This window comes from Orcinus orca, chromosome 1, assembly GCF_937001465.1.
Source record: "Orcinus orca chromosome 1, mOrcOrc1.1, whole genome shotgun sequence".
In the NCBI taxonomy this organism is placed as follows: Eukaryota; Metazoa; Chordata; class Mammalia; order Artiodactyla; family Delphinidae; genus Orcinus; species Orcinus orca.
The window spans coordinates 10,382,987-10,671,344 of NC_064559.1; the positions used below are offsets into that span (position 1 = coordinate 10,382,987).

General features: G+C 40.3%; 2 protein-coding genes and 1 long non-coding RNA gene across 15 annotated transcripts; all 3 read left to right on the forward strand.

Moving 5' to 3' along the window:
- Positions 1 to 23,094: 23,094 nt before the first annotated feature.
- Positions 23,095 to 179,262, forward strand: ENAH (ENAH actin regulator). 10 transcript variants are annotated; one of them, XR_007475440.1, is made up of 16 exons: positions 23,469 to 23,603; positions 102,715 to 102,880; positions 112,326 to 112,503; positions 132,694 to 132,750; positions 137,602 to 137,686; positions 154,818 to 155,122; positions 156,999 to 157,109; positions 159,090 to 159,394; positions 160,321 to 160,463; positions 160,621 to 160,678; positions 161,953 to 162,001; positions 165,546 to 165,612; positions 168,282 to 168,344; positions 171,122 to 171,340; positions 171,517 to 171,595; positions 175,031 to 175,088. XR_007475440.1 is itself a non-coding variant. In XM_033430395.2 (16 exons), exons 1-16 carry the CDS (start codon positions 23,599 to 23,601, stop codon positions 175,688 to 175,690), a joined length of 1,767 nt encoding a protein of 588 aa, XP_033286286.1. In that variant the 5' UTR covers positions 23,469 to 23,598; the 3' UTR covers positions 175,691 to 178,688. The 10 variants fall into 10 exon arrangements, 9 of the variants coding, with proteins under 9 accessions (XP_049561682.1, XP_033286286.1, XP_049561678.1 ...); XM_033430395.2 differs by lacking the exon at positions 171,122 to 171,340 and adding an exon at positions 175,653 to 178,688; XM_049705721.1 differs by lacking the exons at positions 168,282 to 168,344; positions 171,122 to 171,340 and adding an exon at positions 175,653 to 179,262 and having other exon boundaries at positions 156,327 to 157,109.
- Positions 179,263 to 200,640: 21,378 nt separating this feature from the next.
- Positions 200,641 to 210,706, forward strand: LOC117201766 (uncharacterized). Of its 3 annotated transcripts, none has more exons than XR_007475540.1 (2): positions 200,641 to 204,288; positions 207,300 to 210,706. It is a non-coding gene; the product is annotated as an uncharacterized LOC117201766 (long non-coding RNA). The 3 variants fall into 3 exon arrangements; XR_007475541.1 differs by having other exon boundaries at positions 207,400 to 210,706; XR_004483855.2 differs by having other exon boundaries at positions 210,189 to 210,706.
- A 15,383-nt stretch (positions 210,707 to 226,089) lies between these two features.
- On the forward strand, positions 226,090 to 253,599 carry LBR (lamin B receptor). 2 transcript variants are annotated; one of them, XM_004270992.3, is made up of 14 exons: positions 226,090 to 226,227; positions 231,086 to 231,263; positions 232,856 to 233,071; positions 235,917 to 236,000; positions 236,258 to 236,450; positions 237,779 to 237,975; positions 239,858 to 239,912; positions 242,593 to 242,784; positions 243,520 to 243,623; positions 244,536 to 244,661; positions 247,683 to 247,851; positions 250,593 to 250,673; positions 250,769 to 250,891; positions 251,626 to 253,599. In XM_004270992.3, exons 2-14 carry the CDS (start codon positions 231,099 to 231,101, stop codon positions 251,784 to 251,786), a joined length of 1,866 nt encoding a protein of 621 aa, XP_004271040.2. In that variant the 5' UTR covers positions 226,090 to 226,227; positions 231,086 to 231,098; the 3' UTR covers positions 251,787 to 253,599. The 2 variants fall into 2 exon arrangements, with proteins under 2 accessions (XP_004271040.2, XP_033286294.2); XM_033430403.2 differs by lacking the exons at positions 226,090 to 226,227; positions 250,593 to 250,673.
- Positions 253,600 to 288,358: the final 34,759 nt, after the last annotated feature.

Here is a 288,358-nt window from a genome sequence, read left to right on the forward strand (position 1 = left end):
TGAACAGGCAATTCATTGAGACTGTGAATATACAATCAAAAAGAAGTCCGGGCTTCCCTGGTGGCACAGTGGTTGGGAGTCCGCCTGCCAATTCAGGGGACACGGGTTCGTGCCCCGGTCCAGGAAGATCCCACATGCCACGGAGTGGCTGGGCCCGTGAGCCATGGCCGCTGAGCCTGCGCGTCCAGAGCCTGTGCTCTGCAACGGGAGAGGCCACAACAGTGAGAGGCCCGCGTACCGCAAAAAAAAAAAAAAAAAAAAGAAGTCCAACCTAATTATTCCTCAGAGAACTGCAAATGCAGACCTCAGTGAGACACCTACACCTACCAGGTTAGCAAGAATTAAGAACGCTGACAACACCAGGTGTGGGCGAGGAAGTAAAGCTACAGGAATTCTTTCACATTCCTAGTGGGAATGTAACTTGGTATAATGACTTTGGAAACCCATTTGGCATTTTGTTGTAAAGTTCAACATGCATATAACTAGCACTTAGCAGTTTCGCCCTGGGTATATATCCTACATCAGGTTTTTTTTCCAAACAGGCTCCCGTTAGCAGGTCATGAACCTAATTGAGTGGTACACAACAAACATTTTTAACAAACAAAATAGAATACAATAGAGTAGAAAAACTTAGAGGACATTGTCTGTAGTAAGGGTAAGTTTTGTTTCGTAAATTGTTTCACATATGTGTGTGCACCCATGTGTGTGTGAGTTGCGATGTAATTTTCATGGTTGATAAATGAATGAGGCAAGACACCTGTTGAGGAGCAGAAAGTTTTCTCCTGGGATCAGCCTTTGAATGTTAAAGCAGAAAAGGTTTCCACAATAAATTCACCCAAGTTAGTAACAGGCCATGTTCCCTGTCTACATTTCTTGACTAAAATAGATTATTTTCTTCAAACTGTATCTTTGCACAAACCCATTTTTACCAGTGGGAGTACAGCATGTGCCACCTGGACCAGGCTCTTCTGCGGACACAGTTCATTAGCTGCCCTCACTCTCAAAATGCAATTGAAATGGATGCATCCTTTAAACTGAATACAAGCAATGGCTTCCAGGGATGCGTTTGACTCAATAATTCATGAAGTACTCATGATTACTTATTACTGAGAATAAAGTACAATTAGCCACATAGAAGCCCAGGAAATGTATCTGCCATAAAGTATTAAGTGTCTCTACAGTACAGCAAACTTTACTGTCTTAAAAACCATTCCTAGTCCCAAGGACTTACTGGAATAAAAGCATCAATTGTGAACTATTCGGCTTGCAAATGTGGAAGAAACTTTCATATCTTTGTGTTATGGGTTGAATTGTTTCCCCTCAAAATGTATGAGCTAACCCCTACTACCTCAGAATATGACCTTATTTGGAAATAGAGTCACTGTAGATGTAATTTGTTAAGACGAAGTCATACTGGAGTCGGTGGGCCCTTAATCCCATATGACTGGTGTCCTTCTATAAAGGGGAAATTTGGACACAGACATGCACACAGGGAGAATGCCATGTGAACATAAAGGCAGAGATCGGAGTGATACAGCTGCCGGAAAACCACCAGAAGCTAAGCAAGAGGCATGGAATAGATTCTCCCTAACAGCCCTCAGAGGAAATCAACGCTACTGATATCTCAGTTTTGGATTTCTAGTCTCCAGAACTATAAGACACTGATTTCTTTTACTCTAAACCACCCAATTTGCAGTACTTTGTTACAGTAGTCATAGCAAACTAATACTTCGGATCATTAAGATTTAGGCAAATGCTTTATCTCCTATTTAAATACTAAATATTATAATTACAACTCTGTAGGTTTATAGTCAACATTTGAAATCAGGAGACCTGGAATAAAGATTCTACTTTGAGTTGGTTGTTTAACCAATCAGTATCAGCTGCTTCAGTGTGATGAAGATTTCTTTGCATTAAAAATAGGCATAGGGCCACCAGTTTAGAACTCAGATAAAAGACCTCAGTTTTTTGTGTTTTGTTTTTTTGGCCGCACCGCATGTGGGATCTTAGTTCCCTGACCAGGGATCAAACCTGTGTCCCTTGTGTTGGAAGCGTGGAGTCTTAACCACTGGACCACCAGGGAAGTCCCCAAAGACCTCAATTTGGAACTGGCTTCCTGGTCCTGGGTGGTCCACGTTGAATTAATCTAGATCCACTTTCATACCCCCTACCTGTTCCCAGCCTTCCTTACCCGCAAAAGGCTAGTGTCTTGCTTTCAAAAGCTTCTTGGAAGAACTGGTAATTCTCTCCTGGTACAATCACAAGCGAATGAATGGTTCATTGTTAAAGAAGTCATTCAGCTGAATAAAGCAATCTCTCCTTCAAACAAAGTTAGGGGTGTTGGACCAAACGTTATAATTAAGTCAAGTATTTGTCTACATTTCTTGTTATGCAGCTCAATGTATATAGGCGTTTCAAATAACTGAATTTTGGGGTTCCATCAATGTTATTTACTTATTAAGACAAATGAATTTATAGATGAGTATGTAGTAAAGTACAATGATACTATCTTACTTTTTAAAAGGGTTCAAAGACATCTGAGATGTTTGAAAACTTCGACATTTTACAGAGGGTAGGAAAAGCAGCTAGCAATTTCCTGAATTGCTAAGAGCATCTTCTAGAGTTAAGTTACCAGTACAATTATACTTTCACTAGATGCCCAAATCCTACTTATCCGCTTATAATTTCTGTTGACTTGTGAGTGAGAAATAAAGATATAATTTACTGGCTAAGCCAGTCCTATAATGAGTGGAACAAAACAGGATATGCTTGAGAAATAATAAGCACTTGTCTTTGATTTCCAACACTCTGGTCAGGAAATCTGAACTGCTCGTGATTTAGATCTTTTGGAAAAGAAAAAAAAAAAAAGTGTTGCTAGGGTTTCCTAAACTTTCTGCTGGGAGATGTTAGTTTTTTTGTCTTATTGTGGTGAAATATACATAAAATTTACCATCTCAACCATTTTTAAGTGACAGTTCAGGAGCATTAAATACATTCATTCACATTGCTATGCAACTATCACCACCAGCCATCTACAGAACTTTTTCATCTTGTGAAACTGAAACTCCCTACCCATTAACAGTAACTCCTCATTCCCTCCTTCCCCAGCCCCAGTAACCTCTATTCTACGTTCTATGTCTGTGAATTTGACGACTCCAGGTACCTCATAAGTGGAATCATACAATATTTGTCCTTTTATTTCACTTAGCATAATGCTTTCAAGTTTCACTCATGCTAGATGTGTCAGAATTCCCTTCCTTTTGAAGGCTGAGTAATATTTCACCACATCTAGATATCATATTTTGCTTATCCATTCACCTGTCAATGGACACTTGGGTTGTTTCCGCCTGAGTTGTTACTTTTCATACCTTGTCATTTTCTGACATCTCCCGTCCTTGGATCACTAAAGAAAGTCAGACACAGCTGGGGAGGGGGCAGGTGATGGGTTGAAAGTGAGGCAGGTGAGGGGGAAAGATGAGGCAGGGTGAGCAGCCAAAGGGCCTGTGCAGAGGGAGGCAGAGGGCCAGGCCGGCTTCCCCAGAGGCCAGTCAGACAGCAGCACCATCTGCCTGAAAAGCTGTACCAGCAGTGGTTCTTCTTAGTTTCAGGTGTCCTTTGACCCCTGTGTTTAGAACCCCTGGTCAGGTACAGCCTCTGGTAGGTGACTCTAGAATGACACTCACATTTCTAAATCAACATTCCCTGAAGCCCATCAGAAAGACCTTTACCAGAACTAAGCAAGCCAGTGAGAGCATTTCGAACTAGTCCAGATGAGTAGTTAGGAAGAGTGAGCTCCAAACCCCCTATTAACTCTAAACACCACTCTTTTAAACCCAGGTTTTCAATTTGACTGAAATGGGATCGTGTTACAAGCTCTTTCTGAATTTACAAAAAAAAAAAAGGAGGTATCTGGTCTTGGGCAAATTAGGCTATAAGACATTCTGTAAGTAAAAATATTGATAATTTCAGTACTTCGACACATTCAACATTGATATTTAAAAGTCAATTTAAACACAAAAACTGGGTGATCATTTGATTTTTCACAATAATCAGGGAGGTAAAGGCCTGTATTAACAAATAATTTTGCACGTGAGGAAAGAAATTTCCGAAAAGCTATGTGGCATATCTAAGGTTACCTACCTGAGAAGCGGCAGCATAGGAACTAGAAACCAGGTTTTCTGAATTTAAATTTTAAGCTCTTTTTTTAAGTCAGAAGTGTTTAATCCCGGGAAAAGAGACAGAGGTAGACTGATGCACTATGGACTGGATAAAATTTTAGTAACTTACCACCTGTCAGTTCTGGCTTTGCTACTAACAAGTTATCTCATGTGAGGTAAATAACATTATCACAACTTCTCCTAAGAAATTAGGACTCAAGTCGTTGGCTTGCCCAGGGACTGGCAAGTGTAAGATTTGATCCAAACTATCTCGTTTGAAGAGTCTTCCACCTTCACCTCCATTCTAGAAGCAGAAACATGTTTTTATTTTTGTTTATGGATTTCTAAATAAAAGTGTACTCAGAATTTAGAAGTAACGAAGGCAAATCTGCTCTGACTGAAGGGGGTGAGGGACCCAGAAGGTCCCCCAGGAGGGTGCTGTCCATAAGATGGCCTGAGGAATCCTGAAACTGCCCATTGGTTTGACCAGAACTTTCTAAGTCTTTACACGTCTTACTGAAGCACACCTGGACATTCTCTCTCTCTCTCTCTGTCTCTCTCTCTGTGCCAAAACTGTAGCATTTACTTTTGGGGGGGTAAAGCTGGTCATTTCTCCAATAATTCCAAACTGATTTCTCTAACAAAGTCACCCAACCCTAAATGGGGTTCTAGCTCTCTGCTTCTGGTGACCAATTGCTGTGACCAGCCAAAAGTGATCTTTGGGCACTTTTAAAAATACTATGCACTAAACATGGTTACTGATCCTGGGCCCAAATGGAAAGAAAGAAAAAAGGGCAGGATTCCCTTTCATTGAAAGGACTGAGTTGGGACTTCCCTGGTGGCGCAGTGGTTAAGAATCCGCCTCCCGATGCAGGGGACGTGGGTTCGAGCCCTGGTCCAGGAAGATCCCACATGCCGCAGAGCAACTAAGCCCGTGTGCCACAACTACTGAGCCTGCGCTCTAGAGCCTGCGAGCCACAGCTACTGAGCCTGAGTGCCACAACTACTGAAGCCCGCGTGCCCTAGAGCCCATGTTCCGCAACAAGAGAACCAACCGCAATGAGAAGCCCGCGCACGGCAATGAAGAGTAGACCCCGCTCGCCTCAACTAGAGAAAGCCCGTGTGCAGCAATGAAGACCCAATGCAGCAAAAATAAATAAACAAATAAATACATTAAAAAAAAGAAAGGACTGAGTGATAGCGTGTGCAGTCTGAGATCTCAACGTGTCCGTGAACTCCCTCCTAATGCCTGACCCACGATGCTGGAGAGAAGCCGCGTCCCGCACCTGCAGCTGCCCCGTGAGGGCCCCTGGAGAGGGCTGGATGCCGCAGGTGGAGTCCAGCGTGTAACAGGTCCGATGCCGAGATCCGGGGCGCAGAGGCACGTGCCTGGAGAGGAAGCACCGAGAGCGAGCGGTAATGGATGAAGCTTTGCCGGAGAGACTGTAACCTAGGCGATCGTGAGGCTGGCCTGGCTGTGGTGTTACTGAAAGGACTGCAAACAAATGGACAAGTAACACCTCCTTTGTCTAGCACTGGGGAGGCCAATGAACTTCTCGATTATTGGTGAACTTATAACTGGAACTTATTCCAGGTAACTGAAACTTATTCTTTTAAGAACCCAAACTGCAAATTTTAAATATTTGTTGTTGTTTTTGAAATTTTCTAGATGCATTCCCTTTAATTTAACTGGATATGGCTCTGGGTCCTCTTTCCTGAGACTCCCTTAATATTCCATGTTTAGGACCTGTAAGGTCTGTGGGGCTCCTCTCCTGTCCCCGTGTACAGGTGCTGGCTTGCCATGCTGTGACATCCAGAGCTGCCTCTTGAGGCCCCTTTCTTTTTTGCTAACTTTAATTTGCATAGGGCCAAGGAGCCAGAAGGTCCAACTTCTCAGAACTGCTTAATAAATAAGACTGAAAACAGTTTCAATGTTAGCCTGAATCCTCACTTAAGTGCCTGAGCTTTTGTACATTGATTTTTAAAACAACATAAGCTTTTTTGTTGTTGTTGTTATTCTTTGTAATTGCGGTAAAATACATATAACATGAAATTTACCATCTTAATAATTTTTAAGTATACAGTTTAGTGGCATTAAGTACATTCACATTGTTGTGCAATTATCACCACCACCCATCTCCAGAACTCTTTCATCTTGCAAAACTGAAACTCTGTGCCCATTAAATAATAACTCCCTTACTCCCCCTCCTCCCCAGCCCTTGGCAACCACTGTTCTATTTTCTGTCTCTCCGAATTTTGACTACTCTAGGTAGCTCACATAAGTGGAATCATAAAATATTTGACATTTGTGACTGGTTTATTTCACCTACCATAATATCCTCAAGGTTCATGTGTATTGAAACATATGTCAGAATTTCCTTCCTTTTTAAGGCTGAATAATGTTCCATTGTATGCGTATACCACATTTTGTTCATCCACTCATCTGTTGATAGACACTTGGGGTGCTTCCATCTTTTGGCTATTGTGAATAATGCTGCTATGAACATGGGCGTACGAATATCTCTTTGACTCCTTGCTTTCAATTCTTTCGGGTATATAACCAGAAGTGGAATTGCTGGGTCATGTAGGAATTCTATTCTTAATTTTTGGAGGAACTGCCATACTGTTTTCCTTAGCAGCTGCACCATTTTATATTCCCACCAACAATGCACAAAAGTTCCAACTTCTTCACATCCTCACCAACACTTGTTATTTTTTGTCAAATGCCTTTTTTGCTTACTTATTGGTTCTTAGTTGTCATTATATAGTGAAAACTACCAGCTTTCAGACCTCTGGATCAGTGGGGTGTTTCCTATATGAAGCAATAACAAGTTAAGCAGGTGTGTCTCACTTTGCATAGCAGTTGTGATAATAAAAATCATATTTTAAATGTAGTATAGAGGAGCTAGCTATTTAAAAGAAGCCTATAATCGGGACTTGCCTGGTCCAGTGGTTAAGAATCCATCTTGCAATGCAAGGGATGCCAGTTCGATCCCTGGTCAGGGAACTAAGATCCCACATGCCGTGAGGCAACTAAGCCCTCGTGCCGCAACTAAAGAGAAGCCCACGCACCGCAACGAAGAGCCTGCATGCCGCAACGAAAGATCCCGTGTACCACACCTAAGACCTGACACAGCCAATAAATAAATAAATATTTTTTAAAAAGAAGCCTAGGGCTTCCCTGGTGGCGCAGTGGTTGAGAGTCTGCCTGCCGATGCAGGGGACGCGGGTTCGTGCCCCGGTCCGGGAAGAACCCACATGCCGCGGAGCGGCTGGGCCCGTGCGCCATGGCTGCTGAGCCTGCGCGTCCGGAGCCTGTGCTCCGCAACGGGAGAGGCCGCAACAGTGAGAAGCCCGTGTACCGCAAAAAAAAAAAAAAGAACCCTATAATCAGTTACTTTACGTTTTTTTTTTTTTTTGCTGCTTTGGGTCTTCATTGCTGTGCGCGGGCTTTTCTCTAGTTGCAGCGAGTGGGGGCTACTCTTTGTTGCGGTCCATGGGCTTCTCATTGCGGTGGCTTCTCTTGTTGCGGAGCAATGGCTCTAGTCACGTGGGCTTCAATAGTTGTGGCTCATGGGCTCTAGAGCGCAGGCTCAGTAGTTGTGGCTCACGGGCTTAGTTGCCCCACTGCATGTGGGATCTTAGTTCCCTGACCAGGGATCGAATGGGCATCCCTTGCATTGCAAGATGGATTCTTAACCACTGGACCACCAGGGAAGTCCTGATTATAGGCTTCTTTTAAATAGCAGAATGTGGGATCTTCCCGGACCAGGGATCGAACCTGTGTCCCCTGCATTGGCAGGCTGATTCTTATCCACTGCACCACCAGGGAAGTCCTAAAAGATCTTTTCAAAAATAACTTTTTATTATAAAATAATATATTCACTGTAGAAAATTTAGAAATTATAGAAAAGTGAATAAAAGAAAATAATGCCACTGTCTAGAGATAACTTAACATTTGTGTTCATATCCCCCCATTCTATACACTCCCCCACCACAAATATATATTTATATATGTATACATTATGTATATGTATATTGTATATATAAATATATAATATATATATTTCCTGTCATTTTTCTTTCCTATCATTTCTCCCCTGACCCCCAAACCCCTCATACACTTACACTTTAGACTGTTGACCACTCTCTTATCCTGTCTTACATACTCATGGATTTGTGGCTTATCCACTCTTATTTTTAAAAATTGGCCTTATTCCGTTCTTACAGTTTGGTAGCCTGGTTTTCTCACTTCATAATATGTTAAGAGGGCTTCCCTGGTGGCACAGTGGTTAAGAATCTGCCTGCCAATGCAGGGGACACAGGTTTGAGCCCTGGTCCAGGAAGATCCCACATGCCACACAGCAACTAAGCCCATGAGCCACAACTACTGAGCCTGTGCCCTAGAGCCCACGTGCCACAACTACTGAGCCCACATGCCACAACTACTGAAGCCCACGCACCTAGAGCCCGTGCTCCATAGTAAGAGAAGCCACCGCAATGAGAAGCCCGTGCACCGCAATGAAGAGTAGCCCCCGCACGCCACAACCAGAGAAAGCCCGCGCACAGCAACAAAGACCCAACGCAGCGAAAAATAAAAATTAATTTTAAAAATAAATTTATTAAAATATGTTAAGAGCATTTTCCCATGTCATATTTTTAAATAATCTTCAGATACATACTTTTTAATAGCTGTACAGTAAGAATCCTTAAAAAATAATCACCTCTTATTATCTTTGGGGGAAGTATTCATGTTCTGGACTTTCTCAGGGATACTGTAGAGTTTTCAGAAAATAATTAAACCTGTTTTTACAGGCGCCCCACTGGGTAGACTCTTTCCTAAGACTGTTACTCCCATTTTATAGATGGTGAAAGACAGACACGCAGAGAGTTATTTCTGGTCTGGTATTTTTTTCTAAATGGCAGGAATATTGATCTGTTACATATGGGAAAGAGACATGCAGAATGGGCCAATTCAATGTGGCATTCAAACTGTCAGAGGAGGAAGAAAATCCCTAATTTGGACAAAGACGCCTAAAAAATATGAAGATGCCCTGGAAGATTATTATGTAATTCCATGAGCAGCTTTTGCTTCAGAGTTAATTGACAGTTAATAATCGTAATGATGCTTTGGCATCATCAGACCTTTGGGGCTCATGCCTTCATGTGTGCCTTTTTATAGAACAATTAATAAGTGTTGGCAGTGTGCTTGTGATCCTTCTGAAATGCTTGGGAAGGATATTGTTGCTGCTGTAGATTTGAGTATTTTGGGTCTTACAAATGATTTACCACTTACTAAATTCAAAATCCAAATTGTGGATTTGGCTCTCACTGTTGCCAGCTAACAAATGCTATAATACTGGGAAGAAGTTAAGAAGCTATCATAGGGGCTTCCCTGGTGGCGCAGTGGTTGAGAGTCCACCTGCAGATACAGGGGACACGGGTTCGTGCCCCAGTCCGGGAAGATCCCACATGCCGCGGAGCGGCTGGGACCGTGAGCCATGGCCACTGAGCCTGCGCGTCCGGAGCCTGTTCTCCGCAACGGTAGAGGACACAACAGTGAGAGGCCCGCGTACCAAAAATAAAAGAAGCTATCATAGACTGCTTCAGGGTAATCATGTGGAAGAGAAACTTCTCTTAGCAGGTTTGAGCCCTGCTCTGGGAAGATCCCACATGCCGCGGAGCAACTAAGCCCGTGCGCCACAACTATTGAGCCTGAGCTCTAGCGCCCACGAGCCGCAACTACTGAAGCCCACGCGCCTGGAGCCCGTGCTCTGCAACAAGAGAGGCCACCGCAGTGAGAAGCCCGCGCACTGCAACAAAGAGTAGCCCCCACTCGCCACAACTGGAGAAAGTTCATGCACTGCAACAAAGACCCAACGCAGCCAAATAAATAAATAAAATAAATAAATAATTTTAAAAAGCAGTATGTACACTTTAAAAAAAAGGTAGATAATTTGTATTATTTGAAACAATAATTGTCATATTCCATATGGAAAAAATTTCTTCATCATGTATTTTTAACATGATATACTTCAGTAAACAACATTTTTTTAAAGATTATAAATACTGCAAGTTACAATTTAAGTAATAATTACTAGATTGTTTTAATTGTCACTATACAGCTACATAGTAGACTATATTTTCCTAAGTATTATCCTTCTTCTTCCTTCTGCCTTCCCTCAAACTGTAAAAGAAGAAAAAAAACACAACATACAGAAACATCAAGGCACAAACTTATAGGAAAATGTGAGAGTGTACTGTTGCTGCTGCATTGTAGATTTAGACTAAAACTGTGCAATTTTTCATGATCACATCTGCTAGCAAACTTAATTGTGAAGAATCCCACTATTTTCCTCCTGTCACTTCATAGTGAATAAGATGCGGCTCCTTAAGCATCAGAGTCAGTGACAATCCACCATTATCTAATTAGCACCACTTCATCCAACATCCAGTTCGGAATACGTTGAAATATACTGTTTTCCTGGATTTCAAATAATAAATATAGAATTTTAGAAACATTAGAACTGGAAAGATATTATAAATCAGTTATTCTTACTTTCTCAATTTACAGATAAGGAAACGGAGAGGTAAACAGAGAGGGTAAACAACTTGCCTAAAGGCAGATTTTCTTTTCATTTATCCACACATTCAAGCAACCATGGTTAGCAAGCAGGAGTTAATGTGAGGCCCTCCGAATGCAAAAAAGAGTATAAGACACCAACACTGTCCTTAAGGAATTAAACTCCAGCGAGGAGAGGTTGGCAGCCCCACAGCTAGTCACTACAGCAGACTGTGGTGAGGACCTTGATGGCAGCATGGGCTAAGTGCTACCAAAGCACAAAGATAATTGTTAATTCTACCTGAGGAAGTCAGGAAGTCTTCCCAGAAGAAGACACTTTTGAGCTGGGCCTTGAGGAATGAGCATTTCTTGTATTCATGTAGAGAAGAGCAAAGGGCAACCCAAGTAGAATATACAATATGAGCAAAACTACAAACTCATGAGCATCTATGGCAGGATTAGGGAATGGTCAACAGTGTAAGGTGCAAGTGTGCAGGGAGAAAAGATAGGGGAGAAGAAGAGCAGGAAATTGGTCTTAAAGAGTCTCGTGTGGCTAAATTGGTAAAAACTTTGAATGTCATGCTAAGTGTGAATTTTATTCCAAGAAAATATGGGTCCGTGGAAGGCTTATAAATAGGGCTGGGATATGATCAGACCTCGGTTTGCACTGGAGATGAGTTAGAAATTTACATTCTAAACAGGAGATGATGAGAGCCTGAATGTGGAAGAGTGGCAATGAGGAACAAAGAAGATATATGAATGACCAATAAGCAAATGAAAAGATACTCAGCTTATTAGTCATCAGGGAAATACAAATTAAAATCACAATGAGATAACACTACATATCCACTAGAATGGTTTAACTTACAAAGGCTGACCATACTAAGTGTTGACAAGGATGTGGAGCAACTGGAATGCTCATATACTGCTAGAAGGAATGTAAAATAGTACAATTTTGGAAAACAGCTTGGCAGATTTCTATAAAGTTAAATATACACTAACCATATGATCCAGCCCTTCCAAATCCATTTACCAAAGAAAAATGAAAACATCGTCATTTCAGTATTTAAAGTCCACAAAGTCCATACAGAGACTTGTCCATGAATGTCCATATCAGTTGTATGCATCACAGCCTAAATACTGGAAACAACCCTAATGTATATCAATAGATAAATGGCATTACAATTGATACTCAGCAATAAAAAGGAATGCTCTATTGATACACATAACAACATGGAGGAATCACAAATGCGTTCTGTTGAGTAAAAGAAGTCAACACAAGAGTACATACTGCATGATCACACTTATGTGAGACTCTGGAAGAGAAAAATCTAATCTATAATGACACAAAGCAGACCAGTGGTTGCCTGGGGCAGAGGGTGAGGGAAGGATTGACTAGGAAGAATCACAAGGGAAGTTTTTGGAGTGATGGAGTTGTTCTATACCTTGATTGTGATGGCGGTCACAAGGGCATATAAATTTGGCAAAACTCAATAAAATGCACATGCATTTTATTACATATAAATTACACTACAATACATTTCATTTAAAATAATAAATTGAACTTAGATGGTAAAATAAACTAAAAAAATAAACTAAAAACATGGCGGTTGATCTGGTTTGCAGGTTTTTCCATTGGTTCTATTTAATTATGAATTGATGTCTTAAAATAATAAAAAAAGACACAGACAGAAACAAATATAGAAAGGATCTCCCATTCCATTCCATTCAGCCAAGCAAAGGGAGAGACTTATACAGTAAAATTCAGTAGCCAGTATAATACAGAGCCCCAGTTCCACACGTTAGCAAAAAGCAACTCAAGTAGATGTTAGTGGGGTATTAATAAACTCCACTAAATTGGAAATAATTTATGTTAAGGATGCATGCATCACCTTTCACCCATTTGAAAAGTTATTTTTATATTTTTCTATATTTTAAACGTGTCTCTGCTCTATGTAGTTAAGTTTCATAAAACAGTTATCTTTAATAATGCTGGTCTTAGACATTTCTTTGTTCCTTTGTATTTTCATTTGTATCTTATTTTCACATTTTTAGTGTACATCCAGAGGAAAAGAAATGTGGAAAAGTAAAATATGATGGAGGATAAAGTGAAGGAGGGAGACATTGCCCAGAACTCATTCTATAGCCACTCTGCCATCATTTAGACTCTATTGTTTTCCATGTTACTCTTTAAAGGAGTGATCCCCTGGGAAGGAGCAGAACTTGGTCAGGAAGCCAGAAGAATTGAGAACTGCTTTATCTCTGTCTTCAGGGGAAATTCCCTTCCTTCTTTTCAGGAACCTCTCTTCCTCCCTCCAGAGGTGTGGTTCTAGGAGGGCCCTCAAGCCAGGCAAGGACCCAAGCTGGACCAAAGTATTCATCCCCTGGCCAGTGTTAGGGTCAGGTATGCGCACAGGACCCAAGCAAGTCAATCACAATCTATCTCCATTTCCCCCACGTACAATTTATTGGGACAGAGCATGTCCCTCCCTGATAGCCAAGTAAGAGGTGAGCCAAGAGCTCTGGCAGCTGTGTTATAGCTTTGTGAATAAGCCAATCCGAGAGAAAGAAGCTAATATTCAGAGAGAAGTAGAAACAAGACAGAGAAAGAGTCTTGACCATTCGGCACACTGGTCATCCCTGCCTTTCCTGAGATTTTATTACATGAGAAATAATTCCCTCAGTTCAAGCTGGTTTTCTGTCTATTACAACCTTTTAAAAGGAGTGATTAACATAGGTCTCTTGTCCTCTGGAAATGGACTACAATGCAATCAACCTTTCCAGGGCAGCAGAGAGTGGTTGGGGCTCTAATGAAAAAAAATTCAGGGGTCCTCCAACAAGGGCATATGTATACTGATATGCAACTTGTTGGTTTCCAGGACCCCTTCCAGATCACTGCACCCCAGATATTTCTAAAGGGCCTCCCCTCCCACTCCCATCCATTCCTCCCCCTTCCTGACCGAGATTACCATTTCCATTCAGACCTAAGTGTCCTGAGCTCCAATTTCCCTTCTTAGAGTCTTCTTGGATCTATCAGATACTCTTGCTTCACTGCAGTCATTTCACTGGACTGCTGCCTATAAGCCTGGAGGCCAGAATCTAAAATATTGCTCTGAGACCTCCAGGAATATCTGCTTCATCCCTTCTTCCCTCCATTGAGAGAAACCGCCTTCTTGAACTCTTCTGAAGAATGACCTCAATGTCTTTATCAAGTTGGAGAGAAACATGGGTTTCATCCCAATTCATGCCTGGCTCCTTAGCCATGATATATAGACAATGGTCCCTCACTGGGAACTTTGCCAAGAACTGAGTAGGAGCTGATTCCTAAGAGTTTGGTGGATTAGGGGGGAGTTTCTTCCTCATATTTACCTCTTCCACCAAACTGATGGCCTGAGAGGGGTTCTCTCCCCCATAGGAACTTGAACATGAACAAAAACTTTTAATAACTTGTGGACCAACTGAGAGCAGTTTGGAGCATTCAAAAAAGATTTTTGCTAAAGATTTGTGGATAACAAAAGGAAAATAAGCAGAGAGGGAAACAAGAATCTAGATTGCCTGGTATATAAATTACAGTTCTTGCTCATGACCTCAAGAGCTCCTGTCTTATGTGCTTGTAATTTGGTGTCCTAAGAGGTCCTGCCTTCTTATCATTCTGTGCATTCTTCCCCATCTTGCAGGTTCTGCCTTCTTCTGGAGGAAGAACTTCAGAGTATAATAACCACCCAACCAATGCAGAGTTTTGGTGTCTAGAGGCACATAGACTCTGAGAAGTCTTCAGAACATCCCTTGATAAGAGAACCTGGGCACAAGTGAACACCCTTCAACTAGAGCAAGAACTTTTGTCACACATTTCCCTCTCAGTGCAGCAGACATTGCTCTACTCAAAGAATGTGGCAACTTCTTGAAGAAGAAAAGGTTGTATCAGTTAATTTTGCTGTGTAACAAACTATCCCATAACTTTAGCGGCCTTAAAACAATAACCATTATTTCTCATGATTTTGTGGCTTGACTGGGCAGTTATTTTGGTCTGGATGTGCTCAGCTGGGGTTGGATGGTCTGGAACTTTCTCTTTTTTGTTTTTTCTTTTAATATTTTTATTTATTTAGGCTGCACCAGGTCTTAGTTGCGGCTTGTGGGATCTTCATTGCAGCATGTGGGATCTTTTTTTTTTTTAAGCTGCAGCATGTGAATTTCTTAGTTGCAGCATGCAAACTGTTAGCTGTGGCATGCATGTGGGATCTAGTTCCCCTACCAGGGATCGAACCTGGGCCCCCTGCATTGGGAGCGCACAGTCTTACCCACTGGACCCCCAGGGAAGTCCCTGGAACTTTCATTCACAATCTGCAGGTTGACAGGCTGTTGATCTAGGATCTCAACTTGGACAACTCCCTTTCATCCATGTGGATAAACCAGCCCAGGCTTCTTCATATGGCCATCTCATTTTTGGTTTCCAAAGAGCAGCCAGCAAGGGCAGGCAGCCTTTACAAGTCTCTGCTTGTGTCACATTTGCTATTGTCTCCCTGGCCAAAACAAGCCACGTAACCAAGCTCAGAGTAGGTATGGGAGAGTCCAACCCAAAGGCATGGATACTGAGAGAATATTTATAATGGCCATTTTGCAAAAAATCTGACCACAGGGCCCACAAGTTGGTCCTGGCTAATTAAAGAACCTCTTCACCCTGCCCATAGTAGCTCAGGACGGTGCTGTGGCTCAAGCTGGACAATCAGAGTCCCTGCTGGTTGGATGGACTGTCCAGCTTTGGGATCACAGTGCTGATAGGATGCGAAATTGTAGGTAGCACAGTAGGAGAGAATAGGTCAAAACACAATAGTCAGAACAAAAAGGCAAAGATAAGCAGAACTATGAGATGAAGATGGTGACATTGTTGGAACCCCTGAATCTAGCTAGCCTGAAGATCACACTTGAAATATACAGATACTTTTTCTTTTTCTTTTTCTTTTCTTAAGCTACTTTGAATTGGATTTCTGTCAGCTGCCATCAGAAACCTAACAAAAAGACCTGAATAGAAGGTCAAAGGGGGAAAGTTCCTTTTATTTGATAGAATAAAAACATATTTTTTATTTTATATTGGAGTATAGTTGATTAACAATGTTGTATTAGTTTCAGGTGTACAGCAAAGTGATTCGGTTTCACATATACATGCATCTATTCTTTTTCAAATTCTTTTCCCATTTAGGTTATTACAGAGTACTGAGCGGAGTTCCATGTGCTATACAGTAAGTCCTTGTTGATTATCTATTTTAAATATAGTTCTTTGATAGGTTGATGGTAATGGTGGGAGTAGTTACATATGGTAGATGCAGCATCAGGGCCTCTTGTTACTATACTCCACTTAGTGTCCTCTTACTAGAAACCCCATCATTAGGAGAGGATTAAATGCCTTATAGTCTATGGATTGATGTCAAATGAGTAGGAGTTAACCAAGACAGCAAATTGCTGCATGTCAATAACTTTTATGCACTTTTGCTCACCACCTAGACTGCTTTAATTCTTCCTTCCCTACTTGTATCTCCCCAACCAGTTTTAGAACAGAGTTTTTCTGGAAAGGACTCACTGAGTCAAACCTGATATAAACTATGAAATTAGCTAGTTACATCAACTTTCAAAATCAAACAGACTGTCCAGTGCTTGGGATACCAGAAGAACATGAAGAATCCCAGGCCAGCTTTCTTAGGAATTGTTTCTTAACTTAATTTGGGCATCATTCAGTAGGAAAGGAATGCCAAACCAGACCTGATATTAAACAGAAGCCTGAAGATATAAATAACTCAAATAGCAAATCAAAATCACTGTCTCATTAGTAATAGGACAGAAAAATAAAGTGAAAAATAGGAAGGAAAAGACCAGACTGTGAACTTCTGAAGGGAAATATTTGCAAGCGAGAGACACTGAATAAAATGAAAAGCAATGAGATGCTCAGTGAAGGCAACATTACAAAAAACCCACATAAAACAGGAGCTATTTAAAGAAAAATTAATTATGAGATGCTTGACAGATATAAAATGCCACCTAAGTTAGATAAGAAAGCCTGAACAGGAAGCTAAGATAGCAGGGTTCTATTCAAGGCCTTTCCCTAAAATATTGTAGCCAATAGGTATTGGTGATAAATTTTCAATGAGTACTTAAGTCCTAAAAAGGTCTTTCACAAGAAGATAAATGAAAAAATAGATGATTCCTTTTCAAAGACTTTATTAAGTCTCATCCTAGACTAAAACTTTTACGGCCAATTGCTTTGCAAACAACCATAGCTAAAGATAGCACAGGGTCACATAGGGGGTATGGTATTCCCTATCTAGTCTATCTGATATTAGTTAGAATATTAATAAAGAGTATGTAGACACTTCTCTAAACACCTTTAAAAACACTTAGGCTTGGCTTCATTTCGTTTATTGCCCTGTATTCAACAAAAAATGTTAGCGAATATGCTCTAAGCATTTCTATATGAGTTTCTGGTTCACCAAATTGATTTAAGGAAACTTGACCTTTGTAAGCTCTATTAACCTCTGGTAGTTGTATGGCTGGAATATCTAAGGGAAGGAGCGGTGAATGAGTGAATTACCACTGGTCGCTTCTCAGTAGCATTACCATTCTGGAAAGAAATATTAATTGGAGTTCCCTAATTTGGAGACTCATTTAACTCATTTATTGAGCCCCTGCATTGCACAAGGTACAAGCCTAGGCACTTGGGATACAAATCCCTGCCTAAGGGAGAGGTTTATTTATAGTTTGGGTAACCCAAATGTCATGATTTACTAGATGGGCTATTGCTGTAGCAGAATCAGGAATTAAGTGACTTGTGTTTTGCTTTGTTTTTAACTATGCTAGTTCTATTTCCTAAGTAGAACCTGAGTCGTCATCTTCTTTTTTTTAATCAGAGAAGTAAAGTGAAATAGAAGCCACCTGGTGCAGAGCTTGAGTGTGGCTTGTGGAACAGGACTTTCTGGCTTTCCCTTTCCTAGCTGTATGATTTGGGTTATTCTCTGAACATTTCTGTACCTGGCATTCATGAGCTACATGTATGGCAAGGATGACTGTAATGGTAGCCAGTTTCTAGGACTGTTGTGAGGATTGACTGAATTAATGTATGTAAGTGCCTAGCAGGTTAGCAAACATCATTATTGGCTAGCCAGTCACTTATCTATGTTCATCTCTTACATTCCTGTGACTCAAAGAACACTTGTTCCTTCAAACGTAAAGCCTATCTCTGTTGGTTTCCATCTATAGCAGGCATTAATACAGATAGAAGAGGGGAATGAGAGTAAATTTGGCCATTAAGTGCCTTCATTGTTGATTTGCAATTCGATTCATTTACCACTAGAATATTTAGCCACTGGCTACTTTGGTCAAAGGACTCGACTTCTTAATACACAAAATGAGTACAATATCACCATTTTATTTCACCATAAGTTGGTAGCAATGAGAAATGAGTTAAGAGCATTAGAATGTTAGGTCAAATGAGAGTATTAACGATTAGGGACATAAATTATTTTTCTAATAATTGCTGCTTTTCTTTTGACTTCAGGAAAACTTGACTAGAGATTGAATTTTGACATTAAACCCAAGAAAATTAAGTTTTGAAGATAATTTCTCAAACTAGAATTTGGCCATGTTACCATGCTGAGCAACAGTTTCAAAGAGAAAGATAATTGGGATTTTTAATGAGCTTTGAAACTTACCAGAAAGGTGGGATAAGAGCTATAAAAGATGTGGTATTAGGCAGTGTGACTTTAGACAGCTCTTACGGGATACATCCTAGTGGTAAGATCTTTCTTCTCTACTGTGATTAGCCAGAAAATAATCTTTTCTTCATTAGCTTTTCTCCTCATCTCCTTTGAGGAAATACTCCAAGGTCAGTTGTCACCCAATCATAATGTCCCTAGGATACTGACTGATATTCTCAAATTTGATTAAGTCAATGGGACAAGTAAATCAATTCAATGCAAGAAACAGGGCAACCACTCATTTTTTTCTTGCCAAGCTATCAGCTAGATTTTATAAAATAAGAGATAAGAGTTCAGAATTGGGTTATGGTGATGCTTCTTTTCAATCCGGTTCTTAAAGCACCATGATTTGATTGTTATCTAGAAATGGAGCCCACCTGCCATATTCATTAAATGGCAACCATAGCTGAACTTTGTGGAAATAATGCCTTGCATTTTATAGAATATGGCCTCTACCAATTGTTATTCCAATACTGTTCAGGCTTTAGGAAGCTCCTGCCAAGTTTAAACACTGGGGCACTAAGAAAAGAAAGAGACTCTGGGGAAGAGGAAATGAAATTAGCTTAATAAATCCTAATTTGGAAGGGAGAAAAATGACAAATAGAAGAAAAATGCAAATGGCAGAGAGGCAAATAGTTTCCTCTAATGTCTGTCTCCTGATAATATTTTAGAACCGAGATTATATATGGACAACTAAAGCTGAAAGATGAGTAATAAAAATATCTTGAATTCTACTGGAATATCATGTTCTACATTATTTTTTCCCATTCTTGGGAAAACGAACAAAAATTACACTAATTGCCACAAAAGAAAACTCAATACTGTTACATATAAGTAGAAAGTATACAATCACATCCACTCCAAACTATCTTCTTGTCCTCACCCATCCCTAAGTAACTCCTGAATTTTCAGGGTAGAACCCTTTTTTGGGTGATGGAGGAGACTGTGCCTACAATCCTTAGCAATGATTTCCTCACTGCTGAGCAGCATTAGTCATGCATCCTCCTCATGCCCATAAATGGAGGACAAGCCTACACTGATGCTCTCAGATGAATTTCAACAAGGCCTGTTCTGAGAGAACCCTCAGAGCCAGACTGACAACACTCCTGCAGCAAACCCATCTTCAACAGAAGCATGTTTTGTTTCATCGTACGCACACTGCTAATAGAGGTGTAGAACAACTTGGGATCGCTGTGCACACCTAGGGCTTGGAGCAGGCCTCCCATTGTGGTGTTAAGCTGGGGTGTTGCTCTGTGAGCCAAAGTTGAGGTCCACATACTCAGTGTTAAGAGGTGACTATTTTCTTTTTTTAGTTAATTAGTTAATTAATTTTTGGCTGTGTTGGGTCTTCGTTGCTGCACGTGGGCTTTCTCTAGTAGTGGCGAGCGGGGGCCCACTCTTGGTTGCAGTGTGCGGGCTTCTCAGCGCATTGGCTTCTCCTGTTGCAGAGCACTGGCTCTAGGGCGTGCGGGCTTCAGTAGTTGTGGCTCGCAGGCTCTAGATCACAGGCTCAGTAGTTGTGGCGCACGGGCTTAGTTGCTCTGTGGCATGTGGGATCTTCCTGGACCAGGGCTTGAACCCGTGTCCCCTGAATTGGCAGGTGGATTCTTAATCACTGTGCCACCAGGGAAGTCCCTAGACTGTATTTCTTTTGATGAAGAGTTTCCTCTTCGATTAGAGCCTTCATTCATTCATTTATCCATTCATTTACTTCCAAACATCCGGGTGCCTACCTGAGGGCCTGGTATTGGGCTTCAGGCTGGGTAGCCCTTGTGAGAGAAAAATTCAAGTGATTTTCACCATTCAGCCAAGCCAGCACAAACTCGGCTAATTTTAGAGCAGGGTTTATGAGAAGAGAATCCGCTTTAATTCTTACTGTCTAACCCACTTACTTATGCCATAGGCAGGCAGTATGATGTGCTGGAAGGAGCAATGGACCCATAATTATAAATCCTGGGTTTAAGTTCCAGTTCCACCAAAAAGAGACTGTGTGACTGTGGGCAATTTACTTAACCTCTCTGGGCCTCACTTTCCTTTTTTGAAAAATGAGTGGGTTGGACTTAAGATTCCTTCCATCTCTAAAATTCTTTTATTCTATATGGTAACACATTCCACAAAGTTTCCTTTGTGACCAGAATTAGTTGGTGATTTCTTAGCTCAAGTTTCCCTTTGCCCTCTTTTATTGTTAAACCAAATATGAACAAGAAGCAATAACATTTTGTCACAGCCAACAAATTGCCCTTCCACTGAATGACCTTTGGAGGTCAGGCCACCCATTGCAATATCTAAATCCAAAGGCAATGGTATGACCAACTTGTGAGCTGGCGGGCTGCCATCCAAAAGGATGGAAATGGTTGTAGGCGGCCAAAATTCTTGGCTGGTACATTTTTAATAAACATAGACAATAAGAACAGCATTTTCCACTTGGATTGCTTAATTTGGTGCCCAGACCATCAGAACATTTGCTGTAAGGATAAAGATGATGTGATATATGAATTAACTTTCACAAATGAGAACTATGTTATGGAGTCATCTGTAAAGCATTTTTATCCTTGCCTCTTGTCTCTGGCAAGAGGAGATAGTTTGAGTCACTACAGCAACATCTCCACCCCTTTTGGCCCTTTGTAAGAGTTTTCCCTGAAACATAAGCTCTGCTGGATTTACTGTATTGCTATGAATGAACTAAGGCAAATTGGTGTGAATTCTTTGTGGTCAAATATGTCTTAATACTTTTCCAAGATGGTTCGATAAGTCTTATTATAACTTTTCCAAGAAAAAAGCCACCACAGCAAATGTTCTTTGGCTAATTTGGAGAATACTTGAGGTGCATGCGTTTTAATTACATAAATGACAGTGAGTATTTATGATAAGGCAATGAACCTCATAGTTAGTAGCTATGGTTTTTAATTGTGCCTATTGCACAAACTCATCCAGTTCTTGTGTTCTCTATTTCCCTGTCTCTACTTGTAATATGGCAACAAGGACATTGGACTGGCAAGGCTGTTTTCTCTCCAGTGCTTGGAGATCCTTGAATAAAATGCTCTTCTGTGATGGTAAGCTGTAATTAGGCATGTGGGTGGAAATTAGTGTTCAAGTACACCATGTTTAAGCAGAGGCACTGTACCTTTTGACTACTTGAGGCCACTCTGGTCCTGTGCCATAGGTCCAGGTCATTGAGTATATAAGGCTGTTGGTTTGAGGCTGCAGGTTCCAAAAAGAAAATAACTTGGTATTGAGTCTGAAATGGGGAAGCTTTTTATAGTTAAAACTGGGCCACACAGTTCTATTATAGACAAGTCAGACATTCACCAAATATGACTATAACTTGTTCACTTTTCTTTTGGAAGTGTAAATGATCTCAACTATCAAAACTATAATTTGAATTGTGCCTCCATCTTAAAATAAAACACCAAAACTTTTGAATAGATTCCTGGAGTCATGGCAGGTCTTCCATTTTGGATTAGATCCATCCTAGTCATCTTCAAAAATACACACTCTTCGTCGGGACTACAAGAGGCCTGTAATTTGTCCAGTTTAAGTTTTCATTTGATTTTTGGATTTGCTTTTCGATACCTAAAAACTCCCACAACTATAAATCCTGGCTTCCTGGATGGACTCCGCCCCCCATGCCATTGACTTTAAATGTTTTCTTCGCCAGCATTTTACGTTTACCTTTTCAAGGTGATTTCAAGACCAAACGAATGACGAAAAATTTTAAACTATCATTATTTGACATCACTCCCCGGCCCCCCGCCCCTTCTCTTCCCCTCCTGCGGCCGGAATTCCCTTTTTGCTAATGACGATAGAAAGCGGTTTCACGGGCTGCGTTTCTCTTCCATTCCCGCTGTTGCACACGATGCAGCGCGCGTCTCCCGGCGACTGCGTTTCCCCGCGAGTTGGCTGCGTTCTTTCGGGGATGAAGTCATCCCTATACTTGGTGTGTGCATATCAGCTCGTTAAATCGGTACAGCACACTGGGATTCCTCGGGAAGAAAAGGAGCGAAGCGAACAATGATGACCATATTTTACATTTATACGCCACTCCCTCCCCCCACCCCGCAGGAATCGCGGGGAGCGGCGCGCGGCTGGGGCGGGCCGTGGGGCTGGCCGGGTTGCCCATCGACTGGCAGGTCCCGTTCCTGAGATAGCAACAGGACGTGCTGAAGACAAGCCCCGCACGAGGGCACCCGGACGGGCAGATCCGGAGTCCCCCGGCCCGGCGCCCAGTCACGCATCCCGGTTGCCGCCCCCTGGCTTCGCAAGCCGGTGGCCGCAGGTCCCGCGCCGGGAGGTCCCGGCGCCCCAGTCTCCACACTCCGGCGCGGGGGAGGCCCGGGAGCTCCCCCAGTCTCAGGGGAGCGGTAGGCGACCGGGGGGGGGGGACGACGGCCAAGGACAACCCCGGGGGAGGAACCCTAGCCGGCTGCGGACGGGGGGTGAGCAGCCCCGATCCCAGGGTGCTGGGAAGGCGGGGTGGGAAAGCAACAAAGAGCCTTTGCTAACCCATAGTCGCCGAGCCCGCTCCCGCCCCTCCCCGCTCTCCGCAGTCCCGCGGGGGGTCCGGCCGGCGGCAGGGGAACGCCCGGCCCCCCGCCTCCCCTCCCCCCTCACCGCCCCCTCGCCCCCGGGGGAAGGGGAGGAGGAGGGCGGCGCCTGCGTGTTCCTCCGCCGCGCGCCCCGCCTCCTCCCGGGCTTCTCGAGGCGATCCCGACTCTCCTCCCGCGGCTGCCGCAGCTGCCGGTTGCACACGGCCTCGGCGGCGGGCGCGGAGAGCGCGGGCGTGTGGAGCTGCGGCCGGGCGCGCGGCCCCGGCGGGCACCCCTCCGAGGGCGGCCGAGGAAGCTCCCGGGGGAGGAGGAGGAGGAGGTGGGGGGCTGTGGCGGCCGCGGGACCCGCTCGGCGCCTCGGCCTCTCCGCCCCCTCCCCAGCTTTTCTTTCGCCCTCTTCTCTCCCACTCCGGGCCGGCGCCTCGGCTTTGTGCGAGGAGATGGTGTAGCCCCGCGGCCGCCCGAAGGAGAAGCTGGACACTTGTCTCCCGGCGCCGAGCTGCGTTCCCGCCCCTGGAGGAAAGATCCCCCTCGGCTCGGCGCCTCCCGCGTCTCCCGGCTGCTGGGGAAGCCTCAGCGCGGCCGACACCATGAGGTGAGGGGCGCGCGGGGCGGGGGCCGGCGGGCCATTGTGCCACGGGAGCCGCGACCCCGCTCTCCCCGGACCCCGCCTTCCCTCTCCCGGCCCGGCGCGTCTCCCTGGTCTCTGGTCTCTTTCTCCCCCCTCCCCCTTTGTCCCTTCTCATTTCTCTTTCTTTCTTGTAACCCTCCCCAACCCTCTTATGGGGGGGGGGGTCCTCTTTTCGACGTTGTCCCGTTTTTCCTCAAATGCTCCTCTTTCGCCCAGGATTTCCCTTCCTAAATTTAATTTGCTCCTGGCTCCCTCCCCCCACCAGCCTTGCAAGCCAAACCTGGGAGATGGGGAGGGGTTCGAGAATCGAAGCGTGCATGTTGCTGGGAAACAGGTATTTTTCCGTCTGTATGTAAAAATTTCGTGCACTTTTATAACAAAACTCTCGTGTTTAATTAAAAAAGGGAGAAAAGTTTGAAAGATGTGAAATTTCTGTGGGGAATAAAGTGCTCTGGTAGCGATAGGTGAAAGCTCTGAAAGGTGAAATTTCACGATGGTGGGGGAAGGGAAAGAATTATTAGGTTTATATTTGGGGGGACACAGTGAAAGACTGGGATAAGTAAGTTGTTTGGGGTGTGTAAACGGGGGCGGGAGAGGGATTTGTTTGGAAAACCGTTTTCTCTCCTTCCTCTGTAGCAGCCTGTGTTGCATTGCAGCAGCTGCTTTTTCCTTTTCCTCTGTAATCAATAAAAGAGAAGCTAAATTATTTTTTCAGCCCCAAAGAATTGAAGGTACGGCCGTAAAATATTTTTTTAATTGATACGATGAAACATATGGTGTGATATTTTTCGTTTTTGTTTCTCCAATTGTGTAAGAGAATAAACCGTGATGTGGTGTGTCATTCATTGGAGATTTTTTTCAGTCTTTCCTAAGCTTGTTTTGTGTCCCTAACCTTCTCTTTTCGGATTGGTGCAAGACTTCGTGAGAAATGGGACTTGGTAGACTGAAGGCTGATCCATTCTGCGTTATCATCCTTTCGGCCTTCCTTTTAGGTTAAACAGTTGTGGATAAAGTAAATTACTCCATTTCTGTCTTCTGGAAGAGATAGTCTTACAGTTCATTTGGATTTGAATCTCCTTTGTGTTAAAAGATTAATGGCTAACCGTTGCCAAGACCTTTATAATGTAATACAATGAGATTTGAATGATATAATCTACACATTCCTGCGTTTTGGCAAGAAAATGTCATGTCATTGGAATTCTTTCTCAATTTAAGTAGTTTTCATTTTAAACTTTTTTTTTTTTTCTGTCAAGGTTGAACACTACCACATTGTTTATATATATATATTTTTTGTGGTATAAGCTGTGTTGAGTTTTCACTTCAGCGTACTGTGAATTTGAATTATGTTTTTCTTGAATTCCAACTTACAGACCTTTATTTGAAGGCTTTAAAATTTGTTTTTAATGCTGTGTTTCTAAGCGACCCTTTTCCTTAGTGATTTCACATGCAAGTTATTTTCAGATATAATGGATCAGTTCAAAATGTAATTATGGCATACAAACCAAAAAACATAATCTTCATAAAATGTGGCTTGAAAAATGCGAGTCATGCATTTGAGCGTGGTTTTTTTAATCAAGTTACTGATGTCCTTGAAGACTCAGGAACTATAATAAAACATCTGTAATGTTAACATCTTGTAATACAACATATTGTTGATCTCTGCTTTAAAGATTTAATGCTTATAGGAGTCTTGCAGACAAGAATTTATCAAATTTTTCCAAACTTTGGGTAAAATTTTCTCAACATTGAGAAATGTAAAACAATGAAAGTGGGATATTTTAAAATAAAACGATCGTAAAGTTGTCATACTCAGAGGTTGTGAACCAAAAAAAAAAAAACATTAAAAGTATTCAGTGAAGTTTGATCACTATCATGTATAGTTGTGAGTCTGTCAACAGTAAATTGTCTTCACTTAAAAGTTCCTTTTCTTATAAAAAGTAACTTGTAATTTTTAAGCTGTTTTCCTGCTCTATTCCTTATTAAGTGTAGAGAGGGATGAATCACACTGATTCTTTCCAGTAGCATAAATATAGAACATGGTACACAGGTCAGAAAAGTTTGTTCAGGTAGTCTACAGTAATTCTTTGTAGACTAATTGTGAATAATTTAAGAGCAGAAAAGAGGATCAGCTTTTCACTTTGGAAGGCATTGGATTATTTGGTAGGTGGTTTGTACAACTCAAATATACACATTTCCTTAGATACCTGTAAAAGCTGGATGGTGTGGTATGAAAGTAAAAGGTTCTTGTGCTGGCTGCAAAAAGCTCTGGGATATTTTGGTGCTTAAGAAACGGCTCTTCAGGTTATATTCATATTTGACTTAGTCCAAATGATGCTTTCAAGTATGGTAGGACATAAATGTTATGCTATTAAGTCAAGTCTCTCTTATTTATATTAAGGAGTAGTTCTGATGTTTTAAAGGCCATCCGGAAATAGGAGTGCATGAGTAGGAATTTCCATTTAAGTTGGTCAGGATTCTGAAGAGAGGATATGCTAAATATGTTGGCGGTTTAGGCATTTGTGATAAGATCTTTCAAATGACTGTAATTTCAGGAATAGCACGCTCATTGTGGTATAATGTAATAATTCCTATACAGAAGGAAACAGAATAATACTTTACATTCGTGAAACAATCTTAACGGCATTCTGTACTTGTAAAAAGCTGTATATAGAATGACTTGTTAATGTTTTGCTTACAGATAAGAATTTAAGAAATGAGAAAGTGTATTTCTTACATAAGACAGTGAAAGGGTTGAGACCCAAAAAACTGGTACTTTTGTTAGTGTAACATCCGACTGTCGGGTTCTGTTCTTATTGTTCATTTATGTAATGTTTCAAAAGTATAAGATTTATGATTGAGGTAGGTGTATATATGTAATATTAATATAGTGTATGCCTTTTAAATGATTACATTTTTACTTAGTTGGTTAGTTACTCAAGATCTTATTTTGATAGAAAGAGGAGCTTGTCTGATCTAAAATAGTTGCATGTAGCCTAGTGGCTAAGAAGAGCTCAGAAGATTTTGGATTGACATTCTTAGGTCCATATTAAATAGTCCAGGCTTCCACTTACTGTTCTGTGACTTTCTCATGGAAAAAGGTGTTGTGGAGTTGTGAGGATTCATCCAAGCCACTTATTAGCTGGCTGACCTTGAGCTGATGACATTATTTCACTGATCTGTATTTTAAAATATGTAAAAATAGGGATAATTCTTTACTGGGTATTAAGGATCAAATGATAGTGGAAAAGAGTATGCATTGTGTACTTGTAAGCATTATACAATTACATTACTTCTTTTGTTTTAGGACTTAGTTCTGTTTTAGACTAGTTATATAAATCTTTTGGGTAGTTAGCTTCACCTCATCCAGTCCAAGTGTGGCAAGAAGGGTTTTTTTTTTTTAATTTTATTTATTTATTTATTTTTGGCTGCGTTGGTCTGTTACCACGCGGGCTTTCTCTAGCTGCGGTGCGGTGCGTGTGCTTCTCATTGCAGTGGCTTCTCTTGCTGTGGAGCATGGGCTCTAGGCGCGCAAGCTCAGTAGTTGGGGCCCGCCGGCTCTAGAATGCAGACTCAGTAGTCAAGGTGCACGGGCTTAGTTGCTTCGCGGTATGTGGGATCTTCACGGACCAGGGCTTGAACCTGTGTCCCCTGCGTTGGCAGGCGGATTCTTAACCACTGCGCCACCAAGGAAGTCCCGCAAGCAGGTTATGTTTTGCTTATCTACTCCCAGTTGGTAGTGGCTGCCATGTTGATAAGGACATAGCTGCATTTCTGGGTTTGGTGAGAAAGTGCCATGATTAGTAATGTTTAATTGGGATGAGGGTCCCAGAGAGTGGCAATAGAGTGTTTCCTGGAATGCTCATTACTTAACCATCTGTGATCTAATCCACCCTTCTTATTTTATAGGTGAGGAAAACGATCTTTAAGTTTCCTTCCTGTGTGTATATTTAGTCTTTGAAGTAGTTATTGTGATTTTGTTACCTTCATTTAAATGTAATATACATTTTAGAGTGTGGCACAGTCAGAGCTCAGAAGATCCAGGGTTTATATGCTGACTTGTTAATGGAGAAAACAGATAAAAATGGAGATAATTCTATTATTTCAGGGATTGCTGTGTCAGATGTCAAGTGAGATACCCATGAAAGGATACAAATAGTAGTCTCTATGCCCACATCTTCCTTTATGCTTGTAGCTTTTGGATGTGTGACTTTCTCACAGACGTTAATTTTAGGGGCAGGAGCCAAATTTGCATTTTTTGGAATGTTAGTGCATTGTATTTAGGCATTGTTTTGCCTTGTAGGTATTAAGTGAACACGTCTTGAATAAGAATGTGGATTAATGAAGAAAATTTACCCGTTTTTACAGTAGTCAAGGTTTTGGATACCTTTTTAGCCCAGTTGGAATAAGCAAAATAACTGGCAGGCCCATTTGGCTGGTATAGAAGAAATTACATACTGGACTGACAGTTTTGGTTACTTATCCTACACACAGCTTAAATCTGGGGTGACTGTATAACTTGTAAAACACCCAGTCTTTATCATAAGCATAAGAAGGATTTGGAAAAATGTGATTTCAATTTTTATGCAGTTGTTGGGGAGGAAAAGGATAGTTAAACTCTTCCTGTGCCCCTCTCCCCCTTCTTTGAAACTGACAGATGGAACTGAGTGGAAGTAAAAGTTAAAAGGGAGAATCTGAGCTGAGGCTGTACCTCAGTGAATGATTCCCCTAGTAAGGGCTTATGAAGTTTTCTGGAATAGAAATCAGGAAGGGATTCCTTGACAAGGGATTCCTCTGACAGGGGATTCCTTGTCAGACCTTCTGGGAAGTAGTCCTTAATTTATTTACCTCCCAGCTCTCCCTTTGTGTTACTATGTACTTTGCATGTTTTTTGGCCATTGCATTTATTACATTGTTTTATAATGATCTGGATCTATCTGTCCCTCTTCATTGTAAGCTCCTTGAGGGTAGGACAGCATTTTTATATTCACGGTACTAGCAAAATATTAGGCAAATAGTGGGTGCTCATGTAAATGCTTAACTTTGGGGTGTCCTTTTCCAGAATCTATGTACTAACAATAACCACCACCATTTTTGGAGCACCTGTAGTGTTCTAGAAGGTGTACTGAGTATTATAGGATGTAAAATAGTATTTGGCATATAGTAAATGTTAATAAAGTTATTTAATTGAAACAAACAAACAAAAACAAGCATCCTGACCACAGGAATAGTGTTCAGAAACAAATAGAGTATGTTTCTCACTCGAACACAAAGCTCAGAAGTAGCCAAAAAGAGTCAGATTCAGGTTTGTCTTAACTCCAAAGCCCTTTTGGAGGATACCGGGTTTCCTTGACGTTCTCATTAAATTCTCCATTAACAGAATGGCCATCATTCTGTTTTTCAGTCTCTTTGATCATGGGACTTGCAGATATGTTTGAGCAACAAGCTTATGCATGTCTATTGGTTTAGCTTATTTCTACTCTACTTAATGACTGCTTTGTTTTGATTCTTCCTAGCGCTTAAAATACCAATAATGGGATAGTTTGTGATATTTATGAAGGAAGATGTATTACCTTAGGGTGCCGTAACAAAATCCCACAGAAATGTATTTTCTCAAAGTTCTGGAGGCTGGAAATCTTGAGATCAGGGTACCATTATGACCAGGTTCTGGTAAGGCGCTCTCTCTCTGTGTCTCTGTGTCTCTCTGTCTCTCTCTGTCTCTCTCTGTCTCTCTGTCTCTCTCTGTCTCTCTCTCTCTCTGTCTCTCTCTCTGTCTCTCTCTGTCTCTCTCTCTCTCTCAGAGAGAGAGAGAGAGAGATGATCCTATTGGATTTGGGCCCCACCCTTACGAACTCATTTAACCTTAATTACCTTCTAAAAGCCCTGTCTCCGAATATTGTCACACTGGGGATTAGGGCTTCAAAATATGGATTTTTTGGGGGGAAATAATTCAGCCCACAGTAGCCCACAGATTTTTTTTGTCAGTGGATATAACTTTGATGGAAGAAACTAATCTGTATAATGCTTAGATGATTTATAGATTGATTTTATTAAGTAACTCTACATGAAGAAATCATTTACTAACAGGGAATGATTTACACAAGAGACCTCTTATATTTTCTAGAAATTTCTGTACGCTGGAAGCTTCTGTTTTATAATGATTCTAATAAACTTAGTTAACATGTACTTTTCCAAAGAATCCTTTTGGTGTAAAGCAGTCAGTGTGCATATATTTCAGTGCAGAGGTTGCATGGAAGAGGGTAAAGAGGACAGGCTTTGAAGTCAACCTGAGTTCAAATTCTGTTTTGACGTTTATGAACTAAGTGATTTTTGAGTAGGTTACAAACAGTTTTTGAGATATGAATTCCTTCTGTAAAATGGAGATGCTTTTTGCATTACAGAGTTGTTAGGAAAATTAAGTCAGAAATTATATAAAACCCTGGCATAGCATTTGGCATGTAAAATGGGCTTGAGAAGAGTAAATCCCCTACTTCTATGAAAGTCTGACATCTCTTAAGTTTATGTTAAGAATGTGAAAAACGATGTTAAACGGTGCAGCTGCTTTAGAATCAGTGTGGTAGTTCCTCAAAATGCTAAACATAGAGTTACTAGATGACCCAGCAATTCCACTCGTCGGTATACATCCAAGAGAAATAAAAACACATATTCGTGCAAACTGTACACAAATGTTCATGGCAGCATTACTCATAATAGTCAAAAGGAACATGGATGGAAATGTGCTAAGTGAACGAAGTCAGACATAAAAAGCCACTTAGTTTATGATTCCATTGATACGATATGTCCATAATGGGCATATCTATAGAGGCAGGAAGTAGATTAATAGTTGCTACGGTCTTGGGATAGTGAAGGAGGAGTGGGAAGTGAGTGTGTGCAAAAGGGTTCCCTGACCCCATTCTACTCTGTGTGTGTGAGTGTCAGGGGCGGGGGGAGGTTTGGGGCTTCCCGAAACCAACAGGCAATTCCCAGATGCCATCAGGGTGTCTGAGAATTCATCTCAGCTCTGACACTGCCTGGAGATAGAGTGAGATTCCAAGGGTAAAGGGCTCAGTCCCACAAGACCCACCCTCCACTTCAGAGGTGAGTTGCAAGTACAGGTTGTCACCTGTACTTCTGACCGACTGGCTGTGAATCAGAGGGTCCCCACAGCTCCCTCCTCAGGTGTGGTTAATTGGCTAGAACAGCTCACACAACTCAGGAAAACTTGTTTACTCACTAGATTACTGATTTATTATGAAAAGATTATATTAAAGAGTAGGAGCCAGATGAAGAGCTGCTACACAGGGTGCGTTCCTGAATAGGGAGCTTCTGTCCTCGTGGAGCTTGGGGCCGGCACAGTGGCACGTGGAAATGTTCTGGTTCCCCAGTGTGGAAGTTTTCAAAAAAGAGAGCCTAAAAGGCTGTTCTTTTGTTTTTTGTGGAGGCTTCTTTACATGGTCGTGATTGACTGAATCATTGGCCAGTGGTGATTGATTCAACTTCCAGCCCCTCTCCTCATTCCTGGGGACGGGGTGGGGTAGGGGCTTGGACTGAAAGTTCCAACTCTCTAATCACTGGGTTGGTTCTCCTGGCACTAGCTCCCATCCTTAGGTGCTTCTGAAAGTTACCTCATTCACATAACCAAAAGACACCTTTATCATTCTCTACACGTAGGAAATTCCAAGGGTTTTGGGAGCTGTGAACCTGGAACTGTGGAGGAAGACCAAATATATATATATATGAATAACCAAACATATATCTTACAAATCACAGTGTGTATGGGGTTTCTTTCTGGGCTGTTGGGAAATGTTCTAGAATTAAACAATGATGATAGTTGCACAACCTTGTAAATATATTAAAAATCACTGAATTTTATACTTTAAAATGGTGAATTTTATGGTATGTGAATTATGTCTCAACCTCCACTCCCCATCCTTGGATTATTATTTTCACTTATGCACTAGAGTAAATAATACCAGAAGATGGTCTTGTTTGCTTTACATTGTTTCTGACATTTTTGTTACTTTGGACTAATATTTTAAATTGACATCTTCATGTTTTCTAAAGAAGAGATATTGAAGATAGAACCATTGGACTTTTCTCTTTAGGGAGCCGGGCAGGTAGGAGTGCTGAAGTGGAAACATTAATTAGTGGTGCCTTTGAGAGGCCTGAACAAATTTTGGAGTCGTATCTTTGTGCTCAGGTAGCAGCCATTCTCTGGTAGCCCTGTAATAAGCAAGGATGACTAAGGTCACTGATTATATCAGTGAAGCAAATCCATCAGAATCTTCAGAAAACTGTTCAAACCAGTTAGTATTTTTTTTTTTTTTGGGGGGGGGTCTGTTTACAATAATCTCAAATACCAGAGAAAGTTTTTGTCTTTGGGAAATGAAGCAACCTTGATGACATTTTTTTGCCCTTCTAGAACATCTGGTTTTGGCAACCAGTACATCTGATGATAATGAAGTCAAAATGACTAACTGTGCTTCAGAGGTCCTCAATCTCCTATCCTTTTTGGTATCTGTTACTGTATGTGTCAACTTGGTAGGAATTCAAGATTCATAAAGAACCTCAGAACATAAAGTGCAATAAAATGAATAGCTCTTTAGGTCAAATCTCAAGGGAGTCCAAATTGCTTGTCTAACAGTACAGTGAAGGGATCTTTCCGTGCAGGTTTTGTAATGATAAAATTGGTTATATTTGAGTGTCTGCTTTGCTCTGAGATGTCCCTTCCTCTCCTCTCCCAAATTCTCATCTCACATTCGACTAGTATCGCAAGCAAATTGTTCATTTTTTAACAATTTAAGATTTACGAATCATTAAGTTTTCATTTCAGTTATTTTGATCTCTTTTTAGTCTCTTTAATCTTTTATTTGCAGTATTTTAAGAAAATGAACCAATTTACTATTATCCAAATAAATGTCTGGTCAGTGTTGTTTTTTTTTTTATAAAATTATTTTTTTTCTTTCACTATAAAGCAGTACAGGTTTTGCATAGATTTTAGAAGGTATGGAAAGTATAAAGATTTTAATAACTTAAGTCCAAAGCATCTAGAATTTTGATATTTTGATGTATAGCTTCCTAGACTTTCTGTAATGCACATAGGCAGCCATAAATGTGCTTGTGTGTATGAGTATGTTTTAAATAAAAGTGAGATCATACTATTTAGAAGTGAAATTATGTTATGTATTTTGTAACTGGCCCCTTTCCACATCTTGTCACTAAATAGAAATCTAAATAATTTTAAGTGCACAGTGTTCTCACTATGCTTGGAGTGACCTTAATCTCTTAAGGATAGACATAGATTTTTTTTCGTTATTTTTGTTATTATAAAAAACACTGCCATGAACATCTTTGGGTATATATCTTTGTATACTGTGTATCATATTTTATATCTGCACAGATACTTATATTTTAGCATACATTCCTGGAATTAAAATTGAGGAGTAGTATTTATTTTTCCCCTTTCTTTTACTTTTTTCTGTCAGCAGGTCCCATCACGTCGCCCTCCCTTTGCTTCTCTCCATCTCACTGACACTGCTCAAGTCCAGGCCACTGTTAACGCTCACTGGAACAATTAGTGTCTCCTCACTTAAGTTCTTGTCCCCCATTCTCTACACATCAGTTAAAATGATCTTAAAGTGGAAATGCGATATTGTTCTTTGCTTGCTAAAGCCTTCAATGCCATCTTAGTGCTCTTAGGATAAAACCCAAATTAATAATAAAAGCAAAATTATTAGTAGGTCCTGTCTGATCTGACTATATTCTAGTTCCCAGCATAGGCCTCTGAGTATGCAATAAGTATTTGAGTGAATAATAAATGAAATTACCAGACCAGAGGGAATTTTATCAGTTTTTGACACACATTACCAAATTAACAGCATGGATGAGAGTGCCAGTTTCACCACATTGTGACCAACTCAAGCCATTATCAGCCTTTTTAATCTTTGCCAATCTGATAGGCAAAAGGTGTTATCTCATTGTTTTAATTTGTGTTTCTTTGATACTAGAGTTGGACATTTCTTCATGTGTTTACTGGACATCTCTGTTTTTGTGTGAATTGTCTCTATCCTTTGCCTGTTTTCCCAATGGGATGTTTAGTTGTTCCTGTAATGATTTATACCATCTTTAATAAGTAACCCTTTATGGTGTAGATATATTGATATTATACCAGTTATCTAATGTGGTATTACAAACCGCCTCAAAACCTAGTAAAACGTGTGTGAGTTGGCTGGGCAGTTCTGCTGGTCTCACCTGGATTCACTCATCTTTTCATTCCCTGACTGGGTTCATGTGGTGTGTCTGTTTGTCTCTCACTTAGTAATAGCAGCCTTCCATTAGATCATGCCCCAGTGTGCAAGCTTTTATCAAACTTCTGCCTGCATCCTGTTCCCTTAGTCTTCTTGGCCAAAGCCAGTTACATGGACAAGCTCAAAGTCAGGGTGGGAGGAGACGACACAAGGGTGAATCAAGAGGTGTGACTGTTGGATGCTGTGATGTAAAATCAACCAGATGTATCTTATAAAGAAATTTATCACTTGTCTTTTAATTTTGTTTTGGTAAAGAAGCATTAAAATTTCAGGTCAGATCTGTTAGTTTTACCTTTATAGTTTCTGCCTTTGGTGTCATGCCTTTCCCGACTTAAAATTATATTAGTATTTACCTACATTTTTTTCTATTACTTTTTGGTTTATGGTTTCATTTATGTTTAAATTTAAGCCATCTGAAATTTGTTTTGGTGTAAGATGGGAGGTTAGTATTTGACAAAATATCAAATATTTAGTCCTTTGTCAGCATGATTTGTTGAATAATCTGTCTTTCCCCATTGATTTGAAATGCCACACTCATTGTATACTGAATTCCCATAAATACTTGGTTCTGTTTTTGGACTCATTAGTTATTTGTCTAATTCTGTGTTACTACCTCACTGTCTTAATTACTTTGAGTCTGTAGTATATTTTAATTTCTAGGAAGGAAAGTTACTGTTCATTTTCTTGTTTTTCAAAACTTTATTTGCTATTCTACTTAATACATTCTTTTAGATTAGTTTTGGAATCATTTCATCAATTACAATGAAAATGAAATAAAAAAGAAAAATTGCACCCCGAAACCTGTTGGAGTTTTGATTAGAATTGTGTAAAATTAATGGATTAATAGGGGTAGGGGAGAGAATTGACCCCTTTATAATACTGAGTTTTTCATTCTTTTTTCTCCTCCATATATTCAGATTTTTTATTTCATCTTTAGTAAAGTACATCAACACTTTAGTTTCTGGTTTAGTAGGTTTGATATGGTACCTTTAAAAAGTTCTTACATATTTAGAAATTAAACTTACAGCTTATTTTTACTCTAAGTATATCCGTTCTCATTTTTGTCTTAATTTTATTTAAAATGTATACTTGTATTTAAACATAAAGCCTGTGATTTAAAAAAAGTTTTTCGTTCTCCAGTAACTCAATTCCAATGTTGGCATTTATATTCCTCAGTTTTCTTAGATTTTGAAATGTAATAGCTAATGGTTACTGAGTACTTACTGCCTGAAATATCAATACTTCCCATATTAACCATTTAATATTCCTCTTATAATTTATAAGGTAGGAACAGTTGTTATTCCCCTTTTATAGATGAGAAAACTGAGTCGCAGAGGGTTAAGTAACTTGCCCAGGGTCACTCACTGGTAAACAGCAAACTGGGATTCCATCCCAGGCAGTCTGATTCCAGAGCCCATGCTTTTAACCAGTATGCTCGGGTCTCTCATTCAAACATGAACTGAGGTCTGTGTTTGAATTTTCTAAGTGTTGATGTGTGAGTGAATAATTTACTTTTTCTTTGTGATTTCATCATATAAGGGTTCTTTATTTTCTGAAAATAATTGGTACAAGAACAAGGCCATGTAGAATGAATTGACCTAGAATAGGAGTAACATTTCAGAGATAGCAGGGGTGGGGAGAAAAGACTTTACTTGGGCTTAATCTTGAAAAATGAAACAAAATTATGGAAACATTCATGTTATAGTTGCTACGATGTGTTAAATTCTTAAAATGGAAGAAGAATGAATCAAGTGTTGGTTGCTTGTTTTGCATAATTTTTCTTTAAAAATTGCGAGATCGCATGAAACTATATACTTCATGTAATGATGGACTTTTCTAGTATGATCCTAAAGAAATCCATTTTTGCCAAAATATTCAAAGCCTTCATTATCAAAGCCCACTTATATTTTCATATTATTTTCTTTTGCCCTCCTATTATCTCATCTTCATTAGCTTTCTCCAATTATCTGCTCATGGTATCTGTTCAAATGCTTTCCGGGGCAAGTAGCAGACTTAAAGTACTTAAACGTTAAGAACATTTACTGTCGCATATAATTGGAAGTCCCGAGAAAGAGTGGGCTCCAGGCCCACTACACTCAGTGGCTCATGGATGTCTCTGAGAATCCAGGTACATTTTGCCATCTTGAGTATCCATTTCATCTTCACACAGGTAGCAAGCAGGCCATGGGATTTCTAGGCTTCACATTCAGAACTAGCAATTCTTACAGGAAGGAGGACCATCTCTTCTTTTGTTGCTTTTTTCCCCTCTTAAGGTATAATTTACATACACCTAAATGTATTAATCATAAGTATATCTATAGGTGGATGGATATTTACTACATATACACATCTGTGTAGCTACCAACCAGGTCAGGATACAGAACATATCAAGTACTTTTCATCCCATTAAGTGCCCTTACGTTCCTTCCCAGTCAGTGTCCCTCTCCAATTTTCATTTCTGCCAGTGGCTTTGCCAATAGTTGGAAACAGTTCTCATCATTTTTAGTGACTTTGTAAAGCCCTGCATCTTTTGGAAGGCTTGCACTTCTGCTTTGTACATGATACTCATTGTGTTGCTTTGTCATTGAAATACCTGCCATCTTTGAGAGACTGACAGGGCAAAGGTGAAGTGGACTGACAGAGGCTCCTGTTACCGTAGGAGGGATGTTTGACAGGGATGAATTTTATAAGTTGTTAGTTCATTAGTTTTTCTGGTGTGTGTGTGTTAGGATGACTTTGCTTCCCTGGGCGACCTGGCAAGTTGTGGGAGTCTGGCAATGAATCATATTAAGACCCCTGAACCTGTTCTGGCCTATGTTACATTTTTACATATGTGTTGCTGGATTTTTTAATTTATTGCATTGGTGTATTACCCCATCCAGTCTGTGATCTATGCAGCAGTCAGGTCTTTCTGAAATTCAGATTTTATCAGCTCAGTCTTATCTCTCAAACACTTCAGTGGCTTCCCATTGCTCTTAGAATTAATACCAAACTCTTCATTACCATGGCCTACGTCCCACATGGTTCCTCTTGCTCTGTGATTCCAAAGTTAGTAAAATGGCCCAGTAAGATGAATCCTCAAAAACCAGTTACAGGGAATTCCCTAGCAGTCCAGTGGTTGGGACTCTGCACTTTCACTGCTGTGGGCCTGGGTTTGATCCCTGGTCGGGAAACTAGGATCCAGCAGGCAGCGCAGCGCGGCCAAAAAAAAAAAAAAGGAAAAGAGTTAAAAAAACCCAGTTATAAAAAAGTCAAGATGTGCATGGACATACCCATTCCCTTATGCTTACAGTTTAGTGAGGGAGGAGGCATTAATCAGTTTGGTACATGGTACTGTGAGGGTAGAGACTTTCATATATTTTTGTTTGATTCCTTTTTAAATAATGTCATGTACAAATAATATTTTAAAATTTTGTCTAGTATGTATGCCTTTTAATTACAGCAGGTTGCCAGTGTTATTTTATATTGCTTTAGTATTTTGTTATACCCATTTATTCTTTTTTTCAAAGCATCTACTTTAAGGGAAATTCCTCCATCATCTTTTTGTATTCCTCTGGATATGGAAGTTTTTCAAGGTGGTTTCATTTTGGGAGGAGATAGGTCTAATAGAGTCGTCATTGGCTTCAAAGCTTTTCTGCTCTTTACTGACTGTGAGACCTTGGCTGTGCCCAATCTCAATTTCTGTTTCTGCCAAACGGAATTAATAATCCATTGCCTTGTTTTGTGGTTTGCCATAATGTATTTAGAGGATTTAGTGTATTCTAGCTATTGTTTTCTTTGTGTTGCACCATAACTTTTTTAAAAAAATGAAGTTCCAGCTCCTGAATGTTCTTTTGCCTTTTTCTTTAACTTTTAATGTGAAAGACTTCTTATTTTAGGCACTCTAAAAGCAAGGAGCTAGTTAAATTCTTAAAGAACCTATATTTTAAAATGTTTTAAACTTTGTTAAAATGAATCTTTAAAAAGCAGACCCCGGGGCTTCCCTGGTGGTGCAGTGGTTGAGAGTCCTCCTGCTGATGCAGGGGACACGGGCTCGTGCCCCGGTCCGGGAAGATCCCACATGCCCCGGAGCGGCTAAGCCCGTGAGCCATGGCCGCTGAGCCTGCGCGTCCAGAGCCTGTGCTCCACAACGGGAGAGGCCACAACAGTGAGAGGCCCGCGTACCGCAAAAAAAAAAAAAACAGACCCCCTGAACTGTGGAACCGTTATTTGTATCACTAGGAACCAGCCCCCTTTCTCCTGCAGTGGCCACCTCAAGTCTCTCACTCTACCTTCTTTTCATATGCTTGGTTCCTACTTTGTCAGCTATCCTTCCCAGACTTCCTCCTAAAAAACCTTCACCTGCACTCTGTAGCACACAGATGTCTCAACCTGGCATTCAGGGTCCTCTGCAAAGCATTCCAGGAATGCCTGTCCATACACCCCACATGAATTCATTTCACAGTGGTCTGCTGCTTGTTCCCCAAAGGTTCTGGTGGAATTTTGGTCTCATTACTTCTGTTCTGTCTTCTGGAAAGCTGCCTTCTCTGTGCTCACTCAGACTCACTCTTGCTTCAGTTTCCTCTGCTAGTTTATGTCTTTAGTGATTACTCCAGGCTAAGTCTCTCTTATTGAACTAAGATCATCTGTTGACTGTTCAGCTCATTTGGTACTTCAGACCTAAAATTTTCCCTCAAAAAATCAAGCGTGAGCTCCCTTTACTCATGGCACATTTCCCTAAGCACTTTGTAGCATGCTGGGTACAATCAGGGACTTCCAGTAACTTTTAAAAAAGAAATATAAAAACTAAACTCATGATTATTGAGTATTTTAGGCCTTCTCATTTTAATTTTCTAGATAAATCATCTGATTTTCAAAGGTATTAGGTAGTAGTTCGCACAACTTAATATTAAACAGTATGTTTTTATACTCCTTTAATAAAGCTATGTAAAGGTATGGATAAGTGGTGGTAATGATATTTGGGTTAAAAAATTTAATATTTACTTGAAAGCATGAGGACCAACACATCAAATATGTGGGTGTATGTATATATATGTGTATATATATATATATATATATATATATATATTTCCTACCTGGAAATCTTATACAAATAAGAATTCTGTCATCCAGTCAGCAAGCCTGTTTCCCTTCAAAAGATTAACTGTTGTAGTTCTTTCTGAGTATGTAAAAAGTACTAAAATTAGAAATTAATTCAGTAAGGTTTTTATACAGATCATGGATACAGTGATGAACTAGGCAGTTTATTTTTTGTGACCTCCAGATCTACTCTTTCCCTTCCCCCATTTTCCTAAATGTTCCCATAATTTCTGTATCAATCAAGATTCTCTAGAGAAAAGAACCAATATTTATTCATTCATTCATTCATTTAAAGAAACTGACTTACATGATTGTGGGGGCTGATTAATCTGAAATTTGTTATGCAGGCTGGCACACTGGAAACTCAGACAGGAGTTGATGTTGTACCTTGAATCTGAAATTTGTAGGGCAGGCCAGTAGGCTGGAAACTCAGAATTTTTATGTTACAGTCTTGAGGCAGAATTCCTTCCTTGCCTCTTCTAGCTTCTGGTGTGTGCTGGCAATCCTCGGCATTTCTTGGCTTACAGATGCACTCTCATCTCTGCTTCCGTGGTCATAGGTCTGTCTTTTCCTTGTGTGTCTCTGTCTTCACATGACATTTTTCCTCTTTTAAGGAGACTAGTCATACTGGATTAAGGGCCCAGCCTACTCCAGTGTGATCGCATCGTAACTAATTACATCTGCCATGATCCTGTTTCTAAGTAAGATCACATTCTGAGGTACTGGGGGTTAGTACTTCAGCACATCAACTCTAGCCTGAGTTTCCCATTTGGGTATGGACCACAACTTTGGTCTCATTCACCTCTCACTTTAATCAGTTGAGCTAACTGCCCCAGATGACAGATACAGAGGGAGACATGCATACATTAAATATAAGTACATGCAAAATATCCACAGTAAAGCTACTAGAACTAATGAATGTATTCCGTAAAATTGCAGGGTACGAGATCAACGTGCAAAAATCAGTTGTTTCTATACACCAACAATGAGCAATCTGAAAAGGAAATGAAGAAAGCAATTTCATTTACTGTAGTATCGAAAAGAATAAAATACCCAGGAGTAAATTTAACCAATGCGGTGAAAGACTTGTATACTGAAAATTACAAAATATTGCTGAAAGAAATTAATGAAGACCTCAGTAAATGAAAAGACCTTCTGTGTTCATGGATTGAAAGACTTAATATTGTTAAGGTGATAGTAGTACCCAAAGTGATCTACAGATTCTGTACAATCTCTGTCAAAATCCCAATGGCGTATTTTTGTAGAAACAGAAAAATCCATCCTAAAGTTCATATGGAATTTCAAGGGAACTGGATAGCCAAAACAGTCTTGAAAAAGAACAGAGTTGGAGGACTCATATTTCGTGATTTCAAAACTTATTACAGAGCTGTAGTAATCAAAACAGTGTGGTACCGGCATAAATTAGCCCTGTAGACGGATGGAACAGAATAGAGAGCCCAGAGGTGAACTCACATTTATGGTCAGTTGATTTTTTGACAGGGTTACAAAGACCATTCAATGGGGAAAGGATAACCTTTTCAACAAATGATGCTGAGAAATCTGGATATTCGTAGTTCTCTTGAAAGAGTTTAGTATTTTTTCCTATAATATGAATGCCTACATCTAAATCAGGGTTTCTCAACCTTGGCATTATTGATATTTGAGGCCAGATAATTCTGTGTTCTGGGCGCCATCTTGTGCATTGTAGGGTGTTTAGTAGTATCCGTGCCTCTACCCACCAGATGCCTGTAGCTCACCGCTAACTTGTCTTCCTAGTGAAATTTTGCTTGGGGGAGAAATCACCCCAGTTGAGAATTACTACTCTAAATTCTAAAATGTCAGGAATTATTGTATAACTTTTAAACGTTTAAAAAATATGTTCAGTTTATTTATTTATTTATTGGCTGTGCCGTGCAGCTTGTGGGATCTTAGTTCCCCGACCGGGGATTGAACCCATGCCCTCAGCAGTGAAAGTGTGGAGTCCTAACCACTGGACCACCAGGGAATTCCCTTGAATGTTTTATGTTTATTTTTAAAATAAATTTATTTATTTATTTATTTTTGGCTGTGTTGGGTCTTTGTTGCTGCACGCAGGCTTTCTCTAGTTGCGGCAAGCGGGGGCTACTCTTTGTTGCAGTGTGTGGGCTTCTCATTGTGGTGGCTTCTCTTGTTGTGGGGCATGGGCTCTAGTTGCACGGCCTTCAGTAGTTGTGGCTTGTGGGCTCTAGAGCGCAGGCTCAGTAGTTGTGGCGCACAGGCTTGGTTGCTCCGCAGCATGTGGGACCTTCCTGGACCAGGGATGGAACCCGTGTCCCTGTCCCCTGCATTGGCAGATGGATTCTTAACTGCTGCGCCACCAGGGAAGTCCCTGTTTTATATTTAAATGAAAAAAGGTGACTTATGCTGTTTCTTACATTTATTATTACAGAAGATTTGTATCTATTTGGCTACCTAGACTTTAGTCTGTTAACCACGAATTATAGTGTTTCAAAAAAGAAAATATGTTCTGAAAATCAGTCGATATAAGTACATTTGTAAGTTAGAAACTACCTGAAGATGAAAAAAATCAGCCTTTGAATTTTAACATAGGTGAAATGGGAAAAAAGGAATACTTTCAAAGAAATTGTTATACCTCATTGTTAGTTCAATACAAGTGTTTAAAATAAACTTAACTCATTGTTTTTAAAGATATTTTCATTATTAACTTTTGTGTCTCAAAGACCTGATAAATTTTCCTCACTTGCCAATAGGCTTGCCAATACCTGAAGACCCATCATGTGCCTGGCACAGAGCACGAGTCCCTCGCTGTAGATTGTAGTATCTCTGAGGATAACCTTCGGGTAACCTTTGCTCACACTGTGTACAAACTGCGTGGGCTAGCCAATTACATATGACAACTTTTAATATCCTCTACTTATGCAAAATAAGTAGATATTTGATAAGTGTTAGGTATTATTTGTGCATTTAAAGACAAGCCAGGCAACTTGCTAAATGTTTCATGTGAATCATTTCATTTAATGGAGAGGATAAATGAGATTTGTGTCAGCATTGCAGTTTTACATTAGAGGAAACCAGTGCTTAAGTGACTTGGCTAAAGTCACATGGTCTAAAGACACCTGAGATTCAAATCAAAGTCCTGCATAAATCCAAAGACCTTGCTGTTAATACTTTGGCCTCTAACTGTTCTACCTTTCAGTGCTGCTTCTCAAATTGCACTTTCCATCCTTAAGATCACATCCAATAATGTCTCAACTTGCATCTTGGAGTTTGTATAGGAAGGAAGTGATGGGAAATGCAGCAGATTGGACTGGATTATAAAATCCAGTAAGGATTTGAACAACAGGAAAGGAATGAAACTAATATGCCTCGTATTTCTATACACCACTTCTTCTAGTCCTTACAGCTACTCCCTAGGGTAGGTATCACCCTCACTAATGCCCTTGGCTGAGAGTACGTGGCTAATAAGTGGTGGAACCTGTCCGTGAACCCAGCTTTGTCTCACTTCCAAACCTGAATGTATTTTACCCCATGTCTTCAAAATGGTTTGAACTTTTCTGGTGGATTACTGACTTCTAATTTGTGGGCTCTGGGGGCAGCTGTGGGATTATTTTAGGGAGATAACTTGAACCCCTGTGTGCACCAAGCTTTGTAACCCAAAGATGCCTGCCTTCATGCATGTTATATTTCAAGCATGTAGGCGCTTTTATAATAAGGTACAGATTTATTTAAAAGATAGTAAATTCTAAGTACTTTTAAATCACATTTTCTCAGTCAACCAGTATTAAAAGTAGAATTTATGAATTTAAAGGGCCTTCCTGTCTTCAAAAAGGCTGAGAACCACTGTTGTAAATTGATTTTATCTGTATTTGATCTGTTTCTTAGGTGGGGCTTGGCAGCCATTTAACTTTCTCAAAAGAAGGGGATATCCCAAAACAATGCAAGTATTAAAGATACGGCAAGGGGCTTCCCTGGTGGCGCAGTGGTTGAGAGTCCGCCTGCCGATGCAGGGGACACGGGTTTGTGCCCTGGTCCGGGAAGATCCCACATGCCGCGGAGCAGCTGGGCCCGTGAGCCATGGAGCCTGCGCGTCTGGAGCCTGTGCCCCGCAACGGGAGAGGCCACAACACTGAGAGGCCTGCGTACCGCAAAAAAAAAAAAGATACGGCAAGGATAACTGCAAACTTTAAATTTTTGTTCTTTAGATGAAGACTTCTGTAAAAAAAAAAAAAAAAATTACTAGTTACCTATATAGGCAAATCCATAAAAATAGTTCAAATAAATTTTAAGTAGGAGAAAATTTAAATTGTTACGAAATTATAGCCCTTGCTCTTATAAATTAGGATTTTTTGAAAATAAACTGAAAGGATCAAATTACTTCTTTTAAATTATGAAACAAAAGGTATGTAGTATGCTATTCCATAGGATTTTAAAAAAACAACTCTTACAGATGATGGTTTTAAAGGAGAAGTCCAAATTTAAGTAGCAGTTTTATTCTAGCACATAGAGAAACATTGAGAGTGAAGGCATACCAATACATTCAAGTTGTAAATAGGCTGGAATTTGATTCTGTAGTTTTAGAATTTATATCATTAGACTTCTGATGTTGGTAGTAGTCTCTGCAAATTTGTTTTTGCATGTTTTCTCAGCCTCTATGGGGTTAACTGTGGCTTGGCAAGCCAAGAAAAGGAGTTCTGTGCTGTTTTCAGACTGCAGAATCCTGTTGCTATGCAACAAACGTTGTCAGTCAGCATAAGGTATAGTAAATTGGTATTCTCTGTCCCTTTTTACCACATGCTCATTTTGTAATCTGAGAACTGGTTTCGGGCTATTTTGCAAGGTTTTATTTTAAAACAGGCATTTAAAGATTTTTGTTGCTTTTTGTAATTGGATACGTTTAAGGTCTGTGAAGTCTTTCTGTTCTTGTGTAGTAGATACACTAAAATGCTTGTGTTCAAAGAAAGGGTTTTATAGATCTGTTTCCCAGTAGTTTCAGGTTAGAGCAGTATTTTTGTTCTGATACTGTAAGAGGGATGATACTGCTACTTCCAATGAGTAAATTTTTTCTTGAAAATTCAAGTTAAATAATTTGAACATCAGAACTTTACCATAGCACAACATATTATTTTATAATTTATTTTTGAAAAGTATGGACCCAGAAGTTGGTATCAGCATCCCTTAATTGATAAAGTATTTTTATAGGAATCCTAAACTTGTATAGCATCTCCTGTAGAATCTGATAGTTTATTTTCTTCCAGGGGAAATTAAAATGTTTTAATAGCAAATGGGTAATTGATTATAGCCTTTTCCTAAAAAAAGGGGTAAAGTATACAAAACATAAAATTCACTATATTAATCATTTTTAAGTGTACAGTTTCATGGCATTAGGTACATTCACATAGTTGTACAAACCATCATGTCTCCATCTCTGGAACTGAATAATAGCCTTTTGCATCCGTTTAGTAACTTAATCCAGGCCCTCTTCTAAATGCTTTAGATAAATTAACTCAGTTAATCTTTATAACAACCCTATAAAGTAAGTATTTTTTTTATGTTCCAGATGAGAAGACTGAGGCACAGAGAAGAGCACACACTAGTCATGAGTGGAGCTGGAATTCAGATCCCAGCAGTCTAGCTCTTCTGTGCTCTCAGCCACTGTGCTGTGTTGTCCTCTTTTGGAATTATTTTCATTTCTGTTTAGTGGTGGGAGCAATGATTTTTTAAAAAAATTACTTTTTGTAGTTTATTCAAGTAAAGTTAACATACTTTAACAGCGTTACGGACTATTAATGAATTTAGTTTGGCCATATTTTAGGCTTTTTTCCTAAATATTTAAAAAGGATGTAGTTTGTATTGTATTATGGTTAATTGCATATAAAATTATGTATGTTTTGGTTAATCATATAGAAAAGATTTAATTCCCTTTTTCAGCTTGTTTCTGGACCACTTGCCATGCTGCCCCTTCCAGTAGAGTGTATGGGGTATGCAGATTATTTTCTGATAGTTTAATACCAACATAAAGGAAGGTACATTGTTATTAAAAAATTCTAATGTGATGCCATTTAAAACCTAAAGCCAGTTGGTGTTGGATCATCTACTTCTTAGTATTTTCTAAATTCATGCTGGGTTTTTTTCATGGATAATCTGGAGTTAATTATGTATTGGCAGAGTAAAGAGCAATGGGCAAGAGTGAAAAGGGAGAAAAGCAGTGCAAGGTGTCATTTGAACTTCTGGTTGATGCAAAGGGATGGAATTGTTTGAACTCCGCTGCTTTCTGCTTGGTGCTCTATGTCTCTTTTCATTCTTTAACTGAAGAACTTAACCTTTCCCCTCTGACCCCACACTACCCCCCTCCCCCGTTCCAGTAGATCTTCTGCCTTGAGAACCCTTGACCTTGATCTTCCCTGATTTATATGGTCTCATCCTGCTCTAACAGATTTACTCTATAATCAGTTTTCTTTTCATTTTTCTTCACAGTTGCACCATCTTAAAAAAATTTTTTCCTCCTTTTATTTTTGTGCATTTCTATATATGTTTGATTATGCATTTTTTAATTTGTTCACTTGATATGTTTTGCATTCTCTATGCTTTTTTAAAACTCAGAATTTTATTAGTTGCGTATTTCACTGTAATTTACCTATTTCCTTTTTTGTTTTTAATTAATTTATTTTATTTATTTTTGGCTGCACGCAGGCTTTCTCTCGTTGTGGCGAGCAGGGGCTGCTCTTTGTTGCGGTGCAAGGGCTTCTCATTGCAGTGGCTTCTCGTTGCGGAGCACTAGCTCTAGGCGTGCAGGCTTCAGTGGCAGGTGGGCTCAGTAGTTGTGGCGCACGGGCTTAGTTGCTCGGCGGCATGTGGGATCTTCCTGGACCAGGGCTGGAACCCGTGTCCCCTGCGTTGGCTGGCGGATTCTTAACCACTGCGCCACCAGGGAAGCCCTACCTGTTTCCTTTTAAATGGCTGTTTGTATGGTTTAAAGTGATTTTGTATAATGAATAATGCTTTCATGAACCCAGAGGGTTTTTTCCCTCCTAATTACAGACTAATTCCTTAAGATAGATTTCCAGAAATAGTATTAGATCTCTGAATAAATAGAAACAGTTTTAAAAGCTCTTGAATCATATTGCCAAATGCTTTCCAAAAGTGTTGTGCCAGTTTTCATGCCAGCCTGCAAATATATGGAGTGTCCATTTCAGCACAACCAGCAGCAGCAGAGAATGTTTTCATGCTGACCTTTAAATCTAAGAAGAATTGACTTAACAGCTCAGCTGGGCCTTTATCCTAAATTACACCTAGAATTATAATTGTGGTGGGATTGGATTTGAGAGAATTAAGGCCTGGCTACCAGTTTCTGCTCCTTAGATTGCTTTTTAAATTCTGTTTTGATGCAGTCACTGCCCAGATAAGGTTTCATTTAACGCTGTATGCTTTTGGATGTGTGAAGTGACTAATTTTTTTCTGCTTTTCAATCCCTTAATTATTTTGATATGTTGGATGGTATGGGACAAAGTGGTGTGTGTTTCAGATGACATTTCCCTTGGGAACAAGGGCAGGAATAGGTTTGGCTCTCTCCTTCGCCCTTCAGGGGGCTCTGGTGGCAGCAGAAGCATCTGAGATCAGGTTCAGTGGCCACCTTGTCCAGGGGGTGCTTCTTGGATATAGCCTGAGTTACTGTTACTTGTTTAGCCAGAAAATAATTAACAACTCTGGAGTTAAAGTGGCTTTTCCCTAAAAATTTGTTACAGAATTCAGAAAAATTAAGTACTGTTAGAATGTTTTCCCTGAGTAGAAGAAAGGTCGAGGGAAAAGCATTCCTGAAAGTTGATAATGTGGAAGCCGCCTCTGGCCTCGTAACAGCATTCAGCACAGTTGACCCTCCTGGCCTTGAACCACTTTGACTCAGGTGACTTTAAGTTCTCTTGGTTCTCTCCTTATCTCATTGGCTGCATCTCTTGGTCCTCTTCTCCCTTTCTCATCTCACCCTGGACTTCCATTCCTCCGCAGTCTTATTCAGCCCCTGGACTTCACCCCGTGTTTGCTGATTCCCAGATTCAAGTTTCTGACTGGCTCTCTCTTGTGAGTTCCAGATAAGAAGCTCACAAATAGTTCATTTTGTATAACTAATAGGCATCTTAAACATCACGTGTCCAAATCAGAGTGTGTGATATGTACATACAAATTTTCACTTACTGATAAATAGGTATTTCAGTGACAGTTTTCCCTCAGACTTTCAACCATAACAATAACATGAGGGGCTAAATTATAAATAACATCAATATAAGACTTGTAATATTGAAATGGATACCTTCCACACTGATTTTGTAAGCTTTAGATCCTATGATTTTTTTTCTGGTAAGCCAGAAGAAAGTTTACCTATTTTCTTCTGAATGTGTGAACAAAGAAAGGTATTTATTAAAGGATTTTTCTTACGTGAGCTTTCATATGCTATGTACCTGTACCATTAAACACCATTCCTTTTTCTCAGTTTAGTATTTCATATGTCAAGCTGACAAACAATAATTTGAACTGTTGTATGGTGGTACAGCTTGCTTACTCTACAGTTCAATTTTGTCGGTATCAGTGCCTTTGTGGATTATTGTTATGCATTTATTTATTGTATTTTTATATGCATTTATTTATTGTACTATTATTTTTTGCCCTCATAAAAATGAGGGGTGGGGCTTCCCTGGTGGTGCAGTGGTTGAGAATCCGCCTGCCAATGTAGGGGACATGGGTTCAAGCCCTGGTCTGGGAAGATCCCACATGCCATGGAGCAACTAAGCCCGTGTGCCACAACTACTGAGCCTGCGCTCTAGAGCCCGAGAGCCACAACTACTGAGCCTGCGTGCCACAACTACTGAAGCCCTCATTCCTAGAGCCCATGCTCCACAACAAGAGAAGCCACCGCAATGAGAAGCCTGCACACCGCAACTAGAGAAAGACCACACGCGGCCACAAAGACCCAACACAGCCAAAAATAAATAAATAAAATAAGTAAATTCATTAAAAAAAAATGAGGGGGGAAGTAGTAAAAAAACAAAATGTTAGTAACACCACTGAGATAAATATGGAAGTCACTAGGTATTCCGAAAGTGGTAATTCTTCAGCCTCAGTGGGACTGGTCCCTATTTGTACTTAAGCTGGTTGTCTGCGTCTGTATATCGTATATGGTAATTTTGACACTGATGGAAACTCAAGTTAGCTGAAGAAGGACCCTAGTATAGTTTACAGCATCAAAGTGAGAGCGGCTGGAGCCAGGGCCGCTCTCAGACCTCAGGGATGAGAACAGAACTAGCAATTTTGGTTGACTAGCAGTTACTCGCTCTCTTTGCTAGGCTTTATTCTTTGCCCCTGTAGTCTTTCTTCACATGGTTTCTCCAGATTCCCATATTCCATCCAGCTTTTGTAAGTTGAGTCAAAGAATGTTTCTTGTAATCTTTAGGTAGAAAAATCCTGGATGAAGACAGGTGACAAGCCCTGTCTAGGTCACTGTCTCGTCTTCTCTAATAGGGGTTAGGATGCTGTGATGAGCACCAGTGGTAGTGGGGAATGAGCTTTTCTAAAGTGAGAGAAGGAATCCTGGCAACAGATAATCCATTATGATATTCAACTAAGAAAAAGACAATGGCAAAAGTCAGTTATATATAAAAAACAACGGAAACATGTCTCAAAGGTGAAGCCTTAGATGATGGAAGAAATTGGAGATTAATGTTAGTGATCTGTTAGATATACAGGGTTATAGAGCTTTTTGAAGAATGTAGCTTGCAACACTCCTTTTCCTTTATAATAAAAGAAAGTTGGGGGGGACTTCCCTGCCGGTCCAGTGGTTAAGACTCCACACTTCCAATGCAGGGGACACAGGTTTGATCTCTGGTTGGGAAGCTAACTAAGATCCTACCCAAAAAAAAAAAAAAAAAGCGTTTCCTAAGACAAAGTTTAAAGAAAATTGGTTAGATAACATTTCATTTCTTTTTTAAAAAAATATTTACTCATTTATTTTATTTGTTTTGACTGTGTTGGGTCTTAGTTGTGGCACGAGGGATCTTTCGCTGTGGTGTGCGGGCTTCTCTCTAGTTGTAGTGCGGGCTCTAGAGTGTGCGGGCTCAGTAGTTGTGGCATGCGGTCTCTGTAGTTGTGGCACGTGGGCTCTGTAGTTGCAGCATGCGGGCTTAGATGCTCCTCAGCATGTGGGATCTTAGTTCCATGACCAGGCATCGAACCCACGTCACCTGCATTGGAAGGCGGATTCTTAACCATGGGACCACCAGGGAAGTCTCAACATCTCATTTCTTTTAAAGTCCCTGAGCAACTGAAAAAAAAAATACTTCTGTCTACTAAATACTGCTTTAGGTAAGCCAAGAAACGAGAAATTTGAGGTGAGAATTATTTAGACAATTAATTTTATCTATTTTTTTATTCATTTAAGTGATTGCTTGTACCTTAGTTTTTAAAACTAAACATCCATCTGCTAACTAGGGATTTCCTATCTTTCGACTCTTGGAATGAAAACTCATTTTAAAATTAAGACTATTGCTTAGCTCTTAGACATCCTGCTTTCAGGAATGGGTGATGTCTGAGAGAGTAGGGATACTGGAATTCCATGTCCATTTTGTTGACCCTGGTACTCCACCATAAGAAAGCAGACCCAGGGAGGAGGCACTGCACATCCCAGCAGGGCAGGGGGGTCCTTACTCCTTAGCTTTCCCGTTTATTTGTATCCACCATGTAAGATTGTGGCCCAGAAAGAACTCACCCTGTGACAGGTATAAGGATCAGCATCCCGGGGTATTTCCCCTCCAGGGGCTCTTCATCTTGGCTTCTTCTTCCCCTGTAGCTAGAGTCCAGATGTTGAGGAAAACAGATCATCCTTTCATTGTCCAGAACAGATTGTCTAACCTCCACTAAATCATGAAGCTTTTAACATTTAAAGCTTGTCTGTTTTCCAAGAGATTTGTTAATGGAAGTATCATGGTACTTTGGATTTATAAGTGACATTATGGGTTTTTCCTGCAGATAAAAAGACTTGTTAGTTATTCCTTTCTTTTTTTCCTCAGTCACCAGGTGTTTTGTAAGAAAAGCACCAACACAAAAGAGTTATTAACCTCTAATCTCAGAGCCCTTGGGGAATTATTTTACTAATATTAAGCAAAACAGAAGAATTGGGGGAAAACAGTTTAGAAAACAAATCAAAGGGACTAATTTGCTAATTAATAGATACAATGCAAAGAACAGAACAACAGAATATAAAAGCTAAGCGCAAGAAGCGTGTATCCTTAAAAACAAATAGTAAAAAAAAAAACCCTCTTTGTTTCATCTTGTTCCTTTCTTTCTCTAAGCCTGTTTTTTTCAGAGATATCTTGAGTCCATGGTAAGAACTCTAGTGTCTTGAAAGTTCCTGGCTGCCTTTCTTTGGGATCTTAGTGTAATCCAGAATCTTTTCTGCAATACAAAAGTTTTTCTACTTCTGGAACTTTAACTTGAAAGTTTTTTGCTTCAAGTTGAGAAGTCTTCTGTAAACCGGCCGGCCACGTGTGTGGGGTTTCTATTTAGAAGCGTATCTCTCCCCCACCCCGCACCCCGTTTGTAGTTTCTTCCTTTTGCAATTCACCCTTTGAGTGACTTTATGAAGCATGTAGGGTCCTCCACCCTTCAGCCTTTTCCTATAAGCTATCTTTACGTGTATAAGGCTTGCAGTTCTGTCATTCTGCCATAGTTTCATAAATGTTGAATACAACTTAGACATTTTAACAGCTTTGTTGAGGTATAATTGACATAAACTAAATGTCACATTTAAAAGGTACACCTGGGTAAGTTTTCATATGTCTGTACCCATGAAACCATCACCACAGTCAACTTGGTGAACCTGTCCATCACCCCCAGTTTAAAAGGTAATGTAAGCATGTCAACAAAAATTTGGAGAAAAGGGGAAAAAAAGCGAAGTCACTCATAAACCCTAACACTTAATTTGCATGACCTTTGGTGTCTTTTTTCATTTACCACACTATCGATAACACTTTTCCCCTTTGTTACCTGGTCTTAATAGTGGCAAGACTTTAAAGAGTTGGCCAGTGACATGTTAAAACACCCTCTTTACACATCTGACACGATAGTACACAGAATGTTTCATGTTGGGGGTAGAGACAGATTTTCAGCTGCTTTTGGAGTAAGAGATAAGAAGAAGGAGGCAAAGAGAGAGTAAGAGCAAAAGCAGATCTGATGGTCCCCTCTCTTCCTTCCAAAGTGAGTACTCTTGTCTCCAAGGGCTGTGAGAGGTACAGGTATGCTACAGAGAGCTTGTATGTTTTAACTAAATGAAACTGAAGCTGTGGGCTGAGGCAGGTGGTAAATGAGAGTGCCTAGTTGGGATGTATTCAGTTGTTAAAGGCCCATGAAGCACATGGCAAGAGTTCGAATTTGAAATATTTAATTTAGGGAAAACCCGCGAAGAATTTGGTAGGTGGAATGACAGGATCCTCATGGTGTGAATGTAAAATAATATTAATGGTTGATTAAGAGGTAAGTTTGTTTCTTTATTTACACATGTTCATTTCCTTTTTTCCCCAGCTATGTTGAGATGACATGTAACATTGTTGACATATAGCATATGTAAATTTAAGGTGATACATGTTATGAAATGAATACCAATAAGGTTAGCTAACACCTCCATTCCCTCACATAATTAATTTTTTTGTGTATGGTGAGAATAAGATCTATTCTCTTAACAACTGTCAAGTACAGTTGACCATTGAACAATGTGGGTTTGAACTTTGAGGGTCCACTTATATACAGATACTTTCCAGTGGTAAATACTACGGTACCACATGGTCCCTGGTTGGTTGAATCTGGATGTGGAGGAACCTTGGATACAAAGGGGCACCTCTAGATTATACTCGGATTAACCGCCGCGTTGTTCAAGGGTCAACTGTATATGTACAGTACTGTTAATATAGTCACTCTGCTGTACATTAGATCCCCAGAATTTATTCATTTTATAACTGGAGGTTTGTACTCTTTGACTGATATCTCCCCATTTCCCCCACCCCCAGCCCTTGGCACCCATCAATCTGTTCTTTGTTTTGTGAGTTCGGCTTTTTTTAGATTCCTCATATAAGCAAGAATATACAGTATTTGTCTTTCTCTGGCTTACTCGTTTAGCGCAATGCCAAGAGGTAGGTTTAAAGAGGTAATTCTCACAGCCCTACTGAGTGGGTCAGGAGGGTGATAATGTTACCAAACCAAACTTGAGTCCGCTCGCCGCTCCGTAAAGGCAATCTGCTGACACCGGATTGTGGTGAAGAAACGTGCAGCGTTTACTGTAAGGTGTCATATAAGTAGTCCGGGATAGCTAGCACTCAGAAAGCCCAAGCTCCCCGATGGGTTCCCCCCGCTCCTCCCCGATGGGTTTCAGGAAAGCATTTTTAAAGGCCAGGTGGAGAATTCCCTGGCAGTTCAGTGGTTACGACTCTGTGCTTTCACTGATGTAGGCCTGGGTTCTATCCCTGGTCAGGAACTAAGCCACAAAGCCACGAGGTACAGTCAAAAAAAAAAAAAAAGGACCAGGTGAGGGAGGAGGGGTTCAAAGGGTATGTGTCAGCTCAGGTGCAGTTCTCTGATTTGTTAATGGTGAGTACATACTGTTATCTAGGTACTTCAGAAAGGAGCTAAAGCAGAGGATATGGGAGAGGGGTCTGCCCCCTGAAGGTCCCATAGGGTCCTGCTCAGTTACAGTAAGTATCAATATGATGAGAATGGTTGCTGGGACAACTTTAGATTATTGGTAGGAATATGAAGGAATGGGAAGATTTTTTTTGTGGAGAAAATAGCATTGATATACCAATGACTCCAGTGAGATAAAGATCGTGAGGTGTGAAAGGATAGCCAGTGCTCTGGAATTTGGTAATAGGTAGGATGATAGCATTGTCACTCCTCAAAAGATTTTAGGCAAGTTGAAAGCAGGCAAGGATTTTCTGGAGAAGATTTGTTGTAATTCAGGACACATTTTATTGTTTTGAATAGTACAAGACTCTGCAAAGAAGTGGATTTTTAAAGATTAAAAAGGATTGTCTCTACCATTGAGGAGCTTATTATGATCTATTGGTTTGAACTGAACATACTTTCAGAAAATCAGATAGGGCTGATAGAAGTGGCGGGCAGAGGTTGAGGCTCCAGATTTGGTAATTGTGTGAAAACAAGAATGAACCATGGGAAAGTACTAAGCTTTTAATAGAGGAGAAGCCAGTAATGGTCATATTGCAGAAGCATTCAGAGGGACTTCCCTGGTGATCCAGTGGTTAAGAATCTGCCTTCCAGTGTAGGGGATGCAGGTTCGATCCCTGGTTGGGGAACTAAGATCCCACATGCCACGGGGCAACTAAGCCTGCGTGCTCTAAAGCCCGCTTGCAGCAATGAAAGATCCTGGGTGCCTCAACTAAGACCCGATGCAGCCAAATAATAAATAGATAAATATTAAAAATATATAAATATATAAAAACTTAAAAAAAAGCATTCAGAGCTATTAAATCACATCACAGCTTAATTTCAGATAGTCTCAGCTTTTGAAATCAATTGTTTGGTAGGAATTTAGCACATGTCTTTCTGTGGAAACTATGTTGTAATGAGGGGTGATTAGGTCCTTAATCCTCAGGCCGTTTAATTCATCATGTCTTTGATGTATTACACTATTAGGTCAAAAAGTGTCAGATATTGGCAATTGATTATGGTTCAACCCAGTACATTTCATTATCACCAGACATTTTTGATGTCTATAATTTATTTATTTGTCAAACCCTGGGACTACAAAATTGACCTGACAGACATGTCTTAAAACATCTCTCTGGGACCGTCCATTCAGAGTTTCAGATTGAGATGCCCAAGATCGAAGGTTCCCCACTCCCCTTGATGTTGCTCCCTCTCGGTCTGGGAGCAGGGATTCTCCTTGGTCTTGAGGTTCTCATGGGTCTTCTCTCTAGTAGTCATCTTTTCTTTCTCTGTCCCTAAAATAAGATGAGGGAGTGGGAAGGGAGGAGGGGTAAGAGGGGAGTGTTTTAGGATGCTGATCTTCAAACTGGGTGTTTTAACAGTATTTATCAAAATTGAAACAATAGAACATGTCAGAATACATTGCATATGGTAATGGCAAGTATTATTCCATGAAAATGTTTCAGTTCTCTTTGTATGTATGTACTAGGTCATAGTATGTACTGTGTATTTATCACCGGCTTCAAAAATTTGATGCTGTTTTGGGAGATGAATCGCTATGGGTTGGGCATCTCGGGGTTTCAGGTATGCCATTGTAGGGTCCTGGGACTTCCTTAACTTCCTTTCTACTGTGGGTTTAAATGTTAGGCCTTCTTTCCTTTCACTGGGTACCACCAAGCTGCTCTAAACTCCGGCTTATGTCCTATTCTTTACCTGCTACGTAATGAAATATAGTCTTATACAGGGTGGAATCCTTTGGGAGTCTTTTTTTTTTAAGGGGCTTCCTAGTAGTTGCTGGCATAAAGGTAGTTAAAAGCAGAAAGCCTAAGGCACAGAAGTGCCTTTCTCCTTTTTCATTTCAGTGTTGTAAGTAGAATGTAAAACTTCCTAGTTGAGGGACTTCGCTGGTGGTCCAGTGGTTAAGACCCTGTGCTTCCACTGCAGGGGGCATGGGTTAGATCCCTGGTGGGGGGGGGGGTAAGATCCCATGTGGCGCGGCCCAAAACAAAAAACCTTCCTAGTTGAGTTCTGTACAGAAATCACTAAGGATTCATCTGTGATTCAGAGGAAAACAAGATAGAATAGGACATTTAGTAGGCACTCAAAAAATATTTGTAGACTGGTTGAGTGATTGGAGAGAGTCTGAGCACTTGTCTGGCATCATTGAACTACTTATTAGTGAATGATGAAGCACAAGTGAACAGAGGCGATTATCTTTCCCTTATTTTTATGCTCTACTCTGAAGGAGAGAGATAAGGAGAAAGAAATCCCAGATGGGCAACTGGTTGGTTAAAAGCGGTCCCTGTGGCCAGTTTTGTATCTGGATGGCCATTCTTTTTTTAAGAGAGATGGATAAACCATTCATACAAAGAGCTGCTGGTGGTTTTAGTTTTGAGGGCTATCGGCCCACAGTTCACTTTTTCTTTTCTCCCCAGTTATTGGAAAAGTTGATTGTTAGGAAGGCCGATTGCTTTCAGGGAGTTGCCATTTTCCTCCAGGGGAACGTTTGAATGAGAATGGAGTCTATTTGGGGATTAGGTGCAAGTTGGTATGTAGTTGAAATCTGCCTCCTGGTTCCTGAAATTATGTTCCTTTGCCTCAAGGATAAATGTTTTTCTCCTTACTCCAGTTAGATTCATTTAGTTCTGGCTGGTAGTGTTTCTAACTGATAACCTTTCTCTTTAAGGGAGCTTCCTTGATGGAGTATTTGACAGCTCCTTACTATGAAGGAATTAAAAATGTTGCTTCTGTCTTCCCTTAGTTTTTACTCAGAATTTAATCACTGGCGGTAGCAAAACGTTTGAATTAAAAAATTAGCTGTATATTACTTGACCATTTTGGTAATGGTAGAGACTTAAGATGCCTTTTGATCCTGTGGATGTCAGTATCAAACAAGATTTACCCATATTTTGTGTTGGAATTTAAATTCTAATAACCTTTAGAAGCGTTAGTAATAGAATTTGCTTAGGTGGTTGAAGCTGAAGCTTGCTAGTAAGTTGGGGTTGCATACATGGGGCATATTTCTGACCAGTTCTCATGGTACTAATTATGTCAAGAGTTTACAAAAGAGGCTAAATTAATTGCCAGCCTATTGCCCATTGCTCATTTAGCACTGTTCTGTTAAGATCCTTTTGATTATCTGAGTAAATGCTTTTTTAATACTGTAGAGATAAGAATCTGCTGTAGGTGCATTAATTGGGGTGTATGCTGACTTCTGTATATCAAACAATGTGTCTGAATATCCTGAGCCAGTGTCTTAATAACCCCGGTCTCTGTTTAGGCCTGGCCTACAAGTTGTCAGTCAGTAAGCTGGAAAGTCTTTTGTGGTATGTCTGAGCCTGGAAAGGTAAGATACAAGGATTTGGAGGTATATTTGCATATTTAGTTTGGTTGTATCTTTGTGAGTAGAACTTAATTCACTTTTTTAGAATTGATGGTACAGTTGTCAGTGGGCAGGTAGATTTTATCTAACTTCAGAATGAGAGGTGGAAATGTCCTTTTCATTCTGATGTCCAAGGTTGCATTTGTTGGCCTGAGCTCAGTGGATTTTCAGGACTTAAGCCTGGTGTCCTCACACCTTGATTTAGTGGGTGGACTCAGTTTTCTAATCACTCACTAGCAGAAACTCAGTGACAGTAAATTTTGAATGCTTGTATTTTATTGGAGTCTGGAATTACTCCCTCTAAAGGGTGGTTTCACTTTGATTCTTGAACATCTCAACTAGCTCTTCTCTTCAAAAAAGGATATTTTTCTTTTCAATTTTTATATATGGATACAATATAAATATAGTTGCAAATACTACATATAGTTAGGTTCTTGTGAAACTGCATTTCAACTACGGATCATTACTACAGAAGAATAAATGTAGTTAGGCTGTTTTTCTAGTATATTTTAATTTGAAATTCACTTATATGAGTAAAATTAAATTTATTTAATTTTTTTCTCAACATTATTTAATATTGGCATATTGGCTTCAGTGAGTTCTGAAATAATTCTCATGCCTCAGATGTGACTCTATTAAAATATCACTCAGAGGGTTTGTGTGTGTGTGTGTGTGTGTGGGGCGGGCATTGGGATGGTGGGCATAAGATTGGTGTTGGGGGAAAGGTTATTATAAGTACCTTGTGGAATCAGAGATTTGACGTAGGTCTCTAAATTTCTGAAAATTGGTCAGATATGCTATGACGTGTACTACAGCATTATCCTTTATTAGGAAGAATATGTAATTAGTGATTTTGTTGTTATGACTGAAAACTAGACCGTTGCCTTGTCCTTAGGGAATATCCACAAAGTTATGTTTTCTTTGGCTTGGTAAGTGTTACTTGCCCACTGAAGTATTTTATATTTAAAAATAAGATTAAAGGGAATTCCCTGGCGGTCCAGTGGTTAGGCCTCCGCGCTTTCACTGCCGAGGGCCCAGGTTCTATCCCTGGTTGGGGAGATAAAATCCCACAAGCTGTGCCACCTGGCCAAAAACCGCCAGCGAAACAAAACAAAAGATTAAAAATATAAGAACAGTATGTGCTATTATAGAAAATCAACAAAGTATGGAAAAGAGCAGGTTAATCAGTCAACTAGTATTATTGATTAGCTTCACAAATATTCATTATTACTGTCAGGTTCAGTTCTCTGGCCTGGATATATACAGATAAATAAGAGTCCCGAGGAGTCTCTCAGGATGGCGGAGTGGAAGGACCTTGAGTTTACCTCCTCTCACGAACACACCAAAATCACAACTAACGTCTGAACAACCATCGATAAAAAAGACTGGGACCTACAGAAGAAGATCTTCTACATCTAAAGGCATAAGGAAGAAAGCACAGCGAGACGGTAGGAGGGGTGCACTCGAAATATAATCAAATCCTTATCCTCCAGCCCTCCACTCCCACCCCCTGCCTTGGGTGACCTTGCAGAGGCTGTGCCACAGGAGTGAGAGTTCTGAGGCCCACATTAGGCTTCCCAGCCCAGGGTCTGGCATCGGGAAGAGGTGCCCCCCCAGAGCATTTGGATTTGAAGGCCAGTGGGGCTTAATTGCAGGAGCTGCACAGGACTCGGGGAAACAGAGACTTAACTCTTAAAGGGATTGCACAAAATCTCACGTGCACCGGGACCAAGGGCAAAAGCAGTAACCTCATAGGAGCCTGGGCCAGACCCACTTGCTGGTTTTGGATGGTCTCCTGGGGAGGCGGGGTGTGGGGGGGTGGCTGTGGCTCCTGCTGGGGCCATAAAAGCTGGTGGCAGATATACTGGGGATTATTCATCTGCATGAACTCTCCTTGAGGCAGACACCTTGCTTGGGTCATTAGCACCAAGACCCATTGGGCCCCACCCAACAGCCTGTAGGCTTCAGTGCCGGATGCCTCAGGCCAGACACCTAACCGGGTGGGATTACAGCCCCACAGCCCCATGCATTAGCAGACAGGTTGCCTAAAGACTTCTTGATCACACAGCCCTGCCCACCAGAGGGCCAGGACCCAGCTCCACCCACCAGTGGGCAGGCATCAGCCCTTACTGCCAGGAAGCCTACACAAGCTTCTAGACCAGCCTCACCCACCAGGGGGCCAGAAATCAGAAGGAAGAAAACTGTGATCCAGTAGCCTGTAGTCTGCAAACGCAGGCCAGACACTACCCTGGGACCGCTGGTCCCTGGCCCTTGGGTGAGTGCACTGCTGGGACCCATAGGACGTCTCCTACAGAAGGCTACTTCTCCAAAGTTGAGAAACGCAATTAACCCCAAATGAGGTGGCAGAGGAATGTGTTTCAGATGAAGGAACAAGGTAGAACTCCAGAAGAGCTAAGTGATGTGGAGATAGGCAATCTACCCGAGAAAGGGTTCAGAGTAACGATTGTAAGGGTGATCCGAGAACTTGGGAGAAAAATGGATAAGTTAGAAGGATTTTTAAACAGAGAAAATATAAAGAACAACTACAGTTGAACAATATAATAACTGAAGTGAAAAACAGACTGGAAGGAATCAATAGAGTAAATGAAGCAGAATGGATCAGTGAGCTGGAAGACAGAGTAGGGGAAATCACTACTGTGGAGCAGAACAAAGAGAAAAGAATGAAAAGAAATGAGGACAGTGCAAGAGACCTCTGGAAGAACATTAAGCGCACTAACATTCACAGTATAGGGGTCCCAGAAGAAGAGAGAGAGAAAGGGCCTGAGAACATATTTGAAGAGATAATAGCTGAAAACTTCCTTAACCTGGGAAAGGAAACAATCATCCAAGTCCAGGAAGCATGGAGAGTTCCATACAGGTTAAACCCACAGAGGAATAGACCACGACACATTGTAATCAAAATGACAAAAATTAAAGGTAAAAAGAAAATATTAAAAGCAGCAAGAGAAAAGCAACAAATAACATTCAAGGGAACTCTCATAAGGTTATCAGCTGAGTTTTCAGCAGAAACTCTGCAGACCAGAAGGGCGTGGCATGATACATTTAAAATAATAAGGTAAGAGTCCCTGTACTCAGGGGGCCTACATTCTAGTAGGGGATGGAGGAGAAAGGTGAATATACCAATAAATCAGTAATCCAGTTATCCTCATGTCGTAATAAGTGCAAAGAGGAAGATAAAATGTGGTGGGAAAAGGTGGGGGGAAGAGGCTGCACCAAGGCTTGACTTGATTGGAGTGATTAGGGAAGGCCTTTCTTAGGGGGTGAAGTTTGAGTTGACTTGAAAGATGAGGGAGACAGTCATGCAGAGATCAGGAGGAAGATATAGTAGGTCCAAAGGCCTTGAGATGAGAATAAGTTTGCTTTGTTCCCAGGGGCAGAAAGCAGAAAGAAAATAGTGTCCGTAGCAAACCCATAGTAAACATCCTTTGAGTCTTTTTTGATGTATAGTTTGGCTTGTATTTATAGAATTTGTATTCTGCTTTTATCACATTTGCTTCATAATATAACATTCCCCCATTTCACAATGAATGCTTTTAGTAAACATTTTTAGTTTTGGCATGATTAATTTTGTAAATGCATCATGATTTTCTTACCTATTTCCTGATAATTGGACATTTAGCTTTCTTCCCTCCCTCCCTCCCTCCCTTCCTCCCTTCCTTCCCTCCCTTTTTTCTTTCTTTCTTTCTGTCTGTCACTATTATAAATGTTACATGAGTGCTTTTGGATTGAAAGCTTTTTTGTTTCTTAGGATTGGTTCTCAGGAGAAATATGAACTGGGGCAAAGATATGAATTACTTATTGCCAAAATACTTTGCGGTTACTATTGTATGAGAGTTCTTAACTATATCCTGGCTTGCATTATTATCTTTTTTAAAAAAATTTTTAAAATTGTGATTACGTATTTATAGCATAAAATTTACCACAGTAACCATTTTAAAGTTACAGTTCATTGGCATTGAGTACATTCACCATGTTGTGCAACAATTACTACTATTTAGTTTCAGAAGTTTTTCATCACCCCAAATGGAAGCCCTGTACCCACTGAGATTGAGCAGTCACTTTGCAACACCACCTCCCCCTCCCCAGTCCCTGACAACCACTAATATGCTTTCTTTTTTATTATTATTATTTATTTATTTATTTTTATTTTTTGGTTGCGTTGGGTCTTGCGCAGGCTTCTCGTTGCGGTGGCTTCTCTTGTTGCAGAGCACGGGCTCTAGGTGCACGGGCTTCAGTAGTTGTGGCACACGGGCTCAGGAGTTGTGACACGCGAGCTCTAGAGCTCAGGCTCAGTAGTTGTGGCACTCGGGCTCAGTAGTTGTGGCACATGGGCTTAGTTGCTCCGTGGCATGTGGCGTCTTCCCGGACCAGGGCTTGAACCCGTGTCCCCTGCATTGGCAGGCAGATTCTTTTTTTTTTTTTTTGCGGTACGCGGACCTCTCACTGTTGTGGCCTCTCCCGTTGCGGAGCACAGGCTCCGGACGCTCAGGCTCAGCGGCCGTGGCTCATGGGCCCAGCCGCTCCGCGGCACGCGGGATCCTCCCGGACCGGGGCACGAACCCGTGTCCCCTGCGTCGGCAGGCGGACTCTCAACCACTGCGCCACCAGGGAAGTCCGGCAGGCAGATTCTTAACCACTGTGCCACCAGGGAAGCCCCTAATATGCTTTCTATCTCTATGGATTTGCTTATTCTGGGCATTTCATATAAATGAAGTCATAGAATATGTGGCCTTTTGTGTCTGGCTTCTTTTATTTAGCTGAGGTTTCAAGGTTTATTATGCCATAGCAAGTGCTAGTGCTTTATTCCTTTTTATTCCCTTGTTTGGTACATGTTTGAGTATGTGTTTGGATATACTGCATTTTGATTCTCCATTCATCTGTAAATAGACAATTGGGTTATTTCTACCTTATAGCTATTGTGAGTAGGTAGAGTTGCTATGAACATTCATGTACAAGTATTTGTTTGAGTATCCATTTTCAGTTTCTTTGGGCATATACCTAGGAGTGGAATTGCTGGGTCAAATGGTAATTCCACTTTTAATCTAATGAGGATCAGCCAAACTGGTTTCCACAGCTGTACCATTTTACATTCCCACCAGCAGTGTATGAAGGTTCCACTTTCTCCACATCCTCTGCCAACACTTGATATTTTTGCTTTTTATTATGGCCGTCCTAGTGAGTGTGAGTGAAGTGGTATCTTGCTGTGATTTTTGATTTGTGTTTCCCTAATGACTAATGATGTTGACTATCTTTTCATGTGCTTGTTGGCCATTGAAATTTTCCAATTGAAAATTTTTATTGATGGTATAACATGTGTAACACATACAGAAGTATACCTATCATTAGTGTTGTCCATGTAACCAACACCCAGATCAAGAAACAGCTCCCCTCATGCCCTCTTACAGTTAAATGTCTTCCCAAAGGGTAACCACTCTGACTTGTAACAACATAGATTAGTTTTGCCTGTTTTTGTACTTCCATAAATGGAATCATACAGTATGTATTCTGTGTCTGTCTTCTTTGGCTTAACTTTGTTTGACCCATTCATTCATATTGTTCATTTTATTCCATTGTGTGAAATACTAGTTTGTTTATCCATTCTACTGTTGATGAACATTTGCATTTGTAGTTTCTAGTTTTGTGATATTATGATGTTCTGAGCATTCTGGTATTTGTTATTTTTCTTGAGGCTGTGTGTGCCGACTATATTTGGCTTCTATAGTGGTTGCACTAGCTTCAGGTTTAGTATTATTTTTGCAGTGTTGCCATTGGTATAAGTATTTCCTCTACTTTGTTGGTTGGCTTTTTTTTTTGTTTGTCTAATTTTAGTTCTTTTTTGGACATAGGGAAGTTTTTAGTGGTTTCCTTTTTTCATTTCTTTGGTTAATGTTAAATTTAGAAAGTGACCACTCCATCTAGAGTTTTGATATGGAGAGTCAGCTCTGAGTCAGATAATCTTGGTATGAAGTTGAAGACGGATCAGATGTAAGCATACTTGAAAAAAAAAATGAATATTTTCTGACCTGGGGACCTGGCATTGTTTTGTTTTCTGATTAGATTTTGAGTGTCCTCCAGTATTTTTTACAGTAATTATAAAAAACACATTTATTTTTAACCCCACAGTGGGATCTAAGTGACTTATTGAGGCAGGAATAAATATTACTGTAATTCTTTGTTCTTTGAGCTCTATTAACCTTCTACTCCTTAAAAGTATTTTATTTTAAAATTAGAAAATAATGCATATGTGATATAGAAGACTTGAAAAATACAGAAAAGCTTTCATAAAATGAAAGTAATACTGCTACTCTAGAAAAAAACCACTTTTGGTGTATATACTTCCTATTATTTTAATGCAATATTAGTTTTCTGTTGAACATAATGTTCTATAATGTGATTTCCCCGTTAATAATGTACTGTGAATACGTTGCTCTGTAATTAAATATTATTCTTTTTTTTAACACTTTGGTCATGAGTATCTTTATTTTTTATTTTTTTTGAATTTTATATTATTTTTTTACACAGCAGGTTCTTATTAGTTATCCATTTTATACATATCAGTGTATATATGTCAGTCCCAATCTCCCAATTCATCCCCCCCGCCCCCGGGCCACTTTCCCCCCTTGGTGTCCATACGTTTGTTCTCTACATCTGTGTCTCAATTTCTGCCTGCAAACCGGTTCATCTGTACCATTTTTCTACGTTCCACATATATGCATTAATATACGATATTTGTTTTTCTCTTTCTGACTTACTTCACTCTGTATGACAGTTTCTAGATCCATCCACGTCTCTACAAATGACCCAATTTTGTTCCTTTTTATGGCTGAGTAATACTCCATTGTATATATGTACCACATCTTCTTTAACCATTCATCTGTCAATGGGCATTTGGGTTGCTTCCATGACCTGGCTATTGTAAATAGTGCTGCAATAAACATTGGGATGCATGTGTCTTTTTGAATGATGGTTTTCTCTGGGTATATGCCCAGGAGTGGGATTGCTGGGTCATATGGTAATTCTATTTTTAGTTTTTTAAGGAACCACCATGCGGTTCTCCATAGTGGCTGTATCAATTTACATTCCCACCAACAATGCAGGAGGGTTCCCTTTTCTCCACACCCTCTCCAGCATTTGTTGTTTGTAGATTTTCTGATGATGCCCATTCTAACTGGTGTGAGGTGATACCTCATTGTAGTTTTGATTTGCATTTCTCTAATAATTAGTGATGTTGAGCAGCTTTTCATGTGCTTCTTGGCCATCTGTATGTCTTCTTTGGAGAAACGTCTATTTAGGTCTTCTCAGTTTTGGATTGGGTTTGTTTTTTTAATATTGAGCTGCATGAGCTGTTTATGTATTTTGGAGATTAATCCTTTGTCTGTTGATTCATTTGCAAATATTTCTCCCATTCTGAGGGTTGTCTTTTTGTCTTGTTTACAGTTTCCTTTGCTTTGCAAAAGCTTTTAAGTTTCATTAGGTCCCATTTTTTTATTTTTGTTTTTATTTCCATCACTCTAGGAGGTGGAGCAAAAAAGATCTTGCTGTGATTTATGTCAAAGAATGTTCTTCCTATGTTTTCCTCTAAGAGTTTTATAGTGTCAGGTCTTACATTTAGGTCTTTAATCCATTTTGAGTTTATTTTTGTGTATGGTGTTAGGGAGTGTTCTAATTTCATTCTTTTACATGTAGCTGTCCAGTTTTCCCAGCACAACTTATTGAAGAGGCTGTCTTTTCTCCATTGTATATCCTTGTCTCCTTTGTCATAAATTAGTTGACCATAGGTGCATGGGTTTATCTCTTTGCTTAAATATTATTCTAAATGATGATTTTTAAAAATAAAAGCATGATATAAAGTTTAGTTTTTATCAAAGTAGTACATACGGTCAAATAGTTCTACAAGGTTTAGACTTGGTAGGGGGGGAGTAGTCCCTAGCTTTTTTTTTTTCCCCTCTAGAATCCAGCTCTCCAGAGGAATGACTGCTGTCTTTTACTTGTTTCCTCTACAGTTTTTTGGTATTTCCAGGTAACATGCTTAAACCAACATTTCTTAACTTGCTCCAGTTTTAGAATTTATTTCTTGTCTTCCCACTGTGGAAGATAGGAGTTTAGTTTTTAAACATTGCCTCCCTCCCCACGATGTGTACTTCCCTTATTCTAGATACGGTTATATGACAAATTTTGGTTAACTAAGTTTGCTTTATTATGATTACATAATCTTTACATCTGCACCATGTTGTGCATGCTCTGGTTACATTTTCTTTTGAAGCAATGTTTTGTTTTATCCAGATTTAATGAATCTTTGTGTTCATTTACTTAGTTTTACATGCATTCATCACTTATTCAGCTCCAAACTCTCCTGATGTTTAACTCTCCTTTCAGTATAATCAAACACATCAGGTAATCTTTCATTGTTTTTTAGTTTTTTTCTTGGATACCTTTAACCTTCTGTTCCAGTTTGGACTGGCCGCTTCCTTGGCTGGCTTCTTGTAGTGGAACTTTTCTTCACCATCATCATGGGAATTCTCTTTGCCTTTTTTCTGTGTGCTTATTACTACTAGTAGCTCCCGTATTACTGAAGCATGGGAAGCAAATTCTTTGAGACCTGGACTATTTAAGAATATGTTTTTTAGAGCCTCTTCTGACCAATAATTTGGCTGTAGTTAGAAGTCAGAGTTGGAAATTATTTTTCCTCAGAATTTCGAAGGCATTGCTCGAAGTGTCTTCTAGTTTCCAGTGTTCCTGTGAAAAATCTGATGTCATTCTGATTCCCAGTCCTTTGTAAGAAACCTCCTTTTTCTTTCTGGGAGCCTTTAGTATCTTTTCTTTATTCCTGATGCTCTGAAACTTTTTAGTGATGAGTCTTAGTGTGATTCTGTAAAAAAAAAAAAAAAACAAAAAAACAAAAAAACCCCAACTCATTGTGCTAGACTTTTTTTTTTTTTTTTGCGGTACGCGGGCCTCTCACTGTTGTGGCCTCTCCCGTTGCGGAGGACAGGCTCCGGACGCGCAGGCTCAGCGGCCATGGCTCACGGGCCCAGCCGCTCCACAGCATGTGGGATCTTTCCGGACCGGGCACGAACTCGTGTCCCCTGCATCGGCAGGCGGACTCTCAACCACTGCGCCACCAGGGAAGCCCTGTGCTAGACCTTTTTAATCTAGAAACATATTTGCTTCAATGCTAAGAAATTTATTATTTCTTTGGTAATGGGCTCTGAAAAGGAAGAACTCCTGTTATGGGGTTTTTGGGCCTTCTGAACCAATTATTATATTTTTAATTTATTTTTTTTTAACTTCTGTTTTTTTTTTCCATTTACTGTCTTTGTTGTTGCTGTTCTTTTCTTTATATTCCAACTCTTATTGAATTTAAAATTTTTAGTGTTTTTTAATTTCAAAAGTTTTTTTGTTTTTTATGAATGTTCCTTTTAACAATATTCTTTTAAAAAATATTTATTTATTTATTTATTGCTGCGTTGGGTCTTTGTTGCTGCATGCAGGCTTTCTCTAGTTGCAGCGAGCGGGGGCTACTCTTCGTTGCAGTGCATGGGCTTCTCACTGCGGTGGCTCCTCTAGTTGTGGAGCACGGGCTCTAGGCGCGTGGGCTTCAGAAATTGTGGCACGAAGCCTCAGTAGTTGTGGCTCGCGGGCTCTAGAGCACAGGCTCAGTAGCTGTGACGCTTGGGCTTAGTTCTTCCACAGTATGTGGGATTTTCCTGGACCAGGGCTCAAATCTGAGTCCCCTGCATTGGCAGGCGGATTCTTAACCACTGTGCCACCAGGGAAGTCCCAATAACATTCTCATTTCACCAATGAATATGTTTTTCTCCGTCTGAGGATATTAATCTCACATAGTTTGAAATTTTTCCTGTTCCCTGCTTTAATGTATTTGTATTAAAATTTCTTTTCCTCTCCTTCTGTTTTGCTTCTTACTTTTCAAGTTAAAGGCTTTCTTAAATGTTTGATGGTCATTGGCTGTCTCTTCAGATTTATATGTGAGACTTTTTTTTTTTTTTTTACTTTTAAAGTGAAAGGGATTTCCCTGGTGGCGCAGTGGTTAAGAGTCCACCTGCCAGTTCAGGGGACACGGGTTCGAGCCCTGGTCTTGGAAGATCCCACATGCCATGGAGCAACTGAGCCCGTGCGCCACAGCTACTGAGCCTGCGTTCTAGAGCCCGTGAGCTACAACTACTGAGCCCTCATGCCACAACTACTGAAGCCCACGTGCCTAGAGCCCGTGCTCCACAGAAGAGAAGCCACAGCAGTGAGAAGCCCACACACCACAACGAAGAGTAGCCCCTGCTCACTGCAACTAGAGAAAGCCCGCACGCAGCAGCCAAGACCCAACACAGCCAAAAACTAAAAAAAAAAAAAAGGTTTTGTCAAGGTTATTAGAAAAGTAAAAAAAGATGAATGGGATTGTGTTGGGTAGAAAGAAGGGAAAGACATAGGTCTAAAATGTACAGCAGAGGTGAAGAGTATAAAGGGTCCAGGGACCTATGAAAGAGTAATAAAAAAAAGAAAAAGTAAAAGGGAAGGTGTATTTTCATGGGCACAGCTAATAGGATAATGTTCCTCTTTGAAGGGTAAACTAGTGGATCTGGTTTTCTTTGTGAGATCTTCATTTGCCAGTGTTGGTAGGTCTTTTTTCTTTTAGGCATTTGTTTTCCACAGATTTTCCTGCCTAAGAGAATAAACTTGACTGCCAAGATTCTGTGGCTGCATTGGGGAAGAGGAGGATAGTAGGTGGTTGGTAGTTACCATTCAGTATTTAGACTTGCACTTCATTCCCATTATACCTTCCTTCAGAAATGGCCTTTGTTTGTAGTCTCCCTAGTGTAAACTTTCCAGAGTGAAGGACTGAGTGTCTGATTGGGATTCTTGGGTTATGGGGTCTGGGAGTTGCTCCTTGTGTAATGTGTTGACCAGTTCTTTTCAGCCTACACCACTCCTGATTCCTGAACTTTTCTAGGCTTTTTTTCTGGGCACTTACCCTCAACAACTTCACTAGACAATTTCCGTTTTCTTCATCCATTTACTTTCCAGCTTCCAAAATTGTAGTTTGTTACAATTAGTAGTATGTATGTGTGTATATATAGTTTACTATAGTTCTCTTTCTTCTTTTGTTTGTGTGTGGTCTCTGCCTTGAAAAAAATTATTTATTATTTAGTGTTGGACTTGAAAGAAATGCCACTGTTCCATTCTGCCAAGGAGAGGATGAGGTGTTTGGGTGAGGCGTTCTCTGGTCTTTGTGTCGGGGCTGTCCACTGCCGTTACTCAGGACCTTCATGTGTGCTTATTTTATTGGATAAACGTTGGGCTAGTTTTGTGATTGGTTAAGTTATTAAAGTTTACTTTTGAATGGACTGTGAATGCTTTTCAACTAATTTATTAAAATATGGTAATTCTAGTAGGGTAAACTTAGATATAATGTATTTTTTAAAATGATCTAACATTGTATTAGAAGGATTTATAAAACATTCTCTTTTGGTACTTTATGGATAATCTAAAAGGAGCGTATTCTTTAATACAAGGGGGATATGAGGTTTAGGTTTTTAAGATGTTCAGTACTTTCAGGGTAAGAGTATTAATTAGTTTGCTAGAGCTGCCATAACAAAATACCACTGACTGGGTGGCTTAAACAACAGAAATGCATTTTCTCACAGTTCTGGAGGCTAGATCTAAGATTGAGGTGTTGGCAGGTTTGGTTTCTTCTGAGGGCCTCTCTCCTTAGCTTGTAGGTGGCACCTTGCTGTGTCCTCACATGGTCTTCCCTTAGTCTGTGTCCCGCTCCCCTCGTGTACGGATACCAGTCATATTGGATCAGGGCCCACGTATATGACCTCATTTTACCTTAATTGTCTCTTTAAAGATCCTAACTCTGCGTACAGTTACATTCTGAAGTACTAGCCATTAGGACTTCAACATATGAATTTGGGCTGGGGGTGTGGGGAGATTAATAAAATTCAGCCATTAAAAAATATTTTTATTGTCTCTTATGCTTTGAAAGCAGTATTGTTTCAAATACACTTGAGAAAGGAATGTATTTGTGTAGCCCAGTGGAAATAGTATGGGCTTTGTAGTCAGATATATAGGCCTGGTTCGAATCTTAGCCTTGCCTCTTAGTAGTTCCTTAAATTATTTAACCTCTGTGAGACTTGCTCCCAAATCGGTGAACTGAGAATGACAGTATATCACAGGGTGATTGTGTGAAATTAAAGACTATGTTTGTTAAAGTGCCTGGACATGTAGTTGCCTCTCAAATATTCGCTATTGGTCTTTCTTCTCTCCTAAAATACTGTGTTTTGTGTATCCTTTTTTTTCCTTATTTAATATCAAGAAATGTCAATTTCAAATATAGACATATATTATTTTTAAAATTTCCATATGCTTTTCTATTCACAAGTGATTTTCAATACTGGCAGTTTCATAAGTTTCAACCTAAAAATGTATTTACACAGTCTGTCCCTTGGTGAAATTTCCCATCATCACAAATTGTTGGTTTAGCATTCTTATACATATGTAATACACTTACTTAAGTGAAACCTACGGAAATGTAATCTGCTTGATTAGTGCATATCTACATTTCAAAGACTTTTGATGTTTAAGGACAAACAGCTTTTCAAAATGCTTATTTCACCTTTATCAACGAGATATGATTGTGCCCTTTTCCCATTCTGACATTATCGAAGTTTGAAAGGATATCTTGTTTTAACTTGGGTTTCTTTGTCTAGTGAGCCTCAGTATTTTCCGTATCTTTATCAGGCTTCTCTAAATGTTTTGTGAATTGTCCATTTTTATATTGGGGTATTTGGGTTCTTAATTTTTTAAAGATATCTTTTCCATTGCTTCTAGACTTGTCTTGTGTAAAAGTTGAAAATTCTGTTATTGTTTTCCCATTTGTTGATTAAACTAAAGAGAATAGAACCTTTTATTTCCTGGATGAAGAAGCTAAAACCTAAAAGACCACATCCATACACACTTGGTAGTTAAGGGAAGGGTTCTCTGTTCAGATTGCTCAAGTTTGAACCCTGATTTTATGGTTTAGTACCTTTATAATCTTAGGCAAGCTCTTTAACTTCTAAGCCTCAATTTCTTCACCTGCAAAATGGGAATAACAACAGATAGTATATATTTCATGATTATTGTGAGAATTAAATGAGACAGTGGTTGCAAAGCTCCTATCCAGTGCAGGTCACATAGTAAGTAAGTACCCTGTGGAGTGTTAGCTGTGAGCGATAAGATTAGTTAATGGTTGTGGGACTAGAATCCTTGATTCCAGTGCCCTTTGTTTATTGGCATTCCTAACCTTTTCACTAGAAACCCCCTCAGCGTTTAATACAGAGTAGTATTTATTTTAAATAGTATTTATCATTTTTCATTTCAAGACAGAGTATTTGTTACCAGCTAATTGTAATTAGTCTTAAAACAGTTTCTTGAATACATCTATTTAGTTGCTTTTGCTTTTTCTAATTTTGTGATCATAGTTTAAAAACAGAATAAAACTAACACGGCATTGTAACTCAACAATACTTTAATAAAAATAAAAACAAAATACACCATATTTAAGAGGGATTCCTGTTGTAACTCACCAGTGGTTTTTAGTAGCAGTCAGTAACTGACCCATGTTTATGATGGTTTTGCTTTGGACCTGGTTTTGTTACAACACGGACTCACAGGCACAGTAGGCACACCCAGGATGTATCTTGATTGTTGGGAAAGTTAAGGCTTGCACATTACAGGAACTGTGACGGAAGGCTGGTAGATCTTGCTTGGTTAAATACTAAGAAAAACTGGTGACTTTTCTTTTTTTCCCCAGTAAAATTTAAAAGTTAGATCTTTGTATCCAGTCTGTTTTAAAATTAGATTATAATTTATTCACTGTTTAGCCATCATCAGTAGTACTTTTTGTGGTATAGCAGGACTGTTTGAAAGGCAGATGTAACACTTTGTTTTACATTTCAAGCTTTATTTTGTAATGTTCTTGTTGTCTTTTCAAAGTAATAAGTTACGCTATTAACAAGTTGTGTGTGTGTTAGATTTTTAATTTAGTATTTCCTATTTGCATTTCAGAGATTAACAAGCAGTTTGACTGCTCCAGGTTCATGTTTTTGGAATTGTTTTTCTGTTGTTCAGATTTTCTTTCATTAGCGCTGTGAGCAATCGACACTATATACTGACATCATCCCTATTGTGTATAAACTGTTTAACCCTTCACAGTCCCTACTGTGATGTCTAGTTAATGTTGATTAAAGTATATGCATGCAGCCATTTTGTAATCTTTTCTCTTAGGGCTTATCTAAATAATGCAAATTATGCTTATTTTCAGATCTTGGTTTTTCTCCATTTCCAAGTATTTGTTGCTTTTTTGAGCTAATTAGCTGAATTTAAAAAAAGGAGGATTTATACTGTTTGGTCTATTATATTCTGTTATTACTATATTCCAGTGTTCTATGTTAACACATATAATTTATTTTGGTTGTTTTTCTTTTTTATTGAAATATAGTTGATTTACAAGGTTGTGATAGTTTCAAGTGTACAGCAAAGTGATTTAGTTATACATATCTATCTATTCTTTTTCAGACTCTTTTCCATTATAGGTTATACAAGATATTGAATATAGTTCCCTGTGCTATACAGTAAATCTTGTTGCTTATCTGTTTTATATGTAGTAGTGTGTATCTGTTAATCCCAAACTCCTCTAATTTATCCCCCCCTCTTTTCCCCTTTGGTAACCATAAGTTTGTTTTCTAACACATATAATTTTTAAACATTGGTATTTATTGCTTGTGGAGAAGTCACTTGGTAAGCAGCCTTCCTTTGTTTAATAGCCATCCAGTGCACCCGCCCTCCCTTGTATTAAGCCTTATTTCCCAGTTCTCTTATTTGCCCATTCTCTCACAAGTTATTGACATTATCCGAAGAAAAAGTAACAGTAGTAACTTCACTGGCCAAAAATGGTGAAAGAGTGTGGACTTTAATTAGGCCTGGATTGCCCCCTAAGAGTTGGCTGTTTTCAAAATGGAAGAGACAAGGAATTCTGGTTTTCATGTCTACCACTAAAAATAGCTTATGTTTCTGTTTATGTAGTGTAATGATAGTGTTATTATTCTTACTCATACTGTGTACTGTTACTTAAGATTTTTTGACATACATGCAAGTTTTTGCTTATTAGAAGTTTCTAACAGACACTAACAGTACCCACAAAATGTTTTACATTGTATGTAGTTGAATAAATAAGATTTAGAATAAGGTTGACCCCTTAAAACCTGATCTTTTAAAGGCTATTGGGTAGTACTTTCATGTTTTACATAATAAATTTCTGATTTTTACAGTCTTTTTCTTTACAATCCTAAGTGATCGCATTTTAAATTTTGACTGTTTAAACCCATAGCTATATGCTACTTAAATTTGTGAAATTTTATGTTAAGTGATTTGTTTTTACCATTTTGTATATTGGCTAATGCTCTGAGTTTTAAAACTTTATGTTTGGAAAATACTAATGTTTTTCTTAATGTACTTTTCCACAGTCCTTCTGATTGACATTCCCTGAGTGTTATCTTTGAAAAATAAACATGACTCATAGCACTTAAGTAGCCAGGCATGCCTATAATGAATGCCTCTATGTACATTTTGAGGCTGAGGTAGAATAAACATAGCAAGCAATCCCTTTTCTTTTTGAAAATGAACTTGATAGTAGTGTTAAATTTAAAGGTGAACAGAATTTCAGTTTTGGAGAAAGAGAAAAGCAAAGGTTTCTATTGGAAGACATACTTTTTTCAATATTCTCTAATTTAATATAGAATATTCATGTATAATTAAAAATAATTTTGTAAGAGCTGAAGATTGCCATCTCTTAACTCATTTCAGGGGTTATTCTTCACTAGCTCTTAAACATGTACTTTGAACTCTAATAAAGAAGTGTATATGTAGTTTAAAAAATCCTTTAGAAGTTTTAAGGAGTTTCATATCTAATTTTAAATGTTTGTTTTGTCAAATTTTTAATTTATTTTTACTTCGAGAAAATGACTCTTAAGGTAGAGTCCTCATTTTGGATGGTCAAGAGCCGTTGATTAAACAATCCATTTTTTGGGCCATTGATTTGTGGTGCACTTTTACCCTTTATTAAATTGTCATTTAATTTTTGGTGTCATGGAGTAAGTTCTTATTCAGTTCTGTTTGGCCATTTATTCTTGTGCTCATACCTTAATGTTCTTAATATTGTGGCTATAACTTAAACAGTATGTCTTAATGTCTGATCCTGCAAGCTTATTTTTTTAAAAGTTGATTTAGTTGTTGGTTAACCTTTTATTTTTGTATACACCTTTTAGGTTAAGTTTTCAGTTCCTTAAGGAATCCAACTAGAATTTGAGATTGCATTAAATTTATAGATTAATTTTGTAGAGAAATGATGTTCTGATATTTGTGGATTGTATTGGTTCTTTTAGATAGGTGATGTCACTGGCAACAGTGCCAGTTTTCTCTCTTCCCTTCTAAAAGTTTCCTTTTCTTTTTCCTTTCTCTCAGTGTTGGTCAGGGCCTTCAGCACTCTGCAAGTCAGCATGGTAGTTATCTTTTGACTTAAGGAAAATGCATATGAAGTTTGTCTGTTTTATATTTGTTTTAGTATTTGGTGTATGTATAACCTTTACCAGTTAAGGAAACTTTCTTCTATACCTGGTTTGCTAAGATAAAAATTATTAAACAGATGCTGATTTCTTGAAACAGATGCTGATTTCTTGAAACAGATGCTGATTTTCTGCTTCTGTTGAGATAATCATATATTTTTTCTTTCAACTTTTAATATGGAGAATCTTGTTTTTTTTAAGTACACTATTGGATTTGGTTAGTCAATATTTTATTTAGGATTTTTTTACACCTACTTTTGTAAGTGAATTGGCCTGTAACTTTAGAGTGTTATCTGGTTTTAGAATCAAGATTACCAGCCTGATAAAATGAGTGAGGCAGCTTTTGCTCTTTTTTACTTTCTGAAAAAACTTACTTTAGATGAGGATAAACTGTTTCTTAAAATGTACCTAATAAAACAATCTCAACCAGAAATTTTTTTGGAGAGGAGCATTGCCATTTTAATTACCTTAATCTTTTAAAAATATATATTTATTTATTTTATTTTTTAAGTTTATTTGGCTGTGCCAGATCTTCGTTGCTGCTTGCGGTATCTTTTAGTTGTGGCATGCCAGATCTAGTTCCCTGACCAGGGGTTCGAACCCATGCCCCCTGCATTGGGAGCCTGGGGTCTTAACCACTTAATTTTTCCTTAGTCTTTTTCTTTTAATTCATTAATTAATTTTTACTTTTGGCTGCGTTGGGCCTTCATTGTTGTGCGCAGGCTTTCTGCAGTTGTGGCGAGCAGGGGCTACTTTTCGCTGTGGTGCGCGGGTTTCTCACTGCGGTGGCTTCTCTTGCTGTGGAGCACAGGCTCTAGGCACGCGGGCTTCAGTAGTTGTGGCTCGGGGGCTTTACAGCGCAGGCTCAGTAGTTGTAGCGCACGGACTTAGTTGCTCCGAGGCATGTGAGATCTTCCCTGAACAGGGCTCGAACCTGAACCCATGTGCCCCGCGTTGGCAGGCAGATTCTTAACCACTGCGCCACCAGGGAAGCCCTCCTTAATCTTTTGATCTGTTTTTCAATCAGTTTTTCTTCCAGTCTATTCAGATTCTCTGTATTTTCCTGTGATAATTTTGGCATTTCATTTAGATTACACATTCATCAGGGTTTAGTTACCCTTGTTAGAAAAAGTCTGTCTAGTTATTTCTCTTCTCTTAGGTCTTCTTTTTCTTTTTTTTTGGTCAGTTTTCCTAGAGTTTTTATCTGGGTTATTAATATTTACCAAAACAGCTTTTGGTTTTGTTAATCTTCTCAGTTGTTCTTTTAGTCTAGATTTTCATTGATTTTTGCCCTTGTCTTTGATAGTTCCTTCCTTTTTATTCTTTTGGCTTTTTTTCTCTGTTGGTTTTAAAATTTGTAACCTTTTCTATTTCCTGATAAATGTGTTTAAAGCTATGTATTTTTCTATTAAGTTCTGCCTTTGCCTTTTCTGTATATAGAAAAACATGTTTTCTAAATGTTACTTAATTTTTATTGATTTCCTTTTTAACATAAAGTATTTAATTATACTTTAGGAGTTTCTTATAGTTATTTTCTACTTTCTGCTTTCTCATTTTATTGCAATTATTATCAGAACATAACCATAAGATAGATTCTTTGGAATTTAATGGGGCTTCGTTTACTCCCAATACATGGTTATTTATATAAATGTTTTAGATATGCTGGAAAAAATACATGCTTTCTCTTACATTGGGGCAGAGTTCTGTGTATTTCTGATTTGAGCCTTCTAATTAGATTGTTTAGGACTTCAATATTTTTGCTTATATTTTGTCTGCTTGATCTATCAGTTCTGAACAGAGTAGCTTAAAGAATAATTGATTTTTCTCCTACAGTTCTGTTAGTTGTTAGGTATATTTTGAGGCATATATATGAGTGAGTTTCCTTATGGTGGATAGATTTTATTCTCTTGTTTTCTTACTGTATAACTTCTTTCTATATTTTAAAATTCCTTTCAATTTAATTTTTGGGGAAAATTTCATACCTTTAGGAAAGTTACAAGAATATTACAAAGAAAATTAACGTATTTTTCATGTAGATTCACCAGTTAATATTTTTTCATACTTGCTTTCTTACTAATTTTTCTTTGTATATTCATGTATTTGGCGCACTGTATGAGAGTCTCACACAACACTTTACCCCTGAATATAAGCATGGGCGCTCTCCTGTGAAATCACAATACAGTTATCTTGTTCTAGGTGTTTAGCATGGATAGTAGTATTATCTGATACACTGTCTACCCTCAGGTTTTCTTAAATTCCCCAGTAATGTTCTTTATTGCTCTTCTCCCCTTCTCTCCATTTATCAGTTACATTTAGTAAAACTGTCTCTTTAGTCTCCTTTGATCTAGATTCTAGAACATTTCTTCAGCCTTTTTATTTCTTGATACTGCCATTTTGAGGAGGCCAAGTCAGTTGCTTTGTAAGATATCCATTATTTTGATTATGTTTGTTTCTTCGTGAGTATATTCAGGCTAAACATTTTGGTACAGGAGTATTATATTACATAGTGAGGTTGTATTCTTTTCAGTCCGTCAGCTGGAGGCCCATGATGGCATTTTTCCTGGATACTGGGATGTTAAGTTTGATTGCTTTGTTAAGATGGTGTCCACCAGATCTCTCCATTTTAAAGGCATCCTTGTCTCTTTATAATTATTAAATGATCTGCAGGATGATAGATACTTTGAGACTGAGTGAATATCCAACAACTTCTGCTCCAGTGTTTAGCATCCGTAATACTGATTTTTACTTGAATCAAATATTATTATAGTAGTTTAAAATGGTGATTTTCCTGTTTCTCTTATTCTGTTAACTGCCATTCCTCTATAATTTTGCCTTTTTATTGGGTATTAATATTGCTCTTCCATTGTAAAGCAACTATACTCCAATAAAAATTTAAAAACAAAACAAACAACAAAAAAGCAAAAAAGATTGCTCTTCCAGCTTTCTTATGTCTTTATATCTTTTACCATCCTTTTATTCTTCCTTACCTCTTCCTGCTTTCCACTGGATAGATGGAATTTTCTTTTCTTTTTTTATTTTATTTATTTATTTTTGGCTGCGTTGGGTCTTCGTTGCTGCATGCAGGCTTTCTCTAGTTGCAGCGAGCGGGGGCTACTCTTCGTTGCAGTGAGCGGGCTTCTCACTGTGGTGGCTTCTCTCGTTGTGGAGCACGGGCTCTAGGCGCGTGGGCTTCAGTAGTTGCAGCACGTGGGCTCAGTAGTTGTGGCTCATGGACTCTAGAGCGCAGGCTCAGTAGTTGTGGCACACGGCTTAGTTGCTCCGCGGCATGTGGGATCTTCCTGGACCAGGGATCGAACCTGTGTCCCCTGCATTGGCAGGCGGATTCTCAACCACTGCGCCACCAGGGAAGCCCTGGAATTTTCTTCTGTTGGTTTAAAAGGTATATTTTCATTTTGTGTGTGTGTCTTAACCATTTGCTCTTAACTTAAAACATAGTTCTGTTTATATACTTTTTTTTTTTTTTTTTTGGCTGCATTGGGTCTTCATTGCTGTTTGCGGGCTTTCTCTAGTTGCGGCAGGCAGGGGCTACTCCTTGTTGCGGTGCACAGGCTTCTCATTGCGGTGGCTTCTCGTTGCAGAGCACGGGCTCTAGGCGTTTTGGCTTCAGTAGTTGCAGCCTGCAGCCTCAGTAATTGTGGCACGTGGGCCCTAGAGCATAAGGGCTTCAGTAGTTGCGGTGCGCAGGCTCTAGGGCACATGGGCTTCCGTAGCTGTGGCACACGTGCTCAGTAGTTGTGGCTCGTGGGCTCTAGAGTGCAGGCTCAGTAGTTGTGGCGCACTGGCTTAGTTGCTCTGCGGCAGGTGGGATATTCCCGGACCAGGGATTGAACCTGTGTCCGCTTCATTGGCCGGTGGATTGTTAACCACTGCGCGCTACCAGGGAAGTCCCTGTTTATTTACTTCTGTTGGTCTCTTAAAAATTACCAACATCTGTACCTTCTCCAATAAGACAAGTATTTTAATATACTTTCATGTTCTTGGGTGAGGTTTACCCTCACCCAATTAAGTGGATATTATTTAGGATTTTTAGTTCTTATAATTATGAGTATACTTTGTCTTTCCCTTTCTTTTTCTTTTTTTCCTTTTTCTTTCTTTCTCCCTCCTTTTCTTCCTTCATTTCTTTCTTCTCTCTTGCTCGTTCAAGTTTTGAAACTCATATGTAAAAGTATATGAATAACTCTTGTACATGGAACAACTTCATTTTCTTTTAACTTTACCACATGAGACGTTACTGTGTTAAATAAACATCTTTGTAAAGGGGCTTTTGGTCCTACTGGGTGCTCTGAGGGAGGTTCCTTCAGTTCTTTGCAGCTGTTACCTTATCTTTATTTTTATTTTATTTTATTTTTTTGCTGTACGCAGGCCTCTCACTGTTGTGGCCTCTCCCGTTGCGGAGCACAGGCTCCGGATGCGCAGGCTCAGCGGCCATGGCTTACGGGCCCAGCCGCTCCACGGCATGTGGGATCTTCGCGGACCGGGGCACACACCCGTGTCCCCCTGCATTGGCAGGCGGACTCTCAACCACTGTGCCACCAGGGAAGCCCTGTTACCTTATCTTTAAAAAGGAATTAAGAATACTGACCTTGCAGAGGTTTTGTGAAGATTGAGGTCATATAGAAGCATATAACTAAATAATAATATTAATAATTTTAAAAAAACAGTAAGCAGAGGTAAACTCTTAATACCACTGATTAAGAAGCAAACATTTAAATTAAAACGTTAAACAGGTTGATTTCAGATTTGGATCTCATTAGAATGTGATATTAGAATATACCTAGTAGGCCTCATGCATTATTTTTTCATATTTTGTTCAGTTTTAGTATAGCAAAAGAAAACAAAGAAGTGTATTTTTTTTCTGGTTCAGGATTCAGTTCAGATGGCATGTTGGGTTTTGTTGTCATGTCTCTTTTAATATGGAATATTCTTCAGTCTTTCTTAAGCTTGACCTTTTTGATGAGTAAAGGTTATTTGTATAATGTCCTCCAAAATGTCCTCTAATTTCAGTTATTTTTTGTTTCAGTATCTACGTTGTTCCAAAGCACTACCATTACAAAACCTGGAGTCCCTATGGGTAATGATTTAAAATGGTTTTAATGTTTAAATTGTTATACTTCACCACTGGTAGAATATTCATTTCTTGGCAGAACAGAAACATAAATAATGGGTTACTTTGGGTATATGTCCTGCATATAGGAATGGTGTCCACTACTTGACTGGAGAGCTTTTATTATCTTTTTCAAGAGAGTCTCAGAAAGGAGGGGAGAGATGAGAGGGGGATTTAATTAAGTCTCCTGACCTAGACGTCTCATCAGAATGAGAGAAACAGTGCAGCTAGCAGCTGTGGCCACTTGTTCAACTTATGTACCATTTTTATGTCACTGGTCAAATGTTTTATTTTAATTTTCATTTAAATATCTAGAGAAGAACTGAAGTCTTAAGGTGGCAGCTGTGTGTGAGGAATGGCCTATGGAACTGCAAGATAAACAGTAATTTTTAACCCTTTGCTTCCCAATTTACATCTGTATCACCTGATTATGATGTGATTTTTATCACCTCATTTTATCACCTGTGATTTTTATCACCTCATTTTATTCTTTAACTTTTGAAATGAAATGGTTATCTGTATGATCAAGTTTTCAACTGTTTTCCTAGACCAAATAAGTCAAATTTCCTAGAAACTGTTAAAACTGATTCAGAGCAACTTACATAAGCTAAATCTCTCCTTTTAGGCTTAATAATTAGAGAATAATTGTGGTCTTTTTTTTTTGTTCTTGTATAGTTTAAGTGTTATTTGATGAATAGTTAAACTTTTTGAAAAGTACTTTCTGAAACCAGCCCTCCCCTGCACCCCAACCCAAGCTTCACCAAGGCTATATGTGGTCTTCCTAGTTTGGTAATATGGCTTTTGGGTAATTTCAGGGACCATTTTACTTTAGAGATCAGGAAATTGAAGATCCAGGAGGGCTGAACTCAGCTTGAGTCCTCCAGACTCTGCTGACCAGGTGCCAGGTCTGATTGGCAGAGGGATCAGTTAGGTGGGTTTCCCTGGCATGCTTAGCATAAGTTAAGTCCCTATTGTGATTGTTGCTAAGGAAAGAAAAGTATCTGAAAATCGGGTTTTCCAGTGAGGAGTACTTTGTGCTAGACATAGCTGTTCTGTCTCACTAGCAGTGGGACTTCTGGAAAAGCGTATTAAAAGATAGCATGAGCCTTTTGCAGCTAAGTGGCTTATGAGGTCAGTCAAGGAAAGACAAAATAAGCCAGCTTCCAAAAAGTCTTTTTCAATTAAAGTTGTGGGAGGGAATAAGGACTGTGTCAAGATACTGAGAAAACTATAGTTTTCTAAATTTTTAGCCAAATAGAATATCCTCTTTAGTAGTAGGGAAATAATAATAAAAAGAATACTTGAAGTTTAGTTGCAGGCATTACATATCTTGAGGAAAAAAGAGGACACTTCTAAAATTAAAATGTAGCCCATAAACATTTTTAATTTTTGTGAATTGAATTACTCATCGTTTTGAATGTTGCCTTCTGCTAAATTACTCCTTTAACATGAATTGAGTTTGACTATTTTGTTCAGTCATTCCTAAATGTTAGATGAAATTCCTTTAATGTTTTGAACTTTATATTTTTAGATGTACTCTAAGAATTACACAGCTGTTCCTTGGAGAGATGTATGTGAATTACTGTGAGAAATAGGATCATGATTTAGGTCCTATGCCAGCTGATAGTCAGCTGCCATAAAATTAAAAGATTAAGCTAACACATGAGAATATAGGTATAAAGTCATGCTTTAGAATGTTCTGAATATGCCTACCTTGTTTTAGGTACCTAGTAGTCATGACAAAGTCATGCATTTCGTGATTGGAACACTGGCTTTAGGTTTTCTATTCAAAAGCTGGGAGTATTTCCCCCTCATTTTGTTAAGAATTAGAGTTAAGTGTGACCAGCTAACTACTCATGTCAAGATATATTTCATTAAGTCAACTTCAGTTTTGGACTTCATCTGATTAAAATTAATTGATTAGGAGAAATATTTAGTTTGAATCTTTTGCCATGATTAATTTGGTGGTTTTAAGATTGAGTTGCTCCCAAGGTTCAATTAAATAGATCTGACACTGTATGTTGTTTTCTAGATGCCCATTTTCCCTCAACTGTATCAATTCCGTATGTTTATTTAGTGCATAAATAAATACGTATACAGAATTTAGAAGGTTAGGTTCTAACCTTCACTGACTATGCTTTAGCAAAGGTGTCTATAAAGTAAGAGAAGTTTACCAGTTACTTCAAATACAAAATTGCATATTATTTCTTTGGGAGATGATCGCTAATAAAAAAAAGTTTAAAATCATGGTTGTCCGTGTTTCATGCTGGGCAATGTAATCCGTTTGCTCACTTGACATTCAGCAAATACTTGAATATACTTCAGGTATTAACACTGTAGATAGAGGTGATGCTGTTCTCTATACCAGGATGTGCACTGCCTAATGAATTGTTATAATACAGTAAGAATCATGCTGTAATAGGAGGACTCCTGGAGTTCTGTGGTGCTTGCAGACTTACTTGAGGGGTGGTGTGGAAAGGAGCCAGTCCAAGAAGAATACTTTGATGTGACCTGTAAGGTATGGATTGAGCAGTAACAATTAATTAACAAGATGGTGAGGGCAAAGAAGGCTTTTGAACATTCAGGAATAGCCTGATTAAAGGAATGGAGAGAAGAGAGACCATGCCCCAGTGGAGCAGCAAGATCTAGGAGATTATAATGATGTCGTTTCACTGAAGCAATCCCAGAAACAGACTTTGCGCTGCTTGAAGATGTCCTCACTCAAATTGGAAAAAATAAAGAATATTGCATGTGCTTATGACTTTGCACAACCATTTAAGAACAAATGCCCTTGAACTCTGAATCTAGCGATGTTCCAGTGAAGCCCTGTAGTTGGTTCCCAAGATAAAATAATCTCTGCATTTCTAGCCTCACCTCAACATTTATTATTGCATGCACATTCATTTCAGCTGCTTCTTATGGTAGACTGAAAAGAGAATTTTACAGCTGATACTATGTAAGAATAGCAGGTATATCCTCAAGGCACATTAGTTTGGCTACTTCTTCAGCAGGTTCCAGCGGACAGTCTTCACTGCAAGCAGCTATTGATTGTTATTAACTCTACTTTGTTGGTATTATTAGAAAAGCACAGCACTAAGGCCTTCTCGTCAGGCAACTTAAAAATAAAATGTAGCAGTTACCATTACACCTTGTTTGAACATTTTGTAGAAGTACAGAACAAGAAATTCAAAATTTCTTAAATGTCATGCAGTTTGTGTTTGGCTGAAGACCAGTGATAAAAGTGGGGCTGCTGGTTTTCAGATTACGGCCAGTCATTCTCTTTGATCACGCTGTGCTATAATTACTTTCAGAACACACTGACAGAGTGTGTGACAAAACATCATATGCTAGTGATTCCTAAACCCCTGTTAGCGTTTATCATGTTTATTCTGTTGTCAGTGTCAATCTCGTGACTCCTGACTTTCCATCTATGTATTTTCCTCCACTTCCCAGCGCCTGCATGAAGTTTTGGTATTCATCTTGCAGTTCAGGCTTCCTCTTGTAGCGCTGGCAGCACTCTTTGGTACTTCCATCTTCTCACACTGCTGGGTTACTTGTCTCCCTCCCCAGGGCATGCTGCAGTGTGTTCGTGTATGGAGCAGACCATAAGACAAACATGGCCTCTCCACCTGGAGCGTCAATTTTGCTGAAAGATTTCTGTGGAGAACATCCTATTGAAATAGGCTCTGTAGTAGAGTGAATTGCAAAATATTCACTATATTTTAGTTTGAAACTTCCAAGAAATTTGTTTGCTGTAGGCTCTGCAGGGCTCCTAGACTTCTTTAGGGTATGTGTGTTGAAAGCCTGCTGTGTGCCATCTCCTGTAATCTTCAGATACTTTTTCTGGAATATTTGTTTTATGATAGTCATCATAGTCTAGTCCTCAGAACTAAAGTATGCTGACCTTGTTTGATTTAGCTAATATGTGCCAAGGGTGATATGTCATTTAAGGGCTGAATTCCTTGTCTGTGTGGAAGAACTATATATGGAGAAAGAGGAGAGAAGTATGCTTTCCCAGCTGTAGTGGACAGAGTGTTTTTCAGGGCAGAATTTCACCGCTTATAAAAAGTAGTTTGGAGCAACATTTGGCAGCTGGTGAGTGTTGAATGTGTTTGCCAAATTATATAAATATCTGGACTGGAACCATGAATGTCCAAGCAATACTCTTGGGAAATTAAGGGTTTCCTTAGGGAAATAGGAAAACCAGGTGCGCTCCTTAGGCGGTTATTTTTAAGCCTGAGAAGCATTGTTTATAATTGACCTAGTGTGACTAAGTATCCTATGTACCTGAATATCCTATTCATATTTGTCTTATTTTAAGTTGACTTGTAAATCAAATATTAAAAATTAACAAAAAGCAACTTCTTACGACTTGAAGAGTCCATAATCCTTATCAAGTCACATGCGGTAGCAGTTAACTTGAAACATGAAGCTAGAATTGTATTGCAGTCCCATAGAGATGTGCTAAGCAGCAGCCATTTGCGGCAGTACGCTTGTGACATTTCAAGGCTATTAGGAACTCCCAGATCCATAAATAACCACTGTAGCCTGTAAGAGCCACCAAATTAAATAGGTACCCAGGGATGAGTAGAAATGAAGAAAGCCTCATTGGCATGCAGGTGATAGAAAGTTCATCAAACTCACTGTCCGTGCGCCAGACTGGCAGAGTGGGAAGTTCCGATTCTTTTATTGCTTGAAGGATGACTCCATGCACGCCACGGATCTTTAGGTTTGTTTGTCAGCACATCAAATGTTAAGGGTGCACTGTAGTTCTTTGGTAGTGTTGCCATCACTTGTGATCCTGGAATCCCATTTATTTGCTGTCCTCATTTACCGAAGTGCTCTTGCTGCTGATACAGATAATGGCTGACACTATTGCGTGCCCGTCACGTGCCAGATACTGGAGGTGCTCTATGTACATGGTTTTATTCTCACGGCAGTTCTGCAATACAGGAACTCTTACATTCCACTTTAGAAATCAGGAGGCTTAGGCTAAATAGCAACTTGTTTAAGGTCACGTATATGTGTGCACGGAAATGTCAGAGCTGAAATTGAAATTGATTCAGGTTCAACTCCAGATTCTCCGCTCTTAACTCCCATGCTCCAGCACTTTTAAAGATACCCACTCTGTGCCCTGTAGAATCTAGTACTGATGACATAGATCTCAGAAAGAAATTTGAAACCTTGTTGAAGTACAGGCTGTTTTGGGGGGAGGGAGGGAAGTATAGTCCATGTATCAATGATTTTGATAATTTGTATATGCTTAGCGACAGTTCTGTGGTGAAATCTAAGATCGTCACTGTCACCTGGTCTTAACTATAAAAGTGATGTGGTAATGTGAATAAACTGTCTTTATCAGTTTACGGTGAAAAGGAGATTAGTGGAGCAATCAGAAATGTAAGTCTATTTTGTAAAAGGTCCTAATTAAAATATTCTTAACTGGAGTCTCTTATGCAGAGATAGTAGGATATCATATTTTCTAGGTACTGTTAAGATGCTTATCTCTGTTCAGAAAGTGCTGATTATCCGGCTTCTACCCGGAGAGGGTGTAGGTAGGAATGCTATTTTGGAGGGCCCTGTAGTAATTCGGGAAATAATGCATTAAAGCAGTGACAGTGGGACAGAGGGAGGGGGTATTAGTAGAGGCTTAGATGGTGGAGTTGACAGGGCTTGGTGACTGATGTGGGGTCGATAGCGGAGGAGCAGTCTGGAGTGGCACTTGGGTTTCTAGCTGGGGCCAGACAGTAGGGCTTTTGGTATCCTTCACCTGGGATTGGAAATAGGAGCAGATAGGGTGAGGGAGGGAAGTAGGTTGCATTTTGAGGTATGCTTGTGGTATGTAGATAGAAATACATACTAGGCAGTTTTCTATATAGGTTTAGAGCTTAGAAGAGAAGTATCAGCTGGAAATAACTTTTTTGGCACTTTTTAACAGGTATTAGTTGAAACTGTGGGTGTGGACTCTGATCTAAGCCGTGGTGGTGTGGTGGTTGTGTGTGTGTATTTTGAGCGAGAGGGGGAGGGGATTAGTCACTAGACTACTTGCCAAACTGATTATTTTCATCTACACATTGTTTTTCAACCCATTCAATTAAAAAATTTTAGAGTTCTTACTTGAATGAACATGGAGAAATAAAACATGCCAGTCTTTTGTCTTTCCTTTTTATTACTGAAAATAAAAAATGTACTGTATTATATAATCATAATTTTTATTATAGGTATTGAGTCTGTGCATAATTAGCTCCTTTACAGAGAACATTACACAGGAATGAACGTTTGGTTAATTTACCCCCCAACCCCTAATAGTTTATTATGAAAAATTTTATACACACAGAACAATTGAAACGGTGAAAATCTACATACCCACCATCTAGATTCTACCATTAACATTTTATAATACTTTATCACTTATCCATCTAGCCATATATATATATATATATATATAAAACTTTTATGAATTTCAAAAAAGAGTCATCAGTGCACTATTTCCTAAGTATTTCAGTATGTATATCATTAACTAGGATTCCATAATACAACTTTTTTCCTTTTGTGGTAAAATATATACCGTGAAATGCACAGACCGTTGGGTGAGTTTTGACAGATGCATGCACCTGTGTAACCCAATCTTTTTCAAGGTACAGAACATCCTGAGGTGATGGCAGAGTTCCCTAAAGCCCCTTCGCATGTCATCCTCATTTTCACTGCCCGCCCCCCCCCGCCGCCCAAACAACCGCTGTTCTGATTTATTTCCACTGTAGATTAGTATTTCCTGATCCTGAACTTCATCTATTAGGAATCATAAAATACACATTCTTGTATAAGGTTTCCCTCACAGTATGTTTTTGCTATTCATCTGTGTTATTGCATGTATCTGTTGTTTGTTTTTCTTGCTTTGTCATATACCATTGTGTAAATATACAATTTATCCATTCTATTTGTGGATACCTGGGCTGTTTCTAGTTTTTGGCAATATCTAGCATTGCAGTTGAAGGGTCAGAGGGTAAGTTCTATTTGAAAAAAGTACCAAATCATCTTTGAAAGTTGTTTAACAATTTTATATTTCCGTTAGCAGTGTATGGGAGTTACAGTTGCACCACGTTCTAACTCTTCTGGTGGATGGGTAGTGACATTTCATTGTGATTTTAATTTGTATTTCTCTGATGGTTAATGATGTTTAGCACTTTTACATGGATTTACTGACCGTTTGTATATCACATTTTGTGACACTTGTTCACATTGTTTGCCCAATATTTTATTGGTTGTCTTTTAATTGTTTAGTTGAATTTTAAAAATGCATCCTGGATACCTTTCAGATTTATGTTTTGCAAGTATTTTTTTCTCATCTGTGCCTTGCCTATATGGAAATTCCCTCTCGGCCTTAATTCCCTCCTTCCCTACTTTCCTTCCTTTCTGTAGCAGCTTTATTAAGATATAATTCATATACCATACATATGCATTTTTTAAAGGTCATTTTTAATGAGAGAAAATTTTAACCTTCCTACTTTTTTCTTCTATGATTATTGGTGAAACCTTTGCCTACCCTCAACTCATGAAGATATTCTATGTATCCTTCTAAAAGTTTTGAGTCTAGCTTTTATGTTTAAGTCTGTGATAATCTTGAATTAATTTTTTTGTATGGTGTGAGGTCTGGGTTGAGATGTATATATTCAGTTGTTCCAGTACTACTTACTGAAAAGACTATCTTTTCTCCACTAATATGCCTTTGTATCTTTGTAAAAAAAAAAAAAAAATCAGTCCATATTTCTGGACTCTATTTTGTTTCATTGATATATTTGTCTATCTTGAAGCCAATACCATACTCTCTTGTTTGCTATAGCTTTGTGTCTTGAAATCAGATTGTGTTAGCCTTCTAACATTATTCTTCTTTTTCAAAGTTGTTTTGGATATTCTGTGTTCTTTGCATTTCCATATGAATTTTAGACTCAGTTAATTTCTACAAAAATGCTTCCTGGGATTTTCATTGGATTGTATTTAATTCATAGATTAATTTGAGGGAGTCTTTATATCATAACAATATTGAGTCTTCCAATGTATGAACGTGGTATATCTTTTTATTTAGGTTGTTTTTAATTTCTCTGACCAATGTTTTATAATGTTCAGTGTAGAGATTTTGCACATCTGATATTAAATTTATTCCTAAGTCAAATACTTGAATCCTGCAACCTTGCTAAATTCACTTATTAGTTACAGTAGCTGCTTTGTGGATTTGCTAGGATTTTTTTCTTTTTTAATTAATTAATTAATTTTTAGCTACCTTGGGTTTTTGTTGATGAGCGTGGGCTTTTCTTTAGTTGCAGCGAGCGGGGGCTACTCTTTGTTGTGGTGCGCAGGCTTCTCATTGGGTGGCTTCTCTTGTTGCGGAGCACATGCTCTAGGCATGCAGGCTTCAGTAGTTGTGGCTCGCGGGCTTAGTTGCTCCGTGGCATGTGGGATCTTCCCTGAGCAGGGCTCGAACCCATGTCTCCTGCATTGGCAGGCGCATTCTTAACCACTGTGCCACCAGGGAAGCCTGCTAGGATTTTTTATATAAATATTTTTTATCTGCAATTAGAGGGCATTACTTTTTATGATCTTCTATTTATTTATTTGCGTTGGTGCAAAGGCTGGGAGTGCCACTATAGTGTTGAATAGAAATGGTGAGAAGGGCATTCTTGCCTTGTTCCTGATCTCGGGGAAGGAGTTCAGTATTTTACAATTAAGTATAATGTTAGTTATAGCTATTTCTGTAGATGCTCTTTATCACATTAAGGAAATTCCCTTCTGTTCCCAGTTTGCTGAGAGCTCTTATGACAGATAATCCATTTTATCCAGTGCTTTTTCTGCATCTTTTTTAATGCACAGCTTTTCTCCTTTATTCTGTTAATGTAGTGAATTACTTTGGCTTTCAAATGTTAAATCACCCTTGCATTCCTGGGATAAACAATATTTAATTATTCTTTAAATATATTGCTAATTTTGATAATATTTTGTTAATTTTCACATCTGTATTATGGAAGGACAGTGTCATTTTATTTGTAATGTCTGTCAGGTTTTGGTATTAGAGTCATGCTGACATCATCAAACTGGAAATGATTTCTATTTTCTGAGAGTCTATAAAATTGATGCTGTGTTTTCCTTAGATATTTGATACACTTCACTAGAGCAACCATGTGTGTGGAGTTTTATTTGTGGGAAGCTCTATAATTTCTTTAATAGATAAAGTAATTTAGATTTTTTCTCATGTCAGTTTGCTTTTCAGGAATTTTTCCAGTTTCGTCTAATTTGTCAGATGTGGTGACATAATGCTGTTCATCAAATTCCCTTAGTATTATTTTTAACATTTGTAGAATCTGTAGTGATAAGGCCTCTTTCATTCCTGATAATAGGTAATTTGTGTTCTCTCCTTTTCTTGATCAGTTTAGCTAGAAATTTTAATTTTTCTTACTGTTTTCTGTTTTCTTTATTACCTTTGGGTTTTCTTTGTTCTTTTCTAACTTCTCAATTGAGGGAAGCTTAGATATTTGGTTTTAGACCTTTCTAATATAAGCATTTACAACTCTAAATTAACCACTAAGCACTGCTTTAGCTGCATCTCATGATTTTTGTCATCTTTTCATAATGATTTAATTGGAAATATTCTCTGATTTTCCTGTGTTTTCTTCTCTGACCCATGAATCACTTAGAAGTGTGTTTTACCACCCCTCCCCCCAAATTGTTTTTAGGTATCCTAGTATGGTTAACTTCAAATTTAATTCCATTGTGGTCAGAGGATATCCTTTGCATGCTTTCAGTTATTTTAAATTTATTGAGAATTTTTTGATGGTCTAGTATATCATCTGTGTTGGTGATCATACTGTGTGTACTTGAAAAGAATGTATATTCTGCAGTTGTTGGGTGTAATGCTTTTTAAATGTCAGTTAAGTCATAGTAGTTAATAGTTTTCAGATTTTCTGTGTGTTCAGTATTTTTAAAATAAATTTATTTATTTTTGGCTGCGTTGGGTCTTTGTTGCTGCACGCGGGCTTTCTCTAGTTGTAGTGAGTAGGGGCTACTGTTCGTTGTGGTGCACGGGCTTCTCATTGTGGTGGCTTCTCTTGTTGCGGAGCACAGGCTCTAGGTGCGCGGGCTTCAGTAGTTGTGGCGAGCGGGCTCTAGAGTGCAGGCTCAGTAGTTGTGGCGCACGGGCTTAGTTGCTCCGGGGCATGTGGGATCTTCCCAGACCACGGCTTGAACCCGTTTCCCCTGCATTGGCAGGCGGATTCTTAGCCACTGTGCCACCAGGGAAGCCCAAGTGTTCAGTATTTTTTAATGTACTTTATAAATTATTGTCTAGTTTTATCAGTTAACTGAGAGGTGGTGTTAAAATTTGCAACTAATGTTGTGGAAGCGTTGTTCTCTCTTTAATTCTGTCAGTTTTTTTCCCCAGTTTTATTGAGATAAACTTGACATACAAGATTGTCTAAGGGGCTTCCCGGGTGGCACAGTGGTTAAGAATCCACCTGCCGATGCAGGGGACTCGGGTTCGAGCCCTGGTCCGGGAAGATCCCACATGCCGCAGAGCAACTAAGCCCGTGCGCCACAACTACTGAAGCCTGCGCGCCTAGAGCCCATGCTCCACAACAAAAGCCGCGACAATGAGAAGCCCGCGCACTGCAACAAAGAGTAGCCCCCGCTCACTGCAACTAGAGAAAACCTGCGCACAACAACGAAGACCCAACACAGCCCCCCCACCCAAATAATAAAAAAAAAATAAATAAATTTTAAAAAAGATTGTGGAAGTGTAAGGTGTTGATTTGATGCAGTGATATATTGCAAAATAATAATTCAGTTTTTGCTTCATGTGTTTTGAAACTAATTAGATACCTTGCACATTTATGATTGTTGTATCTTTCTGGTGAATCGAACCTTTTATAGTTTTTACAACCTGATGAAAATAATGTGAGGCAGAAAACTTCAGGAAACAGGTGAAATCTCTAATCAGTTGCTTCAATTCTTGTTAATGGGGGGATTTGCTAGGTTAGGGAAGGTACATGTTGCCAAGTGAAGTGTTTACCCGTATATTTCCTTCTGTCACTGACCATTTCTAAATATACTTACTTTTGTGAGCTATCATGCTGTTAATGAGGGTTTAAGTTTGCTGGTGCACTGGGAGTTAATCTTTGAAAACTTCAGATCAATTTAAAAAAAAGATAAGTGTGTAGATACAAGATATGAGCCTGTTGATTGTGTGCTGTTTATTGTGTGCTAAGTGCTATGTGGCATGTGAAATAGAGATTGTCTTGGCTTTTAAGTTTACATAAAACACTGTATTGTATATTTGAGGGTTGCTGAGAGAGGTCTTAAAAGTTCTCATCACAAGAAAAAAATTGTAAGTGTGTGGTGATGGACTTACTGTGGTGTTCATCTTGCTATATACACACACACACAAATATCAAATCATTATGTTGTATACCTGGAACTAACATACTGGGGGAAGAAAGAAATTTAAGATCTTGGGGGACAGGCAAGAGGATGTGTGGAGGTGCTGTATTGGTTATTTATGGCAACACAATAAAATTACAGCAATATTTAGTGGCTTAAAACAACGCACGTTTATTATCACACAGTTTCTGTAGATTAGGAATTTGAGTACAGCTTAACTGGGTCCTTTGGCTCAGGGTTTCTCAACAATTGCTGTCAAGATGTTGGCCAAAGTCATCACGGGGGTGGGTGGGGTGGAGGGAGGATCTTCTAAGCTCATTTACATAGTTATTGATTGAATTTAGTTGCAGGCAGTTGGACCGAGGGCCTCAGTTCCTCCCCACAGCTGGCCTGTCACGCCAGCCTTTCCCACAGGATGGAAGCCACAGTCTTTTTGTAAATGAACCCTGGAACTGACATTCCATAACTTTTGCCATGGAATAGAAGCAAGTTGATGGGTGTAGCCCACACCCATCAGGTGTGGCCCACAGGGGAAAGAGATTACACAACGGCATGAATACCAGGTGGTGGAGATCATTGGGAACCATCTTTTTTGTTGTGGTTGGGAGGAAGGAAGAAGATGCAAATTATTTCTTATAATTATACTTGTAATAGGAGCCAGAAACAGCAGGGAGAAATTATAAACCAAAGTTTATAACTAGGAAGCTAATGGTTGTCAGTGCAGCCCAAAGAGTTGTCTTATAAAAAGAAATAAGAGTAGCAAGGCATCTCAAATAACAAGACATACCAAAACTTTAAATATTCGTTGTAACACGTTGGATTAATTCTAGACAATGTTACTGTTTGTGTTTTCTTTATTAACATAAAAATTTTGACTTGTATTAAGACATAACCTTCAACCAAATGCAAGTGGGATTAATAAATAGTCTTATTGCTTGACAGACAAAAATACTTTTTTACATTTTCATGCTTTCTTAATATTTAAAGCTATTATATATTTTTTAAATTGTGGTAAAATATATAATACAAAGTTTATGTATTTTCACCATGTGTAATCACAGTTCAGTGGCCTTAAGTACATTCACATTGTTGTGTAACTATCACCACCAACCATCTCTAGAACTTTTTAATCTTCCCAAACTGAAACTGTACCCGTTAAATAGTCACTCCCCCTCCTTCCCTCCCCACAGCCCGTGAAAACAACCATTCTACCTTCTGTCTCTATTAGTTTGACTACTGTATGTCCTTTGTATAAGTGGAATCATACAGTATTTGTTCTTTGGTGTCTGGCTTATTTTAACTTAGCATTATGTCTTCATTGTGTTATAGCACTTGTCAGGATTTTTTCCTTTCTAAGTCTGAATAATATTTTATTGTATGTATATACCACATTTTATTTATCCATTAACCTGTTGATGGACATTGGTGTTTACCTTTTGGCTGAATAGTGCTGCTGTGAATATTGGTGTACAAATATCTGTTCAAGTCTCTGCTTTGGGAGCTGTCTCAGAAGCTGCTTAGCACAGGTGGGCATGGAAAGGAATTAGCTTTAAGTTTAATTCTGATGAAAAAGAGATCTATAGCGGACAAGAGAGGTTTCTACTAGTTAAAAAATACAAGTGATAGATACCTAAGTAAGTTGTTTCATTAAACTTTACCAAGTTACAAATGGTGTTAACAGGTCTTTTTGTGAAAGACTGAGCTTTTCATAAAGTTGTCATAAAAAGTTTCATCGAAAAAACCAAAAACAAAACCGTTTCATAAAAGTTTCATTTTGGGGACTTCCCTGGTGGTGCAGTGGTTAAGAATCTGCCTGCCAATGCAGGGGACACGGGTTCGAGCCCTGGTCTGGGAAGATCCCACATGCCGAGGAGCAACTAAGCCTGTGAGCCACAACTACTGAGCCTGAGCTCTAGAGCCCTCGAGCCACAACTGCTGAGCCCGAGTGCCACAACTACTGAAGCCCGCGTGCCTAGAGCCCGTGCTCCGCAGCAAGAGAAGCCACAACAATGAGAAGCTGCACACTGCAACGAAGAGTAGCCCCCGCTCGCCATAACTAGAGAAAGCCGGCGTGCAGCAACGAAGACCCAACACAGCCAAAAATAAATAATAAATAAATTTATTTTTTAAAAAAAGAAAAAGTTTCATTTTGTTTTAATGACTGGTTTAAAGAATAATTAACTCTATGCACTTACTGTAATTTAAGATGATGATGTTTATGGTATTTTAGAAAATAAACTACCACACCAGATGTCACTAGGTCTGCTGACCATTCACATTTTCTACAATAATTTTGGATTCAGATTATAATTCAGGTGTGCCCAATTTTAGGAAAGTCAGCGACAGTAAATTAGCCACTTACCTAAGGTGAGATTTCTGGCAACTTCAACCGTCTAGAACTCAGCCATAAAATGGAGCTTTCTTATACTGTACTTCTTTTTTTTTTTAATTATCACTTCATCCTGCACCACGTCTTTGATTCAGCAGAAATTTAGTGAGCTCCTGAGTAGGGGCTAAACACCAGCTACTGTTAACTATATCAGTAAAACACAGTCCCTCCCCTCCCAATCTAGTTGGGAAGACATTAGTAAATGGTTACAGTGTTACCCCTAGTTCAGTCTGTATTCATATTCAGTCCTCTTCTTTGTTTTCATTTATCTGAAAGGATCTTTTTTCTGTAGTTTTAGGTTGAAATTTTATCTTAATTTTCTAGTCAGTACTATACTAACTTGGATGAAAATAACTAAAGTTTCTTGTATTATTTCATTTTACCTATTCTTTTTGAAAAATGAGAGTGGTATTCCTCATATTAGCTGGTGTATTTTAGAGTTCATGTACTCTAATGCTAAATTGTTACATTGTATAGTAACAAAATCAGGGTAGTTAAAGATAATGGAATGGTGGGTGCTGTTCTACCATATGACTTGTCTTAAAAATCATGTTATATTTATATATTCTTCATTTGTGTGCATGCGTGTGTGTGTGTCTAGTTTGATGTCTAAAAGGCTTCCCACAGATTTTGCCTTCATGTAATTCTTTGAAGAATGTTGAGGTTCAATTGGAAGGAAACTTTCCCTGAAGTATTAATTTTATGCATATGTTTTGTACTATCTTTAAAAAAAGTCTGTGATAGTCTAGATATGTTTTCGTAGTAGTATAAGGTATAATTTTCTCTAGTGAAGTCTTCAAAAGAATCCTGGTTTATTTCTACAAGAACATCAATTTCAGCAAATATACAAATTCCCTTCCTTTAACTTCAACAAATATAACATGAAGTATAATGCAGAAATGATAGAAAACTTCTGAGGAGTTAATTTTATTGAACTAATATAATTGGTAGGTAGGCAGACTCTAACTCTCTTATTCAAGTAGAGTGATCGAAAGTCCAGACTCTGAAGCAGACTGCTGCTTTGAAGCCCATTTCTGTCACTTCCTACAGTATGTTGTTTGGTCAAATTAATTCACTTCTCTGTCTCAATTTCCTATCTGTAGAATGGGAATATTAACAAGTATCTACCAAATAAAATTGTTGAATAAATAAATGAATTAATAAAGGCAAAGTACATAGAACAGTGTGTGGATCTTCTTAAGTATTATATTCATATTAGTATTTGTTTTTATTATTAGTATCATTATTATCATCACGACCCTGACTCAGTAATTAATTATATATGTCACTTATTTGTCTCTGGGTTTTATATCTTTATTAATGTAAGGAGATTTCTTTACGACTGCAACTGGAGATATGTCAGTCTATACTAAAATACTATAGATAGTCAAAAATTAATAGATTTTCCCTCATTGATTTTGTTATGATTTTTGTGCTTGCAGTTAAGCAATACTTTGAAACATAGGCTCTGAAAATATTTATCTATGGATAGTTGTAGAGTACGGTCTCCTGAAACAGTTGGTTTTAATTTTTTTAAAATAGTGTTTTGCTTTTTTGTTGTTAACTAGTCTTCTGTATCACAGGAAAGGCAGGAGGGCTTGACTTACCTGGGCTGCTTCTCGGCAGCAGGCCAGGTTTCCTTCAGTACGTGCCCAGCCAGTTGCATGCAGAGACAGGTTTCCATCCAAGATTTTCTGTCTTAGTAGTTTCTTAATTCTCTTTTTACTTCCTGCCCAATATGATTTCATTTTCTTTTCTCTCTACAAACCCTTATAAATTCCATCCTCGTTTTCTCCTCTCTTGTGGTTCTAAGAATATCAAAATAGTCGCATTTTCATTTTCTGTATTATTCCTCTCTCTCCAGGTATATTGTTGGCAGAGGCAGGTTCTTTTTGTTGGCCAAGTCACATTTATAGGATTTTTCATGTTCTGTACTTATTCAAATAAGAGGTATTCATAGTTAAAGTCAAATAGTACCATAAAGATTTTTTTAAAAGCTTACTCTTCAAAAAAAAAAAAAAAAAAGCTTACTCTTCTTCCTAAACATGCATAACTGCATGTAGGAAGTGCCTCCTTTCAGGTACTTTTTCTACATAGTATTTTACCTAATGATTTCTCCTTTTTTTTAAGAGACTTTTTCATCCTATGGGATAACCCAACAGATTTGCTGAAATGTTTTCTAAAACATGCTATCTTGCTTTAGATATATTGGTCATTTTCTGTGGCGACTGTGGATCCGTTATATGTTAGATTACAGTTGTACTTTGTGCATGAATATAGATGTTATGGGATGAAGAGTTAAGTAGTGACATTGATCTTTTCACCTTTTAAAAAAAACCTTTTAGAGGTAGACATAGAGAATGGACTTGGTGACATGGGGTGGGAGGGCGAAGCTGGGGCGAAGTGAGAGTAGCATCGACATACACACACTACCGAATGTAAAATAGTTGGCTGGTGGGAAGCAGCAGCATAGCACAGGGAGATCAGCTCCGTGCTTTGGGGCGGCCTAGAGGGATGGGATAGGGAGGGTGGGAGGGAGACGCAAGAGGGAGGGGATATGAGGACATGTGTATGCATATGGCTGATTCACTTTGTTGTACAACAGAAACTAACACAGTATTGTGAAGCAATTATACTCCAATAAAGAGCTATTAAAAAAAACCCAACCTTTTAGTATTTCTTAGAGAGATGAATGGTATACAACTCTGTGGTCTTTAGTGGAAATTTTGCCTTTCTACGTTATTGGAGCTACTGCCTCACAGATGGTTTTCTTGCCTTGCAGAAAATAAGTTTGTTTGCTGCCTTATTTGTATCTGCTGTTTGTCAGTGGCATTCACAGAGTTTTCCCGTATCCTTCAATCAGGGAGCCAGGACAGCAGCACCTAGCTGTTCTAGCAAGCAGCACCTGCCCCCCGCCCCGCCCCGCCCCCCCCCCCCCCCGCCATTCTTAGCAAGTTTTTTGGTTTATGGATGGAATATGAAAGGAGAAAAGCTAGTTAGTATTTCACAAATGTAGCATATAGTAGAAGCTTTTGTATGTAATGTGATCTGTACGGGTGATGATGGTTGGTTAATTGATCTCAAGCTTGGTATCCTTAAAAATGACATGTACCTTAGAGCATTTTAGTCTACATTATGTTCATTCTGTGACTTTTATTTTTGATAAAGCCTTTAGTGTTAGTCTGGTGATGAGACGTCTACATTATTTTTCTTTCCTGAAGCATGCCCATGTTTTACCTTCAGAGTTCCAGCTTTGGTTTCTTTAAAGTGGAGAGAGAACTTAAGATATATACAGAGCATTCTCAGTATAGCAGTCTGCTAGACTTGTGTGATTCCCCCGTCTTTTATGTATATCTTACAATTTTTCAGTGACTCATCTTGATAGGAACTTAATTTTCATAGAATTTCTATATATTCACATTGTATCCCTTTATATAATATTTAAATTGCATAATTACAGTACAAGTACACTTGGAATGAATATATTTGGTCACAAACACAGCTGACTTCTTAATAAGTATACAGCCTAACTGGGAGCAGAAGAGTGCGGGGTGATTAGAATAGTTTACTAGCTCAGAGCTGAGTGTTTTGAGTGCTAATGGTATGTTTTATAGATGGAAAGGAGAAGGTCTGAGATTGTCCATTTGGGCATTGGAAGTCAGAAAAGGGAGCTTTCACTGGCATGTTTTGGGGCTCTTACTCAAAGCTTATGGATTTTTACTTTTGACAGTTAATATTGCTCACTACTTTCCAAGTTAGTACTTCAACAAATCTTAGTTAGGAGAGATGAAAATATACAATGCTGACCCTTCAAGGGTTTAATATGATGTTGTTGGAGACGTGATATGCATAGTGTATTGTGAGAACCCAGAGAGTGAGTTCCTATTACATATTGAGGGAGAGAGGAAAAGCTTTCAAGAGGATGTGACACTTGTGTCTAAATTCTGCAGAACTGTCAGTATTAGGCGAGGAGGAGAGGTGCAGTTAGGTTAGGTACAGGGCATGTGCAAAGGTGTAGATATATGGACAAATACGGCATAATTGTCATTGCTGTAGTGAATACTGATGTGCCCCCAGTGGTGGGATGTGCCACCAGCAGCAGGATGGTAGAATGGTGTCTTGTACACATTTCGTGCTACAAGTATTTGAAAGAAAGTATGAACGTTGAGAAAGACAGAGGCCAAATCACAGTAGACCCCTTGTGCCATGCTATGAAGCCAAAGTTTATCCTGAAATGAGTCTTTAGAGTGTCTTAAGCAGAACAGTGATGTGATGAGATTTGCTTTAGAAAAATTTCCCTCTGGAAGCACTGGGAAGAAGGAGTAAAATTGCAGTCAGGGATACCAGTTAGGAGACTTGAAATAAACCAGATGAGAAACCAGGGACGGCCCAAATTAAAGCTTTTGAGCATTGTGAGCAAAGGGAACTAATGAATTTAGAAGTTTTTAGGAAGTAGAATTGACGGGCCTCGGTGACCGAGTGCCTGGCAGGGTGAAGGGCAGGGAGGATGCTGGTGTGACCCCTAGGTTTGCAGGATGGCTAGAGTCTAGAGTGCTGAACTGAGAGAAAAAGCCTTCTATTTGTGACTCCTCTAGTGCTTAACACAATACAGGGCATGCTATTTATTGCTTACTTTCCTATTTGAAGAAAATACATGTTTATTAGTCCCGATTTGAGTGCATAATCTTTTATAACTCTAGGAGGGCATGGAATGCAGGTGTGAAAAATAATTGTGGAATTGAATTGAAATCAAATTATGTTTAAGCCTCTTTAATGCTTGAAATGTTATAAAATTACAAGCTTGAGCAAAAAAAATTGACATCAGAGAATAAGGTGGAAATACTGTCTTTAAAATTACCAACTTTTTTAAAAAAATTAATTTTATTTATTTATTTTTGGCTGCCTTGGGTCTTCGTTGCTGCGTGCGGGCTTTCTCTAGTTGCGGCCAGCGGAGGCTACTCTTCGTAGCGGTGCGCGGGCTTCTTGTTGTGGTGGCTTCTCTTGTTGCTGAGCACGGGCTCTAGGCGCGCAGGCTTCAGTAGTTGTGGCTCGCGGACTCTAGAGCGCAGGCTCAATAGTTGTGGCGCACGGGCTTGGTTGCTCCGCGGCATGTGGGATCTTCCTGGACCAGGGCTCGAATCCGTGTCCGCTTGCATTGGCAGGCGGATTCTTAACCACCGCACCACCAGGGAAGCCCTAAAATTCCCAACTTCTTTGTGTAATTTCTTTCTTAATATTTTATCTTCTGAATAACTGACATCTTGATTCACAGAGTGACTAAGTATCATAACAGACGAGATGCTAATTCTCTTTCTTAGAGTAAACTCTCTAAGTCGTTGGTAGTATAGCAGAGGTTATTGTATAGACCTTGATAACTTAGTGCAGACTAGGCTCTGTCATTCGAAGATAAATGACATTCTCCTTTTCAAAGATGATGAATACATTTTTATATGTATGTAAAAATAAATTAATTGGGACCATGACTTCCAGTAGTGACATCCTTTATAGCATGTCGCATACTACTTTGGGAGTATCAGTAAAATGCTAGGTGACATAATTTTTCTCTTGCCTTTGGTGCTTAAAGCCCTCTAGTGGCTTCCCAATGCACTTGGAGTAAAATCCTAACTCCTTCCTGTGGCTCAGATATTACCTCCGCAGAGAGTCCTCCTGGTGGAAAAATTAATGAATGCTATGGGAGGAGGGAGCAATTAATTCTGGCTTTGGGGACTCCACAAAGACTTAACAGAAGGAATGGTATTTGATCCAGATCTTGATGATCCAATTCTTGAGTAGGATTTTGTTAAATGAAATTATGTACTGAACGAGAATGTAAACAATGCCTACTCTGTGCCTAGGCACTGCATATTCATGCTTTCTTTGACAAGTAATGGTTACTTTGAAAGGAAGTTGCTATTTTCAAAGACTTGGCTTTATTGCAATCTCCGTAAACAGCATAGACAAGAATAGCCAAGGGATCCTTACTCTGCTTAAATACCAGGAACCATTTCATTCACAGGTAACCTATAAAAATAAAATTGGGCCAGCATTTTCTACCATCATATATAGCTGTTCAGGAAATTTGACTATATTTAGAAATGAATTTTTACAAAGCCACAAAATTGGATTGTAGTGTCATGGTTTTTATTTTTTTAAAAAAAAAATCAGCTGTCTTTAGCCTTCTAATGCCATATTTCATTTTTTAAAAAAACAAAATTAACATCAGGAAAATGAGGTATAATCAATTACATATACCATTTGCATTTGGTCATAAAATGAAATTTTTGTTTATAACTAATTTACTGCCTGATCTTCACAAAAGTACAGCTCAGTAATTTACTAATTTAATCTTTTATGTACTTCCTTTACTGACTCAGAATGTTGAAGGCTTACTAGGTATTCATTTTGAGCCTTGTTATAATTCAGGTAGAATGATAATATAAAGATTATAAAATTTCTGTCTTTTTTGCTGTGCTTGTTTAGATCTTTATTTTCTTTAATTTTTTCCCCTTTTTGACTCTTCAATAGCTGTGGTTCTTAAATCTTGCCTTCCTTCCATGTTACTTTTCCCTGAAAAACTGCACATATGTGAATTTCTGAAATTTCGTCATTTCAGAAATTCTCTCATTGACTTTCTCATCTAAAAATCCTCCTAGATAAAGTTGGAAATTCTTACCAGAAGAACCTCTAGCTGACCTGTCACTGCTCTGGTGCTTGTATAGACACCAACGTACAGGCAGTTCTGTTGTGACTCAGGCCAGTCATATAGTCATACATATAAAGCAGGCAGGCTTGTAAGTATTTCACTGGGCCAGGGAGAAATGGAAGAAAAAAAAAAAGTGGGCAATGTAGAGAATTGTATGGAAAGCTAATTATTATATTTATAGTATATTACGTTGTATTTATTTTGAGATTTTTAAGTTCCAAAATATCTTCATTTTAGTAAGTTATGGTGGTCCCCTACCTTACCCTGAAATCTCCTACCTGGCAAGTAGGCCAAAATACTGTCAACCCTGTTCTGTACTGATTCATCCAGTCGGTCTTTGAAGTTTATGGGTTTGTGAAATCCAAAACTGGGTACCACTAGCTTATTTTGTGCATACCTGTAATTTGGAGTTGGTATATTGAGTGGGAGTTTTCTTCTCAAATCAACAGTCTGTTCTCTCTCTTTTTTTTTTTTTTTTTTTTTGCTGTACATGGGCCTCTCACTGTTGTGGCCTCTCCTGTTGTGGAGCACAGGCTCCGGATGCGCAAGCTCAGCGGCCATGGCTCACGGGCCCAGCCGCTCCGCGGCATGTGGGATCTTCCCGGACCGGGGCACAAACCCGTGTCCCCTGCATCAGCAGGCGGACTCTCAACCACTGCGCCACCAGGGAAGCCCTGTTCTCTTATTTTTTTGATACAAACTGGGTGTCCAACAATTCAACTGAATTCAAACACTGACTTTCTGGAATTAGTACAAGATGCCATAGGTTGAGGGCTCAGTCCCACAAGACTGCTCCCACTTAGACCTGGCTGCTGTCAACTGAAAAAAAAAAAGTACAACCTGACAGTAGTGAGTTAAGTAGTGAGTAAGTTTTATCTGGGGCCAAATGGGAACTATAGCCTGGGAGACAGCTTCTCAGAAAGCTCTGGGGAACTGTTCGAAAAGATAAGGGGGAGGTCAGTATCTATGTGATTTTGGCAAAGGAGGATCAATCAAGCACACATTTTGGCAGAAGGTTGCTGCTAGTCACGAGGAGCAGATGTCTCTGTTAATGATTTTAGTGCTTTTCTAGATGTGAGAAGATGCAAGAAATTGGGCTCATAAAGTCTTCTGAAAATATCTAACTGTCTGAAGGCCTGTTCTGCCAGTTTTCCCCAGAGCACAGAGCGCCTCATTCCTGATCTCCGCCCCGAACTCCTTTCAGGGGGTATTGAAGGTCAGCGACTCCAGTGGCTTAGTGAGAACCAGATGGGAAGTGACAGTTTTTAGTTGGCACTGCCAGTGGGGTACTTAGGTTACCCACACTTAGGCCCAGCTGACTACAAATTCGGGGGTTCCCAAGACTCCCCTTCAGGCTTAATAATTGTTAAAATGATTCCCAGAGCTCAGGAAGGTGTTTTACTTACCATTACTGGTTTATCATAAAGGATACAACTCAGAAACAGCCAGGTGGAAGAGATGTATAGGGCAAGGAATAGAGAGCTTCTAGGCCCTCTCTAGGCATGCCACCCAACCAGCACCTGGATGTGAGCTCGATTGGGTGTTTTTACGGAGATTTCATCATGTAGGAATGATTGATTAAATCATTGGCCATTGTGAGTGAGACCAGTCTCCGGCCCTTCTCTCCTCCCCAGAGGTGGGGAAGGGGTGAGACTGAACATTTCTACCCTCTGATCTTGGCTTTGTATGGAAGCCTAGAGTAATCTCATTAGCATACCAAAGACACTCTTACTGCTCAGGAGATGCCAAGGGTTTTAGGAGCTCTGTTCCAGGAACCTGACAAAGACCAGATATATTTTGTTATACCATAGGATGTGTGTCTCTAGTTGAGGAGAGGTCCTCAGGTGTGTGGAAAGGAATGGAAAGACTTGGCTTGGTCGCTAAGAGCCCACTGGACAGCGCCATTCCTTCCTGGCTGGGCCTTGATGTGGCTTCTCTGAGGGCCGGATGCCTGGTAGAACTACAGGGTTGTTTGGGTCTTAGCTTGTATCTTCACAGTTTGCTGCATAACCCGCGTGGCTCTGACTATACCTCCAGTGACACTTCAGCTCTTACCCACATCTTATGTTTTTCTTCCCTTTAACCTTGACTTCTCTTGGTGCTTCTTGGTTTTGTTTAGAGTTAGATTTGTATCCTTAACATCTCAGTTTGAAGATTTCTTTTCATCTTCATTAGAAAACTAATCAACCAGTTTTTGTATTTTTGGCCTTTCTTGGCTACCTTGATACGTTCATTTAGAGGTGTCTTTGTTTCTGTGGTTATAGGGAAATTGAAGTGACTAGACATTTGCTTGCTGACTAAGTGGTTTATATATATCTTGAATAATTAAGCATTAGTCAGAGCTATTCAGTTAACTCGGTGCTTCAGTAATTTGGAATGTCTCCGGCATCCCACTGTAGAGCAATGAGGAAGAAAAAGGTGGAGGAGAAAGTTGGGACATTTTATTTAACTCTCCTGGTTTTAGATTTCTGGTGTATCTTTTTTTTTTTTTTTTGAGGCATGGAATAACCTGATTTACAAAATAGGGGTTCAACTATTGCTTTAACTTCTATGATCCCAGTGGAACTTCTTGAAGAGACATTATTTCTTGAACCTTGGGGAAACATCGTGTATGTCCAAAAACATTAATTTTCGAACTGGAAAATACTGTTCTGTATTAATTTACAGATTTGTTTATTGAGTTGTTATTTACAGTTAGTTAGTAAATTTGTTTCTTGGATTGTATGCTGTAAGAGGCACTTTGCCTTAGCTTGTTTCTTTCTATAGGGTTATGTAAATTTTGTCCCTTAACAAGTATTTTTGTTGTGAGCAGTTGAAGAGATTTCAACTGCTGTGCTGACAAAGGCTCTTTAATCAAGCTTTTAAAAATAATTCAAGCTTTAGTCATTGCCTCGTTTTTACTCCCAGAACTAATTTACTAAAAAAAATTTGGTGCAGCATAAAAATTTAGACAGTACCACTGGGTTTATTTCAGTGTTTGTGCTGCACAGGTATTGTTACAAGTTTTTGTAAGATTTAGCTAATGGAAAATTACAAGCATTTATAACCCCACTGTTCTGGGTGGGTTTATTGCCCGGTGCCGTGACCTCTTTAGGTGTCATCAAGTCACACAACAAGTCTAGTAAAGCACAGACATATACTGTTGAGAGATGGGCCAGAAGTGTGGGTAAGCAGGGAGGGCATGAAAGCGACTGTTTCCCAGGATGTTGGGGAAGGACCCACATGATTTACTGTTTAAAATCTTGAAGGCTAAAATTGGTGGAATGAGCAGTGCTTTCGTTAAAAGATGGGGTTGGATGAGCTACTTAGCATCTCCATTAACAGCTGCTTAAGCAAGCATCAAGATAAGTCTTCTATATGGAGATTGAGTCATTTTAATTGGGTTAATAGTCAGCATGGAGTTAATATACCTGTTCTGTAGTTCACTTTTGGTATTTCATTTTAAAAAAATAACATATGGTATAAAATAAAGTAAAATTCCAAACAGTCTTTTTTGCCCAGTATTATTTTGGAATATATTTGAAAGATGAAACTATTGCTTAATATAGAATTAAGATCATCTCTACATTTTATTTATTCATGTATCTCAGTTTCACTTGGTAACAAATAATTGAGATGAAGCTGAGATTTAAAGATTCTCTCATGGAGTTGGTCTTCTTTTCTTCAATATTTATTTGTGGAGCTTAGAATTTAACATCTAGAAGAATCCTTAGAAATCATCTTATTTTACTTCTTCATTTTTAAGTGAAGAAATTTGAAACATAAGATGTTATCTTGCCTGAGTGGGGAGTCAGGGACTGACTGTCTCAGTCACCGGGCTGTCCATTGATTGCTAGTGACCACTCCATATCTCAAGGGGCAGAAGAGCCTAGCAGAATTTGTTATATAGACCTTGAAGCAAGCCTGATGATAAAAGTAATTTTGCCAGTAAAGAGAGGTAATCACAAACAGTTCACCAGTATTATAAACATATGTATACAGTTAAATAATGATTAATTTGTATTTGTAGTTATATTCAGTTTAATGAGTGTATTAGATCCTCAGATTTAGAAGAAAATGTTTCTTCTATCTAAGTGCTCTTTGTGGATCCTGATCTCTTTCTGGTCCCTCATTACAGTTCATTTTTTGGTCTATCTTCCCCATCAGACTCTACCCATAAGAGCAGGAAGCCTCTGTCTTGTTCATTGTTTCTGTTTCTAGCACCCAGTAAAGCACTAATTGTTGACCAACTGCTCGGTTACTCGGTTAGCTAACTCTGGTTTATATGGCTATGTGGGAAGCTTAGCATATTTTAAGTCTCTTAAAAGTTTGCTTTTCTTCCCCCCCCCCCACCCCAGTGAACAGAGTATCTGTCAGGCAAGAGCTGCTGTGATGGTTTACGATGATGCCAATAAAAAGTGGGTGCCAGCTGGTGGTTCAACCGGGTTCAGCAGAGTTCATATATATCATCATACAGGCAACAACACATTCAGAGTGGTGGGCAGGAAGATTCAGGACCATCAGGTAAGGGTCTATTAAATTCTTAACGTTATCTAGTATTACACAAGGACTTGATACATTCAGTACTTTAAAATTATAGACAAAAGAGATTCTATGGGACAAAGGATATAGGTTTGCCTTCCCACCCTCTCCACCTTTTATAAAGCCTGAATTTAGATGAGGATTTAGAACTAATTGTTCAAGAATATAAATCTGAGTTTTTCAGTTATGAATATTCTTTAGATGCTTCAAACTAGCTAGGTTTTGGAATCCAAAGTAAATTTAAGACAAACTAAAATGTGAAATACACTTAAGTAGCAGAGTCTGTTTAAGGAATTCATTTCCCACCAAAGGTATGGGGTTTGGGATTATAGGAAAGAGTTCAAAATGTAAATAGTTTCATAAAATATTGTTAAATTCATATACGATAGAAAAATTGTAGGTATTAAGGTTGCTGGAATAGTTAGGCTTTTGTAATTCATGTCTGCCATGACAACTAAACTTTTACTGATTCCCTGCTCTGGATTTCTTAGAAAGGTGACTGGATTATCTGATTACTCGGAGTTCTTGAGCCTTAACAGATCAGGAGCAGTAGATAGAGGAAAATACAAATAGGGTCTTGCTAGTATTAAGTACATGCTAATAGCAGTGAGGACTTTTATAAAGAACAGATTTACAAAATACTTTTTTTTGGCTCTGGTAAGATGGTAAAATCAACCAATGTTAAACATATGCAGGGAAAGTGTAACACGTTTCCAGCTGAGTTCTTACAAGGTAGGTCCCTGCATTTCCACTAGGAGACAGGGTGGTGTAGTGTGGGGTGGCCAGATGCTGCAGCAGCCCTGTGTTTTGGGATGGAGATTATGAACTGGTAGTATCCAGGGACTTAGATTTTGTGGCCTGTGAGAGGCTGGGCTTTGAAACCAGTATCTCTGCATAAAGCTGAGCCTCTTCAAGGGACTGCACACCATAAAAAGAGGACTTAGAAAAAATCCTCCGAATCAGCACAGGTAGGCAAAGGAGTTTGTTTCTGTCTGAGCTGGTTTAGGAGCTCCTCTGAAAAATGGGAACCTCCAGCTTCACTTACACAGCTCCAGTCAAGAAATTAACCAATACTGGTTGCAGGCCAGTGAAACTCCTAGGGCACCTGGCAAAAACAAATACATTGCTCCCCTGGAGAGGAACTTCTAAAGACCTGAATCAGTTTGCCGAAAGGCAGGTCACTGAATTTAGCAAGTGTAACTATTAGTACTAACTGTCCCAGCCTGCCCTCTGTCCTCTCAGGCTCCCTTCTCTTTCCTGTGCCCTCGCCCCCTACCCTGTTCTTTCTCCTCCCTAGCCTCCCTCCTTTTGCTCTCTGTGCCTGTTGCTGAGCCCTTCTCTGGTCTCCAGTCTCTGTACCAAGAACCCTCTCTCCCTGGGGGGTATCCAGGTCGTTCTGAGTACTTTCTCTCCCCTTTGTCTTTCCTCCAGCAAAGTGTCGCAGCGGTGAGTTAGGCCAGAGACAAATTGAATACTTCCTAAGATGCTACTATAGAGAAAAACTGGAAACTGGACGACTAGAACTTTGTAGACATTATCGAACATTTTAAACACAACATTCCAAACTAGTAGCTGTAAAATAAATTTTTGGTAAATTCAGTGAATTGGTCATTTGATAACACTGATGAACAAACCTAAAAGTATCTAAATATTGGCAAAAAATAAAATGAATATTTAAAAATAATTGGATCAAATCATTATTTGTAAACTTGAAATGAATATAATGTTATATGTCAGTTATACCTCAACTGAAAAAAAAATTAGAAATCTGTGTAAGTCAGGCAATTTCCATATGAAATACTGAAATTTTTATTCATAAGAAGTAAACTATCCTATGACTTCCAGTTTTGACAAATGGAGTGTTTCTTAAAATACTGGCAATTTAAAAACACACTTCTAAATAATTTGTGACACTAAGATGAAATCATTATGAAGATTAGAAAATGTTTAAAAATTAAGAAAAACCAACCTGGATCTGAGTGACAAGATATTACATATAGAAACCTGTGGGATGTCTAAGTTATCCGTAGATGGACCACCCACCCCGTCCCCCCGTTTATTCTCATATCTGCGGATCTTGTTTCTGTTTTGTCATGTTTGTTTGTTTGTTTTGTTTTTTAGATGCCTCATGTAAGTGAAATCATAGCGTATTTGTCTTTCTTTGTCTGACTTTTTCAGCATGATACCCTCTAGGTAGATGGACAAATCTTAATGGTATATAATAAGCAAACCCAAAAAAGCAGAAGGAAATACTAAAAATAAAAGAAAAAATAATAAATAGAAATTATTAACACAAAAGTGCTTCCCTGAATAAATTGACAGGATCAAACAAAAAAATTAAGTTATAAATAAACAATATTAGGGTTGGAAAGAGATATCACTATAGTTATAGTAAGGAAATAAATTATAATATTATGAACAGCTTTACACTAATAAATGGGCCATTTTGTAGAAAAATATAATTTACCACACCTGGCAGAAAAGTATAGAAACATAATAGACCTCAGTCATAAAATGTATCAGTAGTTAATAACCTACCCCCAAAATTAAGAAAAAAAGGAGGGCATGCAGAGCATTTATAAACAAAATCTAAAAACCTTCAAGCTATTACCTGTTTTATGCAAACGGTTCTAAAGAAGTGTTTTATGAGGCTAGTATAATTTTGATATCTGAGACATAGAAGAGCCATTTGAGAGAGGAAACGTATAAGCATGTTTCACTTAAGAACATTGATATAGATATAAAAATCCTCAATAAGATATTAGCTGACCAAATGCAACAATGTGTATGGGGGAAAAAAAAGACCACCAACTTGACCAAATAGGATTTATCTCTTTATCTCAGTAATGTAAGGATAGTTTAACATTAGATAACCTATTAATTTGCTAGGAGAAAACCTGTAAGAAACAAGAGTCTCAGAAAAAGCATTGATAAAATTAAAATCCATACATAATAATCCTCAGCATGTTTGGCATAAAAATGAGTTTTCTTAAGCTGATAAGGATGAATTATATAATCATATAGCAAACATCTTACAAGATAGTTCAATGTTGGAAGGATTTCCATTAAACTCAGGAATAAGTTTGAGGATTTCAGCTTTAATCATCTTCATTTAGTATTGCAGAAGAGGTAACCTAGTAATATGAAGATGAAGAAATAGAAGCAATAAGGATTGAAAAGGAAGAAACAGAACTGACCTTATGCGCTGATAATTGTCTACGTAAAAAATTCCCAAGAGTATCTGCAGATAAAATATTAGAACTAGTAAGATTGTTCAGCAAGGTTGCTGGATATAACATCAGTATATAAAAATCAGTAGCATTTGAGCTTCCCTGGTGGCGCAGTGGTTGAGAGTCTGCCTGCCAATGCAGGGGACACGGGTTCAAGCCCTGGTATGGGAAGATCCCACATGCCGCAGAGTGACTGGGCCCGTGAGCCACAACTACTGAGCCTGCGCGTCTGGAGCCTGTGCTCCGCAACAAGAGAGGCCACGATAGTGAGAGGCCCGTGCACCGCAATGAAGAGTGGCCCCCGCTTGCTGCAACTAGAGAAAGCCCTCGCACAGAAACGAAGACCCAACACAGCCAAAAATAAATAATAAAAATAAATAAGTTAATAATAAAAAAAAATCAGTAACATTTTTCTAGAACTAACGATAAGCAAATTGAAAATATAATTTTATACAGATACTGCTTAAATTAACAAAAATGATAAAGTACCTAAGAATAAATCTAATAAATAATTGGTTTCTTTTCATTCCAGAGTACCTTTTTTCATTTCTTAATGGTTATCAGTCTGTTCTTAGTAGAAACATATTAGTATAATTCATTAAACAACATCTAAACTTTCTGTACTAAGAGCCATTAAAAACAATGACCCACCATTTATTTGTAAAATTGAGTATGTACAAATTATATACATATATATGAAAAGCTACCATTTTTCTCCTTAATACTTGAGTGCTTATTATGCTCTAGGCATTGTAGTTAGGTTTTATATAGATAATAATTCCTGACCTTGAAGAACAATGAAGTAAAGAAATGGGATATTATGCATATAAGGAAAACAGCACAGTTAGTTGTTGCATTTATGACAAATCATTGTACAGTGAGGGCATAAAAGAATGATCACTTTGTTGAGAAGATGGGGAAGAGGGTTGTGGATGACTTCATAGACAAGATAAGCTATTGAGCCACGTCAGAAGGAAGTATAGATGTTTACATGCACGGTTTAATCTGTTATGATCAGGCTAAAAATGGATGGTGTGCGTAGGATGGAAATCACTAATCTAGATGCAAGCTCATTGGGTTTGAAGTATTAGGATTATGAAGAAGTCCAAACCTGATAACATCCTTAGTGGACATCCAATAAACAGTTATTATTAAATGAAGGTATATGCATCCCCCTTGACTTTGAAAGCTTTTTGAGATTATACAGCTGTTTTTTTTGCAGTATCGGGCCTCTTACCGTTGTGGCCTCTCCTGTTGCGGAGCACAGGCTCCGGACGCGCAGGCTCAGCGGCCATGGCTCACGGGTCTAGCCGCTCCGCAGCATGTGGGATCTTTCCGGACCGGGACACGAACCCGTGTCCCCTGCATTGGCAGGCGTACTCTCAACCACTGCGCCACCAGGGAAGCCCCGAGATTATACAGCTTTGTCAATCCTTGAAAGTTAGAATCGAGTGAAATAATTTGTTCACATTTTAAAATTTCTATATTGGAAAAAGTGAACTAATGATTTAGATAATTCTCTTTTGATTCCAGTAATATTTTCCTCAACTTTTTCTAATATTCCGTCACTGAACAAGTTGAAAAAGTGAACATAACTATCTTTTTTTGCCTGCCCTTTTAATCTATTTGCCAAGCAGGGATATATATAGATTTGCCTTAAAATTTGGTTTATAATTTTCTGGTAATGTTAAATTCTAGCTTTGGGTTTCTAGTAGCTAAGGATTTGTGACCTCCCCACCCCCCAGCCCAATATGTATAGAAATCATATGGTAAGAGGCGATCATATCTTTTTAATTGTAGTAAAAATAACAAAATTTACTGTTTTAACCATTTTTAATGCATAGTTCAGTGACATTAAATACATTCATATTGTTGTGCTGCAACCATCACTGCTATTCATCTCCAGAACTTTTTCATCCTCCCAAACTGAAACTCTGAACCCTTTAAACAATAATTTTCCATTTCCCTTTACCCATAACCCCTGGCAACCTCCATTCTCCATTCTATTTTTATGAATTTTACTGTTCTAGGCATTTCAAATAATTGGAATCATACAATATTTGACCTTTTATATCTGGCTTATTTCACTTAGCATAACATCTTTAAGTGATTATATTTTAAAAATTATTGTCAAGTTTGGGTATTGGTGGATGAGGTAATTTAGATAGAGCCTCTCTCTGTGAACCAAAACAGTTGGACAGAATATTTAAAAGAAAAAAGTCTATTTGGAGAGCTTACATGACAATGAAGAATTATGGGTCCATGACCTAAAAGCAGAAAGAACCAGAGAAGTGAGCCCAACTTGGGACGTATGTTTACCTGGAACCACATATCAGTTTTGAAAGAGGGGACTGAGTAGCTGAACAGAGCTTTTGGAAGATCCCTGGGACTAGTAGAACAAAAATTACAAGTTAGGGCCTGCTAATGAGGGGAGGGTTGTCTTGGTAATCCCTCAGGCCATGATTTGGGACCCAGAAGCCCCATACCCTGGGGAAGAAGTTTGACTCCTAAGTAGACTGGCATTTACAGGAACTGATACTCAGCCTCTAATGACATTTTAATCACTTTTGGATTAAGGTAATTTGAGATTGTTAGTTTCCCTAGCTGCTTGTCAGAAACAAATGTAAATCTTCCCTGGAAAAATAGAACATCATTGTAGGCCTCAAAATTTCCATATAGTTGTCCATAGACAACGTCTGGCATTCAGTCAAAATAACCAGAATGCGACGAGACAAGAGGAACAGTAATAGAACAGACCCACTGGGAATCCAGTTAATGGGATTACCAGAAATTGACTTTAAAATAACTGTGCTTAGGGGCTTCCCTGGTGGCACAGTGGTTGAGAGTCCGCCTGCCAATGCAGGGGACATGGGTTCATGCCCCAGTCCGGGAGGATCCCACATGCCGCAGAGCGGCTGGGCCTGCGCCTCTGGAGCCTGTGCTCCGCAACGGGAGAGGCCGCAACAGTGAGAGGCCCGAGTACCGCAACAACAAAAAAAAAATCAAATAACTGTGCTTAATATATTCAAGGAAATAAAAGATAAGATTGAGAATTTCAGTAGAGAACTGGAAACTTTTTTGAAAAAAGAGCCAAATGGAAATGTTGGAATTGAAAAATAAAATAACTGCTATTAACAACTCAGTGATGGGTTCTACAACAAATTAGAACCCACTAAAAAGAATTAGTAAACTGGATATAAGTCAGAAGAAAATATTCAGTCCGAAGCTGTGATGTTCTGAGAGAGAAAAATATGGACATACGAAAAAGCTTAAAGAGACATAGGAAATACAGTAAAAAAGTATAAGGTATACACATATGTTATTGGAATCCCAGAGGAGAGGAGAGAATGGGGCAGGAGCAGTAATTGAAGACATAATAGTGTACAAGAATTTTTAGAAGTGATGAAAGGACATCAACTTAGAAATGCTGTAAATCTTAAATGGGATAAATACAAAGAAAACCACATATAGACCCATCATATTAAAATCACTGTAAACTAAATTCAAGGTGAAACTCTTTAGAGCAGTCAGTGAAAAAAGGACAACTTTAAAGAAGCAACAATAAACTGTCAGCTGACTTCTCGGTAGAAACAGCAAAAACTTAAGAGGCAGTAGATTGCAAAGAACTAAAAGAAAATACGTGGCCACTTAAAGTTCCAAACCTGATACAAATAGTCTTCAAAAATCAAGGTGAGGGCTTCCCTGGTGACGCAGTGGTTGAGAGTACGCCTGCCAATGCAGGGGACACGGGTTTGTGCCCCGATCCGGGAAGATCCCACATGCCGCGGAGCGGCTGGGCCCGTGAGCCATGGCCGCTGAGCCTGCGCGTCCAGAGCCTGTGCTCTGCAACGGGAGAGGCTACAACAGTGAGAGGCCTGCGTACCGAGGGGGAAAAAAAAAAAAAAGGTGAAACAAAGGTATTTTCTTACAAGCCAAAATGGAGATAATTCATCACCAGGAAATCTGCTTCGAATGAAATTCTAAAGGGTGTTCTTCAAGATCAGAAATGGTCCGAACAGAAGCTTGGAGAGGGCAGAAGGAATAAAAAGCAACAGAAAATGTAACTATTGGGTAAATCTTAAATGATCATCAACTGTATAAGACTACTAATAATGTTTTATGGGGTTTAAAATATCAATGGAATTAAAACACCTGATAAAACTAGTGTAGGACTCCTAGGATGGGCATTGGAAGAAAGGGAATGTTATTGGAGATGAAGTATTGTAAGTCCTTGTATTGTTGAGGTAAAGATACAAATACTAGTTTTTATTTGTCTTTGATAAGTTTAAGGTACCTGTTGTAATCTCTAGGGCAACCACTAAAACAACAGTGAAAACATGTATAACTAGCAAGCTAATAGAGGGGACAATAATAAACAACTCTAAAAGAAGGTATGATAGATTTAGACCCAAATTTATATATAATTTACATTAAATGTAAATGGGCTGAACACTACAATTAAAAGCAGAGACTGGCAGATTGGATAAATAACACAAAATTGATAGTATAAAATTATAGCTGCACACAAAGGACTGAGAACAGCCAAAGCAATATTGAGGAGAACAACAAAGTAGGAGGACATACTCTAGTGGCTATCAAGACTTACTATAAAACTACAATAATTAAGGCACTGATGTTGGCTCTAAGATAGGCATATTGGCTAGTAGAACAAAATAGAGCCATTTAGTCACTTCATTTATGAAAAAGGTAAACCTGCAGCAAGTTAATAGATAGTGCTGCATCAACTGGACAGCCATATTGAAACAAAAAGGAAACTTGAACCTTATATCATACCATAGTCATAAATCAATTCCAGTTGGATTGGAGACGTAAATATGAAAGTTAATACAATAAAGCTTCTATAAAATAATATGGGGATAACATTTTCATGACTTGGGATTGAGAAACATTTCTTAAACAGGTTACAAAAAAGCATTAACTATAAAGAAAAAGATTGTGAATTTGGACTGAATAAAAGTTAAGAACTGCTGTTCATCAAAAGACACCATTCAGAGAGTGAAAAGGCAAGTCACAAAATGGAAGAAGTATTTGTAACACATAACTGATGATCCCAACAGTGAGATCATCCAGAATATGTAAAGGACTCTTACAAATCAATAAAGAAAAAGATGGACAACTCAGTAGGAAAATGGGCAAGATTTAATTTAAGCAGGTATTCATAAAAGATCTCTAGATAGCCATTAAAACATGAAAAGGTGCTAAATCTCAATATTAATCAGGGAAATGCTAACTAGAACCACAACGATGTAGTATTCATACCCAGCAGAATTGCGATGTAGTATTCATACCCAGCAGAATTGACTATACCAGTTACAGTGTTGTACTGTATGTGCAGGTGTGCAAGCTCTTGTATACTGCTGGGGGAGTGAAAATTGATAGGACCGATTTGGAAAGCTACTTTGAGTTTTCTACTAAAGTTGAACATATATGTATGGCTTGTAACTGTTCCACTCCTGGGTATGTGCCCAACAGAAATGTGTGCTCATTTGGTGGACATTTGGTAGGATGTTTATAACATTGTTATTTTTAGTAACACCAAGCTGGAAATAATCCAGATGTTCATTAATGGGAAAATGGGTGAATAAACATGATTTGTACAATAGGATACCATAGAGCAATGAAAAAGAATAAACCACAAGTACATGCAACAAATAGATACCTCTCATAAATAATTTTGAGGGAAAGATGGCAGATAAATTACAGTATGTATTGTGTAAGTCCATTTATATAAAATCCCCAAACCTACAAAACTGACCTTTGATGTTAGAGGTAGGACGAATACCTTTTGGGAGGCGGGAGGAGTTGGGGAGGAGGTTTTTGATGTTAATGTCCTATTTCTTGATTAGGGTTTTGGCTACATGGGAGCAATCACTGAGATACATGCTTATGTTTTATACACTTTCTGAATTTATAATACCTCAGTAAACATGTTCAAATATATTTAATGAGGGATATAGATTTTCTTTCGTTTTGCTGATTTACTCTTTTAAGGCCAGCCTAACGTCCATCAGACTGTTACTTCTGCAAACTAATTTTACCCGAGATAATTGTTTTAACCATTTTTTGCCAAGGTGTGTCAGGAGCAGGTTTGAATGAATATGTCCAATCAGGCTTTGTTGACGTTGTTGATTTTGCCAATTATTAGCTTGACTATAAAAAGAATTACTGTCTTTTAGGTCGTGATAAATTGTGCCATTCCTAAAGGGTTGAAGTACAATCAAGCTACACAGACCTTCCACCAATGGCGGGATGCTAGACAGGTGTATGGTCTTAACTTTGGCAGCAAAGAAGATGCCAATGTCTTCGCAAGTGCCATGATGCATGCCTTAGAAGTGTTGAATTCACAGGAAACAGGTAGGGTGTCCTCTGGTTACTTGTTTTCTTGAACTGAAGTGTCATGTATATATTAAACCAAATCTTTTCTGACCAACTTTAAATCATGTATGTATTTGAAGTGATTCTTGAATTTCTCTTGTTTTCTACAAAAATGTGAACTTTTGGTTGTTGATGATAAACGTGTACTATAAAAGGATAATCTTATGAGACTGTTAGTAGTTAGTAATGTTTTAACCTTCTCATTTGAAGTTATTTAGTTTGTTTATTCCGATCTAGAACCTCAACTTTCATTGCAAGGATATGAGACCCAGAGAATATGCAGTGGATTGAATATGCATATTTGTCATCATCTTATTTTTTATGAAAAAAACACGTGTTATCTCAAACATCTTTTTTAAGCCACTACTGAACTTCAAGTAGGACTATCTACTTCCTAGTAGGTAAAATTCTAAAAGTTGTTTAAAGATTTTTTGGAGTGCCCTCAGGTGGTACAAGCCATGAATTGCATGTCCTCTGACACTGCATCGTGGTCAGAAAGATGTGTAGAAATAATTCACATTATTTTAAAAAAACACAGGATTTAAAACTGTGTATGTATCAGAGGTGAGCTCTGTTTTTATTTTGGCTTAAAAAAATAGGAAAAAATATACCAATTTGTGGTTCTCTCTTTGGGGAGATTTTTATAATCAGAAAATTAAGGTTATAATAAAACAACACATATGATTACTCTTGTCTTTGTGTATTTAGTAGCAATCTTATTGATATAAGCATGCCATAAACAAAATTTATATATTTTAAGAGGAAGGACTTATATAGTTATATTAAAATTTGGTATTTTGTTGAAGGTATAGAATTTCAAAACCTGTTATAGATACTTTAAATTTTATACCTTGCCCTATTCTAAAAAGGATTGAAACATCTAGCCCATGTGTTAGTCTATTTCACATATGAATTTCAGAGTAAGAAGACCCTTTGGAATCTTGCTAAAACTACATTATGCCTATAGGTAGTTTATATTAGATTTTCTTTTGAGGAAATTAGTATCTCTATAAATAATTTGTACATAACTCGTATCTTATCTATTTTGAGAAAATAAATCACTGGAACTTCTTTTGGTTTGTCAGTAAGTCCAGAAAATAGCATAGAAAAGTCTGCTCGTATGTACAGTCTTGTATGTAGATCATCTAAGTCATTGTACTTTTCTTTCAGTCATCAGTATTTTATCAACATTCTCCTGTAGGTATAGAATTGCTTTTCTGTTGCCATAGTTTTACCATAAGGAAGCAACTCTAATTGTGGTTCTTAATATCTTAATTAAATAGATCAACTACATAATAAATAATTAAAGGATCAAACTTTAGATCTAAGAGCATATGTATGACAATAATGTTTGGCTTCTCCGTGTTTGGAACAATGTAACATTACTTTTATTTCTGAACCTTCAAAAGAGTATCCATGGATATTGGGAATTAAATGTTACTAATTTAAAATGGTTAAAATTATTATTGTTCATCTTGTCATCAAATTTTTTTAACCAATTGGAAAAGATTGTTTTTATTGGTGTATAGTCATATAATTTGTTTTCAAAATGCAAATGCTAACTAATGTTTTTTCCTTCTGATCTTGATCTTTTGAAATTAATGAGTCTTAACGTGGAGAGACTCAATTACATTCTCTATTGTAAAATTTCCACATTATAGAAAGTTTAGTAAATGGGAAGATCGCCCATCATCTCATTAGCTACACAAGCATTTTGGTAAGGCAGAAAAATTGAATAGATTCTTCTCAGATAATTTGGAAGCTTTATTCTCTTCTCTGTCACAGTCTCAACTTATCATGGGCTGAGGAAAGAGAGAGAATGGTGGAAGAAGTTGGTCCATCCTAGCCATCTCCTTGCATCATGGCCCCAGTCACTGGCAAAGGAACTTTTGGTTCTGTAGCTTTTTCATCAGAGAAGACAAAGAAAGCATATAAAATGGCTGATGTTCTTTATAATCTGATTTATTTAGAAAGTGACTGTTTTTGTAAATTACTGTAGTTAAACACTGTCTCTGATTTTTGATAGCATTGATTGGCTTGGCAGTGGAGGCATAGGAGGATTTAGATGATATGAATCAGAAGTGTCCTCGGGAAAGGATATAAACTTTTCTGTAGATCTCTGAAGTAGGATAGGTATGTACCCCACCCCAGAGTTATTCAGTGGGCCCCTCCTACCCACCTAAACAAACATACCCAATAATGTCACCTCTCATCTTGAACATCTTTTCGCCTTCCACAGCTGTTTGCTTTGGGTTCATAGCCAATTCCTTGCTAAAACCGTCTATTCTCTTCTCGCCAAAACCAAGTTGGGAAAGCTTAACTCTTGCATGTCCCTCCTTAAGCAAACAGTGTACCCCATAAATCTCTGATCAGAAGTGAAAGAAACAAACTTATTCATAAAGGTAAAGTAACTACAGCTATTAATCTTTTTTACTTAGTGTTTTATCACTTTTTAAAACCAGTTTTCCATATTGAATGCTTCTGGCTTTTTTGTTTACTAGGTGTTAATGTATTATTCATTGAATATTGGTTAGTCCTTCTTAGTGGTGTTCAGGCATTTTTAAGTTATGGACACCCTTGTTCAAACAAAATCTTTTTCAGATGCTCAGTTCATATACAGACCCCTCCCCACAAAACAAAAACAAATCTCCAGAGCTTCTCTGATTAATGTAGGAGTTGGAATACCATAACCACTGGGGCACCCATGTACCCTAGAGCAGGATTTGGAAATTACTAACCCATCTTCTCTGCCAAAATCAAAAATCGCACAATTCTCCCTTCCTCTTTCCCTTGACCCCCACGTCTCTAAATCCTCAAGCAAAATTTTTAAATTAACAAAAAACAGCTTTTTCTGTAGCTAGTCATACTGACCTTTAAAAGGTGCTCTGTGTACATGTTTAATATTTCCATTTCTTCCATGAAAAGGGTGGGTGGCAGGAATGTTTTTATTTTGTTTTTAACTTGATGTGCAAGTATCTAATATACTGGAAGGTACAGGAGGTGCTAAATACAGTGAGTTATATTTGGAATTTAAAAAACGCAAGTCACATGTTCTAACATTTTTGAAGAAGAGTTGAATTAGTGCTTTCTTTTATACCAAAAGCTGCAGTTTATCAGTTTCCTTTGTCTAATGGAAATGGACTCAAATAAGTACATTCAAAATGCATTATCCCACCTGATATTTTTGAATTCTGTATTATTAAGTACATTTATAGCAGTTTTTCAGATAATAGTTATGGATTATGTAAAATCAGTCCTTTTCATGATTAGTGGATGTGAACTTGCACAATCTATTTCATTTTGAAAAAGATTTAAGTCATTTGAAAAGGAAATAATTTTTAAATTCCATTTTTTTAAAAGGAAAATCGTATTAGAGTTCAGTAAGATTATTCTACTATTGTTCTACTGAACCAAGATTAAGCATACCTTTATAAGAGGAAAACCTTAAAATATTTTACCATTAACTAAGACTGCTTTTGCTGGATTTTATTTTATATCTGTTGAAAGCAAGATATCCTCCTGTTGGAAATTTTCTTTAGACTTGGTAATTAAATATTTATAAAGACTGAGATTCCATTCATTTTTTAACTGTTAATTTGGTCTGATAAACCTTTCACTGTGTGCATTTGTATGAGTTTTATCTTAGCATTTTTTAATCTTTTTGAGATATGTTTTGGAATTAAATGGATTTAAAATATCTCAAAAAGTTTCTAGAAATACTTTATGTGTTTTATAGTGACAGTTATTTTTCATTCTTCCAGAGTGCCAGTATCATGGGAGCAATATTAAGGTTATATCACAGAAACCATCAAACAGGTTTTGAGCGTAGGTCCTGTGCTAGGCACTGGGAATAAAGCTAACATGATAAGGCCTATCCCTTGCCTTCCAGGATTTCACAGCAAAATTAGAATTCGGTTTGTAAAATGCTGTGAGTGAAGTATGCAGAAGAAAATTCCAGGGTACAGGAAAGTTTTGAAGAGACGGTGATGCTTGAGCTATGTTTTAAAGAATGAGTAGGTGATAGAAGAACGTTCTGGATTGGCTTGGAGCCATGAGAGCCTGGAGCAGTTGGGAAACAAGCAGGTGATGTTGTGGCTTGGGCACGAGAGTTTCTATTGGGGGAGGGAAGTCACAAGAGATAAGACGGGGAAGGGCCTTGTATTCTTGCTGAGGGGTGTGCAACTCATGATGTCGTCTGCCGTACGGTCTTTGAAGGGTGCTGAATGAATGTTTGATGTGATCAGGTTTGTGCTTCAGGACAAAAGTGATGGATTGGTGAGCATGTGGTTGCAGGCATGGAGATGGGTTTCGGATGCCGCTGTGATAATATCAGTGAGAACGATGAGGCCTGAAATGACACAGTATAAAGAGGAAAGGAGCAGAGTGAAGAGGAGGTGACAGACTTTATTCAGTGCCTACCGTGCCTGTGAAGACATTGTTCTAGGCCTTCTACTTATGTCCTCATTTAGTCGTTAAAGCAGTTCTGAGGCAAGAATAATAATCTGTTTATTAGGCACCAGGTGTGTGGCAGGTCCTAATTGGGCACGTTTATTACTGATAAACTTTATAACAACACTGCAAAGTTGGTGGCATTATCCTTGCTTTAGAGGTGATGTTGGAGCTTTCAGAAGGTCACTGGCCTGGCCCAAGGGCCCACAGCTAGACAGTGGCGTAAGTGGCGTTTTTACCCAGATTTAATTTTAGCATTCAGCCTCTTTCCACTATATCCGTGAGATGTAATGCGGACTGGTCAGGGAGGGGAGGATGGTGTTCTAAGACAGTTACCAGATGTGTCAGTTTGGGCAGCTGGTGAAGATGGATTCTAAAGGTGGTCTTGGATAATAGTTTTCACTTCTAGCTTTCCTTAATCAATAATCTTATTGGAGAAGTAACACTGAAACAGATAAAGCGTTAGCTGCTCATCAGGATTAAATGAGTAACAGGTTTGGGGGTTGGGCAGATGGGACAGTTTTTTTGTGGGTGCTGCCACGTACTGCTTCCTTCTCTAACTTACCTCTTCACACCCTTCCCCATTTATAAATTCAGTCTCCACAATAATGTGAGGTTAATCTGTCACCCCCAATTTCCAATTAGGAAGACTGATATGGAGAGGTGGGACTTCTCTGAGGTCACATATACCTAGAAAGGGAGGCACAACTGGGACTGGGTTTTCCCCGACCTCCAGGCCATTTCTTTTTATTGCATTCCTCTGCTTTTCAATTCAAGATCTTCAAAGCATATTTTAAAAGGCTTTTGAGGGAAGTCAGTTTCAGGTGAGAAAACAGGAAAGAGAAGAACTTTCATTTACTTTCTGTTTTATGGTTTTTAGTAAAATTTTGTAGTCTTTCATTTTGATTTGGTGGAAAAGAACTTAAAATTGGAGGTAAAAGACTCCAGTGTTGACTGTCCCTCTGGTGGCAGGTTGCCTTCTCTGAAGCTGTTTCCTTATACTATATGAAAGGATCATGAGAATACCTGTATTAGGATATCATGGGAATTAAATGAGATAAAGACATTAGTATTTTAAACTATACAGTAGAATGTTATTTTTTAGTGCTAACATTTAAAAATACACAGAAAATTCTACCATGTGGATTAATTTACTTAGAGGAATAAAAGTGGTAGAGAGACTTAGAAGTTTTCTCCAACCTCTTCTTTGTCTTTACTGCCTGGTACAGATATATCATGTTATGTTCCTCCTCCTCTGTAGAAAATTAATTAATTTATCCATCCTTGGATACATGCAAGGGGAAATAAGACTCAAATCTTGCCCTCAAGGATTCTTCTACTCTTGTAGAGGAGATAAGACACAGTCATAATCCAAAAGAGGAAGTCATATCTGAGGTACAGATAAAATCCTGTGTGAGTATGAGAAGGGGAATGAGATTTCTTTTCACTGGAACAATTGGGGGAAAGTGTTAATGATGAGATGGCTTTTTGAGCTGATTTTGAAAGATGGATAAAATGTAGGCATAAGGACATGAGTTGGGGGAAAAGGCATATCCAGCCTAGGAAATAGCGTATGAGTACAAAAGTGGAAAGAATGAGCTTGTTTGTAGACCAGGAGTTGTTTGATTGGCCTGGTGGGGATTAAAGTCAGAAAGGTAGGTCTGATCAAGAAGGTCCTTTGAGAGCTGTGGGTGATAGAGATTTAGTGTATGTTTTTGAGCAAGTGGAATGACGTGAACAAAGCTGTACTTCAGAAGGCCAGCAGTGGTTTGAAAAGGGAGCTGCTGGAGGCCGTGAGACAAGCCTTAAGTTTCTGAGTGGAGGCAGAAATAGTAAGAATAGAGAAGAAAATTCAAATAGGAGAGGGATTACAGTGATAGAAGCAGGTGCGTTTAAACAGGAAATCACTATTGTACGACTGCTTCATCCCCTTAGGTAAATTTTTCTTTAAAAAAGAATTCAGGCTGCCCATTTTCACATGACAACAATAGAGATCTCTGGGAGAGTATCATATCCGTTTGCAGATAATGTGGGACCTAAAATTATTTCTGCTATGTGAAGAAAATCAGTAGTTTGGGAGAAAGGTGAAAATGAAAATGTAGTTCAGCATAAGTTTGAATTTTTCCTGTGAACCTGAGTCCAGGTTTTAGAAAGAATGGTACATGGGCACAGTTTTTGTCTGTAAATAGCTTTTAGAGAACAAATATGTTAAGCCCACAGTTGAGTAATTTATTAACAGAGTTAGCATACACGTTATATATGAATGTCCTTTTCCTTGGGAGATAATTCTGTTTGGGTTAGAACAATGATTTTCAACTTACTACCCACAAAGCTACTACAGAACAACTGATAAAGTTCTGAGATAATTTTCAGTGTTTTGGAAAGCTAAATAAACGATGTACATCATACATTCCAGTGACAGGGTTGTACCTCCTAACTCAGATATAAGCTTCTTTGTTTGAGACTAAATTTGCCAGCTCTGTGGAGATGCTTATTTATCTAAAACCAGTAAGTTCTAATTAACTACTGTTGACACTTTGAAGAGCTTGTGATTGTGCCAAGATACTGGTAAGAAGAGTTGCAATAGTCCCAGTGCCTGAATTGAACACGACCGTTTATGTATCTTTGCTTACTTGTGGAAGAACAAAGATTAATGATAAATACAGTTCCTTTGGACAAGCTCACCCTAAACATGGAGTCCAAGGGGGTTAGTTAAAATAATAAATGGGTTTCTAGTTGTTGAAAAGGTTGGGAACTACTGAGTTAGGCTTCTGGTTCCTGTGCCCTACCCATCATATCTTATAACCTCTCTCCCAGCCTTTCTCAGCCAGCGTTACGTAAGAGAGCTAAGTGCTGATGCAAAGTGATTTGGGTGACTGTTCTAACATATGAATTATTATATATATTCATATGTGAATTTTTATTTATAATAAAAGAATTTTGAAGTATTTACTTCATGACTTTTAAGCTTCTAGTCACTAACTGTTTGGGAAAGCTGGTTTGGCTTGACCATAACTCAAGTCTGATATTGCATTTTTCATAAGCACAGCTTTAGACTTAGGTTGTGGGACTTAGGATATTGTCCTGCTCCAAAGTGGGATTGATTAAATAACTAAAAGAGACAAGATGTTTTTGATAAATCTGTATTTCATAATCATATAGAAAGTTATTTTAGCCTGAAGTTTGTTGTCAGACAGACACTATTCTGTCTCTCATTCTTGTTTCTCTGCTTCTCTGGTAGTTGGGCATCTTATTAATGTATTGTCTGTTACAGGTCTAGCTGGTGACTTCAGTTCTTCAGGCTTATTTTACAGTAAGCTTGAAATTTAATTAATGGTGCTGCAGTGAACTGAGGATGTCATCCGTGATTATTTACGTGTTTCCCTGTGTGAGAATAGTAATTTGTATACAGTTATTTTACTTGTATTCCTGAATTTTAATCATATTTGTTGCCCATAAATTGGAGAAGCATTTGGTGGCTGTTAAACAGTCGAAAATTCTGATACCTTTTTGTCGGACTTTTTCATCTTTACACGGGGGTGCAGGGAGAAGCTTTGATAGAATAGAATCTGACTTGTCCATTGATGACAAAACATGAATTGCAGGAACCACTTCTACTCTCATGAGACCAATCACAACACACAGTGGCGGCCAAATCTGTGGCCCAATTTTTACAGCCTAATTTTTTTCCAATTGAAGTATAGTATATTACAATATTATATTAGTTTTAGGATCACAGCCTAATTTTGGACATGCTTTCCTCAGTCTGTAAGTGATAGTGTGTACCATTGGGCTGTCCATGTTTGTATTCAGCAGAGAGCAGATGCACATGGGTTCAGTGCCTCTGAATTAACATTGGGCATTCCTGTTTTTATGATCTAGGCAAGATAGAAAAATTCTAATTAATCTTTTGAAGATGGTATTAAATTGTGGTATTTTGACATCAGCTTTTTATAACATATAAAGAATATTGTGACATTGTTTTATTAACCCATTAAAAATTCCTAAGAGGTAGATGATCTCATCTAAAAGAGGAAAAGCCACAGTAAACTGAATTACTTGTACTCCTAACAAAGGTACTGTGTTACATGATACTAGGGAAACAAAAATGAGTGATTCGACATTACTGACCTTAAGGAGCGGTTGTGTAGAGAAGATACACCACGGTCGGAAGTATCTGCAAGGCAGTGTCAGTACCATGCATGGTACAGAGCGGTAATTAGGAAGTGGTATAGGCAAACATAGCATGCTACTCGCGTAAAGATACCAGGAATAACTCCTTTAAGGTAGACCTGCTATTTCTGTAGGCTTTTGCAATTTCTGAGATGATTCACGTGAGAAAACAAATGACTGCTGTTTTCTGGAAATTTTCCGTGATATTTGGCTATGAAAATGCCATTCATGTAGGAAGAAATGTATTCTTATTGAGGAGTTTCCTATGCAAATATTGTCCTGATCTTTACTGTGATAATACTATTCAATATACTAAAAACAAAGCATTACTTTTTTCTTAATTCAGATTTAAAGTCACTGGTCTCCATGGATTTCACATTTTCTTTAAGTCTTAGAATCATACATCCCCAGTTTGAAGATATTGACTGAATGGGTGATGTTAATTCCCGGGAAACAGGTCTCTAGTGTCTTCCGCAGATAATACTAGAGAATGACCGTATGTTCATGGGAGGTAGGGTGGATTTTTGCATACCTCTGTTGTGTGTACCAAATCATCTTGCAATGGCTTTCCATAGCTCTTAGAATAGAGTACAGGCTTCTTAACAGGACTCTGGGTTCCTTCATGAGCTGGCCCCTCTTGACTCTGCATTAACTAAACGCACTCTCCCCTGCTTCAGGTCCTTGCACCTTCTGTTCCTTCTTTCACCACAATGAGACTTACTGTTTTCAAAAACGCTTTAAAATGTTAATTTCTGGACTGTATAAATAAATTTGGCAGAACCAAAGTTAGTGACAATCCTAATACAGTGACATTTACTAGCAATTTTATTTGCACATAAAGATCAAATTATTCAAAGTGTCTCCTTCTGCCAAAGGCCAAAAGATATATGCATACATACATTTTAAAATGTACCCTACAATCTTATTAATCTGGACTAAGATATATAAACAGCTCTCAAGTACAGTTAATACAGCAGTAGTAATTTATAGTATTATTTACACGAATAGATGTTTGAGTCTCTAGAGTTTTGTTCTTAGGAAGCTATAACTGTTTTTCTGCTCCAAAGGGATAACTGTTCTTTTGGGAAATCAGCTTGAATTATACCTTTTCCCTCTTAAGTAGGTACTTTGGCCTCAGTTTGGATAGTACGGTTTTATTTTCAAGTATCATAACCCAGATAAGAGCTAGGTCTTCAGGACTCTCTGATATTTCCACATTGTCGATTAGTCCACTGTCGATTAGTCCAGCAGTTATTTATTTCTCTGCCAATATTTATTTACCCTTTTATTCATTAAAGTATGAATTTGAACAAGTGTCATTTAAAACTTCCTATAAGTATTTCTTGTGCATTTTATCTTCCTGTGAATAGTGATGCTATGGTCCCTGCAGCCGGCCTGTGGAGTCTTGACTTGCTTAAAAACAAATTCAGCATAAGGTCGTTGCCGGAAGAGACACAATCAGACTGCCTTTCTAAAGACACCTCCCTGTTTTCTAGAGTCACCCCTCCCTTTAACAGTTCTCTTGTGCCCTGCCTTCTGATGCTTTTTGGTCATGAGGCTTGGGGAAATAACTTACCTTCACCTGAATTTCTTCACACTGGGAATTGGCTACGGACCAGGCTTTTTCCTTGCTTTTTTTTAAAATTTGTTTTTTGGCTGCGTTGGGTCTTCGTTGCTGCACGCGATCTTTCTCTAGTTGTGGCGAGGGGGGCTGCTCTTCGTTGTGGAGCATGGGCTCTAGGAGCGCGGGTTTCAGTAGTTGCAGCGTGTGGGCTCAGTAGTTGTGGCTCGCAGGCTCAGTAGTTGTGGCGCAGGGGCTTAGTTGCTCCGCGGCATGTGGCATCTTCCCGGACCAGGGCTCAAACCTGTGTCCTCTGTATTGGCAGGCGGATTCTTAACGACTGTACCACCAGAGAAGTCCCTTCTTTGCTTTTTAAAGAGTTGATTTTTTTTTTTTTTCCTGGAAGCTTGTGGGATCCCAACCTTATAGTCCATTAAAAACTTCAGATATAGATTTCCTGCGTGTTCTGGGATTTCTTTATATTATGCTGAACAAGGCTTTATAGGAACCCCCACTTACCCGTCCACATAAAGGTGGTTTTGTAGTTGAAGACGGTTTTATTTCCCCTGACTTTTGTTTAAATATTTCTGGTCTTGTATATATCTCCTGCTTCTTTATTATAAAATTATATACAGATTCATTCATTCTCATATTTATTCTCTCCTATTTGCGTTATTTAGATGGATTGCTATATGTAAAGGTACTTATAACACATAGTAGACCTTTAGCGAGTTCTGATTAAGTTACATTGATTTGGGCTTCCCTGGTGGCGCAGTGGTTGGGAGCCTGCCTGCCAATGCAGGGGACACGGGTTCGAGCCCTGGTCCGGGAGGATGCCGCATGCCGTGGAGCAACTAAGCCCGTGTGCCGCAACTGCTGAGCCTGTGCTCTGGGGCCCGCGAGCCACAACTACCGAGAACCTCATGCCACACCTGCTGAAGCCCGTGCTCTGCAGCAGGAGAGGCCACTGCGGTGAGAAGCCCACGCGCCGCAGCGAAGAGCGGCCCCCCGCTTGCCGCAACTAGAGGGAGCCCGCGCACAGCAACGAAGACCCAACACAGCCAAAAATAAATAAATAAGAATAAAAATAAATAGATAAATAAATTTATTTTTAAAAAAGTTACATTGATTCTGTAAAACTCCTATTTAGTTAAATAATCAGTCACCTGCAATGTGCCAAGTACCATACTGGTTGCTGGTAATGGGAAGCTGAGTATGGCACAGATAGTACCTTTGAGTATCTTGAAGTCTAGTGAGGCAGACAGCTGACTCTAACACAGTATAAAGTAGTAACTCACAATAAATTGGAAGGATCTTAGACTCGACCAGTTTTGGTATTTTACAGTGTGTTTCCTTCTGAGCTCTAGCTGGTATTGAAGTTTTCTTTTTCCCCTCCCCCTGTTTTGTTTTTAAATAACAATGTATCACTGCTGCTTTTGTAGTTCATTTTTAGAGAATGAGTAGTAAAAGACTAAGATTTAATGTGGAAAATGTCTAATGAAGAAAGTAAAGTGACATAGGATACAGGTTGAACTAAAATATTACTAAGAATATCATTTAAAATATGATAATAAGTATTTTGTGCACAGTTTTCCAGAAGAAGTTGTTCTTTATCGGGTAACATCCATGGATTCTTAAGAGTGGGAATATGGCATTCCTAATTTAAAGTTTCCTTGATTGTTATAAGTTTGACCACATAGCTGATGGCTTTTTTCATTTTCTTTGTCTGAATATTTGATGTTTCCTCTAAATAACACACCCTCACGTTTGAATTGTCATATCAAATTTAGACCTACTAAGTATGAGTCATATATTTTAAAGAGTAGTGAAATAAAGATACATATTGCTATGGATATAATTACATTTCAGAGACTGAAGTTAATGATGTTTAGTTTGTAGAACAAGTTTATTTTTATGTACTTGTTGACAGCCCACACCAATAACTTTATTTACATTTAATTCTATTTCATAAACCCCATGTGAGGTAAACAAACCCAGTTTATCTAATTTATTATATATTCATCAAAACTATTCTTTTAATAAAATTTTACTTATTTTTGAGTTTCCGAAAGTAAATGTGGACATCTTTGTCATTTAAGTGTTAGGGTTGTCTGGGGTTGTTTTAGATAGAAGTTGCTTCTTGGTTTCGTCGATGAAGTATCACGAATTATTGTCCAGAGAAAATGAGAAGGACGAGGGCAGTAGGGTTCCCAGGGAGAAGTAGACAGCTGTCCTGGTTTAACTAGGACAGGCCTGGTTTTCAATGAACCATCCTGAATGGATATGTATTCAGAGTCATGACCTAACAAATGGCTTTGATTTTTGATTCCTCCTGAAAAATAACACGATGGCAGAGGAACCTTCCCAGACCAGCTCTAGTGTTTGGAAGGGACACCCAGGTGCTGGCTCTGCAGTCCTTCCAGACACTTGGGGTCATGCTGGTACTATTAATTGAGTCACTTCTTCAATTGTGTACATCCAGTTCTCTCGTCAGAACCTAGAGCCAGATGGAGCTCCACCCGACAAGAACTGCTCTGGGCAGTAGAACTCGGTTTTCCAGCACAGCATTTTGTTTTTCTAGCGAAAAAATTTTTTCCGATTAAAAAGTTGTGTGCTTATTATAAAAGTTTAAGCAGTACAGAAAATCATAATGAAGAAAGTAAAAATATCTAAAGTCCCACCATCCACGCAATGGTTAGGAATCCACCTGCTGCAGGGGACATGGGTTCAAGCCCTGGTCCCGGAAGATCCCACATGCTGTGGAGCGACTAAGCCTGTGCACCACAACTACTGAGTCTGCGTGCCACAACTACTGAAGCCCGCATGCCTAGAGCCCGTGATCTGCAGCAAGAGAAACCGCCGCAGTGAGAAGTCTGCACACCACAAGGAAGGGTAGCCCCTGCTCGCCACAACTAGAGAAAGCCCGTGCGCAGCAACAAAGACCCAACATGGCCAAAAATAAATAAATAAATAAATAAATAAATGTATGTTTTTAAAAATGTTTAAAGAAAATCCCACCATCCAGAAGTAATCACCTTTAATATTTTCCATAATAGAAAAGTAATAGGCACTGGAATATTTTTCAACTTTATGTTATAAACAATTCCAAGATGAAGAATACAAGCATGACATGGCACTTTTTCTTTTCCTTAATAGCTTTACTGTACCATACAGTTTACCCATTTAAAGTATACAATTCAGTGGTTCTTAGTATATTCATAGAATTGGGCAGCTATCCCCACAATCAGTTTTAAGAACATCTTCATCACATGGGAAAGAAACTCTGTGCCCCTAAGTCACTATCGCCACCCCTACTCTTACCCCACTCCCATTCCTTCATACCTCCCAGCTCCTGGCAGCCACTAATCTGCTTTCTGTGTCGATGTATTTGCCTGTTCTGTACATTTCATATAAATGGAATCATACAATATGTGATCTTTGATGACTGGCTTCTTAGCGTAATTTTTTCGAGCTTCATCTATTTTGTAGCAGGTATCGTGTATGGCAGTTTGAAAAGTAAGTCATTAGAAGAAAGCATGTATTCACGTATCTAGGCATACTCTCTAAGTTTTAACAATTGACCTTCTTATTTTCACAATTGATGTTTGTGTGTTAAAGTTGTAGGAGTATGGTATACAGTGAAAGTAATGACTAATACTTAATATTTTTTTTAAATGAGGTTACAACCAAAGCAGAAAGACTTCCTCATATTCTTTAGTTTAAAAAACTCAACATTTGAAGACTTGGTAAATTGTGAAAGTAGAATTGTGTAGTAGTTTTCTTTGCCAAATTGAATGTAAATAGAGATGAATGCTTGGCCATTTGTGAAATCTCTGAAGTTTATTCTCTTGGTCCCCAGGCTCAGTTTTCTTGCCCAGCATTGTCCTTCCTTCACTTTTTTCCCACATCCAAGAGCATTACCTTAGAACTGCATACTTTTTTGGTTCTCTTAATTCTTTTTCTCTTACAAAAGGAGGAAAGAACAGACATGGTCTTTGAAAATTTTTGTATTATACTTTTAGAATGAAAACACTTTTTTCTTGGTTAAAAGAATTTCAGCTCTTTACATGTGGATGAGGAAGCAAAATTGCATGGGTTTCCTTAAAAATGATCTGAGGTGGTCTCATCTCATTGGATTGCCCACCACCCCCAAATGAGCCTGGCCCATGGAATTGGGTGCCTTTATCATCCCCCCACCCCAAACTTTCATTTTGTAGGATGTCACACATCTCTTTTATCTGTCTCCCACTTTCCTTCTTGTCTGAATATAAGTTTGTACCACTTTGCCTAATTTTAATGTATGAAAACTTTTCTCCTAAGTCGTTAGACAGATTCTTCATATTTCTTAGAAAATTTGGTATTACCCAATTTTATACTTATTATCTCCTTTCAAATTTTTTGAAGTGGATAACTGGGGAAAAACATATATAATTATAAAACTAGAAATAGGAAATAAGAATTCTGAGTGAAGGAGGGAGAAATAATTATATTAGTTGTCTCTGGGCTAATAGTAACTCCAGTTGAGTGTTGACTGCCAGAAAGTTCTAATTAGTACAAAAAGGAAGCATACTAGGTGACCAAGAAAAGAATATCACAGGCAGAAGGCATGTGGCATGTGTAAAAAAAGCCCTGCAGCGGGAGGAGCATATAGCTCATTTGAAAATTTGGAAGAGCAATGTACCTGGAGTGTAGAGAGAAACAAAGTATGAATGGGATGAGTTAGGCCACAGCCACATCATGGGGAGAAAGCACTGGAGTTTGGTATTTATCTTAAGATCAATGGGAAGATATTGAAGAGATTTTACTAAGGGAGATGATTTGATCTGGTTTAATTATTAAAGTATCACTGGCTGCTGTGGGGAACGGGAGAGGTACAGCATCAGAATGGACAGTTTATTTAATAGTCTAGGCTGGTGGTCCCTTAATTTTTGAGCTTATCTCCTAATGCACATGCATTTATAGCTTATGTATATGTTTGGCATTGACATATGGCATACATTGTAAAACATGAAAAAATAGAACTGTAAAAAGGATGAGAAAAAAATTAACAGAAATGGAAGTACTACTATGTTCTTTCCTACCTACCCTAGGGTATGTTTAGCATTCTGGGATATATGAATCCCACTTTGAAAACCAAGAGATCATGGAACATGAAGAGTGACAGTGGAGGTAGTTTGGAGAACAATGAGGAGATTGCATTAACAGGACTTGGAAGTAGGTTAAATAGTAGTAATGGAAGGGCCCTAGATATCTGGTTTGCATAACTGAATAGATAACAGCGCTGGTTAGAGAGTTAAGAGATACTCTAGTAATAAGCTAATCATCTTTGTTAATGTGCATTCTACCTGAATGTGGTGTTTTCTCTGAGCATATATGTACTTAATAGTGCCTTAGTAACGAAATAGAAAGGGGTGGGGATGGTGAGGGAATTTGATCTATGCCCATGAGGAAGAAGCAGAGAAATTAATGTGGGACACGGATTACTCTTACCTTTAGAAGTGTTAGGATATGGCAGGATTGGTAAATTATAAACCCCTCAACTTCAGTTTCTCTAGCTGGAGACAGTCACTCATTCCACATCTAAAAATAAATGGCTTACAAAACAGATGTTGGACTGATGCTATTGCCAGTCAAGCCTAATCAATTATCAGCAATTTATCAACTGTTAGCAGCCATTTTCATTCTTGCTTAGAAGGGAATAAAATGCATTTGAGACCCTAAGTTGGGGGAGAACTAAAGAAATGAAGAGGGGCGGGGAAACCCAGTCATATAAATAGTTTTGTTTAAGATTCAGTAATAAAAAAAAAAAAGAGAGCAGTTCTATATGATGGTATTTTTTTCACATGTGGCTATAGATGCATGATACCTCATCTTTTGAGATATATAACGATTTTCCTTTATTAAAAACTGCATATATTTTAAAACAAAATTTGAAATTCTTTTGAAAATGTTTTTAAATGCCACTTTAAAATTATCCTCACTTTGAATAAAATTTACTATTTGTAATTCCCATGTCTTTTAGCACAGTGCCCTGCAAATACGGTACCTTTTTCCTCCCAGTTTTATTGAGGTATAATTGACAAATAAAATGGTAAGATGTTTAAAGTGTACACGATGATGATTTGATACACATGTAAATTGTGACAGGATTTCTTCCATCTGGTTAATTAACACATCTATCACATATTTATCTTTTTTGTTTGGTTGTTTTGTTTTGGTGAGAACATTTATGTTCTATTCTCTTAGCATATTTCAGTTATATAGTACAGTGTTATCAACTATGTTATCAACCGTGTTTTACATTAGATCTTCAGTCTTTATTCATTTTGTAGCTGAAAATGTGTACCCTTTTACCAGCCTCTCTCTATTTCCCTCACCCCGCAGCCCCTGGCAACCACTTTTCTGTGAGTTTAGCTTTTTTAGGTTCCACATCCAGGTGATTCCGTGCAGTCTTTGTTTTTTCTCTGTCTGGCTTATTTCATTTAGCATAATGCCCTCAGGGTCCATCCATATTGCTGCTAACAGTATTTCCTTTTTCCTATGGCTTAATAATATTGCAGTGTGTGTGTGTATATGTGTGTGTGTGTGTGTGTGTGTGTGTGTGTGTGTGTGTGTGTATATATATATATATGTACACACACTGCATCTTCTTTTCTGTTGATGGACACTTAGGTTGTTTCATATCTTGACTATTGTGAATAATGCTGCACTGAACGTGGGAATGCAGATATTTCTTCAATATCCTGTTGTCAATTTCTTTGGGTATATACCCAGAAGTGGGATTGATGGATCATATGTTAGTTCTGTTTTTAATTTTGAGGAGTCTCTGTACTGTTTTCCATAGTGGCTGTACCAGTTTATACCCCATGGTACCTATTTTTGAACACAGGCAACCATACCACTGCAGTGTCTTCTTCCATTCTATTCTGTATACCTTAGAACAAACACAAACACATTTGCTTTCATGCCCTCTCAAAAATGGTTATAGTAGAACTTTGCAATCATGAGGATAATACCTGGGGGCCCTAATGATGGTCAGAAGTATGATCACTGCTAATTTGCATGCTATGCTGTGCTTACTCAACAGACCAGCTTTCCAGAGAGTACAAATCAAATTAAAACCAGCTGTAAGCAAACATTATCTCATTTAATCCTCAGAAAAAATGCTGAGCTGGGTAGTTTCCTCATTACAAATTTCTTTGGGATTAACTCCTGATCGTGGAGACCTCTAATGTTAAAAATGTGAATGCTAAGGGTCTACTATAGTAATTATATATTGCAATAAAATGCAGTAATACTGATCAAATGACAGCCTGTCATTTTCTCCTGCTAATATCTCACCCAAGGTTTGTGTATTTCCCTGCTTGTACAAAATACCTAATGCTAAAGGATGTTAAAAGATGGGGAAAAGCCTGAGGGACAGCTGTTTCACAAACTATATTAGAAATAAATGGACAACCATGACAAGACTATTTCAAGGTCAGAGTAGCTCATAGAGATGGTCTTTTTTCTTTTCTAGAAGTCTAATATAGATGTTAAGTTTTGCTTTTTTGATGCATCTTAACTGCTTTAGTTAACCTCTTTAGGTCATGTTTTCCTTTAGGGTGCATCCTTATTTCTGTCAGCCGTAAGCCTATTTTAATACACTGATTTAAAGAGAAGTGTCTTTTTTTTTTTAACTGAATTTACTCAATCTGTACACTGAACATTCTTTTCCCATATTCCACCTTCCTCCCTCAACTGAGTGAAGAAAGAGTTAACAGCATCAGTATTAAGCAGGAAGTGCTGTTAGCCTTATGCATATGATGGAATGAATAATTTAGTATCTTCGGGAAATGCAAACTGCAGTAGAACTCGAGCAACCTTATCAGAATTTAGATAAGTATTTTAGGGATGGTATGAAGTAAAAGTCAGTAGAAAGAATATGTTTAAAGATACCAAGTGCAAGAATGTTGCATAATAGTTTAAACTGGCAAAATTGGGGATTTGGGGTCTTACGTGGTAGTAATGTTTTACCTCAATTCTGACGATTGTCAGATGACTTTTTACCAAAGTGATCAGTAATGGAATGTGGCAGTTTCTTTGCTGTCAGAGATGAGATAATTTCTCAGGTTTTTCCTGTAAGTTTTTAATATTTTCCTTAATTTTTTTCCTCCTTTAAATATGAATGAAAGGAACTGAAGGGTAAAACCTGAAGACTAGGCATGTTTATTTAATAGGGGCTTTATAGAAGTAGTCATTTACAAACATCGGTAAGACAGATTTTTTAAAAAGTTTAAACAGGGGCTTCCCTGGTGGCGCAGTGGTTGAGAGTCCGCCTGCCGATGCAGGGGACATGGGTTCGTGCCCCGGTCCGGGAAGATCCCACATGCCGCGGAGCAGCTGGGCCCGTGAGCCATGGCTGCTGAGCCTGCATGTCCGGAGCCTGTGCTCTGCAACGGGAGAAGCCACAACAGTGAGAGGCCCGTGTACAGCAAAAAAAAAAAAAAAAAGTTTAAACAAAATATAATTATTGAACATCTTCTAAATGGTTTATCGTCTTTGGCATGATCTGATTAGGCTAGTAGACATTTTATATGTATGCCTGTGGTCTTTTTTATGTCATTACTGTAAATATTGTGCATGCGACTTTAATAATAATTGATTAAGTGGGTGGAAGTACTTAGGAAAGGTGACATTCAACAATCTTATTTTGTGTTTGAAAATATCTGCTGTATTTAATATCTTTAAAACAAGACTTAAACGTAATTGGATTATATTAAATCTAATTTCTAAAAAAACAATAAAAAATTCTCTTATTTAAGATTTATTACCATTTTCAGGTGTGCATTCTTTAAATATAAATTGGTTTGGTTTTGATTCTATGCAAACTTTTAGTTAGCATAAATTGTATTATTTAAATAATACAGTTTTAAGGGAAATCTAAATTACTGTCTTGTTTGCCTTTATGTAGTCTTTCTTAAGTCAATATATTTTTAACTTGTTTATTGTTTCTTGATTAATACTAATGGAAAGAGAAATCTTTCCTATGCTGAAAAGAATTTCTGTAGTATTTTATTTATAGAAAAGTATTGATGTAAAGTTTTGAACGTCACTAATGTAAAACTAAAAGAAATTTTTGTTTTTCCCACCCCAGTTTTGAGTGTCACCTTGCTTTTGTAAAAGCCTTTCCCCTTTTCATAAATTATCATCTCCTTCTCATTGAATTTTTTCACTTAAAGAGAATTTACCTCATTAATACTTAAGGTAAATTTTAGTATAGGCAACCTAAATATTAAGTGGCTTTTTGAGGTGGCCACGCATTTTTTAACAAGATTTTGTCAAATTCGTATGCATATATACATATTGAAGAAAAAAGGAAAATAAAATGTGGCTTGATAAAACAATGAATAGTTTTGCTGTTTTTCAAAGATGAAAAGTGAAGATATTCTTATTTGACATCAATGAATATATATCACTTTAATTGCTGGAGGCTGTGTAAAATGGCTTTGGTCTTCAACTAGTAGAGATGAGTTCATCTCACGTTAAGCTAATCTTAAGCATATCCCTTAAATTTTTTTCAGCTGCAAATTCTTTTAAATGAGCAATACTAAAAGAGGGTAGCTATCATGGAATTAACTAATGGCCATAGATCTGACTTCCTGTATCTCAGGTCCACTTACTTTTTAAGATAATTGTAAAATGCAAATCGATTGCATTCTCTGATTGTATAACTCAGGAAATAATTAAGCTGTAAGTGCATCATTTGGTCTGTGGCTTATTATAGGGTTTTTTCCACAAATAAGATTACACATAAAAAATTTTAACAAGTTTATGTTATAAAGAGGATACGTTTTTATTAAATTACAGAGTTTCCAGAATGAGGATCTAGCTAGGACGTATGTGTAATACTTTTGAACCTTTCAAAGCACCTTTTAGTTTATGTGAAGTTCTTCAGATGGCCCCGTTGTCCTTTGAAGCTTCTAACACCAAGGTGTCTGTTGCAGCCCAGAGCAAAGTTACTGCTACCCAGGACAGCACTAATTTGCGATGTATTTTCTGTGGTAAGCAACATTATGTTTACATTACTTTTTCAAGCTGTGGTACATACTCCTTGCGCATTTCCATAACTTTTGTTTCCTTAGGCCATGGTCTGGTTTGTGGTATTTGGGATACACAGCAAGCTACTGTTTTATGTTGTGATATTTGTTGTGGTTCATGTAGGTGGTTTGGTCAGCTTTTGAGTTGGCTTCTTAGAAAGGATTTAGTTAGAATTAGGATCTCAGAACTAATTTCTTGTTCACTTCTTCCAACACGAATGAGAGGGGTTTTTGTTTGTTCGTTTTTGTTTTTAACTATTTTCTTTGAGAGCAGTCTTTTAAATTAGAATTTAAGGGGAAAAGTTATATTCATCTTAATATGATTTGGGGAATATAAATGTGATTTATTGGAAGGGACCTTTTGCTTAACTTGAATTAATTTTCAGGTGTACATGTTGTAAGGCAGATGTGAGCTCTTATTAATAGGTTGGTTTCTGATCGACAGCCTCCTTTATTCAGTAGGTTAGATATCTGTGGCTTAGGAGTGAATTTAGGCTTACAGAGTGTTTTCTTTCACTCTCACGCTCATATACACACGTGTGCACATATATGTGTTGTTTGCATGGACAAACCGGTTATGTCACTTAACCATTCCGCATTACAGTTAATCAGGTATATGCATTATATGCATATCCTTCTCCTTACACTAGGATGTATCTATATATGTACACATATACACGACACACACACACACGTCTGAATTCTTTTTATTCTCATTTGATCCTAAAACTTTCTGATTTGAAAACCCAAGTTCAAAAAGTGACTTTTAAATCTTAGAGCCTTTTTTTTTTTTTTAACTCGTATATACGTTTTTGACTACTGTATACCTTGGCTGGCCAGATTATTTTATGAGAGATAAAATGATATATACTACTAAAATTTTATATAAACAGTTCAGCTGTGTATATGTACTTTATCCATGTGAATCAGTTTTTGATATGATCCTTCAGTATTACTAATACTGTTTCTTGACCTATAAAGAGAATTGCTTTAAGATTGATATACTTGCTGGTTTAGGCAAATAAGCATGTGTTATAAATTTCCAAAAATGAAAATTCTAATGCATTTCTTAATCACCTGAGGTTTTATTTTACGATCTCTCCAGGTGACAGTTACAGCAGTGAGCCTGTTGTGCGGCTCCTTATAAACTCTCCACTCCTTCTCAGGTTCCTTAATTAATCATTACAGATTAAGTGATTAATTAGTTACTTTTAGTTCTGATTTTTCTGCCTCCTCCTGGGGGTTCTTCCAGGCGGTCTTTTGAACTAGCCATGAGTGATTGTTTGTGTTTGTGTTATTAGGACTCTTTAGCTCTTTTTGAAAACCTACTTGATGTTCTATACTTCGCTACTTAATATGTGTAGTTCACATGCAGAATAATAGAGTTTACCCAACTGCAGAGAAAAGATTGATTTGGCCTTCATAAAGGTGAATTTTTTAAGTTGTAAAATAATGTGTTAAAAAGCAGTTTCCCCCAGTAGTATGTTTAATTGATTTAACTGTGTACAAACAATATAATTACCACATTGCTAAGTTTAAACTTGATTGTATTGTGTATAATAACACCTATTTGTCTTTTAGTCCTGTGTTTTAAATAGTCTGTGGCTAAGTGTGAAACTAGGTCTGTGAAAATTAAAATGTGACAGTAAGTGAAATATGCTTTACCCAAAACTCAGTATTGAAGTCAAGACTGAAATGCCATTCATTCCTGGTTTAGAGAGACATTCTATTCTGATTTCCATCATTTATAAGATACCATATCAGTGACATGAACACATTTTCTTTATTAGAAACATGTGATTTACATACTTTGCTATATGAATTCTAGCCAGGACAAATTAAGACCAACCATTGTCTTTGGCTGTGGTAATAGAACAGAGAAAACTAACCCTCATGTAACTACTGTTCTTTATGATACAATAGTAGGAACAAAGCAGGTTCACTTGTCACTTCTCCTTTTTTCCCCCAAAAGAGCCGTTAACCACCCTGTGATGCTCATAAAATATTGTTACTTACCCACTGGTTAGGAGAGTACCTTTTTTGCATTCTATGAGAACACAGATACTCATGTAGGCATATGACCTATGTGAAGTAACTAATAGTTATATTCCAGAAAATCACAGTGGCAGCTGACAGCCTTGCCTAATCTTAATTGCTGCTTCATGTTGTGTGTGGTGCCTTTGGTATAATTTAACAATTGTATAACCCAGTAAAATGTTTGACAAGAATGAAGAATATAATTGAGTACCTGAAGTTCATAATTTACCTAAGACTCTTTTATTTAATGCTCACAGTATATTTATATTATTTCTTAAATGCACATGAATTTCAATGTGCTTGTTATTGTTAGTTGACAATATTGATGCAGAAGAAACAACGAAATAACCAGGTTAGATATGGATGTGAGAAAATGCCAGGGGGAAGGCGTCCTCTCTTCTGCCCCCCAGTTAATAACGAAGGTGTTTGGGAAGACAGATAACCCACTATCACCAAGAACCATGTAGAAAAGAATTTTAGGAGTTGTTCAGTTGTTCTTGGATTCCTCCCATTTTAAAAGGATCTTCCTTGTAGTAAACTATTTTTATAATTAATAATATCAGCCAGAAAATATTGCCCACATTTTTAAAACCTCCTTTTAAAACAAGCTTGCTGAGTAAACTTTTAAATTAAAAAAACAATCCAAAATAGTTTTTATAAATTGCTAAAAGAAACCTTTCTCACATTCAGATTTTTTTGTAAGTTGTATCAAACTTTGGACAGTTTAATTAAAAAAAAAAACCTTTAAATAAAATCAGAAGGATTGAGTTGAAATTTTGACATCTTTCTCTTGAATTTATGTATTTGAGTTAAAACTTACGTCGAGATTTTAATTGGTGAGTTTAATCTATTAATATTATTGTTGAGCTACAGTGCTTGATGTAGATGTGAATTAGCAGGATCGAATTCTTTGAGACTGATGCCAAACAAATCTACCTACTGACATTCACTGCTTAATTATTCGAGTAGCATGAAGTTTTAACTTAAATACACAAACATTGTTTTTAAAACTAGTTAAACCGTGGTGGTCTTGTGAGTTGCCCATGCTGAATGCTCACATTTAATATTTTTGGATAAATATAACTTTGGAAAATACTACCGCAAATAGTTTTTATTTTCTCACACTTACCCTCCCACCTTGTATGTCCCCCTCCTCTGCCAGAAGAGACGAGTAAAGTACTAAACCTTAGGGTATGGCTTAATAGGACAGTCTATTTTTATATCATTATGTTAATATCCGAAAGAAGGAAAGAATTCCAGTCTGTCTCCTAGACACATTACATATTTTCATTTATGCAAACATTTAAGTGCATTTTTAATTTTAAAAGCTTTATTTTATTTTATTTTTTTGCCGTTACTGATTACATGGGATTAATATATTTTTATATTTCCTCTATGTGGCTCTTAAAATAGCAGACTCTTTTAGGAAATCTAATGAAATATCACTGCAGTTGTCATCTAATTTGTCTTTAGAGGACAAATTAAATGATTAATGTAAAAACGTGTAAAGAGATGAGGAGAAAAATTAGTAGGTAAGTTCAGATCAAATTATTTGTTTTTCTGCACTTGGGATATAAAAGTACTGTATTATATTCTAGTGAACCTTATCCTTCTCTTTGTGAAATCTTCTCCACTAGTATAAAATAGATACTTTGTGCTTTTAATTCATATAGATTACAAGAGTTTGCTTTAGCACATAGAAGCATTTATTTATTAACTGTTTTTTATACTAGTGGTCTACAAAACACTTTCAAACTATCTGTTAGGGGCCTTTGCTGGCACACTAGAATTCACAAATATGTGCAGCATATCATTACTCATATATTTCTCTCCAAGAGTGGAAGATAACTACTGTTTCTTTATTCTCTTGTTTACTGGATTAGATTTCAAGATTGTTCTATTGTAACCATAGGCATTGTATATTAGGTCTAGTATTTTATTTATCTCATTTTATGACACATAATTTTTATATCCAGCGACATTAAAATGTCCCATTATTTAGTGGCCTTCTTTATGAGATGCTAAAAATGGGTCTGCATTTTATATGATGTGGGAATGAATGGTCATTAGTTTCTCATGACAGAACCATGTTGCTTTGAACGCAGGTTTTTTTTGTTTTGTTTTGTTTTTACCCCAAATGAAAAGTTATTATAATTACCTGTGTTACATCAAAAATTCAGAGAAGTAGATTAATTATATATGGAAGTTTAGCAAATGTTTGTTTTCACCAGTGCTGGAAATGCCAGGCCATTAAATAAGAATGGCAACTTAAAGTGGGCAAATTTGATAAATGCATTAGCATACATCAGTCTAGTAAAAAGGTTCTCATGCTCTCTCTCTCCTGTTTTTCATTTCCAGTGTTCTATTTAGGTGAGTTTTTGAATTCTGATTTTTCATTTAAGTTCTCCCTCTCCACTTCATGAATAAGTACCCCAAAGAGAATGTCTCATTGTCTTAGAAGCGTCAAGCTTAGGTGCCTATTCAGATGCTCATTGAACACTTGTTTTACTCAAGCTCTTCATATATAAATGTTTATTTTTCTTTTATTGTTGATGTTTTCCATTTGTTTCAAGTAAGCCTTCTGGAGATAATGACAGTATTATGTTGCAGTCTTTCATTTGCTGTGTGTTATATGAAGCTTATATTTTATTTTGCTAAACAAAAAGAAGATACATTTGTAAATATGTTATGGTTTTATGTTATTCTCATGATTTTATTTCCTCTATCCAGTGCAGTATAAAGATAATGTTCATCTATAATGTTTCCCTCCCTTTTTAGGGCCGACATTGCCTAGACAAAATTCACAACTACCTGCCCAAGTTCAGAATGGCCCATCACAAGAAGAATTGGAAATTCAAAGAAGGTAAATTCACGAGTTATTTGCACCTTTTCTTTCTACTACAGAAGACCAATCTGTGAACATCTGATATTGAAGGTAGATTATGTCTCATCAGCCATTTGGAAGTCTGAACTTTTATTGTTATATTAAGTTTTAGAATCGCTGTTAATAATCAAGCAGATTCTTAATAGGCTGGACAAAAGATGTTATAAAATTTCATATATGCTTTTTTGGTAAAAATCATACTCATGAATTTAAAATATTTTAAATACTCTTAACAGCATATAAAATGTGTTTACACTTCAAGCAGTCTTATTTTTATAGCAGTTATAAATTAATCTGATCATTATGCCTGTCACATGACTGGAAAGTTGAAATAGTGTTGGCTCTTTGTACAAGGCATTGAATATTGAACAGGAATAGTAATGGAATACAGAATCATTCTGTTTATGATTAAACTGTGATTGAATGAAATCAATAACGTCTTCATTATCTCAGTGCAGTTTAGAAATACATTTGAAATTATAATACGGCCTCATTTAGGGGTAGTTTTTTCTGAATTAACCCAGAGTCTCTAAATTAGAGACTACTTTATAACAAAATAGCTTTGTAAAATCCAGTCACATTCAGTAACTAAAATTGAGCTAGTCAAACCAGGTGCCCCATTTTCAACAAATTGAAACTTTTTAGAGATGTTGATACTGCTTTTTGTTACTAGTAGGGCACCGCTGTTTTGTTCTGGGGAATTGATAACCATCTTACAGATGGAATTTTCCAGTTGAGAGGCATTTGCTCCATGGCAAGCCAGCAATTTTTCTTGTCACTTTTGATTTGGCCTCATATTTGAAATGTTCTCCATATTCTTTATGTTGTCTTAATATATGTGTCATGTTTCCCTGACAGACAGTCAAAGGAATTTCTTGCTGTGGTTCTGTGTTGTTGCTTTGCTGTGTAACTACTTAGCTCTTGAGGAGCGCCCTCCAGGATCTCTTAAAGTGAATTTCGTTTTTGCCACAGTCTATATGTTTAGTTAGATCACTCTGGAACTAGCCTCCAAATTTGGTGAAACTTTTTCTGCTCTTTAGAGTGATGCTGTAACAGATATAAATAAAATTAAGTTTCTATAGAAATAAGGGAAGTTTAAGGAATATATTCATTTATTTCAGTTCCATATTGAAAATTTTAAACATACTAGAATAATTCCAAGAGTTAGAAATTGTATGCTGTCTCTCACACACCAAACGGAAAAGTAATTCATAAAAAATGATCATAGTTTTATTGAGAGTAACACATTTGTAGAAAACGAGGAAGAACCAGGAGAAAATCCTGAACATAATAGATCATCTCTGGTAATACAGAGTAGGCAAGCAAGTAATCCCAGACACAGTTGCTGGAGTCCAGGGCAGCACAGAATACAAACAGAAGTCTTCTGCTGGTACTGCTGCCTTGTCAAGGGTCACAGGTGGGTCATCTGCTTCACAGAGGGTTGTCAAGAACTTGCAGCATGCAGTTTTAGTTGAAAACGAGTATTGAGTGAACTTTTAGTAATTGTCATGAGAACGCCATGCCCTCATGTACGTTCTTTCTCATTTCAAAGCGTTCATCTGGACTTGAGGTTTTTCTCTTTGTATGTAAGTAGATACTTAAGGGTTTGAAAATTGAAGGTGTTTATATTACTTATTTGTTTAGTTGAAGACTTTAACTCAGTCATTTTGAAGAGTGGAATCCGAATTTCTGAAAAATTGGTATGAATTTTAAATTATTTTCTGTCCATAGTCACGCACAGACTCTTCTTTCTTCTTCCACTTGACACCAACCAATTTCCTTCTCTCTCATTATTAATTTCATCTCCATTCCTTTTCTTTACTTTTCACCCCATTTCCTTTTTTTATGTTCTTTTGTTGTTGTTGTTTTGTGGGGTTTTTTGGCTGCCTTAGTCTTCGTTGCTGCGCGCGGGCTTTCTCTAGTAGTGTCGAATGGGGGCTCCTCTTCCTTGCGGTGCGCGGGCTTCTCATTGTGGTGGCTTCTCTTGTTGCGGAGCACGGGCTCTAGGCACGTGGGCTTCAGTAGTTGTGGCATGCAGGCTCAGCAGTTGTGGCTCGCGGTCTCTAGAGCGCAGGCTCAGCAGTTGTGGCTCGGGGTCTCTAGAGCGCAGGCTCAGTAGTTGTGGCACACGGGCTTAGTTGCTTCACAGCATGTGGGATCTTCCCAGGCCAGGGCTCAAACCCTTGTCCCCTGCATTGGCAGGGGGATTCTTAACCACTGTGCCACCAGGGAAGTCCCACCCCATTTCCATTTTAATCTCATGAAATCTGCTTTGTGTTCACAAATCTACTGGATGTGCTGCTACCATCATTGACTTATTCTCGTTTAAATGTCTTCTCTTGGTCTACGTATTCCACTTCTCTCTCTTCCTTTTGATGCTTTAGAGTATCTTTTTTGCTAACTCTTCTCCTTTTCTGTACCTCTTCCTTTTCTTATATAAGGCTTTACACTTAGCTATCTCTTTATTTCTGCACACAGTATAACCTTTGAAAAGTTGATGATTTGGTTGGATCTTATAGTTTTCTTTTAACTTCTGTGCTAATGGCTTCAAAATCTACAGCTCCTGATTATCCAATGGAGAGCCAGACCCATATTTCCAGATAAATGGAGTAGTGTCATGGGTCCTTTTGAGAATTTGGTAGAAGTAGTGAACTACTGTCCTCTTCCATCCAGTCCCCCCACCCCACCCAACCTAACCCTTCAGATATGTGCATGTGATTTTGCACATGTGCACACATGTGTGCCCTTACATGGTCCAGAGGATTACAGACCCCCTTAATTCCAACAGTGGATCCTCAATGAGAATTCCTATTTTAGAGCTTATCCATTTGGGTATCCTGCTGATGCCTCAGTTTAAACCCTTATGATTTCATTTTTAATGTACATTCCTTCTTCTCTCTAATATTTCTCCCAAAATTTCAGCTTAGAAAGTCTATAATTATCTTCATTCACAATATCTATTCAAGTACATTTTGTTATTTCTTTCTCTAAAAGCCTGTTGGATTTACTGTCCTGACATTCTCATTACTAATAGCTTTCTCCAGTATTTATTTGCTTGTATACTGCTATAGTTTTCTGACTTGCTAGTTTTTCTGTCTTTAAGCTAGATCCCTTTCACTTATTCCTACTTTATTACTGCTAGATTCTTTTTTCTTAAACTTTTTTGCACAGTGCAGGAGGGTCTAAAAGGGGGGGAGGGTGATCTGCTGCACACTTGTGCCCTCCCCTTATATTAATCATGAGACTTAATCACTTTTAACCATTTCTACTTTTAGTACTTTTGATGAGTTCTTCTATAGTAATATATAATGTGTTTATATTTCTGTTTCTTGATTAGTCACATTACAGATAGTACTTATTGACTCTACACTATGAAAAAATGAATTCTTCACTTCTCCTGCCAATCATGAGTAGTTATTGTTTTTAGTTCTTCTAATAACCTTAGTATCTCTTAACTCTTCACTCTGTAAGAGGAATGCAGTAGTTCTGTGCATCTCCCTATCCCCTTTCTTCCATTCTACCACCTAGTTTTGATAGACACGTCATTTTTTTAACTTTATTTTTTTGTTTTTTTATTTCCATGGTTTATACGTTTTCAGTCTTTCTATTACTGCCATTAAATCTTTGTCTTTATGTTAGTAGGTGATCTTTTTTCCCCCTTCCTAGAATCCTTTTAAACTTCCTTACTAACCATGGTAGTCTGAGTTTTCACAAAGATGTGATTTGTTTTTGGTTTTGGGGTCCCTCCCCGATTTATTAAGCTCAGTACTTAATGGACTGTTTCCATTTGAAAACTTATCCACAACTCCTAGATTTTTTTAAATTTTATTTCTTTAGCCATTTCCTTCTCTGTTTTGTTCTCTTTTTGGGGAGCTCCTACTGATCAAATGCTGGGCCTCCTGGGTTATTTCCTTATGATGCTTATCTTTTCTCATTTTCTGTCTCTGTTTCTGTGTTCTGTATTCTTGATGATATTTTTAACCATACGTTCTAGACCAGCGTTACCTCGTAGAAATATAAGCTACATAATTAATTAAAATTTTTCTAGTAGCCATACTAGCAAAAGTAAAAAGAAACAGGTGAAATTAATTTTAATAACATAAAATACGTTGTTAAATAAAATATTTAACCCATTATAACGGAAATATTATCATTTCAAAAAGAAATCAGTATAGAAATTAAGGTATTTTACATTCTGTTTGTCGTACTGAGTCTTCCAAGTTCAGTATGTGTTTCTTACACTTACAGCACGTTTCTGTTCAGGCTGCCCACAATATGAGTGCTCGAGAGCCACATGTGGCTCATGACCACCTAATTGGACAGCACAGTAGTTGATCTCCTATAATTTAATTTTATTCTCCAAGAGCCTTTTGCGGGGCGGAGGCGGGGGGAGCGATTATTCCTTTTTCAAAACAGCCTGTCCTAAATTCATGATTGTATCTTAAGTCCCTCTTGTTTCTCATCCTTTGTTTGAATTATCGCCTTCCTATAGAGTAGTATTGTTTGCCTTATTGGTTTTACCCAAATATCTGGTAATCTTTAGTGGTCTCTTTATTTCTAAAAAAAAGAATCAGTCTGAATGACGTCAGTACTTGGCTTGGGTTTCCTGTTCCATTATGAGGTTTGGGTGTCTATGGACAGCATTCTTCCCTGACCGAGGGCTGCCAAGGGGGTCTGTGTAAGTGGCCAAGCAGACAGACTGACAGGCTCTCCTTTGGGGTACAAGAGGGGGGAGCCAACGGGCCTCAGCCCCACAAAGCTGAGCCACCTCTAGTTCCACCAGACACGCTAGCTCATCTGAGGCAGCTTCTTCACTTTGTTTAGAGGACAGTCTTCTGTGATAAATGCCATTCCATCCATTGAGCTGAGGTTGGGGAACAGAGGGATGACTGGAGCATTTTCTTCAGACAGTGTGTGTGTTTATTAATCAGCTTGATTACGGTTGTACTGCCCATTCCCATTCTTTCTACCTGCTGATCTCAAGTTAGGTCTTTCCCAGATTCTTCTCGCGTCTGCTTCAGCCATTCTGAGTCTGTGTTCGGGACCCTGGATGCCTCCACTCTTCAGTCCAGTTACGTTCGAGGCTTAGTGCTTTGTTCTGAGTGCTTACAGTATATCAGGGTGGTGGGTGGCGGACAGAAAGCCTCAACCTAATCAGAGAATAGAGTGAACATGACCCAGTGTAGCAGAAGATGGTAAGTGCTATGGGAGGAAAATAGAGCCAAGTGAAGGGAGTATATGTTGCAGAGGGCCAAGGGGAAATGGTTACAACTTTAAATAGGTTGGTCAGAGTAGATCTTATGGAAATGAAAGGAAGGAGTTAGCCGAGTGGATGTCTGGGTGAGTGCATTACAGCAGGGGGAGCAGTCTGTGCAGAGCCTTAAGGCAGGATTGTGCTCGTGTACAGGGAGGAACGAGGAGGCATGGAGGCTGGAGCAGAGAGAACAGGAGCAGAAAAGGAGAGTAGTGGAGGAGTCGTGTCATGCAGGACATGGCAGGCAATTATAAAGAATTTAGCTTTTGGGCTTCCCTGGTGGCGCAGTGGTTGAGAGTCCGCCTGCCGATGCAGGGGACACGGGTTCGTGCCCCGGTCCGGGAGGATCCCACATGCCGCAGAGCGGCTGGGCCCGTGAGCCATGGCTGCTGAGCCTGCGCGTCCGGAGCACCACAACGGGAGAGGCCACAACGGTGAGAGACCCGCGTACCGCAAAAAAAAAAAAAAAAAAAATTAGCTTTTTTCTGAGAGAAATGAGGGCCCATTGGATGATTTTGATAGGAACGATCTGGCTTAACATTTTAACAGAATTAGTTTGCCTGCTTTGTTGAGACCAGGCTATAGAGAAACACAAATGAAAGCAGGTACAGGGTTGTGATAGCAGCCTAGCAAGAAAACTAGTTAAGAGGCTATTGTGGTAAACTAGGCAGGAAATAATGATGGCTTTCCCCAGGCAGTGGAAGCGGTGCGAAGGCAGATCCTTACATTTCCTGGTGGATTGTATGTGGGGTGTGAGAGAAGGGGAGGAGTTGTGGTTTTTAACGGGAGCTGTGGGAAGGATGGAATTACCATTAACTGAGACGACTGTGAGTGGCAGGTTTTGTGGGGAGAGGTCAGATGAATTTTGAAGATGTTAAGCCGAAATGCCCATTGGACATATTCAAGTAGAGATGCTGACTACTAGGCAGTTGGATGTACTAGTACATAGGAACTGGGAGAGAATTCTAGACATGTAACTCCTCCCTAACCCTTTTTGTCTTCCAGAAATTTGATGATACATTTGGTCTACTAAAGACCACTCAGCTCAGTTGTCTACTTTGTAGTGGGTTTATTTATACACACTTTTATTTTTCTGGAATTCCAGTAGAATCTTGGAGCGGGGGAAGATAGTTTGACTGCTCAAATGTACCAACTTGAGTAAGAGGAGTCCAGGAGCTCATGTCACTTCCCGGCTCGCAGTACGGGTGGCCAGCTCTCCTCGCATCCAGTTTAATTCTTTGGCCTGACACTTAAGAGCCCACCCCACGATCTCTTTCCTCCCTTAAGACTGTCTGTACACCATACTCGGGTTCTCCCTCTGTGCTTCTCTGTAGCATTTACCTCTCTGTCCTGCCCTTCTCGTCCTTTCTGTCTTGTCCTTTTCTGTAGACTGTTTTCCAGGTATATTAATGGTTTTCGTTTCTGAACTCCTGTAACTTAACCACATGCTTTTTTATTGTTTGTTGTTTGCTTTACATATGAGTCTTGTCTCCACAGTGAACATTGTAGGCTACTTGAGAGTAGGGACCTGAATAAAGTTTTGAATAAAAAGCCAAGCAGTTCAGTGGTACTGAATTCATTTATATGTAGGTGTTGGGGCATAACAGGCAGACAGTATGAGTTCATAAGGTTGTTGGGACCATTAAATAAGACAATACGCACTCTTTTCATGCTGCCTGGGCTTTTCTGTCTGTGCTGTTTGGGAGACGGTGGGAGCCGTTCCTGAGGAGATGCTCTTTGAGCTGTGCCTTGAAGGGGAAGTGAACTAGGAGTTTCCAGTCATAGAATGGAAAAGCATTCTAGGCGGAAAGAGTCTATGTGTAAGAGCCAAGGGAGTGCGCACCACCTGTGTGACGTGAGTACTACCCCTCTTCCTCCGCTCCAGGACTGATGGTGCTATTAAATTAATACGTAAAGGGCCTTTATGCCATGCTAAGACATTGCTTTTTAATATTCTTTCCCTGTTTGTCATATAATAAGAAGGCATCTTGCTTTGTAAAACTTCAGTATTTTCAAGTTATAAGAAAAGTATATGCCATTTTCTTTTGACCTACATGCCAAACAATCTGTTTTTACTTATGGTTGAAAGATACTTGGGAAAAGGTACTACAACACCTAAAAATATCTGCTAAATTTTATATACACAGTGCTGGTCTTCACTTTATCTCAGCCAGCAGCTGTGCATGGCTGGATCTCGTTTTGTAGATTAAAAAACACAGTGGCAGAGGGATGTACAGCACACTCTAGTGAGACGTTTGGTTCCCAACAGAAATTATATTTTCAGAATTTATTTTGGGTAGTTATTTATATAAAAATAAATTTTCTTGTGCTTGATTTTATTTTCAGAGGCATGATAAAATACCCTTGGGACAACTTTTATTTCATAAGTTGAAAAAAGTAACTTTATCCTGTTACTTTGGCTATTTAACTGGATCTTTATACGCCGTTACTGGAAAATGTAGTAGAAGAGAATATTAGTTTGCATCATAACATTCACCTGCAATTTTAGTAGTTATATTTTCAGTATCAAGTTCATATTATAATAAACGTTACATTTCTGTTACTACTCTTAGGTAAGCTGTTAGTGGGTATCAGTAATTGATTTTTGAAGACTGGTAAATGATTCGTATTTGGTGAGCTAATAGTAATGGATGGGTTAGGAGGAAAATGATGTGAGTAGTGTGCTCCTTGAGTGTATGTGTGTATGTGTATGTGTGGTGTGCATAGCAAACTTGATAGGGTTTTTGCTCAGAACCATAAATTATAAATGGATTATTTTAATGAATAGCTAAAAATTCTTATTCTTCAAGTTATTTTTCTTGGCTTCTGACTGTTACAAAAAGGAAATGAATTGCTTAAAGAAAAGTTTAACGACATATTTAGAATCTGGTTTTGTTTGGGACCGTCCATTGCACTTTGAGGAACAGCAGTTGCGCTTTAGGGACATCAGTTGTACAATGTAAAGACAAGAAATGGCCGTCTACTTTCTGGTTTCTAAAATTTTATTGATGAGTGGTGTTACGGATTGAATAGCGTCTCCCAAGAAAGATACTTGAAGAAGTCCTGGGACTTCCCTGGTGGTCCACTGGTTAAGACTCCACACTCCCAATGCAGGGGGCATGGGTTTGATCCCTTGTCGGAGAACTAAGGTTCCCACATGCCGCATGGCACAGCCAAAGGAAAAAAAAAGAAAAGAAAGATATATTCTAATCTCCACTACCTCAAAATGTAACCTTTTGGAAATAGAGTTGTTAGTTAAGATGAGGTCATACTGGAGTGAGATGGACCCCTTTATCCAACACGACTGATGTCCTTATAAGAAGAGGAGAAAGTTACCGAATCAAGATGGCCGTGTGAAGACACAGAGACACAGAGAGAACACCATGTAAAGATGGAGGCAGAGGTTATGGTGATGCTTCTACAAGCCAAGGAATTCCAAGAATTACCAGCCTTCCTGCGAAGGAAGAGCAAGGCATGGAACAGATTCTTCCTTAGAGCCTAACTTAGAGGGAACCAACACTGCCAACACCTTGACTTCAGATTTGTCACCTCCCATACTGAGAGAATAAATTTCCGTTGTTTTAAGCCACCTAGTGTATGGTTCTTTATTATGGCGACCACAAAAACTAATACAGGAGGTAACTAGCTTAGTAGACCAGCGAAAGCTAAAGTAAGCCAGGACAGAGAAGAGAAGGGTTGAGTTGCTGTGGTGCCTCTCAGTGGCAAGGCATTTCATCATGCTACACGTAGGAGGGTTAGGTAAGTCTTTATAAGGAGGGTTTAGCTACCCAGATTTTCCCCACAACACCCAAACGGGAGACTAGAGATTTATTATCTTCTAGAGATGCTCTAGACCAGTGCTGTTCAATGGAAATGTAATGCAAACTACATGTCATTTTAAAGTCTTCTAGTGACCACATTTTTGAAAGTTTTAAAGAAACCAGTGAGATTAATTTTATTAGTATATTTAACCCTATACATCTAAAATATTATTTCAATAGGTAATTGATAAAAATTTTAGAGGTGTTTTTGCACTCTTTTTTTTCATACTAGGTATGAAAAATCTGGTATGTGTTCCAAAATCTGGTATGTGTTTTTATATTAAAAGCATATCCCAATTCAAACTAGGAGCATTTGAAGTGCTCAATTTGCAAACATACAGCTAATAGCTACCGTTTTGGACAGCATCGCAGTGTAGGCTAGGAGTTGGCAAACTATAGCTCGCTGGCCAAGTCCAGCCCTGTAGGCTGTTTTTGCATAGCTGAGAGCTAAGGAGGGCTTGTACATTTTTGCAGAGTTGTTTTTTTAAAAAGGAAGAAAAAAGAATATGGACAGAGATACTCTCTGGCCCTTTTCAGCAGGTTGGCTGGCTCCTGGTAAAGCCTGAGGTATAGGAGGCACAGCTGTGAAGGTGTGGGTGAGAGGCCATACTGAAGAGAGATGAGTGAAAGTCAGCCAACTTGGTCTCTTTCCTTTGCTCAGCTCCCAGTCATTGGCAGCCAGACCTGTAGAACTCAGGTAAGGAACTTGAAGAGTCCTCCTCCGGAAACTTGGCTCGGCCAAGAGAAAAGACAAAGATATTGACACCCAAGGTCCCTCCCATTGAAGCTCACTTATTTAAGGGCTTCTGATCAGCTTTAGTACCACTTATGAACATGAATGGACAGCCAAGGATCATCATACCTTTAAGGACAACTTTTATAACATGAAGACAGATCAAAACAAACAGAAAAAATTGAAATTGGAGGAAACACGTAATAACAGGGAACAGAAGAAAACCTAAAAAATGATATAATAGCTTCAGAGAACTAAGAATATATTTTATTCATAAAGCAAATGTTTGTAGTTATTTAAAAAGAATCAGAGTGTAAGAAAATGTACTTAGAATTTTTTTTAAAAGCATTAATTTTAATACTAGGAGGTTTGAGAAATAAGGTTGAGGAAACTGCCCTGAAAATAGCTGTAAAAGATAGATAGTACCTGAGGAAAAAAATAAAAGAAGATCAGATTAGGAGGTCCAACATCTAAATATGAGCAATTTTAGGGGGACAAAACAAAAATGTGAGGAAATGGAATCTGCAAATAAATAAGAAAATTTCCTGGAACTCAGTGACTTGATTGTGGTCAGGGGTGCCGACTTTTTCTGAAAAGGGCCAGACGGTAAAGGTCTTAGACTTTGTGGGCCACGAGGTCTCTGTGACATTTGTTCAGCTCTTCCTTTGTAGCTTTGCCATAGACAATGCGGAAATGATGGGTGTGGCCAGATTTGGGCCATGGACTGTAGTGTGCCAGGTCCCCTGGTCCAGACTGAAAAGATTCACCAAGTGTCCAGCCCAGTAAGTAGGAAAACATAAAAAGATCTACCACCAAGGCATATCACTGGGATTTTAGAATATTAGAAGATTTTAAAAGTGGGGGGAGCTTCAAATTCCTGAGAAGTTACTTCCAATCTAAAATTTCCTCCGCACAGTTTCCTAGGAAGCTACTGGAAGATGTATTCTATTAAAATGAGAGAGTAAACCAAGAATGATGATACCATGGGAGGAGCCAGGAAACAAGGAATCCAGTGTAGGAAAGAGATAAGGGAATTCCCGGCTTGACTAAGGCAAAAGCAAAACCTAGGGACCCAGCAGGTCTGAAAGTTATACAAGGGGAATAATAATCCCAGCACCGAAGCGGGGAGTTGGTGCGTTGAAAGTGTATAGCCCTACAGTTAACCTTCAGAGGCAGGATGGACCAAAAGTTTCTGGGGGGAAAGAAAATAAGCAAACAAAAAATAGATCACCTGATATACTTGACCCTATTGAGAGGATTTACAGTTCTGATGGAGAGTTAGGGGTCGGTATAGAGAAAAAGAATCAAATGTAAAAGGTAGCCATTTGTAACACCAGGGTTAAGAAAGGGATTGTTCTGGAAAGTAAATACTGTCAGCCGTGAGTAAGTTAGATGGATGCTGATGTATCCAAAGTACTGTCATGATTTTATTGGGAGAATGAAGAAGGAAAGATTTTAGGGTGTTAGAGGGTATAGGAATTAACTCATTTGTGTAGTATGAAGTCAGTAGATAACTTCTGAATCTGAAAGACTAAGAAGTATTAGTTCTAAACAGATGAATGTATTTAGTTAGAAACGTGAGATAAGTATCAAAGTGTTGAAAGTAGTTGCTTCTGGGGAAAGAAATCAGAAGTGGTAAGGGTTGAGAAGAGGATTAGTGTTTTGTTATAAACTTTGTAACACTCTTTGACCTTTTAAACTGTGTATGTATTTTACAAGTTTAAATTTTAATGAGGATAAAATTGAGTTGATAAAACAAATGTTTACTTTAAATGTTAAATCTCATTAGTCCAATACTTTTACTATAGTAATACAATGATAGTGTAGTTTAGTTTTCTATTCATATGTTGTGTAGCATTTGTTAATATCAGTTTTTGGTTCTTACTCATATTAATTTGGCTTCCTTGGCTGACTGTGATGAAAAAACATATTCTAAGAAACATGAGTCAGTCCTGTGTCAGTCTCAACATGGAACTTAATGTAGTTACTATCTATAAATAGTTTGCAAATCACCACTATTGCCTGAAAGTTATAAAAGGGGAATAATAACCCCAGCACAGAAGCAGGGAGTTGGAACAATGAGAATGTACAGCCCTCCGATTAGCCTTCAGAGGCAGGATGGACCAAGAGTTGACCGCCTTCTCTTGTAAGTATTGTCTCTTGCCTCAGGAGCTTTGTAATATTAAAACTTAATTATCTTGTTTAGTTTTATCCATTTTTCGTTTGTTTGCTGATAGAGAAGTGAAATGCCCACATTTTATTTATGCAGTTTTATTTTCTGACAGATGTCGGTAGCATTAGTGTTACTAAATGTTATCAGCCCGGAACATTTTTCCTAATCTGCCCTCCTACTTCGTTATGTCAAATGTAAATCACTCTTCATTTACCTAACACTATTTTTTTGTTATACATAAGGCTGAATGAAATGTGTTTCAAATTTTTGTTATACAGGTTTTGCTTGCTTTAAGAAAAGTAAGCCTTTGAGTTAAGATAAACTAAATATGTGTTCAAATATATAAAAAAGCTATTAATCTCGTTGGCTGGTGCTTCGTGCATCTCTTTGCATTTGGGGGATAGCTCTTTTGGGTGAGAAATTCAATAGGTATTTTGGTGGTGGGAAGAATTTTTCCTGATATTTTTTAAATGCTCTTGGTTGCTATGATATTAGTCATTTGCACTATATTGTTTTCTGAAAAAAAATGTTTTCTCAGAAAGTTTCAAATTATTGTAAAATGCATATCCTAACTTAAAAAGAAAAATTAGTCTTCCAGAATTTTTCCATAATGCAGAATTAGGGCCCTTGTACTTTGAAAAAATCTTCAGATGAAAACAGTCATTTGTAGACAGAACTCTAGTCATGTGCATTTCCAGTATGTGAGTTGGCAGTGGTGTTCTAAGAAAAGCAGAATTTATACATTTGGAAACTGTCCCCCTAAAAAGATATACAGATGTCTTGCTTTAGAAGTCAAAACATGAAAGTCAGAAGATTTATATATACCATCCAATTTAGGTGGAATTATTCATTCCACTAAAGATTTGTAAGCCTGAGATTTTCTGTTTGACACACAACTTTGGGAAATATGTTTAGATGTGCTTCTTTTTAGTAAACAGGCTAAAAATTAGAGGCTTTGAACAGTTTCCTTTCTTGCATCTTTCTTACTTTCAAATCAAGAAAATACACAGTCATCAGACTCTCCTACAGCTGTATGAACTGCCTACTTCAATCATCTATCAGTGAACTTGGGAGATCTCTCTGGCACTGTGCTCTTTCCCTACATCAGTAGATACTCTTTTATTTATAGACTGAAAACCCAGAATATTATGACGTGTGGAACAATCTTTTAAGTCAGGACACCCTAGTTGTAAATGCCGTTATTTAATAATTCTTTCAGATTCACTTTACTCGTACCTGGCCTTCTACTTGTGCTTTAAGCTTACTTTTTGTGTTAAAAGCATTATATGGTCTAGAGAAGCAGCCATTAACTTGGGGGTAAAAAAACGAAGAACTTGGAGTACTGTGTGGTTCAGCTGTGAACAGTGTTTACATTATCATATTAATAATGTAAACTCTGTATGTTGATTTAACTAGAAATCAGTATTCTCCCATGACTATATTGGGAAAAGCCTGTGTGTGGTGAGGGAGTTACAAGAGATATCTTAAAAGCCAGTAGACATGTATAAAGTTAAAATAATCAAAAGAATTGACATATCTAAAGAAACAGCCAAAAGAATTGATAGTAATTATCTCTGATATGTTGGAAACTGGGGTGGGAGGGTTGGAAGAGTGAGCTGCTAATTTTTTCTTACAAACTTAAAAACTGTGGGCTTGTATTATTTTGATAAAATGAAATGAAAGAGGTGGCACAGGAATGTAACAGGACCTAATAAATTGGATTTTTTAATCATAGATCTTGGTGCAGCTACATTAAAAGTTAAATACTTTCCCTTAGCTTCTGTTTTCAAATATATTCTAATTAGAATAATATGGGTATATCTTTTGTCTTCTGGACCCGAGAGATTGCTTAGAGTATTATCACATTTCACGTGCTCTTATTTTTTGATGCATGTTGTATATTTCAAATGTAATATAAGCCCTAGCTGAGTTTATTCATTAGATGCAGGTTATTCAATAATAATAACTTTGTCTAGTTTATTATTAAAAACATTCTTCTGAACATACCTAATTTCTTGCCCTCATCCCTACAGTGATACTGTTATCCCTCAGAAACTTTGACCCCTAATTTATCAAATGGTATAATGAAGTCAGTACCGTACCGTAAAAACCAGATTTTATTATTTAGTTGTCAGTATTTTAAGCAACTGTTGGGTTGGCCAAAAAGTTCATTTGGGTTTTTCGGTAACATCTTACAGAAAAACCCGAGCGAACTTTGTGGCCAGCCCATAATCAGCACTACCATAGGTGTCTTCTGTTTTCCTATTGCACTGATGAAGTACGATGATCTGACCAGAGAGAAGCTTTGTGTTGTTGTCCCAGGAGTGGGATTGGGCTTCTCCTTTGTTTTATAGTCAGTTCAGGAACCATGAAGGGGAGGGATTTCTGGAAAGGTCTTACTGGCTTTTTGGTAGTGTTGGGAGGAGCAAAGGGCAGCACGCGCATTCTGTCATGAAGCTCAGCCTCCAGTCAGAATCCAGCCAGTTTATTAGCCAGTCCAGGGAAAGTCTCAGTTTGAAACCTCCAAATAAATATTACTATAGCTCACATTTATTGAGTTCCTATGCTTCAGGTACTTAGTAAAGAGCTGTCGCGGTATTATCTCATTTAATCTTCCCCACAATGCTGTGAAATACTTTATGCGTAAGATGAGTGTAACTTTTTTTAAATCTTAGGGCGAGTTAATTTTTTTTAATTAATTAATTTATTTATTGGCTGCATTGGGTCTTCGTTGCTGTGCACGGGCTTTCTCTAGTTGCATTGAGCGGGGGCTACTCTTCTTTGCGGTGTGCTGGCCTCTCATTGCAGTGGCTTCTCTGGTGGAGCACAGGCTCTAGGTGTGCGCGCCTCAGCAGTTGTGGCACGCAGGCTCTAAAGTACAGGCTCAGTAGTTGTGGCACATGGGCTTAGTTGCTCCGCGGCATGTGGGATCTTCCCGGACCAGGGCTCGAACCCGTGTCCCCTGCATTGGCAGGTGGATTCTAAACCACTGCGCCACCAGGGAAGTCCCCAGGACAAGTTAATTTTTATAGCAAGATAATTGTTTAAGTCCAGGTGGATACTTGGAGACATTTTCATGCTCTGTTACGTTATATATGAAAGGTAAAAAGCAAACTGTTACAGAGCCACATCCAGGAGGCTTCTGCAGGTTTGTAATATAACCACAAAGAGATTTTTGTAGTCATCATTTGAAGTCCTAGAGTTGAAGAAGATCTTTAAATCTGAGTAAATACTGAGACATTCTATACTTTCTTAGATAAGAAGATAAAAAGATGTGAATGTTTTTCTAGCTGATCTTCAAATTTAATGAAACGTTAATAGAATTGAGAGCATACGTCTTGGCAGAAAGGGTAAATTTAACAAAGTGATACTAAAATTTACCTAGAAAGAGTTAAATATCTGAGAATCACCTAGAAAAACTCAAAAAGAAGAGTAATAAGGATGGCTTCACCCTACTAAATATTAAAGTATACATCAGATATCAAAGGATCAAGATACTGGTGCCACGCCAGACAAATAGATCTATGCTCCAAAACATTCTGGAACTTCAGTAACAGTCAACACATGTAAAGGTGGCATCTTAAATTAAGTCTATAAACTATTCGATAAAAGGTGCTGTGATGTAGGTCACTACTTCACATGTCAAGCCCAAGATGAGTTTCATATGAACTAAGGATTTTATTGTAAAAAATAAAAGTATGAAAAGAAAGTGTTAATAATTATATAATCTTGCTGTGGGACAGGACTGCCTAAGAAGGATATCAAAAGCAGATCACATAAAGGAATAATATTACTAGCTTTTCTAGGTAAAATTAAAAGCCATATTACAAAACAAAACTTTAAAAATCAAAGACATAAAAAAACGTAATAAAAGTTAATGCATATGACTAACATGTGACAAAGGGTTATTATCTTTAATATAGAAAAGAACTCTTTCAAATGAATATGGAATATTAACTATCCCAAGAGAAAACTGGTCAAAGAACATGTGCACTTAATACTAACACAAAAATCAGTAAACAGATTGCAAAGTACTTAACCTCAGAAGTAATCAAATAAATGAAAATTGTTATATGATATCAGTCATATTAGCAAAGATTAAAAGCAATGATGGTGTTCAGTATTAGTGAGGGGAAAGGAAAGTGGGCGTTCTCATATACTGTTGGGCTTCTGTTCCTGAAGACAGTTTGGAACCGTGTGTCAGAAATGTTGATATTTGTATCTTTTCATTTAGCAAATCTGTGCCTCTGGTGATGATCCTTAAGAAGCAGGTAGAAAACGGTTCAAAGATACATGAAGATAAATGTTTATTGTAGTATCAGTAATAGTATTAGGCAAACTTACGTAGTACCATAGGAGACTGCTTAAACTATGGACACCTAAACAATGGAATACTACTCAGTTATGAAAAGTAAAGGTGCAAAACTGTACTTAGTGCCTTAGAATACCTTTTATAATATATTAAGTGGGAGAGAAGAAAACAGATTTCAGAGTGGTAGGGACATATTCTAATTTATTTTGTTTTTAAGGTTTATATGCATATTTTGACATGTGGAAAAGTCTGGAAGTATGAATGCCAAAATGTTAATTATACTGACCTCTGGATATGAGACTTAATATGATTTAAAGTTTATTTCTTCTTAGGTCTGTTTTTCTTTTCCATTCACCAAACATTTATTGAGCTAGTGCTGTGACTAGCCATTGCATTTTCTAAAATGATAAAATATAATTTATACAGTAAAAATTTGATGTTTTAGGGAGGTAGTTACCATTTAGAGATATTTCCATTAAATGATTGAAATAATGTCTTGGTCATTAAAGTGGTATGTTCAGTTATTCATTTATTTGCAGCACTTTATTCATGAAAAGTACAGAATAAAATGAGACATTAGTGTAATGTGCTGAAGCAGCCCAAAATGATCCTAATAATAGAAATTATTTTCATTCGTATGAAACATAAGCCGTCTCTATCTAACGTAGTCTTTCTTCACGTGGAGAGATGTTGATTGCATGGTCTACACTGCTTTGTATTTAAATCAGAACTAAGGTTCTCATAGGTTCATTGTGAAAAGAGTGGGTTTTTAATGGTGAGTAGCCACAGTTGCATATTTTTCATTTCTTAATTTCAGGCAACTACAAGAACAGCAACGACAAAAGGAGCTGGAGCGGGAAAGGCTGGAGAGAGAAAGAATGGAAAGGGAGAGATTGGAGCGGGAGAGGTTAGAAAGGGAAAGGCTGGAGAGGGAGCGACTAGAACAGGAGCAGCTGGAGAGAGAGAGACAAGAAAGGGAACGTCAGGATCGCCTGGAACGGGAGAGACAAGAGCGGGAGAGGCTGGAGAGGCTGGACCGGGAAAGGCAAGAACGAGAGCGGCAAGAGCAGCTAGAAAGGGAGCAGCTGGAATGGGAGCGAGAGCGAAGAATGGCAAATGCCGGTAAGAAGTTGACCGATTGTTCCGTGTTCCTGATGTCTGAGCTTGGATGGCAGTGGCATTTTGTGTATTCGTGTATTAGAAAGAATATTTCACATTTGAGGTGCTTGGGATTAAGCAATACGATTTGAAATTAGAACAAATATGTGGCTATTGCTGCTTTAACATTTTCTTTTTTTTATTTCTATTGCTTTTATTGCTTGGAGACTTAAAGAAAGCTCCAGGAAATTTTTATTCTGGCATTCTAATTCTTCGAACTCCCTATAAATTGGCTATAAAGTGTAAGTGTGTTTTTATGGGAAATTTTTATATTAGATGAATTTGGAATATATTTCCCTTCTGAGAGTGCTTAAATTGTCTTGAATACCGTAGCATTCCAGAAATTTGATTGTATTCTGAAGTTTTTGAAGGAGGAATTAAAAACAGTAGGTTAAAAAGTATCCTCTCTAGAGCTAACTAGTAATTTAAATATATGCAAGTATTGTGAAAAATTAGTAAAAATTACTAAATCTGATGGAATTTTATTGAAAGACATAAGGGTTAAGATATGACTGAAAATTTGAGGTATTTTGACATTCATTAAAATTAACATTTATTATAGGATTTAAGAATTATTATTTTATTCCATATGGCCTATATCTAAAGTTTCAACATGGGTCGATTAAATACTGGTTGATGGGTTTGTTGTTCGAGTTCATTCATTTGCTTTTGATTGCCTAATTGTTTTCTGGAGTTATAGCCAACAAAACAAAACTTTTCCACAAATAAACATTGGATTTGGGGGTTTCTAGCCCTTTACGATAAACTTTTTGCTAGTTTCTCTCTTTATTATTTAAAAAAAAAAACAACTAAGCTTACTCTTCTTTGTGGTCTTATTCATGTAATGTTAATGTCCTTTTAGTGGACGAAATAATGAAAATTAAGACTACGATATTTTTCTTGTAAAGAATAAGCTAATCAGTTTAATTTGTCAGTCAACTTGTTAGAGTAAAAGAAAACTTGTCCTCTTTTGGATCTTAGAATGTATTTATAAGTTAAGACATTTTGGAGTGAAATTAGTTATTTGCCCATGTGCTTATTCTCTGGTACTAACTGTAGTCTACATTTGTACATTTTGTCTGAATGCTGGTTTTGTGGCTTTACTAGCTCCCTTTTTCTCTCTCCTTTTTTATCCTGTCTTTCGCCGCTGCTTTCCACCTCTGTCCAGCTCCATCCTCCGACAGCTCCCTGTATCATGCTCCACTTCCTGAGTATGCCAGTTGCCAGCCTCCTTCAGCACCTCCTCCATCATATGCTAAAGTCATCTCAGCTCCAGTGTCAGAGGCCACTCCTGATTACGCTGTAGTGACTGCTTTGCCACCCACTTCCACACCCCCTACACCACCACTTCGACACCCCGCGACACGTTTTGCAACATCTCTAGGTTCAGCCTTCCACCCTGTTCTTCCCCATTATGCTACAGCTCCTCGTCCTCTGAACAAAAACTCTCGACCTTCTTCTCCTGTGAACACACCCTCTCCTCAACCTCCAGCTACGAAGCCCTGTGCCTGGTCTACTTCCAGTTTCTCGCCCCTCCCTCCGTCTCCTCCAGTAATGATTAGCAGCCCCCCAGGCAGAGCTACTGGTCCAAGGCCTGTCCTCCCCGGTTGTGTTTCTTCTCCTGTGCCCCAGAGGCCTCCATCACCAGCGGCCCCCAGCGGGCTGCTCGACTCTGTCACGTGTCCAGTGTCTCCACCGCCTACCTCAGGGCCAGCTGCGCTGCCACCGCCTTCCCTCGCACCACTCTCACACTGTGGATCTCAAGCCTCTCCTCCTCCCAGCACCCCTGTTGCCTCAACTCCCTCATCCAAGCCTAGTGTTCTCCCTTCTCCCTCTGCAGCTGCCCCTGCCTCTGTGGAGACTCCTCTAACCTCTGTGCTGGGAGACTCCTCTGCTTCTGAGCCAGGCTTGCAGGCAGCCTCTCAGCCGGCCGAGACTCCAGCCCAGCAGGGTAAGGCTTCCGTTATTGCGACTAACAGCTAATCACTTGGAAATGTTACACATCCACAGCTTTAATTGCCTAGAAGAATGGGGAGGATGGTTTTTGAAAAAGGCGAAGGTGGGTTCTTTTCTGTTGGATTAATTGCATTTGGAGGATCAGTATGAGGGATTTCCATATTGAACTAGATTTGGATATCTTCTGCAGTGTCATAGTCAGAGTATTATTCAGTATTTAAGGGCTTCTGTATGTTTCTTTTCATTTTCACTAGGAAAACATTACTTGATACATTAATCCACACAATAAATATATTGATATAATCAAACTTGTCTTCCTTTAATTTCTGGGAAACATAGAGATTATATTTAGTGCCCAGCTGTAGTCGTTAGATCTGTCATCCAGGAGTCTCCTCTGGGACAGTTCTGATCTTGGACCCTATTTCGTTTTGGCCTGTCCTGTACGTATTGGGATTCTCATATCAGACTTCCATGGATGGGTGCCACCCTAAGCCCTGGGGAGCAGCCCAACTTTGCACAAAGGGTGGAGAGGATGGCAGGCTTGATATGTGCCCCAAAGGGTTCCATGGTCCAAAATTCCAAGAAGTAGCAGGCTGAAGGGATAGTTGGGAGAGGATAGCATCCTCTACAGTTATTCCCCCACTCCCCACGCCTGAACTTTGCTGTCACAGTGACAGGGGAGGGGGGATGTAATCTAAGTATGGATTATTTGTAAGCAGAGAAGGACCTTGTTCTATAAGTAAGTAAGAAGATACTTAACCCGCTCCCTTTTAAAATAGGATTTAGGGAGGATTACAGGAAGGAATATGACAACAAATTTGTACTTACAAAGGAACGGTGTTCTAGTCTGGATTTGAAACATTTATTTAAAAAAGAAATCTTAGTTCTTAAGGGCTCGTTATTGCTGTGTGTATATTTTTCATGTTGACTTACTGAATTTGCTTAAAGGTTGAGTCACAGCTCTAGTAGGTGCAGTTCCGTATCATTGTGAAAGTGATTCTGGAACAAGAGAGACACAGTTAGCCTGACAGCGTCCAAAGGCCGACCTCCTGTATCCTCAGAGCTCTGATGACCCCTCATGTAGCCCATCACTATATTCTTCCAGCAATTTATGATTCCAGCTTGTGTAACTGTTCAAAGTTAGCAGTTTCAAAAAACTTACCACCCAGTTTGCAAATACCATTTTATTTGTCCTAAAATACCCCTTTAAGCCTTAAGGAAGGGGGAGGACCTACAGGGTCAGTCTCCTGGTTCCTGTTCTTGTCCACTCCTTTGTGATTTTACAAGATCTGGACATTTCTCTCTTAACCCCTGTCTTCTGTACTTCAAATTCTGTGTCTCCTCATTATTTCTGATAGTTGTTTTGAGGTTTTACTTTGTTCTAGTAGATTCCTTTACTTCAACGATTCTCAATTCTCTTTATACATTGCTTTTAAATGTGGAATATTTTTGAGATATTGAAGCCTGGGACCCACCCTTCTTTCATGTTCTCGATTCAGTCACTTTGGAAAGCAAGTAATTATATGCTTTCACTGTTGTAGAATTTATTGTCTCAACTCTTAAGGTTTACCCAGATTATTTTGGTCTGTTATTTTGAACAGCAGCACTAACTGTGCCATCCTATACATTCATTTGTCTTTTTAGGGATGCTGCCTCTGTCCCACATTTTATAAGCATTTATTTTATTTACCAAATGCCCGTGAGCAAAGAAAAAAAAAAAAAAAACTAATTTAGATGATCTGTTGCAAAGTTCTATTAATAAAGCTCTAACAGTAAAGGGAGTAGTTATACACTTTGGCCGTAATTGTTAGTATGTTTTTAATACTGATTTGGACTTTAAATATTATGATAAATTGAACACATTAATTTGTACTAAATGTTCAAGTTAATTTAGCATGTCATTCTACATGCTTTTCCTCCTAAGATAGTGTCACTTAGCTCTGTTGTTGATGGTCTTAACATTTCTTTCTCTCAGGCATTGTCTTGGGACCACCTGCACCTCCACCCCCTCCTCCACTCCCGCCAGGTCCTGCCCAGGCATCAGCCGGACTTCCTCCTCCCCCAGGACCCCCTCCACCCCCTCCACTTCCGTCCTCAGGGCCCCCGCCTCCGCCTCCTCCGCCGCCTCTTCCTAATCAAGTACCCCCTCCTCCCCCCCCACCTCCTGCTCCTCCCCTCCCTGCATCTGGATTTTTTTCGGGATCCATGTCTGAAGACAATCGCCCTTTAACTGGACTTGCAGCTGCAATTGCTGGAGCAAAACTTCGAAAAGTGTCACGGGTAAATGCATCTCCTAATTAATTGTATTTTTTACGTCATGTCTTATTCTGTCTCAGTATCTAAAACATCGAATTTATTGTATTCTGATTTTATGAACCCTATGTTATTAACTTCATCGACTAAAAAACATGTGAAATAACTTAAACTTAATTAAAGTTGCAAGAATCACAGTTTCTGTAACATTCACCACTTAACATTTTACCACATTTGCTTTATTATTCTTTGTGTATGTTTCCTTCTGTATAAACAGACACACACACTCTCTTTTTGTCTGAATTGAGAATAAATCAGAGACACCTTGCCCCATTTCCCTAAATACTTACCTCTGTATTTTGTAAGAACAAGGATATTCACCTACATGACCACAGCATGATTATCAAAATCAGGAAATTCAATTGATACAAATCTATGCAAGTTTCATCTATTGTCCAATAGTGTCTTTTATGGCACTTCTTTTTCTACTCCATCACCTGTTATAGTTTGTTGTAATGTCTCTTTACTTTTAATCTGTAGTATTTCCTCAATCTCCTCTTTCATGATATTGACAGTTTTGAGGACAACAATATAATTATTTTGTAGATCATCCTTCAGTTTGGTTTATCTGATATTTTCCTAAGATTTGATTCGAGTTATGCATTTTGGGGGGCAGGTTTTACATTTTTTACTACCAACGTAATATGTCCTTTTCAATGTATTACACAAGGGGACATGTGATAGCATTTTATCCCATTATTGGTGATGTTAGCGTTGATAAAACTTCACTGATACATAAAATTACTCCATTGGTCCTTAAAGTTTAAAAAACAATATCTAGGTGTTTTTATTGAAATGAATGCTGATACATCCTTCTGTTTTGAATGTAATATATTAATAAACGTAGGATTGTCCCACATAGGAGTTTATTATGTATGTATATTCTCATTAAGGTGGAGGATGCCTCTTTCCCAAGCGGAGGGAACATTGGTGTGAATTCGGCCTCATCTAAAACAGATACGGGTCGTGGAAATGGACCCCTTCCATTAGGGGGCAGTGGTTTAATGGAAGAAATGAGTGCCCTGCTGGCCAGGAGGTGAGTGAGAAATTATATGGATGTGTCCAGAATTGAGAGGATTTTGTTACTTTTATTCTAAGTATAATTTAACTAGATGCAGTTCTTCCCTTTTGGCATAATTTTACACTAAGTTACCTGATGTTTTTTTTAAAAAATTGATTTACCTTCTTTCTAGGAGAAGAATTGCTGAAAAGGGATCAACAATAGAAACAGAACAGAAAGAGGACAAAAATGTAAGTTAATAAAAATAGCCTACTACATGGAGACTTCTCTGGCGGTCTAGTGGTTAAGACTTTGCGCTTCTACTGCAGGGCCACGGGTTCGATCCCTGGTTAAGGAACTAAGATCCCACATGCTGCGTGGTGCAGGCAAAAAATAAATAAGTAAAAATAAAAATAGTCTGCTACACCTGGAAATGTGAAATTCAAGTATAGCTCATTCAGGAAATTGTGTCAAAGATTAGTTTGAACTTAATTAATTTCAACTAACAGTTGTTTCTTTTTAACTCTTCAGATACTAAAAATGGTATTATTTATAAATTTTTAATGGCATTCTTACTTAGTAAAATGGGTTGAATGTGTGGAGTTGGGGGAAAAGCACTGAAATTCTCACCTTTAGAGTTTAATTCTGTACCCAAGCCTACCATTGAAGGAGTGAATGACCTTTTACTAGGTTTTTTAAATCTCTTAAAGTCTCAGTTTCCTTACATTTATAAATTTATTTATTTATTTTATTATTTATTTTTGGCTGCGTTGGGTCTTCGTTGCTGCGCGTGAGCTTTCTCTAGTTAGTTGCGGCGAGCGGGGGCTACTCTTCGTTGCGGTGTGCAGGCTTCTCATTGTGGTGGCTTCCCTTGTTGCGGAGCACGGGCTCTAGGCGCATGGGCTTCAGTAGTTGCGGCTCGCGGGCTCTAGATCGCAGCCTCAGTAGTTGTGGCACACGGGCTTAGTTGCTCCGCGGCATGTGGGATCTTCCCCAGCCAGGGCTCGAATCTCTGTCCCCTGCATTAGCAGGCGGATTCTTAACCATTACATCACCAGGGAAGTCCAGTTTCCTTGCATTTAAAATGAAGGAATTAGACTAAATCACGGTTTTCAAATGTTTCCCCTAGGAGCCCTGTGGTTATTAGCTGTGCCCTGCTCTCTAGTACAGGAGGGCAGACTCTGCTTTATTTGTTTTATATATTAGTGTTTAACGGTATAATTGTTTTCCCTGCTGCATTTGGCCTTCTTTGATGCCATTCAAATCTCTCTCTCGTATCTGGCTTAATCACATTGGCGAGCACAGCTCTCAATGAGGATGCGTGAGGAAAGGAGCCATGGGGAGCTGCAGGGGGTGGGAACAGGGGTGGAGGTGCTAGGATAAGAAAAAGGTCTAAACTAGTGTAGAAGGGAGAAAAGATTGATGAAGGGAAAAGTGGGAAATGGCAGAAAGTATGAAACACCAAATGTCTACAACAGGTTTCTAGAAGATGTGGTATTATTAATATGTATTTCTGTATATTTAGGAAGATTCAGAGCCTGTAAGTTCTAAGGCCTCTTCAACGAGTACACCTGGTAAGTTCGAGATATATTTTAATCTTTATGAACTTTCTGTAAGTATCAACACTCCTCAATTAAAAATTCCCCATTTCCCCATGTTTGGGTAAAGCGACTGCTTAGTTACTAAAACTTTCAAGTTCTTTGTTCACATTTGAGAGCACTGACTTTTTCCTCTACCTTTTGTGACCCCAGAAGCAGCTGTTAATTTCTTTCCGATATTGGGAGATGTATTAAAATCCAAAGGTTTTTTCTGATGACTCTTTCTCTGAAAATGATGATTTTTGCACATTGTGTATATTATTGTTAATGACTTGAAGTTATTCACTTAAACAAGGAAAAATATGTTATCCATGTGAAAGGGAAATATTTTTAGTCATTGATTCTTAAAGGTAAGGATTATGTGAGCACGTAGCTAGCATTGAAGTCTATCTCAAAACATTCTCCCATTGAATCGTCATTTTAGCCATTCATTTGCATAATATTGATAATCAGGGAAATAAAGCTTCTAATTTGTAAGGCTGAAAAAATTTTAAACAACAAGGATTTACTATATAGCACAGGGAACTATATTGTAATAATCTATAATGGAAAAGAATATATCTGTGTGTATATAGCCGAGTCACTGCTGTACACCTGAAACTAACACAATATTATAAATCAACTATATACTTCAATTAAAAAAATAATAGAAATAAATCTCCTTAAAACTTTTGGGAAATGTTCTTGAATTCAGTAAAATTTCTGACATTGAGAAGTCTTGGGCATAGAATATATTACTTAGAATATTAACAAAATACATTTCCCTGGAGGTACTTAATGATGACTATATCCATATTTAGAATATGAGATTGTTACAGTGTACATGTCATTTCTTCATATTTGACTAAAGGCTAAGCATTAGACTGTCGATTCATCTCCTTACCTAATTTGGAATGAAGTGACATAAGTAAATTTGATGAGTTTGATGAATTAATATTTAGAATGAGCCATAAGAATCCATTATAGGAAATTGTCTGTAACCACTCATTCTCATTATTGAATAGTGACTCTTCAGCGGTCTGATTGCTGTATTATAATTTATATTGTGACTGTGAATAAGTTTTCCTCTGAATAGGACTCAAATCAGTTTATGTTATCTTCATTAAAAATTCAAAGCCAAAATCAAAATGCATGCTGTTATTAAAACCATAGATGTTTTAGAATTCAACTATAATTTGGGGTCACAGAAACTTTTAGAATTTGAAAAGAGCTATGGACCCTCTCCCAGGGAGGGAAAAATCATATTTTTATACAAAATTTGTCACCATTGCAAAATATTCGTGAATTCCCTGAGAGTTATCTATGGACTCCAGTTAAGAACTCCTTATCTAATATATATCCCCTTATTTAAAATATGAAAACTGAAGCATGGATTTTGCGTGTTTTTGTGTGTATGTTTGCATATGTGTGCCATGTTTATAAAATTAAGGTTCATTCAGAAGGTCTGGAGGCTTCTTTTTTTTTCACTTGTTTCAGTCAAAAAAAAAAATTTTTCCCCCTGATTGCCACGTGTCAGACACTTGACAGGCCAAAAAGAAGTGAAAGATAAAGTCACCCTAAGCGCAAGAAATCCATGGTTCAGCTGGGATGATGAGATACACACAAGTGAAAAGTTCATCTTTTGCAACCACATGTTGAATTATTAAATAATGTGTCAAAGAGGGAGGAGATTGTATAGTTTGGAATCACCTGGGTCGTCTTTGTAGGGAAAAAATGACATTTTACCCTGCCTTAAAGAGTATTTATTTACCTTAGCTGAAAGTAGAGGAAGGGGTGCTGTTTCAGGAAGTGGGTACGTCATGGGCAAAGATGGGAGTTGGAGCTGGAAGAGACTAGGAAATATCAGGTAGACTTGCCTGACTAGGATGGAGGGTTCTTTTTGAGGCGTATTGGGGGAGAAAGTTTGGAAAAGCAAGTTAGAAGTAAAATGTTCAAAGCTTTTTATGAGAAGATCAGGAGTTTAGACTTCATCCTGCAAAGAATTGAGTTGACAATCAACTGAAACTGTTCTAGGAACATTAAAATTGCAGTTGTGAGCAGAGTGATGTAGAAATCAGGGAGGACCAAGATAGGGAAACTGGTGCCAGTAAGGATTTGGTGTGTTTCCAAAGACCCAATGAAGGCAACCCAGCCTCTGTCCTTCCTCCTGAAACCAACCTGGAGCCCCCTCGGAGAGAACACGGCCTCACTATCTGCAGAGCCAAACTGAACTACTCTTCCGCAAAACCACATGCACTCTCTGAAGATGAAAGGATAGTTCTGGTTTGGCTGATTGAGAAAGGACGTCAGCCAACTGTTAAATGGTAGCAATTGCTACGTCTTATGTTGGAATTATTTCTTCATCTCTTTGCCTGCCTCTTCTTTAGTGACAGTGTCCTAATGGCTATTCTCTGCCTGTCCAGTTGTCCTTCAGGATTTCCCTCTTTTCCCCTCCTCTGGCAGATGTCTCTTGGATGTGTTTCTGGTTCTGTCTGTCGTGGACCTCCTCATCTGATTATCTGATGTCCCCTGGCTCACTCTGTGGTGGTCAGTGAGAGAGTGTGTTAGCTGTTAGAATACAGATGAAGGAGTAACCATCGATTGATTGACAGGGAGTAAAGCAAGATGAAAGATGACTTTGTTTCACACCTAGGTGACTGAATGCAACAGAAATCCAGAACAAAAGCAGTGTTTCAGAGTTTGAGTTGAGAGTTTAAGTTTAGTTTTGCATATGTGCAGTTTGAAAAGAGGACAAGCTACCTCAGTAAGAATGTGCATAGGCCAGTTGAGGGGCTACCTTGGAATTCAGACCAGTTCTTTTAGCTAATACTCTGTGCAACTTGTAATGTAGACTTGATTCTCATGCGGCCCAGATTCATCCTTCCATGACAAGCTTCCACTCCAGATTTCGCCCAGTCATCCAGTGAGGCCAGTGATGGCATCAGCGAGGCAGCCCAGATTAGAAAAACAGTTCAAAGCACAATCAACTAAAAGCTCAGAGGGAACTTTATTTAACTGGAGTTGTCTGCTAAGTGCCAAGAATTGGATTGGTTGTTTGACAGTCAAGGAAGTACAATACAGTCGGATGATTCTGAAATATATTTTGAGTTTGAATTTTTTCCCAAGAGGACTGTTTGAATTTAGATTAACTATTGAAGTACATGAACACATTAAAGATTCTTTTTATTAGTTTTACCATTGGCACTAAAAATAGTTTAAAAGAGTATAATTAATACTGTCCCATTCTTATAAATTTAAACTATCCTTATTAATTTAAAATAATTTTCACAATTCCATTCTAATTAATTAAAATTGTCTTACCCTTAATCTTATTATCCTATCTTTATTAGAGAAACTTCTTACCATCTGGTGTTTAAAATCATTGTATTTTAGATTTAACAATCTAAGTTCTTCTTAGGGAAACTTGTCATACTTGCTTATTAATTTCTTCTCATTTTGGGGTCTGAAATGGTACAACTTAGAATCCTAACTCTGGGAGCATACAGGATATTTAATAACTTACATTCTTTTATTTTTAAAGAACCGACAAGAAAACCTTGGGAAAGAGCAAGTACAATGAATGGCAGCAAGTCACCTGTTATTTCCAGGTATCAATTTTTTTCCTAAGTTTTATTTTAGTATTGTACCTGAAAAGAAATCTGCATTTTTATTGTAAAAAATATTCAAATGGTAGATCTGAAATTGTACAAAGGAGCAAATAAAACATCTATAATCCTGCTGTTGGACGACCACTAAGCCCCCCACTGTATTTTTATTAGTAATTGTCTAAATTCTACCCTATGCTTATTATTGTCACCCAGGTTGTCTGAAATTTTAAGATAGCTTTATTCCTCCCAATTTTTTTATTTTGAAAAAATTCAGAACTGCAGAAAAGTTGAAAGAAGAGTATAGCAAACGTCCGTGTACCCATCACTTAGATTCACCAGTTGTTAACATTTTGCCAGCATTGGCTTGAACTCATATCTACACGTCCACACTTTCTTCTCTCTGAATAGGTGGAAGGCAGTCTGTGCTGCTTCAGCCTGAATACTTTAGCATTTTTATTAAGAAACAGGACATTCTCCTGTATAACCTCAATACCATTATCCCTGTCAATAAACAACATTGAACTTTTGAAAGAAACTTATGTTTTAAACTGAAAGGCAGCTGGAGAGAAAAAGCTACAATGTTTAAGAGAGAGTAAAATAAAACCTAAAATTTTGAATTTATAAAGTAGAAAGATTTATTTTTCAGTTGAAACTTCTGATTATAATCGAGTTAGAAAAGATAATGCTCAGAAACAAGACTGGTTAATTCGTGTTTCTACAAGTGGCTTTGTATGCATGGTCAAGCAAACTCAGTATTTCTTAGCCAGGCATACTTTACTATCATAACTAACTTTATATCATAGGTCTTTAAACATAGGTGAAACTTTTTCTTGGTTTATGAGACAGTTTAAAGGACTCATATTTTTTCCAGAGAAAGGTATGTATCTAGAGACTAAAAAGTTTTTTCGCCTTTTCTTTCTGAGCTATTTGTCTTATTTTTGCCTCGTAAAAAGCAAACTTGAGTCTAATTATAGAAACCTAATAAAGAAAAATGCAAGAGTAGATCTTATATTGTCACAAGTCTGTTGTGTGTTAGCTTCAATCTAAGTTTGGGTTTGTTTTTTGTGTGGTTCTTTCTGTTGGTGGGAAGATTTGGTGATGACATAGTTATTTAAGCTCCGCAAAGAAAACTGGGCCTTTTTTGAATGTATAGAAGCTTTCAGTTTCTAAGTGACTGAAAGATGAATATATTTGATTTTAGGAGAAAATGGCAGAATTGCTTTTGGTGAACATGTTTTTTCAGTAGAGTAGAAAAATTGCACATTTATGTTCTCGCGTACCTAATTGATGTGGCCTTCTAATGCATCTCCAGTAGTTGTTACAGATTTTCTTCCGTAGCACATTACGAAGCCTGGTTTATCAAGTGCATATCAGAACAGAACTGTGACGTGCCATTTGTCCTTTGTCACTACTTTCATCCCTTCCTCATTGATAGGGATTCTGTAGTGAGCTTGGCTGAAGCTAAACTTAAATTCATGGCAAAAGTCCTATCTTAGAAGGGACATGGAAAAGCTTCTCCAGGTGGAATGTATGTGTTCCTTGATGTGGGTGGGTTCATTTAATGAAGGAAAGAATTTTATTTCAGAGATTTTTCAGACTTCTAAAGGAAGTTTAAGTAAGTGCTCTAAACATCACCATTTAAAAAATATTTTGTCAAATATGGGTTCTTATATCTAGTAGTGTATTGTAATGATGTTCTAGCTCTGGTAGATAGTTTTCCTCTCTCTTCCCAAAATAGACGTTCCGATTCTTTCCTGAGCGCTCATATCCCTTTTGATAGATTTGATCCAACCACTGATATGTATGTCTTAAAATTTCACTGCAAGCAGTTTTAAACCATAAAAGATTTTTAAAATATGTTTAAGAGACTAATAACTGTATTGCTTTTCTTCCTAAATTATTTACCCCGTTCCTTCTGAAAGCAAGTGTATTGGCCATTTTTTGTTTTTATTTAAGCACACTTTATTCTTGCACAGTACTGAAAGTACCCATTGCTCTTCTGAACATCCATGTCAAAATTATGTTAGTGATAAGATGGATTAATATCCTATAATGTACGTGAGATATTGCATTATGCTATGTTTATTAAGTGAAGATGTCAGACAGAATAAAAGCAAGAGTGTTGACGTTAAAAATGCTCTAAATCATGACTGGAACATAACATTGGAAAGTTTGTGAATTCTTCCTGTGGTTTCTATTAAGAGCTTACAGATCTTGTATTCAAGATGGAAAAAGAGTTCTTTATGTGCCTCCTGAGAAGAGTTTATTTTGTATACTTCAAACTATAGTGATTTTTATTGTGTTTTTTATTTGAACCTGTAGTTTTATTTGTATTCACTCCAATAGAAATGTCTTTGGTTGTGTTCTGATACTTGCTGAATCTTTGTATAGGTAGATTTTACTATGTCTGCAGTCTGTAAAAGTAGCCATTGCATAATGATTTTTTAAAATTCTCTGTAATTGTCAAGTAAACAGTGTCCTCACATAACTAGATTCAGTCTCCAAATAATTTTTTTTTAATTGGGAAAAACAATTATTTTAAAGTTAATGGACTCCTTTAGTTCTTCTTCTGTTTGCTATAACTGAAAACCTATAAAACAGTAACATAATGAGAATTAATTTTTAAAGTTCTATTGTATACCCCTTTAAATGGTTTTTCCCCTTCATAGACGGGATTCTTCAAGGAAAAATCAGATTGTTTTTGACAACAGGTCCTATGATTCATTACACAGGTATCATCCTGATGTGACTTTGTGATTTGAGACTTTGAAATAATATGTTATAGGGCTGAGCTTTTTCTACATGGATTGGTCATCACCACAGGGAGAGATGTAGGCAGATCGAGCCTTTCATATTTAGCTGTATTTAGAACACTTTTTTAAAAAATTCTGAGCGATTTTAATGAGAAAAATTAATAGATTAATAGTATTCATTTCCCCGCCATCAGTTTATATTTGGATTATGATAAATATAAATGATAAACATATCAGAAATACTAATATAAATGATAAACATATCAGAAATACTAGCATGGGAATCTAAGGCCTCATATATCTAGAGTGTTTGTAGCTTTTGCATTTTATTTTAAAGGCCGTTCTCTTTATGAGTATAAGACAAGGCTTTAAAAATTTGAAAAGAAGATCCTGTACTGTTTGTCACTGGAACACAGGACAGTACTATAGCCACAATTGTAATAATTTATTATTTGAGGAAAATCTCTATTTCCTACATACTTTGCCGTATACTGAGTATCTTTAACAACCTAACATCCTTGAGATTATTTCTTTTCTAGGATGAGTCTTATTATACCATTTTTTAATTAAGAAAACTTAGGATATGAGCCATGTATTTCTTTCTTGATTAAAAAAATTGACAATTACTTAAAATCCTCAAGTGCTTAAGCCATATTTAGAATTAATTTGGCAGAATAGAGACTTAAACAGTTGTAGTACAGTTATTTTATAGGCAGGTATCTAGAGGCAACACTCTCATTATAAAGTAATAAAAACCTCTGAGAATCCCCCTTTTTTCTTATCAATTATGGTAAAAACCCTTACGTTAGAAATAACTGAGACATACCCATGTTATTATATACATCTATTTTTAAAAATACACATCAGGTCTAGTGGGAGCATGAATTAAATAGTATATGGAGGGGGTGTCTATGGCAGTGAGTAAGGAGTTCTGTAATCAGACTCTGTGTGGCCAGACTGTTATTAGCTACTATTATTTTCATGCCATAGATGATTAAAATATTTGGTAAGTTCATTTTGTCAGCCAGTTAAATCTGCATAAAGTGTTCATAATACAATAGTGAAACAGTTTCTCCTGCTTTTTTTGAGATGGTTTAATTGTTTTGAGCAGAAGACTTATTTAGAAAATTTGCTAGCACATAGAAAAGTAGCATTTAACAATGAGATTTTCTGTTGTAAATCTTCTCAGTTACCTTGCTGCTTTCATACGTAGTGCCCCCTGGGATAATGTTGATAAGCCTTTTTTGAGAAGTGGTGATTACGTCTTTCCTTCAGTATGAAAAGTTCCCCCCTTTAGTAAATTATCACGGTGGTGGTGGTGGTGGTGGTGGTGGTGGTGGTGGTGGTGGTGGAGGTGGATTGCATGTTAGCATGAGTTAAAGTTTTTAAAAATTGCATGTTTCCACAGTTTTCTGTCATATAACAATAATTTTGCATTGTTTATTAAATATGGATATATTCATAACATACTGCCTGGTTAAGTAGCAGACCGTAGTTATTCACATGAATTTCAGGGATAGTCTGTAACATCTTACAAAAAAACCTGACGGAAAAACTCGAACAAACTCTTTGGCCAGCCCGGTATAAGTTTAGGAGAAAACAGTTAGCTAGTTTGTACCAGTTAAATGTGAAATGTAAAAGAAAAGCAGAATAAATAATAATTTACTTCTGGAGAGCAGGATGGACACTATGGGTAAATGAAATGCACAGTATGTCAACCTTTATGAATATTTACTGTATAGACCAGGCTCTCCAGAGCACTGTGACTTGCACACTGTGGGTCTCAATACGTCTTAATTGACTGTAGAATTAAGTAGTCTCAGCAAAGTGAAAAAGGTGTATTGTCTCAAGAGGGAAGGAAGTATGTCATATAAATCTTCTTATCCAACCCAGGGCCTAGCTCAGTGCCTCTTGAATGAGGTTTTCTGAAAGTTATTATTTTTCTTGTTCATATAAACATAGCAGCAGATATGTAATAAAATTGGTTGTCTTCCTTTACAGCAATCTTTTAAGTTGTCATATGTTTGATGTTAAAGCAGATTAACTCAATATTTTATCTTCACAAACAGTGCCTATGGGTTTGAAGTATAAATATGCCTTATAACAATTATAAGTTTGAAAAAGTTATTATACCCATTGAATCTTGGTTCAAATTTCTAACATTGGTACTCTGCAAAGTTGGAAATATATGACCTGACTAATGGTTTTCATTTGCATTGATTTGTGACCCTTAAAGAGTGGCCACTTGGTCCTTTATTTTCAGGTTTAGTATATACTATCTAATTAAAATTCTAGATTTTCCACTTAGTATTTTCTCTCATTGCCAGAACTGGAGAGGGAGCCATGACTGACTGACTTGATAAAAATATACCTAATACTTAAGACTTATTTCTTCATGTAAAATTTTTAACAGAAGCTAAACTTCTGAAAGTGCAATAGTAATTGACCATCTGCTTCTATGTGGCATTCCCCTCCCTTTTCCTTTTAAAAAAATAAAATAAGTTTATGGAAGTAGATGACAATTCAGATGATGTCTTCATAAAAACTTCATTGGGAAATAGCCACATGAATATACTTTTAATTTAATGATCATTTTTCCAATATCCTTATTTGTTTTGATGCTTAAAACGGAATAAAACACATACAAAGAAATCATACTCATTAAGTATTTTTTCCCCCTGCATAGAACTTGTAAATTGATTTATATAGAGTGAAATATTCAAGTCTTTATAATTTCCTGTTCATTGGTTTGCCAGATATTTAGTAGATAACGTACAGTTTCAAAAGGAGAAAACATGATTGTTTTACTTGGGCTGGGACGTTGCGGCTGGCCTCCCGTCTGTCCTGATCACCATGCCACATGTTACCCAGTCACCCTCCTCGTGCCCAAAGAGTGTCGTCCTCTACTGGAGAAGTCTTCTCATCTTATCACCTTTTTCTGATTTCTTTACAAATAACTGATAATACTGAGAAAAGTGAGAAATACTTTCATATGTTCTTATCAGTTCTGCAACTATTAGAACAATTAACTTTTTAACTCATGTTTAAATGTACTTTAATCTGGTGTTGGGTTGGTAAGTTTGCAATTACTAATGAACTCATTAAATATCCTAAGCGTTATTTACCTGTCCTGAAAATTTCATCTGTACAGACCAAAATCTGCACCCTCGTCACAGCCCAGTGCCAACGGAGTCCAGACGGAGGGACTGGATTATGACAGGCTGAAGCAGGTGGGCGACCAGTGGCAGCTTCCCCTTATTTGCACTTGTTCTTTTTAAAAAAATATCCCATGTGCATATGTTTGACAGGTTGCGAACGTGTTTGAAAAGAATGTAGAGTTAAAAAAAAAAAGAATGTAGAGTTAGATATTTTTTTATGCAAGTTAAACAGTGGCATTAGTACTATGTTATTTTTTTCAAATCCTCATGTTTTGGTTCATAAGTTTGCATAAAGTGCCAACAGTGGTGGAGGGTAGGGGCAATGGTTTAATGCTATATTATAAACTTTAAATGTAAGTGAATGGTGTACAATTGCTTAAATAAAAAATGGGCTTGCACTTTTCACTTATCATTAGCCGAAATGGACCCACCAAGTCTGGTTTTGGCAAGAATGTGAGGAAAATGGGCACTCTCACCTCACATACTTCTGCTTTCTAGGAAGCGGTTTGGGAAGACAAACCAAAAGCCTTAAAAATAAATGATTTACCTTTGAACCCGGCAATTTCACTTTGAAGAATTTATGCTAAGAAAATAGGATAGAAGTATGTAACTATACAGTGTGGAGGAGGGCACTGCAGCTATTAAGGAACCATAACTGAGAATATTGAACAATGAATTGTGAACACTTGCCCACATTAGGTGAAACAGACAGGTAACCAAACAGTATGAACAGTTATGTCGATTTTATAAAAAGGAAAAAGATATTGTTCGTATTTTGGATGCATATGCATTATATTTAATACCTGTATACACAGAAAAAAAAAAAGGAAGGAGTAATAGGTGATTTTGGAACCTTGAACTATCTTATTTCTAGAAGAGGTAAATAACTTTTTTTTAAAATGGTGGTGTTTAAAAGATTTGAAATGGAAGGCAGGACATCTTAGTAAAACAACTCTCAGTTTTGCAGACCTGAGTACAGATGTGCCTGTAGTGAAAATTTTAATTTTTGTCTTCTTACCCTGCACTTCAGGGTAGCCTCTGAAAATAACGGTTGTACAGATCACTGTAGCAGGCTTTTATTGACTGTCTGGCGGACTTCAGTGCTACGCATTTGCTAGGTTATTCGCACGACATTGTCCCCTAATCCTCATAGTAGTCAGATAACATAGTGTTTGTACTCAAGTTGTGCACATCTGAGGTTCAGAGAAGTTAAATTTACTCAGTCCCACAGTCAGGATCAGAACCCAGTCTAAAGACTCAGACCTGCTAGAGAAATGGACTTGAGGATATGGGCAGGGGGAAGGGTAAGCTGGGACAAAGTGAGAGAGTGGCATGGACATATATACACTACCAAATGTAAAACCGATAGCTAGTGGGAAGCAGCCGCATAGCACAGGGAGATCAGCTTGGTGGTTTGTGACCACCTAGAGGGGTGGGATAGGGAGGGTGGGAGGGAGGGAGACGCAAGAGGGAGGAGATATGGGAACATATGTATATGTATAACTGATTCACTTTGTTATAAAGCAGAAACTAACACACTTAAATTATTAAAAAAAAAAAAAAAAAGAACCCAGTCTTTATTCGGAGTTCGCTTTCCCCATTCTATCACTCATTTTTTAAAATGCCAACAAAGTTTGAGTGGGGCTTAAAAAGAGACCAATAATGTTGCAATAATGAGTTCAAAGTTAAATAGGAATTAAAGAGACAAATACTAACAATTTCAGATCAACCTAATTTTTATACTGCAAAGCTGTTTGAACAGTTCAGTTGAGTTATGTAATTTGAAAAGCATGTGGTCATTGATAATCAAGCCCTTGTTTCCTGTGTGTTAAACATGGCTTTCTTTTCTTGAAAAACATTTTAAAATGGAGCACTTGCACACATTTAAAATATGGTAAGTTCTTGGCAATCTGAAGTAGGGGACTAGAAGAGAGGATAGGTTTGATTTTAGGACTGATTTTAAGTTAAATCAGTTAAAGTTAAGTTAAATAAGTTAATTTGAAAAATTAACTTATTTGTTAATTTATCTGTTAGTCCATATAATAACTGTTAGTATCTGTTAGTCCATATAATAACTTCTGTGCCTCAGTTTCCTCATTGGAAAATGAAGGAATTAAACTAATTGATAGTTTTCAACCTTATTTTAAGCGTGAAAAGCTTTTTTTAAACATGAACCTTAAACACAGAGCAATTTAATGTTACCTGAGGTGTGTGCAGTATTAAAGTCAAATAACTTGAAATTAATCCTTCCAAAGGATAGCTATTTTTCACCCATTAAAATTGTGTCACCTTGGGCTTCCCTGGTGGCGCAGTGGTTGGGAGTCCACCTGCCAATGCAGGGAACACGGGTTCGTGCCCCGGTCCGGGAAGATCCCACATGCCGCGGAGCGGCTGGGCCCGTGAGCCATGGCCGCTGAGCCTGCGCGTCCGGACCCTGTGCTCCGCAACAGGAGAGGCCACAGCAGTGAGAGGCCCGCATACCGCAAAAAAAAAAATTGTGTCACCTTATTAGCCCTTTTAGCTTTCATATTACGCAGTCTTCATTTTTTAACTAGGGGGTATCCATTATTTCAAATTGAACTTTATAAATATTGATTTTGCAAAATATGTAAAGATGGATCGGTTTTCATATAGGAAGGAGGGTCCAGAGCATCACTGTTAACTAGAAACATAACACGGGCCACATAGTACTTTAAATTTGTAGTAACCACATTACATACAGAGAAACAGGTGGTATTCACTTTAATATATTTTATTTAACCTAATATAGCCAAAATAATATTTCAATATATAATCAGTATTTTTAAATTACTAATGAGTTATTGTACATTACTTGCCTCATACTAAATCTTTGAAATCTGGTGTCTGTTTTACATTTACAATGCATCTCGCTTCAGACTAGCCACGTTTCAAGTGCTCAGTAGCTATGTGTGGCTGGTCCCTGCTTCTTGGACTGTGCACGTCCAGCGGGGTCCGATCCTCTTCCTTCCCCACCTATTAGGGCAGCCCCTGAGGGCCCTCCAGGAGAATCCTAGATTCCTTGAAACTTCGTTTGGCAGCTCTGGTGACTCCTGAAGTAAGGAGTCCCCGTACTTCAGACCAGGTGACAGATTTGCCAAGCGCTGGTTGTCCAGTTCACATGTCTTCTTCCTTGAAACTTCTTTATGTATTATTACCTCTTAGCTCCCAGAAGACTAGATTAAAAGCAGAGCCATTACGTTTTCTAGAAATTATCTGAATCATACCTTTCACTGGACGACCAAGTAATTATTTTAGTTTTAGAAAACATTCTGCTTCATATTTTGCTAAGCTAGAATAAGCAAAGATTGGGAAGCAAAGGCCATTAAAACAAAATTTACCAAGGTTAATCTTCTACGACATAAATTGTGACTCTGGAAACGAAAAACATACATAATATTTCATACATTCTTAAAATTTTATGTGAGCAAGAATCTTTTTAACAGTTTTTTTTTCTGTATTTCTGATGTTTTTCTCTTAATATTTTAGGACATTTTAGATGAAATGAGAAAAGAATTAACTAAGCTAAAAGAAGAGCTCATTGATGGTGAGTGTCTAAACAAATTTGCTACCCTTTAGAGTAGTGTTCAAGAACAGCCATTTTAAAGAAAATGCAAATAAATACCCAGTTTATTACTTGAGGGCATAAAACAATTACTTTTCCATATTATCCTGCCCTTTACTTGGTTTAGGAGTCAGGGAGGAGCTCTGTCTCCTTCATATAATGGAAATTATTTGTGAGAATAGGGATAAGCAAGATTCCTAAGTTTCCGGTGTTGAGTAGTATTAGATGGAAAACTAGGTGAAGAAGTCTTTCTCTAGGTTACTTCTGTTCATCCATCCCATCCCACTGACCTCTTGTTTTAAGCCCCCAAAATCGGTGTTTTCGTTTTGTGTACAAAATGGAGAGAATCTATATATATATAGAAATTAGTGTGGTCTTCGTAAAAATAAGAAAACAAAGATTTCTGCAATGAAAGATGCAAGATCAGTGTGTCTTTTTATTACTGTGAGTTTGAATACAATCGTTAAGATTTCTTAAGAATGAATCACCCATTTATTTTACCTTATCATTATATTTACTTTTAATATTTTTCCTTTTCCTACCCAGCAATCAGGCAGGAACTGAGCAAGTCAAATACTGCCTAGAGAATCAAACTAAGGAGAGACAGGACTTTAATCTGGAGAAAGGAAAAGAAAAAAAAAACCTACAAAGAACAGCTGTGTTAACAACAACAAAACCCTTACATCTTGTGAGCTGTAAGAAGAAAATGGAGACAAACAGTCGGAAGGAGGGAAAAACCAACATACTTTGAAAGCCTTCAGACATTACTACTCTGGCGATAAGCTGTTTCCCTCACAGTTTTCTGCTTTTCTCTGACCTTTACAACGGGATGGAGGAGAGTCATATAGGAGTTCCTGTATCAGTTATGCAGAAAATACTGAATCCGTCAGGCAAGATCACCATGCATTGAAATACTTTCATGTCAAGAGAAAAATCGCACGTTTTCCACAATCCCTTGCTAAAATAAAGAGGAGAAAGGCTTGAGAATTTTTTTTCAGAGAATGGTGATGAGGAATTTAGCAAGTTATGCTATTGTATTGTAAATGTTTCTCTCAGGTTTGTCTTCCTATCATATTTGATATTCCATGAATAATTGAGTTCAGCCCTATGTAGGTTAAGATCATAAAATGTGGAACAAATGGAATTGTATGTGCTTTCAAAGGGTGATATTTATAAGAAAGTGTCCTAAAAATGATTTGTTCGGAGTGAGGAATTTTAGAATGATAGGAAGTCTCTCGAGTTTAGCCTTCATGCAATTTTGTAGATTCAACCATAAAATTTGTCCAGAATTTAAAGATTTAGATGCCTTCCTAAATTGTTACAATGCTTTACCAAATCTGTGACTCCTACATAACACGAACCGGTGGTCAAATGTAAAACAGTATATTGTAGATTCACTGTAGGTTTTCAACCTTTTTTAGATTTGTGCACGTGGACATTTTTATAATGTAATTACAACCACCACAAAATTCGCTTTTTAAATTGCAGACAGTAATGCATGTCAAACTAATATGTAGTGGCCTTTTCAAGGCCTAGTCCCAGGGAAGACATTTTGTAGAGTATAGGGGAGCGGGAGGAAGGGAAGGAATAATTTTTTATTTAAAGTTAATTTCTGCACTATCTTCGTTCTCAGTTATCTGCATGAATAATAATGAGGAATATTTTGTGACTTTAATTCGTAAATATGTTAACAGCACCAAGTACTTAATCTTTTACATCATGTCTTCAGCTATTTGTATTTTCACTTGAGTAAGTTCAGTGGTCTGAAACATGATTCTGAGCTTCACATGAATTACATCTTAGTGTGGGACTCAAAAGTTCCATCCCTGAATTTGGCTGTTACTACCTAGGCGCCCTGCAGTTATACAGGTGTTCAGGTACACATTCCTGACTACAAAGCTGCTTTTGAACCTTGTTATGTTGAAATACTAGAAAAGTAACAATGACGGCAGCAAATTAAGGTCACAGAAATCATTAGATAAAGGGAAAACAACGAGGGGGTTCCTGCATAATTTTCTTTTAATAAATAAAGTGAGACTTAGGTGGTGGAAAGAAGGAACTAGATACTTACCACCATGTGTGTGCGTGCGTGCGTGTTTGTGTGGGCACTCACGTGTGTGTATGTTATCCACTCCCTTTTCTTTGAAACTTCTAAGATTAAAATAGGGGAGAAATCCTGTATGTTGCAATGATAGAATTTTTTGAAATTTTAGGAAATCACAGTTCTCCAGGCTCTCCATCTTGATTTATGCTTGAGTTATTATGTGCCATATTTGCTTTGAAACCTTTGATTATCAGTAGTTTTACTAAAATTTTGAAGAAATAATCCACTTTCGTCTGCTTTCTAGATTTTCTTAATCTAAGTTCGTAAGACAGAACTTGTTGATAGCATAGTCTTGTAAGCGCTGCACGTTTGCAGCCATTACCACTTCAAAGAGGTTTGAATGAGGGAATGTTTTTCCCTTGTTAAAATAGTTCCTGTTTCCGTAGAAACTTCATTTTTAGATCTGTGATGGATGAGCTATCATAATTCAAGTATACAGTGCTTCTTTTCTATCAACTCTTCATTGTCATCCAATAGTGAAGACATTGCAGATGCAGCAAGCTTATGAAGTACTACTTTCTAAAAGAAATAGGAGGCATTTTCATCTTTACTATTGTACTTTTGGTTATGCAAACACTTTGATGATACCAATGTTTATGTCCCCCATAAATCTGGTCAGAAATCACTTTTGATTTTGTTGATTAAGTTAAACAGTCTATAGTAGGATAGAGTACTGGGTACAAGTGGTCCAAAGTAAGATAAAAGACTATGGTAAAAATGCTAGATCTTAAAAAAGAAACTGGTTTATGCACTAAACGTTTTGTGCCTTGGTCTAATATTAACATGATGTCTGTGTAAAATGACAAAAAGAACCAGTGTTGAATCACGTTTTATTTCCTGTCGTTCTGCATTATCCCAGATTGCTAAATGTGTTCTTTCCAAGAAGTTTGATTGAATTCCTGTATACATTTGCTGTCCTATGTGACAGTTTTGTCATTGTTAGAGATTTCAGTAATTACAATGGGAAACAGAAGCTTAGGTTATTTTCCTTATCAAAACTATGTTCCCTGGAGCCACAATATTATGATGGTTTTCGTGCTCTTGTACATTGGATGTCTTAAGCTGAGTGCAGTTTAGGGGATCCTTTCTAATTACAGGAAGGTACTTCTTTCCTTCAACACTGTGATCTGACCTGTGACAAATCTGTACTATACACTATGTAAATGGCTAACAAGTCAATTGCAAACCAACTGAATGTACAAATCTTAGTGCTGGTGCTGAAATCTCTTCAGAATAGTCATCATGATCTCAAAGTTCGTTTCAAAATTTGCAAGCATCAAGTGTCAATCAAAACTGAAGATGAAACACTAATGAATGTTGAATTCTCATGCTTTAGGTGTACTTCCTTATTAGAGTTTTTGGTTCTCTGCTATTTTTACCGTACTGTTTCATTTAACTTTCCTACATGCTAACTTCGTTTGTGCGATTGAAATAAAATTGCAGTATATACGTGTTGCTTGTTTGTGACACTTAGATAATCTTCTGACATAATTGGTTGGTTCTAAAATAAGTTGTATTGAATGTAGAAAACACTCTTTAAAGTCCGTGACTTCACTTCTTAAAGTTTACATACCAACACTACAAAGATTTCATAAGTCATAAATACTAAGTAATGTATACAAAGGGAATATGTGGTAATGTATCTATCTACTTTTTGCTTGAAATAGCTATTGGGTGTTCCCTGTGTGTTCTTATTTTCTCTCGGCCCAGCTTGGTACAGTGTCTTACAGTCAAGAGAGTGATAAATGTTTAAGTTTACTCCATTTTGTTTTACAGTGTAGATACGTTAAACTAATTTATGCAGTTAAAATCTTCCTTTATATAGTTTGCAGTGTAAAGGATATTGTAAGGGCCTTACCAAGTACTGAGTTTTAAATATAGTGAAATCTGTATCTATAGTGTTTGTTTATACAGTAGTGTTTGTTTATATAGTGTTTGTTTATATGTAGTTCTTGAAACCCACATATAAGCAGCAGTACGTTTTATCTGACTCTTACGAAGTACTGATTTTGAGTTCGCTTTAAAATTCGAATGTCTTCATTAGAAATACAACAGTCTTTGTCTTCTTTCTCCTACCGGACCCCAACTTTTCCCTCCCTCATCCTCTCCGCTTCTTATGGACCCCATGTTCCTGCCATTCACTGACGTTTGCAGTCATTACCCAGTCCACAGGTGTAAACATATTAACTGATCTTTTTCTCTCTGTCCCGTCCCGGGTTCTTGCTTCCCTTCATGTATAAATCAGAATGTTTGTCTACAAACTAAGAGTCACTTCCCATTCAAAAATGAATGAAGTAATGGGTGGTAACCTTTAAAATTTGCCTAGATACAACTTTGTCTCCTAAATTTGTATATACTTCCAGTGCCCTTGTGAAGAATTGGTCTTTAAGTTCTAAGTAGTGTTATCCTTTGAAGCACAGTTTACAAAGGTATGCTACCGGATCTCTGTGATTCCTTTCTGTAGCCATCCTAACTTTATATATAACCCTATTACCCTTTCAGTTCTATCGATTAAGCGTAAGAATGACATCATATAAAGCATACTGTGTGAAAGAACTCTCTAGGAGCTCTTAATTCCTTTATGAAGCTATTGCATAATCTGCTTTCCTGAAGACATTTACTCCAGCATTCACGTTAAAACTCCACACGTGTTCCTGGTAGTACCGTTTTTGTTTTTAACAGATGAATTCGTATCTGTACATCTCCTCAAAGCTCTAAGGGATGAGAAAGGGATCCCGAGAGTATGATGAAATTAGTGATGCTAATACCTCTGACTTTTCACTGAAAAGCCATTTTATATTTAGACTTAGGTGTTTCTGAAGTATGCATAAGGAATCTTTGTCAATCTGGGTGAATAGAATTGTCCCAGGTATCTGGCTACAAAAAGACACAGTGGAGAACATTTATTTTTAAGAGTAGTTTTCTCTCAAAATAAGCACATTTGCCTAAGAAGCTAAAGTTGGTAACCCCTGAAGAAACGACTGTCGAGGGTCTAGAATGCAGGTTTTCTCTGTTCCAAACTTCCAAATGGGCTGTGGGTTATGTTTGTTTCCTTTATGTTGCCTCTAGATAATTTTTGAGGCTCAGTAGGTTTTTATATCTGTTCATAATACTTGAAAAGTGAAACCTTCAAATTTTCAAAACGTCGAAAATTGATGAGAAAAGAATTACTAGAGTAAATTTAGAAGGGTTAGGGACATGCAGCATCAACTTAAATGGAGGTCTAGGATATCTCCCTTGTTGATACCAATGGTGAATTCACAGAGAAGCAAATTGAATCAGTAAGGAGATACAATGAAAGCTCCTAATGTTATGAACTATGTAAATGTATCTCTTTCTAAAGAGCTTTTTTTTAAAAAGTAACTGTCCCTGTGAGAGGATAAATGATTGTCATAATGACTTAGGATGTTGAAAGAATTACTGCCACATTTATTGGTTATTTTTGTTCAATCTGATGAAATCAATATATCTGAACGTCAAGAAAGGAAAAAAAGGACTTTTCAGTTATAGATTCATGTGTTGCACATAAACTCTCTAAGCTGAAATGTTAGTATCAGTTAAGGCATGTAGTAGGCTTCAAATACTTGCTGATTAATTTAACATGAAGAATAAATAAAGCTGAATCCTCAATTTTAAATGTTTGAGCCAAAAGGTCCCCGTCACTGAGATGTACCCCACTTCTCTGAAGCATGTTGTATACTTGGAGCAGTTGAGCAGAGAGCAGAGCCCCTGGAAGCTTCTGGTATAGGTCTGGGATTCCTAGGTAGAGGGAAGAAATCAGGGCCTTGGAGGCAGCTGAGGGTAGGGAGGACATATGCATCATCTGAAGAGTGTTGTTTTGTTTTGTTTTGCGGTACGCAGGCCTCTCACTGTTGTGGCCCTTCCCGTTGCGGAGCAGCAGGCTCAGCGGCCATGGCTCACGGGCCCAGCCGCTCCGTGGCATGTGGGATCTTCCCAGATCTTCCTGGACCGGGGCACGAACCCGCGTCCCCTGCATCGGCAGGCGGACTCTCAACCACTGCGCCACCAGGGAAGCCCAAGAGTGTTCTTTTACATCACTTTTTCATATAACTCTAACTGAAAACTCAAATACGACCTTTTCTCAACGGTTCTGAGAGAAGACAGCTTTCATTTTAATAGAACTTATTAGAAAAGCTGATACGTTTCATTAGAGGACTAAGTTTGCATTTACTCCGTAAGTGTAAAAATCTGTATAAAAATCACAGCCTCATAGTTTATCATGTTTAAATTTGATTTAACTTTTTTCCCCTTTGGCTCCAAGACTGATTTCTTTAGCAATAGATAACAATTTTTAAAATATATAAAAAAGAAATTGCTAATGTAGGCAGTGAATAACGTCATATGGGTGCATTTGGTTTTTGGTTAATGGTGGTTCTTCCAAGAAGACTTAGAATATATTAAAAAGCATGCAGTTAGTTGGTCCTTTGGATTACACAGGAAATGGCATTTAGAAAATTTACATTGAAGAAATTTATATTGATAGGTGTTTACACTGAAGGATATTTAATTCTCCGTCAGGTCCCAAAGTTTCCATTCAAATCTATAGAAAATGAGAAAATAGGTTCTTGGTTTACACTTAAAATACAAGCTATTTTAATCATACAGAAGAAATTGCCACAGAAGGCTTTTCAAGATTATGGTTCATTCATGCCCTTAGTCACGTCCATGGAACCTTGGTCTGAGTCCCTTTTTTAAAGATTAAAGGCATTTTTAGAGACGTTTTTCAATTTGCTTCATTTAAATTTTAGGTGAGAAATACCGATTTGGAATTTTTATTGTCATTAACCATGTTGAACTCAGGTGTAAACTCGGTTTGTTCTGCCTGCCGTGGCATTGGGTGTTTTAAATGTTCCGGAGTTTCCTTAGATGCTCATATCCTCAAGTCTGAGGTTTGTCCGTTCTTGGTGGTGGACTGACTTAGCGCTGTCACCCAGGCCCCGTGTGACCTCAGGTGCTGCCAGGCTGCCCGGCAGTGCTGGTTGGGCAAGTGGAAGCTGGGCGTGATGAACTTACATGTAGACCTAAGTTAGTTCTGCGCCTTGAAGCGTTGGTGGTAGGCACTGACTTTGTCACTAAAATGTCCAGGGAGAATCATTTCCCCCTGAGAAAAGTATTGGGAGGATTTAGATATTCAGAAGAGAGGTGTATTAAAATCTGGCCTCCTATTCTACCTACTTATTACCAAGGGGAATGGGAGTTTCAGCCCTGAGCCAAGGAGTTTACAATTTGGTTTCCTTAACGTAGACACCTCATCATTATCGGTTTCAGTTGCTGAAATTGAATTTTACGGGGTAGTATTTGGTCCTCACATAAAATAGCCTTGTTTCTGAAAGTAAACATCGTTAAAAGATTCTTATTTTAACCCACTTCTTTGCCCCTTTCTTAGGCTGGACACTTCGTGTTCCTCCCACTTTGCCGTCTCCTCCCTTTGTGTGTGGGAAGTGGACCGGTCATTGGCCTGGGCTCCAGCCGGCTTGACCAGCTGTCAGGCTGCAGGGCTAGTTCATGTGGTGGTCTCCAGGCCGTGTCTCTGAGGTTGCCCCTCCTTTTAACACTTAGCTCTGTGTGTCATCATCCAGTGTGTACTCTGCAGCCACTGGTTTGCTTTATTTCTTCCTTTTTGATCCAAGAGAAGGGGAAAAGGGCCCGAGTTTTACTCTCTGATCCTAAGTGCTGCTTTTAATTGTTTCAAAATCTTAGACCCTATTCACTGGAAAACATGCATCCTAGGTGTGAACAGTAAGGGAAAACTGATGAAGTGAAGATTTTGCAGTCGTGCCGCATGCAGTGTTAGTGCTATGTTAACTGCTGCCCCAAGGCCCTCTGCTCACTCGTGAGATTTCACAGATTGGGTTACAGGTGTCTGCGTTCTCCCGGCCACGGCCTCAGCCTGGAAGCACAGGCATCCATCTATTCCCACAGATCCAAGTGATACCGTGTGGGATCATGTGAGATGTGAAACCGTGCTCCGGTTACGATTAGATCAGTGACAAAGCCCTTTTGATTCTTTTTCTGGCCCAGTAGCTTTTTTTTTAAGTAAACACTCTGTAGAGCTGGATGGAGTGAAGCAGCCCTTCTCTTGTTTCTTAGGGAGGAATACACTTGAGCAGCTCTCATGTCCCCTGAGCCTGCTGTACCGTGGTTCCTTCTATCACCGTCATCCATGGGAGGAATAATGCCCTCCCCTCTCTGCCCTTCTTCTTATACACGAGTGTACAAGCTGTCATCCTTCCCAGGTCCTTGTTAATCCAAAAGACTAACGGCAGTTTCTTAGCCAACGAGGTGACTCTCCCGCACCATTTGGGTGAATGTAGTTCTTAGTTCTTGCTTGATCTTAAGGAGAAGTTAATTGGCACAAAGTCAGAGGTTGAATCGGAAGGTTTGGGATTAGAAAAGATGAGTCCTGTTGTGCAGATGTTCTTTTCCTTCTGTTCTTGGTGGGCATGTGTGTGTTTTGGAATTCACTTTTTTTAGCAATAAGACACGCTTTTCATAATGTGTATTTTTTTCTTTTGGGGGGAAAATGAAGTGCTTCTAACAAAAGTGAATGAGCTAGAAAGAAGATTCTATCTTGAGACATCTGTAGTTGGTGCAAAATATTCAAAACTCAATTACAGTATTTACACATTTTCATAGACATTCTTTTTTTGGTTTGCTTGATAAGACTGAATGAGGAAGCATCCCTGCAGTCTGTAGTTATAGCAGCATTGCAAGTCTGGTCTGTAGCTGGGGTAGAGAGAGTGGGTGAGTTAGGGCTAGTCCCATCTGTGCTTGAGCGGAGTGGGACTTCAGGCAGAGGTCAATCCAGGTAAGTTCCAGTTCAGAGCTTTCTGTTGCCTCGCCTGTGGGAGGAGTTTTCGAAACCTTTTACTTGGCCTGAACAAAAATCAGTTCCATTGTGCTTTCTGCTGACCTCTGGGGAGTTGGGATGACCATATGAGTGAATGACAGGAAGGCTTTTTTGGTGCTTTTTATCTTACTTTCGAGAAGTGGGGGAGTCAGGGATGAACCTTTCTGGTTGGAGAGCAACATACACCGTTTCCATTATGAGATTTAGAATGTTAAATAACATTCTCCTTTTCAGACCTACCTAGTTGATAGGACAACAGCATCCTGTAGCAGAGCCCAGTTGGTAAAGTTTAAAGGTGAGTTTCTTGTGGTCCAGATGGGTTAGTCCTCCAGGTTATCCTGCTTTGCTACAAAATTTTAAAACTAGAAATGTGCATTTATGTCCTTAAAGATTATGCAGAGCGGTTTTCTTTGCTAAGGATGTGAGTACATGCAGCCCATGAACCTAGGGCTTTATAATCTGGGAGTGAGCCTCTTAAGGCAGTATGGACTGAAATAACACTTTAAAAGTTAAGGTTGACTTAAACATATCCAAGGCCATATTTGAATTGGAATTAGAAATTATTTAATGTGTATACAGAACCTCGTGTATCTTATCTCTTGGAATTTCTGAGTTACTGGCCTTGCTGAATTTCAGGAATAAAAGAAACTGGTAGCAACTTGTTTTCAAGCAACAAATTGTAAATTGCTGCTTGACTCAAAAATCATTTGTAAATCCAAATAAAGGGGGATCTTATTGTCAGGAAACATTACCTTCCAAGTTTGGAGCCTACCTTTAAGAAAGAGAAGTGGAGGAGAGGGTGAGACACAAAACCAAAATGGTTGGCAGGGTAGATGGGATTAGACGGCACCAGGGTTTTGCACCAAAGTTTCTAATATGAATAAATAAAAAGGAGGACCACTTGCAAGACAACTTAGGAAGGACTTGCCAGAAAGTAGCAGCTCCGGCTGCACAACAGTGCCTTCAAAATGATTCTCTGTGTGAATTGCATGCAATTTCGTGTAACCGTAAAGTGTAACCTGTATGTGCATGACGTGTCTAGAACGTGTAAAGTTAAGTTCAGCAGAAAAGGGGCGTAGCCCTGCCACTGATGGGTCAGCGAGCCTGCTGAAGTCCTTGGACTTAACGCGACTTCTTAGGTCTGCAGCATCAGAGCCCTGTGTTTGCATTAAGCAACCATATTGAAATCGGATCCATTTCTTCCTTTGTACTTTCTTTCCTACTTTGCAGCTTTGCTGGTTTTAACTGTTTCACTCTTCTGCTTCTTGGTATCCTTTCTTGTTTTGAAATAAAAAGATGAAATACTTAAGTCAAAGAAGACTTGTTTTTATTTTACCAGTGCTCTTAATTTATCAAAAAATATATGATGTGAAAAAGAGTGTTCCACTTTCTTGGTTGTGATTCTGACCTCAAAATATGCTCAGTTCTAAAAACTTGAAGAGCTTTTTCTGGGCCGCCTCCTGCATTTCAACCCGTCGCTAAGGAGGGTGTCAAGCAATCTCCCTTCATCCCTGAACGCTGCTCTTCACTTCTGTCTAATGGTGTCCACAGAAAACAGTGCCGTCCTCACTGGAGCCACCCAAGGCCACTGCCCAGACTCAATGAGCAGCCTGATGGACAAATGAATGGCTGCCTCTGGGCTACAAATACCCTGTGCTTTTCAGTATCAACTGTGTTGTGTCCGTAACCCAGGAATAGTGCTACCACAAAATCACTGCATGCGGATGCTGGGAGTGCTTTGGGGTCCTAGAGAATGGGGGGCACCTGAGACTTGCACGTTCTTGTCTTGCGACCATCCCATTCTCACTGGATTTCCTAGAGGCCGGTTACCTTTCAGCCAAGAATATCTGCGAGCCTGTGGTTTGTAAGGAGCTTGCTGGTACATTCATGTAGACTATGTGACCATTTAATGGCCTCACTTCAACTTCTGCATTTTCCCCCCCATACTCTGAAGTCAGGAAAGCGAAAAGAAGGCTCTTCATAGCCTGAACTAAAGCAACTTGAGTGCTTTCCTTTTTCACTAACCTCATTTCTAGCTGAATTTCTTTTCCTCTCCTCCCCTTTTCAAATATCTGAGAAGCCCCCGAGGTTCACAGGAAAGGAGTCGGGGAGGGTACACTGTGATGTCCGGCTTCCCTCGCTTCTGGAGACTGTGATGGGTTTCATCCCAGGCTCAATCCCATTATCTATAGCGAAGAGTTTATCCTCTAAGATACTCGATGATAAAAAGATTTGCCAGGCTCCTCAGATCCAAGTAAGATGTTCTCTTGGAGCTTATTATCATGAGGTGTGATATCCTAAGATGCTGCATTAGCAATTACATGCCAGCAAGAAGTGCAGAGGGGAAGGCAGCCCCTGGCAGGGTGGTCCAAGCATTGGGGTTTGGTGCTTCTGTTCTCTCAGCCGGAAAGTTAAGTGTCTGGGTTTTCCGACATCATTCCAGCTCAAGCTTTGTGGGTTTTATACCCGGCTGCAGGCAGCTGAGGGTCCCCACCACAGATGGGCCAGTCTGACAGAGACATTCAGCATCACAGAACTGGAGACGGCCCCCCTGATTTTGCCGGCAGTGGCAGACCGGTGGAGGTCGTGTAGGTCAAGTTCACGGCTCCTCCATGGACCAGGTGTAAAGAGCCACTATCCTGCCATTTCTCTGTTCACAGGGTCTGTCCTAGCAAAGGCTGCGAGGTATTGTAATGCTGAACTGATGTTAATTAACATTTGTAAAGCTACCCCATGGGGAGGAGACATTGCAGCTCTAGTCTTCAAAACTCTTTGATTTAAAAGTCACCTGGGTATGTATATGTATAACTGATTCATTTTGTTGTAAAGCAGAAACTAACACACCATTGTAAAGCAATTGTACTCCAATAAAGATGTAAAAAAAAAAAAAAAGTCGCCTGGGATGTGACAGTGATTTCTGTTATTCTTGGATGATTATGGCTATATATATCATCACTCCTGACCCCCAGAACAAAAATTTGTATGGAAAGCCTGGACGAAATGTGATGCATAGTACCGAGTTGTGCCTTTCCTGTCTCTGCTCCTGAGACTGAGTGGAGTTCTGGGACCCTGCAGACAGGTAGTGTCAGCCCAGGAAAGGGCACCCCCGTCCCTGCAGTGGGGACTGATCCCCGAGGTGAGAACAGAGACCACCTCTCAGGAGCCGCCCAAGCCCACACCAGGGCTACCGTCAGGAGTCCTCGCAGCTAGCATCACCCCCCACCCCATATTTTGCCTCTTTTTCTTTTTCTTAAATGAAGTAAAACACAAAAAAGTGCACTTACGTGTACAACTCACTGCCTTGACGCGGTAAATGCACCCATTGGACCAGCACCCAGATCAGGAAATGACATTGCCATGACCCCAGAGCCCTCTCGCGTTCCCTTCCGTCCACACCCAGGAGAAACACCCTCCTGACTTCTAACCCCGTAGATTAGTTTTGGCTGTTTTTGTGCTTTATTTAAATATACTGGTGGGACTTGCCTAGGGGTCCAGTGGCTAAGACTCTGCGCTCCCAATGCAGGGGGCCCCAGTTCGATCCCTGGACAGGGAACTAGATCCCACATGCTGCACCTAAGAGTTCTCACGCTGCAACTAAAGATCCTGCATGCCACAACGAAGATCCAGCACAACCAACCAACCAACCAAATAAATACATAGGACCAGTGCCTTTTTATTTTCTTTTTTTCTTTCTTTTTTTTTTTTTTTTTTTGGCTGCGTTAGGTCTTCATTGCTGCGTGGGCTTTCTCTCGTTGCGGCGAGCAGGGGCTACTCTTCATTGCGGTGCACGGGCTTCTCATTGCGATGGCTTCTCTTGTTGTGGAGCACAGGCTCTAGGCGCGCGGGCTTCAGTAGTTGTGCCTCGCGGGCTCTAGAGAGCAGGCTCAGTAGTTGCGGTGCACGGGCTTAGTTGCTCCGCGGCATGTGGGATCTTCCCAGACCAAGGCTTGAACCCATGTGCCCTGCATTGGCAGGTGGATTCTTAACCACTGCACCACCAGGGGAGTTCCATGGACTGGTGCATTTTCTGTGTCTCAATACTGTACGTGAGTTTCATTTATAACGTGTGTGGTGGTTGGTTGTCCATTCCTACTGTGATAGAACAGCTCCCAGCTCGGGACCACCGGGGCTAGCAGTGCCATGAGGGTCCATCCCAGTACTTGTCTTTGGTGACCATAGGCATATGCTTCTCGTGGGCATGTACCTGGGTCATAGCCCATGCCTGTGTCCAACTTCAGCAGATACTGATCCACTTTTCAAGACACTCATGACAGTGACGGAGTCACTGTTACACTTGCGGGCATGTCCACTGGAAGGGCCAGTGCACCTCTGTTCCATCATGCTCCCCTCTGTGAACGGCCCACCGTCCACAGGGAAGGTCAAATGGAAGAACCAAGCCTGCCTCCGTGAGATTCCCTAAGTGGAGTCTGATCCTGTGTCCCTGAAACATGGAATTAAGGACTTTCTCACACAAATTCCTCGTCCTCTTACTCACCAAGAACACAATTCATGTCTACACTTACTGTGAGGAATTTGTTCAGAAGATAAGCTTCTTTTTTTCCCCCTCCAGTTCAGTTGTTTGTACTCAATGAAATTGTTTTTAAAATTTAAAATTTCCACCTAACAAAGCACAGACTGACGGAGCAGTTGTTTGTGACCTACAGATTACAGAAATGTCTCTCAGGGCAAAGGAAGCGAGGCCCAGCAGCCTAGAAAGTAGCTGCCTTTTGTTCTGTTTTTGTTTTTTGTTTTTTCCTAAAAAATGCTCCCTCTAGGGGGAGTTCACATGCTTCGTTATGGCATGGGAATTTGTTTGATTTGAGGAAGTAATCCCACCCACTGTGCGGTAACCCAAAGATTTCGGGCCTGAAGCGGATGTTAAGATACAAATCTCTAGTGTTAAGTTCCAAAAATGTTTGCCCGTGTGGTGAATTATTATTTTTTAACTGGGAGCTATTCAAAATCCCAAACTCCTTTCCTCTCCTAAATTTTCAAAAAAGGGAAAGACTTTTCCCCCTTAATATCATCCGAGAAAATATCAGATTCTCTTGTTAATATTGAGATGCGTTGGTCAACACCGTCCAGAAGGTTCCGATTTGGGCGGCAGATGGACCCAGAAGTGGGATTTTTCTCCTTGTAGATCCCTTGCTTTACCAACCACTTCATGGCAGAGCGTCTCAGATGCTGCTTGCAACCTGGTGATGCGAGCAAAGGACACAGGGAACTATTCAGAACGCCTCCAGGTTAACAAAAGGCCAAGAAGAGTTGATGTCCTGGATTTTGGGGCATTTTTTTCTGGAATCCTCGTGGATTAATTTAGCAGGAATGGATGTTGAACAGCAGGGATAGGATTGGGTCTATAAACTCAAAAAGCGTGATTACCAAGAGGGGTAGGCCACAGGGCTTAAGATCCAATAAAACTGTCTATTAGAGTTTAGAACTGGGGGTAACCAGCCCTGCCAGACGGTGACGGCTCCACAAGGCAGCTTGTCATTGGTGGAGCCAGTGCCTTCCAGCAAGTTGCATCTCAGGCCTCAAAGGGAGCTGTAAGGGGTTGGGTGGGGGGGGATGTAATTGGAATTCAGCCAGGAGTCAGGTACAATTAGTTTGTAAATAACGGGAATAAGCTTGAAAAGATCATTTTTCCCAAGATGGCTCAGTTTAAAGTTGTCTCTTCACAGTAAACTCCATCGCAAATACACAAGAGCCTCGACACCCAGGTAAGAATGGAATGATGTAAGTCACAGGGCCAGATTTCGGGAGGTGGCTCACTCTGGATGCTTTTTACCCTTTCTTCTCTAGAACTGTAAGGTGGGGAAGAGGGAGAAGCGTGTATTGCTTGCCTCTAAAGAGTGGCCCCTACCCTTGCGTGGGGTAGGGGGAGGAGATCTGCGAACTATTCGGGCTGAAGTTAGTTTACAAAACCAAAGTCACAATGCATGGGTAACGAGTTGTATATAATGACACAGACACAAATGAAGAAAGAATACATGCTGCCTGGGGTTGATGGGAAAGTCCATTCGCCCCACATCCAGATGGGCTTCAAGGAGCAAGTGTTGCCAGGCGACAGTGGGGAAAGGGTTTCCAGCAGAGCGGATCAGCTGCGGGTGTGAGTGCGGCCCTGCTCTGCAGACTGGCGGGATTGGAGGTGAGAGATGGGCGTGGTGGGAGGTGGAGTCTCAGGGGTGGGAAAGAACTGGAGATATTGGGCGCTTTCCCTTTGAAATCCCAGCACGTGCCACACCAGACTCCGTGGTTTCTGGAGAGGTTCAGAGGTCCTCATGAGAGAAAGAGGGAAATTGATTCTGATTTGAAAAAAGAAAAAGGCCTTAAGGTTCTAGGACTGTGTGAAGTTTGCAGAACATATAAAACTGTGTGACACAGTCCCTGTTCACGGAGCCCACAGTGGTACCTGTGTTAACATTCTTCTGCATGTTTAGACCCTCTGTGGAAAATATAACCATTTAAAATGCCTTCTGTGTGAACAGACTGGTGATTGCCAAGGGGCAGGGGTTTGGGGAGAGATGGAGTGGGAGGCTGGGGTTAGCAGATGGAAGCTTTTATATATAAAATGGATAAACAACAAGCTACTACTGTATAGCACAGAGAACTGTATTCAGTACCCTATGATAAGCCATAATGGAAAAGAATATGAAAACAGAATGTATATATATACATATATATATAACTGAAACACTGCTGTACAGCAGAAATTAACACAGCATTGTAAATCAACTATACTTCAATTCTTTTTTATAAATTTATTTATTTATTTATATTTCATTTTTGGCTGCGTTGGGTCTTCGTTGCGGCGCGCAGGCTTTCTCTACTTGTGGCAAGCAGGGGCTACTCTTCATTGCGGCGCGTGGGCTTCTCATTGCGGTGGCTTCTCTTGTTGCAGAGCACGGGCTCGAGGCGCGCAGGCTTCAGTAGTTGTGGCATGCAGGCTCAGTAGTTGTGGCTCACGGGCTCTAGAGCGCAGGCTCAGTAGTTGTGGCGCATGGGCTCAGCTGCTCCGTGGCATGTGGGATCTTCCCGGACCAGGGCTCGAACCCATGTCCCCTGCATTGGCAGGCGGATTCTTAACCACTGAGCCGCCAGGGAAGTCCCTATACTTCAATTTTTTAAATATCAAAAACTAAACTAAAGGAAAACGCCTTCTATCTAAATTGTTTTAAGTGTTCAGAGGAAGAGTAAAGAGTATTTGTCCCTTCAGGAAACATGATGCCTCTCATCTCCTGGATGACGTATTGCTGTGGTGATGTGGGTGTTGCTTGGGTTCCCGCATATGCTGCCAGGCCATCGGGGAAAGTGACCTGTGATACGGGAAAGAGTAAGTCCATTGGCCTAGCGCTTTCCTGGGTCTGCGTTAGGAGAGAGTTAGTGGGAGACATTCGAGCCAGGGGTCACTGGGTGTTGTCGGGATGCCTGGGCTAACCTGGCAGGATGCTTCCAGCCATAAGTAACAGAACAGTCACCTTAAAAGCAGCTCAAATAACAGGAGTTTCGTTGGTGAGGGAGGGATGCCCACCCAGGGGTGCAGGGTCGGCTGAACACACCACGCCCGCCCCTGGACAGAGGAGTTCGGCATCAGTTATGGGTCACCTGTACTCACTGCTCAGGGGAGGACGCTGCACACCGCACACGCTGCACACCACGCACGCTGCACGGGGTCGCAGTCAGGATCAGAGAGAACAGCGGAGCGGGGGCTGGGCGGCGGGGGTGGGGGAGAGGTTAGTGATCCCAGTAGCGCGAGGAGTCCCACGGTTCGCGCAGCAGGATGTGACTGGCAGGGAAGTGATACCTGCCACTCGGGGACCAGCAGGGTGCTGGGCAGGGGAAACCGAGATGCCCTCCTGAATCTCCTTATGCGCACGAGACACCCTCACCACACGCAGCTGGTTCCCGAGGACAGACTCCGGAGAGGAAATGTTGACTCAACAGATCTGCTCATGTACAGTATTCCTCCATATGCTCAAAGGACTCGTCTTTGCCAATGTGGGAGGAGAGAATATCGTGTTGCTCTTTTGATTAGGATATTGCATTAGTTAGAGCTCTCCAGGGAAATAGCGCCAATGGGATCTGTGTATATTCACATATATATCATAAGGAATATCATATAGCGTATCTATATATGCATGTGGAATTGCTTCTGTGATTACAGAAGCTTCCAAGTCTCCAAATCTGCACTCAGCAGGCTGGAGACCCACGCCTGTCGTACAGTGGTCCCCCCTTATCCGCGGTTTCACTTTCCACAACTTCAGTTACCTATGATCAAGTGGGGTCCAAAATATTACATGGAAAATTCCAGAAATAAACAATTCATAAGTTGTGCACCGCTCTGAGTCGTGTGATGAGATCTCGAGAACTCCTGCTCTGTCCCTCTTGGGTGGCCCAACTGTCAACATCGTCTGCCTCTGTTACTCAACCATTTGACATCATCATGGTTCAATGATCCAAGATCACCCAAAGCAGATGGTATCAGAAGGTCAGTGGTAGCCTAACGCTATGTCACAATGCCTACGTCATTCACCTCACTCCTTCTCATCAGGTAGGCTTTTTATCATCTCACATCATCACAAGAAGGGTGAGTACAGTACAATAAGATATTTTGAGAGAGAGAGTCCACATTTACTTAATTATTATTACAATGTATTTTTATAATTGTGTTTTTTTTGTTTTTGTTTTTTTTTTTTTTTTGGCTGTGCCGAGTGGCTTGCGGGGATCTTAGTTCCCCGATCAGGGATTGAACCTTCGCCCTCAGCAATGAAAGTGTGGAGTCCTAACTACTGGACCGTCAGGGAATTCCCTATAATTTTTCTATTTTATTATTAGTTATAGCTGTTAATCTCTTACTGTGCCTAATTTATAAACTAAACTTTATGATAGGTATGTATGTACAGGAAAAAACATAGTTATAGGGGGCTTCCCTGGTGGTGCTGTGGTTGAGAATCTGCCTGCCAATGCAGGGGACACGGGTTCAAGCCCTGGTCCGGGAAGATCCCACATGCTGCGAAGCAACTGGGCCGGTGAGCCACAACTGCTGAGCCTGCGCGTCTGGAGCCTGTGCTCCGCAACAGGGGAGGCCACGGCAGTGAGAGGCCCGTGCACCGCAATGAAGAGTGGCCCCCGCTCGCCACAACTGGAGAGAGCCCTCGCACAGAAATGAAGACCCAACACAGCCAAAAATAAATAAATTAATTAATTTAAAAAAACAAATAAAACAAACATAGTTATAAACACGGTTCGTTGGTATGACCTGCAGTTTCAGGCATCCACTGGACACCTTAGAACAAATCTCCAGTGGATGAGGCAGGATACTGTCGTTCTGGCCTGAAGGCAGGCAGGCTCCAGACCCAGGAAGGGCTGATGATTCAGGTCAAGTCTGAAGACAGGAAAAAGCTGATGTCCCAGCTAGAGAGCAGTCAGGCAGGAGTTCCCTCTTACCCTGCAGGCCTCAGCCTTTTTGTTCCGTTGAGGCCATCAACTGATTGAGTCAGGACCACCCACACTGGGGAGGGCAATCTGCTTTACTCAGTCTGCTGATTCAAATGTTAATCTCATTCAAAAACACCCTCACAGACACACCCAGAATAACATTTGAGCACATGTCTGGGCACCCCATAACCCAGTCAACTCCAACATATAAAATCAACCATCGTAAATATGTCCTCTTGATCTTCCCTTGGCTGCCAAAGACCTAGCAGACACTCTGGAAACAGGACTTTTCTCCACTTAGGTCAGATCCAAACGCTTCCTCCTACGCTGAGTAAGGGAAACTTTATGCCCTTTCCCACCTGTGACCAGAAAGAGGTTTTGCCCCCATTTCATTGCCAATGGGAAGAAGTTGAATGCAAAGATCTGCTTCTGTATTCCATTTGTGATTCCCCAGATCCTTCTAATGTACCGACCTGGGCCAGCCTGTCCCGGTGACCCCTGGGGATGCTTCACCAAGGAGACCCTGTCCTGGGAGTCTGTAGGCTCCTGGGGGGGACAGGGGGCATTGGTGAAAGGGGGACAGCACCTAAACACAGTGAATGCACCCCATGCAGTGTGGAGGGATATAAGGGGGGTGGTCAGGGGCAGGGTGTGACGACCTGGGGCCACTGCAGGCCTTAGGGGCAGGTGACGGCAGGAGGTTGTTGGAGAGCAGAGTTAGACTCGGCCCTATAATATTCTTGGATGTGGTGGGGCTCACGGGGGTGGGGGTGGGGTATCGCGCGTCTCTGCGGAGTGTTATTTCCATTCTTTCAAAGGCTTTGCCTCACTCCCCATTACACCATCCGCGCGATTCCCATCACACCCTCGCTCCCCTTCACACCTGCTCACCGGCCACAGCATCCGCGGTTTGGGTCCGCATCCGGGTGAGAGGGGTTGCAGCGAACTACTGAGAGTCTTGCAGGAAGGCAAGGTGAGGCGCCGGGATGGAGCCGCCAGGCCTGCCAGGGTCTTCCTGGCCCGTGGAGCTGGGTGGCAGCGCTCGGGCGACCCCTGGCGATCGCGTTCGACAGTGACACCCCCCTAAGCCCAAAGCGGGTGTGTAGCGCCCCCTTCCGGCCAACAGCCGTTATTTTATTTTCCTCGAATTTTGCCTTGGGATTGGGAAGTGCTGTTACTATTCCCATTTTACAGTTAAGAAAAGTGAGAAACAGAGAAATTAAGTAATTTACCCAAAGTGAGACTGACTGAGAAGGGATGTGAATCTGGACATTTTGAATGCAGCATCTGCGTTAAGATCAAGATAGCTAATATGACCTCAAGTTATGTCCACAAAAATGTGTGCACAGAGCCTTCCCCTGGGCCCAGCGAATCTGACCACTCCTGGGGGCTGTGTTGAGCCCTGGGTATCCCACTTGCGGAAAGTCATCAGCGGCAAACCGCAACACGGCCAGGTTGAATGGCCAGAATGGTGAGAGGACTCAAAGTCCAGTCATGTGAGGAAAGATGGAAAGAATGGGGGGTTTCAGCCCGGAGAAGGGACTTGGGGAACACGAGGGGACTCCACACACCCGAAGGGCTGCGTGGGGAGGAGGGCCGGAGCGCACTGGGGTTCCACGGTGGGGACCGTGGACAGGCCGATTTCTGCCGTCCAGAGCCTTCTGCCAGCCTGGCTGCCTCCAAAGGAAGGAACTGCCCAGCAAGGTGGACACGGCGCTCACTGACCCTTGCCGGCCGGGGTGGAGGGATGTGGACAGATGTGAGGGGCCCGTCAGGGCGCTTACAGCTTCTTGGGGGATGCAGAGCAGTGGGCGTTAGCAAAAGGGCAGGAGGCCCGGCCAGCGCTGGGGAGGGCTGGAGGCCCTCTGCTCTCCTCTGTGGTGGTGAGGGGGTGGCTCATGAGGTCAGGGGGCTTCAGGGGTGGACGCACCGCAGGGCCTGGCTCCGTCGGGGCGCAGGACATGTCTTACTCGCCAGCCTCTGACAGGCTGAGCTCCCTGCACCTGGGGCGTGGGCACTGCGTGGGGACCGGGGGGGCGGGTCATCCTGCCCCTCGCCAGGGGTGAACCCGAGGCACAGATACTGCCCCGTGAAGTGGAAACTGAGGCAGAGGGTGTAGAAGAGGTGCCGCGGGTGAGGTTCTTCAGGAGGCCAGCAATGAGCCAGAGTTAGGGGCTCAAAAGATTTACAGGGGAGCGGCACCAGCGGAGAAAATGGGTAGGAAGAGCTGGCAAAGTGCCACTCGGATCTGCTATACTCGTCTCAGCAGCCCAGTGGATGCTGGGAGCCCATCAGAGGAGCCAGCGGAGGACGGAAATGGCCAGACCCACATGCCCTCACCTCGCTCAGTCACTGGCTGAAGGGGCCGAGAGGAAGGTGACCTTGACCTTGACTCAAAACCTGAGGCTGACCCCGTCCTCAGGGTAGCCATCAGCTCACCACCCTCCTTGTCGCTCCTTCTGAGAGGCCCATCTGGGAGTCGCCTGACCCCCGCCAGTAGTGCAGGGTAGCGAGGGGGTGAGGAGAGTTGGTGGGGGGGGGGGCTGAAGCCAGTTCTGGCACCCCATAACCCAGGGCTTCCCCCTAGGGGCCACACCGCTACTGACCCAGCCTCCTCCGTGGGTCAGCCCCACCCGGAGAACAGGAGGTTCACTGCATGGCCCTCCCAGTTATCCAGTGAAGAGGGGTGGTCCCCCAACTCTCTGGACTCCCTGGACCCCCAATAAAGACTGGGGTTGACTTCTTAAGGCAGTCCCATCCCTCACAACTCACCTCTGCAAAGGTGGCTTGAATAGGGGCCTAAGTACAGTGTGTGTTCAGGCAAAGGTGGGAGTGGAAGTGGACGGACAGGAAGGCCACCACTTTCTTCAGGGCGACGGTGTTGGACCCCAGCTTCCCACTCACTTCCAGCCCTGTCCTCTCCCCAGCCTGGCTGAGTGTGCTGGTCGCCTGCTGGCTCCATGGTCTCTCTGCCCCCACTGGTGTCTGTCTACTCTTTCCTTTTATCCAGCAATGATGGTGAGTCACAGCCTTGGGCCCTGGGACCTCACCTCAGGATGCCCAGCCCCTCCCACCAGGTGCAGAGCTCCAGACCCTCCCACCCTTCTGCTCTCACCCCAGTTTTCCTCTGGCCCAGGGGTCCACAGGCAGGTGCAAGGTGACAGTCACTCAAAACTGGCATTCATCTCCCTAATACACAATAAATAAGCCAAGCATTCTCTTGTGTTAGTCGATAAGGGGTGCTGTAGCAAAATACCAAAGCCTGGAGGGCTCAGAAGAAATTTATGTTTCACAGTTCTGGAGGCTGGAAGTCCAAGACCAAGGCTTGGCAGACTCAGTGTTTGGTGAGGGACTGCTTCCTGGTTCATAGATGACCATCTTCTCACTCAGCAGAAGGAGTGATGGAGCTCTCTGGGGCCTCTTTTATAAGGGCACTAATCCCGTTCATGAGGGCTCCACCCTCATGACTTAATCCCCTCCCAAAGGCCCCACCTCCTCATATCATCACATTGGGGGTTAGATTTCAACCCAGGGATTTTGAGGGGACACATTCAGTCCACAACAGCTCCACGTGATTCCTCACCCTTGAAACCCTGATGGGGTTGCTAGTGGTGGGGGTGGGCGTGTCTTCCCCGATTCTTCACTCCAGCCTCTGAAAGCTCTGACCTCTCAAGGTAGAACTTTAGAACAACCCAGACAGTTAGAAAGTGTCCAGCCGGCTGCAAGGTGCAGAGATGGGAGATGTCCTGGGGAGCAGCTGGGTAGGTGAGAACAGCCTGGCCTTCTCCCTACCAGCTCCCTGATGCCAGCACCTCCCCACCACTAGCTCTGGTGAGGCTTATTAGTACCAGGCACCATCCGCCTAGCACCAAACCAGGAAGGCTGCCCTGTCAGGTACTGAGGCTCCCAGTTTTACAGAGACGCGGAGTCCCAGAGCATGGGGGTGAGAATTGTCTGAGGTTACCCAGCATTGGGTATCTGCTCCAGAACTGGGAGCAGATCAAATTGCCCACCACCAAGTGGACTGCTTCCCAGCTTACTGAATTATTTCCTTTCTCTACTGCTTGGAGGAAGATGTTTATGTTTTATTTTAGGAAGTGTTGACACTTACTGAGCACCTACTGTGTACTTGCTGCTGGGCTGGGTGCTGGGAACACGAAGAGAAATAAAACACAGTCCTGGCCACTGGTGAGTGTGTTGCCTCATTGAGGTTTGTCCTGAGAGCACAGACCAGCTCTGGACACCGGAAAGTCGATCTCCATGTTGCTTTATTTATGTGCCCAAAAGCCGTTTCCAACTCTGGCTGGTCTGAATTTCTTTCCTTCGGCTATAAGACCTGACAATCTTATCCTTGGCTCGCAGTGAACTGTTTGCAGCCACTGCTCAAGTTTCCCCAGCAAAACTCTTATACAAGCAGGCATTTTCCCCACGTGGAGGTTGGCCACCAGAGCTGAGACCCCAACCTGGGGGACACCAAATGGCTTTCCTGAACCAAGCCTGTTGCTCGGACAAAAGTTAAGGGATCCAAGAAGCCCAGGGTGACCTGAGGCTTCACCACAAACTTGTCCTGTGGAAACCCCCACCTGGGTGGATAGAGGGATGGGAGGTGCCAGGGCAGAGAGGGTAGAGTCAGCCCCGGACTCTGAGACCGGCACCCTGCATTAGTTTGCCAGGGCTGCCGTAACCAAGTGCCACAGACTGGGGAGCTTAACCAGCTGAAATGTATCATTTCACAGCTCTGGAGGCTTAGGAGTCCAAGATCAAGGAGTCAGCAGGTGGGAGGGTTCCTTCTGAGGGCTGGGAGGGAGAATCTGTCCCAGGTCTCTCTCCTTGGCTTGTACATGGCTGTCCTCTCCCTGTGTCTTCTTACGGTCTTGCTTCCGTATATGTCTGTGTCCAAATTTCACCTCATAAGGACACCATAATAATCTCGTTACCTCTTGATTACCTCTGTAAAGACCCTATCTCCAAATAAGGTCACATTCTGGGGCATTGGGGGTTAGGACATCAACACACCCACTGGGGGTGGGGCACAATTCAACTCCTAACTCACCCCAACCACAAGTTGTCATGGTTACTGGTGTGAAGGTCAGGGAGCTCATCGTCTATTTCTGAGCCTGCCCTGTGGCGTCTGTTTCCTATGGCAGGGGCTCCCTGTCCCTTCGGGGCTCAGAGCGGGCCACCCCAAGATGTATCGCAGTGGCATACTGATTATCTGAATTAAAGTTATTTGAGAAACAGCCAGTGGGGAAAAAAATGACATAGAAAAACACTCCAACTCCCCTCTTTCCCCCTGAAAGTGGTAAATAAATCTCCCATGTGAAGGTATCCTCCCTATAAGGAAAGGATAGAAAGCATCCTTATCACCAGAGTCAGGGAATTCAAGGCTAAGAAAGCTGTATAAACAAACTTTGTTACTTCTTCATTAGTCTGCAGCCCCAAGCACTGCGGGCCCTTTGTTAAAGCTTCACAAATAATTATTTCTTTGTCTAAAAATGATATATAGACATCCTGATTTGGTCACTTTGGGAGTCCCATTTCTATAAGACCTCTGTGCATACAAATTAAATTGTTTTTCCTCCTGTTAATCTGTCTTGTATCAATTTCATTATTAGAGCAACCAAAAGAACCCATTGAGGGTGGGGGGAAATGAGTACAGTATACCCAGGCCTGTCTAGAGAGTCCATTGCAGTGTGTGATCACCTGGGGACTGAGACAGAACACCTGAGCATTTGGGGCAGGAAGCAGGGCCAAGGAGGAGAATATGGGAGAAGAAAGCACTTAGGTTTAACTCCTAGCCTGGAAGTTCCTACACACTCCTCTTCAGATATGCAGGAGGGCCCCAGAAGAGGATCTGCCTTCTTTGCAGGGCAGGGCTGTGCAGGGAGGGCAGCTGCAGCCCTGTTTGCTGCTCCTGGAAACTTCAACTACCAAACGGCCCTACTCTCAGGGGGTTGCGGGTGCAGAGTCCTCCTGCCTCAAGATGGTCACATTTAGCAAATAAAAATACAGGATGCCCAGTTCAATTTCAGTTTTAGGTTCACAACAAATAGTTTTTTAGTACAAGTATTTCCCAAACATTGCAAACTGGAGGTCAGGAAAGAACTCTCTGAGGGACATTCGAGAAGAGACCTGAATGACATGGAGGGAGAACTGTGCAGATCTGGGGGAATGGCAGAGGCAGAGCAGGCGAAGCTGTGGTTGAGGAACTGCACAAGGGCCCGTGTGGTATGTCTCAGATTTTAGTGCGAAATGGTGAAAATGCAGATCCTGGGCCCCGCCTCTCATTTAGTAGGTGTAGGCAGGAACAGGGCTCACTTTTTTTTTTTTTTTTTTTTTTGCGCGGGCCTCTCACCGTCGCGGCCTCTCCTGCTGCGGAGCACAGGCTCCGGACGTGGCCCACGGGCCCAGCCGCTCCGCGGCATGTGGGATCTTCCCGGACCGGGGCATGAACCCGTGTCCCCTGCATCGGCAGGCAGACTCTCAACCACTGCGCCACCAGGGAAGCCCCCAGGGCTCCCTTTTAAACAAGCCTTCCTGGAGTCTGTCTCCCTCCCTCCCCCTCCTTGCATTTCCTGCACACAGTCCAGGGGGTTCAACTGAAGCTCTGGGGGTCAGAAGTGGGAAGCCCCCTCAGGGATCACATGGTGCAAGCCCCGCCGGCTCCTGGCGAAGGAACGGTCCCAGGGGTCTCTAAAGACCTCATCCACGGGGCTGAAGGGGAGCGCGTGGTTCTTACGTGCCTGGGCACACGCTCCCTGGTGACCAGAAAGCTCCTTATCCTTCTCTTCTCCAAGCGGGATGTCTGTCAATCGCGGGCCTGTGACCCTTCCCGAGAGGCCTGGCCCTCCAGCCCCCAGGGCCCCTGAGAGCCTCACGGGCCTCTCTGCCCGCACCTCCATTCAGGAGCCGCCTCGGCGAAAGGAACCCAAAGGCTCAGAACTGCCCCTGCAGTGCCCCCCCATCACCTCCTGCCCCCGGAGGGCGGGGCGAGCCGCTATTCCGCAGCCCCGCCCCGTCCTGGCCACACCCATCCTCTGTGGAAGGACGCGCGTTCCCGCCCCCCCCCCCGCCGCCCTCCCCCCCAACCTGAAGAGAGAACCGAGACAGGAAATGAGCTCAAAAGCCCTAGCCACAGAAAGGGCGGCTCCCTCAGGCAGGCGCTGCAGGTGGATCCAAGTTCCCTAAGCGCGGAGACCTCACTGCGGCTCCACCCCGCTCCTCTCCTGTAGCTTCAGGACCTGGAGAGCTTGAACACACCACTTGGTCGGAAAGCCTTGCACACGGTCTGTCCTTGCTGCACCAACGGGGCCAGCAGCACCCCCTGCGCTTGCCAAGGCTGAGGTGAGGAAAAAACACCCCCAAGACCCTGGACGGGGCCCAGCTCTCAGCAGCGGCAGTGGCTCCAGGCCCGTCACTTCGTTGCTGGGTCTCCTTTTCCACAGGGAGTTGTGGTGAGGCTGAGATGAGAACACGTGTGAAGTGTCGTGTAAACTGGTGGATAACAATAACCCGTCCGTCCGCCTTCTTCCTGCCTGTCCTACCTGGTGCCTTGTCAAGTTATTGGGAGGGGGCTAGCCAGGGGTAGGAGACGCATCTAGGGTGCTCATCCAGTTCATGATGCCTCTTGTTTCTCTGGAGAGTATGTCCCTCCATGTCCTGGCTGTGTGACCTTCAGCAAGTGACTCAACTTCTCTGTGCCTCAATCAGACATTGGCTAAATGGGGGTAATATTATTAATACCTAGCTCACGGGGTTGTCATGAGGATTAAACAACGCATGTAAAGTACTCCATTCTGTAAGTGCACATAGTAAGCGATCAACAGGAGTCAGCTCTGGGTATGCCCCACCCCTGGGGGAAAAGAAGCAGAGGCCAGCAAAGGGGCATGGCTGATTCTTGTTGGCGTTCCAGTGCCGGGACACTGTTCTGTACCTCCATCTTTAGGTTCCCGCTGCTTTCTCATCCTCTTTCCAGTGAATCACCTTTTTTGGGTAAAAGTTAGGATCTCTGTTACTCCCGACTGAACCTTAACACTGGAATGTAAAAGAAACAACAAACATCATTTTCCTAAACTAAATTAATCTTACCTCAAGCTTGTATCTCCCTGAGGGGGATCATCCACTTTTTATTTCTGGAGAACCCCTCCCCCCAATTCCATGGGCTCATCAGGAGTCCCGAGGATTTCAGGGGAATAGGAACACGAGAAGGGGCCTGGGCCACAGTCCCGGGTGGTCATCGCTGCCTCTCCTGTTCCTGAGCACTGCGTCCACCTCCAGAGGCTCCGAGACGTCCCCCACGGGGTCTTCCTGGATGGCCACGGGCACGCACAGGGAGCTCTGTGGACTTGTGAAGGGCACCTGCCATGTCGCCTGGGCAGTCTGACCTTCCCACTGGAGGAGTCCAAGGCCTAGGCTCTGTCGCTGCCAGGCCTTGGGCAACCCAAGTGGATGTTCTCGGGCCTCAGCAGCCCCTGAAGCAGCAGCAGTCAGTCGGCCTTCTGTCCCCATCTCTCCTTTTCTCTGAGGGCCCGGCTCAGGAGCGTGAGGCCTGTCTGTCTTTCCAGATTGAGGAAGTGAACCTTCCTCCCGTTTCATTCCTCATGCGCAGACAGTTTATTTCACAGCCGTCCTGCACACTTGCGTGAACAAAGAACAAAGAACGTGGCTCACCACCCAGTTCTGCAAGGGTTAAGTCTTAACCCACTGCAGTCCCACCAACAGTGCACCCTGAGAGGAATTCAGGATAAGAAACAGGATGAGACACCCTGTGCTTTGGATAAATGGGCCCCTAGATAGTTAGATGTATATCTCAGGAAGAATTTCCACGACCCTATATTTTTGCATCTTCCCATACATAAGAAAGCACTAAAATCGTTAACTTGAGATATCTGTTCTTTGTGACTAGCAGTCATCTTTTACCAAGATGTATGCTTGATTGCAAGTATTTCCCAGCCAAAAATCATATATAAACTGGCTTTTCCCCTCTTTCTTCAGAGCAGTTTCCTCTGAGCTGCTGAGTGGCGTCTCTGGGCTATAGTCCTCAGCAGGACCCTGAATAAAACTTAAACTCACAACTCTCACGCTGTGTGTCTTTCTTTGAGTCAACAGATGTCTCAAAGGAGGCCACAGGGTTCAGGGGAAATGATGCTGAAGTCTTGGCAGGCGGATTCTTAACCACTGCGCCCCCAGGGAAGTCCCCCACTGTGTGTCTTTGCATGTGACGATTCCTCATCCTGGGTGCCTGGGCTCCACCCGAGAATCTCCCACCTGTCCCTCTAGATTCAGCATGACCCCTCCCAGGGCCTTTCTGTGCACACCCACCCCCAGCTGCTCACCTTTCTGGCTTCATTTAGCCTGACCTCTGACAACACCGGCCCTTCCCTCGTCTTCCTTTGGATTACATCTTGCCCTGTTTTCTCGGTTTTCTCCTGCTTCCCCGGCTGCCCCTCCTCCGTCTCCTTCAGCTCTGCCCGTCTCATCACTGGTGTTCCTCGCTGCCCCTCTCCAGCCCTCCCCACTCTCTCGCCCTGGGGGATCTCCTCCCCATGGCCTCCTGGATACTGACGCTCCCAGATCTGCGCCTCCAGCTGGATCTCTGCGGAGCACAAGGCTCTGGACTCCGGCCGACTCCACACCCAAAAGTCACATCAGCTGAGCGTGTCCACGCCTCAGCTCATCGTCCCTCTTCCCGCATCCCTCTCTGTAACACAGCATCTCAGGTGCACGTGGCTTTGGAGCATCCTTCCAGTTCACAATAACCCCCTTAATCACAGCCACCTGTCCACCTCCAGCCATGTTACCCCCTCCCCTCCCTTGGTGCTGGGTCACTTCCTGTGGTTCAGCAGGACACCTCCACCCAGCTGAGCGCGAACCAGCTGGCCATTCAGTCTCTTCCCTGGGAATTTGGAACCAGGTGGTGCTGGTGTTTCTTCGGGTGAATTGGCCTATTCTCTGTGGGTGGGAGCTATGGGAGAGGCATTTTCCACCACCCTGGGGCCTGGAGAAGCAGCGGGAGTCAGTCTGAGGAGAGATGTGCAGGCAAGATCAAAGGTGAGAAGGCTGAGGCTGAGGCCGAGGCCGGAACGTGAGGTGGCAGGGCAGGGGTCATGCGCCCATTGTACAGATGCTGAAGGAGAGTCCAGGGGAAGAACGATGTGGTCCCCAGGTCAGTAATCCAGGCTTTTCGGCCTTGACCCTCCTTCCCTCAAGTTCATCCCGTGCCCCTGAGCTTTTGCTCTCTGCAAGCAGGAGGGTCCCCTGAATCATCTGAAAGCCCGTCATGCTTTGGGTGGCTGGACCCCCCTGCATCTCTGCAGCTTGCCCCTCTGCTGTTCCTGCCTCTTCCCCAGTGCACTCCTGACAAAGGGGTTGAGAGCAGGGAGGGCGGGACCGACCTGCTAAGTCTGGGCTGGTTTAGGGCCAGGTCATTCTTTATCTGGGTTTTCACAGAACAAAGCTGTGCTGTTCCTCCTGGCAGCAGGGGTCCTGGGGTGAGGAGGGGCGCGTACGCCTCCCGCTGGCTCTGGCTTTTGTGTTCTCTTCTAGCCTGGCCTGCGAGCCCAGCAGGCCCAAGATGCTGCAACCCGGACCGGCACAGCCGGCAGCGACTGGGGAGGGCCGCATAGTCCCAGCAGAGTAGCAGAATGTTTGCCAGAAAACTCCAACAGGCCATCTGCTTCCAGAGAGCAGAGCACACGGTCTTGAAAGAGGCAGCCAGCAGGAGCTGTGGAGCCACAGAGGGCTGTCCTAAGGGAGTTCCTTTTTTAAAGGTTTGTTTTATCTATCGTTGGTTCATTTGGGTTTGAATGTGTTTGAAAGCAGCCCCTCTAGGCCTTGGCCAGCTGCTGCCCTGCCCCGCACCTGCCCTCCAGACCCTAGCGGACATCCTCAGACGGAGAAGGGATGAGGGACAAACAGTGGATGCAAGGCGAAGGAGAAGGGCGTGGGTCCTCCAGGTCCTTCAAAAGCAATCTATCCCTCTGGGTTAGCTCTGGCAGGGGCAGGAAGCCCCACACGCTGTTCACGCCCAAAACACTCAAGGGCAGCTGGAGGGGAGAGAAGTACCTCAAAGGAAAAGTGGAATCACCTCCCTAGCTGGGCCATTGCAGTGGCCATGGTTCGCAGCAGGGCCGTGAAAGACCCCCGCTGGGGGAGATGACCCGCACTCTCTGTCACTTTTACCCTGTCGATGCTGATTAGCAATTCAACCCTGGAAAGTTTTGCTTCTTCATTTTTATTTAATCATATTTTATTTATTGATATTTATTTATTTATTTTTGGCTGCACTGCGCGGCCTTCAGTGCAGGAATCTCAGTTCCCTGACCAGGAATCGAACCCCTGCCCCCTGCAGTGGAAGCGTGGAGCCTTAGCCGCAGGAAAGTCCCAGGTTTTGCTTCTTGGGCTAAAAAAAAGCAACAAAGGTGGAGCCCTCATTGGGGTAATAGTGAGAAGCGACCCCCATTTTCGCCTGAAAGCCCTGGTGGGGAGAGCTGCTCCCAGGCGGGTGGGTCATTCAGTCATTCAGCAAGTGTTTATCTAGAGGCGGTGACGTGAAAGGGTCCTGAAGGATAGGTGGTGTCCTACGTGGAGTGTTTGGACGTGGCGGCAGAGGAGAGGAGCTTGCAGAGGTTAAGGGCGGGTGGGGGGTGATGGGTGGCGGCTGGCTAGCCATTTTGGCTGTGTGTGGAGTGTTTGGACGTGGCGGCAGAGGTTAAGGGCGGGTGGGGGGTGATGGGTGGCGGCTGCCTAGCCATTTTGGCCGCTTTTACGTGAGATCAGGTTTTCCTCAAGTGTGACAAACAAGAAAGAGTAGTGGCACAGCCTGGCTTTCTGAGCAGAATTCAAACTTCGGTCAAAGCCCATTATAACCAATTTTGTGCCACAATAAACATACTCTACAGTTTAAAAAACCCTCAGCTAACTATTCGATATTGTTGAAACCCTGAATATGCTCCCAAAGCAGTAAACCGGAAACCCTGGCTGTTCCTCGCTCTCGGTTGAGAGGCCGTGGTCATCTGTATCCTTCCGCGAGCATTTGCATTCTTCGCAGCAGGAAGGGCCGCCCGGGAGCCTCCAGGTCACAGACACCCACCGGGGCTCAGCTGGTGTCTGGAGGCATCCAGGACTGGAGGATTAGACACTCTCTCTCCTGCTCTCCCTACCAGGTGCCGGTAGGAGAACTGTCCTCAGTGGTTCTCACATAGGTCTGTGCTCCCCGTCTCCTAACCTCACCCTCACTCACTCCTCCCCCGACTGTGATCTGAAACGTCCCTCCTCTGACTCCCAGTGGCTGCCTGTCCTCACCCCGCCTAAGGGCTGACACCTCCAGCCTCCCCTTCTGGGTGCCCAGGGCTCAGTCCCCGGTGAGCCTTTCCCTTTGCTTCCTGACTGTTCACCACATCCTTCTCTGGCTGCTCTTCCTCTGCCCCCCACCCTTAGCATCAGGAACCTCAGATCTCCATCGTTGTTTCTCTCCTCTTCCCCTCTTCCGACTAGACTCTTACGCGTGCTCTCATTCACTCCCGAGGAGAACAAATATATCCGATGGTGTGGAAATCTGTCATTTCCTGGCCTCCTCTCTCAAGCTCCTGTTGCATTAACCCGTTGTTACATGGAATATCTACTGGCTATCCCGGGGCATCTCAAATTCATCATGTCCCAGGCTAAACTTGTCCCCTTCCCCCCAAATCCTTGCCCCTCCGTCAGTATTCTTTTTTTTTTGAAAAACTGTATATAGTTTATATATAATTTGGTTTAAATATTAATTTTATATAGGACCCCTTGTTCCAAGTTTGGAATGCTCTAGCTTGTCCCAGTTTGGTCCTAATATATAGGTGATTCAAACTTTCTCTGCCACCTGATACGTGCCTGGTGATTCCCACAGTATTTCTCCCTCCCTCCCTTCCTCCCTCCCTCCCTCCCTCCCTTTCTTTCTTTACTGGGGTATAGTTGTTCTACAATGTTGTGTGAGTTTCTACTGTACAGCGAAGTACAGTTCCCTGTGCTATACAGCAGGTTCTCGTTAGTTATCTGTTTTATACATATTAGTGTATATATGTCAATCCTAATCTCCCGATTCATCCCCAACCCCCTTTCTCCCCTTGGTTTCCAAACGTTTGTTCTCTACGTTTGTGTCTCTGTTTCTGCCTTGCAAACCGGTTCATCTCTCAGAGAGAGACGTCCCCTCCTCCAGCTAACCCACCCAGAAGCCCGGGGGTTAGAGGAATGAGGCTTCAGAGTCGAACCACTTGGTGCAAATTCCAGTTCCACCACATCCTGTGTTAGCCTGGCAAATTCCTGAATCCCTCTGTGCCTCAGTTTCCCAGAATAAAAACAGCCCTTCTTAGAGAGTTACAGTGAGGAACAGAGGAGATGTTCCATGGGTCACGGCCATACAGAAGGCGCTCAATAAATACGAGCTGTTATTAGCTCCCTTCCAACGAGAACGAGAATGACAACAATACACACACACACACACAACCCTGTGGGCTCTACCTAGTCTCCACATTCAGGGCCCTGTTCTCCACCTGCATGACCACAGCCTTGACTCAGACCTTCCTTATTTCTGCCCTGAACTGCTGCAATAGACTCCCTCACCCTCCATGTTCCCTCTACTCCAGTCCAGCTGGAAAATCCTTTTTTTTAAAAAATATATATAACAGCTTTATTGAGATATAATTCACATACCACATAATTCATTCATTTAAAATGTATAGTCAGTGGGTTTTAGTGTATTCACAGAGTTGTGCAAACATCTCCACCACCATTCTCCTCTCCCCAGAGCATGTCTGACAAGTTGGGACAAAGCAATGGGAGTTTGAAGATTTCTGACAGGCACGGTTCCTAGAAACTTTTAAAAAATTTTAAAATAAATGTTCCAGGAGGACTTCCCTGGGGGCGCAGTGGTTAGGAATCCACCTGCCAATGCAGGGGACTTGGGTTTGAGCCCTGGTCCGGGAAGATCCCACATGCCAAGGAGCAACTAAGCCTGTGTGCCACAACTACTGAGCCTGCGTTCTAGAGCCCACAAGCCACAACTACTGAAGCCCACGAGCCACAACTACTGAAGCCCACGCCCCTAGAGCCCGTGCTCCGCAACAAGAGAAGCCACCGTGATGAGAAGCCCGCGCACCATAACAAAGAGTAGCCCCCGCTTGCTGCAACTAGAGAAAACCCGTGCAGAGCAACAAAGACCCAACGCAGCCAAATAAATAAAATTAAAAAAAGAAAAAGAAAAGGTTCCAGGAGATACGGTTCTGCCCTAACAAAAGAGTCTCTCAGGTGCGGGTCTCCAAAAGGTCACCAGGTTACATTACTCAGCGCTGGGTGAGGAAGTAACTGAATGGCAGGGGACTGGCTGCAAAGGGCCACCACTCCAGGAAGGGAGACTTTTCTTTCTCCACACTTGCTATTCAGAGGGCATCTTATTATACCACCACCGCATCTGTCCTTGTGAAGAAAGGACAACAAGCTGCCTCACGCACCAGGGCAGTGTGTTCAGTCTTTCACTCCCTTAGCATTTGGGGAGCACCTGCTCTGCCTTGTTCTAGGGCTGGGAAAACAGACAAACTCCCTGCCCTGCAGGAACGATTCTACCTTGGAAAAACTGATGAATGGAGTGACACGGGCGGAAAGGGCTCTGGAGAAAAGGAAAGGAAGTATGGGGTGGTGGGGAGCTGTCATTTTCAACGGAGTGGTCAAGAAAGACCTCACTGGGAAAGTAACATTGGGGTAAGACCTGAAGAAGAGAGAGAGAGCACCCGGCAGTGCTGGAGGATGTTCAGGCAGAGAAGGCAGCATGTGCAAAGGCCCTGCGGTGGAAGCCAACAGCTAGGAAGCCAGGGTGGCTGGAGCTGAGTGGGCAGAGGGGGAATGTCAGGGGATGAGGCCAGTGAAGGGTGTGGGCGTGGGCTTCTGCACCACTGTGAAAGAAGGGAAGCCACCGGAAGGTTTGAAGCAGACACATGACATGTCCTCAAGTTTTAAGAAGAGAACATCAATTGGTGGCTGTGTGGAAAGCAGCCTTCAGGGCAAGGGCAAATACAAGGGATCAGTTACAAGGCTGTTACAATAATTCAGGCAAGAGATGGTGGCAGTGAGGGTATGAGAAGTGGTCAGTTTCTGGATATGCAGCACTTTGGAGGTAAAGCTAACAGGATTTCCTGACAGGTCAGATATTTCTATTTTAACACAGAATAGAAACAAATAAAAGAGCCCTGGATTCGATTTCAACAAGCCTGGCTTATAGTTCTGGCTCTGCCTCCTGCTAGCCATGAGACGAGGATAAGCAAATCAGCCCCTTAGATCCCAGCTCCCTTATTTGTAAAAAGGAAGTGAGAAATACCTGCCCCTTTACCCGACAGGTTTTGTTGAGAGGCTCAAAAGAGAAGCTGAGGGTGACCACTCACTGAAAGCTACAGAGTGCCATGCTTCTGCCAAATAAAAAAACCTGATGATTTGTTTTAATGACAATTATATTTCTCTCCATCAGTGGAGTCTCTTACCTTGGGGAGGGGGTGCCAGAGGGATCAGCTCCCTCTCTCTGCCTCCCCTCTGGGTGCTGGTGTGCTGGGGTCGGGGACCTTCCCCTTCCTATAACCTACCAAAAGTGCCATGGACAGCTCTTCAGTTTGTGCCCTGTCCAAGGGCTCCTGGGTGAGATGCAGTGGGTGCTGAAATCCAGACTGTGTGTGCCCCGCTTCAGACCTTGTACCCTGATGGGCGGCTGCATCTGCCCCAGGACTGTTCCTTGTTTTGTTTTATTTTTTTTCTCTTATTTGCACAAGACAGAGGACCAGGCAGCCCCAGCTGCCCCTAATTCAGCAGCTGAGGCAGAGAAGGGAAGATGCAGGTAGGGGATGACGTGGTGAGCTCATATCTTCCCTGTTAGAGTAGTTTCTGTGGCCAGTCTTACAGGAGAAAACATTCTCTGGGGAAATCTTTTTTTTTTTTTTAATAAATTTATTTATTTATTTTTGGCTGCGTTGGGTCTTTGTTGCTGCGCGCAGGCTTTCTCTAGTTGCGGCGAGCGGGGGCTACCCTTCGTTGCGGTGCGTGGGTTTCTCCTTGCAATGGCTTTTCTTGTTGTGGAGCACGGACTCTAGGCGCGCGGGCTTCAGTAGTTGTGGCGCATGGGCTTAGTTGCTCCGCGGCATGTGGGATCTTCCCGGCCCAGGACTCGAACCCGTGTCCCCTGCAGTGGCAGGTGGATTCTTAACCACTGCGCCACCAGGGAAGCCCGGGAAGTCTTTTTAACTTGGATTGACGTGGGTTGCACAAGGCAAAATTGGGGCTCTGGAATCATTTGAATGCTAGAGAAGGAAAGGAAAAAAAAGCAAATTAGGGATCCTGCCACCGGCCCCTTTCAAAGTGACGCCACTGTAGAGAAAAGATGGAAACTCGAGATTTAGGCAGATGTGTTACACTGCGTCCCACCCGATCGGGTGCTTAGGGTGCCGAGGGCCGGATCCCACCTTGTCCTGACCCCCTGCTTTGACCGCTCACCTTCTGACCCTGAAATGCAAGTGTGGCTCCCCTTTGGCGTGATCTGTGCCCAGCCTCTGGCTTGGTTAGCAGCTGGCCGCTCTAGCAGGCAGGCCTGGTGTCCCAGCCTGGCCTCAGGCCATGGTGAGAGGGCTGCACATTTTCAAGGTCATTATCTCTCCTCCAGGTTCCCCAAACCAGGCGAGAAGCAACTTTGGTAGAATGGGTTTGGTAATGTATTGTGTGTAGGGTGAGCCTCTGTTTTTCTCCGTCTTTCCTCTGCACGCTTCTCCTGGAAGGAGTACCCTAATTACCCTCTGGAGTAGCACCTCTCCCCCACTCCTAGATCATGAACTTTGGGCCGGGGGTGGGGGGGTTAAATCCAGCTTAGCAACATGGCGGCCATGGGACTTGCGAGCTTCTCACTGGGGAGGGGTAAATGTCCCAGGCAGAGCAATGACATGAAATGAGCCTTCCCAGAGGATCTTTGGGTCAGACGTTCCCTACTGGACCTAACGACAGGAAGGATGGCCTGAATCTTGAGCTGCTGGGGCCTGACAATGAAACCAACCTTCAGCAGAGGCGGAGCGAAGAGCTGCCTCTCTCCTGATGGCATCACGTAAGCCACTGGATCAAGCTCTACTGGAAGTACCAGATCTATCCCTGCCCTTCCCCAAAAGGCACCAATAAAGTAATTTCCTTTTTTTTTTTTTTTTTTTGCTTAAGCCCCTTTTTTTTCTCCTTGCAAATTACTGCAAAGATCCTTACTGCATAGACCACAGTTCAGAGAGGGCTGCTGCCCATAGCGGTGTAGCAGAGTGAGGTTATATGGGCCACTGTGACCTTCCTCTGACATAAAGCCAAAGGCTTTGGCTGGGACAGTTGGTAAAGCTGGAGTTACACTGGCTAATGGTGAGCTATGCCTCAGGAGCTTGTCCTGCCTCAGAGGGGACTGGCGGGTCAGACACAGGGGCTGACCTGGGCCCCTCCTGGACCAGCAGCCTCCCCTGAGGCCTGGCCTGCACTTCCTGTCTCTCTGACTCACTCTCTCTGTGCCCCACCTTTTCTACATCTGCTGAAATCCTGCCCACCCCTCGAGGCCCATCTGGAACGCCGCCTGCTCCTGTCACCCCTGCTGCTCCTGTCACCCCTGCTGGCGCGTCCCCAGCACAGGCGCCCTCTCACTGTGGTGGGGACGGCACTGCGTAACAGGAGGGCCAGGCTGCCTTGAGGCCGGAGGGCTGAGGCCTGGCTCTGCAGCCTTCTAACTGTGTGAACCTGGGCACGCGGCTTGACCTCTTTGAATCTGATTGCCCTCATCTGTAAAATGGGAACGACACTCTACCTCGAGAGTACAGACCTCGAAGGACCTGGATGCAAGGTCCCAGAAAGGCAATGAGACTCCTGAGAGAGGTAGGGTGCAGGCAGAGGGGCCCAGATCACCGCTCACAGAGCCCCGTGCTGTAGCATGGGATGCAGCTGCAGAATGATTCCTGCGGGCTCACGCTCCCCCAAAGTCCTCCACGGGGGCCTGGGGACAGCATGGAGGTGGGCCTAGGTGAGAAGGGTATCTGTGCCCTGAGCTACACACCCCCTGTGGCCGGGCACTTGCACCCCACATTTCCTCCTTTCTCCGGACCTCAGTGGAGAGGGCAGATTCTACAGGGACAAGGGTGGATTCTTCCCCATCCTGTGAGCTCGACAGGTGAGCCCAGCCCAGTGGCATACAGATGCCTCTTTAACTGGATTGAGAAAGTGGAGTGTTTCCCCTCCCCATTAAAAAAAAAAGGTTGAATTAAGCAGAGCTCCAGGCAAATGCAGAGGCTGAGAACAAGAAAGGTCACGTTTGTTGTTCCTCAGATACAGCCCTGCAATCTCAGCTCTCCACCCTGTTGCGGGTTCCTTCACTCATTCAGCTTTACAGAAAGCGTGTTTCTAGAATTCCTAGTCTGAGGGAGGCTCCTGGGGCACAGAGTGAGGAGGGGCAGGTCTGTTCTCAGGCTGCACAAACAGCGGGCACCCCAGGCAGAAGGCCTCAGACACCATGAGGAACATCCAGACAGACGGAGGGGCTGGACCCCAGAGGCCGGCCGGATGCCAGACCCTGCGAGGGCTGACCCTGGCCTCCCCCGCTAAGCTGACTCTTCCTTTCCTCCTAGAGTGGACAGACAAGCTGAAAACCAAGTGGGTTGAGCTTCCTTCTCCTTAAATCTCTGGCAGGGACAGGATGGAAGCTGGGGGCTGGGAAGGAAGGGAAGCCAAGGTCTGGCCGCAAACCTCTGATCACGGCGGCAGAGGGGCCAGACCCTAGGGGGCAGGAGGGCAGTGCCCTTCACGTGCTTATCCAGCTGTCAAATAGCCGAATGCTTGGGTCCAAGTGCCAGAGGATGAGAGGCTTTTGAGAAGGGAGAGCTGTGAGAAATCTCCGAGTCAGATTTACACCAGGACAATAAACTTCTGGGAGAATTGCAAGACCCTTAACCAGCACAGCTTTGCAAAAATCCCCCAAGCCTCGCATCCTCTGCTGTGTGCTTGGTTCAAGGTATAAATATTCACTGTGATTCAGTCAGATGAAGCAAAGAATAAATATTATTCTGGGCTAAAGGAATAAAAAGTCCAGAGGCAAACGACAGGGATGTGTCTAAGACGACTGAATGTTTTCCTTGAACATTGTGGGTTTCCAAAGATCTCTTGATCCCAAAGAGATGCTTTTAGTCAATAAAATACTGAATAAAATGCATCATGTTTCCAGAACCAAGTCCAATTCCATTGGGAGGAAAAACGAAATCAGACCACATGGTGATGCTTGGAATACTGGGAAGAAGGCCCTTTAGAGTGGGTACTGTTCTGAATCTTTGGATGAGAAGGGACAGAAAGACAGACTGACCAGCTGTGACTGCCCACCATTTCACCATGGTGTGTGCTCAATTCCAGACCAGCCCCTAATCTGGGGAGGGAGGTCAAGGCCAGATCAGAGGGCAGCAGACGAGGCAGGGGCAGTGGAGATGCCTCACAGCCCCAGGGAGACCCTGGGTCCTGGGAGGGCAGGGATTAGTGTCTCCCTGGAGGCAGACTCAGTGGGATAGTGTGGAAATGGGGTGACAAGGAAGGAAGGAAAAGGAGAGAAGGCAGAGAGAGGAAAGCGGCCTCTCCCTGTTCTAAATACCAAGTGCAGTAGGAATCCTTCCAAGTTCGGTCCCGGCCCCCTCCATTCAGGGGGCTGCTTGCAAGGATGCCCTCCCTCCCACCCACCGCTTGCTGGGTCTGACTTGGACGCCCCCCTCTGGGCCCCATTGTCTCTCCCACTGGGCTGTGGCCTGGCCCTAGCACAATGCTTGCAAACCGCAGGTGCTCCAGAGGTGATGTCTTGAATGAGTGAACATCTGTCCGCTATCCATCTGCAAGATGCCTGAAGCCCCTTCTCCAGCGTCCTGAGGGGGGTGTGCCCTTTACTGCGGGCTCGTGGTCCCAGGCACTGTGCAGAAGGCCCTCCGTGCAGTGCCTCAGGGGTGCCAACTATATCGTTTTCTTTCTGGCAACAATATTTTGGATCATTAGAAGTGTCTTTGAGATGCAGCTTTTTAATTACAGAATGAATACTGTCCCTGGGAAGGGGCCTTTTCCCAAACGCTCCAGGAACAACTTGGCAGGATGCCCTTCCAAGGGAAGCGCAGCCCAACCAGTGCCTGTGGCTGTGACAGACCCAATGTCCTGTCCAAACAGGAACCCAAAGAGGGGCTCTTAGGGGAAGAGCAGAGGCCCCCTGCTCACCAGCTCCCTAGCATCCCCCCACCCCAGGAGGTCCCTTCGGCCATACGCCAAAGGCTGGGAACTAGGGCTTCTGCAGACATAGTCCCCTCCACCTGTATTAAAATATTCCCTCCGCTCCATGCAAAATGGCACCGTCTTCCTGGAGCTTTAGGGCCGGTGTGTGTTGACGTCTGTCAGCCGAGCCAGCAATGGCTTTCCCATGTGTGTCAGGCCCGGTCACACACACAGCTCTTCTCTTTGTTCTCAGGAACCAAACAGAGCCAGGAGGGCCAAAGCTGGGAGGGGGCTTCCGGAAACATCCGGCGTGGCTGGACAGAGGTGAGCCGTGACCCTGGCTCGCTGCAGAGCGCCAGCCTGCCCCCATCCCCTGAGAACTCCACATCCTGGGGTTCTCCTGGGCTGACTCCCTGTCTTGGGAGCTGGGTATTTATATTCATATCCCAAATGCTAATTAAGATCAAAGTGACTCTGCTGTTCACTCTGGGGGACCGCAGTCTGGACAGGTGACACAGCCTCTGCCAGTCCTCCAGGGGCACCAGCCTGCAAGGGCTTCTCTCGGGGAACTGCCAACATCATAGTCTGCCTTGGGGGTGTGCTTGGAAACTAGTTAAAGGTGTCAACTATGTTGACACTCAGACATTTCCTCAAATAAGCATGGTAGAACCACTCCCAGTCTTGCTTTTCCAATCTTGTTTACCTGCTGAGCCAGGGGTAGCAGGTGGCAGAGAGCTGCAGGGAGGCTGTTTTCTCTCCCCCTTGATGGGTCCCCAAAACCTTGGGAGCCAGTGAGGTTCACACTGCCTGTGCCGTCAGGATGCCTTTGATGTGACTGTCAGAGAGTATGTCTTCTTGTGGCTCCATCAGGATGTCCCATTTCATGAAGCTTCAGTATTTCTATCCTTAAATGGCATATCCTCACTGAAACTCTGTGGTCTCTTCTCAAGCAATTTTCTGGTAAAACGTTTTCCTGGCTAGCCTGTAAGCAGTATTTTCTAGCATTTGCGTTAGCACCGATCCAGGTGGCAATTGTCGACCATCTGTGAGACTACCTGGCAGGTTTTCAAGATCAAGCAAATCCACAGGCTTAAACAGGCAGGTTGGCTCAAGCCACTGAAACGCCCTGAGACACGGGGTGGGGAGGGACGGAGCACCCATGTCTCCTCCATCTCCTGTCACCACTGACCCATGTGCTTCTCACTCAAGACAAACCATAAGGAGGGCTGTTAATTTTTAGAGAAAATCAAACTATTTTTTAAAAAATCAAATTGCATTCTTGTAAACACTCTTCTGACTCTCCCTCCCATTCTGATGGGACAGGGTTACGCTCTGGGGACTCTTTATCAGGTGCCAGGACCTGGGTGCTTCTCCGGAGGGCAAAGACTCGCTCCCCTCCTAAGCTTCCAACAGTAAAGGCTCCAGTTCGTTGCCGACTTTGACCCATCAGCCTCTTCTAAGATAAGCTTCCGGGTTTTCACGTTGCAACACACACCAAACCGCAGAGGTTGTGACTTCTCTGTGTTTCTCCTCTCGTGAACCACCAGGCAGAGCAACAAGCCCTGCCCACTTCCTGCTCACGTGTTTGGTCTGCAACGACCTTTTATTCCATGAAATGAAGTCAAAAGCAAACCCTGAACAATAGCCAGGCGACTCTGTGAGGTGGACACTCCAGCCTGGTCACCGACTCAGAACTGCCTTATCTTCAGAACAAACTGTAACAAATCCCAGCCAATCTCATCAACTGCAGGCTTTAGGAATGGAATATGGATTAACTCTACTCTTATGCATAAAGATGTTGATCTTCTATCTCTCGTATTTCTTTTTTGTCCCTTGGTGGTGTAGCTGAGGCTCCCAGGGGAAGCGTAAAAGAAAGAGCTTCTGATAGAAGCAGATATGGAGAGTTTGGAGGCTGGGTTTTTGTGACATCAAATAGCCCTGCAGGAGGCTGTTTTTTTGTTGTTGTAAAGAGCACAGCCTAAAAAGACAGCTGCACAAACAGCAAGCAACTGATTGGGTGTGTTCACCACCCTGTGCACAGCCCTGGTTGCCAGCAAAGGGGATGGATAATGAGGTCACAGGACAAGTCCTAGCTTTCCTGGTGCCTACGGTTCACGAGACAACACCCACATCGAGCCACCACTCTCACTGGGTATATAATTACTGGTTCTGAGGGGGTGGGGCAGACTTACCACCGGGGACATCTTGTGCCCCGTCCCAGCTCTCTGGGAACCAGCTGGGATTTCAGCTGCTCTTGGCTGGCCTCTCTTAGCCCCTTGTAGGTAACCATGGGCTCCGAGTCAATCTTGGTTTCTCTTCCCAGCTCTTCCCACTTACTCCTTGTGTCAACCTGGCAAGTCAGTCAGCCCTTTTTTTCAGTTTCTTCACCTGCAAAATGGGTATAATGTTCCCACCTCATCGGACTGTTGGAAGGATTAATTTTCTTACCCTTTTTTCGTTCCCCCAAGTGTTTTTGTTTGTTTGTTTGTTTGTTTTGTTTTCTTATCCATCCAACAAATCTTTACACCATGAGCCTATACCAAGGCTAGGACACAAAGACCACTAAAATGATGCAACGGTGCACATCTTCAGTTTGGAGTTAGAGGCCAGCACACACATCACGCTCACTGACATGTGGTAATACCAGTTACGAGGAGGGACATGCAGCATTAAGGTTTTTTTTTTTTTTTTTTTTTTTGCAGTACGCGGGCCTCTCACTGTTGTGGCCTCTCCCGTCGCGGAGCACAGGCTCCGGATGCGCAGGCCCAGCGGCCATGGCTCACGGGCTCAGCCGCTCCGCGGCACGCGGGATCTTCCCAGGGCATGAACCCGTGTCCCCTGCATCAGCAGGTGGACTCTCAACCACTGCGCCACCAGGGAAGCCCCGCATTAAGTCTTTGTTAGCCAAGACATGCCCTTCTGCTGGCAGTGCTGGGCCTCATCCACATGTGACAGCCCTCTATCGACACCTGACAGCCCTCCCATCTATACTTGACAGCCCTCTGAGGGCTCTGGCCGGTCGGCCCTTTCCTCCTCCTCGGGACAAAGATGGTACCTCCAGGCCCTGTCATGCTGGAGTGATTGTCATGTGAATCAAGCCTTTTTTGTTCTTCCTATTTAGAAACTTGAAACAAAACAAAGGGGGTCAGATATTGTTTTATTCTCTCTGAACTCCTTAGGCGCCTGACAGAGAAGTTTCCAGCGCCTTTGCTTTCGGTTTCATCTGTTCACTGCAATAAGGTTCTAGAAGGGCTCCTGAGCTGTGCATCACTCACCCGTGCCAAGAACCACACAGACAGTCCAGACTTCTGCCTTGAAAGTGAACCTGGCAGTTCATCAACTTCTAGCTACTTTTTAAACATCCTCTGCTCCATCCTCTTGGTTTGTGGATTATAAATTGTTCTCTTCGTGGAAGAAGTAGAAGCAGAATTCTCCCCTGCCACAGCTGGCTGAGACAGAGCCAGGAGAGGGAGTTCAGGGATGTCATTAATTATTAATTAAGTGCATTCAGAATTTCTAACACTTGCCACACGGGCAAAGGGAGAAAACATTGAAAGATGATCCAAATCTTACCGACAGGGAGAGAAACTCGTCATGAAACGCTGCTGAGCTTGTGGCCAGATAAAGCAAGTTCACATCAACATGGGCTTCGATGGCCATGCGATATTCAGGAGCCCCAAGTCGGATTGCCGAACCTGGTGTGTACCACGTCCCATGTCCTCCTCTCTCTACCTGAGGCGAGTGCTTTCTTTCTGGACCCAGATCATCAATCCTCAGTGAACACCGACCTGTTGGTAAGCTCTTAAAAGCCCTGGTGTGAACTCAGTGAGTATTCCTTGCCAAATCAACGTAAAGACAGAGGACGAGGTAGAGGCCTTGGTTTGTGTGTGGTGGGCAAAGAGCGTGCTCAAGTAATTTGAAAGACTTTCTTCATGGTCCCTGGCATTTTAGAATCACCTGGTGATTGCAAAATCACCAGCAATACAAGTATTTTGGGCAGGGGGAGGGTATTTTTGGATTTGAGGTATTTCCAAACTCTAGGAAAGACATTTTTCCAATTTAGTTACTCTAAGCTGTTTTAGGGACGCCAAAGAACTTATCTGGTTATAAAGTAGTCAGTCCAGTGTCACTGGTATCAGGGATTGGGTGATGATTTTCCAGCCCAAAGTGTTAATTCAGGGAACTGGAACCTCAGTCTCCTTGTGGGAGGCTGTGTTCTGAGCCATAGCTACCTGGCTCCACTAACTTTTCCAGGCAGTCTAATTCCAGGCTGCCATGTGGATCCTTGCTGGAAAGGCTTGTTCCTCAAAAGCAGTGTACTTCATCCCCCTTCCTGCTATGAACTTATATCTCATTTAGATAAACATAAAAATTCCAGGCACTACTGGAATTTGTTGTAAGATTTGTTTTAAGTTTTGTCTTCAAATTTCTTCCATCGTAACAGTTTCATACATATCTGCTGAATGAATGACTTAATAAATTAATGAATCAGAACTATTTAGTGATTGCTTATTGTTAAATTTAAACCTCACAACTGCACTGTGAACGATGGGTATTATTTTCCCCATTTTATAGATAAACAGTCTGAAGATAAAATTTAAGGACCTGAGGAGAGGTGAGGATTCAGGTGCAGGTCTCCCAGTCTCTGAAATCCACATTCTCTGTGGAACTCCGTCCTGCCAAATCAGTAATCCTCTGACTCAGAGCACAGGCTCCGGACGCGCAGGCTCAGTGGCCATGGCTCACGGGCCCAGCTGCTCCGCGGCATGTGGGATCCTCCCGGACCAGGGCACGAACTCGTGTCCCCTGCATCGGCAGGCGGACTCTCAACCACTGCGCCACCAGGGAAGCCCCCTCTGACTCTTTTAATCATGGGTTCTTGGAACTGAAAGGGAACCATCCTGCCTCTTAGTTATCATTTCCCTGTGTATATTCCAAAGGTTGATGTAGCACTGGACTTTAAATGCTTATGTGTCCAAAAAGTTTACCCTGCAAAACATGTGCAGCCAACATGCTTTTACACTTCTCTTCCCTCCTTGGAAACCGGGCTGGTTAACTGTCGCTTCACTGGCCTCCACTCACACATTCACCAACGAAAAAATGTTTCCTTGCTTGGCAAAGGACAGTCCCATGAAAGAACAAACATGTTGAAGCTCAATTCTCCTCCTCCTTGAATTAATTATCCTGAGATGAAAGTAACTCGAGGCAATAGGTTGCTTTTGTGTTAATTTACTATTGTTAATATTTTATATTTTCGCTCTTCTCAAGTCATATTTTCCTGAGGAAATGGTAAGAGTTTGTCACTTACTTGCAAACATTTTTCTTGCCTTGGCCTAAAGAAGTTAGAAAAATTTTGATCTATACTATATACAACACTAACTGGTATTGTACTTTAAAAAGTGCATGACACAAATACCTCTTAGTCTCTTAGCGCAATAATTTTTAATCTAATGGGCATATCCTGAATCAAAATTTCCAGGGTGCCTTGTGTGGTTTGACAAACCATATATGATATTATAAAAATATTTAAAAATCATAAATATTTTAAAAATTATTTATCCCACGAGGTATGTGGGATCTTTGTTCCCAACCAGGGATCCTACCTGTGCACCCTGCATTGGAAGCATGGAGTCTTAACCATTGGACTGCCAGAGATGCCCCCATAAATGTTTATTTTATTAAAACATTGGTAGTACTACCTTCCACCCCTTAGGATGGCTACCATCAAAAACAAACCAAAAAACCCCAGAGAATAACAAGCGTTGGTGAGGATGTGGAGAAATTGGAACGCTTGCGCCCTGTGGGTGGTACACTGAGATGGAAAACAGTACGGAGGGGCTTCCCTGGTGGCGCAGTGGTTGGGAGTCCGCCTGCCGATGCAGGGGACGCGGGTTCGTGCCCCGGTCCGGGAGGATCCCACGTGCCGCGGAGCGGCTGGGCCCGTGAGCCATGGCCGCTGAGCCTGAGTGTCCGGAGCCTGTGCTCCGCAACGGGAGAGGCCACAACAGTGAGAGGCCCGCGTACCGCAAAAAAAGAAAGAAAGAAAGAAAACAGTATGGAGGTTTCTGAAAAAATTTAACATAGAATTACCATATGATCCAGCAATTTGACTTCTGGATATATACCCCCCCAAAATTGAAAACAGGAAGTCATATACCTCTACACCTGTATTCAGAGCAGCAATAGTCACAATAGCCAAAAGATGGAAGCAACTCAGGTGTCCATCGATGGGTGAATGGATAAACAAAGTGTGGTATATACATACAATGGAATATCACTCAGTCTTAAAAAAGTAGCAGATTCTGACGTATGCTACAATGTGGATGAACCTTGAGGACATTATTCAGAGTGAACTAAGCCAGTCACAAAAGGACAAGTACTTTGTGAATCCACTTATATGAGGTATATAGAATAGTAAAATTAATAGAGACAGAAAGTAGAATGATGATTGCCAGGGACTGGAGAAAGGGGAAATAATTATTTAATGGGTACAGAGTTTCAGTTTGGGAAGATGAAAAATTCTGGAGATGAATGGTGATGACAGTTGTATAACAATGTGAATGTACTTAATGCCACTGAACTGCACACTTAAAATGGGTTAAGATGGGGCTTCCCTGGTGGCGCAGTGGTTGAGAGTCTGCCTGCCAATGCAGGGGACATGGGTTCGAGCCCTGGTCTGGGAAGATCCCACATGCCGCGGAGCAACTAGGCTCGTGAGCCACAACTACTGAGCCTGCGCGTCTGGAGCCTGTGCTCCGCAACAAGAGAGGCCACGATAGTGAGAGGCCCGTGCACCGCGATGAAGAGTGGCCCCTGCTTGCCACAACTAGAGAAAGCCCTCGCACAGAAACGAAGACCCAACACAGCCATAAATAAATAAATAAATAAATAAATTTAAAATGTACAGTATTCCAAATCATTGTATAAAAATAAAATTATAAAAACAAAATAAAAGGAGGGCTGTATATTCGTAGAAGTGACATTTTTGATGGGTCGTGCTGTTATGCTATCTTGAAGGTTAATGCTATGGGAAGGCTTATAATCTTGTACTTTTGGTACTTTACAAATGGAATCATTCTGAATGGTCCAAGATAAACTTTCCTTTGTTACATTACATAGACAAAAGATTATTTTACTGAGATTTCAGAAATCTAAGTATGTAAAAACTGTACTCATACAGGCAAAAATGGCGTTTTGTTCCACAGTGTGACTTACCCTGGAGTAGACTACAGTTCAGAGTACCATGACTTGCTTTTCTATAGCAGTGGTTATCTCTGGGATCCTAGCCTTCTGTATAAAACATAAACAAGCAAAGAAATATCTTAAGTAACTTAGTATGAAAATGCAATTTTTTTCTGCCAAACTATTCATGTCAAATAATATTTAGAGTTGTTTAATGGCTATTCAAGCTGGTTCTGTACAGCTTTCAAATACATCTATATTGCAATTACATTTCATCTAACAGATGTAATATTCACATATATTGTTCGTCATTTATGTAGGTGTGTGTTCTGAATAAAATAATACACTACTGCGCTCCAAATAGGTTTTAGGTTGTACAATCAGTTAGGATGCACTTGCTCAAGTAAAATGAAGGAATTTAAAAGAATTCTGCAAATCTGATTTTAAACATTCATCTCAAATATTTTGTATCATCGCCCTCAAACATGTTTTAAGCAGATTTAATTGCACTGGATGCTGCAGTAAATATACTACAAAGATTACCGTGATCCTGCTCTTGCTATCTCAAAGTGAATTTTCTAAGACAGCCCCTTGAAGAAGGAAGGAAGAGGAAGACATACAGGCAATTTTACAGAGTCCAGAATTAGGGCATCAGAATTAAGAGTCATGGCGGAAAGGATCAAAAGTGGAGACAAGGGTAAGTTTGCACACCAGGTGTGCTCAGAGGAGCATAGTCACAGGGGTCCTGTGACCCCAAAACGTAGACAAAAAGCCCACGAGCCGTATTCCGATCAGCCTGTGAAGCATCCAGCTGATATGACAGTGGGGTCATGTAATAACTGGGAGTTAATGGCCGGCAGAACCAAGAGGCTGCCCCGGGGACCAGGGGGGCTCAGGCGGTGGGAAGACCAGATGCTCTGGACCTTAGACCTGGGTTAGAATTTCCGCTCCAGCGCTTATTTGCTGGGTGTGACTTGGTGCAAGTTTGTTGACCTGAGTCTCAGTTTTGTCATCCTAAAAATGGTGATAATGATAACTATTTCACTGAGTTGATTTGAGCCATAAATAAGATAAGGAATGGAAGTGCTCTCCGCACAGCAAGGTCTCATTACACATTAGTCCCCTCCCCACATTGTCCCTTTCTCCACCACCTGGATGCCAACTGCAGGTGCTCCCCAACTTTTCCTAGAGGGCACAGAGCAGTTTTAGTGAGAGGGTTGGAGCAATCACTGAAGAGAAGTATAAGTGTCAAACAGTATCACTGATGGCTAAGGCTTAGCTTTGGCTAGAAGTGAATCAACACGGCAATTACATATTACATAAACGAGTACACTCTGGTCTACACTCGAGCCTCCAGTCTGCCCCAGACAGACTCTGGGTAGGAGGCGGGGTGGAAGGCTACCCTCAGGGACTCACAGGTTAGCAACTGTGCCAACACAAACCATGCACCTGTGTTGTGCCTGGTTTGTGTTGGCACAGTTGTGCAACCCCACATGAAACATACAGTAGGTTCTTAATTGAAACATAATCTGGATTAAAAGAGATGAGGGCGCAGAGATCAAGACCAAGGCAGAGGGGAATTCCCTGGTGGTCCAGTGGCTACGACTCTGCGCTTCCAATGCAGGGAGCACGGGTTCGATCCCTGGTCAGGGAACTAAGGTACCACATGCCATACAGTGCGGCCAAGAAAACCCCAAACAAACAAACAAAAAGACCAAGGCAGAGGAAAGAGCAGCCAGCATAGTGGATGGCGATGGCGAGGAAGCAGGACCAGTGGCGGGGGCAAGGGAGGCACAGAGGGGAGGGCAGTCAAGCTGTGCTCCCAAGGCAGAAAGCTTCTTCATCTACCCTCGTTAGTGGGAACAGTTAGTGCCAGTGAAAGTTCCATTGCTTCTTGCCTTAATGCAGCCTCGTAGAAGCTTAGTAACTAGACCAAGAGGGAGAGAATTTACTTAGTCCAGCTTTTAGAGGAGCATAGATGACACAGTTTCATAATTAACTAATCATTCATTTCTTTAATGGGGAGAGATGCAAAGAGGAATAAAATACGGTTCCTGCCTTCCAGGATGCCCATAACGTCAGGTGTATGTGGGACGTGCCATGCAGACAGAGAGACAGGGGAAGCTTTGCTGAGATTCTCAGAAGAAGGGAGAAGGCATTCAAGCAACATGTCTGTGGCCCCATTAGAAATTTTGTAGAAATGGAGGGTGAAGTGAGTGGGAAAGGTAAGATAGGCATGAAAAGGAGCAGAAGGGGCTCAGCCCGGCAAAGATCTATGAGGGCAAGAGTTTCTGAAGCGCTTTCCTGTATGTCATGCTATGGAGTATGAATTTTTTACTGCAGAAAAATAATTCGGGACTCCCAACACATCGAAACAAATTTTACACTAATTAAAAAATAGTTATTAAAAAAGTTATTCATCAGCAAATGTTAAAATGTTTGAATAATAATTACTTTCTGAACAAAGGATCTTTAAGTTTTAAGATTAAATCCGGTGAGCGGGTTAGATTTTTCACTTAGAATAGTATAGACCAAAGACTGAAGGTACAGCAGTCTTATATTTAAAAAAGCACTACAGGAGGATTCAAAGGATTTAGATACTTAGATAAAAAACAACAAATGCATTAAAATTTTATTGACACATATGATAGTCCAGATCCTCTGGGAAACAGAGCCAAATAATGGGCACAACAGAAGACAACACACTGCAGTTCTTGTATTTCATATGTAAGGTTGGTTTCCTGGCCCCATGTGTGTTTTTCGGCTGTTTTTTTTTTTTTCTTTTGCGGTACGCGGGCCTTTCACTGTTGTGGCCTCTCCCGTTGCGGAGCACAGGCTCCGGTAGCGCAGGCTCAGCAGCCATGGCTCACGGGCCCAGCCGCTCCACGGCACGTGGGATCTTCCCGGACCGGGGCTCGAACCCGCGTCCCCTGCATCGGCAGGCGGACCCTCAACCACTGCGCCACCAGGGAAGCCCTATTGGCTGTTTTAGTGGCAGCGCTGATGGGCTTTGCTTCTCCATTACTCCCTTTCCTTGTAAGTGCCGAAGGGGACCGTGCCACTGATGGCCACTTTAACACCAATGCCAAGACACAGCTCTTCAAGTGACTTTTTATATATTTTGAAAATTCACAGTTGGCTAATTGTGGTTGACAAGCATCTCTCTGAGAACTAAACTGGGAAATTCTCCACTCCCAAATCTACATAATTTTTGGTAGTCTCTAAAAAAAGAAAAAGAAGAGGAAAATACCAACAGTTCCTTTACTGAGAAAGTAGCCTAGATATTCATCTGATTTTTTGAAATATGCTCCAATCCACTAACTAGAAATAAACAATAATTATTCTTTAGTTTCTCTGATGTCAAAAGCAGTTCTGTTTTAAGAATGTCTTTAAAAATTTATAAGGTAGAATGTTAACTAAGCTAACTCTAGTGATTTATGATCTTTTAATTTCATTTTGTTATGATGAGACTTTATAAACCTGACCTTTAAAATGAAGTGTGTGTTTTTTAATGAATCTTCTTTTATTTCATAAGTGGAAAAATCCAGGAAATGTGTACCTCAAGGGAAATCCAGTGAAATCTAGGTTCTGTGTAGAAGATAGGAAAAAGGAATAATGAAGCACTTCATGGCTATTAGGAATAGTTACTATCTTAGGTCCCCCCATACCCGCTACAGTGTTTTCATTTCTGTGTCATTTGCTGCAAAAAATGAGGTAGCGCTAATACTATCTCACCTTACGGGCTAAGACAACTGAGGCTGAGGGCTTTGCCAAAAATCACAAAGGTTTTCTGACTTTGAAGTGCAGTGTGCATTCCTATAGCTCAGATTTCCACCCGGGGCAAATTTGATGACAATGACAATTTGATGTCAGAATTTGTTCTAGGGAAAGGCTCGGATGAACTCATTCACACTGGATGTGAATGACAGAGAAAGCTCAATATATATATATATATATTTTTTTTCTTATTTTTGTAGTAGTAAACCTGGGTGTTTTGTAGTTATTAAGTGTGAAAAAATGAGAGCTCTTGCACCTGAAGCTGGGCTATAAATGGTAAAGCCTACTTATTATAATTTAATGGACAGTGCTTCCAAAATAGAAATTCACTTAAATTTACCTAGTAAGTTAGGTTAACCTAGTAGTTGGGTTAAGAAATACTTTGATTAAAACCACACTGCAAAATGGGGAACCTCAATGGATTGCTTTAAACTCTTGACCTCAAAGGAAGGAAACAAACTAACCAATAATGATAACTTGGAGAGAAAAAAAAGGTTTAGGATCCATAACAGATTCGGAGTTAACAATGTAATGATTCAGCATTTTGGAGGCCAAGTAAAACCAGACTTGTGGGACGCACGTCAAGTGGCATCTCACTGTGTACGGCACAGGATTTTCTCTTCCACGCCGCAGGTTGTTGAATATCTTCTACCATATCTCTGCAGGACCTCCACTTAATGTTAATCCCCCTCCTCACAGCGGTCGGCCTAGGAACGCTGCGAGCTGTAGGGAATCCTTGGACATTCTTTACCAACCCCCTCCCACCCACTGGCCCCACTGCCCCCAAGCTGCGGTCCAGGTCAGTTTCTACCGACGTGCAGCCATCGCCAAGACAAAGGAACCCCAGATTGCCTTCGTAGCCACTGCTTGGCCTGGAGTCTTCTGGTTTTTTGGGGTTATTTTAAACACGGTAAGGAGAGCAGTAATAGTGTTTTAGCAAGAAGTACTTTCGGTCTCGGTCAATTGATCTTTAGTTATCACTACGCAAATTTACTTTATAGCCCTTTTATATCTCTCGCCAAGCCACTTCACACACCAATTTCCCTACTGTGCATCGCAAGACAACTGTGGCGAGTGCCGAGAGGGAAAGGGCGGGGAATGCGCGCGGTCAGCGGGCTAGAAAAGTGCCTGGGCGGCTGAGATAAGGCCCGCTCAAATATGCCTTCTGGGCCGCACCACGGCTAGACCCGCGAGGATCCTCTTCCCCCATCGCGGGCCTTGACGCGGGGTGGGGCGGGGCGGGCGGACGCGCCATGTTTCAAAACCAATCGACAGCGCCGGGCACTATTCAAAAGACCGAGGGGCCAATGGGAGCCCTGGGAAGCCAGACTGGGGGGGCGGGACGAGGAGAGGGCGGGGCCGGGGGGGCGCGCGCCCGGGCTGCGGGACCGCGGGGCGCGAGAGCGCGAGAGCCGGCAGTGTCGCGCGCGCGGAACCGCCGCCGGGTAGCTGCTCAGCAACTCTCCCGGAGCTGTTCGTGTTCCCGCCGGAGTCCGGAGCAGGTGAGCGCCCGTACCCACGCCCCGCTCCCCACGGCGCAGTCTCCGAGGGGCCGGGGGGAGGCCCGCAGGGCGGGCGGGGCGGGCGCGGCGGGTGGACCGGGGTTCCTGGGCGCCGGGCCTGGTGCCGCGGCCTCGCCCTCCCCTTCTCCGAGTCGGTCCGGGCCGCTGCTGGCGAGGCTGAAGGTGCGTCCGGCCCGGCCAGCTGCGGAAATGGAGCTGCGGTTTTAAATTGCAGACGTTTCCCTCCATTTTGGACGCGCCGCGTCGGTGTAAAATGATGTTGGCTGGGGAGGATGAGTGGGTGGGTGACCCACCCCGGTCCCTTTGTCCCCGCCCTGCAGCACCAGCCCTCCGAAGCCGGCTCCGAGCGCCTTTTTGACAGATTAGCGGGTGGCTTGGTGGGCCCTGCTCTCGGGGAGGCAGAAAAGGCGCGGCAGCCTGGCGGACGGGGAAGTGGGGTTGCAAAGTTGCCTTTAATTCTCGCTGGTTGTCACTGGCCTTGAGGGTCGTGGCGGTCTCTGTTCGGCTATTCTCCAGTGCTGGCTGCGCGCGTTGCATTCCCTCGCCCGGTGTTTCCTCACACTCAAGAAACGGGTAGTTAGGCAGGTTTGCGTACTCCAGCTAAAGCTCGATCCTACTTTTTCATCTTTTTAAAGGCTTTAAAAAAATTCTTCGTAATGACACCTTCCGACACTCGCAAGGGACACTTAGCGCTTGATGGCAGAGGGCCTGGTTCCAGGCGGTTCCATCAAAATGATTGCAGGGTCTGGTCGGGAGTCAGGCTGTGGATATTCAGAACGACCCAGTTAGATACATTGGACAGCGCGTGGACAGTGCAAGGGTTCAGCCTGGAGCGAGCGAGCTTGCTCACGGGCTGTGGCGGGCATGCACCCGGCCGGAGCCCAGGTAGATCCACGCTCCTGGTCCCAGCCCTCAGGGACCTTGCAAATAAATACGTGCAAATCTGTAATTACACTTTGTAGCAACTGCCGTGGAGGAAAGGGTGTGTGTGTGTGTGTGTGTGTGTGCGCGCGCGCACGCGCGCGCTAATTTAGACTGGGCACCAAGTCCAGTTTAAGTTTAGTTTCTGAGAGCTGTCTAGGGAGGAGGGAAGAGAGTGAGTAGGAGGGGAATTATTGTTACCTTCAATTCTTTATATTGCTTAGGGGAGAAGTCAGGCCGTGCCGCCCCTACAGCCAAGAAGGTGGCGTTTCTTCTGCTTTCTGCGACAGGGGCAGGAGATAGGCCAGGGGTTCCTGTTTGGGTTTTGCCTGCCAGGCCAGCCTTGGTCCCAGGTGCTGAAGAGGGAAGCTGTCAAACTTCATTTGAGCTTCCCTTTCTCTGCCACGTTTAGACTAACTTGGGAAAGTGAGGAAAGATGACCAAAGGCCTCTGTAACACTGCGATCAGCAGAGAATAACACATTCAGTTGTGCTGATAAACAGTAACATATTGGAGCTGATATGTGTGGAGATTCCAGTGCCAATTGCCACTGAAGTTAGCAAGCATGTTGTGGCTTAATAGAGAAAAGCCTGAGGGTCCCCATGTTTCCACTGCTAATGGGGAATGGAGACATTGTGCTCAGTAAACAAAATCTTTCTTTGCCAACCTACTTGGCTAAAACCTCCCTTCTGAGGGAGGCTGATCCCTGTGTGTTTTGATTCCATCAGGTGAGCATAGCGATGTGCGCAAATGTCCTGGGGCTTTTCTGTCCTACCTGGCTAATTCACTCCTGCAGAATTAGGATGTGATGCACTGTGTGACACTTGTGTGTGGATCTTGTGCAAAGTGGAGGTGCACATAATGTTGGTAGTTTCGCCTTTTGGAACATTTGTGTGTGAGATAGTGGTCTCCGAAGGAGCGTGCTGGTTTGTTCCTATTTTTTCCTTTTTTCAGCCATTATATGAAAGATCGTTATCGAGTCCTAATTCCTAACTCTTTTTTTAAAAATGTTTAGAGACCTAACAGATATCCACCAGCTATCTTAATTTGTTTAACCCCAAATATTTAATTGATAGCAGAAAAACCTCTTTGGCATTGACCTGTGTCCAGTATCGCACAGATACTGTGTGTGTGGCGTAAAATAGGTACAACGGAAAGATGCCAATAAATGTATTTTCCAAAAAGGACAGAATCTGCTCAAGGGCCTTTTAAAAAATCCAGGTGGCTCCCGAGTCCTGAGGGCCTGTGTTTCAAAAGTTTACAAAGAGTTGTTTGAAACTCGGATGGCATCTTCACGTAGAAAGATGTAATTGCCTTCTGCTCACCCTGGTTGACCAATGTCAGAGAACTAGTACTAATAGCAGTGGTTTGATTTTAGGGGGTCCGAGGAGAAGGAGGGGGCACGAGAGAAGGGCACATTTCCTTCCTCTTTCTTAGTGTTTGGAGGCTCAGAGCTAAATGTTGAAATAGGCAAAACTTGCTGTTGTCACCTTCCTTTTTTGTGCCCCTCCTCCGGGTCCCAGGGTGTCTACCGCCCTCTGCTTCCCAAGTGCCCCTCACGTGACTCCTCAGCCAGGTGTGACTTCATTCCCAGAGTGTCTGGGGTCCTTCCCGTGCCCCGACCCCCTCCCCCCCCCCCAAGCCCAAACCTTCTCATTACCACAGTGATGCTCTCTCAGGTAGGTTTGGGAAGAAAGCCATCTCTTGTACCTAATGTGTAAATGGACTGACATCCTCTAATCACCACCTAAGTCTCTGTGTTTTCTTTCATCTACTGACCTAGCTCCTATCTATCTAAGCAAGTGAAGCTTGTGAAGTTTTTTCCTCAGGCGATTAACAGTGAAGAAATGTGGTGCTTGGGAAAGACTTTTTCTCGGGAGGGGTGTGGTGATCTTTCTCCTTTCTTAACTCTGGAGAGTCTTCAGAAGTTCTCAAGTGTTGTTTTTGTTGACAGGAGCCGGGTGAGGATTGTATCTTTATATGCCCAGAGGATGTTTCGGGAATTGCTTAGTTGGTGGGATGCGGGTGACTGTAAGGAGAGATTTTTGGGTCCTCCTGTCTCCTTCTTAGGCGAGGCCCAGCTAGTTCAGTTGGTGTTGGAGCTGTCGGCAGGCGCTGGTTTTGTCCTGTGGAAAGGTGAATCTGCTGGTCCGAGGAGGGAGAAACATTACTACCTAAGAGCTTGAAGCACCCAGCAGTCAGTTGATGTTTGAAAAACAGGCCTCATGTAAGTGACAATTGCTGCAGATTGCTTGTGGCTTCTTAGAGTGTTGTTTTCATACCAGGCTTCATGGGCCACGTTTTGGTTCAGTGGAGAAGAGGGTTATAACTGAGGGTTGATGTCTGCTGTAGGCTTTTGAAAAAAGAGCTAGGATGCTGGCCCAGGTATGTGGTTGGCAGTTACTTGGTAGGCATTTGAGACTTCAGCTGTAAGACTTGAAAGCTTGGTGAAAACCCCAAATTTGCTATTCATTTTAGATTTGGAGTTATATTGTTCTCCCTGTTGGTAGGTTATAGTAATGCTAATTACACAGCCTTGATTTTCCCCATCTGTTGCCTAGTTTACTGTTTTTAGTAAAGGTAATTTGTTAAAAATTAGATAATACATCTTTAAAGCTTTTGTAAGACTACAGTCATCCCCCCTTATCTGCAGTTTCACTTTCTGAGGTGGTCACCTGCGGTCCAATAATATTAAATGGAGAATTCCAGAAATAAATAGTTCATAAGTTTTAAATTGTGTGCCACTCTGAGTAGCGGGATGAAATCTTGGGCTGTCCCTCTCCATCCAGCCTGGGATGTGAATCGTCCCTTTGTCCAGCACATCTTGCCCATTAGTCACTTAGTAGCCATCTCGGTAATCTGTCGAGGTATCACACTGCTTGTGTTCAAGTGACCCTTATTTTACTTAATAATGGCCTCAAAGCACAAGAGTAGTGACGCTGGCAATTCAGATATGCCAAAGAGAAGCTGTAAAGTTCTTCCTTTAAGGGAAAAGGTGACAATTCTTGGCTTAATAGGGAAAGAAAAAAAATCCTATGCTGAGGTTGCTGAGACCTATGGTAAGAACGAATCTTCTGTCTGTGAAATTGTGAAGAAGGAAACAGAAATTCCTGCTAGTTTCGCTGTTGTACCTCAAACTGCAAGTTACGGCCACAGTGTGTGGTTAAGTGCTTAGTTAAGATGGAAAAGGCATTAAATTTGTGCCTTTAAGGTATTTTGAGAGAGGGACCGACCACCTTCATATAACTTTTATTAAAGTATATTGTTATAATTGTTTTATTATTAGTTATTGTTGTTAACCTCTTACTGTGCCTAATTTATAAATTAAACTTTATCATAGGTATGTATGTATAGGAAAAAACACAGTATGTACGGGGCTCTGTACTATCTGTGGTTTCAGGCATCCACTAGGGATGCCTGGGGGTCTTAGAATATATCCCTCTTGGATAAGGAGGGGACTACTGTATATGCAGAGTTATCAATCAGAAAATGTGTGTCCTTTGTGAGATTGTGCCTTATTAACTAAAGAAGTATAGTTACTGTAGGTGGGTAGCGTTTTGCATGGTGCAGATCATTTGGAGCCTTTATGTTTTGTCATATTTAATCCTTAGTGCCACTTCCGTGTACAGTGGCTGTATAAAGTGATTCCCAATGAGATATGGTGTAGCAGAAGGAACAACCTCTATGTCCTGACTCTGCCTCTTCATGCCATCTGTTTCTATGCCCTTGAACAAAACAGTTAACATCTTTAAGCTTCAGTTTTCTCACCTTTAAAATAGGAGTTGTTCACCCTCTCCTCTAGAGGCTTTTGTAGCCTGAAAGTCTTGACCAGTTAAACATTTTGGAAAGTTGTACTTTAGCGTTTAATCTATGAAAAAAGACAAATGTAATTTTTTTTTTTTTTTAAACTATTCAGACTGATTTTCAAAATGCCAAGTAGGAAATTTGCCGATGGTGAGGTGGTAAGAGGTCGATGGCCCGGGAGTTCACTTTATTATGAAGTAGAAATTCTGAGCCATGACAGCAACTCCCAGCTTTACAACGTAAGATACAAAGATGGAACTGAACTTGAATTGAAAGAGAGTGATATCAAGGTAAGCACTCTGGTTTACAGAGCATGTTTATAATAGTTGGGAAATCACTGTAGGTGTGGTTTTTAAGCTTTAGAGCAGTCAGGTCTGGCTCTCTGCAGGCGTAGGGTCACTCTCCTGCTTTAGGTCAGATCCTGTTTTTTGGCTTTGGGAATGTATGAATGAGGCACAGTGCCCTGTTGCTAAGAAGCTGTCAGTCTGCTGAAGTCAGACACTTACATCGTCCTCTCCCTAGTTTAATGCACTCTGTCATTCTGTGACAGTTTGTCATGCGTGGCGTTGGAGCACATCAAGGGTAGGGAAGGGCACTGGGTTTTGGGGAAGGCTTTCAGAGCTGAGTGCTGAGGACAGATAGGGAGAACTCAGGTGATGGGGTGGGGGGACTTCCACAGCGGACAGCATGCCAAAGGCTTGGGTTGGGAGTCACAGACGACCAATGCTGAAAGGGTGTGGTGGGCGAGGGCCGGAGGAGGGGAAAGAAGGAGCCAGAACTGGAGGGGTTTGGGCTTCATCCCAGACACCGAAGATTTAATCAGGAGAGTGACATTAATTAGATTTGAGTCCAAGGCTTCTCAACCTATCTGGTGAGGACCTGAGCTTGCAAATATCTGGTCCATGGTATAGAAGTATTTACGTAACATACCGTAATTACTAGGCAAATGGGAAAAAAAAAAAGGTACAAAATAAAACCCTAACTTTTCACTGTCAGATTCAATAGACATAAAATTGCTTTGTCAAAATGCTATAAAAATTGCTGCCCATCTCTTCTCAGTTTCATTCCTTGCTGCAGATCAGTAACAAACAGTTCTTGAGCCCGCAGCCTGTGGATCACAGTCTGAGTGCTCTAGACCAGGGGTTGGCAACATTTTTGAGTAAAAGGACTTGTACATATAGTTCGTGCACTGCAGGAGCAACTGTGGACATGGCTGTGTCCCAATGCAATTTTATTCATGGACATTGAAGTTCAGATGATTCTCACATGCCACCAAGTTTCATTCTTCTTTTGATTTTGTTTGCAGTCATTTGAGAACTGTAAAGCCATTCTTCGCTCCTGTGCCACCCATACTGGGTGGGAGGGATTTGGGCTGGGGGTTAGTTTGCCTTCCTCAGGTCTAGGTTCCTGGAAATATTCGGAGTAGGTGAGGGCAGGGTAAAACATTGCTGTGTAACCCAGTCTTGGACTCGTTTTCAAGATCTGATCGTGTTTTATTCAGAGTGAAACTGAGATGAATTTTCTTGTTATTGTTTGTGTGCTAATTTTTTTTTTGTCTTATCATCTCAGTTTTAATCAATGTTATTTGTATCTCTTATATATGTTATTAGGAAAATGTACAGCTGCTTGGTTTAGAACACTCATTTCCTGGCAATACCTTCAAAGAAGAGTTAGGGGTGGAAAGGCTGCTTTGGTCTCAGGAGAGACGGGTCATTATAGCTGAAGCTGTTATTGGCCTCATCTGATGGATGCTCAGATCCCATGAGTTCCCAGGGTGGTTTTAGAGTCACTGGTGCAGTCATTGCCGTTGCTGCCCTCTGGCAGTGTGGGTCTGCGTGTGTTACGACTTATGGTGAAGCTCTGCCTTTTCTCCTCCCTCTAGCCTTTAACCTCCTTCAGGCAAAGGAAAAGTGGCTCAACTTCCAGTTCTCCCTCCAGACGCAGAGGGAGCCGCTCCAGGTCGCGCTCCCGATCCCCTGGCCGGCCCCCAAAAGGTTCCCGCCCATCCGTCTCAGCTTCGCACCAGGCTGACATTAAGGAAGCAAAGAAGGAAGCAAGGAAGGAAATATTGGAAGTTAAACTGACTCCACTGGTATTGGTACGTGTGTTTGGGAGATCTCCAACCTTACCACAGTGTTTAATCTGCCCAAATCATGTCTTCCCCTTTATGTGTACTCAAGTGATTTGCAGTTAATAATATTAAAGATTACATGAAAAAATGAATGTTTGGAAGAATAGAAGGTATAATGCTTTTAAATACCATGAAAAAGAACATTTTTAAGTTATGAGTGCAATTTAATATTGTGGTTTTTTTCCTAAAAAAAGCAGTGTTTAAATTTGAAATAGATGTAGATTGTAGACTGAACTGAATAGTTTTTATAGTGAATAAAAGTTCATGTAGAAAATAATGAGACATAACTGTATCTTATAAAAACATATTCTTGCTGTCTTAGTATCATTGTACTTGATTGCCTTCCCTATTCAGAGATGATACTTTTAATGGAATTTACTTTCAGAGTTCAAGGTTGGAAATATTAGGTAGGGTGTGCAGAGCCTGGAGGACCTTGCACAATGAACATTTTAGATAGTAGACCAAATTGAAATAATAAATAAACAGAATTGAAGAAAGGTCATTGTTTATTCTGTTCACTTACTGTTACCTCTTTTCTGGATAAAATGTACAGATTTTTGATAACCTTAAAACACTGGATTTATTACATAGTGTTTTGTAGTCAGATTTTTAAATTTTAAGATGTTGGGCGTAACCTTCTGTGTTGTATTTTCCTGCATCACTTTTTTTTTTTTGCGGTACGCGGGCCTCTCACTGTTGTGGCCTCTCCCGTTGCGGAGCACAGGCTCCGGACGCGCAGGCCCAGCGGCCATGGCTCACGGGCCCAGCCGCTCTGCGGCATGTGGGACCTTCCCGGACCGGGGCACGAACCCGTGTCCCCTGCATCGGCAGGTGGACTCTCAACCACTGCGCCACCAGGGAAGCCCCCTGCATCACTTTTGTTGTTGTATGGTATTATTTGGATTTATCATAAATTATATAGAGGTAATGTAATTGTTAGCTCCCTTGTTGATAGACATTTAGCTTTTTTTTTCTAAGTTTTCATTATTATAAACAAATATTCTTACACAACATCTGATATATCCTTAGGATAAATTCTTATAAGTGGAACTGCTCAGTCAGATGGATAGAACAGATTTGAGGCTTTTTTACATATTGCCAAATTGCTTCAGGAAAGTTGATACCAGTAGGAGTAGGGTATGAATGACCATTTTCTCATTCTGAGTATAACAGTTAATAGGTTTTTTCTCTTTTGTTTGGTGTTTTTTGGCCAGTATGATTGTCAAAGATTTTCAACTCACCATTTTAAATTGCATTTTGATAATTCCTAGTGAGTTTGGACATTCTGTCAGTGGCTCTTTTTACTAGTCAGGTGACTCAGGGTAAGGAACAGATGCTGCATGCTTTCTGTCGCATTTCATTTTTAGCTTCTTGTGACCGTTACATTTTTTTACAGTGTAACCTCCCTATAGTCCTGGTGACCCCAGAGCCTCAGACTGGCTTTGCCCCTCGCCCGTCGAGTCCTAGGCTCACTGTGGACCCATCACTGAGCTGAGGATGGGGCGACATGTGTGAAAGACTGTACTTAGGCTGCACGTAGCTTTTTTTTTTTTTTTTGCAGTACGTGGGTCTCTCACTGTTGTGGCCTCTCCCGTTGCGGAGCACAGGCTCCGGACGCGCAGGCTCAGCGGCCATGGCTCACGGGCCCAGCCGCTCCGCGGCATGTGGGATCTTCCCGGACCAGGGCACAAACCCGCATCCCCTGCATCAGCAGGCGGACTCCCAACCACTGCGTCACCAGCGAAGCCCTGCACGTAGCTTTGACATCACATCATCCTTATTCTTTTGGACTCCTAATTGTGATCTTTGCAGTACCTTGCCTCACTGTGTGAATACCCCGTCAATTTGCAGTCAGTACGGTTCAGGGTCAGCTGACTAGCTACGTTACAGGATTACATTTGTGGTTGCTGTGGATTACACGTTGGACCTTTGAAAAACCGAGAGTGTAGTTTTTAGGTGGGTCCGTTTGCTGCTAAGTGGCTCGTTGGCACTTTGGTAAACTTAGTATATGTTGAATGCTGTCACTGCTCAGTTAGACCTTGATTTGAGCTAGAACTTGATACTATATTAATGCCGTCTTTCGACAGCTGGCCTCCCAAAAGATATATTTTTCTTTTTAATTAATCTGTCAGTGACTTTAAAGGAGCAAAGTCACCTATTTCAGCCATACATTGCCTGGAAAATGTTTTGTAAGCGAAAGTCCTTCCTCTGTACAGTCAGCAAGAAATTCCCTCCACTGCTTGAAGAGAATGACATTCAAGGAAAGAGACTGAATTGAGAAAGGAGACATTAGGGAGAGAAAATGTAAGGTTAAATAGAAATAAGGCAGATGAAATTCAGAAAGTAGGCAGTTTGTAGGTTACTAGTAATACTCCATAAGTAGCCACTATTTCTTAATTTCCTGTTATTAAGCTGTTTGGGGGCCGTGAATGTCTTTTCCTCTTTTTTTTTAACCAGTTAATGAGCTGATTTACCAATTTTTACTGTATCTACCTCTCATAGTGAATATTATTAGAGCATCTGTTATCGAACAGTGAAATTATAAGATTTAGTCTAATTTTGTTTAAAAGATGGAAGATCTTATGTGGAAACCTCTACTGTAAGAGCCAATCTTTTGAAGATTAGGAAATTCTAATCAATTTTATTCCATTTCTTTTTTTTAAAAAGTGGGCTGAAATTCTTCAGCATTACGGCTGTGAAAATCTTTGGTTGGTTTTATTGCTTGGTTTCACAGTACTGAACTTTTACCATCATGTACCTTTTTACTAATTATCATTCTTATGGTTAAAATGTTTTATATTCTTCAATTTAGAAGCCATTTGGAAATAGCATCAACAGATATAACGGGGAGCCTGAGCACATAGAGAGGAATGACATACCTCACAAAAACACGCAGGTACAGAGGGGTTCATTTTCCTCTCAGGTAATTTTTTTCCTTGTTAAAGTGACTTTCTCTAAAGAAGCACATTGAAAACCATAATTTTTCTTAGAATCTTTTCTAAGATTCTGTTCTTAAATTAAGACTGAGTATAATTTAACAAATGTATTCTTATTAGTGTATATGGCTATACTAAGATGCTGAATTACTTAATGTGGTAGCATTAATGATACTTACTGACTACAGATATTTAATACTTTTTATTTTTTAAATAGGAAAAATTCCCTTTGTCACAAGAGAGTAGTTATATACTTACACAGTATAGCCTTCATCCACGAAGAGAAGAGGTCAAATTAAAAGAAATAGATTCAAAGGAAGAAAAAATTGTTACAAAAGGACCTACGTCGTTGAGAACCTTTGAAGTGACAGCCACACAGCAGAAGGACTTAGAATTTGGAGGAGTACCTGGTAGGCATCAGAACCGGCCTAGGGAGGGCAGGCAGGGTGGGCGAACGCTGGTTGCGATAAAGTGAGCAGGAAAGGGCTTTCTCTGAAGAAATCTGAAGGCGGCCAGGTAGTGAGCCAGGTGGGAACCTGGGGAAGAGTTTCCAGTCAGAAGGGACAGCAGGTGCAAAGGCCTGAGTAGGAGCATTTTTGAGGGTTATCATGGAGTAGAAAGGGTGCCACTGTGGCTATATTTAAAACTTTTAGCAATCTTTTTTTTTTTTTTTTTTTTCCGGTACACGGGCCTCTCACTGCTGTGGCCTCTCCCGTTGCGGAGCACAGGCTCCGGACGCGCAGGCTTAGCGGCCATGGCTCACGGGCCCAGCCGCTCCGCGGCATGTGGGATCTTCCCAGACCAGGGCACGAACCCGTGTCCCCTGCATCGGCAGGCGGACTCTCAACCACTGCGCCACCAGGGAAGCCCTTTAGCAATCTTTTAATAGGTTTTGAGCAAAGAAGTGATGAAAGGAAGGTTGGTATGACTGTTGTATATAGGAAGGACGGTGAGCTATTCGTGACTGGGAAATCTGCTAATAATCAGATCTCAGTGACAGGGCCTGGCTTGGCAGTAGCACTGGGAATAAGCTGCATGCATCCAGTGGGTTCATGGTGTCTACACTACCTGTTAGACAGGTTGCTCTTGAGGGTCAAAGATCTGAAGCATTCAGAGGCTTGGAGTTATTAAGTGGGTGGAGCTGGTGAGGTCTTATGACTTAGTAAAAGGAAGTACTTATTGGTTAAATGGTTCAAAATCCTGCATGGCTTAACTGCTTTGTATTTTGTAATTTATAACTCTTGGCTAACTGAATCTGTTAAAGATGGTGTCCAGCATCGCTTAAAAGTCTGCGCACATGTAACGTGAATGTGATACTATTTTAATTGTGAGAAACTTAGGGGTATAAAGTTTTTTGTTCTTTAAAGATGAGACCGATAGTTTTTAGATGTTCCAATCTTCAAGTTTTTAGATGTTCCAATCTTCAGTTTGCTGGAGTTTCAACATGTTTGCTCCCATAGTGGTTGGATTTTCAGTGTTTTAGAGCTTGGTTTCCGAGGTGGAATTTTGCTCTTCAGTGCTGGGCATTTGCTGTTTTACTACCTTCATGCCTGTGGTTGCTTTCCCACAGGGTGTGACAGGTAGAGTTAAGACTTTCTAATGATGCATTAGAAATTGGTTTCAAACAGCTAGCCAGACTTGAGTTTCGACCTTAGAAATTCAAGTGAGTTTTGAAAAAAATAAAATAAAATCACCTGGATTGAAATTAGAGCCTTGAATGTTCACTGATTATTTGCAGGTGTTTTTCTCATCACGCTTGGCCTGCCTGCTTTCCTCTTCCTGTTGCTGTTGATGTGTAAACAGGAAGAGCCCAGTCTTCTGAATTTTCCGCCGCCTCTGCCAGCTTTGTACGATTTATGGGAAACCAGGGTATTTGGGGCCTACCTCCTCTGGTTTTTCCTTCAGGCTCTGTTCTACTTACTGCCGATTGGGAAGGTAAGCGTTTGTTGGTGGGGCGTATGGTATTAATGAGATTTTCTTCCCCTCGCTCCCATGTTTATATAAAGACATTTATAGTAGTTTTAAGGTTAAAAGCTGTCCTTGGTCATAACTACCCAGACTTACTTAGTTTTAGTTTGTTAAGCGTTTACTCTTGTATTCTGTAACACATACTTATTAAGCGAAACTTAAAGAATCTGATTGAGGGTTCTTGTGTAGCTTTCCAAACCAAATAGAGAAGAATAAGCCATTTTTCAAAATAGCCTGACTAATGGTAGAGATGGCTGGGAAAAAAAAAATTCCCTCTCACTATATGTCATTTCAGATGCAGAATTTTAAATTACCAGTTGATAAGATACTGAGCTCAATGGACTTTTGTCCGTATCTTTTACTTTTTTTTTTTTAACATGATGAGTTTCTGATTTTCATCTCTTTCAGAAATTTGTTGTCTGGACCATTGAATGGTCTTTTCAGACTCATGCAGTGTCTTTAAAACTGGTCCTCATTGCTAAGTGTAGGTTTTTCTTCTTTCATTAGAATACTCTACTTGGATATATTTAAAAGAACATGAGATTCCCTAATCAATAAATAATTCATTTAAAGATCTTGTTCTTAGAGCTTTGCAAGTTTGCCAACTGTCTGTAAACCAAAGGATCAGTTTTATTAGGAGTGGCAAATGCCAGTGATAGGAGGATAGAGCTGCAGACTTGAAATACTTTGGAACCTCACCATAACATTGGCTCTAGAGAGGATTCTTGTGATGTGAACCTTCAGGTATTTTTGTGATAAGGCTCTAAAGTAAAAAATCACAAATTCAGATAAACTCAGGTAAAGCTAGTTCAAACTAGGTAATATTTATTGAGAAAAGCAGTTTTGATGGTTAAAATATATATATATATGTTTGTATCTATATCTATATATATAGATAGCTATATATCTATTTTTTCCCCACAGACTAAAACCCAACGCAGTAGTTGTTAGATACCTTTAATAGATAAGAATCATTTGAAATTAGCCTGTGGGGTTTTGCTAATCCTATAATCTCAGACAGATACTACATTTCTCCTGGGTTCCCTTTCATAGCTAATGAAAGGGTAAAGTAGTTTGGCCCAAGACAAGTGATACCATATTAGTATTTTACAATTTATAATGAATTGTACTATTTCTGAATAGTTATTTTGGGGAGTAAAATTGGGCAGGTGGACTTTTTCTCTTAACTCATCCTGTTCAAGTAGTGTGTTTCTTGAGTACCTTTTTTATGGGGATGCTGTGGGTGATCCAAATGAAGAGATGAAATGGTCCAGTGGACATGCTCTCGGTCTCTTATTGGAGATAAAAGAATCACATGAAATGATTGAATAACTAAGTGAGCGTATATGTATAAATAGCAGAGCAAGTAAGTATATGAGTCTGTATCATCAAATAGCACATGGGCCTTGGGATTGGGTAAGTGGGGTTGAACCCGATTGAAAGGATGACACCAACGTGAGTTAGTGGAGTTGTATTCTGCTTTGTAAGCAGTGGGGAGTCATTGAAGAGTTTTGAGCTAGAGATCGACTAGATGTACAGGTTTTTGAAAACACGTCTAGTCTTGTGGTGGGACATGGGATCGTTGGGGGAGAGTGGCTATGGCAATAGTCTCAGTACACGGAGAAGTCATTACTAGATTTGTATTTGAGATAAATTCCTGAAGGTGGAATTACTTTACGTAAGGGAGTGCCATGAAGATTTTTGAGACTTGTTACTAAAGTTTCCTACTAAAAGATGATCCTCCTTCTTGGGCATGTTGAAATTTAGGTGATTTTACAAGACATGTGTATCATGGTAAAGTGTTGTGCTTTTAAAATTTTAAATTAAAAAAAAAACCTTTTCTTTTAAGGTTGTAGAAGGAACACCTCTTACTGATGGAAGAAGACTCAAGTACAGATTAAATGGTGATTTTTTTTTTTTTTTTCAAGACTCAAATTGATGACTCGATAGCTCAGACTTTTGGGTACTGTACTCTGTAAACTGTCAAAGCTGATTATGCCAGAGGAGGAAATGGTAAATTTCTCTCAGTAGTCAGAAGAGCATGCATGTAAACTGCTCGCACCTGCAGCCGATACGTCAGAATTATGCCATGTTAAGTAACAAGCCATTCAGTCACTGTTTTCCACTCTCCAGTTTTATTTTCTTAATAGCATTTATCGCTCATTGAAGCAATTTTGACTGTGTATCTTATCATCCTGAGTCATCCCCATGGCCTAAGTTCTGCACTGATGTGGGCTTCCTGGCCACTCCTGCCCTCAGGAGCTCTTGCTCTTTTGCTCCAGCCACCGGCCTCCGGGCCGTCTCTAGGCTACATTCTCAGTGCTTTTGCCTGGAAAACTTTCCCCCAAAGTGTCGGCTGCTTCATCCCTGACGTGTCTCTGCTCAGAGGAGCCCTCAGATCCCTTTCTTTCCTTTACCCTGCTTTATTTTCCTCTGTGACAGGTCTTCCTGACATCAGTGTACTTGTCTCTTCACTGGGGTCTCCCCACTAGAAGGTGGCTCGTGGGCAGGGACTTGGCTGTGTTCATTGTGGTACCCTTTGTGGTACCAGCATAGGGACTGGCCTGTAGGAGGCGCTTGTTGGTAGGAGCCCTGAGTGGATGGAGTGGAAGTCTCGATGAGCGTCTCAAGAAGTGGGCATTGTCCCTCCTGACGTGGGCACCTCCTGGGGTAGGAGTGTGTGCTGAGTAAGAGGAACAGTCCACCTTTGGCACGTGAAGACTTTGATAAAGTACAGTTAACCTGCTTTTAAGAAATACGTGTATAGTGTAGTTATCCTTAAATGATTTTCCATTTTAACTAGATTGGGTGGACTGTTTTCCTTTTCTTGGGAATTATACTGTAAATTTTAGTTCTTGGCCTGTTTTAATCCTATCACTTCTCACCTTTCGAACTGTGGATACTTTTTTCAGTGACTCATCTAGCATCCACTGTATCTGAAATCACTCGACTGGGCTCTAAAAGGGAAGCCAGAGGTGTTTTAGATGACTGCCTCTTGTGCCAAGTGGGTAAGGCGTTGAACCTAGCTCCGCGCCTGACCCCTGGTAGATGCTTAGCACTGACTTGCTGCTACTGTCAGATACTTTGTTTACTTTTACCAGATTCCTTGCTGCTGGAACCAGGTTTAGAATCTCCCACACACCCTCTCTCCTGCGCCTTGCGGCCTCAGTGAGGCCAAGTCTGGGGAGGGGTGGGGTGTTCCCTTTGGGCCATCAGGTCTGTCGCTGTTCGTGTTTTGTGGGCTTCTCTCTAGGTACCCACTTACTTCTCGTCCAAGTGCTCTTCTTTTCTGTTTTTGCTTCCCTTTGAGGGCGTGGCTCACTCAGAGGCTGAGAACAGTAGTACTGGGCTCGGAGCTGTCGAGCAAGCAGGCAGTGGCTGAACTAGTTGCTTGATCCTTCCTTTGAAAATTTCCTCGTTACTCTGGTTCTAGTATTACGAGATTTTACCATCATCAACTAAGGAGAGTCCTAAGACATTTTGAATAATTTAATCCACGTAGGCTAGAGAGCAAGAAACGGCTTCATCTACCATTCTTTTTCTTTAATATTCGTAAATTTTATGAGCATTAAATGAATGCTTTACAAAGTTAAAGAAAAAGTTTAAAAAGTTAAAAGTTACTCTTTGGAGTAAACCTGACACTGTGGAAAATGTGGACTTAAGTAATAAATTAGAGATGACCATTTGACTTTACAAAAGCTTTGGTTTTAGAATTCTTACAGAAATAACACCTACGTCTTTTCTGTGTTAGACTGTTTTTATCCAAATGTGATTTGACTGCTTACTCAGAGAACAGTTTTTGCAGGCACTCAGCTCCTGAAAGGAAAACTGTTTCTTGGGTCCAAAGAAGAAGCAGCCAGTACACTCAGCTTCTGTCTGTTGAGCCATAGCAGGGCTAGCTCGGAACAGGAGCTCCTCCTGCGGGGCCTCGTGGGTGCTTCTGACTTTGGAATGAACATCTGTGGGCCTGGCAGTCCCTCCCTGACATCCCCACTCGGCTGGTCCCCTCAGTCTCCTGCCTGGCCCTGGGGAACATTTGGGTTGTGGCCTCTTCTTTGAGGGCAGGGTCTTGAGGTCTTTGTTTGGGAGGTAGAGTACGACCAGGATCCTTTGAAACCCTTATTGATAAGTTATTTCAGGTAAAAATGTTTATAATTTATAACCACCAACATTGCCCTAAAGGCTTTAAACTGTGTGTTTGGCCCAGCTCTGTCAATAATTAGCCATTTGACTTTGGCCTCAGGGGTTTGGATTATGTGAATTTTGAGGTTCTTTTCAGCTTTTTAATAGTGAATTTCTGTGCACTTCTTTTCAGCTCTCTCTTCATTAAAAGCAGATGACTGTTCACAATGAAAAATAATAACTTAAGTATGAGAATATTTCACAAATTGTGTGCGAGATACAGCATCTGTATTGAAGACTGCTAACCTCAGGGGCACTGCTCGTTCATGTATTTGTGTGTGTGTAGCTTGAATAATGAAACTAAGATTTTACAAAATAATGTTGTATTATTTTATAATGGTGTAAATCCAATGTGAACCCTGGGTTAACATTCATTTTTTCCCCTCCCCTCCCTTTTTTAAGGATTCTACGCTTTTATCCTGACATCTGTACTCGTCGGAGCATCTCTCTTCTGGGATGTAGAGCTTTATTACGTGTACAGTCATTTCCTTCAGTGTGCACTTGCGGCCACCGTTTTTTCTGTGGTCTTGAGTGTTTATCTCTACGCCAGGGCTTTGAAAGCGCCCCGGGATGAACTGTCGCCGGCCAGCTCTGGTGAGCAGTGTTAGAACGTGGGTCCCACAAACGCCCCCCACAAATGCCTTTCCACACCCTCACCCCACTGGCCCCTCAGCATCTGTTTCTAGGCTTTCATAGAATTCTCGCTTCAGTTTATGAGATGAAGAGAAATAGGGAAAAAAAGGAAAAGCTGAAAAAATTTAGAGAAAAATAAAGGAAGAAAATCTGATTTTTTCCCCTTGTGTTTTCCTATTTGTTTCTTCTTCCTTTTTTAGTCACTTGATGACAGTAAGACATTTGAACAACTTACAGCATTTTAGTAACATTAGTATCATAACAATTTAGGACAAATATTTTTTGTCCAAAATAGTAAACATCCTTTTAAAAAAAAACAACCAACAAATAATAGAGATTACAGATTGGTTGATTCTAACCTAAAGTACTTAAACATTAAAAAAAATTAAGTGGCTTATTTTTAAAATGGTGAGTCTACATTTAAAAAAGCTCTGGTTCCCTCAGAATCTAGGAATCTGGCCCCATAGGCCCCATGCCTGTAGCAGCATGGATGTTTCCAGATGGGGCCAGCATCCCCTGCCCCCTGTGTCCTCACGGCCCCTCTTGGCTCTCACCACCATGCCTTTCCTCTCTGGCTGTTTGCCAGGCTCCTGGAGGTGATTGAATTGTGACCCTGGAGAGTGGACAGCAGTGCAATTTTAAAGCCTCGTAATTGGGTTTGGAATACTGTTTGGATAAGGACTTTTCCCTTCATAGGAAATGCTGTCTATGATTTCTTCATTGGCCGTGAGTTAAATCCTCGGATCGGTACTTTTGATCTCAAATACTTCTGTGAATTGCGCCCCGGATTGATTGGATGGGTATGTCTTTTTTTTTTAATTTCAGTTCAGTAGTACAAATTAGTCTTGCATTTGGAAAGGATTGTAGACAATGTTAAAGTAAGCTGTGGGTGGTATGTTTTTAGGAATAATCACAGCATTGCATAAATCTGTCTACTTAAAATATTTTCTTGCTGTAAATATGGTCCAGAGGGATAAGATGCCCTGTTACAGGTTATTAAACATTAAAAGAGTTTGTTTTATTTTGATTATATCAGTTTATGTTTATGTAGGAAAATAATAGTGTATGAATTAAGAAAAAATGTATTTTCCTCCCCTTTAAAAAAATGTATTTTGACTTAATTTTAGACTTGTTCGAGTTGCAAAAATAAAGAGTTCCTTCATACCACTCTCCCCAATGTTAATTAACATCTGGCAGAACCATAGTATAGTTATAAAAAACAGCAATTAAAAAGAAAAACCCCCCACAAATTAACATTGTTACAGTAGTATTAATTAAATCCCTAGACCTTATTTGAGTTTCACCAATGTTTCATGCTGTTGGCCTTTTCCTGTTCCAGAATCCTCTTCAGGGTCCGACAGTGCATTTATTTGTTATTTGGCCTTAGTCTCCTCTAGTCTGTAACAGTTGCTAGTCTTTCCTTGTCTCTCATGACCTTGACACTTTTGAAGATACTGGTCAGTTATTTTGTAAGAGTGTCCTTCAGTTTGGGTTAGTCCAGTGTTTTCTCATGATTGGAGTGAGTTATACGTCTTTGGCAAGAACACCACAGAATAAGTGTCCATCTCAGTAAATCTTATCAAGGGACTCCTGAGGTTGATATGTCTTATCACTGATGGTGGCTTCTCGGTAAGGTGGTGTCTGCAGCTTTCTCAGCTGGGAAGTTACCACCTTTCTCTCTGTAGAAACTATACCTGCCCCTTTTATTTCAGGTGGTCATTAACCTGGTGATGCTTTTGGCTGAGATGAAGCTACAGCATCGCACTGTTCCATCTTTAGCAATGATTTTGGTCAACAGTTTCCAGCTCTTGTATGTGGTGGATGCTCTCTGGAATGAGGTAATTAATTTTAAGAGCTTTGGAGTCAGATGGCGTTGAGTGTGGGTGATTGACCTGACCCCTCTGAGCCTCAGCTTCTTCCACACAAAGTGAGGAGAATATAACCTGCCTGCAAGGCTTGTGAGGATTAAATGAGTTTTGGATCCATGTGACGCATTGAGCTGACACACAGTGAGCGCTGACAGCGGGTAGGTGTCAAGAACTTTGGTGATACTTCCGTGTATGTCAGCTGCTCTGTCAGGTGCTAAATATTTAAGATCTGTGGATCTTGGCTTTGTGGGTGTGACCGATTCATATAAATAAAACTTTATTTATATGAATTAATGAACATTAATTTCTTAATGATTCTGTCAGATGAAAATGGATGGACAGATCATCATCGAGTTAAGATAGTGTTCTTTGGACTGTCAGATTGCCCTTTATAGTTCTTAGATAAAGGGGGAGATGTTTTATTGTTGGTGTTTCAGAATAAAAGAGTAGCTCTGATTAGATGGATATAAAACCAGAAATCATGATACATTGAGGAAAACAGTTTAAATAAAGCTAATTTCCTAACACTTGGCTTTTCTCATACGTTGATACATCATCAGTTTTTTCCGCTACTTGAAGACTGGTAAATGTTTGCTAATCTCGGTCTCACCTAACTATATTCCTCTTGAAAATAATTTCTTCCTTGGGTCTATTTTACAACTGTTTTATCATTTACTGTTATCTTTGTCATCATCTCCTCCAAATTCCAAGTTGAGTTTTCTTTCAGTTTGAAAAACGAAATTGGCAGCCCTATGTCATAATGTTACAAAATAAATTCTCTTGGCAGTCTGTTGACATTTTGAGAGAAGGTCCATCTCCTTTAAGGTGTTATTTTAAAGCTGTCTTATTTGGTCATATTCAGTCAAAATGACTTTAAAAGCTTGATATTGATTTATCGATAACCTTCCTTTTCTTTGGGAGGAGATTAGGAGCTCTTTGAGGTGAACAGACCTCGAGTGCAGGTAGCCACATTTGGATTCTTGTTGAGCTCCTGCCACTGAACACAGACCTGGGCCCAGCCTTAGAAGCTGCAGAGATTGTGGGAGCATCTGATACAGAGTCCTTTGAAAATTCCAAGTCTACTCAAAATTAAACATGCTTTTGAAATTAAAAAAAAAACCCAACAATTCTTGTAAATGCACTTAGTCTTGCCAGTTGTAGGTCTTTCTTTGATTATGTAATAAAGGGCTCCTAAGAAGATGGTAGGTTACATTTTACAAGTCAGATGATATTTCCTCTGTTGCTTTATCACCTCAGAGATTTTTTTTTTTAACTTCCTGTCTGGAAGCTTTTCAGTGGTGAGTAATTCTTCCTTCTCGTTTTCTGTCGTATCACGGTAGTCACTTTTGAAGTGACTTAGAAATTCACATTTTCTAGAGATTTAAACAAACATTGATTTCTGTTAATTAACAGAAAATGTTTGTATTTTAAGGCAAAACTGTTAAGGCAGTTTTTCACCAGGGGTAGTGGATTAAAGTTGGGAAGTTATTTTTTTAAATATGTTAGCAGTATCTCAGCCAGATTATAGTAGGCTTCTTGAAGAAAGGACTTGATTTTATGATTTTCTTTAGTATCTGGCACACTTTCGGGCAATTAGTAGATGCTTAATAATTTTCTTATTAGATTGGGTGCTAGGAATTCTTCTGCGTGTTGATGTGCCGCACCTTAGAAAGTGGAGAATATGAACTTAAATGACCCTTCCTGTGAGCCTCCGCTGGCTGTCCAGCAAATCCCCTGAGGCCCCAGGAACTGGGTAGGGCTGAGGGTTCTGCCCCTGCTGGCGCCAGCTGCTTATACCTTGTCCCTCGCTCACTGCCCACTCCCATGTGCCCTGTCGTCATCACTGGTCTGCTCTTGTACCTGCTCCCGTGTGCGTAAGAATAGGCGCTCTTCACTAGAGGGTGACCCAAAGGGCCTGGAGTTGTTGCATCCATTTTTCTGTTCCATGGTCCTTTTGCTTGCTTTCTGGGGGGAAAAAAATGCGTTTTGGAGATTATCATGCTTTTTCTTTAACCTAGAATATTGATTATTTTTTAAATTTTAATTTTATTGGAGTATAGTTGATTTACAGTGTTGGGTTAGTTTCAGGTGTGCCGCAAAGTGATTCAGCTATACATATATTCATTCTTTTTTAGGATCTTTTTGCATATAGGTGATGTTCCCTGTGCTACACAGTAGGTCCGTGTTGGTTTGATTCTTCAGCAGAGCTTACTTATACTTGCTAATTTTTCTAGTCAGCGGGGAGTACTGGTGTCAGAGGCAGATTGGAGATGCCCTTGGGCAGGGCCGACTCCACTTCCAGAGCCTCCACTTCCAGAGCCGGGCCTGCAGGTTCTGGTCCAGGGGATCTGGCTGCTGGCTTGCGCTGACCAAATCCACACGAGAGTGCGTTCAGGTCCTGATTTACCCTGAGCAGCGAGGCAGGCATTTTCCCATGTTGCCAGGTAGTGTGGAAAAGCTACATGAAAAGCCAGATTGCTATCAGAAGTTAGGTTGGTGCATGTGTGCTGGGTGCAGGGGTGGCAGGTGGAAACCCATGCTCCCAGCCTTCCATCTTCTAGTCTAGTGGCGAGAGTCGCTTATTTACAGGACAGTCACACGGTCGCTCCAGGCTTCAGCAGGTGGTGGGTGGTGGCATCTGAGAAGTGCCTTGTCTAGGGGGAGGGTTGAGGAAAGCAGCATGGGCGAGGCTTCAGCTGAAGCTGGAGCGGGGTGTTCCAGGCAGAGGCATGGAGGCACAGGGGCGTTGGCAGCTCTGTTGTTTCAGGATCGCGGAGGGAGAGGGTAGAGCGACAGGAGAAGAAAAGAATGATACACGTGCCGAGGGAACCAGATGCCCACTCCCACTTTAAAACGGTTTTGGTTGGTGTACTTTCCCTTAGCCCTTTATAAATTTGACTGTAAACTAGAACCTTACTTGAATACTTTAAACATTGAAGCTTTTGTCCCCCAAAGTTTAAAAGAAAATTTCCCCCCTCCATACCCTTACAGGAAGCGCTGCTGACGACCATGGACATTATCCATGATGGATTTGGATTCATGCTGGCTTTTGGAGATCTAGTGTGGGTTCCGTTTATCTACAGCTTCCAAGCCTTTTATTTAGTCAGTCATCCAAATGAACTGTCTTGGCCAATGGTGTCTCTAATCATTGCTCTGAAACGTGAGTATTAACTTCGGTCTCTGTGTAGTAAATATTGTGTGTGCTGTGGATCTGCATATTTATAGTGTGCCCTTTTATTTACTTTTTTCAAGTCTGAGTGGCTCTTTTTATTATAATAAATGGATAAATAACCACTTAGTCCCAACAACCCAATTAAGTACTAAGTAACCAAGTTCATGTTTATAAAAGGGACACATATGGCAGAGTTATGTACAAGAAAATGCTGGTATACACTGGGAACAGCTATCTAGCAGTAGGACACAACTACAGATCTTATCAGAATGAGGTGACTGAGAAAAACAAGGCTGATGGGAGGGAAGAACAGAAGACACAGACATAATAAGATATCATCTTAGGTAGCAGAAGGCATCTGGAGCATGGGGCTCGATGCTAGCTTTGACACTAGCTGTGTATTCTTGTACAGGTTGCTTGTTTTCTCTGATCCTTGAGCTCTTTTGGAAAATCAGGATTGAATTTTAGTCTTTCCTGGACCTTTTTTTTTTTTAATCTTTATTGGAGTATAATTGCTTTACAATGTTGTGCTAGTTTCTGCTGTATAACAAAGTGAATCAGCTATACGTATACATATATCCCCATATCCCCTCCCTCTTGCATCTCTCTCCCACCCTCCCCATCCCACCCCTCTAGGTGGTCACAAAGCACCGAGCTGATCTCCCTGTGCTATGCGGCTGCTTCCCACTAGCTGTCTGTTTTACATTTGGTAGTGTATATATGTCCATGCCACTCTCTCACTTTGTCCCAGCTTACCCTTCCCCCTCCCCATGTCCTCAAGTCCATTCTCTATGTCTGCGTCTTTATTCCTGCCCTGCCCCTAGGTTCATCAGAACCATCTTTTTTTGTAGATTATACGTATGTGTTAGCATACGGTATTTGTTTTTCTCTTTCTGACTTACTTCACTCTGTATGACAGACTCTAGGTCCATCCACCTCACTACAAATAGTTCACTTTCGTTTCTTTTTATGGCTGAGTAATATTCCATTTTGTATATATGCCCCATCTTCTTTACCCATTCATCTGTCGATGGACACTTAGGTTGCTTCCATGTCCTGGCTATTGTAAATAGAACTGCAATGAACATTGTGGTACATGACTCTTTTTGAATTATGGTTTTCTCAGGGTATATGCCCAGTGGTGGGATTGCTGGGTCATACGGTAGTTCTATTTTTAGTTTTTTAAGTTACCTCCATACTGTTCTCCAGAGTGGCTGTGTCAACTTACATTCCCACCAACAGTGCAAGAGGGTTCCCTTTTCTCCACACCCTCTCCAGCATTTATTGTTTGTAGATTTTTTGATGATGGCCATTCTGACTGGTGTGAGGTGACACCTCCTTGTAGTTTTGATTTGCATTTCTCTAGTGATTAGTGATTAGCATGCCCTTTTAAATGGCCATGATTGGCTCAGGTTTGAAGTAATCTGTGATGGATGAGTTGAGTAATAAAAAGATTCTTGCATCTTACAAAGAGAATGGATGTTTCTTTCTTGGGTTCTCAGTGGTTCTTTAAACATAATTTTAAACAAACCATTTGGTTTTAAAATTTATTAAATTTAGTTTAAAATAATAAGTTCATTTAAAATTTTATTGTCTTAGTAATGATTCATTTTTTCTGTTGAGTGCCTGCCTTTTCTGGTAGCACCTTAAAAAGTAGGGAGATTGGTCTTGCCTTCCTAGAGCTTGCATTCTAGCGGGAGAAATAAGACGCTCAGACACTGCATTGAGTAGTAGGAAGAGTCTAGAGGAGGGACTTACAGACCGAATATGATGGGAGTTTAAGGTAGAGAGTGCGTCTCTCTGGGGGAACATCAGTGTAAACCTATTGGAGGATATGGTGCAGTGGGGAAAAGTGGGATGGGGAGGTAGATACATCGGACAGAGGGAACCACTTGGCCAGGGTGGATGCTGGAGACGAGCGAGGAGAACACTTTGGCCGGGTGCTCGTTGGTTAGCTTCAGGATGGCTTTTCTTTCGTTTCACTGTTGGTTAAACACCTCCGCCAGAGGGAGGGCAGGGAAAATTAGCACTGGACTTCAAATATTGCTAGTTTTGCTGCACTATTCAGTATTTATGGTAGAAGAAGACATTCAAGCTATTGGTTGAAATTAAGATTTAGTTTCTTCATTGGTTTGGTTAAACGTGCCTGTGTGTTATTCAAGACAGGATATGTATATTTTACAGTTAAGCTAAAAATAGGGAGTAGAGTTATTTCTTACTACTTCATTGAGGACTGATAATAAATAGTGATATGTCAGGGCCTCTTAATTTTGACATTTCGGAATTTGAAATAAAGCCACCAACTTGGAGGCTTACAGTGGGATTCGGCATATATTTATGTGCAAGTTGTTCTGGTGCAGATTCTGAGCTATAGTTTTATTAATAAAGCATTCATGTTGTGGCCAGTAGGTATCATAACTAACAGATGAACTCCAGTATTGATTTTATTGTAATGTGGGCTGCATTAGATTTTATTCATGGATGTAACTATATTTGTTAGTTTTGCCTTCATGGTAGATGATGAAAGCTGTACGATAGTGAGATATCGGGATCATATCTTCTTTTGACCTTCTAAGATTGAGAGGTTTTGAATTGTTAAGAAATAAAGCTATTCTGTACTTTGCAAATTTCCTTGGAGCACAGGAATAATTTCTAAATGAAATTACAGATGCTTTTAAATAAAGATTAAAGCTAAATTGTTAACAAATGAAATTTTTAAAAAATTACAGTGTGTGGATTTGTAATCTTCCGATGTGCAAATTCTCAGAAAAATGCATTCCGGAAAAATCCCTCTGATCCAAAGCTTGCACGTAAGTATTGGTTTATTTATAGTATTTATACCACATAAAGATTTTATGTCTGTTTGTCTAGAGATCATTAAAAATGTATTTTTATTTTTGTATAGATTTAAAGACCATTCATACTTCAACAGGAAAAAATCTTCTCGTTTCTGGATGGTGGGGTTTTGTTCGCCATCCCAATTACTTGGGTGATCTCATCATGGCCCTGGCATGGTCCCTCCCATGTGGTAAGCATTTAAGAAGAGAACTGATTTGACTCTTTCTCCGGCCACCATAGGATGTGTGTGTGCTCGTTGGGTCTGGGTGTCGCCTGTTGGAGGTTTGGGTTGCCCGTTCCCCATCTGGGTGCTGCGCTTTTGGTGTATCCAGCACCGCATTCGTCCAGCGTCTGAGGGGAATTAGGAATTCACCGAGCCTGAAGTTTGAGTCTAAACTTCTGCAAGCAAAATTTTAAGTTTTAAGCTGTGCCTGGTAGCTTTTTTTCTAAGAATATGTAGAAATTAACTTTCTATTTGTGACTCAGTGTACGTAGATTCTGAAAAACTCCGGTTCTTAAGAAGAAGAAAAGGCACACTCTGTTTTGTTTGTGTTAGTGTCAGCCCATACCCTGCAGTGCTGTCTGCCCTGCCCACCCTGCCCCTCACGGGTGGCCTGCCGTCCTCTTCCTGAGCACCGGCAGGGAGGAAACGGGGAGATTTGCTTTAAATACAGAGGTTCTGATTTTGAAGGATTGTTAGGGTGGATTAATCACTGTTCTCTGAATAGCTTTTAATTCAAATACTACCTCCTGCCACACACTAGTGGGAATTTATGAACCGGTGTAGTTGTTTCCCCCGTTGGAGAAAATGAAGTAACGGGATGGTCCATTTTTAGACGATTTGGGGACCAGCAGGAAACAATACTGTGTAGTTGTGTAGTGATAATAAAAATATCTAGTACTATTTACTGTTGCTGTCCCCAGGTTTCAATCACGTTCTTCCTTATTTCTACGTGATTTATTTCACCATTTTGCTGGTGCACCGGGAGGCTCGCGATGAACGCCACTGTAGGAAGAAGTACGGCCTGGCGTGGGAGAAGTACTGCCAGCGCGTCCCGTACCGCATATTCCCATACATCTACTGATTCTGGTCTAGGCGCTGTCTAAATGCTCCTGCAGTTTTGGTTCCATTGACAAAAAAAGGAAAAAAACCCAAAATGAACCTTTCGTTGCACTGACAGGATCTTTATGTTTCTCTTTCTTTTTGAGGCAGGACTATAGAGCCAAGTAGTAAGTCTTTTAATGTAGCTGTGTTCATTTTTATTAAATCGTAACAATTAACATAAGGAAAATATAAATAAAGATGTTAGAATTTGCATTCTAATAGGAAATTTTCAATCCTTAAAAATCTGAAAACAGTCTTACAAATGCACTGAATACTGTTGATGTTTAGGGTTTTTGATTACCTTTCAAAGTTTGATTCCTTTGTCCAGTTGGTTTTTCTTAAATGAAAACAGTTACATTTTAAAGTACATTTATGTTTTATTGCATTAAGAGAATAGAATTTGTTTCCCTTTAAATTAAATCATTTACTAGCTATGTGATTTGAAAGTAAAAATTGGTCCTCTCTGTTCAGTGCTGTACGGGAAGGGGGATGATTGATAGTGGACACTGTTTAATGAAGACCATTAGTAGTGGTTTGCTTAACCTCAACGTGTAAAACTGCATTTGAAACTGTAAATACATAGCTTTTATGTAATATATGGGGACTTCAGATTTTTCTGTATAGTATTTTGAATGTGAAATAATTTTCGGGACTAAGTATCTTTTTAACAAACATTTGCAGTATTTTAAATTAAGTTTTGTAAAGTACTACATGCGAATTAAACATTTTGAAAGAAGTGGAACTCATTTAATATTGTATGAAAGATGCTATTAAGAGTAGGAAGGGTATTTTTCCTAATCCAAAGTTTGTGAATTTGGCTTTGCTACCTCAACCGCAGGTGTTTGTTTGCCTTTATAAACTGTTGCAAATAGAAAAATAGAATAAATATATATTTTTGGAATAACATCACTATTTAAACATTTTTACACAGAGTGGTGTTTGAAAATTTGCCATTTCTGAAAGGCTAATATTTTTATATGTTTTTGACTTTTTAAATTAAACTGTGTTTTTGCTACTGTTAGTTCAGGCAGTTTATACTGTATTTTGCATAGCCTTTATATTTACAAAACTCTACTCCCTGTAAAGGAGTGTTGTATTCATCTTTAGAAATCTATTTATCTAAATACAATTTAAGGGAATAGTTTAAAATCATTTCTTTTAGTTTAATAGCTGTGCATAAGGTAGCTTTAGCCATTAGATTCTACTTCAGTTGATACAGTCTCATTATTAATTGTCCTATAATGGAACAGTAGCAAATTCACTAAGGTTTCGTATTCAGAGTCAAATTGTTCTCCAGAATCTTAAACATTGGGGAATCTAATAAATATAGTGTATATGTTTGGGTTTTTAATTATACATTTTACATATGAGCCATTTAGATATGCAGTGTTTGTTCTACGCTGCAGTTCGAAGTGTATATAACAGAACTTACGTTAATGTGATCATGAAGAACATTCCGCATCCTTTAGTCTTTAAACATCGTTTTGGTGAAATTTTCAGTGTTTTATTAGTACTGATGTATGCAAGCAGTTTTTTAATGCTTCTCTCCTGGCATCAAAAAATGGCGTCCCAGCCTATTCTATACTAGATTCACCAATGAAGCTTTAGGGGAGGAAGAAGGACCTTTAATTCTTTCCTTGGTAATGAGAAAAGAGCTGTTTCCAACACAGTGCTGCAGTTTCTGGACATCAGCTACAATTTGTTTTTAATTTTGTTTTTGACATGTTTATTTGACAAGTTTTATAATGAAGTTTTAAGTTGGAAATAAAGTTGAAAATAAGATGTTGCTTTGATCACTTTGGAGTCTTTTTTTTTTTTTTTTTTGGCCTGTAACTCTGGGATCATTGGGACCAAAACAGGAGCCCTTAGATTACCACTCCCCACCCAACCCCTGTTTTTTTCTAGGATCCTTTGGGACCCTCCTGGACCACAAGGCAAACTGGGACCCCTGGCAAACTGCTGTTTGCATTGAGGCTCTCAGAAGTTGGAGCTTGAAAGGGGTTAGTGGAGGGTTCCCAACTCCCAGACAGTGGTCATGGATTTAGTATTTGCTCTTTGAGCAAATAATAGAGGAATGATCAAAAGTATCATAGACTCAGTAATACTTTCAAATGAATTTGTATTACTCACAAAAGCACCTAAGTGCATGTGAAAGATAGTACATGTGTGTGAGAGAGGCATTTGTGTGTCAGTGAAATGAGATGAGACACTTTCATGTCTTCGTCTCTCTTCCCAGTGTGACTGACATGGCTTTGCAGAACGTGGGTGTTTCGAATATGCACCAACACCAAGTAGGCTAAAAATATCATCATATCCTGTGATTCTTGGTCTTATTTTTGTACTCTTTGAGGAAAAGGCTTTGCTTATTGGTGGTTTCCATAACTCATGGAATGTTTTGTTTTAGCAGATTGTGGATAATTCCTAAAACTATTTTAACAAGTGAATTGGACCAAATAAGATCCCACCTTGTATCCTTTGTTAAAATCCTATGTTTTATCATTTTCTTATTGATTCCTAAATGACAGGGGCTAGGTCTTTATAATTCTTTTCAATAGTGCTGTGTGTAATTAATTAGATTCTCAGTGTATGTGTTTTTGATAATGGGACTTTCAGATAGTACAATTTCCTAGACACCAAAGTAAGTAGACGTTAATATTTTGTTCATGGCTGTTACAGAGTCTAGTTCTGGGTGTGAGCCCCACCCTCCCTACCCCCCCTTATTACAGACAGAACGGATTGTTTGATCCTCATTTGTGGAGACGTGGGATTTGTTTTCTGCCAGTGGACCCATTGCTGAGGTAATGTGACGATGAACATGGCTTTGAATCCTAGCCCTGCTTCCTCCTGGCCATGTGAGCTTGGGCCAGTCACTTAATCTCTCTGAGCAGCAGTTTCTTCATGTATTAAATTTTGTTGATATACCACATAGTACATAGGTGGCCTTAAGATAATATAGGAATTTTTATGATTACTCAACATAATTGGTGCTCAATAATAAAAATCTACCTACAGAAACACATTTTGACATTTATCCAATTTTCTGAATTCTCAGCATTGAATTCTCAGGGTTGGTTTTTCAGTGGAAAGAGAAGGTCTGGTGAAGTCAGAAAAAGACCATTTCTGTAAGGGAAGAAGAGCCTCTTTTGTCTCAAAAGTGTGCCATCAGGCCCTTCACCCTCTTTGAACCTTAGTTTCCTGATCTATAAAATGAGGATACTTTTTGAGGATTAAATAATACAGATAAAGAGCTTAGCACAGTATCTGGCACACAGGAGATACTCAGTAAACGTTGGCTAATAAGCAACAGTGCCATCATTATCAGATAGATTGTGATCTGGAGGGAAGGAGCCTTGTTTTGTTCATCTCTATATTTGCACCACCTAGCACAGCACTGGACACGCACACGCACACACAGGTATATGACATGATACATGTATATATTGCAAAATGATCACCACAATAAGTCTAGGTGACATTCATCACCATATATATTTATAATTTTTTTCTTGTGATGAGAACTTTTAATATTTACTCTCAGCAATTTTCAAATATGCAATACAGTATCATTAACTATCGTCTCCATGCTGTACATTACATTGCAGGTCTTAATTTATTTTATGACTGGAAGTTTGTACTTTTTTGACCACTTTTACCCATTTCACTCACCTCCCTACCCCAGCCTCTGGCAACCACCAATCTGTTCTCTGTATCTATGAATTTATTTTTTTTTTCTGGATTCCACATATAAGTGAGATCATATGGTATTTGTCTTTCTCTGTATGACTTATTTCACTTAGCATAATGCCCTCAAGGTCCATCGATGTTGTTGCAAATGGCAAGATTTCCTTATTTTTTTTTTTTTTTTTTAATAAAGAAAGTGGAGCTCATGAAGAAGTCAGCTTTGTTGGTTATCTATCATCTATCTATCTATCTATCTATCTATCTAGATATCTATCTTTATTATTTTTGGCTGCATTGGGTCTTCGTTGCTGTGTGCGGGCCTTCTCTAGTTGCGGCGAGCGGGGGCTACTCTTCGTTGCTTCTCATTGCGGTGGCTTCTCTTGTTGCGGAGCACGGGCTCTAGGCACGCAGGCCTCAGTAGTTGTGGCTCGCGGGCTCAGTAGTTGTGGCTCTTGGGCTCTAGAGCGCAGGCTCAGCAGCTGTGGCGCACGGGCCTAGTTGCTCCGCGGCATGTGGGATCCTCCCGGACCAGGGCCCGAACCCGTGTCCCCTGCATTGGCAGGCGGACTCCCAACCACTGCGCCACCAGGGAAGCCCCCAAGATTTCCTTATTTTTTATGGGTGAATAATATTTATTCCATTGTATATTAGAGAGTAGATCACAAGAGTTCTCATCACAAGGAAAAAAAACATTTTTCTTTTTCTTTTTGTATCTATGGGTGTTAACTAAACTTTTTGTGGTAATCATTTCACAATATATCTAAGTCAAAAAGTCTGAGAAAACCATAATTCAAAAAGAGTCATGTACCAAAATGTTCATTGCAGCTCTATTTACAATAGCCAGGAGATGGAAGCAACCTAAGGGTCCATCGACAGATGAAAGGATAAAGAAGATGTGGCACATATATACAATGGAATATTAGCCATAGAAAGAAACGAAATTGAGTTATTTGTAGTGAGGTGGGTGGATCTGGAGTCTGTCATACAGAGTGAAGTAAGTCAGAAAGAGAAAAACAAATACTGTATGCTAACACATATATATGGAATCTAAAAAAAAAAAAATGGTCATGAAGAACCTAGGGGCAAGACGGGAATAAAGATGCAGACCTACTAGAGAATGGACTTGAGGATATGGGCAGGGGGAAGGGTAAGCTGGGACAAAGTGAGAGAGTGGCATGGACATATATACACTGCCAAACATAAAATAGCTAGTTAGTGGGAAGCAGCTGCATAGCATAGGGAGATCAGCTCGGTGGTTTGTGACCACCTAGGGGGTGGGATAGGGAGGGTGGGAGGGAGGGAGATGCAAGAGGGAAGAGATATGGGGACATATGTGTAACTGATTCACTCTGTTATAAAGCAGAAACTAACACACCATTGTAAAGCAATTATACTCCAATAAAGATGTTAAAAAAAAAAGTCAAATCATTGTGCTGTATACTTTAAACTTATACAGTGCTGTATGTCAATTATATCTCAGTAAAACTAGAAAAAATATTCCATTCTATGCATATATACCACATTTTCTTTATCCATTTATCCATCAGTGGACACTCAGGTTGTTTCTATATCTTAGCTATTGTAAATAATGCTGCTATAAACATGGGAATGCAGATATCTCTTAAACATAGGGTTTTTGTTTCTTTAGGTATATTCCCAGAAGTGGAATTGCTGGATCACATGGTAGTTTTATTTTTAATTTTTTGAGGAACCTCCACATTGTTTTCCATAGTGGCTGCACCAAACTATATGCATTTAAATAAATGTTTAAGATCAACATAAGCTACAGAAGTTTTAAAAGATCTAAATAAATATTCATCATTGAACGTCTCAGTATTGCTAAGATATCAGTTCTCCAAAAAGCAAGACAACTTTAAGGAAAAAGAAAAGTTGGAAGACTTTATACTACCAGATATTAAGAATCACTATAAGCTACAGTAATTAAAGGAGTGTGGTGCTGGCACAAAGACAGGCAAATAAATCAATGGAACAAAATTGAGACTCAAGAAATGGGCCCAGGCATATAAAATTACTTGATCTGTGACAAAGAAGAAGTAGGGTAAGGATGACCATTTCAATAAAAAGGAAAGGGTGTCAAGTCAATACTTGGATACTCATATGGAAAAAATGACTTTTGACCCCACCTCATTACATGCAAACTCAATTCTATGTGGATCATAAGCCTAAATGTGAAAGGTAAAGCAATATAGCTTCTAGAAGATAACATAGGAGAATACTTTCATGATCCTGAGATAGGCAAATATTGCTTAAAAAGGACACTCAAAAATACTAACCCCCAAAGAAAAGATGGATATACTGGATTTTATTAAAACAGAGATAAAGAAGACATCATAAAGTAAAAAGGAAAGCCACATACTGGCAGAAGAAACTTCTGATACATATATCCATATATATATCTGACAAAAGACTTATGTCCAGAATATATAAAGAACTTCCGTAAATCAATAACAAAAAGCCCAATTAAAACATGGGCAAAAGACTCAAACAGGAATTTCACAAGAGAGGATATTCACGTGTCAATAAGCACATTAAATGGTGTTCAACTTCATTAGTCACCAAGGAAATGCAAATTAATACCATGAAGAGATATCAATACATACCCACCAGAATGACAAAAATTAAAAGATAATACCAAATGTTGGCAAGGATGTGGACTAATCTTACACATTACTGATAGGTCTGTAGATTGGTACAATCACTTTCAAAAATGATTTGGTAGTATCTACACTTAAGCTAAATATATGACCCTCAATTTAATTCCCAGGTATGTATTCAAGAGAAATGAGTATTTATGTCCATCAAAAGACATATACAATAATGTTAAAGCACATTTAATCATAATAGTTCTAAACAGAAAACAACCCTAATGTCCATCAGTCAGATAAGTTGTGGAACATTAACAGTAGAATACTACAGAGTGATGAAAAAGAGTAATTACTATATGCAAAATAAGGATGAACCTCACAGATGTAATGTTGAGCAAAAGAAACTAGACACAAAAGAGTACATGCTGCATGATCCCTTTTATACAAAGTTCAAGATAGGAAAAGTAATTGATGATGATAAAAGCCGGAATAGTGATTACCTTTGAGGAGGGCATTAACTCGGATGGGATGTGAGGGAGCCTTCTGAGGTGGTGACTGACAGTAGTATTATAGCTTGATCTGAGTAGCTGAGTGGAATACTTAAGATTTGTGACCGTTACTCTGTATGTGTTATACCTCAGTGAAAACAAGCAAAAAGAAACTAGTAAAAGAGCAATAAACCCAAAGAAAGCAGAAGGAACTAAAAAGATAAACAGGTTAAAGAAGGGAAAGCAAAGGAACAAAACACCATTAGAGTTAATTAATAAAGGCAAAATTTGGTTTATTTGAAAAAGTAAATGAAATAGACAAACTTGGCCAGTTTAAATTAGGGGAAAAAAAAAGAGATGAGGAAAAGGTTGTATAATAAAGAATTTGGCTAGTCTATGTCCCTGGTTCCTGGAAGGTGACCTCTAAACCCTTGGAATTTGTTATTCATGGTGGGCTCCTGGGACTACCCCGAAGGTTTATGCTAATGAGGTGGTTGTTGGTGGTCCCTGGATAGTTGATGCTAATGAGATGACTCAGGGTGGGGGTTGGCTATGCCAGAAAGAGCCACTGTAATATGAGAGGTCTGTGACATTGAGCCAAATGACAGCAGCCCAACCTCTGGGGATGAGAGAAGACTGAGGATTGGATTCAGCCATGTGAGCAGTGATTCAATCAAACATGGCTACATAATGAAACCCCAAATGAAAACTGAACACTGAACAACCCAGGTGAGCTTCCTGGGTTGGCAATACTCCATACACACCTAGCTACACCTCGATACCAGGAGGGTAACACATCCCTGAAAATGTGGAAGCTTTGTATTTGGAACCCTCCCAGTCCTAGATTCTGCCCTATGTGTCTCTTCCTTTGGCTGGTTCTGATTTGTATCCTTTCGCTATAATAAAACTGTAACTGTGACACTTTCCTGAAGCTCTATGAGTCTTTCTAACAAATTATTAAGCTTAAGGGTGGTTTTTCATTTGGTGTGAGGAGTCTTGGGCAGAATTAGTCTTAGACAACTGTGCCCTTAACCTCAAGTTTGGCTAACCCCAGGTAGAGGACAAAGAGTAATTTGGAGGGCATTAAAAATCCTATTCACAAGGGAACCCCCCCTACACTGTTGATGGGAATGTAATTTGGTGCAGTCATTATGGAGAACAGTACGGAGGTTACTTAAAAAGCTAAAAATAGAGCTACTATATGATCCAGCAATCCCACTCCTGGACATATATCCAGAGAAAACCATACTTCGAAAAGATACAGGCACCCCAATGTTCATAGCAGCACTATTTACAATAGCCAAGACATGGAAGCAACCTAAATGTCCATCAACAGAGGAATGGATAAAGAAGATGTGGTACATATATACAATGGAATATTACTCAGCCATAAAAAAGAATGAAATAATGCCATTCGCAGCAACATGGAAAGACCTAGAGATTATCATACTAAGTGAAGTCAGAGAAAGACAATATTGCATGATATATTGCATGATACCACATATATGTGGAATCTAAAAAAATGATACAAATGAATGTATTTACAAAACAGAAACAGACTCACAGACTTAGAAAGCAAATTTATGGTTACCAAAGGGGAAAGGTGGGGGGTGGGATAAATTAGGAGGTTGGGATTAACATATATACACTACTGTATATAAAATAAATAATCAACAAGGACCTACTGTATACCACAGGGAACTCTACTCAATACTCTGTAATCACCTATATGGGAAAAGAATCTGAAAAAGAATAGATATATGTATATGTATAACTAAATCACTTTGCTGTACATCTGACACTAACACATTATAAATCAACGATATTCCAATATAAAATAAAAATTTAAAAAATCTTATTCACAATAGCAACAATTATAAACCACTTAGGAAAACAATCTAACAAGAATTTTCTAAGACCAATGTGACAAAAACAAAACTTACTAAAGAATACAAACGACCTAAGTAAATGGAAAGAGAAACCATGTTTCTATTTGGGTTGGCCAAAAAGTTCCTTTGGTTTTTTAAGTAAAAATAAAAGACATATTTTTCACTTTTATCAAGAACTTTATTGAACAGCGTATTCACCGTTTTGTTCCACTACCTTCTGCCATCTTTCAGGCAACTTCATAATTCCATCTTCCCAAAACTTTTTTTTTTTTTTTTGCAGTACGTGGGCCTCTCACTGTTGTGGCCTCTCCCATTGCGGAGCACAGGCTCCGGACGCGCAGGCTCGGCAGCCATGGCTCACGGGCCCAGCCGCTCCGTGGCACATGGGATCCTCCCAAACCGGGACACAAACCCGTGTCCCCTGCATCGGCAGGCGGACTCTCAACTACTGCGCCACCAGGGAAGCCCTTACCAAAACTTTTTAACTTTTTGAGCAATGAACTGTTCCAGGTGCCTTTTATAGTCTTCCAGGGAATTGAAATTATTTCCATTAAGAGAATTTGTAAAGACCGAAATAAATGGAAATCCCAAGGTGCAATGTCTGGTGAATAGGGAGGATGAATCAGAACTTCCCAACCAAGCTGTAACAGTTTTTGCCTGGTCATCAAACAAACATGAGGTCTTGCGTTATCCTGATGGAAGACTATGCGTTTTCTGTTGACTAATTCTGGACGCTTTTTGCCAAGTGTTGCTTTCAGTTGGTCTCATTGGGAGCAGTACTTGTTGGAATTAATCGTTTGGTTTTCCGGAAGGAGCTCATAATAGAAGACTCCTTTCCAATCCCAGCATATACACAACATCACCTTCTTTGGACGAAGACCGGCCTTTGGTGTGGTTGGTGGTGTTCATTTCGCTTGCCCTACGATCTCTTCTGTTCCGCATTATTGTACAGTATCCACTTTTTATAGCCCATCACAATTTGTTTTGAAAATGGAACGTTTTCATTATGTTTAAGTAGAGAATCGCATGTGGAAATACGGTCAAGAAGGTTTTCTTCGCTTAACTTATGTGGAACCCAAACAATCAAAGCGATTAACATAGCCAAGCTAGTGCAAATGATCTTCAGCGCTTGATTTGGGTATTTTGAGTATGTTGGCTCTCTCCCGCGTGGTATAACATTGATTGTTCTCAATTAATGTCTCGATTTTATGGCTATCAACTGGTCTACCCGACTGTGGAGCATTGTCCAGCGAGAAATATCCAGCACGGAACTTTGCAAACTACTTTGCCACGTCTGATCAGTCACAGCACCTTCTTCATACACTGCACAAATCTTTTTTTTGATTTCAGCTGTGTTTTAACCTTTCTTGAAATAATAAAGCATAAAAGGCCAAAAATGTTGTTTTTTTCTTCCATCTTCGATATTAAAATAGCTACACAAAAATTCACCAATTTTGATGTTTTTTTAAAAATGCACCCTGTTATGACAGCTGTCACAATACAATCTAACAAAACTAAGTGCTACTAGAGCCATCTTATGGAAAAAACCAAACTTTTTGGCCAACTCAATATTGGAAAAACTCAATTTTAAAAAGATAGTAATTCTTTCCCAGATTTATAGGTAAATGTAATGTAAGCTGATCAAAATCCCAACAGGTTGTTTAAAAAGTGAAATGTGGTCGGCCTATTCTCAAATTCACCTAGAAGAGAAAAGGTACAAAAGTCAAGATAGTTTTAAAAAGGAACAATGAGTCCATGGATTGGATGACAACACCAATGCCAATACTACCCAAAGTGATCTACAGATTCAACATAGTCTCTATCAAAATCCCAGTGATGTTTTTTGTAGAAACAGAGAAATCCATCTTAAAAATTCATATGGAATCTCAAGGATAACTGAATAAACAAAGTAATATTGAAGAACAAAGTTTGAGGTCTTACACTTCCTGATTTCAAAGCTTATTACAAAGCTACACTAATCAAAATAGTGTGCAACTGGCACAAAGACAGACAATAGAACAATGGAACAGAATAGAGAATGAACCCAGAAATAAACATGTACATGCTCAAATGATTTGCAACAAAGGTGCCAAGATATTCAATGGGGAAAGGACAGCCTCTTCGACAAATGGTGTTGGTTAAATTGGATATCAATGTACAATATGGACTGCTACCTTACACTATACACAAAAGTTTACTCACAGTGGATCAAAGACCTAAACGGAAGAGCTAAAACTATAAAACTCTTAGAAGACAACATAGGGGAAAAGCTTTATGACATTGGATTTGTTAATTATTTCTTGGTTATGGCACCAAAAGCATAGACAACAACAACAAAAAATAGATAAATTGGGCTACCTCAAAATTAAAAACTTTTATACATCAAAGGACACTATCAACAGAGTGAGTTGGCAACCCACAGAATGGGAGAAAATATTTGCAACTCATACATCCGATAAGGAATTAACATTCAGAATATATAAGGAACTCCTACAATTCAACAACAATAACCAAGAAATTCTGATTAAAAATGGGCCAAGGACTTGAATAGATATTTCTCCAAAGAATATATACAAATGGCCAATAAACACATGAAAAGATTTCAGTACCACTAGTCATTAGGGAAATGCAAATCAAAAGCACAATGAGATACCACTTCACATCCTTTGGGTACTATCAAGAGCCAGAAAATAACAAGTATTAGTGAGGATGTGGAGAAATTAGAACGCTGTGCACTGTTGGTGGGAATGGAAAATGGTGCAGCCACTATGGAAAAGAGTATGCCATTTCCTCAAAAAATTTAACAGAATTACCATATGATCCAACAGTTCCACTCCTAGATATCTACCCAAAAGAACTGAAACAGGGACTCGAACAGATATTTGCATACCCATGTTCATAGCAGCACTGTTCACAATGGCCAAAAGATGGAAATGACTCAAGTGTCTATGGACAGATGAGTGGATGAACAAAATGTGGTGTTATGGACTGAATATTTATACACCCCCCCCGACCCCCACCAATTCATATGTTGAAGCCCTAACACCCAGTGTAGCTGTATTTAGAGATGGGGCCTCTAGAGAAGTAATTAAAGTCATGTGGCTGGGAGTCTTGATCCAGTAGGATTAATGTCCTTATAAGAAGAGACATCAGAGAGCTTGCTCTCTCTCTCCACACATGCACACCAAGGAAAGGTCATCTGAGGACATAGCTAGAAGGCAGCTGTCTGCAAGCCAGGAAGTGTGCCGCAACAAGAGACGCCACTGCAATGAGAAGCCTGCACACTGCAACAAAGAGTAGCCTCTGCTCGCCACAACTAGAGAAAGCCTGTGTGCAGCAATGAGGACCCAGCACAGCCAAAACAAAACCAAAAAGAGTAGTAGTTAAAATGGTAAATTTTATATTATGTATATTTTACCACAATAACAAATAGTATAAATATAATAAAAATTTGATTAAAGAAAAGGAAAAACGAGGACTGACTTGCTCTACCAAGTCTCCACATATAACTTTACAGCTTCTAGACATGTGTGGTGTTGGTCCTGGTATAGAGAAATAGATGCCTAGAACAGATTGGAGTTTAGTAAACAACAATGGCCTCCACATCAGTGGGGCAATGGTGGGAGAGCGACTGGGCTGGGGGTGGCCTTGGGCATCTGGCTGTCTGCACATTCACACTCCCCGCCTAAACTGCCTCTATTCATAATCAGCACATTGCCCAGTGCCCTGAGTTTCATTGCAGGCTGGCTGGGGGTGTCTCCTTGAACCTAACTGAACTCTGGAATGAGTAGGCTGCTGGGTGGCAGGCAGTTCAGCTGAGCCACCCTCAGGAGAGGTTTGCCCCACTGGTTTGAAATGCCACCTTCAAATCCCAACCTAGCAGCATTCAGTCTTCATTTATGTCAGGGGAGAGTTTTTTTAATCATTTTTTCCAACCCCCTAGAAGAAGAGTGGGAGAGATGGCATTTGATGGCATTTGGATTTGATGGGGACAGCACCATGCCCGTGCTGCAGCCATCAGACCACGGGCCCCTTGCCTAGAGCATGGCAGCGGTTCCCATTGCCGCTGGAGGGAGCAGGCTCCCTGGGAGCTGGCCTGCGCTCATCTCACCAGCTTCATCCTAACCATTCTCCCTTTGTCGGTCTGTGGCTGTGGTCATGATGAACATTTGGTTTCTCTAACGTGCTTTTTTCCTCTCTCACCTCTGTGCCTTTGAATGGTATTCTCTCTAATAAAGATACAATTCCCAGTTTAGTGCAGTGGTTAAACATGCGAATTTCCAAGTCAGACAGGCTAAGTTCAAATCTTGGTTCAGTCCCTTAGTAGCTGTGTGACTTTGGACAAATTACTTAACTTCTCTCTGCCAAGGTTTTCTTGTCTGAAAATAGGGATAATAATAGTAACAACACCATAAGATTGTCAAGAGAACTGAATGACTTCATATATCCAAAGTCCTTAGAAGAGTGCCTGGCACCCGGTAAGTACTCTACAGTAAGTACTAAGGGTGTTAATTACTCTCCTCTTATTCGGTCCTGACCTGGATAATGCTTAACTGGTAACAAGCTTCAAGTCTCTTCTTAGAAGTTATTTCCTTAGTGGCCTTCCCTGACCCTTAGTTCTGGTCTCCCTGTTTCAGGCTCCAAGAGTATTCATCTATTCTTATATTCATTCAGAAAGTCATTTGCTCTTTCTTCAAATGTTGAATATTTATTGAGAAGTTTTTCAGTGGTGAGGGCTGCATTAGGTGCTTGGAATACAATAGGGAGTAAAAACACACCTGGTTCCTGCCTTCATGGAGCTTACAGTCTAGTGCTGCCCCTTTACAACACCCATTATACCCCGACCACACATTATTGTAACAGGCTCTAGCTGGATATCTGCTGGACGTTTGTGCCAAGCTGGTGGGGCCTAGGACCCGGCAAACATTTATTTATTCTTATGAAATGAATAAATGAATGAAGTGGCTGAAGCAGGGAATCAGTCCCTTGGGTAGCTGCCCATCTCCAGGAGTCCACTCTTAAAATGTAGGTGCCTTTGGGAGGCATCTAGTGTTGTTGGTCTCTGACCTCATAGAATTAACGGCATAGAGATGAGAAAGTGAGACACCTGCTGGGGTGCAGGTGAGGTCTGACAAGGATGTGGGTTTATTTTGGTTCATGAGGAGATGGGGCGAGGGAGGGATGTGGGTGGCGAGGGAGAAGAGAGACTGCTCTAGTGCATGCAAGAGGTCCTGGTACCTGTTGGGGGGCGGGTAGGGATGTCATAGGGGCCTCTGATCCTAGAGGGGAGGAAGACATGGGGGAGTGCTGGTGGAGGGACTGGAGACAGACCTGTCTGGACCAGGTGTCTCTGGTCCCGGTTCTCATGCTCACCTTGTGGAAAGAAGCAAGCTGGGAGCCAATATCTTGCAGGAAATCCTTCAGAGAACTCATTCTTTTGATCAGTGGGGTGTTGGGGGTTTTGGCTAGGTGATGAGCTGGAGTGCTTCCAAGCTGTGACAAGTCTCATATACCTATTGGAAGGCAGACCACAGGTTGGTGTAGTTAAGGGCACAATAATTGCACATTTTCAGATGATCTGAGCAATTTCTTCCAGCCTCTCCTAGATTCCTCCTTTTCTTTTCATCTCAAGCTCTCCCCTTTCTCTGGACCCTAGTCCTGGACTTTAATGAAAACCAGCTATGGCTTTAAAGCTTTTGAGACCACAAAGCACTGGAACACATTGGATTTGGGTAATAAGGGATGTTGTTATTACAGTAGGAATCCTGGCTGGGCCTTGTGGAATCTTGTGGATTGGTTTTGAGTTACTGCCTTCAAACAGTAACACTTACTTATTGTTCAGTGGTGTAAGAGACAGTTTGGTACAGACTTTGGAACTAGATTTTCTGTGTTCAAATCTCAATACTTCCACTTTCTAGCTGTGAAACCTTGGGCAAGTTACTCCATGCTTTTGTATCTCAGTTTCCTCATCTCTAAAACGAGGATGATAAATAATAATACCTACTTCATATCATAGGGTTACTATGAGAATTGAGTTAGTATGAGTAAAGCACTTCGAAAAATGTTTGACACCCTGTGAGGTACTCCTTAAATGTGAACTACTCTCATGCCTTTCAAATTATTTGTATTATGTATTAATTACACTTAAAAATTGCATGTGACTATTTTTTTATTTCTTTTCACATTTCTTCCTGCTAGTGTCACAAGCATAATAGAAAGAGGAACGTACCAGGTTTTGTTTCTACCTCTGTCTCTTAGGGCAGAGTGACCTTGGAAGAAACTCTCAACTTCTTAGGTCTCCATTTCCTCCTTCTAAACTGAAGATAAGAATCCCTCCTTTGCTTAAATTCACATGTTGCTACGAGAACCCAAAGAGGCCAAGCATGTGAAATTATGCTGTAAAACCATTAAGCTCAAAACAAAAATGAAGACGAAATGTAAAGCAGCTTTCATACATATGGACGATGTATTGCAGTGTAAGTCATTTGGGCCCAGGTATTAAAGAAATTCAGCCTCTGGATGAGATCATTAACCCAGGAACTGAGGGGTTTACTTGACTTGTAGGCATGTTTCTGTTCGGATCTAGAAACAGGCACATAATTTTTGAAAGATTTGTCGTTGGGATCATTAAGAACATATCTGCAAACTTTGGTGACAGACTCAATTGCCAGGGATAAATAACTTGGCAAGAGGATGCTGTTTTCCAACTGAAAGTACTTAATGAGAAATCTGAAGGCTAATCAGCATAATCTTAAAAGTGCTTTGGATAAAACACTTGCAAGTTTCCATCTTGGCTAGTCTTTTATCATTTTTCTCAAGTTCTTTAATCCATCTTCTTTCCTGCCACCCCTCTTCCTACCCACCTCTTTCCCCTTATCTGGGAAGATCATCTTCACAGGCCATTAAGTAGAAGTCATCTCAACTTTCTGGCCTTCCCCTATACAAAATTCTATACATCTCCATCCATTGTTTCTTTCTCCCCCTCTTTTCCTTCCAGTTCTGAGTCAAGTTGATTCCTGCCCCTGTGCTCTGCATAGCTGTTTTGGAGTATTTTTCTGTTCTGTAGCTCCAGCTTCCTATTTTCCATCCCTTTGTTTATTAACACACTCTTCTGTCTTAAATACACAAACCACCTAACACTTAATCTTACTTGTTTGAGTCTCAAAAAAATAGCAAACTAAATTCAAGACTACATTAAAAGGATCATAAATAGTGATCAAGTGGGATTCAACCCTGGGATGTAAGGATGGCTAAACATATGAAAATCAAAAAATGTGATATACCACAATATAAGAATGAAGGATAAAAATCCTATGATCACTTCAATAGATGCACAAAAAGCATTTGACAAAATTCAACATCTTTTCATGATAAAAACTCTCAATATTTGTTTGTCTGTTGATGGGCATTTAGGTTGCTTCCATGACCTGGCTATTGTAAATAGTGCTGCAATGAACATTGGGGTGAATGTGTCTTTTTGAATTATGGTTTTCTCAGGGTATATGCCCAGTAGTGGGATTGCTGGGTCATATGGTAATTCTATTTTTAATTTTTGAAGGAACCTCCATACTGTTCTCCATAGTGGCTGTATCAATTTACATTCCCACCAACAGTGCAAGAGGGTTCCCTTTTCTCCATACCTTCTCCAGCATTTGTTGTTGGTAGATTTCCTGATGATGCCCATTCTGACTGGTGTGTGGTGATACCTCATTGTAGTTTTGATTTGCATTTCCCTAATAATTAGTGATGTTGAGCAGCTTTTCATGTGCTTCTTGGCCGTCTGTATGTCTTCTTTGGAGAAATGTCTATTTAGGTCTTCTGTCCATTTTTGCATTGGGTTCTTTCCTTTTTTGATATTGAGTTGCATAAAAGGAAAAAAACACATTTCAAAGGCTAGTGTGATTCTGACTACCCATTGCCTCAATGAACTACACCCACAGATAACGGATGCAATCAAGTATAACAAATCATTTTACTTTGGTAAAACCTGTAGAAGAAACGTGAGAATGATCTTAAGAATAACTGACCACTGAGGGGATGCGGGGTGGGTGGGCAAAACTGGTAAAGGTGGTCAAAAGGCACAAACTTCCAGTTATAAAATAAGTAAGCAGAAAAATAATAAAATAAATTAAAAAGTTATTTAATAGGGAAACAAAAAGCTCTTTCTTCCTGTTTACCAGCTATATCTCGCACTTGGTAAGTTATAACTAAGTACTGACTGGATAAAAGCTCTGTAAGAGCAGTTATTCCTTTGACTGATCCCCAGGGTCACAATTAATTAGGAAAAAATATGGCTTCAAAAACCTATTAAGTGATAATGATAAATGTGGTTGTGCTGGTTAAAAATATGTCAAGTTCTTTAACATTCAACCCTTCAAAAGATGGAGTCTAATTCTCTTCTTGACTGGAGCCTGGACTGAGTGACCTCTTCTATCAAACAGAAATAAAATGAAAGGGATGGAGTGGGACTTTTTTTTCTTAAACGTTAAAATCAAATTTTGTTAAAAAAAACTCAGCTCGTAAAGTATATATTATTCTACCCTCTGTCTTTTTTTCCCAGCTTTACTGAGGTATAATTGACAAATAAAACTATATATATATATTTAAGGTGTATAACATGATGATTTGATATAAATATACGTTGTGAAATAATTACCACAATCAAATTAATTAATACATCCATCACCTCATATTCTCTAGCATATTTCAAGTATACAATACAGTATTACTGTTAGGGGAACCACTGACTGAAGACACCCGCCCCGGCCAGGCCCAATAGCAGCCACTAGCGTGAGGCATCTTACAACAGGAGGTCCTGGTAAGGAACACGGAAGCTATCGCTAATCGGAAGAATTCGGGAAAGGTCAAAAGGAGAGAGGAGATTCCAGTCCATATGTCCTACCAACCTCCCAGAGTCCTCCTCGCTGGAAACCATCTTGACTGAATGATGCGCGGTACCACCAGGAAAGACCCTGAGTCAGAGTGACTGGCCAGAGGCAACCTGGACACTAACCCCATCACCATAAAACCCGAGACTGAGAGCCACGTGGCCAAGCAGTTCTCCTGGGGTCCCTCACCCTGCTGCTCTCTGCCCAGGTGCCCCTTCCCAATAAAGTCTTTTGCTTTGTCAGCGCGTGTGTCTCCTCGGATAATTCATTTCTGAGTGTCAGACAAGAGCCCACTCTCAGGCCCTGGAAGGGGTCCCCCTTCCTGCAACATTATTAACTGTAGTCACCACGCTATACATTAGATCCCCAGAGCCTCTTTATCTTACAACTGAAAGTTTGTACCCTGTGGCCAATATCTCCCCATTTCTCCCTAAAGTGGGACTTTGGAGACCAGGTCTTAAAAGGCACTGCAGCTTCTTTTCTCTTAGTTAACTCACGCTGGGGAGTGACAGTTGCCATGTTTTGAGGACCATCAAGCAGCCCCGTGGTCCCTAATGTTGAGGCGCTAAGACTTCTGGCTAACATATGAGCTTGTGGGTTTGGGAGTAGATCCTCCTGCCTCAGTTCAGCCTTCACGACAGCAGCCCCAGCTGATATCTTGACTGTAACATTACGAGAAACCTTGAGCCAGAACAATGCAGCCACGCTGCCCCAAGGATATACGTTGGTGCAGTTTTTATTAGATTATAAATCGATTCATAAGGAACCCACAATGTTTAAAAATGAATTGTATCAGCCTAGACCAAAAGGGACAGAGACAGTAAAACATGAAGAGAGGACACTTCAGACAGAAGTACAACTACTGACAGGCAGCAGCTGAGAAAACTATTTAGCTGCAAACATGGGCTATTTCCTACGGAATTGGAAGGCTAACTCACAGGGTGGAACCAAGATCCCAGTGGAGGGAGGCAAGAGCCCCTGAGTCCTCCCAGGAAGTAAGACTGAGTCCTAATCAAGGAACTGCATCATTTACCCATTTGGATTTCAGAATTTCTGTGGACTAGTGAGGGCTGCGTGCCTTCCACTTTCCCCTCTTTGAAGGGAAATGTCCATGCAAGCACAGTCCTATGCTTTTCCCATCACTCCCTGTGATATATATGGTGGTGGTTGGGCCAGATCAAGTGTTTTTAATTCAAAGAGCTTCATATGAAGAGGAACCACTTAAGGAGTTATACCCAAGGGCCTGCACCCAAAGAGTCTCATCTGCTCCGGGACCTCACAAGATCCTTGACCTTAACACTGCAATGAAATGAGAACTTGCAGGTGTCTGAGAGGAGGTGAGTGCATTTTGCTTATGGAAAGAATGTAAAACATTTGTGGCCAGAGGGTGGATTCTGAAAGTTTAAAAACCTTGCCCCAAATTCTTTAACTCTCCTCTCAATCTGATTCTGTGGCTGCTTGACTAATAGAACACTGTACAGAATACTCATTCTGTGTCATGTCTGGTCCTAGGCCTTAAGTATTAGAGAGAAAAAAAAAGAATAACTGATCATTGACAAAGAAGACAAATGTAGTGGTGGCTTTCTTGATATCTTCAAGGAAAACATTGACCAATTAACGAGGGCCACAGGGAAACATCAACTAACAAGCAGAATCACTGATAAAAAATTCATCTGCAGAGGGGCTTCCCGGGTGGCACAGTGGTTGGGAGTCCACCTGCTGATGCAGGGGACACGGGTTCGTGCCCCGGTCCGGGAAGATCCCACATGCCGCGGAGCAGCTGGGCCTGCGAGCCATGGCCGCTGAGCCTGCGCGTCCGGAGCCTGTGCTCCGCAACGGGAGAGGCCTCAACAGTGAGAGGCCCGCGTACCGCAAAAAAAAAAAAAAATTCATCTACAGAAAGTAAGATTTTGACAAGGAACAGGAAGAGGTGGCAAGTTGGAACTGTCATAAAATTGCCAGTGTTTAAAGCAACTAAGTAACTGAAATATACGGTTTCAGAATCCCATTCTGTACTCTGATAGAATTCTGCCAATGGAATTGTATGCTGCATGTTACTGTATTTCTTATTCTCTTGTGCATACTCAAAGTAACAGCCTGTATACAAAAACCACTGCACTTTTTTTTTTTTTTGCAATTTAAAAGATTTTCAAGGATAATTTTACCTTAAGGGTTGACTTTAGACTCTAAACAACTAAAACGTTAAACAGCTTTTTAGAACGGAAATCTTAAAAACAACAACTTCTAGCTTTTCCTGCCTTAACAGGAATGCTCACCCAGATGGCGTTGTCTTCCTTCTCATCTTCCATCACCTCCCCTATGCAAATTCCCACCCATCACACTGATGTCTAGTCCTCCCTCCATGTTTTCAGGCCGGAGGTCTGCAGGATTTGTGCCTCTGCTAGCAACCATCTGCCACGGGCATGACTGCTGTGTGTAAACTGGAGTTTCTTGCTTCACAAAGATGGAGGTCTAGATGGAAGTTAAACACTAAGTAGAGAGAGGACAAGGGAAGATGCAGAATCGCATCTTCTTGGGTGCTTGGGGTTGGGGTAAAATCCTTGAATCCCAGCTCTCCTTACTGTATGTGGCTGCACCCTGAGAACCTCAGTTTCCTCATCTGAAACTGGGGATAACATCTATTTCACATAGTTGTTTTGAGCATTAAATGAGAAACAGACATCAATTGACAAGCGTGGATCAGATCAATACAGGTGAGCTTTCTTCTGCTTCCTTGTGCTTTGTATTTTATACTCTAGGTTCCTGGAGGGCATGAACCATTTATCATTCTTTTTATTTACTGGCCAGCATAATGCTGTACTTAACAGTGTAGACTCCAGGTTGTGCCCCTGTGGAGGGTCTTGAGAGTATGGATGGGTAGACGAAATGGTAATTAGTAGAGTAATGGCAATTTACTTTTGTAATACTGAAAGTTAATAAAAGCCATTAAAAGTGAACATTAAATACAGATGTTAAATAATGCAGCAATATTTAGTTAAAAAATAATCAAGTAATGTTAAGAAATGAAATCCTTTTCTTACCTCATCAGTAGAGAAACTGAAGTCATCTTTCAGCACCTCAGGATTGCAAAATTTGTAGAGAAGGGTGTTTAAACATCTCCTGTCCCAGCTGTCAGTCACCCGGCCGTCGTAAACCACCTCCCCAATCAGGTAGTGCAGTGTCTGCCACGGAATATTGGACTGTGCGCTCAGGAAATTTTCCAACACTTTTACGGCAACCTTTAGAAAATCCACTAGTTTTCATTATTTTAGTATGTGTTTTCAGGTTGCTTTCATGATTTAACATAAAATCAACAACTCAAACAGCTACATATATTTTCACTTTAACAATATGTGGAAATAAAAAGAGGAACAAAAATATTAGGCTATACATTTTTATCCATTAATTCTTTTTTTGTTGTTGAACAAACATTGAAATAGTTAATTGATTAATATTATTATTTTTTGAATAGACAAAACAAACATGTAGTACTGAATTCAGAAGATACAAAAGGATAAACAAGGGAATGTAAGTTTTCTCCTGCCCCCTACGCTAGCCATCAGATCCCCTCCCTTGAGGCCATCACTGTTAACAATGTCTTTGGTACCCTTACATGGATAGTTTATGTAACTTTCTGCACATAAATTGATTTAATTCTTCCTTTTCTCCCTCCTTACCTCACCTCCTCTCTCCCTATCCCTTTCTACCCTCCCTCTGTCCTTCAACTGTCTCTCATCTCTCCTTCTGTCTCATCCATCTTTTTTCTGTTTTCTTGTCTTTATATGCACTGTCCTGAAATTGAACAATATATCTTGGCTATCGTTGTTCAATGGCTGCAACAATTCATCTTTCCACTAACAGTGTGTGAAAGGATTCTTTGCTACTGTTCTCTCTTCCCTTCCACTACTAGGAGGTGTTGCCTTATGTAATTTTTTGTACTTTGCTGTTAGTTTAATTTGTATTTCATTTGCTACTGGTTATATTTAGCATCTTATGTCTATTGGTCAAGAGTTGATCTTCTGTACATTTACCGATTTTTCCTTTGGATTGTTTGTCTTTTTCTTGTTAATATGTAAGAGCTCTTTGTATATTATAGACATTTACTCTTTGATAGTTACTTGCATTGCAAATATTATCCTAAATCTGTGATTTGTTTATTGACTTTATTTTGTCACCATTTGCCATATAGAAGTTTTTATAATCAAATATGCCTATCTTTTCTTTTATGGTTCTGGGTTTCCAATTTTAATTAAGTTGTCCCTAACTCCATGATTGTACATGTAATCTCCCAAATTTATTTTTAAAGATTTTTATGGTTTTATAAGACGTCTAAAATTTACTCCATTCTGGAATTTATGTTTGTATACGGTATAAGATAAAGGGCCAAACTAATTTTCTCCCAGCTGGATGGCCAATGTAACCAGTAACCCTTACTTTTTAAAAAAATCCCTCATTACTGAATTAAAATACTTTCTATGTTGAATATTAAAATTTCATATAAACTCAGATATTTGGAGAATACAGAATACTTCTGTATTTTCCATTATGTCCCACCGATTTATTGTCTACTTCTGCCAAACACTATTGGATTTAGTATAGTGGATTTTTTTTTTTTTGGTATGTTTTGATATCTGGTGAAGGAAGACTCTTGCAGTATTTTAATTTTTTGTGCATTTCTAGTTTATTCTTCAGTGTGTCTTCGTCCATGTGGATTTCATCAATTCCAAAATCTCCCTAATAGGGTTCTAATGACATTAAATTTATTAGTAATTTTGGAAGGATTGGTAGTTTATGATATGGGAAATCTTCCCATCCAAGAGAGAAGGCAGGATTAAAAAAAAGAGCTGTGGAATCAGACTGCCACAACTGTGTAACTTTGGTGAGTCTTGTAAGTGTCCTGTGGCTTCATTTCCTTATCTTTAAAATGAGGATAATTAGTGTACTCATTTCATAAGGTTGTTGTGAGAATTAAATAATTCATATAAAGTAATAAGAATATTTTAAGCTCTCAGCAAATGTTATTCTTCTTTTTTCCTCCTAATTTACAGTGTTCATTATTTAGGACACATACAGCTCTTGTTAAATTTTTTCCTGAATATTTAAAATTTTTTTATCATTATTGTGAATGTACTATGTGTTCTCTACTTCCATTTCTAGGTGTTTATTGCTAAGGAAAAGTTACTGGCTTTTATATGTTTATGTTTTTACCCAGCCACTTTACCAAATTCTCTCATTACTTCTAATAGGGTGGGGTTTTTTTCTTTTAAACTAGTCTCTCAGGTTTTCTATATATAAAATTATATCATCAACAAAAGGTATTTTTTTCTTTTTTCTCTCTTTTTACAGCATTAATATGAATTACGTATTTTCTTATCTTAGTGCATTTATTAGAACTTTTAAGGCTATGTTGAATGACAATGGTGATAAAAGGCATCCATGTGTGATTCTTGATTTTATTTGAAACAATTTCAGTGTTTGGCTATTTAGAATAATATTTGCTTTAGTTTTTTGGTAGTCGTTTTCATATTTAAGCCGTTCTTTTGAATCCTGTAAGAGTTCTTATTAGGAACGGTGCCTGAATTCGTAATAAAGCCCTTTCTACAACTATTGATCTGATCATTCAAATTGAGATTATAGATTTCCAGATACTGAGCCACTCTTACATTCTTGGAATAAACCCTACTTGGTCATGGTGTATTATTTGATTCATTGTTGAAACCTATTAATAGTTTAATACAGAATTTTTATATCAAGTCCTAAGTGAAATTAGCCTATAGTTGTTTTCTATATTATCCTTACCAATTATTCATATTAAAATTTTGCTGGTTTCATAGAATCAACTGGGGAGATTGCCATCTTTTTCTAAGGTATGGAATAGTTTTAAAATTTTTTTAAATTAATTAATTTAGTTTTGGCTGCGTTGGGTCTTCGTTGCTGTGCGTGGGCTTTCTCTAGTTGCGGTGAGCAGGGGCTACTCTTCGTTGCAGTGCGTGTGTTCTCATTGCGGTGGCTTCTCTTGTTGTGGAGCACAGGCTCTAGGAGCTTCAGTAGTTGTGGCATGCGGGCTCAGTAGTTGTGGCTTGCAGGCTCTAGAGCGCAGGCTCAGTAGTTGTGGCACACAGGCTTAGTTACTCCGCGGCCTGTGGGATCCTCCAGGACCAGGGCTCAAACCTGCATCCCCTGCATTGGAAGGTGGATTCTCAACCACTGCGCCACCAGGGAAGTCCTGGAATCGTTTAAATAATGTTAATATATCTGTTTTAGTTCACTTAGTTCACAACAGAGTGAACTAAGTTGTGAAACCATTTCACTCTGGTGTTATTTGCAATTTCTCATGGCAATCGGTCTACTCAAAATTTCCATTTCTTTTTGAGTCAGTTTTGATAATACATATTTTTCTGGGAAATCATTGGCTTCATCTAGATTTTCAAACTTCATTAGTCTCATCAAAAACCAATTTTTAAATTTATTTTTCTTTTCTACTTTTTTGTATATTATATATTTCATTAACTTTAAAATTATATTTACTTTTACTTCTTTTTGTTGTTTTTTCTAATCTCTTAAGATGAATGTTGATTTCTTGTATTTCTTCTTTAATAATGAATATTCGAGGTAGATTTTGTTTTTGCTTTTCCTGAGCTTAGCTTTGTCTCTCACATTATTTTTGGTATGAAGCAGTCTCATTTCTATTGTGTTTGAGATATTTTGTGACTTCCCTTTTTAATATTCTCTTTATCTTCTCTTTTAATATTCTTATCTAGAGGCATGTTTCTTACTTTCCATCTTGTTAAGATATCTTGGGTCATATTTTTACTATTTATTAGTTTATGATTAGAGAATGTGACATAAAATCATTAAATATTTTTCTTTGTGGCCATTTTATGATTGAGTTTTCTAATAGCTCCTTAGCTATATGAAAAAATGTGAACTGTCTATTAGAAAGACGTTAGGTTCTATATACATCTGTTCTATATACATCTGTTAATCAAGTTTGTTGATTATACTCTTCTTTTCTTTTTCTTATTTTTGCTTATTAGAGCTGTCTAATTCTGAAAGAGCTTTTTGAAATTTCCCACAATTACATTTATATAATGTATGTGTACACATATACATGTGTCTATATAGACATAATGTATGTATATATGTGCTATAGTGTACCACTCTCTGATTAATCTAGAGACCACATAGTGAAACAGCTGAGAGCACAAACTCTGAAGCTAGACGACCTGTGATCGAGTTGTGTCTGTTCTGCTCCCTCATTAGGCAAATTGCCTAACCTCTCTGTACTTCATTTGTAAACTAAGGATCATACTGCCTTCTTTACAGGGATGTTGTGAGGTCTCAGTTAATTAATTCATAAAGTACTTAAAACCATGCCTGAGAGAAAGCACTATAAAAGTTAACTATTTTCACGACTCTTATATCTTCATAAATTATTTCTCTTGCTACTGTTTTGTGCTTTTTTAGCTTAAATTCCATTTTGTCTGATATTAATAATACCATTCCTGCTTTTTGCTGTTTTTATTTTCTTGGTAGTTTCAAGCTGTTTCATTAATGTAAGGGTTTTTCATATAAATTGCTTATAGTTTTGTTTTGTAACCCAATGTAATAATTTTGCTAAGAGAATGCAATCCATTTACATTTGATGTAATAACTGTTAATGTGCCTTTCATATTGCTTTACATTATTGTTTATTTTAGTATGTTGTTTCTCTCCCTCCCTCTTGTTTTTAGTAGGTTGACCAAATTGTTATTTATTTGCCTTTTTCTTCTTCATTAATTTAGACATTATTTCCATTACAGGTTACCTTTCCTTTCCTTGAATTCATATTAAAATAACATTTTTTTTCAAGTGAAGAGAAGATATCAATTATTTCCCTACCAAAATTTTCCATTTCCCCATTTTTTTCCCTCTGCCCTCCCTAACGTTAAAACCAGTAATAAGGTGAAACATTTAGAAAACTTTTACTTCCCTCCTCTCCTCTTTCCTTTCCTCACATAAACACTTCAGAAGGTTTTCACTCTCCTCTTCACTCTTCACGTACATGCTTCCCTCTACTCCAACTCCTAGGCTTTGCTGAGATAATTTAGTACTCTTAGCTTAAGACCATTAAGGGAATTTTTCTTGTAGTATGACTCTTCCTCTTAAATAATATATATTTAGTACTTAGACTACTCACCCTCAACCGTTTATTATTACCCATTTAGATTTAATAATGTACTGAAAAGCTTACCAATATACTGCTCACCACAGTTTCTACTTCTTTTCATTTTCCTTTATTTTGGGTCTCTATTCTGATATATTTGTACATAGTATAGATCTTACTAAAGCATTTTCCACAGATAGAGAGCACGAATTATATATTATCTAAGTCCTAGCTGATATGCAAATATTCTTCTTTTACCTTGACAGAGTGAATGACACCTTGGCTGGGAATAAGATTCTTGGCATGCAGTCTTAGTCTCCCAGATTCTCTAGATGTTATTCCATTATCTTCTAGCTAGTGATGTAGATGACAAGTCTAAATGTCATCACTGTTCTTATAAAACTTGTCTTCGAAGCTTGGAGTTCAGGAATTTTCCAGCTTATGTCCAAATGTATGTCTTTATCACAACTCTACCTGAATTAGTAAGGATTTTCAATCCGTAAACTCAAATATTTAATCAGTTAAGAGACAATAAAATAGATTTTTTCTTAGTTTGTTTTTTCCATCTATTCAATTTCCTCCTTAGGAATTCATATCATTTGAATGTTAGGGGTTCCCTTTAAATACCTTCTTAATTTTTGCCTTATGATTTCCATCTTACTGTAGCTTTCTTCCTATGCTCTGAGTTATTCCTTCTATTTGATTTTTCTAGCCATTAACTCAAGTCTCAACCATGACCATTTTTTCCTTCAATTCTTCTACCTCTTTTTTTTTTTTTTTTGGCTGTGTCGGGTCTTAGTTGCAGCACGCAGGGTCTTCGTTTTCATTGAGGTGTGCGGGATCGTTTGTTGTGGCGCGGGCTCTTTGTTGTGGTGCATGGGCTTCTCTTTAGCTATGGCGCACGGGCTTCTCTCTAGTTGTGGCATGTGGACTCCAGGGCGCATGGACTCCAGGGTGTGTGGGCTCTGTAGCTGTTGGCGTGCGGGTTTTAGTTGCCCTGTGGCATGTGGGACCTTAGTTCCCTGACCAGGGATTGAACCCACATCCCTTGCATTGGAAGATGGATTCTTTACCACTGGACCACCAGGGAAGTCCCTACCTCATTTCTTTTTTAAGTTCAAAAATCACGGTGTGTGTATACAACTCCAATTTGTGGATGAGAATACATGGAGCCTATGCACTAATTAACACCTCTTGCTACATGTGTGTAAATGAGTCATGCCAAAACAGTGATGCTGGCCCTTTTTTTGTGATAATACATAATCTTTGGAGATAGTTTATACTCATAAATTGAGCTAATAAGACAAAAATTAAAATTCCATAATTTGGAAGAAGGCAAAAGGATGACCACGTTATCTTTTCAATGTCATACTGAAACATTGTCTAACATGCTCATTTAAGGATTATTAAATACTTCAGGAGTATCTACTTTTGTTTTGACTTACTATTTACTATTGATTAGAGCACTTTACAACTCTGTGAGAGTATATGCTAACTTATGGAAAACTGTTAGCCCTGTGTCTGTTTCTTTCTGATAACAATGCAAATGAAATTTTGTCCTGTAGAAATACAAATGGTTTCTGGCTCATAAAGAAAATTACAACTCAAAGGTTACAATTTTATTGCTTGTAGGACATTTACCAGTTTTATATGTAATTTGGTAATCATATTTCATTACAATATCTTTCAGTAACTACAAATATTTCTGTTCTCTTATCCTTTTAAAAAAATAAATTAATTTATTTTATTTATTTTTGGCTGTGTTGGGTCTTTATTGCTGCATGTGGGCTTCCTCTAATTGGGTGAGTGGGGGCTACTCTTTGTTGCAGTGTGTGGGCTTCTCATTGCAGTGGCTTCTCTTGTTGCGGAGCACGGGCTCTAGGCACGTGGGCTTCAGTAGTTGTGGCACGCGGGCTCAGCAGTTGTGGCTCACAGGCTCTAGAGCGCAGGCTCAGTAGTTGTGGCACAAGGGCTTAGTTGCTCCGCGGCATGTGGGATCTTCCCAGACCAGGGCTCCAACCTGTGTCCCCTGCATTGGCAGGCAGATTCTTAACCATTGCACCACTAGGAAGTCCCTCTCCTATACTTAAAAAGATCAGTTTAACCATCCTGCTGGTTCTTCTATCAATGAGTTAAAAAAATATTTGACAAGCGCTCATTTAAAAAAATTGTGTGTGTACAATGTGTATGTGCATGAGCTTTTGTATCCTTATGGGCTCTTATAATTTTCTATCTCTTGTGTTCTTTCTCTCTTTGTCTATGGGATCTCGTTAGATATGTTACTTTTCCCGGTCTTGTCTTTGGAGCTTAGGTCCAGGTTTTGGGGAGCTTTCAGTGGTGATAGCCTTACATATGGTGGAAAATATATTGATGTTTAGTCCTATGGGTTGGTAGATAGCACCAGTCAGATTGTCAGTCCCCTGAGGAAACTCTCCAAGTTGCCTGACAATAAGCTGGCTGGGTCTGGAACTCCCCCTAGTGGGAGGAGCTGTGTCCAAACTCAACTTCCCACTGAACCAGAAGTTCCTACTTCCTTAATGAGAGGGCTGTGCATGAATCCAATTTCCCATAGTTTCAAGGTGCTAGCATTTGGAATTTCTAGACAACTCCCTGAACATCAGGTACCAAAACTCAGACATCTTGGCAGCAAGGCAGTCTCTTTCCCACTGGTAACGATGCTCTCACATTTGCCACATTAAAGGGGAGAACAAAGGAGGGGAAGGGTATTTCTTTTGGAGAGCAGTGCCATGATGTAACCAGCTGCTTCTGGGTTAATGGATCCTCTCTGCCAAATGCCAAAAGGAGGGCAGCATCCCGTGAATTCCAGCCTGCACCAAGTGACGCTGCTGGCATTCACCCAAGCTCTTTGCATGACAAAATACCCTGCCATCACCTGGCCCTTCATAATCCTCCATTTATTATTTCCCTTGCAGATGGTTTAGTATTGAAAAATACTAAAAATAGTATTGAATAGTATTGAAAAATATATATATTATAAATATATGTGCAAAAATAAGATCATACTATACATGTTCTAACCCAATTTTAGTAATCAATCTTGTAAATGTGACTAACTCCTTCTATATCAATAATAACAGGAATTCTTTAAAGGCTTTTGAAATATATTATCAAATTGTCTTCTGGAAAGTGAGGAAAAATTAAATTCTCAATAGCAGTATGAGATAGTGCCTGTTTCTCTGCATTTTTTAAATTTATTTTTTTAATAGTTATTTATTTAATTTACTTATTTTTTTGGCTGCATTGGGTCTTCGTTACGGCACACACGGGCTTCTCTCTAGTTGTGGTGTGCGGGTTTTCTCTTCTCTAGTTGTGGTGCACGGGCTCCAGGACACGTGGGCTCTGTAGTTTGCAGCATGCAGGCTCTCTCGTTGAGGTTCACAAGTTCAGTAGTTGTGGCACTAAGGCTTAGCTGCCCCACAGCACGTGGGATCTTAGTTCCCTGACCAGGCAATGAACCCGCATCCCCTGCATTGGGAGGTGGATTCTTTACCACTGGACCACCAGGGAAGTCCCTGTTTCTCTGCATTTTTGTTTGTTTATTTTAGCCACTGTGGTAGTGAAAGGTGGTATCTCATTGCGGTTTTAATCAGCATTTCCTTGATGATTGCATTTGGCAGTGTTCTCCAGAGTAACCGAACCAATAGGTTGTATATACATATAGAAAGAGCTTTATTATAAGGACTTGGCTCACACAACTGTAGAGGCTGACAGATCTCAAGATCTGCAGTTGGCAGTGGGAAATCCAAGAGAGCTAGTGGTGTAGCTCTAGTCTGAAGGCCAGCAGGCTCGAGACCCAGGAAGAGCCAATGTTTCAGTTCAAGTCCAAAGGCAGGAAAAAAGACCAATATCTCAGTTCAAAGGCAGTCAGGCAAGAGGATCTCCCTTTTTGTTCTATTTGGTTCTTCAACTGATTGGATGAGGCCCACCCAGTTTAGGGAGAGCAGTCTGCTTTACTCAGTCTACTGATTTAAATATGAATCTCATCCAAAATCAACCTCACAGACGCACTCAGAATAATGTTTGACCAAATATCTGGGGATCGTGCAGCACAGTCAAGTTGACACATAAAATTAGCCATCACAATAACTGATGAAGTTGAGCAAGTTTTCACAATCTTATTGCCTTTTTGTATTTATATTGCGAATTGCTTATGACCATTTGTCTAATACATGGTGCAAGTATTTCCCCCTCAGTATATCGTTTGCCTTTGCTTAAGCTTTGAGTAAGGTTTGGACAGACGTGTGCTTGAGCTCATGTTCCTTGAAAAATACCCAGAATGCAGCTGTTTCATGTTATGTTCTGGTTACGTGCAGAAGCACATACTCTGATAGGCAGCGTGACTTGCAGTGAGTATGACAGCCCCTTGTGAAAACTGAAAAGCATAATGCACACGTAGGAGAGGTGGAAGGGTAGTCATCTAGGGTGGGTCTAGGAGATAGACACCCAGAGGCAGAATCCAGATTTTCCTCAGAAAGTTTCTTTTGGATCTGCCGTTACATATAACTGAGTGGGTCATCCAGGCAATGTTCTGCACTGAGAGCACCACTGCAAGAAAATTAACCTGGTAAAAATGTAAGCAGGTGCTACCCATGTTTCCTTTAGCAATAAAGAAAACACCCTGCTATGGAGAAAAGATAACCCTCCTCCACCATTGGTGGGAATGTAAATTGGTGCAGCCACTATGGAGAACGGTGTGGAGGTTCCTCAAAAAGCCCTATGATCCAGCAATCTCACTCCTGGGCATATATCCGGACAACGTTAGAATTTGAAAAGATGCATGTACCCCTATGTTCATAGCAGCACTATTTTCAATAGCCAATGACAAGTGAATGGATAAAAAAGACGTGGTATATATGCACAATGGAATATTTCAGTCATAAAAAGAATGAAATAATGCCATTTGCAGCTACATGGATGGACCTAGAGATTATCGTACTAAGCAAAGTAAGTCAGACAAAGACAAATACCATATGATATCACTTATGTGTGGAATCTAAAATATGACACAAATGAACTTATCTACAAAACAGAAACAGACTCACAGACATAGAGAACAGGCTTGTGGTTGCCAAGAGTCGGGGGCAGGGGAGGGATGGATAGGGAGTTTGGAACTAGCAGATGCAAACTATTATATATAAAGTGGATAAACACCAAGGTCCTATTATGTAGCACAGGGAACTATATTCAATACCTGGTGATAAACCGTAATGGAAAAGAATATGAAAAAGAATAGTATATATAACTGAATCACTGTGCTGTACACCAGAAACTAATACAACATTGTAAATCAATTATACTTCAATTAAAAAAAAAAACAGCCTGCAGTATTAAACACAAATAGAGGGTTCTATATAGAGAATAGTGAAGAAAGGCTCTTAAGCTAAAGTTTTTCCCCTACAATGGGTCAATGTAATCTTTCTTTCTTTAAATGAATAAGTAAAAACAACAAACATTTTTGTGGTGATTTATGTCTCAGACACTGTTCTAAGTGCTTTGCCTCTATTGACTAGTCTGCCTCTTATAATGCCCTTTGGCCTAGGTACTTTTTTGTCCAAGGAAACTAAGACCCAGAGAGGTTAATAAGCTTGCTCAATGGCTTGTAAATCCTTGTTCAGCTACAAGCAGAGGGGCTGTAATTTGATTCCCGAGAAAGGGCAAGTCCATGCTTTAAATGTTAGCCAGCCCTTATTGCCTAGTTACAGAGTTCATTATCTTAGAACCATGAAGAACACTTAGTATTTGTGTAGGTACACACTAGGCGTTCTGTATCTTATTTATTTGTTGTTATTATTGTTTAAGGTACCACACTTACCTCCAAGTCTGAAGAACTAAACGCGTATGCAAAATTCCAGCCCAACATTCCATAAATTTTTCTTTCATTGATCAGAGCATTGAAGAAACATAAGCTGAATAAAAGTTTTTTCCACCATGGTCCGCAGTCTGGTTTTTCAAATATCTCCTCTGTTACCTCTCCACTCCCACTATATCCAAATGTCTGAAGTAAATTACTTTTCAACCCCTGGGGATTTTCCAGTGCAATCTCTAAAACAGATGTGAATAAAAACAACATGTGAGGACAGATACAGGCACTAGGACTAGGGGGGACTTTTCTTTGCATAGAGAACTACCTAAGAATATAACTGTTTTTAAGATTCAATGGCAAATCGAAAATCTTGTGTTATTCTTTTCCCATTCGAAAACTTCTGTAAAAGGATTGTATCAGATTTCCTATTGCTCCAATTCATACCTTAAAATAAGTACAACATTGTCATTAAAAGCACTCCTGTTTGCTCTGGACTCCCAGCATTTTAGAAAGTTTGACAGTGAGAGTTATTATATTCTAAATGCTCAATGGCAGCTAAATGGCTGTAACAGAATCAGGGTTGCATGGCCTCAGCAAGGCAGCAGATAGAGGGGGCTCCAAATTATAGGAAACAGAGAACTCATGGAACCAACAAAAGTATCTAATCATAACAGATAATTTGGTGTGTTACTAAAGTGTTCTGCTTGAATTGAAAATCACTTTGATTGATTTTTTAACTAGGAAAGTTGAAGTGAGGAGGTACAGGAGGTAAACTGGGGAGGGAATCACTTGGAGGGCTTTTTTTTTTAAGAGTGTGGCTGTAAGTCCAAAACTGAAGGCTCTGAAAATGTTTCTTTACTTGCACAGTTTCCAAAGACATACATACATAGACATACAAATGTATATGTGTATTTCACATCGTGTGGGTATATATATAGGATACGTATAAATGCGTGTAGATATGGATATATGATATGTGCGTGCGTGTGTGTGTACGTGAACATGAGATTTCTGAACCAAGGATAAGACTGCTTTAGTCACAGAGCACTTACAATAAAATGTTCCTTAAAGCTCTATCTCTGTCCCCAGCACCTCCACCTCCCAAATGCCCTGCTCCTGGCCAAAGATAAAAGGCTGTTTGACGTCATCATCTGTCTGGCCCTGGGAGGTAACTGGAATATCTTTGAGTCTCAGACTAAAAGTTGCAGATTTCTCCAATCCATGTCCCATCTTCTACAGGGGCAGGTTTGTTGGGAATTGGCTCAGTACCGTCGGCATGGAGAAATACACCCAGGGGCCGGGGAATAGCTGGGGGTCAGTGTAACAGGGAGAAGTTTCTTTGCTTCCCACGAGTAAATTTGGTTTATTCTCAGGCTGGACTGGGACTCTATCAGGAAACTGTCCCATCTACCCCATTTCCTCTATCTTCATCCCAGTTCTGTTAAATCTCTGCACACATTCTGCCTATGCCATTGGTCAGTTTTCTTTGCTATTAGGACTCCACTTTTTGGTCAGCTGGACACTTGTTTAACAGAATCGACCATGTCTTAGTATTTATTTAAATTTAATGGTGGATATGATTAGAAGTCACAGATAATTTTTAATTAGGACTTTTTAGTCAATAGTTTCAACCTGCTTTTTGCCAGACCTTTTTCAGAGAATTAATAACAAATTATGAAACAGTTAGGGGGGTCAGAGACAGGAAGAAGCTAGAGAAGCAAAGGACAAGGAAAGGACACAAATTCTATACTCTGTACTCTGGTTTATAAGAGTTGGAAGCCTAAGCATCCTTGTTTGAGAAAACAAACATCTACACTGTGAATCACTTGAAAGCAAGGATCTTGTCTATACTTTTGCATCCTTCCTGGTCCACAGTGCAGGGCTGAGCACAGCAGAAATTTGGCATACTACAATTAGCACTCTCTTCTTAATTCAGAATTATGAATGCAAGATAATTTACATTCAAATAGTGTTTCTGAGTCAATATTAAAATCTGTTATACCTTGTTCTTACCTTTAATCTCTTTTGAAGAATAGGAATTGGGAAAGAACTGTCTGATTTTGAGCTTAACCATAGCCTAAACCCAGGCTCTATTGTCACATTTGGACTATTAAATCTGCAAAATAAAAAATTCATAAATATTTTCATGTGAAAAATTTAAATGAAACCAACATGTTCTAAGAATCATAGTTATTTTAATGTTTGAAGTGGTCTTAGATACCCTTTTAATAATCAAACCATAAGAACTTTCATGTTGCATAAGAATTTGCATAAGACCCATTAATTCCCATTTTGAAAAAGTAGTTTTCTCTCCCTTAGGTACAAAAATGATATAGGCTTATTGCAAAAAATCTTGGAAAAAATTACAAATTAAGGACAAAATGACGAGTTCTACTGGTCAAATCTGGCACAATTGAACATCATAATAAACAACGATGGTAAAAGTTTATAATCCATTGAATACAGTAGAAATCCATGAGTCCATGCTGTTATAAATAAACAAATAAATAAATGGGGAGAAAGAAAATTCCCTTATAGTAGAACATAATTTAATAAATTTAGAAGGAATTGTGGAGTTAGAAAGTTACCGTTTGGCAAATAATTCAATAATAATGCAGTCAAAAATTATCAATGGAAGTGAAAAGTAGTGGGTGAAAGTTTGAGATGTATAGATCATCTGAAAGTCCCTACAGTTGGTAGATACCACTTTAATTAAATGATCAAAATTAATATTCTATACTTCTATAAACCAGAGTATAGAGCATAGGATTTGTGTCCTTTCCTTGTTCTCTGCTTCTCTAGCTTTTTCCTATCTCTGGCCCCCCTAACTCTGTCCAGTAGTGGGACAGATTAATGTCCTGTGCCTCTTGCTATGATGTACCAAGAAGGATACAACGTCACTTCTGTGGTATTCCTGCAACACTGCATAACCTAACTCTAACCATGAGAAAATAGCAGACAAATCCAAACTGATGGACACTTCACAAAATAACCGGCTTGTACTTTTCACAAAATGTTAAAGTTGTGGAAGACAAAAACAGACTGAGGAACTATTCTAGAACAAAGGAGATTTAAGAGACATGACAACCGAATGCAATGAGAAATCCTGAATTGGAACCTGGACCTAACTTTTTTCTTCTTTTTCAATAAAAGATATTATTGGGACAATAGGCTAGACATGATTAATTTCTGTTGATTTGATAATCAGTAATACATGCTGCAGTACTTAGAGGTCAAGTGGCATTATGTCTGCAACTTACTTTCAAATGATTCAGAAAACATTACATATACATGTATGTACATATGAAAGAAATGAGAGGGCAAATGTTAACAATCATTAACTCATTTAAAGGAAGAGAGGTTAAGGGTATAGTTTTTGTATCATTCCTGCAATTTTTCTGCAAGTCTGAAATTATTTTTTTAATTTAAAAATCAAACCAAAAACAACAAAAGCAAAAAAACGCTAAACAAAAAATTAAACAGAAAAACAAAAATAATCTGAAATCCGACAGAGTAGGTGTAAGTATACTTTTCTCTTTTTCCCCTCTCTGTCTGCATCTCTCTTTCTGTCATTTTTAAAAGAAAAATATTACACCGTACATACATGTACTTTACAGGCTACATGTCCGTAGCCTGCTATTTTTCCTCTTAGCAGTATTTTGTGAACATATTTCTTTAATTCCTAAATTTAAGAAAATTTTTTTCACATTTTCCTCTCCCAGTGTGGGCTGCTAAGGTGATAGTAATAAATATTTAAAGGCTTGATTTGATAAAGAAGTATGAATGTCCCTTAATCATTCTCTGATAATATAGGATATTTTTAATGTATCATTAATTACTCTTATTAAGCCTTTGAAACTCTGTTCTGAAAAACATTTCTCTAATCTCTTTTTTAAAATGATACATTGTTTTCTGCCATTCTGTTGTTTCTCTCTGTCTTAACACACTTTTTGAAGGTTGATACAATGACTGGTTGATGCTGTGTCCTTAGTCTCTAGAATGATTTTTGGCAAATAGTATAGTTTCCCTATAAATATTTATTGAATGAATAATGAATGAAAAAACTGGTAGAAATTATTGTGTCATATTCCACAGTTTGCATCTATTGAAATCATACAATTAAGTAATCTTCATCTTCTGCCTCAGTGATGAAATAAATGTGAAAAAGAGAAATTATGAAATAGTTTTTAAACTTCTAAAAGAATAACTGTCTGATAACAGAATGAATGACATTAGTGAAGTTTTTAGAAATTTAAGCTGGGCAGCTGCATTTTGGTTTCATAGTCCCCTTGTGGATGCTCACAGCAGAAGAATACAGTGTAAAGAAGAGGAAGCGGACAGAAATGCAAGGCTGGAGAAAAAACTATAGAATGTTGTTGGTTAAAACCTTACTAACGCAACACGTTGCTAATTCTTCACTCAAAGTTATATCACTCAACTTCCAAATACTTCCATTGCAAACAAGAAGGCTGAACCTATGGAAATTTTTGCCCGAGTGAACAAGTGCCTTGGGAGATACAGCCTAGAAAAGTGGGTTAAGGTAGAATAAGTCAGAATAAGTACTAAATACAGCCCATAAAGGAAGTCATCACCGAAAGTATGGATATGAGGTATCCTCTTCTGCTGTTTGGAATCATATAGGATGTTAAAAACTATGTAATAGATCTATACGTCTGTATATACATGGGTAAGTATTCGTGTATATCTACTGAGAGTGACAGTTTGAGAAGGAGAGAAAGAGAAAGTGATAAACTGGATGGAAAGTAAAAACTGAAGAGGGCTTTTTTTCTCTAATAAAAACTGATATATTCTTAGTGAAGTTTTCAAGTTCTTGGAGAAAAGAGAACCCTCATAAGGTAACCTAAGTTTCCTCTGAGAGGCCCAACACATTATTTTATCATTGTTTAAGCACGCTGTACATTGCCATTTCCAGTTTTATTTCTTTTTTTTTTTGCGGTATGCTGGCCTCTCACTGTTGTAGCCTCTCCTGTTGCAGAGCACAGGCTCCGGACGCGCAGGCTCAGTGGCCA

Excerpts from the sequence above, each read along its gene's own strand:
- ENAH (XM_049705721.1), top strand. Across the intron at positions 137,687-154,817 it reads GAATTGGAAATTCAAAGAAG|GCAACTACAAGAACAGCAAC; the intron begins GTAAATTCACGA and ends TCTTAATTTCAG. Across the intron at positions 155,123-156,326 it reads GCGAAGAATGGCAAATGCCG|CTCCATCCTCCGACAGCTCC; the intron begins GTAAGAAGTTGA and ends ACCTCTGTCCAG.
- LBR (XM_004270992.3), top strand. The coding sequence starts at position 231,099 with ATGCCAAGTAGGAAATTTGCCGATGGTGAGGTGGTAAGAGGTCGATGG. Across the intron at positions 233,072-235,916 it reads AACTGACTCCACTGGTATTG|AAGCCATTTGGAAATAGCAT; the intron begins GTACGTGTGTTT and ends TCTTCAATTTAG. Across the intron at positions 236,001-236,257 it reads TACCTCACAAAAACACGCAG|GAAAAATTCCCTTTGTCACA; the intron begins GTACAGAGGGGT and ends TTTTTTAAATAG.